Genomic DNA, 264,023 nt, shown 5'->3' with positions numbered 1-264,023 from the left:
CAATTTTGTGACGCAAAATTTGGCCTTGTTTCAGGTTCGGTGCTCCCCATCATTGGTGTTTATTCAAAGGCAGTTGAGTCTGAAAAGGCATCTCAGCCAAATAGGACCGAAATGAGGGAAACCGGGTTCTTTTGTCAGTGATGATGCACGATTACACAATCGTCATTGTCCAAACGTCTGAATGTACTCATTAAGATGCACATAATCAGGTGGCGGTGGTGAACATTGGATCAAAGAAAGACCTCCGTTCATGGTCCATATGTGTAGTAGGTCCATGGTTATAAGAAGTACAGAGTTTCAAAATTTATAGTCACTGGAATGAGGAATAAGAATGCTTTCAAAATTTATAAAAAAATGCATTAAACAAGGATGACATCATGACAGCCTCATCATAGGAATGCACAAGCTGGGTCTCAAGGAACAGAACCAAAGAAGAAGGCATGCATAGATTCTACACAGGTGAATTTGTTAAGCAACTAGTATTGTAATGGAATTACACTGCTACATTTCTGAAATAATCCTATATATTATGTGAGGCTCCTATGCCATCACATATGTATACTGTTCAGTGTAATTGGTGTAAGATTTTTCAAAGTACTGGTTTCTCTGCTCAAGGACCTCCATAAATTCCACAAATTTATACATGGAGCTGTTGATTTATGTACAACGTGATTTGAAATTGTTAAAATCGTCTGGAATGCCTCTTTATAATATTAAGCACGCTTAAATAATCTCTGTATGTAGAAAGGCACAGCTCCACTTTAGGAAGCTGCTTGCTGCTGGGGGCTGATCCAACAGTTTGTGCATAATATGATATGTTACCATTCGTAGTGTTTATAATCGCACCGAGTGCCATATGCAGGTCATTGGTTTTCTTTTTTAACCTTTTAAACATGAAGAATGGGAAAAAATATGATCAACATGTTTTTGCTCCTGGTTTTCATGTTGCCGAGGAAAAGAGGGTCTTCGATCTTTGCTTTAAATTAGTTTCAAACAGGATCAAGTCTCATATAATTTCAATAGCACTTGATTTTATAAAAATCTCCTCCAAATATCATTTCTCATAGATCATGGCTTGTTGTTCTTCCTAAGCATGCTAAAAGTATTTCACGGCTAGGTTTATGCAATGAAGTATAAAACAATTCTCTATTTTTTCCTTATTTTCCTTATTGTATTCCTTTTCTCTGCATTTTCATGAATCTACTATACCATTATGTTTACCTGGTTTTACTACATTCAAAATTTAGATTTAGCCAACAACACAGCGTGGAGCTTTTAAAAAAAAACACACGATATGATCAATGTTAAAGGTACTGTTTACCATAGGGAGCAGTGATTTAAAAATGTTCGCGTTATCACATTTTGATGCATATTATGTGCAGGTCAGTTGTATCACAGAACATCCTACCTTATAAAGCCTGAAATATAAGGGGATATCACTATTTCTCCCGATAAACCATAATGTATAAACGGCTTATCTAAAGACAATTTTGTTGTACCTATTGTTCACATTTTGTATATTTACTTAACATTGATTATACTGATTAACATTTTTGCATCAGTTCCTAATTCACATTTAAGAACTATTGTGAAGCACTAAAGCTGAGTTTTTGTTTCATCTACAATGCTAAATGATGCCTTTAATGGCTCTTCTAATTATACAAGATGCCCCCATTGATTGTGTACATTGTATATATTCCGAGAAAATGCATACTGCGATCAAACTGATATTCTTGCCCAATCAGAACTGAAGAGGACAAAACCAATGAGCATACGGACAATAGTGCCTGCTATTGATGACTTGTATGATAATGATCTGGGTAATGCTCATTTATAGTCTGACGGTTTGTTATTTTGAAAACGAAATATGGTTCGTTATTCCGTAGCACACAAATTTTGGAAACTATGTTCGTAAATAGAGTCCAAAAATGAAATAGGTTCATTGATTCAGACATCCAGGGCATTATTCCGAAGGTTCGTTATGCCAAAATTTCTTGATTTGTGATATGACATAAGGTTTGTTATTCTGAGGATTCGCCGAGTTGAAAATGGGGAAGGAAGAAAAGAAATAAAAACGGAGAAGTGACATACGGTACAATTACATTGGTAATTAAGAGGTTCGTTAATCCAGAAATTAAAGAAAAGGGACATATTACAGAAATTTTAGAATTACGAACTTTATTTCGTTATCCCGATTAACGAACCTTCAGAATGACCCGCATTTCATTTTAGGTTGAACAAATCTTCGGCATAAGGAACTATGTCATCTTTGGAATAACAAACTTATTTCATTTCAGATTAACGAACCTTCATAATAACGAATTTAAAAATTACCTATGTCTAATTTTCTGAATTAAGAACCTTCGGAATAATGATCCCTCAGAATAATGCCACAAAATGTTCAGAATAAAGAACATCACCCGAAACAGCATAGTCTTGGGATTGTCTTTGACATTTTGACTTGCAACACTACCCCAGCGTAAATCACATCCTGGTGTTATTATGAATATGTTTATATACATATTTTTCAAGACATGAGAATGAAGTATTTAGTGATATTAGATTAAGAATTATTAAGTCGCCATCTAAAATTATAGCGAAGATTTAAAACTGTTCAACCATAATGCAACTATCAGATTTCATTCATAATTATGCGGTGCTTTTAATATGTTTTTCAGCAGTGTGTGTTGCGGCACAAATTGTCGCTCCCGGCACAGGTCGACAATATGTGCAGGAGTTGACACAAATTGTTGCCTCTGCACAATTTGCCGCCTGACCTCAATGGTGACAATTTGTGCAGGTAAAATGAAACGTAGCTGCACAAGTTGCCGTCGGTCCTTGTCTTCAAGCTGCAGAAGATAATGCTAAGATGCACTACGAATTGTGTGGTTGGGATGGGCCTGTGTTACTCTTGGGTGCGGTCGGTATAACTGCCAGTAAAAATGTGAAGTGTATATATGTGGGTGTGTGTGTGTGTGTGTGTGTCTATATGTTTGTTTGTTTGTTTGTTTGTTGTTTTTTTTTTTTGGGGGGGGGGGGCTGCATGGTTTATGATATCGTGGTCTTTCTGCACGGGTGTATTTGTGGTGTGTTTTGTGTAGCGGGTATTATTGTGTGCGTGTTTGGTGGAGTCTGTGTGTTAGTGTTGGTGGTGGTTCTCTCTTTCTCTCTGTGTATGCGCGTGTATACGTATGTATACGTATGAATGTATGTTAATATGTATGTATGGATGCATGTATGCATGTATGTATGCATGCATGTAGTGTGTATGTATGTGTGTGCGTCTTTTTGTTTGTGTATATTTCGAGCATACCAGAGGTCAGGGGAGAGAGGGATCACCTGCGACGTCTGTCCGTCCGTCGTCTGTTTGTAACTCTGTACCCAGGACTTCAATTTCAATCAAACTTGGAGGGAAGCTCAGTTATACAAATTTCACATTTTATCAGAAATGGAGGTCACCTCACAGGTCAAAGGTCACAGGAAGGGGTCAGTGTTAAGTTTTTTTATGGCGCGTTTCTATTTTGACTCATAACACCATACACACACAGACCCACACACATACAGGTATGCCTGTACAGACATCCCTCACGCACACACATGCGCGAGAGCCCCCCATACACCCATTTCCCTTATACCCGCCCATCATCCACCCACTCTCCATAGACACACACACGCACACACACATTCACACCCGTCCCTCAAATCCACATCCAATTCATCCACTCCTCTCCCCTTCACGCGCATCCCACACATACATACATACACACACACAAACGGACATTCAATTATCATGCGCGAGCGCACATGCACACTTCCTCAAGTGACATGGGTTGTTTGCATGAATGTAGCAATGTAAGTTATGTGTTGGTATTCCAATGCCTATATCAAGAATGATATTACCCCCTTGATGTGCTTTGAGGGCAGGCGACATTTGTGCCGTCAACCCTCTGCACAAATTGTCGCCAGGTGACAAATTGTGCAGGGGTGACAATCTGTGCCGTCAGCTCCCTGCACAATTTGTCGCCTGTTTCTGGGGGCGACAATTTGTGCAGGGACGAAAATTTGTGCCGCAACAAGTGTGCTTTAACACATATAACACCAATTGTTAAGAAGAGTTAGTACAGCAGTGTATTATCATTATCAGCATATCATTACAGCAGCAGCAAATGATAATATGATTTGGACTGACCTTGAGGAGGATACGACAATTATTACATGAACTAGAATTGTATTGCCCGAGTCGAAGACGAGGGCAATACAATTCTAGAGAGGGCAATTAATGTCGTATCCCCAGAAAGTAGACAGTCCATATCATCATTATTACCCATTTCAGGCATCTTGAGCAGCAAAATAAATCATTACAACGTAAATTTCAACAATTTTCCACTCGGCGCCAGCTCGAGCTCTACACCACACTGCATGCTGTATCCATATACTAGTAGACAGCTCAGGTACGCGGCGCGCGTATGACAGCTAACTCACTCAGGCGCAGGGATCGTCCCCTATTCTTATGTGTTAACCTATGGGAATTTGCCCTCTGTCGTGAAACTCGGGTATGCGGCGCGCGTAGAAACAGCAATTTAAGGCTCACACAGGAAAGACTGTGTCACTGCCTTTCCGGGAAAGCTACGCGGGCTTGTTGCGAGGAGGGATTTTCCAGCACGCAGGAGAATTTTCCGCGGGCGGACAAGAATGTTTGCGAGTTTCGCACTTGTTTCTTACCTGCTTGAGGCGTGCTACTTATTTTCTACTTGCGTGTATTCCGTGTGACTTGCGTGAGAGCTTTGAAACCGATCCGTTTTCTGTTACGAGCGACTTATGGGTACTTAGAAGTACCTGCGCTGGAGTTGCCCGCGAAGTGCTGCCGGTAAGGGTTTCCTATTGGTGTTCTGCGTGTACCTCTGCGAGCGAACCCCACGACTCCCTCGGAACAAGTTTTGAGCATGCTGAAAGCCTTGTCATACTGTAATAATAATAATAATGACATTTTTTTATAGCGCATATAACAAATGAATGTTCCCTATGCGCTTTACAATCTTATCACAAAACATACTGTACTTAACAATTTACTTTCAATACACACATACATGTACAAAGAAAAAAGAAAATATCAATTCACAAATAGATAAGTCTTCAAAGAAGATTTGAATGAGACCAATGAAGCTGACTGACGGATATGTTGTGGTAGTGAATTCCACAATCTTGGCTCAACAACTGAAAAAGACCTGTCACCATAAAACTTTGTATTAACTTTAGGTATGCGGAGAAGGGATTGATGTTGTGATCTCCGACTACGTGTGGAAACAGGTGAGATGATCAATTCCTTAAGATATTGTGGACTAATTTCATTTTGAACTTTGTAAACTAACAGGAGAATCTTCAATATGAGACGCTTTTCAATGGGGAGCCATTGAAGTTGAGTAAAAGTATATGAGATTTCACTATACTTGGGGAGCTTTTCAATGATGCGGGCAGCAGTGTTCTGAATCATTTGAAGATGATAACAATCCGACTTGGGAAGATTAATCAACAGACGATTACAATTATCTAACCTACTAATAACAAAAGCGTGAACTAAAGTGAGAGTGATCTTCTTCGTGAGGCAGGGTGGTTGTTTGCCGAGACATCGAAGAGCAGCTGTAGCAGACTTGCAGACCTGCTTGATGTGTTCCTTCATGGTGAGATGGCTGTCAAGAAGGACGCCAAGACTTCGAACACAGGACGATGGCATAATGTTGACATCACCGATACTGACTGCCACAGGACTTGGGGATGTAAGAAACTTGGAGGAGAAATGGATAACTTCAGTCTTTGAGTCATTCAAAGTAAGGCAATTGTTGGTAGACCAGCGTTTTATGTCAGCTAGACACTTATTGAGCTTGAGAACAGACACCTCTCGATCGTCCGGATTGAAAGTGACTAGAATCTGTGTGTCATCTGCGTAGACCATTGGTTGAAGGCCGTGAGCATTGATGATGTCGATGATTGGAGAGCTGTAAAGCGTAAATATCAGTGGTCCCATAACTGAACCTTGTGGGACGCCACAGCTGTCATGGTGGCTATCAGATGTAGCGTCTTCAATCTGCACACTGTGTGTCCGGTCTTTCAGATAGGATTTTGGCCATTCAAGGACATTTCCATGGAACCCATACCTTTTGTCCAGCCTTCGAATGAGGATGGGATGGTCCACGGTGTCAAATGCAGCACTATAGTCAAGAAGGACGAGGATGGCTTCCTTGTGTGAATCTAAGGCCAGCAGGATCTCATAAACTTTCAAGAGGGCTGTTTCTACACTGTAGTTTTTCCTATAGGCAGACTGCGTTGAAGGAATTAAGTCTTGCTCACAGAGGTACTCTCTGATCTGTGCACAAGCGGCTTTTTCGATCAATTTTCCAATGAAGCTCAGATTAGAAATAGGCCGATAGCTGCTGAAATCGTCACTTGGCAGTCCCTCTTTTTTTCAGACGTGGACAGACTAAAGAGTGCTTCAGAGAAGGAGGGAGTCGACCTGTTTGCAGACTGGCATTGACAATTTTTGCGATGGGGGACAGCAGACTGGACATACAATTTTTCAGCAATGATGTAGGTATAGGATCGAATGCTGACCAGGAAGTGGAAGCTGTCTTGAGAGTGTTTGATATAACATCCTCTGAGACGTAGTCGAATTCAGACATTGTGACGGTACACATCCTAGGTAATTGAAGTGAGAGATCTTCATCCCTTGCTCCTCAGCATGACAGTTATCCCGTAGACGTTCTATCTTCCGATCAAAAAACTTCGAAAAGTCATTAGCTAATTGCTCCGGTGAGTGGTGATGTGGCAGCACAGGCGCCATCGATGAGGAAGGACAATACAGGCTTTTTACCATGCGGTAAAGACTGCGTTGATCAGTGGTGTTGATCTTACTTGAGATATACTCGGTCTTTGCGTGGTACAGGAGTTTGTTGTATTCTGTGCACAGTGCCAGGTAGATTTCTTTATGAACATGTAGACCAGATTTCGTCCACTTTCCCTCACTCTCTCTTCGCTTTTGCTTTGCTTCCCGAAGTGAATGTGAGAACCATGGAGCATGCGGTCGCATAACAACTGTATCTGGGGAAGTTTTGCGGCTTGACTTGTGGGGAAACAAATTTACTACCAGGGGGGCATTTCATGAAGGAACTTGTCGGATAAAACATCTGACAAGTCAATTATATCCGACAAGTTCAGAGAAATCAGCAAATCAGACTAAAGAATTTCTCAAAACTTGTCGGATATAATTGACTTGTCAGATATTTCATCCAACAAGTTCCTTCAGGAAATCCCCCAGGAGTTCTCCACAGTGGGTCCGCACCTGACAGTACCTAGCGCGTATCTCACCTGTAGTTGCCCGGAGGTGCGCACGCAAGTCCGATTTAACCGCAGCCAAGTTTTGAGCATAGCCAAAACTTTTTTCCGGGTGAGTCGTGGGGATGCCCGGAGAGGTCCACGCTGAACGCCAGTAGGAGGCCCTTAGCGGCAGCACCTCGCAGGCAACCCCACGCAGCCAAGTTAATGACATTCTGTGGGACTTCGGCCATTCCTTCAGAGGAATTCCTTCACTGAATTGCGGGGACCTCCGGGTAGTAAAAATTGTTCCTCGCAAGTCGCACGCAAGACTTTCGCGGAAAGAAGAGACACGTCCTTTACAGCGATCGTCGTTTAGTTTTACGTGTTAACCTATGGGAATTTGCCCTTCGTCGCGAAACTATTCCTCGAGAAACAGGTACGTACTGTTATCGACGGCAAATTTTCCTCATTTGGAGCTCAAGTGCCCGGAAGTGCTCATGTGAAAGCTTTCCAACAAAATTCGTGGTAAAACCATGCATAACTACTTATGGTGTTACCGCGAACCTATAATAAACATAACGTATCACTAAAAATGCACATTTTACTTGCTGGAGAGGTTGCATTTGCAGTGTAATCGTACGAGGATTGTAAAATGTACGATCAGATTTTGGATTTAGGCTTGTTATTGTTCCACTAAAAAGCAACGCTTCTAGGACCACTTAGAAAGCAAGTAACGATAATCTAAATAAATAAAGCGTGCTTATGCTAAGTTGAACTTTACGTACCAATGGATTATTTCATCATTGATATAATAGTGATGCTGATAAAACAAAACATGATATTCACAGAAAGTCCTTCTTGTTTTAAAATACACACGAAATACAAACTTAAAGAAACACAACACTATTCATTTCGCCGTGTGTACCAGGAAAATATGGTGACCAAAACAGAATACATACATGTGGTCTCGAAAAACCACATACGCATATATATATATATATATATATATATATATATATACACGCATTCAAACGCAAGGTACATGGAATTCAAGTACCCTGCTCATTTAAACATGTAGGGATTTAATTGCAAATCCAACTCGATTTTCTGTAGACTTCCCATCCCGAAGATCAGTGGGTGGCGTTCATAATCGAACAGGGGAAGATGATGGATATGCTGCCAGTTACTTATTTAGGTATTTATTTCTTCCTGTGACAAAGATGTCTTGTCAGTGCCATCTACTGACAAAATATGCATGTCTCAAGTACTTGAAAATATAATATTTATGTAATTATGTATGAGTAAGTGTAAACAATGATATACCTTTAAAGTGATTTATTGACTTCCTCTCACTCTTACTGAGTAAAATGAATCTTTTGTTTAGTTTGTGCTTTCTGACTTCATTTTCAGTAATGCATGTCACAGGGTCAGCACGTCCTTCTGTTTCCATCATTTGTTTCGCTTTTCCTCATTTACATATTTACGGGGGTGGATGGCGGGAGGAGCTATACATGCTGACCACTTTCAAGGCTCAGACGGATTGTCGGGCCTATGCGATCAGTGCGGCGTGTCATTCTCACTGTGAATCGGTGCGTCAGAAATCACAAATTAATGCAAATGGTCTTGATTCCGTTACGCTGTCGTTTTTCACTTCCCACGTTATTCTAATCCATCACTTCTACATATTTTCTGTCAAGGACTTTCTCTTTTATTCTGTAATAAAAAAAAAAACGTATAGGACATTGTGTTTCGGTCTCACAGTGAATATTACTAGAGCTTTTCGTAAAGCTTTTCTTGAATCTATTGATACCTTCTCCTCGAAAGTTTCCTGAGCTCAAGGACTATCTTTGCATGTTTGAATCTGTGTGTTTTTTTTTTTCTGTTTAAACGAAAAAAATGATTTGCGTCACGGAGATCACAGATAAATTGAAAAAAAAAAAATCTGGATTTTTTTCCTCATCCGCATAACACGGGTCGGTGACTCTCCTCGAATAGTGGCAAAAAACGTCATCGGAAATCCGTTGGAGGTCTTCTTTGTGCGGTATGGTAAGATTTCACCTGTGACACACCTGCCTGACCGTAGATTAATCAGCATTCCATTTATTATACTATGATGGGATACCTTTGATGTTAAGAGTAGATCATGGTCATTTTGCTGTAGACCACTTAAAACCCCTAGAGTTTGATGTATATCATGCAGACACATTTCTAGCCTGTCAACTAGTCTGTAGTAACATTTCTTTGCTGTCAGCTTCGGGTTTAACTTGTCTTGCACAGAGAAACGGGGACCAACTGGAAATAATCGCTCGTTTGTCAATTTTAAGAAAACGTGAAGAAACAGCGTCAAAGGTAGTTCTTGGAACCAACTCACGACGTCATTTTCAAGGTGTGTACATATATATATTCCTATGACATTTCCCTTCAATGAACGTGTCAAAATTGCAAATTAATGAATTGATGTAATAAATGCCTGTTAGGCTTTACACCGTCTTGTGTAAGATCTTTTCGGGGTATTTACCCTGGTTTTCTGAACAGGTGCTATGCTAATGGTCCTATATTCTATACAAGAAGCGCATGCTATGTATCTAAGTTATATTTGATTTCATTATGCAAGCCCTAAATTACAGAAATATGAAATATCTAGGAAACATCTTGATCCTACATATATATGAGCCTGAAGATTTAACATACCACTCGTTAATTTCTCATTTCCTTTTTACTTACACTTATTTGTAGCATTTACATTTTACTCCCTACGATTGCTACGTGTATATAATATACATATATTTATATACATATTGTCTGTTTGTATGCTTTTCAAGGGACTAAAATTTTGATACCTTGTAAGACGAGAATGGAGAACGGGCTGCGCACTACCAGGGTTCTTCTGACTCTTTTGGTGCTATTTGGTCCTTTGACATCGGTACCTGCGCAGCGGAGTATCTGTGACGTGTGTACATGCTTTTCCGGTTGGCAAAGTGTGTCGTGCGTGAATGTATTCAATATCCCCGTGTGTTCTTCATGCCTTGAGGGCGACACTTCGAATGCATTTGTGGAAATACACGAAACACTATCTCTCGACCTCTGTGAACACTTAACAACAACCAATTTGCTCGCGCTCAACAGAAATTCTATCAAAAATGTTCCGACAGACATGTTCAGTAACATGAGAGAGCTCCAAACCCTCTCATTCGCAGGAAACCTGTTGACAGGGATTCCTATCTTCAGCAACCATACCTCGCTAAGGTCACTCGTATTGACGAGAAACGCTATTTCGGATGTTGGGAAACACCTAAGAGAAGATGTCCCAAATCTTGAGCGACTTTCCCTTTCATTTAACCGGATCAAGCGCTTCACGGCAAATCAGTTTCCACTTAGTCTCCGTTCTATAGATGTAAATGACAATTTGATTGAAAGGGTTGACAAATCGTCCTTCAATGATCTCCTTCAACTGGAAACGATCGAACTTGGTAAGAACAGACTTGAAGGCATAGTTTCAGGAACGTTTTCACTGCCATCTCTGCGAATAGTACGTTTACAAGATAATCGCATCTCCTGGGTTTCCCCTGATGCCTTCTCCAGCAGCATGAATTATTTATCTCTCCAAGGAAATAGATTGACTGAACTCTCCTCCGTCGATGGATTTCCTAACTTGCAAACATTGTATCTACCAAGTATTCGCTTTATCTCGTCCCGCCTTGGAAGGCTCAGTTATCTTTCTGTTCACGGGACAAACAAATATTTCAAGATTGCGCCAACTGTGGAAAACGTCAACACTCTCGAAACATTTGTTGTCTTCGAAAGTGCCGAAAAATCAATTTCGTTTACTAACCACTCCTTTCTTAGGTCCTTCTCCCTGATCTTATCGCAGATCGAAACACTGCACAACATCACGAATTTATCGTCACTATCTCTTCTTCGGGTATGGGACAGCCAACTTAGCGTTGTACCTGTCGTCTCCGGACTAACAATGCTCAGAATCATCGATCTGGCAGGCAACGAAATCACATCAGTTAAAGCCTTGAGTTTCGACAATCTTCCCAGTCTGGAATATGTAAGCCTGGAGGAAAACAAAATATCATCAATCAGTGGGCAATTTCAGACTCCTAATTTGCAAATTATCAACTTACATCACAACATAATATCGCCCACCGACGTAGACATAGCTTTTCCTCTTACATTGGAGTTCCTTCATCTTTCCAGAAATCATTTATTGCGTTGGTTTCCTTTTACAGATACGCGACTTCTCCGTGCGCTGGACGTTTCTGAAAATGAACTGGGATTTGTGGATATCAACACATTTGGTGCAGTGTTTAGTCTTGAAGCATTATTTTTGTCATATAACCATATTGAAGCAGTATACGGATTCCCCATCTCACCTCGACTAGCACTTATAGATCTCAACAACAACCCACTTTTCATTATCGATCCGTCAGCGTTTTCGACTACCCCACAAATCACTGAACTATATCTAGAAAACACCCGTATTTCTGTTTTTGAATTTCGTCTTCCTTTATTGACGACCCTAGATCTGCGTGGTAGTAAGCTTCTTGAGATTCCGCGAAATTTTGCCCAACTTTGACCAGAACTTCGTTATCTTTATCTGTGTGGAAACCCCATTCGAAGTATTGATTTGGCTGCTGTAAATGCACTACCATTAAAATCCGTGTGTGTTGGAACCAGCGAGGGGAACCCAATCTTACCTCAAAGTTTTCATTTTCTTGAGCAGATAAGAGATGTACATCTGTTTCTAACATCATCTGTGGAACTCACCTGCAATGATTTCGCTGCCCTAGCAGCAAGGGTGTTCCTCGGAGTTACTGGAGGGAAGGTAGGGGAATTTAATGATACTCATTGTGTTATACCTCCGTTAAAATATCTTTCTTTGAGAGAAGTAACTGTCGCCGACAGCTTTTTGATCCAACTACTAACCAGCGGAGGTGTTCAATACGTCACCTTTGAAAAACTTGCGTTGAAGTCAAAACTTTCATTTCCAGAAATAAGCAAAGATTTACACGCACCGATCCTCGACAAACTGGAGTACACGTTTAGCAACTTAAAGAGTATCCCATTAATCCTGGCACCAAACGCTTCTTCTCTTAACCTTGGTGGAAATTTGGTGAAGGTCTTCGAGTGTGACCGAATCTTGTACTTATACCGTCGGCTTCGTTACCTTGACTTATCCTACAATCGCATTACTTTTCTCTCTAAGTGTTCTGGGGTAGACTTCAGACATCCACTTGAAATCCTAATACTGAAAGGGAATGAAATCGTTTTGTTAGGAGTTAAAGGAAATACGCATCTCATCATATTCTCACACCTTACCTTTATGGACTTAACAAATAACAATTTACGTTATCTGAGTGAGCATATCGTTCCTACAAGTGTTTCGAACATGCCATTGTTTTATCTCACACTGAATGTAGAAGATAACCCACTCATATGTGATTGTACCCAACGATGGCTTCTCGGCCTTGAGGATCATTTGACTTTTGAAAATGGCACCTGCACAGCTCCAGTAATAAACGAAGGGCATCTCGTTTCAGACCTTATTGAAGAATCGTTCCCTTGTCCACCATTTGTTACGGCTTCGCCGATGTGTGGCTTTAATAATGAGAGTGCAATTGTGTCTGTTACATGTCCGGTGATGTCACAACCAGAACCTAACAGCATCACGTGGTTCTCTTCGAACCCCCTGCTAAGTGACACACTCTCTACTCATTACGGTGAACGTAGACAGAAAGACCCCATAGAAATCGATCTATACACTTTCGTCGATCAAGAAAGTATCTTGTCGTGTAGAGTAAATAGTATCTATCAATCCATTGTAATTGACATTGCTGTATCTGTAAATTTTTCATCTGAAACCGTGGGAAGGCATGATTTTGGGAACGCATCGTTAACTTGTAAAGCATGGCAACGGCTAGATGATGTTAGAAAACTCAGTGATCCTACCGGTCTCCCCAGGAGCACCCAATTAATAAGTGGTACTGAAAGCTCTGGACTCTGCAGACCTTACTTCATTGTTGCTATGTCTTTCATGTCTTTCCTATTTGTCGTTTTGTAATAGCTGCCGACACTTGCTGCTTTGTATGATCTCTCTAAGTCATGAAGTCCTATATGAGCCTCTGTGCGGAGTTCTAAACATATTATATACTTGAGTTGATGGCATCATTTGTGGACAATATATAATAATAAGGAAAATACAAAGAAAATTCAGAATACTTTCACTGCCTAATTCAAGAGCACCTGACTTACCGCTTTAAGAAAGCAGATGGAATGATTACTACCCTTAAAATATGTCAGCACCAAGTTGATTGAATGTGTTATTTATCTTTTAATACCCTTTACACTTTTTTACATTGTTGTCCACACAGAACATTATAACCTCTAGTAGTCTCTTTATTCATAGGTTCTAACACCAAAATTTTCAAAATTCATAACTTCTGCACCTATTGCCCGATTTTCCTCAAACTTTCACTAATGTTTGGTTTGTACTCACGTTGCTGCTTACTTTCAATCCACATTTCTTTTTTGGGTTTTGATTTCCTTTTAATGGGAGGTGTCAAAGTGGTAAATAAAATGGTTGTAGAAAATATCCTTTCTGACAAGAAAACAAAACCTCTCTGATTATTTTCCCTATCTGAGAATAACTTTTAGACATGAGTGAAGGACCACGGATTTGATTCAGCTAAAATATGGCTCTTTTGAGCGGTTTTGGATGTAATCAATCACCTAAAGTAACGAGTAGAAAGTTTAATAGGCCTTCATTGAAATTTGCTGCACTTATGCAGTGATTTCTTTCAAGGAGAAATCCAGCCCGAAAATAAATAAACTTCAAAAGAGAGAAAAAACAATCCCCACAAAATGATACAAAAATGAGCGAAAGGATTATGACGAAGATTTGACATTTTGAACTTTCACATTTTCGGAAAATATCTCTAGACCAGTCCAACGAGGTGATGATGTTATACCTTTACAATTTTTTATGTATGTATATGAAATTCGAAAAATTTCTAGTTTTAGCCAATACAAATACAGCAAAGATATGTCATATTTAACCTTTGTTCTTTTTTATTTTGGATGGTTTTAAGACAAGCGTTATATTTATACAGCTGAAATATGAGATTTTTGTCATTTCTGTATTTGAAATGAATAAGAAATTGTGAGAGCATGACATCGCCAACTTCCTGATTTCGATATTCATAAGAACTGGTCAAGAAATATTTAAAGAAAAAAAAATGAAAATTTCAAAATGATATATCTTTCTGTTTTTCTTTTCCCATATTTTTCTCTTTCTTCAGAAGTTAATTCATTTTGAGGTGGATTTCCTGTTTAGAGGCTTCCTGATTTTTTTGAACTATAGTGAGCACCGTAATCGTGTAATATACAAATCCATTAATCTTCACAAATTATACGGAGCAAATTTCCTATCCATGCATGTACAGTTGTATCTATATTTGTTTCTTTCTCTCTGTTTGAGTCAGTCCAAAAGTTTAACAGAAAGACCTACTGCTAAATAGTGAATGTTGTGCACAAATCGGCACTAACTAGTCCTACATTTGAAATGATGATGACAGACAGAAACCGAAATTGAATAGTTGACCGAAATATGTGCTTGACAGTGCAAGTCAAATGAACGAAATCACCACCCAGTCATGTAATTGATAAAGCACATAGACAGTGAAATCATCTGATATCTCTTCTCTTCTGACTATTAAAGCTATATATGAAGCTATGAAATAAGTGCAAGAGAGTGGGTTGATGTTGACGGTGATGTGTCATTCTTTTCCTTGGTGACAACATGATTACGAAGTTTCTGTAATGGACCGAGCTAGGCAAAACTAAAAGTGCTGGAATCAAGGGATGTGATCTAAAACCTGAAGACGTACAAAAACTTTTGGCTCAGAATACAAGAACCTGAAATTGCTAATTGGCACTGCAAGTTACTATCAAAAACAAAATCTAGGCATAACTACTAAACAATCATTATTGTTTATGCTCACCCATACTTCTTATGTCATATCAACTTTATAATGCGTTTGTGCTGTTTGCCGATTATTAGCACTTCTCATTGATTTGTCTTAAAGCGACATATTTTTAAACATCAAATTTTGTAACGTATGCCTGATAACCAAGTATTTCCATGAGCAAAACCACTATAAAAAACTATGAGTAGTCAGATTATCAATATGTGACGCAAAGGGTAAAGAGTACGCAATTAGAGCTGTTCTTCGACACTGTTGACTCTTCTCTTTAAATGTATACCAGCACAACCACGATTGTATAAACAACTTTGATGAATGTGTTTGGATGTGCTTAATGTTTATATTCAGTTATTAATCTATGTATCGATAATCATATCTGTCTCTCCAACTACATCGTATCTATCTGTCCATATGACGCTGTGCACAAATAAAGACACTCATAGATCATTAATTATTTCTTTACGTGTATGTTTAACTACTGTATTTGAATGTAGGAATCGCATGACGATATGTATGAATTGTTTTTTTATGCCTCTCTGGCGCAACCTATTGATCAAAAGTTAGGCAGAAGTCCATCTAGAGGAGATTCCAGATGACGTTATCAACATATCTACCCAATGACAGTGAGACGAGATTAATATTGCAATGTTTTTTGAAAGCCGGGTTTGAGACTACACAAAATTGTAGTTTAAACATTTATGTTGGTTGCCAGCACACCATGACAAAACACCGTCAAAAATCATGCAACTCCTATATGTGGTTATAATTGGGTTCTTGCCATTGCAACAGTTCATTAAAACATGACACCAAGTTATTGATAGGCTGTAAAATTTCCTTGCAAAATGAATACGAAAACATTAATCTAGATATCTGGACTTGGGAATTTTTACACGTATATATTATATATGTATATACAGTATATATATATATATATATATATATATATATATATATACATAAATATATAGAATGTTGAATGCCCTGATATATATATTCTGCCGAAAATTCACAAAGTAGGCTACCCCGGACGTATAAATTGTATCGAGCTGCTCCTGTCCCACGGTACAGATATCAAGATTTGTGGATGCTATTCTCCGACCAGTAGTTGTTAACACGCCATCCTATGTTCGAGATACCACAGATTTCTTGTGTCACATTGAAAAATATCAACAGAAAAGGGCCAGTCCCCTCAAATGCTATACTAATGTCAGCAGATGTTAGCTCCCTGTACACCAATATACCACACAAGGAAGGCTTAGCCGCATGCAAGAGGGCTTGGGATAAACGGGATGACAAATCCCCTCCCACAGACCACTTAACCCGCCTAATTGAATTGATTCTCAAACTGAACAATTTCAAATTTGTTGACACCTACTACTTACAAGTAGAAGGAACGGCCATGGGCACACCAATGGCTCCCTCCATGCCAATATTTTCACGGCGGATTTAGAGGAATAAATCATTCATGCATCACCACACAAACCGTGCGAAGACTCATGGCGCCGATACATTGACGATATCAGTTTCATCTGGTGTCATGATCAATCTCCTCTTGATGACTTCATCTCCTTGATCAACTCATTTCAATCCACAATCGAACTCACATTTAAAACATCCACTTCTCGGGTTCCCTTTTTGGACGTTTTGATTTATATTAAGAATAGAACACTCCACACTACCCTCTATTCTAAGCCCACTGACAGTCATGCTTATTTAATTCCCTTGTCATCCCTCCCATACTTTGCAGACTATCCCCTTTAATCAAGCGTTACGTATTCGTAGAATCTGCTCATCTGCATATATAACACAGAAAAGCGTAAACAAATTCCGGTATCACAGCATTTCAGCACACATGAACACACAATCGACGATGTACAGGTCGCGAGCATTGAACTTGTCAAAAAAAAAAAAAAAATCAAATCAAGTCACTCTGAAGAGGGAATTATACTAGGTCTTGAAACTTAAAACACTCACACCGTATGGTATTAATGTAGATGAGTAATGCTTGTCGAATGTTATTTTGGAAATGTATATGAATTATTCTTATGTAAGATGAGATTGTATTTATCGGAACAGATAGAATACTTATAAGGGATTGATTTTTTGATGTTGTATTGGTTGATTAATAGGTATAGTTATATATTCAGTTATTATATAATGTGTATAGAAGGAATATATATATATATATATATATATATATATATATAATGGTCTATGTATATATATACTAAAGGATTGATTTTTTGATGTTGTATTGGTCGATTAATAGGTATTGTTATATATTCAGTTATCATATAATGTGTATAGAATCAATATACATGTATATATATATGTAAATATGTATGTATGTATGGTCATAACATTCGTGCATGAATATATATGATATGTATAGGAAGTGATGATTATAGATAGAGAGACAGATAGAGGTGTATGGAACGCCATTAAGGAAACAATACAAAATTCATTTCACTCCAGCCAATATTCATTTCACTTTTAACAAATACATTTCACTCACAAACATTGATTTTACTTTTTATAAAAATACATTTCACTTTTCACAATAATACATTTCACTTTTAAATTAAACTTCATCTCACTTTTCACAAAAATACATTTCCCTTTTGCATTAAACTTTATCTCACTTTTCACAAAAATACATTTCACTTTTGAATTAAAATTCATTTCACTTTTCACAAAAATACATTTCACTTTTACATAAAGATTCATTTCACTTTTCATAAAAATACATTTCACTTTTAGATACAAATTCATTTCACTCTTCACAAAAATACATTTCACTTTGGCGTACCATATCACTCAGACGAAACAATTTCACTGCGCTAAAACCATTTCACTCTGATAAAACCATTTCACTCTGATACAAAAAAATACGTTCCTCTTTTTTCCCGGCCAAAAGGTGGCGCCAGTCTGAGAGGAGTCACAGTGCCATGGCACTTTGTTAGCACTGAGCTGAGGTGAGTAGCCGGCCAGCTGGCCGGCTGGCTATGCATGCAGTACCTAGATTTACTGAGTAGCCAGTCAGTCGGCAAGCCCGAAAAAACCCCGTCTAGAATATCCAAGTCCTCGCACGCGAGTTGACCCCGCAAGTCATAGAGAGCGCGATTGGAGAATCGTTTTGAAATGCTCATATCTTGGTCACTGAATTACGTTTTCACATGATTTTTCTTTTATTTGATAGGTAAAGGTTAAAACTTGGATGCTATCTTGTTGATTTTTCCAAGAACGACATGAAAGATTATCAACTTCGTGGCTAACTAATTGCAGATGTTCCGGAAATAATGGATACAGATATTCTTCTAAAATTCTCCTAAAAGTCTTCTTTTTCATCGTGGGGCACCAACAAAAGTTATATCACGTAAAAGGAAATTTATTCAGCTTTAAGATGATACCTAACAGTGTAATGTGATGATTTGTAGATGGGTCAGCAGCCAGCTGATATCATAGGGATGTCATTCCTTTTTTTCTCGGCACGAAATCGCGAAGTACTGTACTGTCCCACATATAGAAATTGACGTGTGTCCTCGATGCCTTTGTACGTGTGTGTTACTGTATGAGCGACCCCAGCGTAAATACACGTGGTCAGTTTCGAGCGTCTAGCTGTGATATACAGTGCACTCCCGTTACAACGAACACGGTTATAACGAAATTTCGTTATAACGAAGTAAAACTTCTGGTCCTAAAATTATCGCCATTAAAGTCTATGGAACAAAATTCGCTTTAACGAACACGGTTATAGAGAAATTTTCGTTACAACGAAGTCTTTTCCGAGCACCACTGTCAAAGAAAAACAAAAGAAATGTGCTCCGTTATAACGAAATGCGGATCGCTTTCGAAAATACCTTAGCGGAACAAGGTACATGTATTTACAGCGTCTCTGCATCGGCGAACGCGTCACATCACTGTGTGTTCGCTTGGTGTGTCACGCAGTTTCCGAGGGGGACTTGCGTTATTGTAATACAATAATCTGAAATTGATTGACTATTTGTTTTATTGTTCACATAGCTTTCCAGTGTATGACGAGTATTCAACAAACATAATATCATATATGCGTGGCTTCCTTGTTTTCGTTATACATGAATATTGTATTTGTTCGTTTATAACGAAATTTCGTTATAACGAAAGAAAACTGACGGTCCCGAGCATTTCGTTATAACGGGAGTGCACTGTACTGTACTTGTGTCTGTCATTAGACATTACGTACTAATAGTCTACAGCCTCTTGCTGGGCCTCCCTCTCTCTCTCTCTCTCTCTCCCTCTCTTTTTTTGATTATATGTCTTGTTCTTTTTATTCATAATACAATGTATGTTTGTTTTGTTTGCTTTTGTCCACCCTTCTGATTTCGTCAACAGGAAGTGTCTGATTCTCAGTTTCATTCTGCCATCAATCATTCACATCACTCTCTCTCAATTCAAAGCATCCTAAGCATCCACTCAAATACATTATAACCACTACTTATACCGTTCACTCCGCTAAAGTGAACACAGTTACATTATATCGAAATTCCCCTCACATTATCCACTTTTTTTTTACATGCTTGGTTATAACAACATTTTGATATAACAAAAGAAAGCTGTTGATCCCAAGGACTTCACTACATTACTTCACTCTATTACTATAGGCCTACCTAACTAGGCAGAGAAATTTACATACATTATTGCATGTGCCATTCTCATCAATTAATAAAATACCTTTTTTTTTCATTAAGAACAACAGAGAAAGGAGCACAATCCACAAGTTTTTTTATTTATAAATGTATATACATCTCCATATATATATATATATATATATATATATATATATATCTATTACATGTAAGTGTTGAAAGAACTACATTGCAGTTAAGTTTCAAGGTATCCACCAATCTTCATGACAATGTATCACACACATAACAAAAAAAAAATAATACCTAAAGTAAGAGCTGCATAAGCAGTCTACAGTTTTATCTACTTTTTAGCAGTATAGTCAAATGCAGTTTTAGATCATTTTATTTTTTTTATTTATAACTCTCATTTATTTATTCATCCATTTATTAATTATTCTTAATTTATTTTTTGGTGGTGGTATTGGACTCAGTCTCCAGCCAAGTGGCATGTAAGAGACCTGCGAAAGGTACAACTGTCAGCGGTCTTGTGAGTACATGTAGGAACGAGAGTAGGATCAGTCTGTCTTGACTACAACAGTGATGTACAGTGAACATTTCAAAAAAAAATCTTCTGGTGAAGCTCAGTAATAAGACAAGAGCAAATGAATGTACCAGGTAGTTTGAACAATAGCAGAGCTACATCGTATGGAGCAGATCTGTGCAAATAAAATGCCGGCAAATCTTGACACTGGCAATAAACAAACTATACTGATACCGATGTTGCACAAACATGAAACAGTTGTGAATATGGCTTGAATGTTATGTAAGTGAATAAAATCAAGCAAGAATACCACAACTGTTTTGAGGCAATACTCTGTAAATTACATGCCATCTACACTTTTGGCAAGGTTTCACTCAAATGATACATGTACAGAGATAACTTCATTAATAGTTCAAACTGCATGAATGTTTGAGGGTGTACAAATGCCCTTGAGTACTCTGAAGGCAGGTACACATACGTGTATCTACTATAGTATTCACATCGCCAAGGTTTCACACACATGAATAGAGGGTGACAGTAAACTGGCAGCTGCAAGAGCACTTTGAAGGTGTACATGTATACATATGAATTGTACTTACTGGAAACAAAATGAAACATGTACAAAATATATAAACTTCATCGACAGTCCAAACAGCAGAGAGAATGTTTTGAAGGTGTACATATGCCCTTAAGTACTTTGAAGGCAAGTACAATGTATCTATTGGTCACACTGCCAATGTTTCAAACACATGAACTGGCAGCTGCATCAACAATTCAGGAGTAGTGTACATACTACATATGAAGCAGGGGCGGATCCAGGAATTCCGTAAAAAGGGGACGCGTTTACAAAATTAAAGGGGGGCGCATGCACCCCTCCCCCCCCCATTTTTTTCTTTTAATTTCTTTTGTTTAAACAAAAAATAAAAGGGGGCGTGCGCCAGTTGCGGTCCTAACTGGATCCGCCAATGTATGAAGTACACTTACTAGAAACTAAACAGATAAAAAATTTAAAGTAACTTTAAAACATCAATATTACTGGAAATCGAAGCAGACAGATTAGATTTGGCCTTATAGCATCTTGCAAAACATCTACAATTGTATGTGAAGAAATCTTTCATTCCCAACTTTAGCATTGACTGTATATAATCTTATCTGAAATGTCAAAAGGCAAACTAATCATCCCAACATCTCTGTCAACTGAATACACATGTATCAGTACATGTACACAAGCAGTATCATACACATTTAAAATATCTGTGTGTCACTCTCTTCATGGTTATGACTGAGTGAATGATACAAATGTGTATTCGAACCCCTTACCAGTAACAACACTCGACAACCCTGGGGTAGACTACAGGCCAACATGAAACCCCCCAGGTGTTATAAAAATCTGCTCATCTTACCTTTCACAAGGTCCACAATTTTTCTTTATAGGTATCTAATAAGAGCATGCCCGTTCAATGCGAACATGTTCAAAATTTTGGTTGATTTGGGGGAAGTACTAATGTAATGTATCATCTATCTAACTGTTGTGTCAAAATCTTCATCTTCCTTATCCCTTCTTGACCGTTCAATTCCTTTTGGTGACATACCTTGTGTATCTTCCTGATCGAACAGAATTCTTACATCTTTGAAACCTCTTCTGAAATGGGTCACAACCAAAATATTAGCAATAAAACATGCATACATGTACTAACTAAACCTCTTATAGTGCTTCAGTGATGATGTACAAATTAAATTCATACCTTCAGCAGCAAGACATGCCCCCTGTTGAGTAATGGCTGTACGTCCAGATACTACTTCATACTGTACAATGTACTTGCTTCCATAACATTTATCAAGAATATCATGAAGGGTAATATTTAATTTAATCAGGGCTCATAATTCTGCCATCTGTACAAACTCCAAAGTAATTTAAATGCACATAATTTAACATATATCTTGCATAGTTCCACACATTGATGTATCTGTAATGGTCGAACTTCACATTTACTACAACAACCGTGCTTTTCAAAGAATATACATGTACATCCTCTTGACTAAAAATGTTACCGTAAAGATGAATGAAGTTGAAATACAGTAACATACTGTAATATGTTACAATTGTATATCAACTTCATTCTTCCTATTGTATCATATCACATATTTAGCACCTTTCTGAGGTAGGTTATCATGATCACATACTGCTCTAGGTTTTTCAATGAAATGAAAAAGTTGACTGGTGTACTAATCAGTTGTTTCTATTCTTGTGAGGAAGTCACTCAGCGCTTGCAAAACAGCAGTGCTCTCCTTGATAAAAATCTGTCAGAGATTGAATGGTACGTGTGCATCCAAGAAAACAAAATACACTATAGAACTGACAGTGTAGATCTTCTCGTTTATGTCATGCAGATTTTCCTGGAGGCCACAGAGAAGAGAATCACCTTAAATATGCATGTTCCATCGGTGTGATGTCAGGTACTGGGGATACCTACATATACAATGTGACACAAATAGAGAAAATTAATCATAGATGATATTATAAACCATTATTCACAATAACATGTCCGAAAACATTATGTTGGAGTAAACCCCAATTCAAGCAGAGAGAAACTACAGACATGCACTGTACTATGGTAAACGTATGAAGAGTCTGTTCGCAAAAACCGATAAGTCCATTTTTGAAGATTTTCAAGTACGGTCTCTGTCATAAAGTACAAAATAACACCTTTTAAATGAGATATTGGTCACTACATATAAAAGGGCATTTTTGAAGTTATGGTCAAAAGAAGCAAAAATTTTCTTAGTATTCTCTTTATTTTTCCTGACCTTTAATCGCAAATATCTCCATTTGGCAAATATGGACTTATCAGTTTTTGCGAACAAACTCTTCATATTATTCTGAGAATAATTGCATTCATTCAGACATCCTCGTAAACTTTATTGTTACAAATTGTAGATGCGGAAGACTAATAATACATCTCTATATTTACTGACAACCTGTATACCAACTTGAAAAATTCAAATAGCCTGGTACTCTGTTAGTGTTAACATTGCAGCCGGGTCAACTCTTAAACATGTCATGAAAATTATGTTTACATCAAATACTAGAATCGCTCTTGTGCCTTCTCTCTCCATGCGAAAGAAAAAAACTAATAATAATAATAATATTGAATCTATACTGTTCTTGTTTGTATTAAGTGATGAGTAGGTGCCTAAATCATATAATAATTAACTACTAAGAGATGAAGACTAAGACCCTGTTTATTATAGACAGCATACACATTGTACACTGTACAATTTTTGTGAATAAGTTGTAAATTCAAATTTACAAATTGCCATCGCCACATACAATTGTAGGCCTACCGCCACCGGCCTACACTGACTCACTGTACACTGGACACAAAGCCATCAGAAATACATACACCCTGGGAGACACTCCCCTTGCATCTGTATCAGATCTCCGGTATCTAGGGTTAACTTTTTCATCCAACCTATCCTGGCAAAGTCACATCAACAACATCACATCCCGGGCCAATCGGATGCTAGGACTAGTCAGCAGAAACCTACAAAAGACCTCGCAAAGGATCCGCCAACAAGCATACTTCTCCCTAGTGAGACCACACCTAGAATACTGCAGCTCAGTCTGGAACCCACATACAAACAAACACATTTCCCAAATAGAAGCCATCCAAAGGCGAGCAGCAAGATTCACCCTCCAGAGGTATTACCGTCCAGACAGTGTCTCTGCCATGATTGAACAACTTAAATGGGAAAGTCTGGAGAGAAGAAATGCTGCTAGCCTCTTCCTCATGTACAAGATTCAGCACAACATGGCAGCCATCAATGCACAGCACTACACATCACCCATGATTGTTAGCAACACATGACAGTATCATCCAAACAAGTTGCTGGCAATTCCTACCCGAACCCAACTCTATCGGAACTCATTTTTTCCACGTACAGTAACTGCTTGGAATGGGCTTCCTAAAAACGCCCTTGAAGCCACTTCATTGGAGGCCTTTAAGGGAGCTCTTCCACTCAGCATCTAGACTGAGGAACTAGATTTTTACTCGCACCATATATTTTTAATGCACCAACAAGCATGCACTGCAAATGAGCACCTAAGTTCAACTCCTTAGCACTACATCCTGACTTATGGATCCTGCTGAGTATCTTCGTAGAAGTAGAAGTGTACACAACACACAATATCACGAAGTTCCAATTGAGGGAATGAACAACGCTAATTTCAATATATGGGACTGACCCTGCACCTCCGCAGAGATCGTTAACAACGGTGCATTTACGGTCCGAAAAAGTCCCCTTCCGCACTAGATGCGATCACGTGACCTTCCGGAGGACTAGAATACATTATTTGGCCTCTAAAAATGCAATCTTCAGGCCTAATTTTTAACAAGTTATGCTTCTAGGGCACCGTCGATCTTGGTATCTGCGTAAAGCACGAAGTATTGCCGACCTGATGAACAAAAAGTCACATCAATCCCCTTTTTAGATGGGTCAGCAGCCAGCTATAAACACGGGAATGTTTTGAAAGAGGAAAAATACTATGTCAACTTCGAGATACTATTCAAACGGCAAAAAAATACTCATTTTGAACCGGAAAAAATAGCATGTCGATCACAAGAGGTCAGACATCAAACTTTATACCCCACAACATCGCTGTTGAAAAGCGTTGTAAAACACACGTTAATCATTCAGCAAGTCAGGCGTAGATTCAATTCTCGATGTAGTATGCATGTAACGGCACGAGCGTGCATGTGAGTGAGGCCGAGCCGAGGACCGTCGACTGCTAGCTCGCCTCGCGTCGCTTCCGCGCCAGCGTAGCGCGCTAAATCTAGGTACAGGTGTACTGCATAGCCAGCCGGCCAGCTGGCCGGCCACTCACCTCAGCTCAGTGCTAAGTGCCATGGCACTGTGACTCCTCTCAGACTGGCGCCACCTTTTGGCCGAGAAAAAAGAGGAACGTATTTTTTTTTTATCGGAGTGAAATGGTTTTATCAGAGTGAAATGGTTTTAGCGCAGTGAAATGGTTTCGTCTGAGTGATATGGTACGCCAAAGTGAAATGTATTTTTGTGAAGAGTGAAATGAATTTGTATTTAAAAGTGAAATGTATTTTTGTGAAAAGTGAAATGAATCTTTATGTAAAAGTGAAATGTATTTTTGTGAAAAGTGAAATGAATCTTTATGTAAAAGTGAAATGTTTTTTTTTTGTGAAAAGTGAAATGAATTTTAATTCAAAAGTGAAATGTATTTTTGTGAAAAGTGAGATGAAGTTTAATTCAAAAGTGAAATGTATTTTTGTGAAAAGTGAAATGAATTTTAATTTAAAAGTGAAATGTATTATTGTGAAAAGTGAAATGTATTTTTATAAAAAGTAAAATCAATGTTTGTGAGTGAAATGTATTTGTTAAAAGTGAAATGAATATTGGCTGGAGTGAAATGAATTTTGTATTGTTTCCTTAATGGCGTTCCATAGAGGTGTGCACAAGAAAAACAACATATACTGCGTGACGCAGTCTTGTTATATCACGCAGTAAGAGCATGAAGATATTGTCAGTAATAATTTTGGTGTATATTATATGTGTATACTGTATATTTCAGTGTTGTGTGCCTAGGGACAAGTGGCAACACATCATTTACTCTTTATCTGTACCCGGGTTCCATGCCTGCTATTGTGATTGTTTGTAAACCAGCTGTAGGAGTTAAAGACCGGCAATGACCTCATTGTATCGTATTTTAAACAATCCTCTGCTGACACACTTGTATGAACACTGAACCTAATTCTTTATATCATCGGACCCTTCCCTGCCTGACATGCACCACCACACACACACCTTCCCTCCCAATATGTATATCCCATGATCACTCTCATCCCGCCACAAGAGTGCCACAAGACACCCAAGTAACTCACACGTCTGCTTAGCAGGCAATTATATTACTAAAATAGTTATGATATGTGTTTGATATTTTTTATTGCATGATATGTCTGCATAAAGGTCATGTACCCATTATATATCTACCTACAGTTATACATTGTTGAATGTTTTGCAATTGCCAAAATGTTACAAAGTATGCAATGAAGATGTTAACTCATGCTGAACGTGTATTTAATGTATTAAGTTCATTATTCCATGATATGATCTGTTATGCTCAAAACATCAATTTCATTTCATAAACAGATAATAAACCTGAAGAAAACCAAGGTCGAAAGCTTCCCACCAGCCGGCTTCTTGTCACATCTTTTGTCATCATTACATTTTCTCGACTATATTATATTCGATGTATTTGCCATTTGAACAAGGCAAGGAACGTACTCTGGGAGGAAATGGAATAGCAGGAAATATTACACGTATATATCATGCAAATGCTGCACAGGATAGAGTGCGTTAGTGGAGATGTAGCGCACTCGAGGGTATTTACAATTGTGAAACATGCACGAGGGGGACGCCACGAAATAATCCTGCGCATCATTTGTTTTATAAAATGGGTCGAAAACTAACAGCATTTTTCACGTACCTTTGTGGGTCAATACCAGTCAGCTACATGTAGCACTCGCTCAAGAGTCAAGATGTCCGAAGATGTTCGTCCCAAACATTTACTCACGTCGCACTCGGAAATCCCGCACATATAAGTACTGTACGTAAGTACGTACGCCACACATGTTACGCACACAAGAAAGGCCGGCCGGCAGCCCGAACTAGAAGTTGTTTACAGGATTGGCAGCGCGTATAGTAGCGCGCGACGCACTTGTAACAACTGATTGAGTGCGCACTGCTAGTGTAAACATTGTGACGTCAGGCCGTGTATGTTAGTGAGAAATTAATGCACGCACACGTGACTCTTTTCAGCGCTTCCAATTGGCTACATTCTCGAACCCATTTTATAAATATAATATATAAAAATGAATATGCATATGTGTGTGTGTGTGTGTGTGTGGATTTATGTTACACGTTTTTAGTATATTACAACATGGAGCATGTGATCTAAACACCAAGGGTGGTATTCTGAAAATCTTCCTAAGTTTCTTCCTAAGTTTCTTCCTAAGTCAGAAACTTAGGAAGTGCCTAGGAAAGACAAAATTGGTATTCTGAAATTTCTTCCTAGGCACTTCTTAATGCAAATTAGGCCATCCTTATTCCCGCCCACGTCCTTTCCTAAGCCAATACGAAATGCCGTATCATAAGGAACTAACCGATGTCTGCCAATGACAATCGCATATTACTATGACGTAGGGTCAAATACACGAGGGCGCGGCATGTCCCCTTTCTCACGCTCATTTCGCGCATCAAAGTACATGTGCGCGCAATGACTGACAAGCGCGCCTATCACGATGCTTGCAGTTTGCTATTCTTAACAACGTACTTAGGACAGGGGTGGAGCTTTCCTAAATATTTTCCTAAAATTCTTTCCTAAGTGCATTCTAGAATACCAACTTCTTCCTAAGTCAGAAATTTGCATATTCCCGCCCCCTTCCTAAGTTTCTTCCTAAGTCTACTTAGGAAGAAACTTAGGAAGATTTTCAGAATACCACCCCAAAGGAATTAGACAATGAATTGCAATCAAGTAAGAATGTAATGATCGTGATATAATGTATACGTGTTTATATATGTATGATATATATATATATATATATATATATATCATATATTTATATGTATTATATACTTTTTATTGCTTCATTTTCATACAATTATTGGAAATTACCAGATTTAACAACACTTGCTGTTGGCATGGTTGGTAATGATTTCATAGATCTATCAGCATCAATTAGGAATCTGGGGTGTCTTAAATTGAATTCAATCTAAGTTTAATAAATTCAATTTAAGTTTAATTCGCAAATTTTAACAAAGAATACACACTTTTATGCATATGACCATGTAAATACATATTAAGAAAATCTTAATTTCAGAAATACGTTAAGGCTCCACAAATTTATCTATCAAACCACTTGTCATCAATTGAGTCACTCATTCTTTCCAGACTTGACAATTGTAATGGACATCTTTTATCTGTTGCACCTCTATGAACTTTAGAACACAGTGAACAGGCATATCATGAGGTGTCCACATCGTCCATAAATATCTCTTCGTCATCCTGGTTAATTTTTTTTGAAAATTATGTAACTATTCCACTTAAAACTTGGGCCATAGTTGACCTTTGACAGTGCTTGATGCCCCCCATTCCACATTGATCAAAGGTCTGTTTTCCTGACCTACGTACGCCCTTGAAAATCTAGCTATGGCCCTGGCGTGTGGGTGTGTTTTGAGTGTTTGTATCGGTATCTCCATTGTTTCAAGTCATTCAATTCTAAGAAAGAAGCTAACCAATGTTGTGCTGCAGCAATGACTTTAAATAGTTGTCTTTTGAATACGAGGTACAAGCAACCCTTATATTCCAGAGCAAGTAACAGATAATAATAAACCTGCATTTAATGGCAGATCTAATATGAAATGATATAAATTGTTTAAGAAAATCTAATTCCATCTTGGGACAATGGACTTTAGTCGTTTTGAGGTGAGAAAACCCTTCTTATTATTTGGATAAATAATTAATATGTCATGTTTGGACATCCATTACCATCCTTTACCAACGCTTACTTCACTTTTTGGGATAAACTCTCCCAGCTTCATTTTTGTATACAATACACGTATTTTACTTTTACCGCGTATGTCACCTTCTTAAGAAGATGGAGGTATTCTTTTTAATTCCTTATTTCTCAGCTATATTTTCACAACTTTTAAAAGAAGTCTTGGACTTCTGTTGTGTCTCTTGTCTTTTTATCAGTTTATCATGCCTGTTTGTTTCGTTACGTATCTCTCTTTATTCCTCTTCTTTGTCTGTATCCTCCTTGACTTATAGCTCATTATTTTTTATACCATATTTCTTTACCAATACCTCACTCTTTATTTTGTCCTTTCTAAAGTCACATACTTTTGAAATCCCAATTTTCTCCTTCTTTCAACCCCTTCTTCTAACTTTGTATGTATTTTTACGGTACCTCCGAATTAAAGTCCTCCTCTGCTGCTCGGCAATATGTCCTTCTGTATTTATTACATATTTCTGAAATGTGCTATGACTGCTTTTTTCTTGGGTCTTACAGGCATTTTTTAACGAAAAAGATTACTAATTGCCACAGAAGAATAAATCACTTGGCACGTGCGGACGAAAGCAACATTCCGTTTCATGTAGAGGTCAAACGTTACTCAAATACTGAGCAAAATGTTTCAAGACGTGGCCATTTACATACCATGTCGCTTCATTTTCTTCCCTCTGTTGTATAGGCCTATCTATTACACAATGTCCAAATTATTTTGCAATCCATCCTATCAAAGATAAATAATGTTGTATAAACACGCACACACGCACACACAAACACAGACACACACGCATTCATACAATTGCACAAACACACGCATGCAAGTATAGATGAGAACATACCTGTACAATAATAAAATAGACTTTATACACATAATAATCACATGTTATATATACACAAGCATGAAGACAGTGAGAGAGCGAGACTGAGGGAGAGCGCAAGTGCTTTTTGTTTGTCAAACATGGAATGAAATGTCCTTTTTATGTCCTTTTATTATAACCATTATTAAAACTGACGAACTGAGTTGTGATCCGTAATACCTTGAGTTACATCTAAATCCATTGGCGGCAAACCTCAATACTGAATGATTCCGTGGCAGCTCATGTGTCTTGTTACCTTTAAATCCTCTTCTACATGTGTTATTCTCTTGTCAAATGAATGTTACCTTCTGAACACTTTTGAAAGAAAAGAAGAGAAGGTAAGACTGAAAGCTTTATAACTTATTTATCTGTGATAGTGCGTTATAATTATTTTTCTTATAGCAAAAAAAAAAGCTGCTGAAAACTGCTTATCCAATAGTAGCGAGCCGATGGAGTAAAATGGAGATTCTGCTAGGATCGAAAGCGCAGGCCCCCTTTTTACTTCATTGTACATATATTTTTCTTAAGATATTTCCCTTAACATATTGTATCTCCCCTTTCACTTTGCAGATATAGAAATTGAAATTTCACGTTGGAAATAAATGACTCTTCTTGTCTTTTTTTCCTCTAACAGGTCCGCTTTTCTTCTTTTTCTTTTAACCGGCATTTTCGGTTTATTTTATTTCTTCATTTTTTCTTTGGTCATCCAGAGTGAACAGAACCGAGGGTGTTGATTAAATCTGTATGTACATGTCATCAACCATCCATATTCATTTACATATTTACGGGGATGGATGAAGGGAGTAGCTACATGCTGACCACTTTCAAGGATCACACGGATTGTCAGGCCTATAAGATCAGTGCGACGTTTTGGATATAACTCCAAATTTGTGTCATTCTCCGTGTCATTCTCATTGTAAATCGGTGCGTCAGAACTCACAAATTGATTAAAATGTTCTTCATTCTGTTACGCTGTTGTTGTTTTTGTCACTTCCGATGTTATTCTAATCTATCGTTTCTACGTATTTTCTGTCCAGGTCTTTCTCTTTCATTTTGTAATCAAAAACACATATGACAGTGTTTCAGCATGCATACATGCATGTGGACTGTAACTAGACGAACTGCTAGCGAGTGGCGCTGTTCGCGCAAAGGACTATGGGACTGAAAAGGGGCACACGCTTATTCGACTTTCGAGAAGCCACGCTTGTGTAGTGACAGTGGAATTCTCAAGGATTATAAACATATTGATCATAACGTTTTTAAACTCTTTTTCATTTTTGAAAATAAGACAATAGAACAAATTTTGTAATGTACATGGCAATTGTGACCAACGGAACTCGTAGATTTCTACAGCTTTTTATAACATGACGAGAAGCACGACGAACGTGTAGCAAAAAATCCATAATAATAGGCCTATACATGTAATGGATACTTTTAACCTATTGTTATCTTATCACAAAGAATCATTGTTTTAAAAGATCTACATTTATGGAATTTTAAGCTAACACTTTTATTGCCAACAATCTGATATGTAAACGTATAATCTATAGACCTTTCTAACCTGTCAGTTGCTTGCACGATATACGCCAGTGTTCAGTGCTTTTATAAGTCAAGCATATTGTTGAATGGGACAAAAATGAATAGAAGAAAACAGGTAGAATATTTTTGAGGCATGTTATTTATGAAGTGACATAAAGGAATACCTGTAGGCCCTACTGGCGTGTAAAGCCTTGTAAACATGGTAAAGGGAGGGAATAACATTAAGACACATGTTCAGAGAACCCTACTATAGCCCTTCGAATGAGTGTTGATTGTAAGTGATTATTTGGAATTATCTTTTTCGATGAATTCTGATATACAATATCATGATTGTGATTTAAATTGTTGAGTGCGTTATGGGAGAAAATGGGATAGAGGAAGAGATGGGTACGTGTTAAGAACTAGGATTCATTTTTTTTAAAGTAAGAGATAGCACTGAAAGAATGAACGTTTCTGTATGCCTATCTAGAGAAGATTTCACTTTCTTTCAGTTCATTCATTCATTTCATGTTTTATTTTCATTTCCAAAAAAAAAAAAAAACAAACAAACATACACTGTACTTAGGTAATACAAACGTCAAATGATAACATATCTTGTAACATAATACATCTTGTTTCAGTTCATCGTCTCTCATTCATACTCTCATCCCCATTTGGCAATTTATGATTTTTCAATAGTATTATGTGTGTATATATTTTTATCAAGAATCCCTGCTCAGCTGTTCAGTTATGCTTTTAATAATGTATTCTTTCTGTCAAATTAACTTACTTCTCTTTTTTTTCCTTCACATTTTATACTACCCTTACTCGATCACACACCACTGGTGATTTTTTTTTCTTCTCCCACTATAATAATGTCCAGCCTCTCTATCTCTCTTACATTTTTTTCTCTACTTTTTTCTCTCTTCTTTTACATTTTCACAAAATTCTCTCGTGTTTCTATTCCATTCTTGTTCATTTTAGTAATTCCCAATAGAGACGCACTGGAATATGCAAAAAGATTAGAGTCATGTTTTCATTATTGTTTTGAAATAACTTGTCTCAGTTCAGAAGCCTGGTGGTATTTCTTGGGATCGGCGCTGGTATGAAACTTGAGACTGTTAACGTTGGCCCATATAATGTATCCGTGCATGGGAAGAGCAACTAAAAGAAAACACAAGTTACATATATAAAAAATCCTTATGTTCTGCGGCGCTATAGCATTAAACCTATGCCTATTCATATTCATTGTTTGTAACAAAATTGTCATTGCTCTTTATGTATAAACCTTTTGCAAAAAACAATTCAACAAGAACAATACAATAATCAGATTCTGTTTAAATAATTACAATTAGATTTGGCGGCTTCATTCATGCCAATATTATCGCTCGACCATGTCTGTTTCTGTCACGATTAATCCTGTTCCATTTGCAGTAGGACCTCGATTATCCGACCATCGATTATATCCGGATTCTCTGTTATCCGCACGTCGACTGGCTGACATTTTAAAAATGCTTTCATGTTTGATTTTTCAGTGCCAAATCTCACTTAAAACAAACACACATTCAAGCATTATCGTGCGAATACACGATGGAAAATATTCCAATCATCCTAGTGGACTGTAACTTTTAAGTCAGTTCGTGAGATGATTGTCAAAGACTGATGCCGCTCTTGTCACTGGCACTGAGTGCACAACAGTTCAGAGTGCAATGCAGTATTCAACGAGTCGCAAGTAATTTTGTCGACGAAATGATCACTTCGTTAACGAAATGGTCATTTCGGCGACGAAATGAGTGACGAAATAGGCCATGCGACACTTGGCGCTCCATACAAACTGTCCATGGTTTAAACCATGGTTTCAATTGTACCACCTTCGTGAATTCGGGCCAATATGCGTATACCCCCGGCAAACGCTAGAAAGTACCTGATTTGGGCATATTTTCTCTCTTGTCCAGCCAAATCGACTATCCAGAGACCCGCCAGTCCCGACGTGGTCGGATAATCGAGGTCCTACTGTGGCCTCTTCACGACCATGCATGGTACTCAACCAGCATCTCTTCGTCACAAGACTGCTTAAAAATACTTTAAAATGTTTCTTACCCGCCAGTATAATTATATTTGACCACTGTCGCAGACATAGACAGCATATCTATCCACGTCGTCCACATGCTAGAATCAAAGTGATCAGTGATTTTACATTGGCTTGGAACTACAAAGGACTACCTGATGGCTGGCTGGTTTCCCAGGAGTCGTGAGAGAATTAAAAAAGTTCGACTTTCCGAAGAATTTTACCAGTCTCTAGCTAATAGTCTCGGAGACATCTCCTCCTATGCGATTCAGTCGTTGAGACTGATTTTGTCAGCGACGCCTCCGAGATGTCTCCGCAACCTTGCGGAGACCTATTAGCAACCTACCGCAGATGTCTTCGCGACTGAGAATAGGCCTATGTCTCGGAGAGGTCAAGGCGACTTTCGGGCAAATAAGTTGTCAACTTGTGTGGAAACGGTGCCCTTGAGTCGCTTTCTTGATGAGAACGCACGTAGAGTCGTACGAGTCGCGGCGACTGATCAGTTTCTGCGAAGTCTTCTATACAGTGACAGCAGTTACATCAGTGAGATTAGTGACAGGTTCATTAATTCGAAAACAAAATAAGGTTTGCTCATCCGAAAAAAGGAGGTCGCTATTGATACTCCTAAAATAAAATCAACTACTTAAATAAGTTGAAAATAGACTGGTAATTCAAAATACCATTGGAAAAGACATTAAGATAAGAATCAAAACCTTTTTCTTATAGCTTCAATGAACTATGATTTCATATTCGGCATCATAAACGTTATCAAAATGTCAGATTAAAAGAAAATTCATTCACTCTCGGACTAACAAACTGCAGAATAAAGGACCGTTGGGGATAACAATCCTTCGGAATAAACGCTCGTAAAATTGCAACAGATAATCCGATAAACCCCTTTTTATTGTCGGAATAATAAACCGCGAAGTATACGAATTCTGTCGGTTAAAATGAAAAAAAAACAAACAACAACTGTCAGAATAACGAACATCGACTCACAGGTCAAGTCGCCTTTGGGCTAGCCTTTTGCAAAGGTAGCTCGCAATGGACTCTCACACAGCTAGATCGGAGCGCTCAGCAGCTCCGCTCGCAGGTCGCTCCACTCGCTGTGACTGTGCACGTCCACTATTATTGCAAGCTGCTTTTGCAAAAGGCTACCTATGGGCGCGCCTAAGGACGGATTTTAGGTCGCCGTTCCGCTTTCCCGTCCTAAGCATGGAACCTAGGAAATATGTCGTTTGAAAGTTTGAATGGTGATGTTAATCAGGAAGAGAGATATGCGATATTAACACAGTTCAAGTTTAAGTTGATTTATTTCATTTTCAACAAACAAATAATTTGGAATACAATGAAATGTTCGTATACACAGATGTCAGGAAATCAGTACAACAATGCGATAAACATTATATAGATGATGACTGGCGGGGGGGGGGGGGAGGGGGGGGGGGAGGGGGGGGACATACCGAATGTTCCGCCCGAAGAGTTTGAAAATGCTATTGAGGGAGGTTCAAGTCTCGAGACGAAGTTGAGGGACTTATAGCCTCCCGAAATAGCATTTCAAACCCTGAAGGTGGAACGTTTGGTACATATTCCTGACAGCAAAAGTCATCATCTGTTATACTATATGGGTTAGTCAAATACGTCAACGTCAACCACCAGCACAACGCACTCGATCGCTCTCTCGCGCAGATCCAAATTCACTGTGTGCGCGCGGTCCTAGGCCTTCTGTCATTTGTTACGTGAAAATGTTTTCCCATGGGAGAACATTACAAAGAATGTTCGCCCATGGGCGAGCATAACGAATGTGCCTCCATCACGTGACTGTGTTTAGCCTATCACTAACCGGTATTTGACTAACCCATTTAATATAATAACATGTAATAAAGACACACGTGAATTATCAACAAAAATACAAATAAATGTTCATTAAGGTAAAGGCAGAAAAAATGCTGGAAATAGTGTACGTTTGTCTGTAGTGCGTCTGTAGTCCTTGAAACGATTAAGATATTGTGTGACGACAGAAGATCCACATTAAAGGGAAAGTAAACCCAAAGAGCGATGTGGATTGAGTGAAAGCAGTAATATTAGTAGAACACATCAGTGAAAATTTGAGGTTATGACGTATGAGTGGACTACGATATAAAGAAAATAAAAAGGGAATTCAATAAAAATTCATTTTTCATGAAAATTACACATTCCATCAACTTGATACTGACATATGTTAGGGGTAGCACTTATTCCCCCTGCTTTCTGAAAGCTGTTAGTCAAGAACTCTTTCATTTTGCTAGAAAAGTGAATTTTTGTCGAATTCCTTTTATATTTTCTTTATATTGTGGTCCTCTCATACGTCATAACCTCTAGTAGTCTCCTCATCCAGCGGTTCCAACACCAAAACTTTAAAAATTCATAACTTTTGCATCGATTGTCCGATTTTCCTCAAACTTTCACTGATGTGTTCTACTAATGTTACTGCTTTTACTCAATCCACATTGCTCTTTGGGTTTGTGTTCCCTTTAAGGCCATGGAAACTTGCACTTGTGAAAACTAAATAGGATTCTTGGCAAGACCATACGTAACTACTTATGGTGTTATGCCGCGAACCTACAATGGTCTTCGTTGTTTCTAGTGGCCTGTGACACTCCTACGTATTTAAAACAAGGAAGTGCCTGATCGCAAGATCACAAGATGATCACAAGATTAGTGTTCAGCAACACCTTTGCAATGTAACTGTGACATCAGAGTTACCATACAGGAGTATAGATTTCAACAGGTAATGACCATCATGTCAGCGATGCGGGGATGCCGATGCAATTTTGGTCTTTGCAGACTGCTGGAATATCTTGCTGTTTTCATCACGTTGCGCCCTATTTATCTCCAAGGTTTGTAAAATACGTAAATGTTAAACTGTGCTGTTTTACGAGGGTAACGTGTAGAATTCACAGAAGTCCTTTACCCTGAAGATGTAATGATAAGGATGGTGTATAGTTAATGTTTTGATGAATAGATATATTTCAAACTAGAAGCAGCTCAAACAGAAATTAAAAAAGAACATAGGAAAACCAAAGGGATACAAAGGGATCGCAAATGGAGGGGGGGGGGAAGAAAGCAAATTGCTGGAATATACTTCTTGGCTGTCCAAATGCTAATCGACAGGATGGATCAGTGCGGTATATGAGTGTCCATCAGTGTACAACTGTGCTTTATGATTGATTTGATTACATTTCATCTGCTTTTATCACCTCCGCCGGTATAGGTGAAACCTTCGGCCGGAGGAGGATAATTTCGTTTTCGGGTTCGTATATCTGTCGGTTTGTGTAGGCCCTGAAAGATAACTCGAGAACTGATTAATGAATTTTCCCAAAATTTGTAATTAATAATGACGTAAGAAAGCATTTTTTGAAGTGCAGGATCTCCTATTGCCAGAACTGCAGTACTTCTTTTCAGATTGAGATACTGCAAGATAGAGATATCCACCCTAACCAAGGTCCAGATTAGCAAATGTCACCTACATCTTCTCTGCTCAGACTGTCATCTTCTGAACGAGGTAGCAAGTACACTCCAACAGAGCTTCGCCACTTCAAAGACTGTAAATCTTCATTACCTGGGCATGTATTTGAAATTATCAACGCTCTTCATATTAATGTCAGACAATGTTGAATATCTTGGCATTTTTGGCATTAAGCGCAAAAAGAAAACCAGGAGAGGAACGCGTGGAGGTAAGAGACATACATCTGACAGTGCTACACCCTCTGTCTCTACTCCTCATAGCTATCTCAGGTTGTGTACTGTGAATACTCGTTCAATACTTAGTAAGTCAGCATCTATATTTGATTTTATCTGTGAAGGAAAGGCTGATTTGTACGCCTTAACTGAGAATTGGTTGACAGATAATGACTCTGCCCTCATCCATGATATCGTCCCTACTGGTCACCGATTTGTTCTTTGTCCACGTACTGGTCGTCGTCGTGGAAGAACTGCCCTCCTCTTCAAGGACACTCTTGATGTCCATCAAGTTTTTGCTGGTGAAAAGAGATCATTTGAGTTTGCTTACCACATATCACTCAAATCTTTCAAACCTGATCTCATAAATATTTACAGGCCGCCATATTCTGATGCTCGTCCTATATCAATGTCTACTTTTATATCTGAATTTAATGAGTTTATACAAGAGTATTTGTTAGTTGTAGTCACTGGTGATTCTAATCTTCATGTGGATATGGATAATTATGAGTCTAAGTCATTTTCGGATCTGCTGAGTCATTTGCTTGTATTCAGCATGTTGATTTTAGTTCTCATTTACATGGTCACACTTTAGATTTGGTTGTATCTCGTAAGTCAGACAACATAATTGTGGGCCGACCGTGGCCTGGTCCTTTACTGTCTGATCATTTCTCTGTTATGTGTGAGCTTAATTCAGTCAAGCCACATGCACCATCTAAGAAAATTTCTTTTCGCAAAATTGGCTGTATAGATTCAGATTCATAGAAGCATAATGTGTCTAACAATTTATTATGTACAGACACTCCTGACGATCTTACAGAGTTGGTTACAATGTTTTTATACAATGATACACCTAGTTGAATCTTGGACAAACATGCACCTTTGGTTACCAAGACTGTGTCATCTCATCCACAGGTACCATGGTTCACAGATGATGTAAGAACACAAAAAAGAAAAGGAAGGAAAGCTGAGAAGAAATGGTTGAGAACGAAATCTCCTCTCGATTATTAGAATTTCAAAGCTGCCCGTAATAGAGCTCTATTTGTTATGAATAGTGCCTGTCGTACATAGTACATATTACTCTCAAATGCGACAAAGAAAATAGTTCAAAATTCTTCTGTGATAAGATAGTAAAAAATCATTCTCAGATTGAGTCCTCTGTAGATGATGGGATTTGTCTTTTTGATGATATAGATTTTCAGACTTCACACAATGCAAACTTAAATAATTTCAAAATGTTATCTGTAAGAGATGTTGAGAAAAAGTCCTGCTCTTTGGATTCCATGCCAACAAACCTTGTTTTGCATTGCACAGAGTCACTCCTCCCGGTCTTTACTAAAATCATCAATATGTCTTTCTCCAGTGGTCTCTTTCCATCTGAGTGGAAAATGGCACTAGTTAGGCCACTTCTCAAAAAACGTGGTGTGGAATTGAGTTATTACAACCTAAGACCAGTTAGCAATCTACAATATGTATCAAAACTGGTTGAAGGAGCTGCTACTCAGCAGATTTTAGAACACCTACAGGGTAATGAATTGCTTCCATGTATGCAGTCCGCATACAGGCAGTTTCATAGCACAGAAACGTCCTTGGTTAAGATCAAGAATGATATTTTATTGGCAATGGATAATAAAAAGGTAACATGTTTGGTATTGCTCGATCTAAGTGCTGCATTTGACACTATCGATCATGGGATATTTTTGAATATATTACATTCATCTTTTGGCATGAGTGAGTCTGTCCTTGAATGGATTGAGCCTTATCTTTCTAACAGACAGCAAAAGATTATTATGATAGAGGATGTAATGTCAGAGAATGTTGATGTTCCATACGGGGTGCCTCAGGGGTCACGCCTTGGGCCCCTTCTTTTTACACTTTATACAAGTAATCTGATCAAGGGTATTCAACGCTGTTTCCCAAATGTTTCCTGTCATTGTTATGCTGACGATACACAGTTGTACATTTTCTTCAGTCCTGATGGTGAACAACACATTGATAGTATTTCAAACTTAGAATCCTGTATACGTTATGTCCGTTCTTGGATGTCCAAACATATAGTTAATGCTTAATGATGGGAAGACTGAGTTTCTTGTTGTTGGGACACCAAGACAAGTAGCAAAGCTCGATATTAATAAGATATCAGTTGGAGATTTGGAAGCTAAACCATCGAGCTCTGTGAAAAACCTGGGTGTATGGCTTGATTCTCGTTTAAACATAGAGAAGCATATATCAACCACATGCAAGTCTGCTTTTTATATGTTGCATAACTTGCGTCACATTCGTAGATATTTGAGCCAGGAAGACGCTGAAACTCTCGTTCACGCATTCATTAGCAGTAAGCTTGATTATTGTAATGGGCTATTGTTTGGTTTACCAGATTCACAGATAACCAAGCTTCAGCGTGTGGAGAATGCATGTACGAGACTTGTGTCCAGTTTGTCAAATTTTTCACATATTACACCTGTTTTGATGAAGTTACATTGGTTGCCAGTAAGGCAGAGAATTATATTTAAAATTTTGTTACTTGCTTATAAAGTACTGCATGGTCAAGCACCTGGTTATTTATCAGAATTGATATTAATGAAATCACATTCATATTTTCATAATTTACGAAGTACACCAACAGGATAAGTTGCTTCTAAAGCAATCTCACTTAAAAACGAAAGTAGCTTTGGGGGATTGTGCTTTGAGGAAGGCGTCATCACTTGCTGTCTTCAAATCTTTACTGAAGACTTACCTTTTTTCAGAAGCCTTTGATTAATTTGTTATTTATTTTTTGTGTCTAATCAGTAACTTGTCAGGAGCTCTGTTACCTCACAGCGCAGTAGAGTATATTTACATAGTAGCTGCGCTATACAAATTTGTCTGATCAGTATAACTTAAGAAAAAAACTATTTCATTTTTGATCTTGAGATCAAGGCTCAAAATTCATGGGACATAGATCCGAAGCTTAATCTCACAATAAATAATGAAAGGGTGATAGGATTTTCACCAAACTGACAGACTGTGTTCATAATGAAGTAAGACATACTCAGTACACAATTGAATTTGGGCGTTATGAGTTCAAAGGTCAAAGGTCATAGAGTCATAAAGAACATAAAATAGGCTTAATCTCTCAATAATAAAAAAAATGGATGATCAGATTTTCAATAAATGTATTGTGCAGATGTCCCTCTACCTCTATGTTTGTGTTAAAACTACTGCATACGAAGTGGCGGTATTATATATAATCATAGCTGCTTGGTGGAGGTCTGTCAGCAAGTGGAACTAAGGGATATAAAGTGTTTCAATGTATACTTCTCATTTCTTACAATGTATAGAGGACACAAATCGGTGGAGGATGGTCAATTCATTGCATCACAAATAGGAAATACGTGATATTAAGCAAATAATCAACGTTGGTGAAGGTGATTTGACAAACTATCACTTCCGAGGCGATCTGGATGTAGCTATCTTTCCGAAGCGCAGCTGAGGAAAGATAGCGTACACATTCAGATCGCCGAGGAAGTGATAGTTTGTCTCATTGCCTAAAACTAAAAGTTGATTATTTGCTTTATATTTCACATCTAGGGTCCTAAAAATTCCCATTTTATTCCACATCTGAAACCATTTTAACTGTCTTTAGGTATCCTTAGGGCTTTGGCTACGTGTGCGCGTAGATGATAAAACCATGGATTTGCTGCGCGCACCGCGCGGGACCGAAGTGAAAGTGCGTTGCACTGTGTACTATCAAGTGACCTAGGTCACATGATAGTCCACAGTGCAAGGCACTTTTATTCGCGCGTACTCATCTTGCGTTTGGACTGTTTGGACTTTGTGGAGATCAGCGAAACAAAAGGGACTATCAACATAGAGTGTAACGAACTTTTCTTCTCAGGTGATGTGATGGGCAAAACCACGCTTCATCACGTGATCAGCTCTGGACCAATCCTATTGCAGCATTCTTAGTATGTGGAATATAATGCAAAGTATACAAATGAGTTCGACGAGGAAGAGCACAATACAGGAGACTATCATGTGCAGAGCTGAAGATTTGCATGGGGCTCATCTTATAGATTAATTACTCTTCCGTTACTGAAACATTTACACTGCTACATGACATAAAGAATAAAAAATAAAATATTCTAGGGATGAGGCTGGTAAGCAAATAATCAACGTTGGTGAAGGTGATGGGATAAACTATCACTTCCGAGGCGATCTTGATGTAGCTATCTTTCCGAAGCGCAGCTGAGGAAAGATAGCGTACACATTCAGATCGCCGAGGAAGTGATAGTTTGTCTCACTGCCTGAAACTATAAGTTGATAATTTGCTTTATATTCCACATCTAGGGTCCTAAAAATTCCCATTTTATTCCACATCTGAAACCGTTTTAGCTGTCTTTAGGTATCCTTAGGGCTTAGGCTACGTGTGCGCGTAGATGACAAAACAATGAATTTGCGGCACCGAAGTGAAAGTGTGTTGCACTGTGTACTATCAAGTGACCTAGGTCACATGATAGTCCACAGTGCAACGCACTTTTATTTCGCGTGTACTCATCTTGCGTTCGGACTGTGTGGACTGTGTGTAGATCAGCGAAACAAAAGGGACTATCAACATAGAATGTAACGAACTTTTCTTCTCAGGTGATGTGATGGGCAAAACTACCCTTCATCACGCGATCAGCTCTGGACCAATCCTATTGCAACATTCTTAGTATGTGGAATATAATATGTGATAACCTACTATTTTGTATGTGTGTGCAGATGCAATAGATGTCGGTTGTGTATACGCTTAAACCAAAGTCGCTTTATCATTGAAAATTTATGAGTGTGCAAGTCTGACAGTGCAAGGCAACTTCTGTAAATTCTGAATGCGCACGTATTTTGGTGTAAAGCTTCCGCGTGTATTTAAAGGTTATCTAAAAAAAAAAACCAACGAGATTATAAGAAATCTTTATATGAGGTTGTTTTAAATTTCCATTGCTATCACTATACAGTGCGCGTTGAGGACCAATGTGATCTGTTACACTTGTTTATTCGAAAGTTTATGTTAAATCGAAACAATACAAGGTTTGTTAATCCAAAAGTGAAATCAAATGTGTTCATTCATATAGAAAATGAAATGACATTGTAGATTCTTCAATCTGAATATGTAATAGAAGACCCCATCAAAAACAGATTACAAACAGGGAGCCTCGGAAATGTATCGTTTAAAAGTTTGCATGGAGATATGTTTGCGTCAACTTTGTATGTGTCTGTTGTCTCTGAAATGAATGACATTTATTTGGCGAAAGAAGACCCACAAGGAGCATGGAAACCGTTACTTGTGAAAACTTTCCAATTCAAAAACCACAAGCACTTAGACATTGTGTTGTTGTGAACCTAGCACATTTTTTTTTCCTGAAGTACAAGCTTCTATAGTCTTTGTTGATTATTGGCAAATGGCATTAACACGAAAACAAGGAAGTGTCTGATAACGAGATTTAGTGTTCAGCAACACCATTTGCAACTTAACTGACATCAGAGTCGAGTCAGTAAATTACCAAACATTGAGAGTAGATTTCAACAGGGCGTGATCATCATGTCGGTGATGAGGAGAGGCGGATGCGATTTTGTTCTTTGCAGACTGCTGGAATATCTTGCTGTTCTCATGACGTTATGTCCTGTATATCTCCAAGGTTTGTAAAATATGAAAAGTTTAAATTGTGCTATAAATGCAACAATGTGGAATACACTGTATTATTACAGTGATTTCTTATCTTGAAGACGTAATGATAAGGATGGTGTCTTTGATGTTTTGATCTCCATTAGATTAATCAATTTGATCATTAATCCGTCCTTCCGTCACGAGTTACAAGTCGTTAATTTGAAAGTTTGATGTTGATTTGATCTTTATTTATTTCAACGCCGTAAAAAGCCTGCTATGAGCTTTAAAGCTGCTTTCCAGCAAGACCGATGATAGGAATCAAGAAAAATTAATCTTGATTAAAGGATATAACGAGTACCAATATATGTATATATATAAAACCCAACTGATTAAAAGCATCATAGGTAATATACAGATGAGCAAAATTGAATATTCTTATAAAAAAAAGTAGTGTGTATGGCAAAGAAAGCATTTCGATGACGACAAAAGTTTAGATTATGAGGGTGAACAAAATACGGGCAGTCAAAACAAAAACATGATTCAATACGTTGTTACAAATGAGTGGCAAGAAAAGCTTACCATCAGCTCATGAAATTTACTTGCAGGAATTTTTTTAAAGAGTTCAAGTCATCAATAACTCGAACATTTGTATTCTGTTGCTCTCCGTAATTTGGTGTCATTGATGTGTATCTTAACAGAATCAAATTGGAGCAACTTTGCCTTTGTTCCAGCTATCGAATTATGTATTTTTTTACATTAAAATCTAAATAATCATGTGAAAACCTATCTCTCATATGTAAAGCAAATTCCGCATTCATCTTTTTTTGAAATGTTTGGATACTTAGCAGAAAAATATAAGCACGTGCGGTCTACATGCAAAAAGATGTATTGTTTAATAGCCTCTGGGAAATGGCCCATGAATACTCCCCTGCTGTACACCACTTTCTATACTGGTTCCATTTACTGTTGTGACTTGCTTCCGCATTTTGAAATAGGCCCTTTACTGTCTTAACCTCTAAGTTGCCACATAACCATCAAAACTCAGGTATTTCACCTTTGCAATAAGTTTGTCTCTCGGTGTTAAATGAAAAGCTTTTTCCAAGTGTAAGATCACCGCCGCAAAAACTTCCCCATTTGCAACTGGCATTGTCTACGGAGACCAGAAAATCTTCCCCAACATTTTGTCAATACAGTGGATGTAGAATGCTTACGACGAAAACGCTGTTGGTATTTTATCTAACAGTTACATTTTAAAAGGTCATTATCCCTTAGATATGTGTAGACTTGTTTAAATAATAGTTTCTAGAGCACTTTTGACAAAAATAGTAGCACACCATTATACCTGATATACAAGTTTGATGTGAGAGGTTGATTTTTTCTTACTTGGAGATTTATCATATTGAAGTGTTGTCCATGCATATTTGCGGCAGAATCACCGGGATTTTCAACAATACTTTCACTAACGTATAAATACCGTTTGAAGCCATTCCCAAAACTTGTTTTTGTTGTTTTTATAAACATTACATTGTTCCCACTGAGCTTCACATGTTATCTCTTTCACTCATTTTGTGTAATTTGGATGAATTCAACCACGGTGTCTCTTTGTTCGAAGAGAGCATATTTATGAAGTATAGGCCTACACTATTGATTTATTTCAATATTTGGATATGCATTATAAACATCGCTTTGAGAAACATCATCCCACGATACATTGCTGAGATTTTTCGTAATCCATTAATGTCGATCATTTTTTTAGGTTAAAGGTTTTATGACATACAAATGCTTGCTGATTTGTGTTGATCATGATACCCCCAACATCACTTATGCGGTGAAACGAATATCTAGAAACATTCCATATAATTATTTCAAATAATTTTTCTTCTATCTTTCTTCATATTACTTGGATATGCCCACAAAAAAAAACACCTTCCAAACCAAGATTCTGGTTGTGACCTCATCTGTCAATCATCGCTAAAGTACTTATATGTTTTAACAAAAAGACATTGGAATGCACTTTCCCCTCGACTCAGTATAACTTGCATGTTTCTGTGATATCAATGTGACTAACAAAAGACATGGTGAGGGAACATGCAAGTTATGCTCGGTTTGTAGGTCATAAAACTTTTAAGACTTGTAATTTTTTTTTATGATTTACCGGAGGTGGTGGGGATTTATCCCATGCAGTTATAATCACGTAGTGATCGCTAAGACCAAACGAACAACAACGTCAGCTGGTATCTTGTCTTGGTTGGAAGAAAATAGGACATCAATCAATGTCGATGCAGACGGCGTAACTAGGGTTGGTTTTGAAACAAATTTTAAATCAAAATCTTCAAATATGCGAATTAAGTCTGGCTGTAGATGGGGGTGTTTTGAGCAGATCACAATCATAATCACCAGTTAGTGCATAATCTATCGACATTTATTCTGCTTGTTCATTATATATTTTCAACTTTCAAATATGTCTAAGAGATTACATTGCGGATCTGGACGTCGAAAATGAAATGGTGTTCAATCATTCTAAAGTGACATAAAAGTTTTGATCCGAAAATGAAAAAGACGTTACTATTCCAAACATGAAACAAATTGGTGTAATATTAAAGTTAAAATAAACCATAGTAGGTGTATTCATTCAATATATGATTTAAAAAGAATAAAACAGCAAGTTCATCTAATAGCAATCTTAAAACTCTTCTATAATATCTCTTCGATTCGGTAAACCTTATGTTCAACACAACAAACTTATTGTTTCGATGATTGAATCCTCTTTTTCTTTCAATGAAATAACATTTATTTCATTCTCGGAATAACAAGCTGCCGAATAACGAACTGCTGGGATGAAGAGCGTTTGGTACAACAAGCGCTCGGATAATTGCAAGAAATGATACGACATGGACATACAAACTTTTTTTTTAACTTTTCATTTTCGGGTTAATGAGCCCTAAGTATAACTATACTAAATTTTTCTTTTTCGGAAAAATGAACCTTCGGAATAACGAGCATCAACCCATTGATCATGGCGCGTATATTGGCGATTACACAGATTTTATAGTCGCCCTTCCGCTTTCCCGTCCTAAGCATGGAACCTTGCATGGCCGGCGGAACCGTGGGGGCCATGGGGGCTCGGGCCCCCACACTATTTGTGCACCATACAAAGGAATATATAAGGTGTCATCACTTTTGGCCCCCACACATTTTTTTTTTTTTTAAAAACCCGGAAGTACATAAGTGGCATTAAATAGAAATAGATGGAGAACCGGTAAGGTCATGTTTTTCCACTGAAAACCTTTTTCTTTTTTGCTTGTCAGCTGAAGAAACCCGGAAATGGAAGGGGAGAGATGAGGTGAGGACCTTTTTTTTTTTTTTGTTGTTGTTGTTTGTTTTTTTTGCTTGTTAGCTCATGAAACCCGGAAGTGGCCCCCACACTTTTGAAAACGCTCCGCCGGCCCTGCTTTGGAAATGTGTCGTTTGAAAGTTTGCATGGAGATGTATGTGAGAAAGATATGTTTGCGTTGTCTTTGAAAGAATTGTTGTTTGGCGAAAGAACACCCACTAAGACTACAGAAACTGGCACTTGTGAAAACCTTCCACGACTACTTACTCATGTTGAATTGTTACCGAGACCTTGCAAAGTGTTTTCAAGTACAATTAAGTTTCTATGATTCAAGTCTTTGTTGCTTATTGGACTATGACACTTCTACGAAAGCAAGAAAGTGCCTGATTACAAGATTTAGTGTCAAGTTAACTGTGACATAAGACTCGAGATGGTAAATTTACTAAACATTGAGTGTCGATTCCCAAGGGAATGATCATCATATCATGTGGAAGGGTGGATAGTCTTTGCACACTGTTGAAATATCTTGCTGTTTTCATCATTAACCTATGGACACCTAAATGTTAAATTATGCTTAAAATGCTGATTCTGCCTTCGCAAATTAAGCATAAATACACCCTTTGACTTACAGCTGGGCATACAGATAATCGAGTGCACAGGAACTTCTGACATACAAACTGTATGCACTACTTTCCACGGCATTTCACTTCCAGAGTGCTATATATACAGAGATTAGAACCCTTCAGGAGCGCTCCTGAGCTTTGCCTCAAAAGGAGCATAACTTAAGAGCGCTCCAATTTCCGATTGTCTGTTCATGCAGAGCTCAGAGGGTTCGAAATGCCCCGTGTAGGCCTAAATGGGGTATGAGTTCGAAAAGAAACCTCGTAAGCCCCAATGGGAAATGAGTATGATCGTCTTATATCGTACGAGCGGCTGGCTATCACCAGACGTTGAAAATAGTACAGTATACGCGCAAAGTCCTCCTCCTCCTCGTTCTCCCGCCCCATCCTAATGCATAGGTGAATTAACATAATTAATCTTATATAAAGAATCAGCAGTTCAGCCGAGTCAAAAAAGTATCATAAAGCCACAGGGATGTAGTTCTTGAGAGGACTGCGTTTGGCAAAAGAAGACCCTACAAAGAGGAGAATGAAGGAGTGAAGCGGCATTGCATAGGGAGTGTGTCGGGAGGCATATAGTGACTGTCGAAAGGCACAGGTGAGCTGACGAAGGATAGTCAATCCGCCCGAAACGTCAAGTACTTAAGATATATTAGAGGCTTTCTCTGTTACGGTCGTCGAGAATATTAGAAGCTCAGATCTGCTGTGGAGGTCGGAGGAACTTCATAATTATGAAAATGGTTGCGAGGATTTATAGGAGAGAACGGTGAGACCATGGTTGTTTCTTGGACTTGCTTAAGTAGATATCTTTTAGTTGGGCCGCTAATTTAAGTGAAGGGAGTTGAGGCACGTGATGAGGATTAGGTCGTGGATTTAATTAGGAGTTAGTTTGGTTCTAGATTGTAGGTTCGGGTCAGAAGATGTGCTGTTTGATGATGTCGTATGCTTCCATAACAAAATGCTGGTGAAGAGGGGAAACTTTGTTGAAACTGACTATGTTGGAGGGTTGGATTTTGGTGTTGGAGATGGTGCCGATTGTGAGATAGTGATGTGGTGCTTGGAGAGTTCTACAAGAGGTTCGAAATGGTGGCCAGATTATGTTGTGCTTAAACTTGGGGAACCTATGTAGGTGTATCTTGCGTTGACCGATGAATCTTGATGCGGTAGACTTGTCTGTCCATGACCACGGTGGAGTTGCCCTTTAGAATTGTCGGCTTGGTTGTTACGAAGATCTTTTGATTTCTTCTTTGATGTTAGATTTGGGCGAAATAGCATCGGACAGAGCGTTGACAACTTTAAGTCGGATGTCAGCTGCGGTTTTGGTGAGAAAGTGAAGGTTTCGTTCTGTCCAGTGCATGATATTGGAAAATGAACTTTCTTGGCAGAAACATCAAAGTTGAGGCCTAGTGAGAGGACGTTGTGCTCTGAGTCAGTTAGTTGGTACTGGCTGAGGTTGATCACTGGTGGTAAGGGCGCGTCATGTTGCTTTGGTAAGTAACTTATTGGGCTGGAGACTCAGGACTCTGTAGTTGCGGAGACGTCTCTACGACGTTTCTGCGACGTTTCCGGGAATCTAGACGAGTCTCTCTGGAGTCAAGGGAAAATCGAACAAGTTCGATTTTTTTTTTTACAGAGACTTTTTCGAATCTACAACTAGTCTCGGATCCGTCTTGGAGGCGTCTCGGAGACTAAAGAAATCCCTGTGGTAAAGTTTGGCATGCATTAAACCGTGAAATGAGTATAAAGTGCATGGTTATTTGATGAGGGTCCCTTGACATGAAATAATGAATGTTAACTATTTTTTTCATATGAAAAAAAAGTATAGAAGATCTTGTATCCTGACTAATTTGATCAATCATCATCTTCTCTGCGATCAACAATCTGGTTTTCGCCCTAACAATTCGACTACCACTGCATTGTTAAAAGTAACAGAGGAATGGCTAGAAAAGCTCGATTGAGGTAATCTAATTGGGGTAGTAACGTTGGACCTGAAAAAGGCTTTCGACACTGTTGACCACGAGGTATTGTTATCCAAACTGAAAAGACTGGGTGTCACCGGTAATGCACTGAAATGGGTATAGAGCACTATTAATTTTGTTCAGTCGCGTTCAGTATACTGTTGTGAATGGTGTAAAATCCCCCAAGAGAGTTATTGAGTTTGGCGTTCCACAAGGGAGCACCTTAGGTCCTCTGTTGTTTCTTATATACGTCAACGACCTAGCGGAATGTCTTAATGAATGTAAGGTGTCTCTGTATGGTGACGACACCTGTACATACACTGCACATAAGAATGCTGAATCTGTGGTTGATACTCTCAACAAGGACTTGGAAGCAGTTAATCATTGGCTTAAACATTGTTACCATTTTTTTCTTTTTCCTCTATTGGTGAAATGTATTGTCAAGTTATGATGCACATTGGAGTGCATTGTGGGGTCGGCGTGGTCGGCTGCCAGACCCCCTTCCGCTCCTTTCATAATATAAAAATATGAAAATATAATAATAGAAAATATGATACCATTGTTGGGGGGGGGGGGGTCCGGTGGTTGGCTGTGTTGGCCCTGCAGTGTGCTCCAGTGTGTCACTAACCTTGAGTGTAGCCCTCTTCACAGGTCAATAGACAATCGGTGATCCATTTTACAAACTACCACATGTAGAATCAGAGATCGCGTCTAGTAATTATGTCACAATCCTACGGTTTAAAAAAAAATGCATGACGCTTTGTATGTAGGACTTTGACTAGGCACCTGCACTACGTCGAAGGCTGAGACCAAAATGTCGGTGGTTGGTATGCATGCAGTGTAGTTGCGAAAGCAATTTTTATTCAGGATGAATTGAAATAACCGCATTTTGGCGTTCCACACCCCTTCTCAAAGAGCTCCGAGAGAAGCTAATTTCTAGTTGTTGTCGCGGAATGCTAAATACCTCTTCATTTAATTATGTTACAGATAAACCAGATTTTATTATGTTCTATTCTTATGATATTCAATCCAGTGCATGAGTTTTTGGTAGAGCTTGTATAGTACATTGAGGACTCAATATCAAAGGTCAATAATGGTTAAATGTGCATTTATAGGCTGATTTATAGCTAAGTTCCCCTGTTTTTTAATGATTAGTAAGGTAATTATGTCGTATATATTTCGTTTCAATTACTCCTTTATAGTTTGTTACAGCACATCACGCACCGCACCTCATCGTGGAATTCACTTCCTCGTGAGCTGAAAGACTCGAGCTCTATAACATCTTTCAGGAGTAATTTAAAATCCTATCTGTTTAGCAGTGCATTTTGAAGACCAGTGTCTTTTGAAGACAGACTTTCATGTCTTTTTTTCTGCTTCTTCATCCTTCTTCTATTACTGTGATGTACTTGTATTTTCAATCTGTTTGCTTTGATGTACAATTGTAAAGCGCCTTGAGCATTTAATCAAAGTGGATAACGGCGCTATAGAAATTGTATGTATTATTATTATTATTATCGTGTGTACCCCATGTATACGATATGCACTGCACTTCCCGTTGCACCATGATACAGTAGCTGCTATCACGTAATGTCACTCAGTGTAAATGGATTCTGATTTTGGAATAGATGATCAACAGCTAGTCAACCACACAAGCCAGTACTTCACTATCAATGAATTTAACAGTCAATTTTCTTTCAATAAGGCAAATCAGATTTGTGCTGATTTCAGTTTAATCCATCTCAATTCAAGAAGTTTATATAAAAATTTTGAAATGTTTTAATTATTTTTAAGTTCCCTCAATGATTTTCCATTTTGCGTTATAGGAGTTACCGAAACATGGTTGCACACCAATTCCCCTGACCTATTTGGCATTGAAAATTACAATTTTATTCGTAATGACAGAAAGCATGGCATAGGAGGTGGGGTTACCATGTAAGTTAATAATCAAATTAGATTCAAAATTCGAACTGATTTGCGTATTCAGGGAGCAGAAAGTTTATTTATTGCAATCTTAAATGAAAATGAAAAAAATATTATAATTGGTACCATTTAACGTCCTCTACAAATGACATTCAATTTTATTTTGATAACTTTGATCATTGTGTTAACGAAATTCTTGGAGAGAGAAAATCCATTTGTTTTTGATGGGAGATTACAATATAGATTTATTACAACCCATCCATTTCCATGACATATTGCTTTCCAACTCACTGCATCCCCACATCAATAAACCCACCAGAATAAACACCACCACCCACAGCAAAACATTGATAGATAACATATTGTCTAACGTTATAACTGAAACCTGCACAAACGGCATTCTTTATTCAGATATATCCGATCACCTACCGAGTTTTATGATTAATGATAAATTTGTAACAACCCCAATACACCGCCAACCCAAACAATATTTGAAAATGCATAGAAATGAAACGCCACAAAATATTGATTCATTGAATCAAGAGCTATTTGAGGAACAATGGAATGACGTCTTTGAACTCCAGGATGTTAATTCTTCTTATGAAAATTTTTCACAAAAACTATTAGATTATTATGATAAACATATTCCTTTAGCTCCCAAACAAATGGAAGGAAAAAAAGCTCGGCAACCTTGGATTACTCAAGGTCTATACAAACCTACTGAAAACGTGAAAAGGTATAAAACATATGGACATAAACTAACTACCTTGATTCGAGTTTTACGTAAATCTTATATTTCAAATAGACTCGAATTTAATAAGGATGATAAAATTGCTCTTTGGCGGACTGTTAATGAAATACTAAAAAAGAAACCTATGGAATGTCCTGACAGCATTACTCATAATGATAATGTCATTACCAATTCTGATCATATTGCAAATATTTTTAACAATTTCTTTGTTAATGTTGGTCCTTCTTTAGCTGCATCTATTCCCATAAATGACATAAAAAATTATAAAGATTACTTATCTGAAAGTAATCAGAATTCTTTGTTTCTTACTCCAATTAATGAATCGGAAATTATTACTAATGTTCGATATCTGAAATGTAGTAAATCTTGTGGACGTGATAACTTAAGTGTGAATTTGTTGGAAAAAAAAAAGCAGCCCCTCTCGCCCATATATTCAATCTATCCCTACTTAACGGTAGGTATCCAGGCTCCTTCAAAATTGTCAAAGTTATCCCCATCTATAAAAGAGAAGATCCTTCAATGGTGAAAAATTACGGACCCATCTCATTGTTATCTGCAAATTCGAAAATTCGAGAAAAAGTAGCTTACAAGCGTCTCTACTCGTTCATGATTGAAAATGAAGTATTAAATGCGAATCATTTTGGTTTTATGAAATTATTTCCTACCGATTATGCTATAATTAAATCAGTTGATGATATCATTAATGCGTTTACTAAAAAGGAGCACATAATTGGAGTTTTTATGGATCTTAGTAAAGCATTTGACACTATTGATCAAGATATTTTACTTGAAAAATTACATAATTATGGCGTGAGAGGGATTACTCTGTCGTGGTTCAGAAGTTATTCAAGTCATCGAAAACAATATGTTGCATTTAAATCCAGTCACTCAACATATTCTAACGTGTCATGTGGTATCCCTCAGGGATCTATCATCGGGCCCCTACTTTTTTTGATTTACATCAATGATATTATAAATTCCTCTCCTCGTTTAAACTTCATCTTATTTGCAGACGACACCAATGATCTTTTTTTATTCCCACAAGGACATTGTAACAATGGTTGATATACTAAATACGGAATTAACCAACATTTCGAAATGGTTTAGAAGTAACAAGCTTTCAGTGAATATTGATAAGACATGTTTTATACACTTTCATACGCTTCAATCCTAACCAACCCTTCCTCAAAGTATTTTTATTGATGATACAAACATTGCTGAGAGACATTCAACCAAGTTCTTAGGAGTGACCTAGATAGCAATCTAACTTGGAATTCTCATGTCCAGAATATTACAACAGCGATATCTAAAGCAACTGGTGCTTTAAGAAGAATAGGATATTCAATTAATGATCAAACTTTGATAATGTTGTATAACACTTTATTTTTTACCATATGTAATGTACTGAAATATTGTATGGGGCAACTGTAGCAAAACTAAGTTGAACACAATTTTTCTTCTCCAGAAAAAGGCTTTTTGTATATACACACATTCACATTTCTTGGCTCACACTGATCCCATATTTTATTGCCTAAAAACTTTTAAGGCCCATGATATACATTTATACCTAACTGCCATATTTATGTGTAAACACACTCGAAATTTATTACCATTTTCATAATGCCCTCGTAACCAATGATCATTTTCATTCATACCCTACCCGTCGTTCCCATGATTTCCATTTAAGTAATCCAAAGCTTTTACCTGCTCAAAAGTCCACAGACATCACGGTCCGGATACATGGAACACTCTTCCTGAGGAGTTGAAACAGTGTGCCTCCTTGTTTTCATTCAAAGCAAACTTAAAGAAGCACATTTTATTACAGTATACTTCAAATACGAACTAAAAACAATTAATTTATATGACTACCAGTAATGTTGGTCTCCCGATAGCAACATCGCATATCGTCCCCTCTTCCAGCAAACCAATTCTATTATTCTAAATTCCAGCATATCTGCCCTTGTGCCCCTTCAAGCACCTGCACGCACATTCACCACCATCACACATCAGAGTTTATTTTCCCCTGCTATCTTCGCAGCAGAATTTGTATTATTACGAATCTAGTACGTCCCTATCTTTTCCTCGGGCCGGCCATCTTTTCAAGCAATGCTCATAATGGCGACCCTCTGCATAATCGCTTCTTAACTACAATTGTTATTGCAATCCCTCCTGCATAGACATGCATACTGTATATTATATCATTAATTTCCTTTCATATCGTTGTTTATGGAAGTCAAACGACTCTGTGTTAAATTTACTTTGTATAATTCCTACATGTTCATGATTATGTAACCTAAGTATATCATTGTTTATGCAAGTCGAACGACTCTGTGTTGAATTTACTTTGTATATTCCCTACATGTTCGTGATTATGTAACTTATGTATATTGATTTGCAGAAAATAACTACTTAGATAGATACTTTGATAAAGTATCTATCAAACAAACAAAAGAGAATAAACTTGTAGTGTTTATTGCTTGGTACCAAAAACGACTAAAAAGTGTAAAGTATTCTAATGTGTATATTGAATCATATGAATTAAACGAGTAACACATATTACATCTCTTGGCGTTATCATTGATGAATATCCAAATTGGGATCAGCATATTGGAAAATATTAAAGGAAATAATAAGTAGAATATATTTATTGAAACGGATACGACCTTATATAACACAACAGACACCATTGATATATTATGAGTATTATACAAGGAATATTTGATTACTGTGCGATATAGTGTGGTCAAATTGCAGTAAAATGTTAATCTATAAATTGCCGTTCTGAAAGTTAATTGGAGGTATCCAACACAATTAATGCGTGATCGATTAAGTATTTTTAGTATTGAAATAAGACAGAGACACAGAATGTAACATGCCATACATAAAATTGCTCATGGGGTTTATCCCCAAAGTCTCTGTGAGTTGTTTTCATTTAGATATACACATTATTTTTCAGATGCAATATATTAAAATTTGAGTTATGTAGATTTTCAACTAATTTTAAATGTAGAAGTTTACAATACGGGGGATGTAAAGTGTGGAATGATTTCCCAGATAATATCAAGATTATGAGTTTTAATATAGGTTTCCCATTATCAAATGGACTAACAAAAGTGCGAAATTGGCCGGGAAAACCTATAATTTCTTGTTTTATTTGAAACAGCAACAGTTGTAGTTTGATATTCACTCCAATATATATATCATAAAAGATAATATCAAAATATTATAAAGTTTCCTTTTATGTTAAGCGATGAGTATTATTGACATTTGTTTTATGTAAATCTCTTGTCAATGTCTGTATTTTTTCATCTGCTGTTATATGTAGATATCCTTTTTTTCTTTCTTTGTGAATTTTTCTTTTCTTTTTTTATGCCTCCGCCACGAAGTGGTGCCGGAGGCATTATGTTTTCGGGTTGTCCGTCCGTCCGTCCTTCCGTAATGAATTTTGTGGACAGCGTAACTAAGAAACCTTTTGAGGTATCCTAATGAAACTTGGCGTGTATGTGTATTAAGGGGTGAAGTTGTGCCTTTTAACTTTTGGGACACATGCTCAAGGTCGAAGGACAAAAGGTCAAGGTCAAATACATAAAATTTCACTATTTCCACCATATCTATGCAATGCCTGAAGATATTTTCTTGAAACTTAGTGTATACATGTACTACCCAATCAAAATTCTCTGGTGAAAGTTTGGGGTCATGAAATCAAAGGTCAAAGGTCAAAAGGTCAAGTAAAAATATCAAAACTTCACTTTTTTCTCCTTACCTTGGAAATTGTTCATGGTATCTTCATGGAACATAGTATATATACGTGTACTGACTGACAGTGATTATCTAGACAATTTAGGGTTCATGGGATCAAAGGTCAGGGGTCAAAGGTCAAGGGCAACGCTTCAAAATTTTACTATTTCCCTCATGTTTATGCAATGCCAGCAGGATTGTTGTTTTTTTTAACACTTAGTGTATGCATGTATAACCTAATAGAGATTTCCTGGAAAGTTTTTTCTTTCTTTTTTTTTTTGCCTCAAAGGTCAAAAAGGTCAAAGATCAAGTGAAAGTGCTGAACTAACTTTTTCCTCCATATCTCGGAAGTGGCTCAAGTTATCTTTAAACTTACTACATATTTGTGAATGTTCTGACTGACAGTGATTATCTTATGAATTTTAGGGTCACAGGCCAGATGAAAATGGTAGCAATTTACTATTCAATGCAGAAATTGCACTTTTTCTCCATACCTTGAAAATTACTCAATGCATAAACGTATGGGTCAAAGTCAAGTTGATGTCCTTAAATCCCCAAATACATGCTCTCCTATTCATCCAATTAAACCTAGGTCAAGGAAGGTGAACATTCAACACATTTGTGACAAACTTGTCATTTTAATATTTTGCCAATATTGTGAAAATGTAATCACATATCGTCCACATGTACTATCTAGACCTATTAGGAGAATCATGCATTATGGCGGAGGCATACCAGTCACCATAGCGACATTTCTAGTTTTGTTCTTAGTTTCAATCATTGTTATACGCTGTTACTGAATCTATGTCTTCGTTCTGTTATATTGTATACATGCACGGACTTGCAGAATGACAGCCGATAGCTGAGCAAGTTTTCTTTTTATTACCGTGTTGAAATAAAATGAAAATGAAATGAAAAATCTTGTATCCTCCACACAGATGCAATGGTGTAGTGATTTTGACTTTAAAGAAAGAAAGATTTTATTCTATTGCTGAATAACTGACCAAGAGCATTTTTTTCTTTATAATAATATTAACCTTATGCAACCTGCTAGACGTCAATTTGTTAGATGATGATGTCTACTCATCACAGCTGATACGCACATTGCCCTTTAGGTGACAAGACCTCGGGGATCCTTGCTCAATTAGCATATTCTGAGAAAAAAATCTTCCTAACTCATCTTTTGAGTTTTAAAACAGTGTTATCAATGTCATCCAAGACAAATATTATACACTACGTTTGACGTCAATATTGACGTTATTTTACGGAAATTCTGCAAAAAAAAGACCTTTGTTTGTGTTTCTGAAAATTCATGATCTTTGACATACGAGGTCTTGTCACCCCATTGTATTATGTAATTGCAACAGTAACTGTTTTAAGTGAAAACACGATTTTGACCTTGCTCCCAACATTCAGTTTGTCTTATTTTAGTCCTTTTTTTCTTCTAGGACAACTTAAATAATGTGTGAAATGAGAAAAGTTTGGCATGCAACAAGACATAGTGAGGAAATTTACACAAGTAGGCTTACCTGCATATCTAAGAGACAAGGCAGATACTTTCAGCCATGAGGCTTTTTGATGTCTATCAACTGAACAATTAAATTTTCACACAGTTTTCACAATATTCTGTTTCATTTTCCTTTTTAATGAAATCAGTCGCATTACCCAGGATAATCTGCTACATAAAATTGATTCACGTATTCGTCAAGCATGAATATTTACAGCATGTAAATCTTCTTAGTCTGCAACAACAGATGATATGCAAATTATCCCCAATTCTCTGAAAATGCGATGCTATTTCTCTTATGCTTCCATCTTATCATTAGGCTTGTAGGTGATGAAATTAAAGAATACTACTACTTGACATATCATTTAACAATGTGGAAATGTGAAGAGGGCATCATGATGTACAAGGGCCTACTACTTGAACTGTAATTATAATGTAGGGATAACAAAGCTGTAAGCTGTGATACTTTTCAACTTAAATCTAAACGACTGAAATCCTACTATGTATGATTTGACTATATCCAGGTGAACGGGTCTACATCACAGTTCTTTCAGCTGGATTCTCAAACATTGAGGCAACAAGTAATTCCCAGCTGCAGTGCTATCGAAGCTCTCCATATTCAGAAGCCTCCCGTGTCTATGGCAGGACAGCACCAATCCCCGATGACACTTCACCTACCCCTCCAGCAGCTGTCCCTCACTCAAGAGGTGTCACACGCGTACTATTTCCCACCACTACTGAGTGGGATGTGCAGGGATTCGGTGCATTTTACTGCCGTGGTTCACAAGAAGGATATGACGACCAAACAATAACATCATTTTTCAAAAGAAATGACGGTAAAATAAATAATTATGATTGCTATACATAGTGTATAGAGTATGTAGGCCTACAGCTGACAATATAAATATCATTAAACTTCTGAGACTATAGTGTACCCTAGATATAAAGGAAAAACTTCTTCATCAATTAAATAGAGTGTTATGGACAATGACTATACAGCTACCATTAAAAAAAAGCAAATTTGATATTGATTTAAGCTTGCGATCCGTATAAAGCAATATGATACCACTCCTTCCCCTAATGCAAGCGCAAAGCCCTGGCAGAAGGAACACACAAAAGGAAATGCTATGAACACAATCACATTGGACGTTGCCAAAGAATATGGGATGAATTCAAAGAGTTCAAAAAGCTCAGCCCTCACTGGCCCCGTCATAAGCCTTGTATGGTTCATACAAATGGTTTTTGCGTATGAATGACCTTATTGATTTCGTCTACGTGACAGGTTAAAAGAAAAAAATAACACTTTGGTAATTTTTTTGATGTGTAGCATGATGCCCACATATTTTTAGTTTGTTAGAAGTCTTTTAAGGATGCTAGTTTTTTTTTTTTTTTTTTGTTGTTGGGTTTTTTTTTCAATGATGATGATGTGCTTCGAAGACAAGTTATAGTCCTCTAATGTGAATAAGAGAAACAGTCTCATGCAAAACGATGTATATCTTATACTCGAAATAAACAAAGTTAAAAGCCGTATCCTACATGCTCAGAGTGACTGCTTTATATAATGATAAATAGATGTCAGTCTAGTATGAAATCATTTTGCAGCTCTCAAGCTGGACAGAAAAGTGATCAACCAAGCTTTTTTTTTAACCACTCTCAGAGAAGTGGTTAGTTTTGAAAATGAATTAAGCATCGCAACTGATTCGGGCTAACCCAGAAGCATCCTTGAATTGATGGAAGGCACAGCTGATTAAAGTTTATATTGGTCCTTTGTATGAGTGATGAACTTCTTTAGTGAGTTTTCAATGATGATGTGTTTTCTGTGAGCGTGATGCACGCAATAGCAATGTGGCTGTGAACACTTTTGTATACTGAGTAGCTCTATAGTCAACGATAGTAGGGCTGTTCTATAAGACAAGAATATTTCAATGATGAAAATCTAATCAGCTCGATCAGTCCACTTTTGATGTGCACTCCCAAGGAAGTGATTACTTTCAAAATGAATTAATCATAGCCGCTGCCCTGGATCTGCACGAGAAGAATCCTTGAATTAAAAGGAGACACGGCTGATTAAGGTTTAGAGTGTTCCACACTAGAGGAGAGGAGTCTCGTGAGAGCTGATGGGAAACTTGTGATATTTAACATGTTTAATTTGGGGTTTTCAGCCCAGCTTCATTAGAAATGCATTTGAATTCGTGAATACGCGTTCAAGTTTAACGATTTCCCTCACTACTCTACACTCTCTGGTCCTTCAAGCATTACATTTCGTTTCATATCATTGATCATTATGAATTGCATTTTATTCAATTCAGAGAGAAATTCATTTAACTATGTAAATCTTTTCACATATTTTTTTCTAAGGTCATATCCCCTCTTTTGCACTGTTTGGATGATATAATTTCATTTTTTTCGCAGTTTTATGTTCAAATTATATATGCGTTTACCTAAATCGTATTTTATAATTTTTTTTTTCATTCGACTTTTTTCATTATGCAGTTTCATTTTATCCCCCTTAATAGTATGGACGTAACAAGTACAGAATTGTCATAACTCATTTAAAAAAATCTAAATATCCACCTGCTTGCATTATTACGTTTTATACAGCACATGTATAAATCCTTGCCATCTGATTGGATGAATGCAGGTCACATGACACTGTCACTATCATTGCCACAATCGACCCAGCCAGAGACTTGTGTTTTCCAAGAGTGGCGCCAGTTCTAGGTACAGTCTTGCTAGTTATTAAATGCTTTAACGAAAGCCAAGCTTTGTCCTTATTCGAGATCTAAGTCTCGAATACATGATTGTCTTAATGTAGGGGAGACCGGGTCTAGTTGTTACGCGGGTAAGTTGTTGCGTGATTTTCTCAAAATCTAAACAATAGACGCCACTATAAGCGTTAAGATATCCAATGATCTCTGAATACGAAAGTTCATCATGTAACCATCCTATGAAGGAGTTTGTTAGAAAAATGTTTTTTCATATTTCTAAGTAAATGTTGAAATATTCGATATTGTTTTATTTCATCAAGACCATTCAATGTTTGAATGTCTTTTGCTGTCTTTATGCACCAAAGGTACTTTTTTTAACATATAAATCGTAGTTAAAGTTTTGACTTGTATGTTGATGGTTATATCCATATTTATCAGTTGTTTTATATCTATATTTCAGCGTTTTCAGTGTGTTTAAATAATTCAGTGAAATTTTAAATGATTGTGAAGTATAAACGGCAATTCAGCCTGTTGGCTGCTATGTTATAGGCCCTACTGTATAGGAGAATTATACATTATGGAGGAGGCATACCAGTCACCATAGTGACATTTCTAGTTGTTTCTGTTTTTGTTTTCCAATGAAGATGATGTATTTCGAGGACAAGTAGTCCTCTAATGTGAATATCTCATGCTAACGATTTATATCTTATACTCGAAATAAGCATAGTTAGAAGTCGTATCCCACATGCTTAGAGTGACTGCTTTATCAAATACTAGTACATGTATGTATATAAAAATAGCAGTCTAGTATGAAAATATTTTTTGCAACTCTCTAGTTGGGCTCTTCCAAGACAAGAATGTGAAAGAAATGTAATCAAAAAAACCTTTTTTTTTTTTAACCACCCTCAGACTGTCAGAGAAGCAGTTAGTTTTGAAAAGGAATTAAGCATTGCTACTGATTCGGGCAACGCAGAAGCATCCTTGAATCGATTGAAGGCACAGCTGATTAATGTTTAGAATGTTTCTCTGTTTGAAAGATGAACTCTGGTTTTCAATGACCACTTGTGTTCTTCTTCTGTTAGTTTCCAATGATGCTGTTGTGATTTCAGTGTGCATGATGCACGCAATACCTTGCAGTCCAGCTGTGAACACTTTTGTATAGTTCTATAGTAGGGCTCTTATAAAGACAAGAATGATCTTAATGATAAAAATCTACGCATCTCGATCAGTCCACTTTTAATTTGCACTCTCAGAGAAGCGATTACTTTCAGAATGAATTAATCATAGCAACTGTCCCGGACCTGCACAAGAAGAATCCTTGAATTAAAAGAAGACACGGCTGATTAAGGTTTAGAGTTCTCCACACAGAGGAGTTTCATGAGAGCTGATGGGAAACTTGTGATATTTAACATGTTTAGTTTGGGGTTTTCAGCCCAGCTTCATCAGATTTGCATTTGAACTCATGAATACGCGTTCAAGTTTAACGGTTTTCCTCAGGCCTCTACACTCTCTGGTCCTCCGAGCATTCAGTTTGATCAATTGATATCTGCCCATAAGCTTAAGCTACAAAATACCACATGACACTGTAAATCAGACTTCCCGTAAGTAACAAACACAACTTAACTGAAAATTCATAGAGGTAAGCTGTTTCATTGCATCTCTATAACGTTCAACAGATCGGGTAAGTTGTTATAGTGTAACATTTTGACTCGGTACATATTTCAGTAACTTTATGTGTGCTCAATCACTCAAATATCAGATTGTATACTCCCACCAAAGACATCTCAAAGATACTACATTCACCCACATACCGATCACTAACTGGAGATGAATTGAATTGGAGTGGTTTATTGATTTTTTTTAAAGTATACAGTAGAACATAGCAGCCAACAGGCTGAATTTCTGTTTATACTTCACAATGAGTTAAGATTTCACTGAATTACACACTGAAAACTCTGAAATATAGCTATAAAACGATAGAATTGATAAATATGTATATAACCATGTATATATACAGGCTAAAATTGACTGTGTAAAAAAAAAGGAAGATATTGAATCTAATTTCCATCTACCTTTTTGTGTATAACGACAGCAGAAAACAATAAAACAATATCGAATATCTAAGAACACCCAGAAAATGTTACTCAGAAATATGAAAAACATTTTTGTTTAAACTAACTTCTTCATAGGATGCTTACATGATGAACTTTCACACTCGGAGATCATTAAATGTGTTTTAATATAAAGCTAATAATGCCGTCTTTTGTTGAGATTTTGAGTAAATGATCATAACGTAACAACTTATCCGAGTAACAACTAGACCCGGTCTCTCCTACATGAACACATGACAGGGGATTGTATTCGAGATTTAGATCTCGAATACGGAGAAAGTTTGGCTTTCTTTAAAAGCAAGACTACGTAGAACTGGCGCCACTTTTGGAAAGCACAGGTCTCCGGCTGGGTCGATTGTGAAAATTATAGTGCCAGTGTCATGTGACCTGCATTCATCCAATCAGATGGCAAGGATCTGTACATTTTTGTTGTTGTATAAAACGTAATAATGCATGCAGGTGGATATGTAAAAAAAAAAAGGAGTTATGACAATCCTGTAATTCTTACATCCATACTATTAAGGGGGATGACATGAGACTGCATAATGGAAGAAAAAAAAGTCGAATGAAAGAAATGTATAAAGTACGATTTAGGCACATTTTTTAGAATATGAAAATAAAACTTGCGGAAAAGTATGAAAAATTATTATCCAAAACAGTGTAAAAGAGGGAATCTCACTTTTTGGGGGAAAAATGTGGAAGATTTACATAAAACGCCAAAATTGTGTGCCTATAAATGAAATTCATATTGTTATTTTTTCAGTTCAATTCAATAGTTTATTTATATCCGTCATTAAAAAAAGGAAAGAAAAAGGGAACATCATCAAAGTGCTACAATTTTTCAGTTTGTCTCGCATTCGTCTGATAAAAACATTTTTTTTTTTCAAATACAATGTAAAGTATATGTACGAATGGTGTCATAAAAAAAGAAACAATGCACTTTGCTATGGCAACAAAAATAGTAAATAATCATAACAATGGAAAACAGTGTTCCACTAAAAAACCAAGCTTGCAAGACGTGGAACGCTGGAACAAAAACAACAACAGCACCAATTTGTTATACCAATAAAACATTCATTTTAAATTCTTCTATATACTATTGTACATTTACTCATTGATATATGATGCTGATAATATGAACAATACTTACTATGATTTTAGAATGCAAACATATAAACTATATAACATATCACATTTATGGTACAGACACTAATAGGGCCAGGTATGCCAGGAAAATTAACCGGAAAGGAAATATATACAATCGGTCACAAAAAACATAACGACGAACAACAACAATAACAACACTAAACACAGAAATAACAGAAAATTAGGAAATGCACTCAGACAGCTACGAGACAACGAAGAACGAGGAAAGAGGAGCAGGGAAGAATAGAGAAGGAAAAGGAGAGGGAAAAGGAGAGGGATGGAAAAGGTCTGTGGACACACTACAAAATATCAAGGACAAGTGAAAAGTCAGGTTTGGGAAAGTCAAACAGCTATCCAGCTAGCACGAAACTGAGAGAAAACTTCGAGTCGTTTTTTCAAAGAATTTCTCTCTAAATTGAATGAAATACAATTCAAAATGATCAATGATATGAAACAAAATTGAGTGCTCGAAGGACCAGAGGGTGTAGAGCGCTGAGGAAAATCGTTAAACTTAAACGCGTATCCACGAGTTCATTAAATCTGATGAAGTTGGGCGAAAAACCCCAAATTAAACATGTTAAATATCACAAGTTTCCCATCAGCTCTCACGAGACTCCTCTGTGTGGAGAACTCTAAGCCTTAATCAGCCGTGTCTTCTTTTAATTCAAGGATTCTTCTTGTGCTGGTCCGGGGCAGCTTCTATAATTAATTCATTTTGTAAATAATCGCTTCTTTGAGGGTGCAATTTAAAAGTGGACTGATCGAGTTATTTAGATTTTTATCATTAAGATTATTCTTGTCTTAGAATAGCCCTACTGTAGAACTATACAAAAGTGTTCACAGCTGGACTGAAAACACAACATCATTGGAAACTCACAGAAGAACATATTAAAGTGCTCAGTGGTATAGCAGCCATAGCTCATCATTCATACAAACGAACAATACAAACCTTAATCAGCTGTACTTTCAGTCAATTCAAGGATGCTTCTGGGTAGGCCCAAATCAGTAGCAATTCATTTTCAAAACTAGCCACTTCTCTGAGAGTGGTAAAAAAAGCTTCGGTGATTTCGTTTCTTTCACAGTCTTGTCTTGGAAGAGCCCAACTAGAGAGCTGCAAAATGATTTTATAGTAGACTGCTATATACATATTTGATAAAGCAGTCACTCTTAGCACGTATTCGGATACGGCTTCTAACTATGCTTATTTCGAGTATAAGATATAAATCGTTTTGCATGAGACATTCACATTAGAGGACTTCTTGTCCTCGAAACACATCATCTTCATTGGAAAACAAAAACAGAAACAACTAGAAATGTCGCTGTGGTGACTGGTATGCCTCCGCCATAATGTATAATTCTCCTATACAGTAGGGCCTATAACATAGCAGCCAACAGGCTGAATTGCTGTTCATACTTCACAGTCAGTTAAAACTTCACTGAATTACACTTTGAAAACTCTGAAATATAGATATAAAACAACTGATAAATATGGATATAACCATCAACGTTCAAGTCAAAAATTTAACTACTATATATGTAAAAAAAAAAGAAAAGATATGAGATTGGATCTAATTTCTAACCAGCTTTTGGTGTATAACGACAGCAAAAGACGTGCAAACATTGGTGTTGATGAAATAAAACAATATCGAATATTTCAACATTTTACTAAGAAATGTGAAAAAGCATTTTTTTTTCTAACTAACTTCTTCATAGGATGGTTACATGATGAACTTTCACATTCAGAGATCATTGGATATGTTTTGATATCATAAAGCTTACAAGGCCGTCTATTGTTTGGATTTTGAGAAAATGATTATTCAACAACTTACCCATGTAACAACTATACCCGGTCTCCCCTACATGAATACAATCATGTAGTCGAGACTTAGATGTCGATTAAGGACAAAGCTTGGATTTCGTTCAAGCATTTAACAACCAGCAAGTCTATACCTAGAACTGGTGGCACTCTTGGAAAACACAAGTCTACGGCTGGGTCGATTGTGGCAATGATAGTCACAGTGTCATGTGACCTGCATTCATCCAATCAGATCGCAAGGATTTATACATTTGCTGTATAAAACGTAATAATGCATGCAGGTGGATAAGGAAAAAAAAAGAGTTATGACAATTCTGTAATAGCTACATCCATAGTATTAAGGGGATAAAATGAAACTGCATAATGTAGAGATGGCATCCCATTAGAATAGTAATGCACAATCGTGCACGCACACTCTCACAGACAGACACAAACATACACAGACACACACACATATATGCACATGCACACACACACACACACACACACACGCACACACATAGACAGGTATACAATTATTCATTAACATATATTCATTATCAGATCTGCGTTTACCCGATTTATATATACTTTCTACATTGCAACAAAGTACCCCAGTGTATACTGTCACAACATACCCCCAGCAGTGGTACAAATTTTTATTAATACAGTAATAGTTATATTCACGTTTCCTTGGCTGACAAAGTTTTTAGTATATTCAGACAAATGCGTCATTTACCATTTGCAGATAAAACAAAAAACATCATTAGTGCTTTAAAATAGTTCTAAAATGTGAGTTAGGGATAAAAAACAACCACTGTAAAAATTTGAATCCGTGTAATCGATGTTAAGTGTTGTTAAATACACAAAATGTGAACAATAGGCCTAGTTGTAATAAAAATGTGTCAAGACTAAACCGTCTACAGTTACGGTTTATTGAGAAAAACACTGATATCTCCTTTTAGTTTACACGGTGGTTTAGGCTTTATTGCGAACATTTTATATGGTAGGATGTTTTGTGATACAACAGACCTACACGTGTGCATCAAATGTGATATCTTACATTTTTTTAATCTGTGCGCCCAAAGGTAAACATGACCTTTAAAAGATCAAACATATAAGGTATTCTCACAAAGAAAATGAAGTAACTTTCTCTATTTGTTTGGTTAATAGACGAACGAACTTAAAAATCATAACAGCTAGGCCCGGTATCCCCTACTCTCCTATGGAGTCGCCGCAGTGGTCGCGCATACAGGTGTATGTAATGTATATATTTGCATGATTTTATTTATTTATTTATTTGTTTTGTTTCAGTAGGGTAGCTCTGTCAGTGGCTAAACACTGTTATTCTCAGAGGCCCTACACATATAATAACGTACATCACGAAATACATTGTAGACACATTTACCAAGAAAAATAACATAATGTACAATTACGGTACACTTACAACATGGCCAAATAATTGAGCATTGCGGAGGATGGTAGAAAATAAATAAATAACATCATTTTTATCATTACAGTTCACTGGAAAGTGATATGCCAAGACATATCTAAGAAAAATCAAAATGTCTAGGTTACAGCACATGTATATATTGCATAATCCATAATTCTTCATATCACTTCAGATTACATAGGCCTAATTGTAATCCTTTTCGGAAACAATCAACACACAAATTTATTCATTTTTATTATTATATGATAACAGGGCCTTTAAAAACAGGCTAGCTAAATAAACACAAATTTCCTGCTCACAGAACCTTTCTTTCATTCATTATTGTATGTAATTACTGAAATACTATAGCATATGAGAGAGAGAGAGAAAAAAAAATCCTGTTTCAATCAGTATCATATCTGATGGTGTAGAATTCGTAATATCCAACCATATGTAACATTGTTTGAGGAAATAAAAAAGTATATTGAAACGCTGTCAAACAAATGAAAAAAAAATCATTTCATACACATTATTCTGAACAAAAAAAAAAATCACATTACTGGATATCATTTTGTACACAATCTATGCATAATGAAACGTACATCATGATATGAAATACAACACTAGAGATCACAGAATTCATATGAAGAAAAGAATAAAAAAATACTCTCAATATTACATCTGCAGTCGGAATTACTATCATTCCATATATCACTCTCAATAACACCGTTTTAACACAAAAAATACTATACAAAACATACTATTTGTCTCTTACACTTGAATAACACAGTATTCCTGTTACTCTTGTCTTTTAGAAAAAAAAAAATGTTTCACTACAAAACATTTGGCACATATACTAATATCATATGAAAAAATGAAATGAAAAGGAGAAAGTCAAATAATAAAAGAAAAAAAATGATAACTTAGTAACCCAGCTATTTCGCTCATTCTCAAGTATGTCTCACCATCTCCTCCAGTACAGATTTGTAAAAGCTTGTTTTGAGGATGCCTGTTTAATATGATTTGGGAGTTGGTTCCAGATTATTGTTGCTTCATGGGAGAATCTACGTCTTCCCATCTGTGTACGAGCTTTTGGCAAGATTAGACCCAAATTTACAGCACTTCTGGTTCTGTGACTATGCAATGATTGAGACTGGACAAACATGTTTGACAGATAGCACGGTGATTCAGTACTTAGAGCATGGTATACCATTTTGCATTTGTGAAACTTCCACCTTTCTTCAATGTGTACCCATCTCAATTCATCTAATACTGCCTGAGTCGGCGTTCGAACATCAGCTCCTGTAATAACTCTAGCCATCTTTTTGTGCTGTTTGATTATTACATCCTTTGTATTGTGTGTACAATTTGACCAGGCATTGCAGCAGTATTCAAAGAGGGGCATAATGAGTGAATTTGCAAGAAGTTTCAAACTACTTCGTGGTAGGTATTTTTTGACGCGGCACAGTTGAGCAATTCTCGCGCCAATCTTTTTGCTGGTATTTTGGATGTGTTTCTTCCATGTGAGCGATGGGTCTAACCAGACTCCAAGATATTTGAATGATAGTGGCATTATAAGAGCTGTTGCGTTGATGACGGTTTTCAGAGGAATGAGAAGACGAAGGTCTCATTTCAATGTCTATTAGGTGTGCAAAATTTATATCAACACATAAAGAGTAACAGAAATATAAGCAGCATTGAAAATCACTCCCCAAATTCTGTAAATTCGTGAATTTATTTGAATTCCCCAACGTTCGTCACAGCATTACTCGTGCGGATTTGAATGCATTTCACGTGCCTTTTTAATTTGAATGCGAGATCATTTATAAGAGTATCTGAAATAAAGTATACCTATATAACTAATTCAATTGGACTAGTTGGCTTTTTGAGTGTTGATCTTGGTGATAATTCAAATTCGCTCGAAAATAAATGATCGGAATGTTAACTCGAGTGCAACTCTGACGAAATCTGGCGGAAACCCTAAACATAATCATGTAAAAAATGCATGCCTTTATAGTGACCCTAAGATTGTCCGGAGGACTAGCAGCATGGGGTAGAAGGAGCATATACCTAGATCTACACGTGTATTGTGTACAGTGGACTCCCGTTATAAAGAAGTCTTCGGGACCGGCAGTTTTCTTTCGTTATATCGAAATTTCGTTATAACTGAACAAATAAACAATGAAAAAACATAGAACGGATAATGTTGCGGCCTGAATTTTTATTTCGTTGTTAGCGGAATTTCGTTGTTAAAGCGTTCGTTATAACGGGAGTGCACAGTAGGCCTAATGGATATCATCATGATATTGATAAAGCATTCTTTACAATGTCTGTGCATTAGCCTACTTTGAGCCTGTGGATGGGAAATTCACCCGTACAGTGAATGTAGGTGACACAGGAGTGATGATTCAAATGAGAGCTACCAGTAATAGCTCTCTTGAAAACCCTGTGTGGAGAAAGGACGGAGGAGACCCCGTGACAGGACAGACAAACACCACGTTCATGTTTCCTGATCCAATCGTGGCTGAGGATGAAGGCATCTATGAGATTTACTACAGTGGCATGCGAAGTCAAGGAAGAGGAGCCTTGTACAGATTAATAGTTCGAGGTAAGTCATTGAAGCAAGGATAGGTTTTTGTGTATAAAAGAAATATCACACTAGAAAATGTTTCAATGTTTCTTGTTCTGTCTGCTTCTGTGTCAGAAGTTAACCTGGCGTCACCGTTTGATTAAGATCACAGATATTATTATTTATAGATATGGTATGGTCAAAATGCAGATTAACGTACATCGATTATTACACAGTACCATCATCTCCAGTTTCATATCTGAAGAACAGAAAAAACTCCATTATTTTGTACCATAATATTATACAAATTTCTTTACACATGCTGACAAATGCATTTGAATGGACACTGACTTCTAATGTAATCTGTGTAAAATGGGAAATAAAAAAAAGTCTCAAGTTTGAAATTGTTCTGTGCGATTGCAGTGATAAGTACTTTTTGAATGACGAAATATAAGCTTAACACTGCACTAAATTACAAATCATCCATACCCTTCTGTCAAAAATGTACAGGCACTTGTTTGTCATGTTGCCAATCAGTCTATACCCATACGTTTGTCGTCCATGTACAATTGTTTGTGTTTTGTTCCCCCATTATAGACCGAAACCGATATGTGGGTTCTTTTGCCTTGAAGACCACTTGAGGCTTGTAATTTAACTATGTTGAGTTACGTTACAACAATACTCATCTCCGATTTCAAGATCAGTTTCATCTCAGTGAACATTAGGGACCTTTAAATTTGCGGCGAGGACGTTTGAGACGACGCTTGAGGTGGACGTTCTCCTCTTCCCTGCATCGTGTTGAAAAATAGCTTTAGATTACGCTAGGATGCAACCTAAAAATAATCAGAGCGGTTTCAACCCGCTCTGTAAATGGCGCCCCCATAAGATCGGTGCCTGAAGTAGCTCCCAACGTCGTGAATTGAGCGGACGTAAAGGGCAATTCCGCGAAAAATGTTACCTTTCCTGAAAATCATAAATCTGCAATCATTTGAAAAATATATAATGAGCTATAAGGACAAAATTTAATTTAGTACCAAATGCTAGAACTTGTTTAGTTCTTTCATTTAAGTGGTATTTTGATACAATTAAAGTGTATTTAGGCATTCTTTTCTTAAAAAAAAACACTTTTTTGGGCAAAATTTTTGATAATTTTCGTAAAAACACATAATCTTTGACACTCATTATTCCATATTCAGAAACACTTCAGCATTTGTTTCAAAGTAATCTATGGTTAAGAATGAAACAAAAAACACTAATATTAGCCTTGTCTGAGATGTGGACTGTGTGGACTTCACATATTAGATTAATCGGGAGGCTGTTATAGACTTTTGACGCTGCATACAATGCGCTGTTTCTCTTGAAATTTGTGTTTGGCTTTGGGAGGGAAACTTTGGATACGTTATTTCTCAGTTGGTAATGTGACAATTTTGTTGTTAATTTAGCAGAAATCTCCCTAGAAACAAGTTTGCGTAGTAGTTTGAAAACCAATATAGCCAGATCTTTTTCTAACTTCACATTCAGACAGTCTATAGGTTTCATACAGTAGCTTTCGACTATACATACTATTTACTTGTAGGATTATTCTCAGTGCCCTATTCTGAACGACCTGGAATTTCCGTATGGCGGTAGAATTTGAATGCATCCAAATTATATTACAGTAGTCAAAATGGGGTTGTATGATGCTTTTGTACGATAAGATCGCGGTATCTAGGCCAATGAATGCGCGTGTGCGTCTTAACACGTGTAAACTATTTAATGCCTTTGACTTAACATGACTTATTTGTGGAGTCCAGGACAAATGACTATCGAGAATAACGCCAAGGTATTTACATTTCGAGACAAACTCCAGCTTGCTATTTTCAATAAAGAAGGACACGTTACGAAAACGGGATAATCTCCTTTGTGATCCCATCAGCATAGCTTTGCACTTTTTTACATTCAATAGTAACTCATGGCTCTGCCAGTTCACTACTGAGGCTAAGTCATCGTTCACCTTTCTTTCAAGCTCATAGGGGTCTTTAGTTGCTACGTATAGACAAGTATCGTCTGCGTACAGAGACACAGTACAATGATGGACAACACGAGGTAGATCGTTCATGTATAGAATAAATAACAATGGCCCTAGTATACTGCCTTGGGGCACCCCAGATGTGACAAATGATGTGGTCGACGTATGTCCATTTATAATAGTTACTTCCTTACGAAGAGAAAAATAACATTAGAAACATTTTAAAACATCAGCACTGAAACCGTACAATTTCAGTTTCCTGAGCAAAATATCATGGGAAATCATATCAAATGCTTTTTCTAAGTCCAAGGTTACCAAACCCACAACATAACCATTGCCTACGGCGGTGCTTATATTTTCAGTGAGTTCTAAGAGTGCAAGGCTTGTCGAGTGGTTTGGCCTAAAACCAAATTGATTCGGGCACAAGATTTTGTTCTCCGTGAGATATGTGTAAGTCTGCTTAAAAACAACTTGTTCAATTACCTTCGATAGGACAGGAACACAGAAATCGGCCTGTAGTAGCGAGGATCGCAAACATCTCCATTTTTAAACACGGGAGTTATCCGAGCTAATTTCCATTCATCAGGAACATGTCATTCCATTAATGAGAAATTTATTATATGTGTCAACGATTTACCAATGCATTCAATTGAGTCCTTAAAGGACAAGTTCACCTTCATAGACATGTGGTTTGAGTGAATGCAGCAATATTAGTAGAACACATCAGTGAAAGTTTGAGCAAAATCGGACAATCCGTTGAAAAGTTATGAATTTTTAAAGTTTCTGCTCAGTCATGGCTGGATGAAAAGACTACTATAGCTGGTGATGTCACATGAGTACAACGATATAAAGAAAGAATAAAGAAAATTCAACATATTTCCATTTTTCTCGCATAACAAAAGAACACTCGACTTCTCTCTTTCAGAAGGCAGGGGGAATAATATTACCCTTAACATACGTCAGTAGCAAGTCAAAGACATGTGCACTTTATTCAAAGAGTAAAGTTTTGTGAAATTCTCTTTTTATTTTCCTTATATAGTTGTACGCATGTGACATCATACACTGTAGTAGTCTTCTCTTCCAGCAGTGACTGCGCAGATACTTAAAATATTCGTAACTTTTGAACGGATTGGCCAATTTTCCTCAAACTTTCACTGGTGTGTTCTACTAATATTGCTGCATTCTCTCAATCCTTATGTATATGAAGGTGGACTTGTCCTTTAATTACACTGCAAGGAATATAATCAAGTCCTGCTGCTTTATTTCTGGGTATTTTCTTTACTATCCTCGACACATCCTTCTCAGTAACGGGAGTGAAGTAAAGTAAAATATCACGTGACATTGGTTTGAGAAATTGCTCAGGATTTACCTGGAAATCAATCGATGCCTCTCTACATCTTACAGCATCAGCATAATGATTATTAAACACATTTGCTATAATTTTACCATCTGTTATTTCTTCACCATTAAATCTTACCTTTTGAATATTAGATGACTTCTTGCGTGGTATCAAAAATCGTACTAATTTCCATATAACACTGGAGTTTCCCTTATTCTTACAAATACTGTCTACAACATACACACGTTTTGCTGAACGAATCAGAGAAGTTTACACGGTTTTTAAGTTTTTTATATCGCTGCCAATCAGCAGGTATAACTCCAGATTCTTTGGCTTTATTTTACATATTATCTCTTTCTCGCATGGTGTCCAGTATTTGTTTATTCATCCATGGAGACTTCTGTTTTCGCACTCTTTTCCTTTTAACAGGAGCCTGTGTGTCTAGGGCGGCTTTAAATCTTTCAACCCAATTCTCATAAGCCTTTTCAGTATCATTCATTTCAAGGACATCATTCACGGAATGCTCCTGCAGATATCTTATCAGTGTATTAACATCAATTTTCTTAACATTACGTGAACAAATATAATTGTGATCTCTTTGCATATGAGGTTTACATTTCACCCACGTCACTGCAATCATATAATGATCACTCAAACTTACTGGAATAACATTGCAATGTAAGATTTATCACATGACACGAGTGCGAGATCTATTTTTGTTGCAGTGTTTTCAGTCACACGTGTGGCCTCAGTAACATATTGCTTAAAACTATAATCTCTAATCAATTCAAGTGAACGTTTGCTACTGTGTGATAATTTTCCTGATAATAGATCACAATTGAGATCTCCAATCAAAAGATATTGAATTTGTTGCACTTCGACAGTCTGCAGAACTGTTTCAAACGAATCGAATATATGAGCATTAATATGAGTCGGGGGGTCTGTACCATGACATGATTAAAAATGGTTTCTGTTTTTCCAAACTAATTTCAATCCTTCGATTTGCAGATCTTCTCTAATGATGAAGTTTAACGTCTCGCAAATATACATAATTACACCACCGCCTTGTCTATTTCTGTCTCTCCTGGCTATCTTAAATCCCGATATTCCTATCTTTTCGTTACTAATTGAATCATCTAGCCTGGTTTCACATAGAGTTAATATATGAATATGTGATTTTTGCATTATGAGTCGAATTTCATCTATATTTTTAACAAGAGAACAGACATTGAGATGTGCAATATTCATACCAGAATAAGTTTTTAGAGCGTTCAATAAATCACATGACGTTTTAACTTGGTTGAGCTTATTATTTTGACACTGAAGTATTCTATCACAATCTTGACTGTCGTTTGCGCTGAATGGCAATTCATCATATAAACACATATCACAGAACCAGTCTGAGCTTGAGAGAAAAAAAAATCAGATCCAAAGTCGAACACTTCAGGTGAATCCACCTCTTACACATGAAACACATAACTGCATTTTGATTTGATGTAACTGTTGTATTACATGATATGCATGGGTATTTTAAGACCATGTTAAGTCCTTCAACTATTTAAATGTTCGACACAAGTTTGAGAGGAAAAAGACAGTCTGTCAAGTTTCTCGAGGTCTTTTTCACTGTGTATGGCTACTTTCTTCATGTTTTTCGTGAGGGCTGTGATCCTTCCGTCGTATGTCCAAGTTCTTAGAACGTTGGTGTGGCGCAGAGCTTTGTTCAAGAGTTCCTGTCTGTACGCTGTGAGAGATTCGTTGACGTAGAATGGCGTTCCCTTCAGTTTGGCCTTTGCTTTGTACACTCTCTCTCTCTCTGGCGTTGTACGTCGAGAAGCGGACGATGATCGCGTTCGGTTTTCGTTTTCCATGACTGTCTTCTCGAGCGTCGCGTCCATGTCGATTTTGTCGGGCAAGTCGGTGGCTGCGGTCGATATCAGTTGGTTTGATGTCGACGTCTAGCTGATCCTTGGCGAACTGTATGACCACGTCGTCGGTGTTCTCACTGGGTCTCTCAGCTATTCCATGGATTTTGAGGCAGTGTCGTCGATTATACTGCTCTTGGTCGTCGAGCTCGTCATCAACCTCGTCAAGGTTACATCCGGAGTACCGCAGGGCAGTGCCCTAGGCCCACTCCTTTTCTTGATTTACATCAATGATCTACCAGACAGCGTTGAGCACTCGACAACACGCCTTTTCGCTGATGACTGCCTGCTCTACAGGCGCATTAGGTCAGCCCATGATTGTACCAATCTTCAGGAAGACTTAGACCGGCTACAGGAATGGGAGAGCAAATGGAAGATGGAATTTCACCCTTCTAAATGCCAGATCCTTCGTGTGACCAACAAGAGGAAGCAAGTTACTGGCCAGTATAACATCCATGGGCATGATCTCGAAGTGGTGAGTTCCGCAAAATACCTCGGCCTCCACATCGACTGCAAGCTTAACTTCAACTCTCACGTTGATACCACAGTGAAGAAGGCTAACTCTGTTACTGGCTTCTTACGTCGTAACTTCAAACACTGTAGCCGTCACATCAAGCAGGCAACTTACTTCGCATATGTCCGACCAGTGGTGGAATATGCTGCAACAGCATGGGACCCACACACTCAGCGGAACATCAACAAGATCGAGATGGTCCAGCGAAGGTGCGCCCGTTATGTGACAGGTGACTTCAACCAAACATCCAGTGTGACAGCCATGCTTAACAACCTGCAGTGGCATTCCTTACGGGACAGACGCCTTCACAACCGCCTGGCTGTGTTGTATCGCATCCGCTTCAACCTTGTTGACATCGCTTGGCAGTCCTACCTCAGCGAACGGACATCAGCCACTAGATTACACGGCTCTCGACTGCAGACGATCCAATGTAGCAATCAGGCGTATGCTTCTTCCTTCTTCCCAAGGACCTGTAAGGACTGGAACAGCCTCCAAGAGGACCCAGCTTCTTCTTCTTCTCTCGACGCCTTCCGGCTTGTCTTGAGTGGGAAGAAGAAATAGTTTTGTCTCCAGAGGACACACATTTTTACTTACACATTGTATATACATGTACGCACTTGCACAAAAGCTATCCTGTCTTAGACGTGTGTGAGGGTCCACACACTCACACGCATTTCACAGTGCGATAATCTTCAAAACTTGAAGCTGCACTCTACCTGGAAGAAGAAGAAGAAGAAGCCTTTGTTGTAGTTTCCTCATTTGGGATGTGAGCGCACCGATTTCCCTTTCCTTGCTCTCTATATCGAGTCGTAGGGATTCGTACACTCTCTGGGTCACGTCTTCAATGACAGCCTCTTTGACAGCTTTCACAAGGGCAGCCATGACAGTCGGTGAAAGGAGAGCCCGGCGAATCTTTTCAACCAGTATACAATCCAGCTCATTGTTATTATCTGTCACTTGATTGTCCGGCGACGTGATGGTTGGTTGCCCAGCTGGATTTTGGCCATGGTCAGTGGGCTGCTCTTCCTCCGCTGGGTTGCCCGGGCAGGCGTTGTGCCTGTTCGTTTCGGTTTGGGCCTGGTGGCCATCGGCATTGCAGACCCTCAAAATGTCATGAATTCGGAAGAATTCCAGACGAAATGCACTCCACCAGTCGATTCAGTCGTTTAGGGTACAAACATATATCTGCTCTCTATGGTACATCGAAGTCAACAGATGAAATTCAGGGTCAGAAACCAATTGAAATAGCAGAAGGAGTTGCGAAGCTGCGTGCTGCAAGCTGGTTGTCTAACATATCATATGTGTCTTAGGTAATTCATAGAATAAAATGAAATGCTGATGCGACACGCATGATTCTCTCTCTCTCTCTCTCTTATCTATGTAGATTGTCCGGCTGGTAAATGGGGGCCCCCTGACTGCATCAGAGTCTGTGACAAATGCTACAATGGCGGAGTGTGTGATGATGAGACTGGCAGGTGTATTTGTCCAAACAATTTCAGGGGACCAAATTGCTTAGAGAGTAAGTGTACACTATATAGAAGGTTATATGGGTTTAGTTCGGACTTTAGACTTAAATGGACATGCTGATTATATCCTAAGAATAATTTTTCTGTCTAAATTCTATGGTGAAATGACTTTTTAATGATAGAATCAAATAAAGAAAGAAACCATAACTGGCATTCTAACTGGACAAAAATAGATTTACGAATGGAATTTTAAAGAATAAAGTTTAAACCTAACAGTTATATCATATAGTGATGAGCAATGATATTGGTCATTCATTTGCACAAAGCTGAATTTTGATTGAATCTTCTTCTGAAAAAAAAATTGAAAAGATTTCGTGCATCACATAAAACATATTTAGAGTTATGATATACCAATGACAACTTTTAGAAGGAAGTTAAGGGCTATATTTAGTGAAATCACATAAATAACGAGTTTTCTGTGTCTCATTTGAAAAATTTTGACTGACATAGTCTTTCAAAAAATTTTTAAACTTAAATAGCAAAGAGTTGTATAATTGTATGTTCTTCTCGTTGGACAATACCCTCCTTGTTAAGTCTGTTCAAATGCAGACTTCCCTTCAAATATGCTTCTCAACTAACAAACCTAAAGCGTTGGTCACACATTTTACTTGCTAAAGAGGTTTAGCTTCACAGTTTCTATGAGGTCTGGGTCCAAATTTGACAAACACGGTCTATAATCGAATGCATTTGCAATGTAATCGTACGAGGAATGGAAATAACATAAGATTTTGGACTTAGGCTTGCTTATAGTGTTCCACTAAAAAGCAACGCTTCTAGGATCACTTGGAAAGAAAACAAATAACAACAATATATTATATCAATAAAACGTGTTTATGCTAAGTTGAACTACATGCACCATTGGATCATTTTATCATTGATATTATATAATGATGCTGATAAAACAAAACAATATTAACAGAAGGTCCTACTTGTTTTAAAATACAAAGTAACATAGCACTATTCATTTTGCCGTGTCTACCAGGAAAATATGGTGACCAAAACAGAATACACACAGGTGGTCACGAAAAACCACACACACACACACACACACACACACACACACACACACAGACCTCCATATGAATGACAGAAATGCGCGCATGAACAAAATACGCAATACACATTTACTGCACAAAGAAGAACTACTGGTGTTAGCAGCATTTGATAGCAGGATAAAACTCGAGTAAAGACGAGTGTGACCTTTACGGTGCATTATATTGCACTGACAATTCCTAAATCGCTTGGTGGTAAGTGTTGACACTTAGGGTTGCCTATTTATGAATATTATTCCTATTATATATTCCTGTTATATATTCCAATTCAGATAGAGGGCTGTAACCAGCTGGAATAATTACTCTTGGGATCGAAAAAGTAATGTTGAATTTGTATGGATACAGAGATCATTTGCCATTCATTTGCAAACGGGGTGAAATAGGTGTTTTGCAACATAATTTGCAATCTGATGTGATGCGCCCTTGATGTACCAACAATAGCCAGCAAAGGCAATCTAAAACTTCAAAGAAAACTAGGCATAATGACAGCATACTAGTACATGAATGAACTTTCATTATATATCCTCTGAGACTCATACAGCCACAGCAGTTGAATAAAATCAGACTAATCAGATAATCGTATCGCTGCTTGACAAATAAAGAGTTTACTCTAATTTATTATGTCACAGGTTAGTATAACAATCAATGTCTCCGTACAACATGAGCCCATCCAAAATGAAACCTTGTGCGAGACAAGGGTGACGTTGTTTCATTCGTCCACTAACTGTAGGCCTATGTGCAACACGAAACTTCATGTGTGGTATTAAAACATGAGTGGTTGTTGGATATTTCAGACAAGTGTCACCGGGTTGACAAGTATCCTCGCGAAAATCAAAGATTCCTTGAAAAGTCAATTCCAGAGCTTCCGCTGTCCTTATTATAGTCATGACAAAACAGGTTCTGTCAAATATCTTCAAAATCCCTAGTTAAAATAAAAATGGAGGATATTGCACAAGCACAGAACCATGGTAATGGCATTCAACACATTTCAATCGGCATGTGCATAGAGTAAATTGTATTTTGCATTATCCATTGCTTTATTTCTTTCCTGTTCATCCATTGTATTCATTCATGTAATGTGTACAGATGCACTGAACATAAATGTACCCTCCAATATGGGGCAGGTCACATATGGCTGAAAGTATACAACCTACAAGGAACCTGTGATGTAAAGACTACTTGAAAATGTGTAACATTTAAGCGCACTATTACGTATTAGAATTGTCAGTCTATATGGATTGTACAGATTAATCAAATTATGCGTAAAGACTGATACTACAATGTAATTGGGCAGTACAAGTACGTCGTGCATATGGCTGATTCTGAAGTATACATCTTTGCAGACAGATTTGTTGACTTTACCACACTTAGGTGAATGCATACATCATAGGCCCTATAACAGAGTGGACACCAGCGGTTCTATATTGGTTTTGCGATAGTTGTTTCAACTCAATATTTACTGAATCATGAACTTTGGGAAAGTGTTGAAAATAGCTATAGACTGTATTGGTGTGTTACTGATTTCTTCTTAGTCTGCAGAACCGATGGCGGAAATCGATTTGGACCAAACTGTGAGTTCAGATGTACATACAAATCGGAGCGTGCCAGTGCCTGTAGTCATTATCAGTTTTGCCTTCCTGATCCATTCGGGTGTTCTTGTGATACAGGAACACAAGGAATCAATTGTGATACAGGTAGGAACCATTCTCCTGTGAGTCTATTAAGGCTGCAATCATATATCAAGCGTATTTATATTTATTAGTATTGGTTTCCCCACTGTACATTGCACTAAGTACCTGTTACAACTTATGCTACTTGTTTACTGTAAAATGTTTTGTGATGGAAGGTAACTTGATTGATGAATACCAAGGACTAAAAAATAGATATCATAGGGTATACCTGAAACCAACTGGTTGATGTGACATATCTTATGATGAAATGCACATGTTGAATAGAGCACTAACAGCTCATTATAACAGCTTCATATTCAATTCAAGGCAATTGTGCACTTCAAGGCAATGCACTTCATTTTAATCGTCCAATAAAAGATTGTTAGGAAATTCAGTGTGGGATTTTTACATACATGAATGATTGTTACAAACGTCGAGAATACGAAATAGCAAATAAAATACCTGTACATGCAAATAACAAACAAACAAACAAACACACAAACAAACAAATTGGAAGAAAAATATCGTATACAGCACGACAAAAATCGACTCAATTGGCATTATAATTAGAATATAAACTTCCAAGTCTCAGCCCCCTCCCCTCAACTCACGATAGGATAATTATGAAGCTACAAACCCTTGTAGCTTCATGGGATAACGAGGTTTGGGTGAAACAAAGTTACTGTATACTGACGTCTCTCGGAACTCGGACCTACCACGGCGTCTGTTTCTGCGCTGATGCGGTGGCTTCGTTCAGGAGTCATTTCTCGTTGGTACCAATGTAGACAAATCTATGGGGGTGACACGTGACGCCACGGCTCCAGCGAGTTCAAATTCAAATTCAAATTGAATTTAAATTCAAATGAATTTATTAGGAGTTTTCGGTATCGAGTATCATATTACAAATGAAATACAGTCATTTCTTTCTGCTTACAAGACAATAGAACATACGTGTCTACATTCGAATATAAAACTGAGATATACGTGTACAGATTGAAGAAAAGAATATGAGAATACGTCAACAAATTGGGAACCACTCGGGATAAAGTGAATCAAATTCATGTTCATGTATAGTACACATGTAGTACACGTTGGTCATAATATTATGTAATTGAACTGTAGGATTGAGCGGGAGATAAAACAACAAGAAGTAGTACCAAACAGACTGACACGACGTTTAAAATTTTGATAAACATATTCACCGCTGTACAGTAATCACACTGACACAGATGAGATGTTGAAATCAGTCTCCGAAGATGAAAAGTAACATAATAAAGGTTGACAAAAAGGGCGAGAAGTAAAAATCCGTAATCCCACAAGAGCATCACCCTCTAATTGATTAAGTGTTTTTTTCCTGATGAATCCTTCATTTCTCTAAATGATGTTTCACGATTTTTGTTTTAACATCTTTCCTGTCAATCATTAATAAAGATTGTGTCAGCGGAACCTATGGAGCTGGATGCAGTCAAACATGTCACTGTCAGTCAGGCCTTTGTAACAGACATTCTGGACTCTGTAGTCCTACAGAAACTTCTGACTGTGAGACAGGCTGGTCTGGTGACAATTGTCAGAGTGAGTACTGAAAGTTCCTCCGCCTTTTATTTGAAGTCTTATTAGAATCTAAAACCTAGTGTTAAAGAGGAAATCCACTGAAGAATAAATTAACTGTCAATAAGTGTGTATTTAGAGCCAAGATGTTTGTGATATTTGTCAGATGGATTTGATATGTGTTCCATTTTTTTTTCATTCTTTCTTCAGTCCCAGATATCTGTGATGATGGTTACTACGGAACTGACTGCACAGATAAATGTCACTGTTTAAATGATGCACCGTGTGACAAGATAACAGGAGAGTGTCCACATCAGCAGTGTGCCTTGTACTTCAACATCTATGGTGATGGAGTTAAATGCCAAGGTGATAACATAATTTGCTCTCATATATATTTATATATATTTTTAATTTCTCCTGGCTTTTCTTAATCTAATGACAACAAACAGGGGCGGTTCCAGGAATTCCGCAAAGAGGGGGCACCTTTAATTAAGGGTGACGCACAAAAACCCCCTTTTTCTTTTCATTTCTTTCGTTCTAACAAAAAAAAAAGGGTTGCGCACGCCCGATGCCCTCCCCCTGGATCCGCCACTGACAAACCCATTTCTTTTCTGGGGAATACACTCTAAGAAAAGTAGGTTCAACTTTGCACCTTCACTAGTGTCACACTGGAGCACCTGTACGGGTGCAACTGTGCACCTTGCAGACCAGAAAGTTGCAAAGTTGCACCTTTAGAGGTTCCAAAGTTGCACCGGTCAAGGCGCTTTCAGTATGACACTGATAAAAGTGCAAAGGAATCATGTAGATATTCTTAGAGTGTAATACAAAAGAGGCTGTATCATATCCTCTGGTTAAACTGAGAAAACTATGATATCAAATACATTTCAGTTTTCAGTTTGGCATGTGTTATTTCCTCCGTTTGTGCTTGTGGCTGTTGCAACTGAATTATGACAGGCGATTATCACATCTGCATTTGCTCCTCCATGGAAATAACTTTAAAGAAATTAATATACACGAAGATATTTTGAATATCATCGCTGCATAATGTGACACAAGTATCTGTTGAAAAAAGTAGTCTGAACTACATTGTACAGGGTAAGTTATCAATTCATCATCTTTGTTGTATTGGCTGTGCTGAAAGTTTCTTTCACTGTTCTACGTTGGTAATTAGTAACTGGCATTAGTGGATACACTGTCGTTACTTTGATGATGATTGCAACAGAGTGCCCTGGAGCATTATATGGCGTTGGGTGTGCAGATCAATGCCACTGTGATGAAAACACCTGTGACAAAGTGTCAGGAGTCTGTAGAGGACAATGTCTACCACACTGGGTGGAGAGGGACTGTCAAAGAGGTAGAGTGGAGAATGCAATTTCATTTACAGTGTTTTAATGGTATGTGATAGCAGTTTGGTGTTGTAAACACAATTCTTGACTATGAACATAAGTCCCATGGCTTAAATCTAACCTAATGCCTCAAAATCTTACAAGGACATTTTGTTCTTCACATTGTCGCTGTTGACCATGTTTAGTGGTGGTTTAAAGGGGTACCCGACAGTGCCGGGATACTCAATGATAATGGTTGGGTCTTCTGTTAGAGCTGAGGCAACATATTGAAAAGGATTCCCTCGACCGGTAAATACAAACATAATCATTATCTCTGTCATAATCATTGCTGTTATGAGAACTATTACTGTAGAATTATGTGTTTGATAAAATTATTATTATGTCATCATTATTAGCATTATCATCAGCATTACGTGGCAGAATTGCAATGGGAGTTTTTATTAGGATTGTTTTGCGCCAGTGCATCAGTAGCTATCACAAAATATAACATTGGACTTTTATTGATGTAAAAATGTTGTCAAAGAATGGAAACAAAATCAACTTGGTCTCGATACTATATTCTAATACGAATGTTGTGGAAAGGAAGAAACTCGTTCAATTAGGTCCATGGTGGTCCGTCCAGCTAAAATTTGTTCATATTTTTGCAATGGGAAGTAATTGAGAACGTTTGAAATATTGACTGTGTAAAAAAGTTTTTAAACAAATTTTGAAATATAATATAGTGACACCAGGGTATGAAGAAGACTATTTAAAACATTATTACAAGAACATGAAGAAGGGACTGCGAGTTGTAGTCATGTGAATGTAGCACCTGTTATTTTCTTTCCTTCCAGGAATCACTAATGTCTCCATGAATGTCAAAGTAAATCCAAACCAGCCTTCATCCTTCACCTGTGTTGTTGAAGGAGACCCACCACCTAATGCAGGAGATGTTGGCCTCTTCAGGCTCAGGGATGATGTGCGTGATGATTCCGGCATCAGTCAAACCCAGACTTCCTTGGATGCATCTGGAGTAAAGCGTTTGATGATCTTCAGAGTGGATCAGATGACGTCCGGACAATATGAATGCACCTTATATGGAAACCGAGCTTACCGCTCTGTTGATGCAGTGACTTATGGTAAGACAAATATTCTGAAATATATTATGAAGTACTAGTATGGTTGGATGTGCGTCATGTTAACTGTGAAAGAAGGTTCTCCGTAGCGTATCTTGGTGTGAGGTCTGTGCAGCAGTCGCCATAGCAGGAGCATGGGAACGCAAGAAGAAGTTCCAGCACTTTTATTTTCATAATTCACTTAACATCTATAGATAAACTAAGTAAAAAACAAACCAACAAAACGAAACAAACCAAAAAGTGAAAGTAAGTAAACAAACAAACAAGATTCAAGATATAATACAAAGTGGGTCATGACTAGAATGGGTGTCCTCATCTGTGCATAAAAGACAATTATCTGTAGCATGTGAAATATGAAGGAACCGCAAAAAGTTATCGTTGTTACCACGGGTCCTAGGAAAAAGAAAAATACCAATGTATACTTATTCGTTTTGCAGTGAAGATCGAACACAAAGTACTGATGACAAACCTACATGAAAGCTAGAATAGCAAGGTACAAAGGGTAGAAGAATTAAAAGGAAAGAGAAAGAAAAAGAAAAACACAAAAGAAAAATAATAAGAACTGAGAGAGAAAATAGCATATATATACACAAGTATACTTGCATACACAATCTACAGTCAAGCTCATAACGAGTTCAAGGTAGGAGTATATGTACTAGTTTAATGATTTTATGGGAGCATGAACGCTGAAACCAGAGGTATTTCAAAAGCAAGCGTACACTTCAAATCGCCCGCCACGAAATGAAAGAGGATAATGTAAAAAAAAATATAATAATAACAGATTAACAGATTCTACTCTGGAAAGTTATACTAGTTAAGTAGCGTTAATTTCAGTTTTTGTTTGCAAATAAACAGAGAAGAACATTTGACTACATGACAAGTGCGGAAAGATCACTTGAGACTTTGGATGAAAACAATCGCTTGTTGTTGTTGTTGGGTATTTTTTTTTTTTTTTAGTAAAGAATCTTGTGGTGATGACGATTGAAGGGGATTCCAGGTAACTTCATATCTGTGGGTTTGAGGGGGCTTGGTTGTGAATACCTTAACAGACAAGGAGGAGGATTTTGAAGTCGTTGCTTTTCTGTATTGGTAGCCAATGAAGCCAAAGGTCCTCTGTTTCCAGTTATGAAAAAACTTTCACTCTGTTGTGCTGGTTGCATTTCTTCCGCCAGACCTCCCCAACTTAGTCAAGCAGAAATATATGACATTGAGCTCCAGTCTTGTACAATTGCATCAAGCAAACCAGAGATTTCTAAGGCACTTACAAACCTTCTTAGGAGTCTGCCAAATGTTCTTTTCTTTACTTATACTTATAATCATGCGAAGTGCATATTGCAACTTTGCAGTGGCAACCGGTGGCTTTAATGACCGCAAATTATTCAATTTGAGGAAGTGTTAACTCTTCTTATACTTAATTCAAACCGATGAAATGTCCACACTGATCACATTGCATGGCATGTATACATACATATAGATATGCTCTAGACAACCAGAAGTGACATATCCACCAAGCTACCCCACAGTGCATTTGTGACAGGGCTCTACAATGGTGTTTTCTGCTTTGGTGATACCAAGAGATGTCTATTTAGGATTTAAAGCTCAGGTTTTGGGGTAGGATATCATAATAGTGGTTGTATCCTATTTATTTTATACATCAAGCATTGTATAAGACTTATTTTCATACAGATGGGAGGTCTTCAAAATCTAATAATGATTTATTCATCCTTCTATGAAAAAATTTGTCATACTCTCCCGCGTGTTGTTAGATTTGTTAGATTCCTGGCAAAAAGGACCTGTTTAGTATGACAGTTTCTCTTTGATTAAGTTATGCACGTATTTGTTTTGTTGCTAGATAGCATTTATAGCTGAGGTAGTTTGTGGATCAGCTGAGATCTGAATACGTCGAAGTTCTTTGTTTCTTACACAGCTGGTGACGTATTTACACCGTTCATTTAAGTGGTTACATAATAATAGCATCCAAGTTGGAAGTATGACATAGATTTATCATTCATACCATATACGGTTTTGGGTGAGTGCATCAATAATGTAAGAGCAATTTGCAAATTTGTATCAATTTGTATCATAGCTTGTGTTTTACAGGGGTCTAGTGCAGTTGCCCCTGGGCAATAACCCCTGACCCTTCTCACCTTAATTTAACTGAACCCTATCCTAACCCTAACCCAAACTCGATGTAACCCTAAACCTTATTACTAATCAGTATTTAGCCGTGGGGTAATTGTCCTCAGGGATAATTACCCTGATACGGTTTTACAGTCTTAAAGGACAAGTTCACCTTCATAGACATGTGGGCTGAAAGAATGCAGCAATATTAGTAGAACACATCAGTGAGAGTTTGAGGAAAATTGGACAATCCGTTCAAAAGTTATGAATATTTGAAATTTCTGCTCAGTCACAACTGGATGAAAAGACTACTATAGCTTGTGATGTCATATGTGTACAACTCTATAAAGAAAGAATAAAGAAAATTCAACATATTTCCATTTTTCTCGCATAACAAAAGAACACTAAACTTCTCTCTTTTGGGAGGCAAGGGGAATAATATTACCCCTAACATACGTCAGTAACAAGTTGAAGAAATGTGCACTTTATTCAAAAAGTAAAGTTTTGAGAAATTTTCTTTTTATTTTCCTTATATTGTTGTACGCATGTGACATCATACACCGTAGTAGTCTTCTCATCCAGCGTTAATTGCGCAGACATTTTAAAAATTCATAACTTTTGAACGGATTGTCCGATTTTCCTCAAACTTCCACCAATGTGTTTTGCTAATATTGCTGCATTCTCTCAATCCTTATGTATATGAAGGTGGACTTGTCCTTTAAGTAGAGGAATAAAAAAAGTAATAATGTAATTCCATAAACAGGGTAACTATTTGACCAGGAATAGCAACATTTATGGCACTAAATGATAATTGAAGGTTTTGTATCGACGCTGTTTTTCATGCGAATAAAATCTTCACAATATCGCATCAAAGGAAGTTTCTGCTGAATTTTCCTCAAAATAGAATGTTGAAATTATCGATGAAACTTTCCTAAAATTTTGCAAACCCCCTCATGAACTCAAAATCATAGGCTTAATGACGTCACATAAATTTTGCAAAAGAATACAAATTCAGTTTTGAGTAGGTTTCAATCTCACTTTCTTAATAGCAGTAAGCGTTGCACAATGTAACTAGTTAATGTTTCATGAATTCTTTCGGATGTCAGAGTTTCAGCAGGAATTGTTTATTTCATTTCGGTTAGAAACTTAAGTCGAAAGCACTTTATAAAATATTTATCTATTCTTTTATTAATGTCCCAGTAAAAGCCACAAAGTCCGGTTTGCAGCCTCGTGTCTGATTTGTGTCAACTTACAATTTCACAATCACGTACAAGATACATGCAGATCGATGCTCATCGTGGCATACAAAGTTTGTTACACTGGTATTTTGGTTGATTCCTTTTCTTGTGTTTATGATATGTCTTTCGTAGTTTTGCCTGTAGTAGAAGCTGTCCCTACAGTGACTGCATCAACATTCACCTCTCTTACCACTGAGTGGATGGCTTGGAATGAGCAGAGTGATATTGGAGACCCACCTGTAACAGAATACATCGTCTACTACAGAATTCCTGATGGAGACTGGATTGATGGACCAAAAGTTCCAGCCTCAATGACATCTGCTGTATTAAGTGGTCTAGATCAATGCACTAAGTACGAGGTCAGTGTAGCAGCGGTCAGAGAAGGCCCAGGAGGGACCGGACCCAAATCTGACTCAATTGCAACAGTGACCGAGTGTCCAAGTAAGATCTTGTTGTCAGAAATCGTATGCTTGATATAGTAGATACTACCAGGATTGTAGAATAACAGTATTTTACAATGCAGATTATTCTTGCTGCTATGTATTGCTAATGCGAAATGATAAGACAACAAGAATGATACTCACACCAGGGCGTATCGTTTGATATAGTAATCCGTAAATCAATGTACAGTACAACTAGCAATGTAATTTTCATTCCTTTGCTCATGCTCATTTCTACCCTCTGAAGATTGTTTGACCTCAGTAATCTCATCTTCCAAAGACACTTGAGACTACAGTTGTACTTTGTAAACCACCTAACTCTGATAAGAAAGACAATATTGCCATTTAGAAGAACTTGTCAACCAATTACAAATTAAATTCAGCATGAAATTATATAAACATGCCTGGTGGCAAAAATTCCTCATAGTGTAATACAGTAATTTTGCATGCTTTGTTGCTTTTTTAACGCTGTTAAAAACATTGAGAATTGGGATTCAACTTTAAATAAACTGCTTAAGTAGAATATTTATTAAAACGGCGATGCAGCAAGAGATCGTGAGTTAACGTCATGTTAATGAAGCACCTGATATTTTCTTTCCTTTCAGGAATTACTAATGTCTCCATGGATGTCACAGTAAATCCAAACCAGCCTTCATTCTTCACATGTGTTGTTGAAGGAGACCCACCACCTAATGCAGCAGCTGTCAGCCTCTACCGGCTCAGGGATGATGTGCGTGATGATTCTGGCATCAGTCAAAATAAGAGTTCCCTGGATACATCTGGAGGAAAGCGTTTGATAATATTTAGAGTGGATCGGATGGCGTCCGGGCGATATGTATGTGCCTTATATGGTAACCGAGCTAACCTCACTGTTGATGCAGTGACTTATGGTAAGACAAAATATATTCCGAAATGTATCATGAAGTACGGCTGGATGTGCATCATGTTTTTAAGTAAATGTTTGAGTTATGCTGGCATGTGCAGTTCACGTGAGCCAAAAGCCTTGAAAGCTATGAGTTGTTCTTCTAAACTTTGAAGGAATTGAACATGGGACAATGGGAATTCAAGTTGCACGAGTGGGTACTATCGTGGCCCAGGCCTGTATAGAACTAAAAATACGCCTGTGCTAGATCCTATACCCTCCTCGGCCCTTTCACTCAATCGGAAATAATGATAACAATGATTGTAGCGCACCCGAGACAATTTTCTCAAGGAGGATAGGAAAAAAAAAGGAGAGGGAAAGAAAATGATAGATACCAAAGGAATATGTCAAATCGCTGAAGTACATGTTACTGTATGATGAAGAACGTAACACACATCAGAATGTTTGGGTACACGGCAGAGGTATGATAAGGCCTATGCTAAATGCATTGGCTTGGGTAGGGATAAGGAATTATGGGAAAAGGTGGGTTTTCAGAATGCTAAGAAGTGACTTGGATGAGTCTGCTGATGAGGCTACAAATGGGGAGACCATTCCATAACTTGGGTACAATAACTGTGAAAGAGCGTTCTCTGTAGCGTTTTGTTAGTGTGAGGTCTGTGCAGAAGTCGCCGTAGCAGGGGAACGTAGACGTCAAGATGCAGAAGAATTCCCAACACGTTTATTTTCATATTTATATTTTACTTGACAGATATACATATACTAAGCATTAAAAATAATTAACACAGAAACAAAACATAACAAAGCCAAAAAACCCCAAACAAACAAACAAACAAGCGAGGTACAAAATATAACATAAAGTGGGTCATGACTTGAAAGTGTGTCAGCATATGTACAGAGAAGACAACTCTCTATAAAGTGAAATATGAAGGAACCACAGAAGCAAAGCTTGTTAACTCGACTTCCAGGGAAAAATACAAATGTATAAATTCGTTTTGCAGTGGAGATAGGACACAAAGTACTAATGACAAAACTATATGAAAGCTAAAACAACAAGGTACAAAAGAAAAAAGAAGTATAAGAACAGAAAAAGAAAGAACATAAAAAGGAAAAAGAATTAGAATTAGAATTAACGAACAAAATGCTTACACTGATCACATTGCATGTCGTGTATACATAAACATAGACATGCTCTAGACAACCAGAAGTGACATATCCACCAAGCTACCCCACAGTCCATCTGTGACAGGGCTCTACAATGGTGTTTTCTGCTTTGGTGATACCAAGAAATGTACATTTAGGATTTAAAGCTCAGGTTTTGGGGTAGGATATCATAATAGTGGTTGGATTTTATTTCCTTTATATATCAAGCATTATATGTTCATACAGAAAGGAGGTCTTCAAAATTTGATAATAATTTAGACACCCTTCTATAAAAATAAAAAAAATTGTCATTGTTATACTCCCGCCTGTTGTTAGATTTGCTAACACTGTTCAATTTCTGGCAAAAAGGACCTGTTTAGTGTGACAGTTTATTTTTGTTTAAGTTATACATGTATTTGTTTTGTTGCTATATGGCATTTATAGCTGAGGTAGTTTGTGGATCAGCTGAGGTCTGAATAAGTGAAAGTTCTTTGTTTCTTAGACAGCTGGTGACGTATTTGCACCGTTCATATAATATAAGTGGTTCCATAATAATGATAGCATCCAAGTTGGAAGTATGACATGGATTTATCATTCATACCAACATATGGTTTTGGGTGAGTGTAAGAGCGATTTGCAAATACATAGGAGTATGATAGCTAGTGTTCGAGTATATTTCAAGCTCATTTTTTTTTTCTTTTTATAGGGGCAAGCGATGTTGGTGATAGTGTAACTGGTTAATGTTTCATGAATTCTTTCGGATGTCAGAGTTGCAGCAGGAATTGTTTATTTCATTTCGCTTAGAAACTTTAGTCGAAAGCACTTTATAAATGATATTTATCTATTTTTTTTAAAGCAATGTTCCAGTAAAAGCCACAAAGTCCGGTTTGCATCCTCGTGTATAATTTGTGTCAACTTACAATTTCACAATCACGTACAAGATACATGCAGATCGATGCTCATCGTGGCATACAAAGTTTGTTAGACTGGTATTTTGGTTGATTCCTTTTCTTGTGTTTATGATATGTCTTTCGTAGTTTTGCCTGTAATGGAAGCTGTCCCTACAGTGACTGCATCAACATTCACCTCTCTTACCATTGAGTGGATGGCTTGGAATGAGCAGAGTGATATTGGAGACCCACCTGTAACAGAATACATCGTCTACTACAGAATTCCTGATGGAGACTGGTTTGATGGACCAAAAGTAGCAGCCTCAATGACATCTGTTGTATTAAGTGGTCTAGATCAATGCACTATGTACGAGGTCAGTGTAGCAGCGGTCAGGGAAGGCCCAGGAGGGACCGGACCCAAATCCAACTCATTTGCAACAGTGACCGAGTGTCCGAGTAAGATCTTGTTGTCAGAAACCGTATGCTTGGTATAGTAGATAATACCAGGATTGCAGAATAATAGTACCACAATGCAGATTATTCTTGCTGCAATATATGGCTATATAAGCTAACAAGAATGATACACTGGGACTTATTGTTTGACATAGTAATTCGTTAATTAATGTACATTACAACTAGCAATGTAATTTTCATTCGTTTACTCATGATTATTTCCCCCTCTGAAGGTTGTTTGACCTCAGTAATCTCTTCTTCCTAGGATACACGAGACTACAGCTGTATTTTGCAAACCACCTTTCTCTGATAAGACAGACAATATTGCCATTTACAGCTGATTTAGGAGAAACTAATTGTCAACCAATTAGAAATCAAATTCAGCAACACCCAATGTTATTATATAAACATGCCTGTGAGCTAAATGTCTCATTATGCAATACAGTAATTTTGCATGTTTTATTGCTTTTTAATGCTGTTAAAAACATTGAGAATTTGGATTCAACTCTATATAGACTGTTTGAATAGAATGTTTATTAAAACGGTGATGCAGCAAGATGTTAACGTCATGTTAATGAAGCATGTACCTGATATTTTCTTTTCTTTCAGGAATTACTAATGTCTCCATGGATGTCACAGTGAATCCAAACCAGCCTTCATCCTTCATCTGTGTTGTTGAAGGAGAACCACCACCTAATGCAACAGATGTCAGCCTCTACAGGCTCAGGGATGGCGTGCGTGATCATTCTGGCATCAGTCAAACCCAGACTTCCTTGGATGCATCTGGAATAAAGCGTTTGATAATATTCGGAGTGGATCGGATGACGTCCGGACAATATGTATGTGCCTTATGTGGTAACCGAGCTAACCTCACTGTTGATGCAGTGACTTATGGTAAGACAAACGTTCTGAGATATGTCAAGTATGGTTGGATGTGCATCATATTTTTAAGTTAATGTTTGTTCGGGGTTCTACAATGGCGTTTTGTGCATTGGAATTCCAAAAGATGTATATTTTGTGGATTTACTCAGGGTTTTTTTTTTTTTGTACATTATTGAGGTTGCAAAAATAATCTGACAGCTTGGATTTGGTGAGAAGTACCATTTATTTGGTTTACGTTATGGCATCAAGCATCATAGATGTGTTCATAGATAGGTCTCCACGATTTATACACCCCCATTATATGAATAAATATGTGTCATATCCCCGCAGGTTCGTAGTTTACCAAACATTGTTGTATTTCTGCTAAAAGACCTGTTAGTGTGACTTGTATTTCTTAAGTTATGCATGAACGTATTTGTTTTGTAGCTATAAGTAGTATTCATAGATGAGGTAGTTTGTGGATCACGTGAGATCTGAATAGTTTCGTTGAAAATGGTGGTATATTTTACACCTTCCGTATAAGTGGTCCCATAATTATGTAGGCTACGATCCAATCGGAAGTATGATACAGACTATAACACTACACATTTGGTTGTGAGTGGGTGTATTTTTTTAAATGTTAGAGCAATTTGCAAGTAATGCCTTCAATGTTAAAGTAAGGCAGGTTGTGTTTGCAGTGTTTAGTTTGCAGTGTTTAGCACCATCTTTGGTAAATACTGATTGAAGGTTGTTATGTACCACTGTTATGTTCGTGAATAAAAGCGTCACAAATGTGTATACAACTTTCACAAATTGATGCATAACTCTTCATGAACTCATCTAAAATAACGGCATATAACTTTGAATATAAATACAAATTTAGTTTTGAGTAAGTATCCATATCACTAGGAACAAGTGATACTGGTGATTGTGTAACTGGTTAACGTTTTATGAAGTTGCCAGGTTTCGTTTGGACCATAGAACTGCAGCAGGATATTTCTACTTCAAATTCCAATAAAACCACAAAATCTAGTTAGCAGCCCGTGTATCTTTATGCCAACTTACATTTTAACGCATGTTTAGAACTAATCATGCAAGATACATGCACGTATGCAGATAGTGACATACGAAGTTTATTACCAGTATTTTGGTTAATTCCTTTTCTTATTTTGATGTCTTTCATAGTTTTGCCTGTAATGGAAGCTGCCCCAACAGTGACTGCATCAACATTCACCTCTCTTACCATTGAGTGGATGGCTTGGAATGAGCAGTCTGATAATATTGGAGACCCACCCTTAACAGAATACATCATCTACTACAGGATTCCTTATGAAAACTGGATTGATGGACCAAAAGTATCAGCCTCAATGACATCTGCTGTATTAAGTAATCTAGATCAATGCACTAAGTACGAGGTCAGTGTAGCAGCGGTCAGAGAAGGCCCAGGAGGGACCGGACCCAAATCCAACTCATTTGCAACAGTGACCGAGTGTCCGAGTAAGATCTTGTTGTCAGAAATAGTATGCTTAGTACAGTAGATACTACCAGGATTGTAGAATAACAATATCACAATGCATATTATTATTGCAGATTATTCAATACGAAATGATAAAATAACAAGAATGATGCTGCAAAGATACTGACACTAGGGCGTATCGTTTGGTATAGTAATCCGTAAATCCATGTACAGTACAATATTAGCAATGTAATTTTCATTCCTTTGCTTATTCTCATTTCCATCTTTTGAACATTTCATTGAACTTTAATAGGACATGTTCGAATGGTGAAAGACCAAATCACTCGTAGGATATGTGGAAAATGTAATTGAACCAGACTTGAAGACATGACGTGGTTGTGTAAAACATTCTCTGAAAGCTTTTAAAATAGAAGATATGGCAGCAGGGTATAAATAGTTTATTAAAACGGTGATGCAGCAAGAGATCGTGAGTAATCGTCATGCACCTGATATTTTCTTCCCTTTCAGGAATCACTAATGTCTCCATGAATGTCACAGTGAATCCAAACCAGCCTTCATCCTTCATCTGTGTTGTTGAAGGAGACCCACCACCTAATGCAACAGATGTCAGCCTTTACCGGCTCAGGGATGGTGTGCGTGATGATACTGGCATCAGTCAAAATCAGAGTTCTTTGGATGCATCTGGAGCAAACCGTTCCATAGTCTTCAAAGTGGATCAGATGATTTCTGGAAAATATGAATGCGCTTTATACGGAAACCGATCTAGCCTCTCTGTTGATGCAGTGACTTATAGTAAGACAAACGTTCTGAGATATGTCAAGTATGGTTGGATGTGCATCATATTTTTAAGTTAATGTTTGTTCAGGGTTTTGCAATGGCATTTTGTGCATTGGTAATACCAAAAGATGTATGTTTTGTGGATTTTCCTCAGGTATTTTTTTTTGTACATATTGCGGTTGCAAAAAATAATCTGACAGTTTGGATTTGGTGTGAAGTACCATTTATTTGGTTTACGTTATGGCATCAAGCATCATAGATGTGTTCATAGATAGGTCTCCACGATTTATACACCCTTATATATTTAAATAAATATGTGTCATATCCCCGCAGGTACGTGGTTTACCAAACATTGTTGTATAACAGTTTCTGCAAAAAAGACCTGTTAGTGTGACTTGTTTTTCTTAAGTATTGCATGTACGTATTTGTTTTGTAGCTATAGGTAGTATTCATAGATGAGGTAGTTTGTGGATAACATGAGATCTGAATAGTTTCGTTGAAAATGGTATATTTTACACCTTCCGTGTATAAGTGGTCCCATAATTGTGTGGGCTACGATCCAATCGGAAGTATGATACAGACTATAACACTACACATTTGGTCGTGAGTGGGTGTATTTTTTTAATGTTAAAGCAATTTGCAAATACAATGTAAGTAAGGCAGTTTGTGTTTGCAGTGCTTAGTTAAGGAAGAAGGAAGCGATAATGCCATTTCATAAATAGCTCAATTATCAATAATGACAAGAAATATATAGCACCATCTCTGGTAAATAGTGAAGGTTGTTATGTACCACTGTTATGTTCGTGAATTAAAGCTTCACAACCTTGTATAACTACACCTATCACAAAATGATGCATAACTCTTCGTGAACTCATTAAAATGACGGCACTTAACTTTGAATATGAATACAAATTTAGTTTTGAGTAAGTATCCGTGTCACTAGGAACACGTAATACTGGTGGTTGTGTGACTGGTCAGTGGTTTATGAAGTTGACAGATTTCTTTGGGCAATAGAGCTTTAGCAGGATTTATCTACTTAAGATTTGGGTAAAAAAAAAACACGAAATCTATTTTGCAACCCGTGTATTGTTTATCCCAACTTACATTAGAACTACACATGCAAGATACGTACATGACTTTCGCAGCGTGACATACATATATGAAGCTTATTACCGGTATTTTGGTTAATTTCTTTTCTTATTTTGATACTATGTCTTTCATAGTTTTGCCTGTAATGGAAGCTGCCCCAACAGTGAATGCATCAACATTCACATCTCTTACCATTGAGTGGACAGCTTGGAATGAGCAGTCTGATAATATTGGAGACCCGCCCTTAACAGAATACATAACCTACTATAAGATTCTTAATGGAACCTGGATTGATGGACCAAAAGTAGCAGCTTCGATGACATCTGCTGTATTTGGTGGTCTAGATCCAGACACCAAGTACGAGATCAGTGTAGCAGCGATCAGGGAAGGCCCTGGAGGGACCGGACCCAAATCTGACTCGCTGACAATAGTGACGAAGTGTGCAAGTAAGATCTTGTTGTCAGCATCCGTAAGCTTCATCTAGTAAATACTACCAGGATTGTACATACACTATAGAGTAACACAGTTTTTACAATTTTTCAATGATTGCAGTTATAACTGCATAATTTATCTTTATTAATTTGTTGACTTGTTTATTTTTCGTGCTTTGTAATGTATAAATACTTATGAAAGAATTCCTTATTTACCTCGTGTTGTGTTTGGTTGGAAGGAAAAGCAGAATGAAATAATTGAATTGAATTGAATTGAATAACACTGAGGATTGTGAGTCAAAATGCAAAATACCCAGATATTATTGAACATTTCCTTTAACACTAGTGATGGATGAAGGCAAAATCACTCATAAGATTTGTGAAAACTATTTGAATCAGATTCATTGTCAAAGCTGAAGTCAACATCATGTGAAATTTCGATCAGTACCAAATGCAAAGATTTCTTTTTAGACATTTCCCTTACTTTTAAAATTGGCATTTGTTAATGAATGTGAGGGCTAATTGTTAATTCAGTTCAAAAAATTATCCTATGAAGGGCTGAATAAAAATGTTGGGAGTTGTGATACATGAGCAACATGATTATGAAGTGTTAACTGCAGTGAACGTGGACAAAGATTAAGAAAATTATGACCTTCGAATATCGTTATCAAATTCATGTGATGTAAGGTGATATGGACTACCAACCCACAATGTACAGTTACCAGGATCATGTGACCATATCCTCAAGGGATTAATGTTTTTAATTCTTGCACTGTTTAAAAGGATGAAGCATCTTCTTGTATTCTTTTGTGACGGAAATAAGGGAAACTTTTGTGTGTATGACATTTGCTTCTATTAGTACGCCAGAAAGATCAGCTGCAGTTTGAGGAATGACGATAGTTGTACGAACTAAAAGTGTCATGACTGGCATCCAAACCATGCCAACCTGAAGAGCGTCAGCCAATTGAAAGCAATCAATTGTCATAATCTATTAATCAATATCTGATGATACGTACTAGCAGCTTAATGGATTCATCTATTTTTAGCCCCTCAAATTGCAGATTATCTACATGAGTCATTTGTCCGAAGTTAATTCTTCTCTGTTCATTTATGTTCAGATCTTAGCGCCCCAGTCCTTGTCTCCGCAACACCAAATGTACCCAGACAAATCACTGTGACATGGCAGGTATGTGATTTATACTGTGCCTTGATATACTTAAAAAAGGCAAACAAAGCTATGATACATCTCTTTATGTTACGTAGATGTAGATATAGTTGAAGAATACATTCCACACTATCTATGCTAATTGTATATGGTTGTCATTACATCATGTAAATAGATTCTGCTGTATGGGGACTATACATGTATTCAAATCCCGTGTAGATTACCAGTGTTTTAGGAAACAAACAATTTTAAACTTTGAATAAAAAAACCCCACCAAAGTCTTACCCTACTTCTCAGTGTGTTCGATGTGTCTCCTCATGCTGACTCTCAAAATCAGTTATATCTCTGTTCGTGTATTTCGATTCTGAAGAGTTCCCATGCATTTCTTATTTGTATGTTAAATTATATAATAAGGATTTTGTGGATTGATAGCAATGTCCTGAATAAGATATGATTAATTCAAGTATATTGTTCTATCGACATAGTAAGAAAGTGGGACATTTAAAGATGATACAGTACTATTATAAAGAATATCATCAATCGAGAACAGAGTTCGCTGTGCTTGTTGATAATTATTATTGAATAATTATCAACTTTTTTTTTTCTTCCTGAATTGTCAGTTTTGCTTTTTCAACAAAGGATCTCCCTTATAAATAAAAGGAAAACTTTAGAAAGGATTTACATAATTCAATCTTTCAACATTTTTTTTTCTTTTCCAAGTATGGGGAAGAATTTATTAAGATATTAAAGTCATGAGTTGTATCTGGTTACACTAAGTTAAGAGTCTATGAACTGAGATATAGAAATAAAAATTTTATTTTCGTAGAAATTGTGCAAATGCAAACAATGGTAAATCAGGGTTTCTCTGAATAGGGGAGTCCAAAATGAGGCTAATCAAAATTTTGCCACTGCTCAGAAAGGTAACATCCAGAAAAGGATTGAAAAAAATACAAACATATGCTACCTTGTAATATGTGTCAAGAAGAAGTAAGTGGATGAAACAGTTATGCGTGAAGAACTATGCCCTTCCAGAGGAAAAAAAAAATGGGGAAAAGAGAACCCGTTTTACTACGCTGTTCTTCGGCCATTTTAAAAGGAGCAAATCCTATCTGCTCATTTAAATCCATAGCGCTTTGCCTCGACATTAATTTTATCTGAAAAACAATAAATCAACCTTGCAGGCATTAGTGCCAATCTTCTCCACTAAGTACGGTTAACATGATTATGATAATCTGCAAGTCCTTTGATGGCTGTTACAAACTATGTACCTATCAAGTAACTTTACATATTTTGTTGACTTGTTGCCGAATGAAGGAAGGTTCTGTCCAGTATCTACACATGTACGTTTTAGCATAAGGCATGGCCACAGCATGATTTGGCATGAATTAGCTGACCCAAGTCGTTCTGCTATATGTTGATTGAGTAGCAAGGTTCCATGACATTTGCTCCTGCGAAAAAGTACTCGAATGAAGTATCTGCACGCTAGCTAAACATAAATTCTACCCACAAACATAAGCCTAACCCTATGGATATCCTAAACTTCACGTCAAGCGAAACCTGAAACCCTATCACAACCCTAACCTTAACCCTATAAAAGTCCTTCGAGAAATTAAGACCAGAGCAATTGTTGCAGGAAGAGATGGCGCGTCACAGAGTTTTATACTTGGAGATCTCCAGACTGGCTAGCGTAAAGAAAAAAAAAAAGTCTGATATAGCTTGCTCAAGCTTTTGATAAAAAGATAATCGCGTAACTCAGAAGCCTTTTTTAACATGATAAAATGATTAAATTGCTATTGTGTCTCAAATGTTCTCAGACTATTTTTCTAAATGAAGTTGCCACCGTGTAGATGATACTTCATGTTCACATTTAGAATATCATCCCCCCCCCCAAAAAAAAAGAAAAAAAAATATCTGAAGATTACGTTTATGAGTTGTACCCTTGTGTATTATTTTTTTTCCATGTCAGATCATTGTCATACGTAATTCTTAATAATTTAATCCTTCCAATAATTTTCCAGGCACGCCCCAATGGAACAAAAAAGTGCAGCACTGGCTATACCAACTACACATTCCATTACACAACAGAAAACACACACTTCTCTGGATCAGAAATGCTGAATAATTCTGAGGTCACCCAGACAGAACTAGAACCATATCTACGGTACACCTTAACAGACCTAGAACCATATCTACAATACACCATCACAGTGACTGCTGTCAGAAACGATTCAGAAAGTGCAGCAAGCAGTGAGGTCACTGTGAGAACACTAGAAGAAGGTAAGAAATGTTTATGGTTTTGTTTGTGATAATATGCCTAATGTCTTGAACATCCATGTATTCCAGCAGAATAAATCAAACATCATAACTTTGAATGCTCTCGTACGTTTTCGCACTATTATAACATGTAAATTAAAACAAACAACACCGATGTATACAGCGCCCAGATAATGAAACAAATCTTACCCGTTACGTAACACGCTGTTCCTTTTTACATTCGCTTGAACGCAAATTGAAAGAATTATTGAATAGATTTACACAGTATTGTTTCATATGACATTGTCGTATATTCAATGCTTGTCAACACGCTGATGCGCTCCAAAAGCACTGTAGCGTTGTAGCTAGAGTTTAAAAGGTTGTATGGTTTTGGTTGAGACCTATCTTAAGGTTTCTAACACTTTTTGGTGAGAAAATTAGAAACATACATGTAGTAAAATATGAAATATATGCTATTTTGAAATGGCCGATATATCCAAAACAGAGCAATCCACATAAAGGTGGGACCCACTTTTTTCATTAGATCGCTTTATTTTACTTTATTTTAGGATGTCTCAATCATTCCAAAACCGATTTTCATTTCATAAACATTGAATTGGATGGTATACTCTACATATTTCATGGGTGGTTTGTCGGTATCTCGCAAAAATCCCACTCCTCATCTCCACTATTATACTAAAACGTCGGGCGCCAAATGGCTCCATAGTTGCCCATTCAACTGTGTGTGTGTGTGTGTGTGTGTGTGTGTGTGTGTGTGTGTGTACGCGCGCGAGCGTTTATGCTGAATACTTGTAAGTTCAGTAACAGTCCTTTGCAAGTCAAAGTAGACAGATATTACAAAAATCACATCCTATTTTGTACGCAAATGAAAATTTTCACAGTCGTTGTTCACCTTAAGTTTGAATTATTGGTATATTCCTCATTCTCTTTATTTGGTACTACTATTTGCTCTGATCTGAGCTTTCCTATATAATTATGCTCTGTTTTTATTCAAAACCACTGATAAGGGCAGGGCTTACAGCCAAACAAACTTGCGCCCCTAAAACTTCTTTAAATTGTAAATCTGAAATCTGAGTTTAGATATTGACCAATATTATCAAAACTATTTCAATTTGTGAATACACGCACCGCGTACACACACATGTGTACATTATTATCTATACACACACAGTCACACACATATATCAATGTATATGAAGGTTTTGTTCAGTAACTATTGACAAAATGCGACAATTAGCAGATTAGTTCTCACAATTTTCAATAATTAACCTGATATGAAGTATTAAGCAAATAGAAAATGAACTTGAATTGTGACATGCTATGCACTGTAAGGTTGAGACCACTATGCATAGTCTTCACCCTCACCTTGCTTTTAAATATCTACCCAGTATTTTCTACCTGGGTGTATTAAATTTCTTTTAAGACACTCCTGAATAGCTTTACGTGTTCTTTCTCTCAGCTCCACCTGTACCAGTTAATGTAGATATATTCAACAGTACCCAGGATTCTCTCATTGTGACGTGGTCTGCAGCCACTCCTATACACCGTAATGGAGAAATTCGGGCGTACAAGCTGCAGTATCGCCGTACGGCACCAGAAATGGATGATCACTACATTCTCGCCAATGTAACTGAAGTACAGATTGATATGAAGTACCAGATCCTTGAACTCTCAGCTGAGAGTATGTATTCAGTACAGGTATGTTTCATGCGGCCTAATCATTTGATTTTACTTGTCATAAACTCAAACAGAGAGAGCCTTCGTTCATTGTTTCACTCATAACAATCACAGATACAACCATGACTTTGTGAATTTGTCAAATGACCCTTTCTGAAAATGTTTTTAATATTGTACGAGCTAATACGGAATGGTGCCACACTAAATACGCACAGCCATTCATAAAGGCCTGAAATTATGTATTTGGACTATTCCTCGATATTTTGTGTTGGGTGATTTCATTTTATTTACAATGTTTTACTCTATTTCTAAATTCAGAATTTTAGTTAGAGATACGTTCACATGAATCAAGACAATGAAGTTCTCATTCAGTTTTTGTGGACTGTGCTTGTAGGTTTCATTCACCACGATATGGCATTATGATTATGGCACATTATGGTCTCGACATTAAATGACAAAAAAAAGGGGGGGTTGTTTCTCACCGTTGATTATAAGATATCAAACACAACTCAAGCTGCATTTCTACATACATGCATATTTTAAAGTCATTTTTCTTTTGTGTAGATTTTTTTTTCATTGTGAGATAGTGTGACAATAGCAAGTAAAACCCTCATAAAGTTTTAAGACAGTTGGCAACATCAATTTGATTTTGTGGGATAGGAACATCCGATTTTTATGTGGTAGATTGTTATTGGTGTTGCTATGAGGTGTTGAATTGAATAATTTGTTTTACTCCTTGTTCCCACATGCGTTAACTCTGCCACTGCAGTGCCACAAATTAAATCATCTATGTTTGCAGGAGTGAAACGTATAGAGCAATCAGATATCACGGACTCTGTATGAAGTCTATAAAACGGTAAGACAATATGTTGGCCTAGGAAACCAAGAAAATCGTAAGAAGTCCCAAGACTGTACTGTTCTACTGCAAGTAAGAATTCTGAAAACGATGAAGCAATGTAACAAGTTTTCATTCAGTAACAAACACAAGGAAATGTAAAGAATGGACCACTTAACGAGGCTTGTATGTCTCCTATAAACATGTACATTTCGTATTTATAAACTTTCTATTCCACAGGTTCGCACTATCAATCGTGCCGGTGAAAGCGACTGGTCACCTATCGCCACTGGTGAAACAAAAAGTACGTTGCTAACGAACTTGCAGTAGGATTGATTTACATTGTAATATATGGATGTTTTTGTGCTGATTCATAGTGGATGCAGATGATAACACTGACACTTCATGACAATACGAAGGGAATCTATAATTTCTTGGAATTACACCCTGGTTTGGGAACTATTAGCACACAAAGTGCAATGCGCCAACGTCCTTTACCACAATGGCAATGAATTGTGCGTGCCTGTAATGTTTCAAACCTCGCATCACTAAGGTAGATTGCCATGAATACAGAGATTTACAGTAGAAAGTAAAGGCCCATATCATTATATAGTAACACATCAAGGAGACTTGTAAGGGATGTCTATTACATGTCGTCTGTTGAGAATGAGAAGGGCGTTGAGTTGTCTGGAACACTATGAGTTTTGTGACAACTTAACGCCCTTATCATTCTCAACAGACGGTGTGTGCTCGTAACCGTGTGGTTGTTGCAACTGCCTACACAGAAGTACATTCCTGTATGCATAATGCATGCAAAGGGTTCATGGTGTAGTGTGAATGTGTACATTATTCCCCTTGCACAAACTTACCTGCCACTTTGCAGTTATGTGTACATGTATGTAATTGGTCCCATGTACATCACATCTCACACTATTCTGTGTGTTAAATACAGGAGCACCTGCTGCGATTGGTGTTTTAGCTGGTGGTGTCGCTGCTGGTGGTGGTTTCATCATTATTGTGGGTGTGGTTGTAGGCTTCTTTTTCTGCAGAAGGTATGCTTTATCAGGAGTATGTTTTATCAAAGCCATCAATGCATTTTGCTTACTGCCGTAAAGTTGTGTGTTCTTCGCATTATTTAACAGAGTGAAAGTATGCAACCATAATTTGATAACCATGCCACTTCAGAGTTAAGGTTTGCCAACCCAAAATTGCCTCTTAGCAACCAACACAAGAGCATTAGGCACATTGTCACCAGTTAACTGTTCAATAAGTCTACAAATTTTCCAGACTACTTGTTTGTTGTTTATTTTTGAATGGTATATACAATTTCATATTTGTTCTTTAAATTTCAAAACATGTAATTATTGGTGCATTAATAACAAATGATAATCACCAGGGTATCTCATAATACGAATAGGCAATGAGTAATTAATTAAAGATTTACAATTTTACAGTGAATTGTATTGTATTCTATTGAATTCTATTTCCCATCATCCAAAAGATATACATACAAAGAAAGATATATTAGATGAAAATGGATACTTCGTTTAACGGACGTATAGCCCAACTATTACCCTGCTATCACAGCGTTGTTTACAGAGTGGTCCCTCAAATGAGAAATATAAAGAAACAGAATATACACTTATATGATAAAAAGGTACATACAGCAAGATTTATATTTGAGATAAAAATTAAATACAATAATGATGATAAACTTCAATCATTAAAAGTAGCATATAAACCTACACAAACAAAAATACTCAGGAATATAGAAAGAAAATAAAAGCGGAATATACTATTGTTACACAAACAATTACAAAATATCAGAAATACTATATTAACCGATTAATCTAAATACGAATGCGTGTTAATGCTTCCTATACGCCTAGACTCAAGGGATGACTAATCTAACACAGAATGGACTTGTCAGTTACACACGATGTTCGTAGGGATTTATTTTCATGATAACCTCCCAGTGGAATTTTGAAGAATTTGAATTGATTTGTATAGTTCTTATCACTTGAATCAAGTATATCAGTATAATAGCAACAAAAATGGCGAGACAATGGACTGGTAGATTGCTTTCAGATTACTTTCATTGATTAACTGTTAAAATCTGCCTATATATTTCACTAACTACCCAGCTTTTTTTTTTTTTACTTTTGCATAGATTCTCGATATGTGCTTTAACCCATTTCAGTTTGTTATCGACAATAAAGCCGAGGTATTTAATAAAATCCACCTGTTTCATTCAAATTTCACAACTTTTTGAGTTATTTTGCAAACAGACAAATCAACACCGATGATCACTAAACTTCCTATTGGCGGAGGTAATATCACAGTCTAAAAACAGCAAATAAAATAGAATTTCAAGGATTACATATGAATATATACCTTTAAACCCAAAATGCATGCGTCAAATGTATTCTAAAATGTAGGAGGCGCGAGTGATCTGAGTATATATAGTTGTCTGTTTGCTTGGACAAATATATGCCAAGAACTTTCACTAATTGAAAAACAAGAGGTAAATGTCTATATCTACCGAACAGTCTAGATTTTGTTTTGTTTTGTTTCGGATCTTTCGATCTTCGACTGGTTCTGTTCATATCAACTCTTATATTCTTCAAGGCTTCTCTGAAAACAGATTGTCGACTGACAGAGCGCTTTTTAACTCCATGATTAAAACAAACAAACAAACAAACAAACAAACAAACAGCCACAAAAGACTATCCAGCATGTAGGGTCTACACTATATTAACTAGACTTTGAAATTTGTCAAGACTGAAAGTCTGGTGATCCGTTTAATTCGTAATGTTATTCATGATATAGAGGGCAATTCAGCATTTCCTTTTTGAGATGTTCATGTTAATCGAAAAACAGTTTACATAAAGTTTTGATAGAACAAACTGGCAAAAAAAAAAAGCTCCATTGGCAGGCATTTAAGGTTAGCTTAGATTAGGATGTTTGAGAACACACACACACACACACACACACACACATTCACATACAAATATGACCAGGAAAATGTTGCACAAAAAACGGCAATACTCTTTATCCATTTCTCCATTCCAGTTTTGCATATCGTCACACATCAATGTACTTTGCTGTGTATAATTTATGTTTATGTGTTCAGGAACCAGGACCAAAAGCAGCTCAGTGGCACAGATGGTGAGAAATATCTTCAACACAACTCTTCGTAGACGTATAATGCTTATTTCGTTGTACCTAAACGGAGTGTCTATAGAGATAGATTTACCCCTGTACCAGTGAATTACGCATACAAAAACAAAACAAAAACCCAAGTCATGTCAAGAAATCTGAAAAGGGGTATATAGCTGAAATGTAACAAAGTCGTAAAAGAGAAATAAATGAATAAAAACTATGCAACCTCACATTAGAAGAGGATGATTTTCCACAAATGTGTGTGGCATCAGTAACACAAATGACAGCTGATGAGTAAAACCCATATTCGCAAATTTGCAAATGGTATTGTTTATCATATACTAATGATAGTTTATTTTACACTGTATTCCTGTTATCACGTGGATGTCAATACCATATGAAAGTTTGATACCAATATTTATTGTTAATCTGTCTAATCATTTCAGGAGGCAATTAGGCATAATTCCTTTTAATGAGCTTGACCAGTAGAACTGTCTTTGTGGCACTTTATGGTAATGACAGAATTAAAAAATGAACGGGTATCTGTTTCATTATTATTTTGAAAATTAGAGAAACATTTAGACACATAATTCATCCTAAAAAAGATTCTTTAACACAGCAGGAAACTGAAATTGATTGTAGATACAAGATAGCTAATCATCGAAGAACAATGCCTGTCATTCCCGCCACTCCGTAAAGACACTGACTTCTTTTGTTATCTGACTTGAATTATATTGTAAGTAATATTCTGTGATGGAAATACTCAAGGATCTATATCTATTCATCTGTGGTTTTCTTTTTCTGTGTAACATGCTATACATCTCCAAAATTTGAGATCAAACAATGAAATAATTCCGCATCGGGCGATGTACATTTAAACGCTAACGTTCGAGACACAAGACTACAGATCAAATCAAACTTTGCTCCTTGGCCACTTTTCTCAAAATCGGAATTCTATCGTTTTTGACCTTTCCATTACTTATTTTGGTGAACTGGAAACACCCCATTCTGATCAGTTATTTCATTTCATTTCATTTCATTTCATTTCATTTCTTTATTGTCCAAATTATGTATAAAAACATGGCATGGAAATTTGATTTTGTCACACATTCATAAACACATATTGACAACAGATAAGTAGCAAATAATATTACATTAAAACATCAAATGAATACTCAAAAAATACAGGTAACCAAACATACTATGTTTGTACTATGTTTGTCACTATAGTATCACTATTTACAAGATTTTGTCGATCTCCTTATTCTACTTTTGATTTTTAACTAAAAATCTTTTTGGGGACTTTTTTTTATGTAAGGTCACAATTATGATACATATTCTGTATTTGTTAATCCTGGTATTTTCATCCATTTTTAATCCTATAATTATAGGTTCTACCTCAGATCAAGGCCAATATATTGTTTTGCATGAAAATGTTAATGCTGGTGTACCAGAAGAACACATGTATGAAGATTTTAAAGATGTTCCAGTCATTGAACTGACTGCAGCCTTCTCTAACCCAGAACGCAAAGAATATCTGAATCCCAGGTACTACCCCAGCTACCGGATGTTTCAGAAGGATGAGGATGGGAATAGAGAGATGGGTACCTTCAAGGGGTGTGGCTCCCCCAGTTGTAGCAAGAAATGCAGTGGTAGTCATGACAACCTTTATGAAGAGCCAATGATGAAGGAGAATAATGATAATATCTACCAGGATCTTGCAGTTCCTGGTCCTATACCTGTCCATGAGCTCCAGGCGTACATTGAGCACAAAAAGGCAAAGGAAGGTAATGGACTCGTCCTGGAATACCAGGTAAATATTGCCATTGTGTGCACTTTATTTCCTCAACCGATGAACAATGTGTTTTTACAAGCACTTCAGTACATAAATCAATAGGCACCCTACTAGTACACTATATTTGCATACAAATTCAAGAAACAAACCGACTGTGGATAATTGATTGTACAAAACAGACTATGCGCTCAGTTAAAAGAAGATTGCTGAATAAAATGCCTGTGTGAATGAAGTATCATGAAATATAAATCACTGACATCCATTATCAAATTTGAGTCCAAAATTCTCGTAAGTATCATACATATATCATATAAAGTCATGATCGCTGAATGATTTGTAAATATAAGATACATTGTATATCTGACTGTTTGTGGACTTTCAATTCTTTTTTTTTTCACCAATTCTTTCAAAAATTTTTCCTGTCCTAATTGTTTTTTCGTTTGCTTCCAAACTTTTTGTTGTTGCATTGATGCCAATTTTACCGATATTTTCATCGATTTTTTTCTTTTTTTTAGTGGGAGCACAAATGGATTATACATTGCCTCTTTAAAAAAACCCTGTTTTTATTGTTCAGATGCTGAAGAGCAGCCAGCTCCACCCATGGAATGTAGCATCAAAAGAACGGAACAAGGCCAAGAATCGCTTCAAGAACATCATAGCATGTGAGTCTCTCAAACAATTTCATGCTTATTAGCTAAAAATGTTCTATCTTTGATTGAAAGGATGATTATTTATAAAGGAATAGGCCTAGGCTGTTTATGCATTTTTCACTATTTAGATGCTAATTTGCTTGGACCTCAATTTGACTATAGCGTTTAGATCTTGCACTTGAGCATAGACTGATTTCCATGTGTTTCACATACATGTCTGATCTCGGTTACTGAAAGTATCAAGGTATTAGAATTAGTTACGAGTCTAGTTTGGTCAATGTAATGTCTATGTCTTAAGTGCCTCTAACTCCGGTACGGTTGAACATAACATATTCACTTCCAAATACACTTGTTGTTTTGCAGCTATTTTTGAGTTCAGAGATATTCACATTTGTTCAAAATGTGCCAAAACATTTTGAAATATGTGGCAGTTTATGTGAAATCACATGACATATAACACTAATTTTTGGTAAGTCTTGTTTGTTGTGCACATGCATAAGTAGGATTGATGTGTTTTATTTGTAATCAATGCCATAGCAAACTGCTTGTATTTGTCACCGTGCAAAACAACGTCTTCCAACAATTGTCCTGTTTCCTGTTCCGGATTACTGTGTTTATGAATGCACTTATTAGTGTTGTGAATACAAAATATGTGTATAGACCTCAGTGTACCTACTCACTGAATGAGACTCGGCAATTACAGTACAGATGGTATATTCTATATGTGACCGTGCACCTCAAAACAAACATAAAGTCGCACACACTGATTTTGCGTGAGGACTGAAAATAAGTGAAATGGGTCAACCTAGCCGAACTTGACTTTTTCATATTTTCTGAAAGAGCGGGTCTTCTTTTACATTATGCTAAAATTTGGTACCTTAAAAATGGCAGGAAAGTGTGTTTTTTAGCAGTTTATCTCGAACATTTTTGGTAGAATAGTGTGATTAGGTGTGTCTTTAGAATCCCTTTTTCATTTCTGAAAAACCTTGTCCACACTCTTCACTTTCAACTCTAATAACTTTTGAAAAGATAGTGCTACTGCTTTGAAAGTTGGCATTAATTATGGACAGAATGTGTTAATGAGGCATGCTTAATTTCACTTTAATCTGACAATCCCTTCATTGTTGTTACTCTGGTGGTTTACTTCCTGTTTTTTGTCCCATTCATCGCAGAGCCAGCATGGTTTGGTAAAGATTAAGCGCTTGAATAGACAATGTACTTCAGATACGTTAGGAGCGTCCATCTGATTTGAGTTATACATCATTTTAAAGCTTTAAGTCTGTTCTTTCAGAATATGGTCTTAACTAAAAATTCGTGTCTGGCGACTTTTTGTTTGTTTTGAGGTGCAGGGTCACATATTATGTTTCAGCAGTCACAACATGGCGTTAGCTGTAGACCACTATTGACGGTATAATTTCATAAAGACGTACTTATAGAAATGGGTTTGTGTTTCACACTTTTAATTTTAATTTGATTTCAATTTCAATTTCAAATTATTTTCTTATTTCTCTAAAAAATACATCGCGTACAACAAAATTAAATTATAATTGATATCCAGCTAAGAGACATAATATTACAGAATGAAATAATACATGATATCGAGCTAGAGACATAAGAGACTATTGCAAACATATAGAACATAGTGGTCAATCTATGAAAGTTGGAATCTGAGAATGAATGCTAAAGAAATATGATGGAACCTACTTAGAAGCAAGCTTAGAAGCAAATTTGTTCTGAATGATGAAAATTTTATTAGCGGTAACCTTATCATGTATCAAAGTCATGTATTTTAAAATGCAAAATAAATCCTGCATTTGTCAGAAGAGAGAGATTTTACATTATTTGTTGCAACAATGGAAGCTTACAATGGCTATGTTGTATGACATAAGTGATTATTTGCACATTGCCAGCAACGAACATCCTATAAAAACATGTTTATTTTGTGGTTGTTTGACAGACGATCATTCCAGAGTTGTTCTGAAGACTGTGGATGGTGATTCCCACTCAGATTATTACAATGCTAACTACATCCATGTGAGTATCATAATCATTCCATGACTACAAATTTCTTCAAAGGTGTAGTATAGAGTGTGGCATCAAGCAAACATTAGAAGATATTCTCCGTGAAAGAGGAGAATATTTGGATCACAACTATAATTTATTTCAGGAAATATCTACAAAAGCCAGTTATAGACCAGTAAGTGCATTCGTGTGGTGCTTCAAGTTGTCACTCTGTAGCTCACTGCCTTCTCTTCAATATGACTTATGAAATGAGCGATATGAGACAAATTAAGCAAGATGTCTTTCTGATAACATTTTCCCCGTTTTAAATGTTAAATGCAAACATTTACATCCTTTTGACAAAAATACACAGTCTCTTATGTTATGATCATGGACAGGCCACTACTTAAAGTTCATATTTCTTTGCAACAGAATTTCAGAGGCGAAAAGGTGATTATTGCATCTCAAGGTAAGAAACTACAAAATGTAAAGGATGCGATCATATGTGGTGTATGCAATTTTGTTTTTAGACTTGTTACTTTCCCTCTGTTTCATATTGAGTTGTGTGCGTATGACATTTGTGTGACATGCAATGTTAAAGAAAGGAAACTGAAAAATTAGGGTAAAGATTAAAGTAGTGAGAATAGAATATGAGTGCTACTAATGTGCATATTCACATTTCTTTCTGATTTGTAGTGTTCTTCGCCCTGAAAATGATGTTGACAATAATAGACGAATGGATTCAACATATTTCTTGACGTACTGTATCACCATTTCAAACAACTACAAATCTCTTTCCTATACCACTGCTGGGATATCAAAAGCAGACTGCTTTGCAATTCACTATTGTTCTTATGTCCCAATCTACCAAATTGAAAACATCAAAGGCCTACAGAAAATGACATACCAGTCGTCATGTGTGTGTTCCACATATTTAGTAGACAGAAGTGTTTAAATAATTGGTACAAACTGTTCTGAACAAAGCATTGTTTTGAAAGGAAAAGCAAGATGTAGGAGAAAATACACAATCTTTAATGAATATATATGAGTTATGATTTATCAGTTTTGTTTAACCGTTGATGCAAGACATGAGTAATGAAAGTACTGTCAAGGTCCCCTCCAGTACTTGTGTTGATATGAAACTGATTGCAGTTGATATGGAGATTTTTTGACACCAGTTAATTTTTATACCAACCCTGCAAAGTTGCGGGAATGTATTCTAAAAGTTGTAATTCCTACCAGTAATCATTGCTTCTGATTTTTTTTTTTGGTCATATGATGTGCATATGTTAACTCAATACCACAATTGATCACAATTGATCACAATTGACCACAATTGATCATAATCATCATAATGAACAAGATATGTATAGATTGTATGGGAAAGACTGGTAGGTTCTGATGCGTGATTTTTTTCTTATAAGCAGCAGTTTTGAGTATGTTCCATTTCCATGAGAGTTACACCCTTGCAATCAATGTCTTCCCCGTGCACATCCCCAATAAAATGTGGCTCTGACAACGCCACTTCATTCAGCTTTTGCACGGTATAATGTAACCGTGCGATATCTTTTTATTGCCTTCGATTTCTTTGTTGTGTAGCACCAAACGAGGCATCACTGACTGATTTCTGGAGGATGATATGGCAGGAAAATGTTGAGACCGTTGTCATGCTGACAACTTTGACTCAGAATGGAAAGGTATCACTTTCTTTTGAAGCAGTGTTCATCAATAATGAAATGAGTGTACGGTTTGATCGTTGATTGTCAACATGCATTACAAAAATGACCACAAAACTGCTTAAAAATCAACTGTTGCACCTTCTATGCCTCTGCCACAGAATAATGTTGTATGGTACCGCCAAGTGACTTTGCAAGAGCCCAGACGATGGAACATATTTTGAATGGTTCATTGGCATTGTTAATGATAACTGATCAATTATATGGACTAGCCTGCTTGATACCTACTATGATAAACCTGTCTCTGAAATGTAAAGCATCTCTTTTTAAGGACCAATGCACGCAATATTGGCCAGAGGAGTCACGATCCATCAACATTGGAAACTTCTCCATCTTCTTGTCTGAGGAACACACATTCTCTGATCATGCCATCAGGGAGTTGGACGTTAAGATGGTGAGATGTATTCTCTTGAACTAGTCTTGAAATCTGCATGTGAAAAATAGGTCTTCAATTAGAGATAACTTATAACAAGCAAGTTACCTCATCTTAAAGAACCCCGTCCCCCTCAAAAAAGTAACAGAGGACAGTCATTCGGTTAGAAGTTCATTTTGCTGCATAGTAGATATTTAGACTGTTTGGACAATCTGCAGTGCGCCCCTCCTCCCTCCCCACCCCCTCCACCCCCCCCCCCCAAAAAAAAAAATGTTGAAGTTTGCTTCGTATCGATTTGTTTGATTTTAATGAACTTATGGAATAAATAATACATAATAATAAATAATACAGCAACATTGCGATGACAATAACTTCATAATTGGAAATTGCCGTGACCCGCTTTGTTTTTAATTCTTAAAGGCTTGCTTCAATTTCAGATTTCAACACCAACACCTCCTGAGATGCAAACTACTAAAGTCCATTTTCACGAATTTATTGACTTTGCAGGGAAGAGGTGAAGAGAAACGAACAGTTACCCAGTTCCACTACATGTCCTGGTCTATGAAGGAAGTTCCTGAGGACTACACAACTCTCCTTGACTTTGTTGAAGTTGTGCTTCGTCACCACACAACAATGCCTCTATCTAAAAGGAACAGACCAATGATTGTACATTGCAGGTTAGTATGAATCAAACTTTGCTCTGTTCTCTTCCCAAATTACCTTTTATTTCTGACTTTAGTCTTTGATGGTGAATACCGGAAATGTGTTTAGCATGAAAAGAATATTTGGGCAGAAATATATTATTTCACTAAAAAGTGATTTTTTTTTTTTTTGCTTATCCCCTAAACAAAGGAATCACAGAGGCTTTTAATTTTTGATTTTGTAGTTCATTCAATAACTGTATTTTCACATTTGATATCACATACTGCTGTAGACATTTAAAGGTTTTTGATGGATTAATCTCCCAAACACTCAGTCGATTCAGTTTGAGAGCTTCAAAACTCTATCGTGTTGCCCTACAATTCACAAGTGGCTCATATTCTACGCTATTGACATAACTCTTGAATAGTTGTCATACATTTCCCTCTTCAAATTCTTGAAAATTCTGCTTTCCTTTGCTGGGTTTGTAAAACTGCTAGCTTGCTGTTGATGGCCTACAGATTTGTCATTTGTTGAATATAATAGTGGCTGAATATGACATCATTTGCTTTATGATGTTACTTGTCTTGTCTCTGCATGTGTTTTTCCTGCAGCGCTGGAGCAGGAAGAACAGGCACCTTCCTCGCCCTCTATAACATGCTATTTATGATGCGAGAGACTGGAAAGGTGGACGTCTTTGGATTTGTCAACCAGATGAGGGAAAACCGTATCAAGATGGTACACACACAGGCAAGAACATGCGATTTATTTGACCCTCCTATCCATCCCTCATTTTGTGTCACCCTGAAAGCTACTGGACCAGGTTACAAGCCTTTCTTAATATTCTCTGATCATGTTGTTTAAAAAACACTCTTTAGAAGACAGCTAATCAGAATCTAAACCCTCCTCCTCTTTCAGGATCAGTATCTGTTCATCTACAATGCTCTTCTTGAGGTCTACTTGCTTGGCCAGACCAACATTCCTGTGGCACAGTTCAAGAAGAAGCTATCTACTCTGAACAGAGTGGACCCAAAGACAAAGAAAATCAACATTCAGCTTGAATACGAGGTAAGAAATAGAGCAACACTAATGCCAGTGCACACAGCAAGAATTTTGTTCATGACTGGCTGAATAAGATTTTGAAAAAGTATATGTATTCTCTTTTACCTTGGAGAAAAAAACCCAACGAAACATGGAAATGAGAGAAACATTCCTGAAAGATCTACCTCAAGGCAAATCTGTTGTAGTGGAATGTGGCATAAACATGATATAGCCCTACAGAGATCAACTGGCTTGGCAAAGGGCATCTATTGTCACAGTGATCACTTCACATTGCACTCACTAATGCCAAGGTAGAAAAAGAATTACCCATTGCTTTTCTTCAGAGGACAATTTAGAGAGAGCTCTTTTAATCTGACGGAATGATTGATCTCTTACAGTTGCTCGACTCTCTGGCACCAGTTCCTCCTAGCAGCGCCTTTAAAGGAGGAAAGATGCCTCAGAACAAGAACAAGAACAAATTCCCAGACATCTTGCCCTGTGAGTCACTGCATCCAACTGATGGAACTTGCACTTCTAAATAAGAAAATAATCTAGATAATTTCTCCACTTATATTTCTGTCTTTCAGTATTGTTAGGAGAAAATAAATTCCTCTTCGAAGAGATGATGTCTAGGAGATGATGTCAATAAGACAGGGTTAAGAACAGGGCCGGGGCTGCATTTTTAAACGTGGGGGAGGGAAGTTGATATTTCTTGTGCCACTTACAGTTTGATCAGCTGACAAGCAACAACAACAAAAAAAAAGTCTTACCTGCACTTTTCTCCTGCTACTTCCGGATTTCATAAGTTGACAAACAAACAAACAAACAATAAAAAAACACAAACAAACAAAAGCCTTTCATGGCAATTTTATTGATGGTACAGCTTCCGGGGGTTAATGGGAAAAAAAGAAAAGAGAAAAAAAAAGAGCTCAACCACAATTTCTGGTGCCACTTCCAGGAGAAAAAAGAAAGAAAATGGGGGCCCAAGTGGTCAGACCCTATGTATTCTGAAAAAAAGTGTGTGTGTGTGAGGGGGGGGGGGGGGGGGGTCTGGGCCTTCCCCCCCCCCCCCCCCTGTGCCTGCCCTGCTTGAGTTGGGGAGGGTATCTTGTATTCTGCTCAATCATGCATGATAATAACACATAAAATTTCTTCTTTGCACCTCAAGTGGAGACAAAGAGACCCTGTCTTGTCTCAGAAGGACTTGAAGATTCCACTGATTACATCAATGCATCGCTAATGGATGTGAGTATTGATGAATACCTCATACTCGCTAGGAGTTCATTCAAAGTCATAGGTTCCCATGACGTGTTGAAAACAGACGAAATCAAATAGATGACAGAAATGAGTTTAAAGAAACTATACACGACTTATACATAATTTACTGCTTCGAAACCTCAAATTCAAATTATTAAAACAAATGGTAACCTCCATCAAAGCTATGCTTTTTTAAATAAAAAAATTCATTGCAGTTGATGCTGTGTCCATCATGTGATTACGCAGGGCCACTGAAGATTCCCAATTCTTGAATGCTTCAACGGAGCAGGCAGAAACAAAACGCAGATTACTTCTACTAATACTTACTGCTGTCACTGCTGTTACTACATGTACTGCTGTCAGGACTGCCTGTTGTAATAAGTTACACTGTTATTTATTTCTTCCATTTTTATTTTACCACTGCAGCTATTACTCTGCTTCAATGTTGATGTTTTTTTTCTTTGCAGACCTTCACAGAAGAGGATGCCTTTGTAGTTACCCAGGCTCCCTTGCCCAATACAGTAGTGGACATATGGCGGCTTGTCTTTGACTGGACGTGTCCTGTGATTGTCATGCTTAATGAGCTTGACCCAACCGATGGGGTAAGTGGATACTCCAAAGAACCAGCACACAACACGCCATGTGGTACATCTTACTTGTAAACGGTTGTTGACAAGATAGGGACCTGTATTTTTTTTTAACTTTCAACTCTACGTTCTGAGTGATTTCTTGATATATTTCATAAAATTTTGACTTACCTGGCGAAAGTGAGCAATTGCAATTATTAATTGTCTAGCGTGCGATGTGTGTTTCGGTGTGCTTCATGTGTTAACTCCTTAAATTTAGAGATGATAGATTTTCATTTCACTTGGCGGGTAGCATCCATAAATCATTGGATCTCGCCTGGCCTCCTCTCCCCAAATGCGAGCTGTCCTGACGACGATGGAGTGCTGGCGATGTCAGAATGTTCACTTCCGTGTAAGAATTTTGAAAATTTTAATGGGAAATTTAGCTTTCTTCCGAAGGTGCAAAAAACCCGGGAAGTATTTAGAAATGATAAAGACAGTGAACAGAATTTTTCAAGAACATGACATGTGGAGAAGTTGCCAGATTAACTAGATTTTCGTTCTGCATTTTGTCTACACCTTGATGGACGCAAGCTTTCTAGAGAATCTCAAATTGTCGTATAAGCATTGTAAAGGGATCATCATGTTCCCTGAGGCAATGTGTTAACATAGCCCATGAGTAATTTTTATCCCTTCATTGTTCTCTTCCACTATATTTCAGACATGTCCTCAGTACTGGCCCAATGAGGGCACTATTCAGATGGGATCTCTAAACATTGCACGAGTAGGATCTTCGAGTGGACCGCACTTTGCCCGCGACACTTTCACTGTCTCCAACAATGGAGAGGTTTGTGTAAACTTTGAAAGCAAAACTAGATTTCACTGATACCGTACTTTGTATTTTCTCATGCATAGCAGTTCTATGCTCTTTGGGGAAAACATGTCTATTTCTATCTGTGTGTATGTGTGTGTATCCATTGATAGTTAAAGGCATAATTTACCATTTTCAGAAGAAACAAAAACCCAGCATTAGTTCTTCAAAATAGTTCCAAAATGGGAGTTGGGGATAGAAACAGCCACTGTAATAATTTTAATCCATATAATTGATGTTAACTATTGTTAAATACACAAAATGTAAACAATAGTTATAATAAAAATGTTTCCAGACTAAACGGTCTACAGTAACGGTTGGAAAAAATACTGATATCTCCTTATATTTCAGGCTTTATTGCAAAAAAAAAAAAAGTTATATGGTAGGATGTTTTGTGGTACAACAGACCTACACATATGCATCAAATGTCATATCTTTATTCTTTTTTAAATCACTGCTGCCAAAGGTAAAAAGTACCTTTAATGCACTGTGGAAGAGCTTAGAATGGCATTGGATTTTCGTGTGTAATTAGAATTTTGTTAGTATCATATCAAAGAGACAAAGCCACAAGTCCATTAATGCTCTAACTTAATGTGTGAGTGGATGGAGAAACGTATGGATGAATCAAGAGACTGAATTAAAAACCACAATGGCTTTATAATGACATGGAAGTTTATGGTCTATTACTGCATTTTGCATAAAAGCATTACAAGGTAATTGACAAAATATTGAAATGATACAGCTATCATACCAACATGTAAAATCCGAACTACCGAAACTCACTCTGGGCATGAATTATTAAGTTATTTTTGCACAAGGCAAGTCTTAAGATCTTCAAAGATTACTATAATACAAAATGAAAAGAAAGTAAAGAGTCTTGATCAATAAGATATAAAAATCAGTTACAACAACATCAGTTTAGATTGGCGAGATGGGTGTGGTAGTAATTTAAGTTTAACCTTAAACAGATAGTAAGAATTTCTAAGCTGGCACTTTTTTTTTTTTGTCACAACCAGAGTGTGACTGTGACCCAATTGAGACTGTTTGGATGGAGTGCTGCAAACAACAAGCTACGATCTCCAATGTCACTCATCCACCTTGTGAAGGCAGCACAGGAAGCGGTCAAGATCTCACACACCTCAGGTCCAGTCATCGTCCACTGCATGTGAGTATTACCCCTACTCTAACTTCTGACTAAGTACAGCATTGATGATTCCAATAGAAAACTCTCTTTACTAAAATGGGATAGGTTTCGTGTTGAACTAGATGTACAAACTTTTGTTTTCTTTCTTCTTTTTTTGTCAGAAGGCCATATTTCTGCATAATATCTAAGTAACAAATGTATAATCAAAGAAAAAAAAGGTTTATTCATCAATGACATGACCTTTTTTAAATAATGTCCTTCTCAGAGCACAAATATACCATGAATTTCTTATTTTCCTGTCATATTACATGTATTACAAACCAAATACTCTACATAGGTAGGATGGATTGTTTGGTATGAACCTCTTTCGTACAATGCTGTATAGGTGTTTTGAATTCAAGTTTGAAAAATCTTTTAATGGTGCAGAGAATACAGGAGATCAGGCAGTTGGTATCTATGTATTAACTGATGCTATTTTCAAACAAATGCTGGAAGATTCTACATAGGAGAAAATAATGAGAACTTTCTATCATTATGTCATATAAAGTAGATAAGACCCCTTTTCATGCTCCCCGTTTTTATGCATACACAGGTCTTTTGGACAGTGTGGCTAAATTTTGTTTCACAAAAAGAAAGTTTTACAAACAGATGTGAAAAGTACAAGCAGGCACTTCTTACCCACACCCATTCCTCCGGATTCAATTTATGAAATTCACTGAACTTTCGATACAATGGTCTTTCTGTTATGAGCAAACATAACTAGTGAAAGATAATGTCCAGAATAGGAATATATAAACCAATATTATTGGTCATACATCATCACTCACATTTTGCATGAATTGCAAAACGGTATATGGTTTTTATTATGGCTATGACCTTTCATGTTTCATAGAAATGGAACGGGTTGGAGTGGAGTGTTCTGTGCTTTGTGGTCTGTAATTGACAAGTTCGAGAGAAAGAACACAGTAGACATCTTCCATACAGTGAAGAATCTGCGTGCCAACAGACCCAACATGGTGGAATCACTTGTAAGTGTCTCATCAAGCATCCATGTATATGTGATTCTGACATTCTCTAATTTAACAAGGTGTTGTAAGTGACGTGGCAAGTTTTATTACGCTGAAAACTGTAATGGTTTGAAAGGTCTTACTTTTGCTTACATCCTAAGCTCATAAGTACAGTAGGCCTTCATGGTTTCGAATGATATTTTCAATTTGGTTTTCATTTTGGCACCAGAGAGCATTGCCAATCCAATGTCTTAGAGAACATGGATCCCCAAAAATAACTCAAGACACTGCAAGAGTTGGAGAGCTGAAATTGTATGCAGTTGAGCTTCAAAATAATCCAAGCATATCCAGTACTATAAATAGTATCCCATATCCCTCATACACAAACAACTTGTATTTATCTTGATGTTACATATAGGTACCAGTGTTGGCGTTTTGTGCCTAACATTAATGTATGGAATGATTTAGTTTTTATGCCTCCGCCACGAAGTGGTGCCGGAGGCATTATGTTTTCGGGTTGTCCGTCCGTCCGTCCTTCCGTCCGTCTGTAATGAATTTTGTGGACAAGGTAACTATCAAAACCTGTTGAGGTATCCTAATGAAACGTGGCATGTATGTGTATTAGGGGGTGAAGTTGTGCCTATCAACTTTTGGGTGCACATGGTCAAGGTCAAAGGTCAAAAGGTCAAGGTCAAATACATAAAATTTCACTATTTCCACCATATCTATTGAATGCCTGAAGATATTTTCTTGAAACTTTGTGTATACATGTATTACCCAATTAAGATTCTCTGGTGAAAGTTTGGGTCATGAGGTCAAAGGTCAAAAGGTCAGGGTCAAATACATAAAATTTCACTATTTCCACCATATCTATTGAATGCCTGAAGATATTTTCTTGAAACTTAGTGTATACATGTATTACCCAATTAAAATTCTCTGGTAAAAGTTTGGGTCATGAGGTCAAACGTCAAAGGTCAAAAGGTCAGGGTCAAATACATAAAATTTCACTATTTCCACCATATCTATTGAATGCCTGAAGATATTTTCTTGAAACTTAGTGTATACATGTATTACCCAATTGAAATTCTCTGGTGAAAGTTTGGGTCATGAGGTCAAAGGTCAAAGGTCAAAAGGTCAAGTAAAAATATTAAAACTTCTTTTTTTCTCCGTGCCTTGGAAAATTGTTCAATGTATCTTCATGGAACATAGTATATACATGTACTGACTGGAAGTGATTATCTAGAGAATGTTAAGGGTCAAAGGTCAAGTGCAACACTTCAAAATTTTACTATTTCCCTCATATTTATGCAATGCCAGCAGGGTTATTTTTTTTTACACTTGGTGTATGCATGTGTAACCTAATAGAAATTCTCTGGAAAGTTTTTTTTTTAACTTCTTTTATTGCCTCAAAGGTCAAAAGGTCAAAGATCAAGTGAAAGTGCTGAACTAACTTTTTCCTTCATATCTCGGAAGTGGCTCAAGTTATCTTGAAACTTACTACATGTTATGCATGTTCTACCTGAAAGTGATTATCTTATGAATTTTAGGGTCAAGGGCCAGATGAAAATGGTAACAATTTACTATTCAATTCAGAAATTGCACTTTTTCTCCACACCTGTACCTTGAAAATTACTCAATGCCTAAATGTATGAATGGGCCAAAGTCAAGTTAAAGTCCTTAAATCCCTAGATACATGCTCTCCTATTCATCCAATTAAACCTAAGTCAAGGAAGGTGAACATTCAACACATTTGTGACAAACTTGTCATTTCAGTATTTTGCCAATTTTGTGAAAATGTAATCACACATTGTCCACATGTACTATCTAGACCTATTGGGAAAATCATGCATTATGGCGGAGGCATACCAGTCGCCAAAGCGACATTTCTAGTTAATGTAATGTTGTCGTGGTTCTTTCTCAATATTGTGTTATCTGCAGGACCAGTACAAACTGTGCTACGATGCCATGAGCAGATATCTAGAGAGTCAGCAGGAGAGTGCATACATGAACATGGATACTTTAACTCGTCATGCTGAATGCTAGATTGAGGAAATGTAGTCAAACATCGCAATTTACAAGTTGCAGTACTAGTTCTATTTTTATGTACATGTATACTGAGTTTGTGCTTGATTGCAAATTTTCTGTAACCAGAAATATCACTGCAATTCACTGAATTGATAGTAAAGATTTATGTTAGATCGACGAGAATGATGTATAAGGAATACTATTTTGTAATTTTGCATTTGTAGAAGGGGTCAGTAAGTTATGAATTTTGATTCTTAATTCATATGTGTACCTATATACCATGCATGCGTCTTGTGTATGCATTGTACATGTGTTTTTGATTAAATAACACCGATGAAGTGTTATGATAGGTACCCTTAGGGGATCATATTCAGCTTACAGCTTTGATAGTGAAGGGGAAGTGAGCATGATGTTTGGTTACAAACCATTATTCCACACTAGTACTGGTCAATAGTAAAATGATGGCCATCAACTTATAACTAGCAATCATTTGTTACTATTTAGCACTGTTGGTGTTCTCCACAGAACATACTTGAATGACTGTACCCATTGTCCATGTAAACCTCCTCGATTCTCAACTTCATGTGTAAGTCATCAGAAATTAGATTTTTAAAAAGCGATGAAAAGCTTCTATGAATTTTCATTATAAAATTATGGGATATGTTGTTGCGAGGTCAAATTTCCATTTGCCTACCTTGACTTGCTCTTTACTTTGACTAGACTGTGCATTTAGAACCCCAGAGCAGTCATTAAGAACAGATTTTAAGATTATGTGTTATTTGAAGGTTTGCATGGTGAAGTAAATGAGGGAGAAAGGTTTGTGGTGACACCATGTTACATCTAGTCCTTAACCGGATCGTTGCTTGGCAGAAGAAGAGCCTAGAAAGAGGAGAATTGAAGAAGGAAGCGATATATGGGGGTTGTAAGGAGGGCAAAAAGTGAAGAGTGGGGGACAGTAATGGGCTGAAAGTTGATTTTAAGGCTATTCTGAAACTGGCCACAGCAATATTAATCAATTGACACATTATAGCCATAATTTCGTGTATTAAAACTATTATTCTGTACTTCACCATTTTAGGGCCAAGCCATAAGATTCTGTTTGCAAAGGCAAAATGGTATTTTCATATCTAAGTAAGATTACAAAGTTGTTAAATACCTAGTACTATTACAGACCATTGGTGGAAATTTATTGGTTGGAAGTCATAATGCTTGTAAGTGGAGTACAAGCATACATTTCCGACTTATGGAATGCTGACAACCCATAGGATTAAACAACTGGGAGATATGGAGGGAATTATTACCAGTTGTTGGGGAATCTATGTGAAGGTATATACATGTACTGCAATGCTTATCGTATGTCACCTTAAGATCTGCACCAGTAGTTTAATGCATTCTATAAATTCTTCTCTAAAGTTCTGTGTTAATCATTATTGTGTAGTCATTCGTGGGCTTTAGCTCTTGTGTTGTTTAATAAAACATAGTGTGCACTTTATGCGCGAATGTACCGGGGAATGAACTCACAAATCAATTTTCCTGTGAGAATTTGACATCAATTGGATGTCATATACACATTATCTAAGTATGATGGATAGATGGACGACTTTAGAAATGATGCTGGTTGCGGATAGATTCATATATCGCCCTCTTTGTTTCCAGATATCTTTGCAAGTGTTGAAAGTTAACATAGAGTTGTTACATAGTAAACAATGTATTTACGTATGCTTCAATAATCTCTATGTAGATATAGGAGATAGGCACAGCTCCATTTCATGAAGCTGACAGCTCCATTTCATGAAGCTGTTAGCTGAAAACTGATCCGATAGTTTTATATCTTTATATGATTATGTCACCATGCATATTACTCATAATTTTGCATTGAGTGCCATTGGCTTTTCACATTTTATTTTGTGTGTGTGTGGTTTTTTTTTTTACATGAAGAATGAAATAAGTCAATGCATTAATGTACTCTTGCAACTGGTTTCGGTGTTGCCAAGAAAAAGAGCACTCTTTGCTGTAAAACAGTTTCAAGCAGAATAAAGGGAAGGACTAAAAGCACATGGTTTTATAAAAATCTGTCCAAAATATCATGACCCTCAGATCATGGCTTTTGTTCTCCCTTTAGGGTTGATCACGGGAAGGTTTAGATGCTACAGAGAATACAACACCCCTTTGCAACTGCATGTCAAGAAAGAACCATAAAGTTCATAGTGTTCCTCTGCCTTTTGACGAAACTGCTACTATTTGATTATGTTTGCCTGATTTTACTCCATGCATTGTTGATAAAGCCAACAATGCAGTGTGGAACTTTTATATGAAAAAACAACAACAAGGGAAATACTGACATACACTTTCATGTAGGAGAGTGGATCGTATCACCAGACACTTTCTTTTAGTGGCAGTCCTTCTTCCGCATAATTTCTCAAATAATTATTTGGAAAATTTTTAATACGATTTATAATTTGTTAATGAAAGTGATTTACACATCGATTTTCCTTCTTTGAATCATGTACTTGTAATCTGCTTACTGATATTCCATGTGATATTGCTGAAAATGATTTTGATTTATGTATGAAATTGTGTTGGAAGAAAAATAAATCAAACAAACAAACAAACAAATACTTTCTTTTTCCTCTTGGCTCAGAATTCCGTACTTAGAGGATGAAATTTCGGCAAAAAATAGTACCAATTGATATTCACAAAGTCCTGAAAATTACAAATTCGGCACAATCATGAAAATTATTCACTCCAATTTTTGGAAAATAGACTTCAAATATACCCCTCTCCAAAAAGTTGTCTTTTTGCGTGGTGTAAAATGGCATTATAATTCCGGACACGATTTTCGTAATGGAATAATCGAGGTCTTTCGCACCTTTTCCTTGCACCAGAATCACAATTCATACCAACGATTCACCGTACATATTCTTACCGAGCGGACGACAAAGAAAAAATTGGCAAATGAGGCTCAAATTTCGTAATGTACGGTAAAATGTTTAACTTTTATTTTATTTTTATTTATTTATTTCTAATCTTTTGTCAGGGTAGTCCATTCACCAATAAATAGTGGTCTTCCATGGAGCCCTGAATAATATTGAACATTTCGAACAGTTCACGCCATAAAACGTTGCGATTTTCTTCTAAATCTGAGGTGAAATGTGAATTTCTCAGTGTTGTTACATTTTCATGTCACGTTTTTTCTTTTTTTTTTCTTTTTTTGCAATTTCGGTCCATACAACGCTCTGTGAGGCTAATCTACGAAGTTCTGCGCGTATTAATATGTCATTAGTACGCAAAAATGTGCGCGTCCGGAATAACCATGCTGTCCGGTAATACCATACCTGTATATACTTCGAGAAATTGCAGACGGATTCAATTATACTCTTGTCCAATCAAAACTGAAGAGGACAAACCAACTGTTGATGAGTTGCATGATGTGATGTTGGTGATATTCATCATTCTGATCGCTTTTTAATCCTAAAATAAAATATGATTCTTTTATTTCTCGAAATACACAAAAAGTCTGGATACCTATATAGTCTAGATGTTAATCGTTAATTAGAAAATGAAATGAGGTTCGTTAATACCAACATTTATTATGCATGGCGCTATTCCGAAGGTTCGTTATTCCAGAGATTCTGTAATTCTTAAAATGACACAAGGTTCGTTACTCTGAAGGTTCGCTGATTTGAAAATGAAAAAGATGTTCATTAATCCAAACAAGAATGAATAAAGGTGCATACTACAGAACCTTTTAAGAACTTTATTTCATTTTCTCGATTAACGAACCTTTGCAATAATGAATCGTATATTCATTTTCGGATAAAGAGACCTTCGGAATAACAAACTTTATTTTATATTTTGATCAACGAACCTTTGGAAGACGAACCTTATTTTTCATCTTCGGATTAACAAACCTTCGCAATAACGAACTTTATTTCATTTTCGGATTAGTGCCACTAATGTTCGGATTAACGAATTTTCGGAATGACGAATATCACCCGACACAGCATGCATGGTTTGGGGATTGTCTCATACATTTTGACTTTAAATACTGCTCCGGCGTAAACCCACATCTTGAAGTTCAAATCTCCATATTAATCATTTCTGGTTTGGCAAAACATGAGGGTGAAGTATTTAGTGGTATGTAATGAAGGATTATTGAGTTGCCATTTAATGTTATCTCGAGGGTCTAAAACTGTTCAACCACAATGAACCTATCAGAATTCATTCATATGCAGTGTTATGAATGATATGTTTTCACCGGTGTACTTTAACACATATTACACTATTAAAGTGTAGTGTCAGCATATCATTACACTGACAGAAAATGATGATGATTATATACAAGTAAGTGTGAGTCACTATTGAAAGCATTGTGATACATGTAGTGTACAATGATACCACATTTCCTTCCCAAATAGCTCTTACATGATTCAACTGTATACTGTAGTTTGAGAGGTAAAATCATGAAATCACATTTTGGTTTGATGACGCAAGACAGTTTCATGGCATATGAATGTGTTGTGAATGAAGATGGATCAGGGAGTGCGACATCTCCGTATACAAGAGTTATATTGGTGTCGCAATAAGTTACCAACCTTTAAAACTATGAAATACTTGTATATCAGACACTCTTCTTTCTGTATGCATGGCAGCACATAGTGCATGACTTCCACTATCTTGTTCAGAAAAATGACCCCTGTATTTTCTAGTGATTGATAGATCAATTGATAGATCAATTTTAGTCATGGGCCAAGTTAGCCAATCTCTACCTTACCAAATACATTTCTAGTACCAAATCATCTTCGCGAGTCACTGCAAAAGTGCAATGGGCTTTAGGCATAACATTGTGTACCTGTTCCAACAGGTATAGGATCAGGCGTAATGGTAAATGCATGATACTTACTGTACAAACTCATTATCTTGCGGTATCGAATACAGTTGTACCTTGTAACCACACATCTTTTACTCACAATGAATATTTTTTGCAAGATTATTTAGGCCTTATAGGATTATCAAAAACGAAACTTCTTTTTAGCTACGTCCACATTCATTTCATGCAGAAAGTGAAGTGGAATCCAGACTTAAAACATACTATAGCTTCTTTCCTTTTACCCACTTAAGACCAGAAAATTGTTTGTATTAAAAAAATTGAAAGTATAAACAATCAAACGAAATTGGCAATCAACAGCTAGATGGCAATCATTCAAAGTTGCAAAATTTATTGATGGAAAACATTTTCAAGGGATGCATGTTACGGAGTATTCTAGTGCATTATAATCCCCATGTGACCCTTTAGGGAATATCTTGAGACAATTTAAACACCTTACTATTTAATGTTGTGCAGATGTTAAGATTTAAATGCAACACACACAATTTCAAAACCGAAGTGAGTACTTTATGGTGTAAAAAGAAAAACATTTTGCACATTGTTTACAACGTAAAAGAACTTGTATTATTATTTCTGATGTAATATTCATAAACGAAAAGTATGAAAAAAAATTACACACTAAATACATTATTTCTGGGCATCTGTGGATGTGCATAAAATCTATTATGCTCCCCCTTCCCGCTATTGTTTGATTATGCCTACAAGATACATCGGTTACAGTTCAGGGCTCTGAATGTTCATTGTTCATAGAGGGTTCATAATTCCAAAGTTTAATTCATCCAAAAACTGAAAAAGGTTTGTTATTTCGAAGGTTTTTTTCATCTGAAAATAAAAATGGGGTTCATTATTCTTAATTCGAAAATGAAATGTAAGGTTCGTAATATCTACATCTACATACAGAGATCAAGCATGCCTTAATATACTGTTTCAAATTGCACTCACCATGAGAGACTAACATCAGTCGTATGAATAAGGTCTGGAAACATAGACTGATTATATAGTACCATTGACCTACATAATGCATTATACTTGACCATCAGCAATAAATGATTCATGATGCACACATGAGTGGCGTGATGCTACTTGTACTTTTTTATTTGCCATTTCATAAGTAGTGCAGTATGAATCTACAAACATTACACAGAAATGCCTTCGACAGAGGTGTTCTCATATAGCCATTTATGCGGCAAACTACAAGCTGAAATTCACCAAATTAAGTTTAAGAACATGCTCTTACATTACCTTACTTGAAAATAATTGATCACTACTCTACATCCACAAACAATTAAGGAAGAACTGATTTGAATTGATATCCAGAACACAAAGTTATTTCTGACCACTTTCAACCATGTATGAAATCTACTGAAGACTAGATTGGTCAGTAAGAAATATCTAGAACAGGTTTAAAGCAACATTTCTAGTGACCTGTGCACAATTACTCAGCACTATTCAAAGATGTGCACGCCACCAAGAGCCCTATTGCTTGTTCATCCATGGGCACTCGCAACTCTATCCAACTCTATGCATCAGCATTAAATCTCCTCAACGAACTAAGATTGCAAAAACATTAAATCTTTTTGTTTACTTCACAAACCAAGAATGCAAAAACATTAAATCTTTTCGTGTATTTCGCAAACTGAAATTGAATAAACATTACATCTTTCCGTTTACTTCACAAAATGGGAATGCATCGATATCAAATCTTTTTGTCCACTTCACAAACTGAAATTGCATAAACATTACATCTTTTTGTCTACTTCACAAAGTGAGAACGCATTAACATTACAGCTTTTTTTCTTGTCTGCGTCACAAACTGAAAACGTGTAAACATGAAATACTTTTACCTTCATTTTAAAATGAGAAAGCATCAGTATCAAATCTTTTTATCTACTTCAAAAACTGAAAATAAACCTGCATTCAGTCATTTTGTCTACTTCACAAACTGAAATTGTATCTTTTGTATCTTTTTATACTTCAAAAACTGAAAATGAACCAGCATTAAATATTACTGTCTACCTCACAAATTGAAAATGCAGTAAAATTAAATTTTTTCGTCCACTTCACATACTGAGAACGCATCAACATTAAATCTCTCTGTATATTTCACAATTTGAGAATGCAACAACATTAGATCTTTTTGTCTATTACACAAACTGGGAATGCATCCACATTAAATCTTATGTCTACTTCACAAACTAAGAATGCAAAAACATTTAATCTTTTTTTGTAGTGTTTGTCTACTTCATAAACTGAAAATGATTCAGCATTAAATTGTTTTGACTATTTTACAAATTAAGGATGATTCAACATTCAATCTGTCTACTTCACAAACTGAGAATGCATTAACATGAAATATTTTTGTCCACTTCTCAAACTGAGAATATATCAACATTAAATATTTCGTATACTTCACAAACAAAAAGTGTATCGACATTAATTTTATTGTCTACTTCACAAACTAAGAATGCAAAACAAATATAATTCTTTTCTCACGTTTTCTGCTTCACAAACTGAAAATATATCGGCATTGAAACTTTTTGTCTACTTCACAAATAAGAATGCATCCGCATTAAGTCTCTTTTGTTCCGTACTTCAAAAACTGAAACTACATTAACAATGAATTGTTTTGTCTACTTTCCAAACCTAGAATACATAAACACTGAATTTTTTCGTCTACTTCACAAAGTGAGAATGCATCAATATCAAATCTTTTTGTCTATTACACAAACTGGGAATGCATCCACACTTAATCTTATATCTACTTCACGAACTAAATGGGCATCAACATTTTGTTTACTTCACAAACTAAGAATGCAAAAACATTTAATCTTTTTGTAGTGCTTGTCTCCTTCTTAAACTGAAAATGAATAAGCATTAAATCTTTTTGTTCTACTTCACAACTTGAGGAAAATTCAACATTAAATCCTATTGTCTTCTTTACATACTGAGACCACATTAACACTTTTTATTCTGTCTATTTACCAAATCTAGAATACATCAACACTGAAATTTTCTGTTCACTGGCTGTTCTTCAGCTGGTCCGTACCTGATAAAAACACATACACCATTATGCATTGAACAATAACAAAAATAGCAATACAAACAAAACCAATAATACGTTGTTGTTTTGTACTGTTATCATATTCTTTTCCTTGTACGATGTTGCGTATGTTTATATGTACTTTATTCTTTGGTTTTCTTTCTTTTTTTAACATGAGTGTGCTCACGAGTAAGTGTGTATGTATTTACTATTGTGTGTGTGTGTGTGTGTGTGTGTGTGTGTTCTATTCTTCTCCACCATTCATTTGTTGGGTACACAGGCTCAGCGAAGCGTGTCTGCATCAGGTTGTAACATTGTAATATTAGTCGGAACTTTTTTTTTCTTTTTGTGTACTTAATGACTGCTGTTTATGATGATGTTGTTTAGTAACATATCACTATACGTTTCGAGCGATCCACGTATTACAAGCCATGCTTTTTATTGGATCATTCTTTTTCTCATCTTTTCCGGTTAACCCTTCAAAATATGCAATGGTGTTCTCAGTTATTTTACTTTGTTCTACATTTCATATCTTATAGCTTAAGATTCATTTGCGTTATGAATTTCCCTTTTGAAACTGATCAATAATGTGATCGTTTAATGCATATTTGTATTTTGTTGTACTTTTAGTTGGAAATCGGATGGAAAATAAATAAAACTAAACTGAACTGAACTTAACATTAAATCTTTTTAGCTGCTTCACAAACTGAAAATGTGTCAGCATTAAATATTTTTGTGTACGTCACAAACTAAGACTTAAAAAAACATTAAATAGTTCGTGTTCTTCACAAACTAAAATGCATCAACATTAAGTATTTTTGCCAACTTTACAAACTAAGAATGCATCAACCTTGAATATTTCTGTGTACGTCACGAACTAAGAACGCATCAAAATCTAATCATTTTGTCTACATTATAAACTGAAAATGCATCAACGTAAATCTGTTCTACTTTACAAATTGCGAATGCGTCAACATTGTTGTTGTTTTTTTTTGCCAATTTTGTAGACTGAGAGTTTGTCAATATTGTCTACTTTACAAACAGAGAATGCATCAGCGTTAATTTTTTCGTCTCCTTCACAGAGAAAGCAAAAACATTAAATCTTTCGTCTACTTCACAATCTAAAAATGCACCAACATTAAGTATTTTGTCAACTTTACAAAGTAAGAATGCATCAGCATTCAATATTTTTGTGTACGTCACAAACTAAGAATGCATCAAAATGTAATCTTTTTGTCTACTTTATAAACTGCAAATACAGCAACATGATACATGTAATCTTTTGTCTACTGTTCAAACTGAGAATTAATCAATGTCAAATTTTTCGTCTACTTCACAAATTGAGAATGCATCATTATTAGATACTTCTCCTACTTAACAAATTGAGAATGCGTAATTGTTAAACTTTTTTGTCTACTTTACAAACTGAGCATGCATCATTATCAAATCTTTTTGTCTACTTAAAAAACTGAGAATGCATCACCATGCATTCTTTCGTCTAATTCACAAATTGAGAATGCATCAATCAACGTTAAATCTTTACTTGCTTGTGTAATTGTGCTAATTCTGACTTCAACACATTAATCAACGCTTTTGTCTGTGGACGTTAGAGTCAGTGAAATCTTATTGGTTCCATTTGCTGTCGACTATAAAGTCTTGGACTATCAAAATGGGTATGCGTTATGGTGGGGTGACCAAAGAAGAGTCCACATGATATTCCAACTGCAATTATTGCTTCATTCTGTGGACACTGAATGTCCTAGCTCTCTGTCCGCTTTCAGCCCTTGCAAAAAAAAAAAATAAGAAAAAATCTGGAAACAAATTAGAGAGGGATATATGTGCATGTATCTACCCATAATCTGTGATCTTACTTAGATATAAGACATCATTTTGCAATGTCATTTCTAGTACAACAGAATCCTGTGACTGACTGTGCAGCGCTAATTAGCAAGTAATGATTGCAAACTACGAGTTGAGGGACATCAGTCTAGCACTTATCAGTACTGGGGTGAAAGAATGGTTTGTAACTACACGGAATGCTCAAAGCTGTAAGCTGAATATGATCCCCTAATGGCACTCTAACATTTTCTATCAAACACACACATGCAATGCATACACATAACACATAAAAGGACACATAATCCTTATACACAAAAACACATCTGCATCTACGAATCTACATTTGATTATTCCTACATCATTATTAATGATTTAATTTTCACGCTAATTTCATACTATAAATTCGGACTTGAAATAGTACTTCTGCATACTTCTGCATAAGATAAGGTAGAATGCCAAGTGCAGAATGCATTATTACACAGTTTCTACTGTAACTTGGAACTTGCTATGTTTGACTAGGTTCCTCAATCTAGCATTCAGCATGACCAGTAATTGTATCCATGTTCATGTACGCACTCTCCTGTTGACTCTCTAGATATCTGCTCATGGCATCGTAGCACAGTTTGTACTGGTCCTGCATATAACACAATATTGAGAAGAGAAAAAAAATTAACAACTAAATAATTCCATGCATAAATGTTAGGCACAAACTGCGTATAATTGTACCTACATGTAACATCAGGATGGCTATTTCAAATTGATTGTCGAGGGATCAGGGAGATTCTTTAAAGTATTTGAAGTGGATTGGAATTGATAAAAGATTATTTTGAGCTGCACAACATACAATCTCAGGTCTACAACTCCTGCAATCTGTTCAATTATTGCTTGGTCGACAAGTTCTCCAAAACAGAAAGAATTGGACTAGCAATGCCATGATCTATCACATGAGTTGTGTGTACTTTTTGAGTTAATTATGTAAGAAGGACTTCTTGATAAGGTCACATACATGAATTATACTTCTAGGAAACAGATGCTTAAACAGACAAAGTCAATGGACTTTATTGAATAAAGGCATCTTTGTATGAAGAGTTAGAGGATTTTTTGTACATTGAAGACAACATATTATTCATATATACCATTGAATTTAGAGATCCTTTTCTCTACAGTTTTCTTTTGCTTTTGTTTTGTATATCTTTATGTCTGTAAATGGTTAAAAGGGCAGAATGGCTCTCATAAGTGTTAAATTATCATTATTATGGTTTTGCAGTGTGCTAATTACCAGCTCTTCGTCACACAGTAGGCCTATGTGGATCACAGCCAGTGTTTTGGCGTGCTGGCTGCCAGAATAAGAACAAAATTGTAAGGTTTATGTGAAACCATACATATATCGTACTGGAATTACTAGCATACAAACTATGCGATAGGGAGACGTTTCAAACCACAGTTTTTAGTGTAATAAGACCGTCTACGTCACACATGGCACCTTGTATAGAGGATGTCATATTTGCATAATACATGCATCCTTGATAAGACACTTACAAGTGATTCCACCATGTTGGGTCTGTTGGCACGCAGATTCTTCACTGCGTGGAAGATGTCTACTGTGTTCTTTCTCTGGCACTTGTCAATCACAGACCACAGGGCACAGAACACTCCACTCCAACCAATGCCATTTCTATAGAGATTGAAAGTTCATAACAATATGAAACCATGAACATTTTTCGATTTATTCAAAACGTGAGCGAGGATGTAAATCATATCGGTCGTATAATTACTAGTACTTTTTTAAATACATAGTTGTGATGGGCATTATCTTGCATTAGTTACATTTGCTCATATCACCATATACATTGCTTAAAAGACCTGTGAAAAGTGGAGGGGGATTGCATGAAAAGTCTGAAGTTTCATGAAATATCTACTTATATCACACAATACAGTATAAGAAAAATCTCATCTTTTTTTTCCATGCAAAATCTACCAGCGTTTCGTTTGTTATGACGCCAGCATCTTAAAATACATGGAAACCAATTGCCTGGTGTCCTGTATTGTTTGCACCATTAATAGAAGTTTCAAATTTGACTTTTTTATTAACACTTACAGCACTGTATGACAGTGGGTCATTCCGACTGATCCATCCTATCCATGTACGGTATCTGGGCCCCGTTGCTAGAAACTCGACTTACGATTGAAAACTCAACTTCACATCAAACGCAAGTATCTCCAGCAAATTAACGTTTGGTCCCTGCGTTCCGTTGATAAAAGAGATTTGTGTACGAAATCAAACGCAAGTCCTTTTCGAAACGCACTTTAAAAATTCATATCAACGGGGCCCTGGTTTGCAATGATATGACAGGAAAATGAGAAATTCATTTTGTATTTATGCTCTGAGAAGGGTCGTATTTAATAGAAGGTCGCTTCATTGAAGATTTGTTTTTCTTTGATTGTACACTTGTTACATAGATATTTAGCAGAATTATTGGTAATTGCTATTAAAAAAAAAACAATTTTGTGGTTGATCAACATATCAGCATATAGTGGTAATACTCACATGCAGTGGACGATGACTGGACCTGAGGTGTGTGAGATCTTAACCGCTTCCTGTACTGCCTTCACAAGGTGGATGAGTGACATTGGTGATCGTAGCTTCTTGTTTGCAGCACTCCATCCAAACAGTCTGAATTGGGTCACAGTCACACTCTGGTTGTGACAAAAAGAAATGGCAAAGGTAAGTTTTCAACACCATCCCCATCTTATAGAAATCTCAACTATCTAGACTATTTATTTTCCTCTCATTGTGTATTGTAGTAATGTTATAAAATGACAAGACGTGCCTTTTGCAAAAAAAAAAAAAAAAAAAAATCATTTTACAGCTCATGCCTGCAGTGAGTACTCCGGAGATTATGTGATGGTATGATGCTTGCATCATTCACATCTGTCAATTACCTCTTAATGATTTATGAAATTATGAATTAATAACCTTCATGTCAGTAGATCATAAAGCACAAGTTCATTATTTTTATTTAGTCTCTCGAATAATCAATATGTTTCTCTATTCACTCACACGCACGGTAAGCTAGTGCATCATTGGATTTGTCGCTCTTGTCTGTTCGTGACACTGAAAAAAAAAATCTACGTATACACAAAAAGTTAATGTCATTCTAAGTTCTTCAACAGTGCATTAACTATCGGTGGAAATACCCCCCCCCCCCCCACACACACACAATTTTTCCCTATGCAATAGAGTAACACTGAAATCAAGATTTGCTGTCAAATTTTACACAAACCTCTCCCTTGCTTGAGACAGTAAAGGTGTCACGCACAAAGTGCAGCCCACTTGAAGATCCTACTCGTGCAACGTTTAGAGATCCCAGCTGAAGGGTGCCCTCATTAGGCCAATACTGAGGACATGTCTGAAATAGTGGAGGAGAAAACAGAGGGATAAGAATTAAACATTGTTTATGTTAACACATTGCTTCAGGGAAGAGTATGAATCTTTAATAATAAACATAACAATTGAAGATTCTCTAAAACCTGGCGTTCACAAGGGCATGATTGAACCGCAGTACAAAAAAAAAATAATAATAATAAATCCGTATTCATTTAGCAACCTCTGCACATGTTCTTGAAAAATTCAGTTCACTGTCTTTATGACTCCTAAACACTTCCGAGTTTTTCTGCTCCTTCAGAACAGAGTTGAATGATCACATTAGAATTTTCACCGAGACCAAAAGTCTGACGTAGAAATGAACGTCATGACTCCTTCAGCAATCTGCATGGTCGTGAGGACATTGTCAGGACATCTCGCCTTTCTGTTACTCTTCCTCTTCTGCCCAAATGCTCCTGAAAGGCACAATGATGCAGGCAGCTCCGAGAAGTAATCATCGAGAATGTTTCCGGAAAACATATCTATATCTATAAACGAGTGTGTGCAAAGCCATCACGGACATTTGCTGTCAAGATACGAAAGAATCCACAGGTTGCAAAGTGTAGGCTGTTCACCTATTCAAAAATGACAAGTCCTCCTTCATATTCATAAGGTTCAAGTGAATACAGCAATATCAGTAGAACACATCAGTGGATGTTTGGGGGAAACTCGTACAATTCGTTCAAAAGTAATGATTTTTTTTAAAGTATCTACGCAGTCACTGCTGGATGAGAAGACTACTAGGGTGTGTGATGTCATAATCGTGGAATCCTGTCTTCTGAAAGAGGCGAGTCAATTTTTCTTTCACAATGTGAGAATTAAAGTGAAAATATGTCAAATTTTCTTTTTATTTTCTTTATAGCATTCTCAATATGTGACATCACAAGTGTAGTAATCTTTTCATCGAGCAGTGAGAGAGCAGAAACCTTAAAAATTCATAACTTTTAAACGGATTGTCCGATTTTCCTCAAACTTTCAGCGATATGTTCTAATAATATTTCTGCATTCACTCAATGCACCAGTTGTCTATGAAGGTGAACTTGTCCTTTAACATTAACTTCAGTTTTACACCTATGAAATACAAGAAGGCAGAGAAGGGAGGCAAGGATCCCATCCCACAGCCGACCATCTCTTGCTCAGAAGATTTTTTTTTTTCATTTCTGTTAATTCTGTGTTTTGTGTTGTTATTATTGGTGCAGTCGTTATTGTTTTGAGTGGACGCGTGTATATTTTCTTTTTTGGTCAATTTTCCTGGCATACACGGCCAAATAGTGTCTGCGCCATAACTGTGATATGTTATATAGTTTGTATGTTCGCATTCTACAATTATAGTAAGTATTGTTTATTGTATCAGCATCATATATCAATGAGTAGATGTACAATAGTGTTTAAACGAATTGAATATGAATATATTCTATTGGTATAACAAATTGGTGTTGTCGCTGTTATGTTTCAAGTGTTCCACGTCTTACAAGCTTGGCTTTTTAGTGGAATATTGTTTTCCATTGTTATGATTACTTACTTTCATCCGTTGCCACGACAAAGTGCATTGTTTTTTTTTATGACATCATTCGTGCAATTACTTTGTACTGTATTTGAAAAAAAAAAAACCCTGCCCTTATCAGACGAATGAAAGACAAATCGACAACTTGTACCGCTTTGATTCATGTTCTCTTTTTTATCATGGAAATAAATAAACTATTGAATTGAATTGAACCAGTGAAAGGCAACATTCCTCAGGGCCCAAGCAGGATGAAGGCAAAGTTTGTAATAAAGTGTTTAGGAAAGAATAAGGACATTGACTGGAATCTTAATGTAAAGCATTACAATTTATATTATATCATAGTTTACAATTATAACAATTCAGGTAACTAGCTGCAACAATAATTGAATACACCATGAATTGCATGGAATGGAATTGAATTGACAAACGCCGCACGCCGGACGATGAATAACTACAATTGCTCACTTCTGCCTTTGGCTCAGGTGAGCTTTAAGTTTTAGGGTATACCAGGAAATCACTCAGATCAAAGAGTTGAAAGTTTATAGAAAAGATACATGCCCCTATCCTGTCAATAAATGTTTACAAGTATTTCACAAGATGCATTGCATTGGATGTTGTGTGCTGGTTCTTTGGCGTGTCCACTTACCCCATCGGATGGGTCAAGCTCATTAAGCATGACAATCACAGGACACTTCCAGTCAAAGACAAGCCGCCATATGTCCACTACTGTATTGGGCAAGGGAGCCTGGGTAACTGCAAAGACACCCTCTTCTGTGAAGGTCTGAAAAAAAATACCCAGCAGCAAATATTGAAGCAAAGTAATGGTTGCAGTGCTAAAAGCACACTTAGAAGACAAAAATAATGATTACAGCTTAACTTCATGCACCAGGTACTGCTGACAGAGAAGTAATGGTTACAGAAGTGACAGCAGGTACAATGTAGTAGTAGTAGTAGTAGTAGTAGTAGTGGTAGTAGGAAGTAGTAGTAGTTAAAGCAGTCTGCTTTTTGTCTCTACATGCTCTCCTATTGCATTCAAGATAGGGAAATCCTTCAGTAAACCTGATTAATCATATGCACACAACATCAACTGCAGTGATTTTGTTTTTATCTGAAAAAGGAAGTTGTAATGGGGTTACATTTTTTAATCTGAATTTGAGGTTTTGGAAAAGGCCAATTATGTATGAATTGTCTAGTTAATGTAAACTTTTTAAAAACTCATTATCTTATCACAAAATATTACAAACCTGAAGTTAGGTCTCAACCAAAACTATACGATTCCTCAAAATTCCTCCAGAACCTTTAACAAAAGTCAGCAGTTAGCTTTGACACTAATATATGTGACACAATGATAAATGGATTGCTGATGAGTGTATCGAATGTTTGGTTGGGCTGATAATTCCATCATAGTAGTTGCAATGGAATTGTAAGTCCCCCAATCCAGCTATTGAAGAGATCACTGTGCAAATGAAAATTAACTACGTAATCCAACCTTTCAGGAGACACAAACAAATCTTCTTACATGCAGAGTGGGCAAAAACGTCAGCAACTCTTAACATACAGGTCAGTTTACAAACAGAAATTACATTATCTTCATAACCTCCATCTTGTTTTCCTAGTTCTGTAATGGGAATCTATAAGCCTCGAATAAACTCCTAGCAAAGGTGCACGAGGACATCACTCAATACTCACATTCATTAGCGATGCATTGATGTAATTAGTAGAATCTTCAAGTCCCTCTGAGAAAAGACAAGGTCTCTTGGTCTCCACTTGAAGCGCAAAGAAGACAGACGGCACATGATGATGTGTATTATAATATGAGCAGAATGCAGGGTACTCCCCCTTTTTCTCTATGTATCAATCCTATGTTTTCAGCGACAAAAATGCTTCAGACATATATGTCACCGATACAGGAGTGAGAAGGATGTCTATGCTGAATAGCGTCGGTGAATTCCTTTGCAGAAGAACTGTTGATTATTTAACATATTATGATATGTCAAACTATACTTCGGGAAAAAAAAAAGAGACGCGTACCAGTGGCAGTTGTGCCACGGACTACAGTGATCTGTTCACAATTTGTAATTTTGAGAACGTACATTATAGAATACAGTAGCTTGCTTTCTTTAACGTGATAAAACTAATTCTTACCCCATCGATTGTCATTTCACATTTCATATCTGTAAATGATCAAAGTACACCATTCAATATGTACGGTTACAAGAGAAGAAGGACGAGATATGCCTGAGAAAAAGAAATATACCGTATACTATGTCTTTTCTTTGAAGGGGAATTTCTCTTCTGTTACCAATACTGACCAAGAACAAGACAAAAATATAAGTGCCGAAATAATTCAAATTACTTTCCAACACTTAGCTGCATTGACTCACACGGCAAGGTGTCTGGGAATCTGTTCTTGTTCTTGTTCCGAGGCATCTCTCCTCCTCTGAAGGCATTGCTAGGAGGAACTGGTGCCAGAGAGTCAAGCAACTGCAAGAGATAAATCATTCTGTCATGTTAAAAGAGCTCTCTCTAAATTGTCCTTTGAAGAAATGCAACGGGTGTTTTTTTATCTAACATGGCATTTGTGAGTGCAATGTTAGATTATCACTGTGACAATAAATGCCTTTTGTCACGTCAGCCAATCACTGTCCATGTTTATGCAACATTCCTCAACAACAGAATTGTATTGAGGTAGATATCTTTTAGGAATATTTCTTTTATTTCCTGGTCTCTTTTTTTCCCCCAAGGTAAAACAGAATACTTATACAGCAAGTCATGAACAAAAGTCTACGTGTGTGCACTGGCATTGGTGTTACTATTTTTTCTTACCTCATATTCAAGTTGAATGTTGGTTTTCTTTGTCTTTGAGTCCACCCTGTTCAGAGTAAATACCTTCTTCTTGAACTGTGACACAGGAATGTTGGTCTGGCCCAACAAGTAGACCTCAAGAAGAGCATTGTAGATGAACAGATACTGATCCTGAAAAGGGAGGGTTGAAATTGTAACGAAGTAGCGAGAGGAGACCAGATGGTTTGAAAGAGGAGTCCGTGAAGCTGTATATGTGAATGCGGAAAATCCTTCACTCAACAGGGGAGGGGGACTCCGACACAACCTTTCACCAACATACAAGTCGGTGATCCGCAAAATTCCTCGACGTACAGACAATAAAGGCAGTAACATCGCCCATTCACCCTCGCCAGCCAGACAGAGCTGAAGAAGTGACTCGGACGAGTCACGAAACTGTTCTCTTCGTCATTTTCACAAGAAAGTCCAGTCGAACAGATTTAATTTTTCTCACCTTCTTGCCCCCCCCCCTCCCCTGCAGACTTTCCAAATCATACTCAAAACAAGATTTGAGAAACCTGTCATTGTCTACAATGATAATGATGCAGATGAGTTAAAATGATATATGTGTGTATATTTCTTACAACATTGTTTGACTCTTTATTTCGTCAGAGTATGTTTGAGAAAAATTTCACATCGAACAAAGCAATGTTTGAAATAGGTATCTTTTCTTGAAAATCAACAGCATATGTTGAAAACATTTAACATTCTTATTTGATGAATTCAAGTGACTGAAGATCACAAAACATAATTATATGTTGTTTTTTTCTTTTGGTACTTGTGTTATATCTCTTAAAACTAATATATACTGCAGGCGCTGTAGCAATTCATGCATAGGAAAATTCACACACTATTATATTCAGTTTTCTCTAGAAGTGCAACACTATACACCTGCATAATAATCATGTTTGTGAACAAAGAATCAATTAATGCAGTTCAAACTTTCTCTTGAGTAACTTTAATAATGTATTGATAATAGAGTACAAATATTATTTCTATTGTACATACTCTATGATCACACAATTGCACGTGAGTTTAATTTTGAAAGCTCTCGAAGTATGAAGAACATGCCATATTCAGGTTCATATTGAATGCTTCATTTGAATATGTATCTCAATAATCATATTAGTCATCTAAGAACAATTATACTGCCTGAAGAGAATATCAAGGAAGGCTTGAAAGCGGCGCAAGTATTTTTCAAGGTCAGGGTTACACAGGAGAAGTCAAAATGAATCGTATGTCCTTGCCTGTGTGTCAACCATCTTGACACGGTTTTCCCTCATCTGGTTGACAAAGCCAAAGATGTCCACCTTTCCAGTCTCTCGCATCATAAAGAGCATGTTATAGAGGGTGAGGAAGGTACCTGTTCTTCCTACTCCAGCGCTGCAGGAAAGACACAGATGAGTAACATAAAAAAAGGTAATGATGTCGTATTTAGCGACTGGTATATTCAACAAATGACAAATCTGTAGGCCATAAACAGCAAACTAGCAGTTTTCCAAACCAAGCAAAGGAAGACTGAATTTTCCTTTTACAGGAAAATACACAAAAAACCATAGTAGTTATGTCAGTACAAAAGAACATGAGCCACTTGTTAATTGTAGGCAACACAGTCGAGTTCTAAAGCTTTCAGCAAACATTGGCCAAGCATATCAGGTATTTGAGAAATTATTGCAAGTTTTCTTAAGTTCTTACAAACTTCTATCAGTCTACAGCAGTATTTGATGAATTAAGATGTGCAAACACAATTCTTGGATAAACTACAAAAAACTCCTTGTGATTCATTGCAAAAGAAATGCTGAAAAAGAGAAAATTATATGTTTGTTCACTGTATTCTTTTTCTTTGTGTATGCAAAAATAAAAAGCGACATTACTTTGTTTAGTGAAGTAATGCATTCATGCCCAATCATTCTTCGTGCACGCTAAACGCATCTCCTATTCAACATTATCTTATACCTTAAAAGAGACACCATCTAAAAGAGGGCCTGGGATGGTTGCCGATGAGTAAAAGTGAAGAAGACAGAGCACATGTGGATGCATACTTACCTGCAATGTACAAGCATCGGCCTGCTCCTTTTAGATAGAGGCATTGTTGTGTGGTGACGAAGCACAACTTCAACAAAGTCAAGTAGAGTGGTGTAGTCTTCGGGGACTTCCTTCTTAGACCAGGACACGTAGTGAAACTGGGTGACTGTTTTTTTCTCTTTACCTCTTCCCTGCAAATTAAATACATTGGTGAAAGTGTACCTTACAGTTGGCAAGTCATCTTTGCATGTAGTGGTATTGTTGGTGGTGATGGGGGGGGGGGGGGGGGTTGAAATCTGAAAGTGAAACAAGCCTTCAGCGTAGTAGACCTATAGGCGATATGCAATTTTAAGGTGGTTGAAGCCGCAATAGCTCTGTGATGTTATTATATTTGTTCATGCCAAGAGTTCATTACAATCAAAATATAGGAAACTTAGTAGTATTTCCACATATAAATTACATTGTGTTTCCGGGGTGGGGGAGGGAGGAGAAGATGGAACTGTGAAGGGTCTCCAGATTGTGAAATAGCCTTTAGCTATACTGTGCATCAAAATGAACTGCTAACTGAGCTACTGTCCTCTTTTACGCTCTCTCTCTGTTTTTTTTTTTTGTTCTTCAAATGATGTGAGTAAACTAGTCGAAGATCTATTCCTCACATGCAAATTATGAGTTCAAAAGCAAATATTTTACCGTCTTAATGACCAACTCCCTGATGGCATGATCAGGGTATGTGTGTTCCTTGGACAAGAAGATGGAGAAGTTGCCAGTGTTGATGGATTGTGATTCCTTAGGCCAATATTGCGTGCTCTGGTCCTGTGTAAGATAATAGAAGTTTTTAAAAAAAGAAAAAAGGGTACTTTATATTTCAGTTCCCAGGGACAGCTGTTCTGTTTGATATAAATGCTCCTGTCACACTTTGCCGGATATGGCAAACGCATTAAAAACGAATGTCGAATTTCGTTCAAATGCGTTTCATGTCCTTTTTATCCTTTGGATGGACATTTATTTTCCGGTGATTTCCGTCAGAGCGGCCAAAAAAACTTTGTGAATGCATTAAGTTTTTTTCTCGCCAAAAACAGATAGCGCAATCTGATCCTTGTCCGATGGTTGTACGTTTTCTCCTGTATCTATACTGTACTCTGTCGTTTTCCGCGCGTTTTCATCCGTTCAGCCTCCTGTAGAGTCCGTTACTGCAAGAAATGGAACGGATGGAACGGCTATGTACAGCACATAAAACGCGTACACACGGTTCTCTGACGTTCGATGTACGCCTCATGTGTCATCCACTTGTTCCTCGTGGGTTCTGTCCTGTGGGCATGCGGTTCTTATTCGTTTCTCATGCTTTTGAGCGCGTTCTACTGTCCTGTACACAGTCGCCAAAGGTGAGTTTTGTTCGGCCGCTAGACCGTGTATATACGCTCCTCTAAAACGGAAAATTTACACTTTAGGTCCACCAGATTGACGATTTGAACAACGGATGAGCAAAATCTCTCCCGTTTCTTTTACGGTGTGTCTATCCGGCAAAGTGTGACAGGGGCTTAAACTGCTATGATAAAGCTGTCCCTGGGAATTGAAATATGAGGTACCTTTTTTTCAAACTTTTTCCTACATATCTATACAGTCAAAAAAAAGACTGCAATATACCGTACTAAGTATAAAAAACAACAACAACAAAATAAGATTGTGGCTAAGGCATGGCGAGTTCAACGAGTAGATTCGATTTATTATTATTTTGATTTATGCGCAGTTTCTGGTCATATACATTCATTTTATTATCCTGAATATCTTTTCAAATGAAAGTGATCCTGACCTTTCCTTTCTGAGTCAAAGTTGTCACCATGACAACGGTCTCAACATTTTCCTGCCATATCATCCTCCAGAAATCAGTCAGTGATGCCTCGTTTGGTGCTACACAACAAATGAAAAAGCAATAAAAACAGCAATCACACAGTTGTCATAGCCACATTTAATTCGGGGGGGGGGGACATTACTTATGTAAGTGATGGAAGTGAAACTTTAATACTCAAAACTGGTGCTTGATTTAATATGCTTATGAGGACAAACCAAGTGTAAAGAAAAGATAAAAACAAATTTTCGCATTAATTAATTCTATATACAGCTTGCTTCATTGACATACTTTTATCTTTGTTGAACACACCTTATGACTGGTTCGCCCTATTCTGCATATAGGCTACTGATGTTTTCAATAAATCATGGTAGATTATGACACAAAATAAATGGGAAATTACGGAGCAGTTCACTGTTGAGATCTCAGCTGTGGTATAGGAAAAATATTCGTGGTTGTTTGTAATGGTGATACAGTACACTGTCTAGAAAAGTTGTATCCATATCATACTTATGAACACCGGTTCCATGGGTAGGAACAATATAAATCACAAAGAAATGTAAATGTGCATATTGGCTGGTAGCACACATATTTTACTTTACGTTAATCTTTACTCTAAATTTTCAGTTACCTTTTCTGTAACAGTACATGTCGTACAAATGTCAAGTTCTCACAACTCAATAAAAAAGGAGTATTAACACATTTAAAATCACAGTTGCATACAGTATAATGATTGTGAATTTTGTAGTTTCTTACCTTGTGATGCGATAATCACCTTTTCTCCTCTGTAATTCTGTTGCAAAAAGGAATGGGAATTTATGTAATGGCCTGTTCATGATAACCTAAAAGGCCGTATGTTTGTTGTTGTTGTTTTTTTTTTGTCTTAATAGGATGCAAATGTTTGTTTTAACATTTAAAATGTCTTTAACTTACCAGGGAAAATGTTATCAGAAAAACATCTGTTTTTACTTGTCTCATGTCATGTTACTCATTTCAAAAGCCAATTTAACAAGAAGGCAGCGAGCTACAGAAAGACAACTTGAAGCACGGGCTGTGATGGGTCTAGAACAAGCTTTTGTAGCTCTTTTCTGAAATAACATTATGATTCTCCTCTTTCACGGGGAATATCTCATAATATTTGCTTGATAACCCTATGCTACACCTCTGAAGAAAATTGTGGTCATGGAATGACTATGATACTCACATGGATGTAGTTAGCATTGTAATAATCTGAGTGGGGATCACCATCCACAGTCTTTAGAACAACTCGGGAATGATCGTCTGTCAAACAACCACACAATAAACAGGGTTTTAAAGTAGGGCGTGCGTTTGTGGCAATGTGTAAAAACTCTCCAATGTTGAACCATACCATCATTGAAGGTTACATGCCACTGTTGCACAGAATCATGTAAAATCTATCTCGTCTGACAGGTGCTGGGTTTCTTTTGTTTTAGATACATAACTCTAACATGGTAACAAATACAAAAATTGTTTATGGCATTCATAACAAAACAAGAAAAAGACAATCTTAGATATTCACCTCACAACAAACACGACTTACAAATGAATGTTTTCTGTCACTTGATTTCACATAAAACTGCCAAATAAATATTTTCAGAATGTTCTGCACAATCTTGATAAAGAATAAATATCTCTGAACATAAACACAGCTGCAAAACAATAACAAGTGTATGCACAAGTTAACATAATGTATATAGATGCAATTAAGTTTAACTTTACTGGAGCAAGCGACACGTTAGACGTAGACATAGTGTATAACAAATTGGACTCTAATTACTTCCGATATAGCCCTCGACACTTTCATCCACCTAGAAAAAGCATGTTTGTGAAGCACATGAAATGAGTCTATGCTCAACCACAAAATCTAAACACTTTAGCTAAAATAGGATCGGGGCAAATTAGTATCCAAATGTGAAAAAAGACACAAATAGCATAAGCCTTTCTTTAAAAAAAAATATAAGAAAAGAAGCATGCTTTCTATGATAGATCATATTTAACACATTGGTACCCTCTATGTACTCATTTGAGAGGCTCACATGCTATGATGTTCTTGAAGCGATTCTTGGCCTTGTTCTGTTCCTGTGATGCTACATTCCGTGAATGAAGTTGGCTGCTCTTCAGCATCTGAAAAAAAAACACATTTTTTTTTTCACATGCAATGTATAATCTGTGTCTCTATAGCCACTTATGCTCCAGCTGTATACATTATATACAGTATAACATGTAATAAAAGCAGGGAACTCTAACACGTGAATAGGGTAGGGATGGTGTCTTAACTATATTATGTACGTACAATCTCATCGTCACTACTTATTTGCATTCACCCATTTAATCATGTTAATGAGCTTTCAGCCCTCGACCCCTTCATCAGACGTACAATGTGTAACAATGACAATATTGTAGTACTTAAATGACAAATGTTTCATGACAATTTAAGTGTAATTTACACACATGACTATGATTCTGCACATATGATTCTATTCGAATGACTTTATTCAATCCATTTTTATTCACGTCATTCAATTCAGTATCCATCAATATCCATCTTTTGAAATCTCTTCTGTATGTTATACCGTTCAACAGTCATTAAACATACAGTTATTATAATGTTGTCGTCAAACATTGTAGATCTGTAGAGGGACATGGGCCCGAAGGCTAACTAACGGGTAAATGCTGGTGCAATGACATCCACTGGTGTCCATTTTTGTTGTTATATAAATACGTGAATCTTCTGAGGTTTTTTTTTTACATTTTCTGAAAGAAAAACATAATTCTTGAGTTTGAGATCATAAGACAAATTAGAAATTGAGTCGTTGCAGTTTTCCTAGAATACCTTTTTTTTAAGAAAAGTTCGATAAAGTACTAAGTATGTTTTAGAGGCCACATTTCATTTCAAATAAACCCTGCAAATACTCTTCACTTTTAAGTCTGGTAGCATTTGAAAGGAGAAGGTCACTGCTATGAACGCTAGTATTAGTCATGGAAAGAATGTTCTGACAAAGTGACATCCCAGCACAATCTCAAATTCTCTTCATTGTGTTTGCTAAAGAGTTTTACATCCTGTCTTTTGTCATATCATTCAGTGCTCAGAACACAGCTTGATGAGACTAAGCACGAATAAACCAGAACTTCAAAGCCTCCTTTCTCACGAAACTCTTTTCCCAAGTTTGCACTTTCTGTTAGATAGTTTATAAATTCAATATGCATTGAGTTACGCAGTCTGCTCAATTAGAATCTTTTCTTAACCAAAATTCCATGTTTTGTATTGCAGGGTCACATAATACACGAAAGTTTGGATTAAATGTCATAATGAAAGTTATTGAATCATTATACATGTCATGTACTGCCTCCCGACAACATTAATTATTCAGCTGTATTTGTGAAGTTATCAACGTTTGAGCTAACAATCTGTTTTGTCTATAATTATAATTATTCACAGTAAGCTTGTTTCTTGAATATGGACTTGTGCACTAAACGTGTAGGATATGGAAAAAGACATAGTTTGTCTGTTGTGGAAATACATGCACACAATATCAGTACAGTGTACTCACCTGATATTCTAGGATGAGTCCATTGCCTTTCTCTGCCTTCTTGTGCTCAATGTACGCCTGGAGCTCATGGACAGGTATGGGACCAGGAGCTGCAAGATCCTGGTAGATGTTATCCCCGTTACTCTTCTCCATCTCTGGTTCATCTAGGTTGCCATGACTACCACTCCATTTCTTGCTACAACTGGGGGAGCCACACCCCTTGGAGGTAGTCATCTCTATATTCCTGCTCTTATCCTTCTGAATCACCAGGTATTTGGGGTAGCACCTTGGATTCAGAAATTCTGATTTGCGTTCTGGGTTAGAGGAGGATGCAGTCTTTTTAATGACTGGAACATCTTTTACATCGTCATAAGGGTGCTCATCTGCCATATCAGCGGCAGCATTTTCACACACATTTTGGCTTTGCTCTGTGACAGAACCTGCAATTCCTGGATAAAAGGCAAAAGCAACAGGAGCACTAAATGTACAATAGCAGGATACACATCACAATTATGAACTTACATCAAACCCACCACATAATATCACCAAAAAGTTTTGGTTGAAAGTCAAAAGGTGAAATATGAATATCATAAGCTGTATCAAATGATTTTCTTAAACTGTGTTTTCTCCATTATTAAAATGAGCTGCATTGATTTCGTATTCATACAGGAATGTTATATTGTACTTTACACTTTTGTTGGAAATGAAATAAAATGAAATGATTATAACTGGTCAGTATGTTCCCAGCTAATCAACATAAGTAATGGAAAAGCAATCATGTAAGAATACCAATTTTGAGAAAAAAGGTCAAGGAACAAGTCTGAATTGATCCCTGGTCTTCAATATGTCTCCAATGTTTGTCTCTTAAATGTACATTGCTAGAACCAGAATTCTAGTCAAATTGTGTGGGTCTCACTTTGGAGACGTATAGTTTGTTAAGCAGAAGAAAACAATTAATAGATAGACCATGGAGGGATCATTCTTCAGTAGGCCCTATTTGCAGACACAGGAAAAATGAGGGCAATTTCTTCATCTGACATATATTAAGTGGCAAAAATAATAGACACTGTTCTTCAATTTAGCTGTGATGTATATAAGATCCATTTTAGTTTTCGCTGTGTTTAAAGGTTTTATGACATACAAAATGCATGTTGATTTGTGTTGATTCATGATACCCTAAACATCACTTTTGCGGTGAAACGAATATCTAGAAATGATCCATACATTTGTGAATATTTTCTTCTATTTTTCTTCAGATTACTTGGATACGCAAAAAACAACAACAACAACAAACCTCCAAACCAAGATTCTGGTTGTGACCTCATCTGGCAATCATTGCTAAAGTACTGTTTAACAAAAGACATTGGAATGCACCTTCCCCTCGACTCAGCATAGATTGCATGTGACGTTAATGGGACTAACAAAAGACGTGGCGAGGGAACGTGCAAGTGATGCTCGGTCTCGGGGAGGGTGCATTCCAATGTCTTTTGTTAATTATATCAGGAAAATGAACCATTTTATGGTAAATTTTTTTGTGAGCAAACATTTCTCCAACTGCAACAATAATAATCAGCGATACCCAGCAATTTCATATTCTCTCATTACCACAAAGTGCCTCAAAATACAGTTCTACGAGTCAGGCTTATTGAAATGATATTTTCCGAAGTGCCTCCTGAAATAATTAAAGATATTCACAACCAAATATTATTATACATTAACTTTAGCAAGATATTAGCTATCTATATGATCTCAGTAATGTAACATGAGTCATTATCTATATGACAAACAATAATTTTCTTTAAATATGGCATTCACCCATCAGTTGCCATTTGTATAACTGATGCCGCACTCATTGTGGTGAGAAATAATTACTTTCTCTCAGATTGAACTGTTTCATTTGATTTAATTTGATTTGATTTGATTTATTTATTCTCTGTATGACATCATTTACAATTCTTTTTTATCAATATAATCAAACAAAATATTCAATTCAATTCAATTCAAAGTTTATTTCGACAAAACATATAAGTTACACTTCTTTTGACAACAGAGAATAAGGTAAACAGAACATTATGTATCGAAAAGAATGTAAAACAATTGAGGAGGACCTTATATAGTAATTATAAATTGTACATGTAGTAAAAAACCAGAAGTGATCGAAATAAAGTACATGTATAACTTTGCTTAAAGTGCGAAAAATGGAGAGACCCACTAAAAAGACAGAGCTTGCAGAATGTGGGCCCCTCTGGAATAATAACATCAATGGAAAGATTAATTGAAGCATCATAAATACAAAAGGAGAGGGAAAAAAAAAGAGGAAGAAGTCTGGAAGCCCACTGAGAACTAGATTCACAGATAAATACACTTACTATTATAGACGTGAACAACATAGGACAAGACTAGACAACTAAACAACTGCTGAAGAAAAGGCTGTACGGGACAAAACGGGATGGACAAGACTAACAGACGCGAACAAACATGAAACAAGACTAGACAGCAAAACAACTACTGAAGAAAAGGCTGTACGGGACAAAACAGAATGGAAACGATGAACAAATAGAAGACAAAATAGCAAACGAAAATATATACTATTTCATAGTATATAATCATTTCATATTATTTCATAATAATTCAAAAGAGATATATCACAGAGTTTTCTTTTTTTTTGCAGAGAATTGTTATTATCAAAACTGGATTTTACCATAAAGGGTGTTTTGCCACACAAAGTCCTGAAGACAAATAGTATCTTAAAGACTGGGGGTCTTTAATTTTTAAGTGGTTCTTATCAGAATTATCACCGTCAAGATTGGGCTGCTTGCTTTAAAATAGGGGCAAAAGAGCTTATTTCTTGTCATAGGTCTTATCCATATTGGGTGTACAGGGTGAATTTTGTAAAAGGACTTATCCATATTAGGTGTACAGGGTTAATTTGTGAAAGGTCTTGTCCATATTGGATGTACATGGTAAATGTGTGAAATTTCATTTCATTTATCTCATTTCCACGTAAAATGTATGTAACAAAAGTAACATTTCAAAATCGTCCTATTCTCATCTGAGATTGCCTAGTATCTATGTAGTCAAGTTTTTGGCGTTTTTGCCTTTTTCATTTATTTTACTCCTTCAAAATTCTTGAAAAGACTTAGGCCGTGTTTATGCTTCCCCCTTTCGGGCCAGAATTATCGTTTTGAAACGTGATTAGTGCAAAACGCTGTTGCGTTCATGCTCACTTCGATAGAAACGCTTATTCAAAACGCCGACCCAAAACGCACAAAAAGGTGCGTTTACGATCGGCGCTTCTGACTAATCACGTTTGACGGGGAAGCATAAACGTAAAGCGTTTCTAAACGCGTTTAGAGTGACGTCATCTAAACGCCTTTCTGGTTCACGTGAAAAAGCGCGCGCCCGGCCAGCCAGCTACCCTTGCCTGTGCAGTTTTCCTATGTACTGTGCATACGCATGTCGTTCCCAGCTGCTCTCCCAGGCCAGGCCACCGATCGCAGCGCGCGCCCCCATTTGACCTGCCTCTGCTGAGGTCAGCGAAGCAATCGCAAATGCTCTTTCCACGTCTCGAAGAAAGTGAGCATAAACAGTGCTCCCATGAACGGCGTTTTGAATCAGCGTTTTGAATCAGCGTTTCAAAACGCTGATTCTGCCTTTGCAAATTGAGCATAAACACACCTGTCGTAGTTTCTTTGGGTGTGAGCAATCCAAGAGTATGAGAGTGAATGTAGGTTTGATTACGCCAAAAAACAGTCCTTTATGATTTACTTTCGTTTGCCCGGCGGTTTCATGAGATTATAATGTGGGTTATAGGGAATTAATGATATTAAAAATGAAATCTCAGTTACGGGACAAAAAACATCCCCTCTGTCGTCAGATTTCAGGTTACATTAATCTCTTGATACACACTGTCATTTTGGCACAATGAAAATAACATTCTGTGCCTTCATCGAGTTGGATTCAAGATGTTACTCACCATCTGTGCCAGCAAGCTCATTTTGACCCTGGTTCCTGTGCACGGAAACATAGATTTTACACAAATTACATCCATATGTGGTAATCTGCCAAAGTGAAATGAAAATATGTTTGTGGAGTTCTTTGTCATAATTATGTCTGATTTCATATGCGACCTTTTTCTCCTGGTAAGTTTTCATGAGGTAACATGCTTTCATTAACACATTACACATTTACATGGACCTTAAAAACCCGAGTTGTAAGATGACCCCACACCTATATTGACTGAATGATGAAAATATTGGTCATCCGCAAGATGTCAAGATTTGTGTACTTGTATATTGTAAAGATATTATCAATGCTAGTAACTAACCTGTAATCACATGCTGGGTTGTCCTTTTAAGGGATCAAATTTGTGTCATTTCAAGAAAGATATCAGTTAAGAGGAATTTTTATTGCGATGTAATCGACACTGTAGAACCATTTCTTCGTGTTTTTAGCTAGCTTTAAAAAAGATTCGAGGCAAAATACTCCATACTGTCAAACATTTTCATCTGCCTGAGTGGTCCACAATGTCAAATACAGTAGCTAAAAGACGAAATTGCTTTTTCTGTAATGTGCGCAACGAGTTTGTCGGACGGATTTGAATTGTAAATCATGAGAATGTGTGACAAATGACTTAATTGAAAAGGCTTTGTTTGAAAATGATCGATAAAAGACGAATTTGAAACCAGGATTGGCATATTCCAGATTTCTCGGGACGAAATAAAAACACAAATCTCTTAAATTGAGTGGAAAAAAGTTTGAAAACCAACGGGAAAACTTATATTGCTGTGAAATACAGCACGAGTTCTAGGCATTGACTTTTTAGCTGGAACATTGCATCAAAATTACAATGTCATTAAGCTGAGTATTTTAATGAGTTGGTTATACACTCTAATTGGCATGGCAAGTAATTCTTTGAATTTATTAACGAGACAATGTGTGAGATCTGAGATCTAGAGAGTGCTTAGCACTATACACTAGCGAGCTGTAATATGTCCCTCATTATGCCTGATCGCATATACACACAGCAAACGCACGTACAAATATACGTAGTGTGCCGGGTTCTCGGCGTGCGAGCAAATAAGCAAATCACATGGATCTAAGACAGCACAGTAAATGGAACCACACTTGCATGAATGATTACGTAACAGTAAAATGGAACAAATACTCAATATGATACAACGAATCAAATTACAAGGATAATAGGTGTCTTATGAATATCATTTCAAAACAAACAAGTAATTATACAGTATTGAGAGTTTGTTTACTTTTTCCATGGTATAAAGATTGTGACTATTTGACCTACAATAGTATTTTGTTGGTTTCTCAGCAAAAGAGCTATTCCCTACAGTTATATGCCCACTGTAGTTTAAATGTAAAAATAACTTTTTACGGCAGTATAATTAAAGTGAGTTGATGGCCTTGGTTCCTGAAAAACGTACCTTCGGCAGAAAGTAAAGCACACAATCAGACCCACAATAATGAAGATGATGAAACCACCACCACCAGCAATACCTCCAGCTAAAGCACCAATTGCAGCAGACTTGCCTGTAACACACAGAGTAAACTGAGCTGTGATATAGGACCAATTGCTCGTGCACAAAACACACGACTACAAAGCGGTAGAGGTGTCTGTATCAGGAGTACCATGCACACATTCGCATTACAGTATGAACCCTTCACATGCAAATGCACATAGGGATGTTCTTTTGCGCAAACAGATACAACAAACGGACGATACAAACACACATAATACACCGCACCAGGGAGGTAGACATCACTTGCAAGTTAGTCTTCTTGAAGTATATTGCAAATTACATTTTTAATAAAATAATAATAATAATAATAATAGTGGCTACTTGTATAGCGCACAGGTCCACTTTTCAGTGCTCATGGCGCTTCAAAATGAAAAGATATCATATATTTACACGCATATACATATTCAAACATTTCAACAAATAAGAAAATGGTAAACAAAAACAAATATATACCAAATAAAGAATACAACATATACCAATTAAAAATACAATATTGATCCAATATTAAAGACATACAGCAATTACAGTGCTCAGTATGAAAGGAACAGATAAGTTTTAAGTTTGGATTTGAATGACTCTGTAGATGACAGTTCCCTTAACTGAAGAGGTAACTGATTCCACAATTTCGGTCCCATAACGGAAAAAGCACGATCACCATACCCATGTTTTACTCTGGGTGTTTGGAGTAAGAATGCATCTGATGATGAACGTAGCCTTCGTGCCGGAATGTATTTTTGAACAGAATTACTTATGTATATTGGGGAAAAAGAATGAACTGAATGATGTACTAATAACAGAACAAATCATCCTCTAGTGATTGGATGAAAGAGCTTCACGTGATTATTGGTATTTTCAGCTATCAGAGTGTTGGCACATTTGACACTCCATAAGGTAGGCCTACTATTTGCAAAATGACGACATTTTTCAAATAGAATACTATTTGTAAAATGATGTCACAAAGCATTTCTGAGATTGTGCGCAGCTTTGCACCGTCACTCTGTGAACTCTAACATTTTTTTTCAAACAATTGTCGCGTCACAAAGCAACTCTAACATTGCGCACTGCATTCGTCGTACCGTCACTCCAATGTAACAATTTCTAACCCCCCCCCCCAAAAAAAAAAACAATAGTGACGTCACAAATCAATTTTGACATTGAGCGCTGCTTGTAACATCTGGGGACCGTTTCATGAAAGTTGTCAGCCCCGACAAGATGTCAGTCTCCGAGAGTTACCATAGTAACAGTCAGTGAGCAGAGCTTCACAGCCAATCAAAACCAAGGATTTTACTGAAACTGTCGGAGACTGACAACTTGTCAGGGCCGACAACTTTCAGGAAACAGTTCCCAGTCTGTTCAAAGTATCAATATCAATATCAATAAGCAATTGTGACGTCATAAAGCCATTCTGACAATGCGCATTGCTTCATACCGTCACTCTGTTAAAATGTGACAGTTTTGAACAAAACAATAACCATCACAAAGCCGCCCGACATCGTGCGCTGCTTACTAGAGTCCCTCCACGACCTTGCACCCACCACTACGACACGACTTCTCGCTTCGCATTTTCCCCGTTATCCCATTCTTTCGCTTAAATTTTTGATTCAAAATATAAAACAAATGTATTTTGCTAATTGCGAGTTTCTGGTCAAAACTAGAGGCCTCGGTGTCTCAAAAAGAACTGTTCGGGGTTGCGCCGCTCAGTAAATAGTTCCTTTGGATTCACATCTGCCTATAGTTTTAACCAGAAACTCTCAAGGCCAAGTACATTTCTTTACTATTTACATCTGTAGTCATAGCAATCTAACGTTGTGATGCAAGGTTTGAAAGATTTTAGGCATGTACAAGTCACTACCATTGTGCCGAAGGGTTACACAGGATTACACATTGCGTGCTAAAAGTTCCCAAACCAGTGTTTCAGTATTCCAAGAAGTAATAAATTGCCTTCATACAGTGCAAGTCGGTCTTATAATCTTTATTATAAAGTGGGAATCAGCACAGAAACATTCATTGTAACAAATGTAAGAGAATCCAACTGCAAGTTCTTTAACAACGTACTTGTTTCACCAGTGATTATAGTTGACCATTCGCTTTCACCGACACGATTGACAGTGCGAACCTGTGAAATAGAAAGTTTATTAAGATGAATGTACACGTTTATTAGAGACATACATGCCTTGATAAGTATGGTCTATTCTTTCTCTCTCCTTGTATGTATTACTGAATGACAATTTCTTAAGGAACATCATCATTATCACAATTCTTACTTACAGTGAACCAGTGCAGTTCCGTGGGACTTCTCACTGTGTTTTTTTTTCTTGGTGTCCTTATTGGCCAACACATACTGTTCTACGGCCTTATCGACTTCACACATTGAGTTCCTTAGAGCTGACTGCTCCATAGGTTTCACCTGTACTATTCCAGGGGTTTTGATTTGAAATGAGTAAACATTCATGCATGCTGGAACAAGAAGTTAACTACATCATTTACTTCACCGCCTATACCAAGATCAATAAGAATCGGATGATCCTATATCGCACATAATGAATGATGTCGCTAACTGTTTTTGATTGTTTTTAGTCAACATTTTCACATATCTCGTAATGAGAAAACCAACTTAAAACAGAAAAAAAACTCCCCAAAAAAGAGAGTCTACAAAATGTACTCTAAACTGTGCATGTAAAATAAGAATTTTGTTGTATTTGAAATCCTATACTAGTTCAACGGTGAAGAACAGTTCCCTTTTTGCATATATCGGAATACCATATTGGAGTGAATACAACACACAAGCACTGTACACACACACACAAAAATCATTGTATAGGTCCTACTTGTCTTGAATCCTGTGTACATAACATAGACTCAAAGTATGAATTTAGAAACAAAGTAAACACTGTCAGATGCCAATGTGTCTGAACGTACACCCCTGTGCATGTGTGTAGTGTGCTGTTATTCAGAACTAGCTCTTAAAGATATTCAAAGCTCTTTGAGGAAGGGTCATTTGACAAAAAGAAAAAGAAATGATTGTGTCTGTGATTATTATAATTGAAGTGAAGCAATGGATGAAAACACTTTATGTTTAAAGTACATATAAAAGTTAATAAGGAGTTTATGAAGAGTACAATCGAATAATTAGGTATACGAAACATACCTGTATTGAATACATACTTCCAGGTGATAGTTCAAGAATCTGGTATTTCATTTCATGCTGCACTTCACTGACTGTCCTCATAATGTAGCGATTATTTATCACTGATGATATACGGCTATACCGCAACTTGTATTCCAGTATTTTTCCATTTAAGTGTTTAGGAGTGGCTGCAGACCACGTCACAATGAGAGAATCTTGGGTACTGTCTGGTATTGCTACATTAACTGGTTTGGGTGGAGCTGTTAGGAAAAAAAAACCAGGCAGGGATATTAAATTAGGAGAGTTTTCAAAGAAATGTAAGTAATACATCCAAATACAAATACTTGAAAAGGAGTCAGGGTGAGGAGTATGTGTAGTGCGAGAAATTGGTCTCTTCAGCAAAAGGGATAAAAGTGTGGATAGTAGTTTATAAATTCAGTAGGGTTTGATTTTGGCGGTTTGTATATCATCTAGATTAATGCCTCTTCTATTTAGACCCTGATTTTGTTCGATGAAATACTTTCGATAACTTCTGAGGTCTTTTTGTTAGTTACATTCATCTCGGAGATCGTAGGGCAAATTCTGCGTATAACGTAAACTTAACTCTACTGCCTTTTTGGTGTTCCTGTTATTCATTAGGAGTGTGAAAAGGTCATTGGTTAATAGGGGAGAAGCCGATGTTTATTGGATTTAGATGAGTTGATGAAATTATATGTCTTCAAAGTGGTATTAAGTGGTCCAGAATTGCACTTGAGGGCTGACGGTAGAATGGTTGGACAACTGATAAAAGAATGTCTGCCCATAATGTGTTAGCCAAAACTATTCGTAAACCAAACTTTGAGTGCGGGTAAGATTTTTGTCTTGAAGTTAGAATATCAAAGAATGATTTGCAAATGGAAATATTCCTCTTCGAACATGCTAGAAAAAAAAACACCATTAGCAGGCAAAGGTATGGAATGACCGGTTTCTTTGTTTGTTTGTATTTTTTTTTTTTTTTGGTTTAGTTCTTGTGTTTTTTTACTCTGAAAAACGAGCAACACATTTGAGAGTCAGGGTATGTACAGATCTTGCCAGTAGAGAAGTCAGCTGAACTATTGTTATCAAAACATAAAGAGCTGAACTATTGTAATCAAAACATAAAGAGCACTTCAGATTATATACTGGTGTCAATAGCTTGTGTTTACATCTCCTCTGTTGAAATACATGCTACACTCAATGCATACGGAAGCACACTTAAGCAAGGTGATTGGTTTGGCTGGAATACATAAAAGTTGGTAGAAGGCATATTATTACAACAACACCATAAACATTTTACCTTCTTCTAGTGTCCTCACAGTTACCTCACTGCTCGTTGCACTTTCTGAATCGTTTCTGACAGCAGTCACTGTGACGGTGTACAGTAGATATGGTTGTAAGTCTGTCAGGGTGACCTCAGAACTACTAAATGTTTCTGGTGATTCGGATCCAGAGAAGCGTGGGAGTTCTGCTGTATAGTGGAGCACGTAGCCACCTCTGCACTTTGCTGTTGCATTTGGGTGTGCCTGGAATATTATTCAAGTAATCAAATCATTACAAATTATGCATGGCAATGAACTGACATGGAAAAAATATGAAACGTTTTGGTAACAACTCTTGATCGCATTTCTAAAAATTTAATATTCGGATGATGTACGAAATGTGAACATGAACTATCACCTACAGGATGTACTTTCATCTTAAAGACTAGTTTTAAATCATTTGAAACATAACATCAATTTAATCATCTCATTCTGTTTAGAAATGTTTGTGAGGTATTTTTTTTATTTTTTGATTAAAGTTTGGGGTAACAATATCAGAATTATTATTATTGTTATTACTATTATTATTATCATTATTATTATTATGATTATTATTATTATTTTACATCAGTCAGTGTCACAGAGATCTACTGTATAAGTTGACCAACATCCACCAGAACTCGGGCTAGCTTATCTTTGCCCGATCATGCTATGGCCATGCCTCATGGTAAAACCTCAACACTGGACAGAACTCTCCTCCATTCGGCAATTAGGATATGAAATGCCATCCGAGACACCGTAGTACGAAAATAATTTTAGTCTCCGATCTATCAAAGAGCATGTAAACAAGCATAAAATATCACTTGATAGATACATACAAGGACAAACGAAGAAAATGAGTAAAAATTGTATTTCTTTATAAACTGTAAAATGCTACTAAATCAAACACGCAGTACACGCATTAGCCATTTATTTAATTCGAAAGATTTAACATTCAAGCGCTAAACCTGGCGAACAATGTTAGGCACAAACGTGCGCAAGATGGTTATGTATTAACCCCTTTTTAATGAGATACTAATAACATTTCAATATTGTGGATTTTAGTATTGTCTAATTGGAGATACAAATAATTCTTTACAGTAGAACCAGAAGATGTCAGAGAATGAAAGAATGCATTTGTAGGTTTCCAATGGAATGAGCAATGCTAAATTTATAGATTTTATCACTTTAATTACATCTACGAATTGTACGTATTTTTTTTTCTTCTGGACTACATATGTTTTGTTTGACATGGGACAGAGAGGTAAACATTAAAATCATATATGCAAATACCCAAAGAAATGATTTACTCATTAATGAATCTTAAAAACATGAATTAATCTAAATTATACGTCCATGTCTTTCTTCATTTCCGTAGTAGCTTCACTGATTTTTGTTCATTTAATGACTATAGGTATTCTATTAAACGTTTTTATTTTACTTTCACAATTTTGAATAATCATTTAAACAAGTGTATTCCTTGTGACCACACATTAATTTTGCCTTATATTAGTTATGGTGTACCTACATGGGACAAATCTAATAAAACTCAGTTAGACAAGTTATTTGTGGTTGAAAACAGAGTTATGCGAATATGTTATGTTAATTTCGTGCTCATACCAATCTTATTTTTTTATGATAACCAAACCTTAAATTCTAAAGATGTTTATTATGTGCAATTGGGTTCATTAAAGTGTAATCTTAATTCAGGTGATCTACCTATGGCTTTAGCCAAATTACTTACGCAAAATAGTCAAATTCATAATCATGCCATGAGACAGGCTTTTGCATACCGTATACCTCATGCAAGGACAACATTTACTTCCAGAACTCTACATTGTAGGCCCTACTGGTCCCGGTTTCTGGAATTCTTCAGATTTTAGCATGGCATTTGCTTTCAGTATTGTTGCCTTTAAATATAATCTCAAGTCGTACTTATTAAGTAATTATTTGGTTGACTCGTAAACTTGTACTATAAATGTCTATACTGCTATTATTAATTATGGCACTCTAAATTGTTCCTTATATTGTTAATGCATAACCTATGTACAAAGAACTCCAAACTTTCTTTAGTCTCCACAATTGTAACCAACTTATCTATTTTCGACCTCATTGTTGACAGGTGAATTATATCATTTACTTGCTTTTGTTTCTTTCTTCGTTTTTCTTTCCATTTGTTATCTTACTGATTGTTTTGTTTTATGTCCCTTTTTAAATATTTCTTTCTATCCATACCCCTTGCTTGCTATAATTGTCAAATATGTTTTATAGTTTGTTTTAAAAATATCTAATCAGTTGTTGAATACTAGTTGTAGTTATCATGAGGACCCTTAATTTTAAAAGCTTTGTTTTTTCTAGGGTATCCTCGTCTTTCTTCTCCTTTTCTTTTGCTTTACCCTGGGTAAATAAGACCGTATTATTATTATCATTACTATCATTATTGTTATTATCATTATCATTAACCAGTGAATTGCAAGTTAGTTTATTTGCTTGTTGTTCTTATGTTAACTGACACTTGCCATTCAAATGTATTATCGTGTACAAAAGGAAGAAAGATAAACAAAATTAATAGTTGAGAGACAGTATAAGTTTGGTAGTCATTCAATGATATCAACAAGTGCGCTTGTCAATGTTCTCCATAACGGTAGGCCCTACTGTATTATCTCAAAATATAAAATTTACCCTTCATGTCAATGAAACTAATGTATTGGAATTACCTAGCTCTTATTCAGGACATTGCTAATGACAGCTAAATTCATATCAACGTACGGACAAAGATTTGCTCAAGAAATCTGTGACGAACATTGAGTTAGTTTATTGAACCAGTGCAAATACTTCCTTAATATATGTGACCGTGCATCACAAAACCAACAAACAGGCGCCAGATATGGGTTTTTAGTTAAAGGCAAATTCTGAAAAAGCAGACTCTAAGCTTTGAAATGATGTATAACTCAATTCAATGGACTCCCCTAACCTACCTAAATACTGGAAAGAAAGCACACACTCTGGAAAAGTGTGAACTTAGAAAAGAGGCTCTGAAGTACACACTGTAAAAACATCGGTGTTAGATTTAACACCATGGGTGTTAAATCTAACACCGATCAAACTTCAATAGAGGACCACACCCACAGGTGTAGAAAATGCACTGTGTTGGTGTTGAAAAGTGTTCACCTGACACTTCGTGGTGTTAATTTGACACTGTACCTGGTGTTATTTTGACACTGTACTGGTGTTAATTCAAAAATGACAACACATAGTGTTGATTTGATATTTGTTGGTGTTAATATCAATGGTTTAACACCCGTCCAGCTTCAATAAGAGACCACACCAGCTGGTGTTACTGTGGTGTAAATTTATTTTCACATTTTTTCAAAAATCTAGTATTATAATGTAAAATTCTTGATCGTCTTGTTTGAATTAAAAGTCAACAAGAAGTGCAGTTACTAAGAAACTCTTCAAAAAACAGTTTTATATTTGGAAATGACACCCGGAGGTGTTAATTTAACACCATAAATGAGCACCGAAAATTTAACACCAGCTCGGTGCTCACTATTTAACACCGGACTTTTTGCAGTGCAGGGTCTATTCAAGCGCTTTAATAATCTTTCACCAAGCCGCCCTAGCTGTACGATGAAAGGGACAAAACACAGGGTGTCAACAACAATGAAGAGATTATCAAATTAAACTGAAATTATACATGTTCTATGAACACATTCTGTCCATGATTAATGCCAACTTTCAAAGCAATAGCCTTATCCTTTCAAGAGTTATTGGACTTGAAAGTGAAGAGTGTGCAAACGATTTCAAGAAATGAAAAGGGGCCTCTAATACATACCTGATTATTCTACTATCCCAAAAAGGGGTAGTAGAAAAACACCGGAAAACACACTTTACCATTGGTTTTTGTACTTCTACTTTTCGACTTTGTACTTCATTTATGTACGAAAAATAAATTCAGAAATAAATTCAGAATCAGAATCACAAAATATGAAAAACTCAACATTGACTTAGTTGACCCATTTTACCTGTTTTGAGTCCAGTCTTCACATAAAATCAAGGGGTGCGGCTTTTTGTTTGTTTTGTGATCACGGTCACATATAGTTTCAAAAATAAATAAAAAACGTAGATGAACCCGTCAAATTCGAAATACATGTGTTTACAGAGATATTGGTATATTTGAGAGTTAGTATGTTAGTAGAAGCAACATTACATAAGTCAGAAGTAAAGTAAGTAAAACCCTTTTTAAGTTAAAGTTTACCAATCTTTATTTCTTGAAACACTGGTAATCATCTATGGGCTTTGAATAAACATAAAAGTCAGCAAACTGCAGAACCCATATTTACATGAAATACACTTCAACTATCAAAAATGTGACCGTGCATCACAAAACAAACAATTTTTCGTGAGGACTGAAACTGACTAAAACGGGTCAACATAGTCAATCTTAAGTTTTTTTATACTCTGAAAGAGCACTTCTTCTTTTACATTATTCTAAAGTTTTGGATTATAAAATGAATGGGAAATTGTGTTTTTGCAGTTTCTCTAGAATATATTTTAATAGAATATCGTGATAAGGTAAGTCTTATAGGCCACTTTTAATTTTTTGAAAACCTTTTAGACACTCTTCACTTTCGACTCTAGTAACTTATAGAATGATCTTGCTACTGCATAGAAAGTTGGTGTTTAATCAATAGAATGTGTTGGCATTTTGTGTATTTTTTCCCCAGCTTAATCTGATAATCTACTCATTGTGGTTATTAGGGAATTTTACTTCCTATTTTTTGTCCCATTTACTGCACAGAGCACAACATGGTGCAAGATAACGCACTTAAATAGTTCCTAAACTTCACGAGCCTCCTTTCTCAGGAAACTCTTCTCCAGAGTATGCACTTTCTTTTTTTTTTCAGATAGAAAGTTTTGGGAAGTCAATTTTACTGAGTTATACATCATTTTAAAGCTTAGAGTCTACTATTTTAAGAATCTACCCTTAACTTAAAATCCATGTCTGGCAACCTTTCGGTGGTTTTGTGCTGCAGTGTCACAAATTACCATTTACACAATGTAGAAAAATTAAAATTGCCTGCATCATGCTGAATGCGTTTGTTAGCCTTTCCTTCAAATGGCAAGGCACAGTATAAATCACATACCTGCCATATCACAGTGATTTGTCTGGGAATACTTGCTGTTGTAGAGACAATGATTGGAGCGCTAAGATCTGAACACAAACAAAGAGAGAATAATGAACTTGGGGGAAAATGACTTATGTACTTGAGGGATTGACGATGGATAAATCCATTAACCTGAAGTTGGGATAATCAGATTTTGACTAAATATGGCAATTAATTGCTTTTTATTGACAGACACTCTGCAAGAAGGCTTGGTTTGAGTCTCGGTCATGTCACTGGTAGTGACTAATACTTCTTGAAGCTGTCGCCAGTACCTCAAACTGCAGTTAATCTCTTAGGGTGGGATTTCACGGAGCACGCGAACGATTTGCGAAGGACGCGAATGACAAAATCCAACATTCGGAAATGTTTTTCTCCGAATGTGTTCCGACGATGAAGCCGAAAACTATTCTTGCGCATTTTGTGCGAAGTTTCCACGACGTTTGTGCGAATGTCGTGTGTATCATTGCGAAAGTACAGCATGTTACGTACACGAAGAACACGCGACGGAAATGCGAACAACGAAACATTTCCAATAATCATGGGAGAAAATGTACCCAAGGAGAGGTGGAAGCTGTCTTGAGTTGAATTTTTTTTCTTTCCTCTATTTCTCCTTTCTTTTTCTCTCATTTCTCTATCGTGTGCTTGCCTACATTCTTTTTCCTAATACCTATCTCCACTAGAAACGAGCATCTGATTTTTTTTTTTCAGTTCCTCCGACACATAATCTCTATAGTTCAAATGAAATTTTACATACTTAAGATTAATCTTAAGTGTATTCTGCGATTTTTTTTTTGTATATCAAACATTTCTTTCTCTTTGCTAGTCTTTAATTTCTTTTGTTACTATAGTTGTTAATAATTGTTTGATGTTTAGGTGTATGCTACGATTTTTATTTGTAGAAAACGTATAGGTCATACATCCCCCAAACGTGCGCTAAACGTTCGCGAGAATGTCTCAAAAGGTACGCGAACAGTTTGCGATTACGTCGTAAAATGATCGGAAAAACTTCGCAGATTTCGCGTAACATACGCGAGACATTCTCCAAAGTTTCGGAGTCTGTTTGGGGTTTCACGAACATTTTGCGAACATCGCGCGTGTCTTGCGAAAGTCTTGCGCATATGACGAAGCTTTAAAGACACTTTCGAGAACAATTCACGAACAAATCCCGACTAAGTGTGCGGAAAAGGTTCGCGAAAAATTTCAAACTTTTTTGAAATTCTCGCCGAAGTAAAAACGACATTCGCGAACAGTTGACGACGCTTCCGAACCCTCACGTTTGTTTGGCGATCTTTTGCAGACTAAAATGCGAATGCTGGATTTTGCCATTCGCGTCATTCGCAAATCGTTCGCGTGCTCCGTGAAATCCCACCCTTAGGGTGGGATTTCACGGAGCACGCGAACAATTTGCGAAGGACGCGAATGACAAAATCCAACATTCGGAAAAGTTTTTCTCCGAATGTTTTCCGACAATGAAGCCGAAAACTATTCTTGCGCAATTTGTGCGAAGTTCCCACGACGTATGTGCGATTGTCGTGTGTATCATTGCTAAAGTACAGCATGTTACGTACACGAAGAACACGCGACGGAAATGCGAACAACGAAACATTTTCAATAATCATGGGAGAAAATGTAGCAAGGAGAGGTGGAAGCAAGAAAAAAATCAACTCAAAAAGCTTTCTTGAGTTGATTTTTTTTTCTTTCCTGTATTTCTCCTTTCTTTTTCTCTCATTTCTCTATCGTGTGTTTGCCTACATTTTTTCCCCCTAGGACGTATCTCCACTAGTAAAGCATTTGTTCCTTTTTTTTTTTTTTGCAGTTCCTCCAACACATAATCTCTATAGTTCAAATGATCAATTGAAGGGAAGGTAAACCCAAAGAACAATGTGGATTGAGTGAAAGCAGCAACATTAGTAGAACACATCAGTGAAAGTTTGAGGAAAATCGGACAATCGATGCAAAAGTTATGAATTTTTAAAGTTTTGGTGTTGGAACCGCTGGATGAGGAGACTACTAGAGGATATGACGTATGAGTGGACAACAATACAAAGAAAATATAAAGGAAATTCAACAAAAATTCACTTTTCTAGAATTATGAAAGAGCAATGGACCAACCGCTTTCAGAAAGCAGGAAGAATAATTGCTACCCTTAACATATGTCAATATCAAGTTGATGGAATTTGTAATTTTCATGAAAAATGGATTTTTGCAGAATTTTCTTTATATTTTCTTGGTATTGTTGTCCACTCATACGTCATAACCTCTAGTAGTCTCCTCATCCAGCAGTTCCAACATCAAAACTTTAAAAATTCATAACTTTTGCATCGATTGTCCGATTTTCTTCAAACTTTCACTGATGTGTTCTACTAATGCTGCTGCTTTCACTCAATCCACATTGCTCTTGGGGTTTACCTTCCCTTTGAGATTGATTTTAAGTGTATTCTGCGATTTTTTTTTTGTATATCAAATATTCTTTCTCTTTGCTAGTCTTTAATTTCTTTCGTTACTATAGTTGTTAATATTTAATTGTTTGATGTTTAGATGTATACTACGATTTTTATTTGTAGAAAACGTACAGGGCATACATCCCTCAAACGTGCGCTAAACGTTCGCGAGAATGTCTCAAAAGGTACGCGAACAGTTCGCGATTACGTCGTAAAATGATCGGAAAAACTTCGCAGATTTCGCGTATCATTCTCCGAAGTTTCGGAGTCTGTTTGGGGTTTCACGAACATTTTGCGAACATCGCGCGTGTCTTGCGAAGGTCTTGCGCATATGACGAAGCTTTAAAGACACTTTCGAGAACAATTCACGAGCAAATCCCGACTAAGTGTGCGGAAAAGGTTCGCAAAAAATTTCAAACTTTAGGGTGGGATTTCACGGAGCACGCGAATGATTTGCGAAGGACGCGAATGGCAAAATCCAGCATTCGTATTTTAGTCTGCAAAAGATCGCCAAACGAACGTGAGGGTTCGGAAGCGTCGTCAATTGTTCGCGAATGTCGTTTTTACTTCGGCGAGAATTTCAGAAAAGTTTGAAATTTTTTGCGAACCTTTTCCGCACACTTTGCTCGTGAATTGTTCTCGAAAGTGTCTCTAAAGCCTCGTCATATGCGCAAGACCTTCGCAAGACACGCGTGATGTTCGCAAAATGTTCGTGAAACCACAAACAGACTCCGAAACTTTGGAGAATGTCTCGCGTATGTTACGCGAAATCTGCGAAGTTTTTCCGATCATTTCACGACGTAATCGCAAACTGTTCGCGTACCTTTTGAGACATTCTCGCGAACGTTTAGCGCACATTTGGGGGATGTATGACCTATACGTTTTCTACAAATAAAAATCGTAGTATACATCTAAACATCAAAGAATTATTAACAACTATAGTAACAAAAGAAATTAAAGACTAGCAAAAGAGAAAGAAATGTTTGATATACCAAAAAAAAAATCGCAGAATACGCTTAAAATTAATCTAAAGTATGTAAAATTTCATTTGAACTATAGAGATTATGTGTTGGAGGAACTGCAAAAAAGACAATCAAATGCTTTACTAGTGGAGATAGGTCCTAAGAAAAAAAAATAGGCAAGCACACGACAGAGAAATGAGAGACAAAGAAAGGAGAAATAGAGGAAAGAAAGAAAAAAAAATTCAACTCAAGACAGCTTCCACCTCTCCTTGGGTACATGTTCTCTCATGATTATTGAAAATTTTTCGTTGTTCGCATTTCCGTCGCGTGTTCTTCGTGAACGTAACATGCTGTACTTTAGCAATGATACACACGACATTCGCACATACGTCGTGGAAAATTCGCACAAATTGCGCAAGAATAGTTTTCGGGTTCATGGTCGGAACACATTCGGAGAAAAACTTTGCCGAATTTTGGATTTTGTCACTCACGTCCTTCGCAAATCGTTCGCGCGCTCCGTGAAATCCCACCCTAGGGTGGGATTTCACGGAGCACGCGAACGATTTGCGGGGGTGGGATTTCACGGAGCACGCGAACGATTTGCGAAGGACGCGAATGGCAAAATCCAGCATTCGCATTTTGGTCTGCAAAAGATCGCCAAACGAACGTGAGGGTTCGGAAGCGTCGTCAATTGTTCGGGAATGTCGTTTTTACTTCGGCGAGAATTTCAAAAAAGTTTGAAATTTTCTGCGAACCTTTTCCGCACACTTGGTCGTGATTTGCTCGTGAATTGTTCTTGAAAGTGTGTTTAAAGCCTCGTCATATGCGCAAGACCTTCGCAAGACAAGCGCGATGTTCGCAAAATGTTCGTGAAACCCCAAACAGACTCCGAAACTTTGGAGAATGTCTCGCGTATGTTACGCGAAATCTGCGAAGTTTTTCCGATCATTTTACGACGTAATCGCAAACTGTTCGCGTACCTTTTGAGACATTCTCGCGAACGTTTAGCGCACGTTTGGGGGATGTATGACCTTAATTGACCTATATGTACGTTTTCTACAAATAAAAATCGTAGCATATACCTAAACATCAAACAATTATTAACAACTATAGTAACAAAAGAAATTAAAGACTAGCAAAGAGAAAGAAGTGTTTGATATACAAAATAAATCACAGAATACAGTTAAAATTAATCTAAAGTATGTAAAATGTCATTTGAAGTAAAGAGATTATGTGTTGGAGGAACTGCAAAAAAAAAAATCATATGCTTTACTAGTGGAGGAGATACGTCCTAGGAAAAAAAAAATGTAGGCAAGCACACAATAGAAAAATGAGAGAAAAAGAAAGGAGAAATAGAGCAAAAGAAAAAAAATCAACTCAAGACAGCTTCCACCTCTCCTTGGGTACATTTTCTCCCATGATTATTGAAAATTTTTCGTTGTTCGCATTTCCGTCGCGTGTTCTTCGTGTACGTAACATGCTGTACTTTAGCAATGATACACACGACATTCGCACATACGTCGTGGAAACTTCGCACAAATTGCGCAAGAATAGTTTTCGGCTTCATTGTCGGAAAACATTCGGAGAAAAACTTTTCCGAATGTTGGATTTTGTCATTCGCGTCCTTCGCAAATCGTTCGCGTGCTCCATGAAATCCCACCCGGGGTGGGATTTCATGGAGCACGCGAACGATTTGCGAAGGACGCGAATGACAAAATCCAACATTCGGAAAAGTTTTTCTCCGAATGTTTTCCGACAATGAAGCCGAAAACTATTCTTGCGCAATTTGTGCGAAGTTTCCACGACGTATGTGCGAATGTCGTGTGTATCATTGCTAAAGTACAGCATGTTACGTACACGAAGAACACGCGACGGAAATGCGAACAACGAAAAATTTTCATTAATCATGGGAGAAAATGTACCCAAGGAGAGGTGGAAGCTGTCTTGAGTTGAATTTTTTTCTTTACTCTATTTCTCCTTTCTTTTCCTCTCATTTGTCTATGGTGTGCCTACATATATTTTTTCCCTAGGACCTATCTCCGCTAGTAAAGCATTTGATTTCTTTTTTGCAGTTCCTCCAACACATAATCTCTGTAGTTCAAACGAAATTTTACCTACTTGAGAATAATTTTAGGTGTATTCTGCGATTTGTTTTTGTATATTATATCAAACATTTCTTTCTCTTTGCTAGTTTTTAATTTCTTTTGTTACTATAGTTGTTAATAATTGTTTGATGTTTAGATGTATGGTAAGACTTTTATAAGTAGAAAACGTATAGGTCATACATCCCCCAAACGTGCGGTAAACGTTCGCGAGAATGTCTCAAAAGGTACGCGAACAGTTTGCGATTACGTCGTAAAATGATCGGAAAAACTTCGCAGATTTCGCGTAACATACGCGAGACATTCTCCGAAGTTTCGGAGTCTGTTTGAGGTTTCACGAACATTTTGCGAACATCGCGCGTGTCTTGCGAAGGTCTTGCGCATATGACGAAGCTTTAAAGACACTTTCGAGAACAATTCACGAGCAAATCCCGACTACGTGTGCGGAAAAGGTTCGCAAGAAATTTCAAACTTTTTTGAAATTCTCGCCGAAGTAAAAACGACATTCGCGAACAATTGACGACGCTTCCGAACCCTCACGTTTGTTTGGCGATCTTTTGCAGACTAAAATGCGAATGCTGGATTTTGCCATTCGCGTCATTCGCAAATCGTTCGCGTGCTCCGTGAAATCCCACCCTTAGGCATATCAATAAAAGCAAATCGCACCCACAAGTAAATCAAGCTTCCCTCATTTATCACGACAAAAGGCAAAAGAATATGCTCGATCCTTTTAAACAGTCCAATAATAATAATAATAATAATGATAATAATAAAATCTCCCTTAGATGAGAATATGGTCACATGATCAAGGAAAACTATAATAAGTCCCTATTACCTTACATCATAAATGAATTCAATACTGATTTATTCAAATGGTAATAATATGTAACTTTCTTAATATTTCACTGTAGTTGACACTTATACCAGTGCACTGTTGCTCATGTCTCACTACTTTCAATATTCTTTTATTCTGTCCTTCACAGATTACTGTCTTCGAATTGATTAATAATTACACTGACATTCAATATTGAACGTCAATATACCAAGTAAGATATGTCTAAAAAAGATCTTGGCATTTTGTACTCGTGGAATTTTTATATCTAACTTAAATTTTATTCCTGACTCTGATTCAGTTACATTTTCATAAATCCTATGAGCGATGTGGTCTTTTATCCTTCATACATGACCTAGGTTCAATGAAATGTTCAGTGACTTCTGAAGTTTTGCATTGTGTAAAATCTGAATCCCAATCTTCAATGTTATAACTTCAACCACTGTAAAAACAGACAAACGGAAAAAAACCCAGCATAATTCCTGACGGTCATTGTGAGGAATTGTTGCTCCCAAGTATGTATAATGACACCTTAAAAACTTTGATGAATCAAATCAGTTTTACAATTCTTTTTTCTTATTAGTGATATTTTCTGTCTTACCAGAGTTTGATAGTAGCCAAATAAAGCTCTAATCTCAGATGTCTTTGAGGAAGAGCTTTATGAGGTCACACAATCTTTCAGGCTTGAAAAAGGTTTGTGCAATGGAATGATGGTTGCATTACTAGATATACTGTGCATGGATTTATGAAATAGAATGTCAAATGATATCGATAGTATGAGTAAAACATTATCGTAGTTATGAGCTCATCACTTCATAATGTGAGCAATACCAGGGAGGTTTTGTCTCAGATGTTCCTTGGTAATACACAGCAGCAAGAAACTTCATTCTAGAAACTGTGTTACTCTATACAATTTTGGTAGTACAATGTATTTACTGAACGAAGCATAAGATTTCTGACCACAAGATCTTACTTGCACACTTCGTCACTATTATTAGCGAGTCAGATTTCGGTCCGGTCCCACCTGGGCCTTCCCTGACCGCTGCTACACTGACTTCGTACTTGGTGTCTGGATCTAGACCACTTAATACAGCAGATGTCACCGAAGCTGCTACTTTTGGTCCATCAATCCAGGTTCCATTAGGAATCCTGAAGTAGGTGACATATTCTGTTATGGGGTTTTCTCCAACACCAGTCTGCTCATTCCAAGCCATCCACTCAATGGTGAGAGAGGTTGATGTTGATGCCTTCACTTTGGGGACAGCTTCCATTACAGGCAAAACTACGAAAGACATAATTATCGTCAAAATGAGAAAGGAATTAACCAAAATACAAGTAATAAACTTCGTATGTCGCGATGTGCATACGTGTATGCATCTTGCATGTTTATAGTTCTAACTGTAAGTAGCCATAAATGATACACGGGCTACAAAATAGATTTGTGGTTTTAATGTAACCTACGATAGACAAATCCTGCTGCAGCTCTAATGTCCAAACGGAATCTGGCAACTTCATAAAACATTAACCAGTTACACAATCACCAGTATGACTTGTTAGGGGACGATATTCAAATACATATTCTAATTGACTGAATGCAGTAATGTAAGAAGATACCAGTAAAGGTTGAGGAAATTCCGACAATTTGTTAAGAAGTTATGGGTGTTTGAAGTTATGATGCTGTCATTGCTAAGACACTGATGTGTTTTACTAATGTTGCTGCTTTCACTCAATTCGCATTTCTCTTTGGGTTAAGGTTCCCTTTAAACGAACATACCCTTTTCATTTATCCATCCCCAGCAATAATCTGGTCAAATCTCAGAAACAATCTAACGCCCAAGCTACGTGGGACATTCCTTGACAAACTTTGATTCTGTGACACTTACTCATTCCTGTCACCAACTATTTTGATTGTCAAGAAGGAAGCATTTGTACTCAGCTTATGTTTGTATGCTTTAGCTAATTCCCGGAACCCATTAGGCTTAGGACCCATTACTGGGATTCTATTGTGGGGACAAAATTGAAAATATTGGACTTTCCTGAAAGGGCCGAGCAGGGTAACATCTGTGAGAGGTGTAGTTTTGGTTACAGGTCTGAGTCGCAATAGTACCAATTCGTGAAACCTCACATCTCATTATCCGATGGTTAAGTCTTTCAAAATTTTGATGAACAAACACTGGTATCTTACCAAGCTTTTGGCTCAAATGAACTGCAAATTCCAGCACAAAACATCACATTTGGCGACAAAGATGATGTACATCCAACCATACTTTACATAAATAATTATCTAAGAACGTTTGTCTTACCATAAGTCACTGCATCAACAGAGAGATTAGCTCTGTTTCCATATAAAGCACATTGATATTTTACGGAGGTCACGTGATCTACTTTGAAGACTATGGAACGCTTTGCTCCAGATGCAGTCAAAGAACTCTGATTTTGAGTGATGCCAGAATCATCACGCACACCATCCATGAGCCTGTAGAAGCTGACATCTGTTGCATTAGGTGGTGGGTCTCCTTCAACAACACAGGTGAAGGATGAAGGCTGGTTTGGATTTACTTTGACATTCATGGAGACATAAGTAATTCCTGAAAGGAAAGACATTGAAAGTGCTACATTCACATGACAATGCATTACTCACAGTCTCCTTTTGAATCGGGGTTTAGATTAACAATGTACTCATAACCGTGTCGTAACATAGCATGTTCTATTAAAAAGTCATTGGAACAGTCTTTTATACAACAACCGATATCAAAGCTTCTCAATTACTTCCCTCTACAAAAATATGAAAAAATAACATAATAAGCCGCAATGGACCTTGAACAGATGACAGGTTGTTCCTTTTCACAAAATTCAATTTAAAGAATTCATTATCAAGACCAAGTCGAAATGTTCATATTGTTGAGCAATGCATTTTTATCAATAAAAGTTATACATTACATTATTTTTTATAATGATTATCAGCTGGTTCAATTCTCTTACTATTTGTAATGCTGATAATAATGATAATGATAATGAAATAATGATAATATGATACTGATGTAAATAGAGTTGCAAGAATATTATGTTATCATTAACCCAGGGATACCTCTTTAGTATTGCTATGGCTCTACCAGAAGGCCCGACATTATCATTAATTATCCTGGCACTGCCAGGTACCCATGTAAAACAGAGTCAAGAGCAACATTGAGAAAAAACAAAACAAAACAAAAACATCTTGTTAAACGATAAATGCAGTAGGTAAGATTCAAACCAGGGATCTTACGTGAAAAATTTAGAAAAAATCTCTAGAGAGGCTCGTTAAAAACTTCCATGAAAACAATTTCATTAAAGCTGCATTCCATGCACTACTTGTTTGACAGTCCCTCTCCACCCAATTTGGTAGACACTGTCCTGTACAGATTCCTGACACTTTGTCACAGACACTTTCATCATAGTGGCACGACTCTGCACACCCAAGACTATAGAATGCTCCAGGGCACTCAGGCGGATCACGAAAAAAAAAATATATACACATAAACCAACAAAAAAAAAACAAAATAAAACAAAACAAAACAAACAAAATACGACAGTGGATCCACTAATATCCGAAACTAATTACAAACTTAGAACAGGGAAAGAAGCTTACCCTACAAACAATACAACATGGATGATGAATTGATAACTGCTCATGTAGGCCTAGCTAAATGGGGTTTTCGCAACACATCAAATAGATACTATGTCACATTATGCAGTGACGATGTTCAAAATATATCTGACTACATTGATTTTTATAAAGTCATTTCCAAGAGGGAGCAGGTGGGATATATGTCACACTAAAAAACTAAAAGGCAGTTAATGCTATAGATTGCTCATTTAACAAGAGTCTCTTGTTCACAGAAAAAAAACACGCTGTCTCTGTACATAATGAGGTATATAACATTAATGAATGGGTCTTTTGTAATACATTCAGAAAAGCCAGGGTAAAATAAAAATAGAAAAATCATGAAAGCACATTATGTTATCACCTTGACAGTTCACTTCATCACCATGGATGTTGAAGTACAGGGCACACCACTGATTTGGACACTCTCCTGTTATCTTGTCACATGGTGCATCATTTAAACAGTGGCATTTATCTTTGCAGTCAGTTCCGTAGTAACCATTATCACAAATATCTGGTACTGATGAAAGGATGAACAAAATGTAACACAGACATAGAAAATCTATCTGACAAATATCACAAACATCTTGCCTCTAAATACACACTTGTTGACAGAACACTAGTGATTATGGACTCATTGTAAGTTCAGATCTTGCCTGTTCTGAAGCACTATGCCACCGTATATTATTTACTCTATCTTCAAGGTGAACAAACTTTGTGATACAGTAGTTTCCACTTTCTAAGGAGCTTGTGTTGAAATTTGTTCATAAATTTCAGTATATTTTTCCTTTTTAATGAGATGGTTGTTTAGTTTATTTAATTGGTTCTCCCAGCACTAGTGCAAATCAGTTAAGCGTCTTTGTTGAATTCCCATGGTCATTCACCTGCTAAAGTATCGAAAATCCTTCCAAAAATCCATAAACTGTTACGGATCACTACCAAAAATGTAATCGTCTGTTCCTTGTGTCATTCTCAAACTTCCCTGCAAGTTTCATCCAAATCCGTGCACAACTTTTTGAGTTATTTTGCACACAGACAAACAAACTAGCAAACTAAGTAACAAACAAACCAACGGTAATGAAAACATAACCTTTCTTAACCATAAGAAAGTAAAATTTCAATATGTAAAAGGTTCGTTAGTTCTTAACCTAGTTTTGTCATTTTTGAAACGTTCTGTAGGGATATTTTTCTCTTTCTTTTGGAGTGTTTTTTTTTTTTGGGGGGGGGGGGTGAATTATCTCTTTAACACTGGCTGTGGATTCTAATAAGACTACAAATAAAAGGCAGAGGAACTTTCAATACTCACTCTGACAATTTTCACCAGACCAGCCTGTCTCACAGTCAGAAGATTCTGTACAGACTCCAGAATATCTGTCACAAAGGCCTGACTGACAGTGACATGTTTGACTGCATCCAGCTCCATAGGTTCCGCTGGCACAATCTTTGTTAATAAAGTCGTACGATGGAATATCATTTAGAGAAATGACGGATTAATTTTCAATTAACTGAATTAAATAGAGAGCGCTGCTCTTGTGGCTGCCAGGAATTTTTACCTCTCGCCCCCTTTTTTAACATTTATTATGTTATTTTTAATCTTCCGAGATTGATTTCGACTTCTCATCTGCGTCAGCGTAATTAATGTAAAGTGGTGATTATGTTTGTCAAATTTATAAACGTCGTGAGGGTCTGTTTCGTACTATTTCTGGATGTTTTATCCCCAGCTCAATCCTACAACATATGACTAACGTATACTACATAAGCTCGCAGAAGCCCTGGCGTCGCGTGGGGTGTCACCCCCATGGATTTGTCTACATGGATACTAACAAGAAATGACTCTTAAACGGAGCAACCGGATCAGCGTAGAAACGGACGCCGTGGTAGGTCCGAGTTCCGAGAGATGTCAGTATAATTCTTTCACCCAAACCTCGCTATCCTATCGTGAGTTGAGGGAAGGGGGCTGAGACTGGAATGGGAAGTTTACGCTCTGATTATAATGCCAGCTGAGTCGATTTTTGTCCTGCTTTTATTAGATATTTTTCTTTCAAGTCGCTTGTTTGTTTGTGTGTTTAGTTTTGTTTTGTTTTTGTACCTACAGGTATTTATATATGATGTACTATTTAGTATTCTCGATTTTTGTAACGATCATTCATGTATGTAGAAATCCCGCACTGAATTTCCAGTGATATTTTTGTTGGACGTTTTAAATGAATTGCATTGCATTGAAATTACTATGACGGTCTTGTAATGAGCTGTTAGTGCTCTGTTCAACATGTGCATTTCATAAAAAAATATGTATTCAATGTATTCAATGTTTTTTATTTTCATTTTTCGACAGAAATATAAACATCACTTTTTTTGGTAACAGAAAATAAGGTGCGTAAACTATGTAACATGAAAAGAATGTACAATAATTGTACCACCTTACAGTAATTATACACTATCATAGAACTCAAGTGATTAGAAGCAACTAAACAGTATGCAAAATTCGAAAAATGGAGGGACCCACTAAAAAGACAAAGCTTGTAGAATGTGCGCCCCCTCAGAGAAAAAAACAACCCATCAGTTGAGAACAAAGTAAAAGTATGGAAGCCCACTAGAACGAGAGATCAACAAAAACATAAACATGAAACTAGACTGGAGTAGGAGTAACAGTACAACGGAGAGTTGACTATGAGACGAGACAAAATGAAGCAAAGCTGACATAATAGAAAAGAACAGAACAGACAAAAACGTTCTACAGAGACAGCGATCTCGTAAGAAGTATGTCGAGAGAGTGGGAAAAGTGACGCGAGAAAGAAGAGGGTAATAGACATATAATCGGAGAAATACCGTAGCATTATATGCCGTAGCATTATATACCGTAGCATTATATGAGTATAATATACAGGAGCTAAAGTATACTTGGCAATCAATACGTGAAAACATAGGTTCTTAGAAAAGTAGTTATGACAGCTGGTTAATTCTATTTAGTAGAATTATAAGATTGCAATAAAAAGACTTTCAATTTCCTGTTGAATGAGTATACAGAGGAAGTTGAATGAGTATACAGAGGAAGTTAGGATGTCACATCAACCAGTTGATAACAGTACTCTGAATTTATCATCTAATTCTCAGTCTTTGATATTCATCAATCAAATTACCTTCCATTATAAAATATTTCACATTAAACAAGTAGCCTAAGTTGTAATGTACAGTTTTATGTACAGTGGGGAGACCAATACTAATAAATACAGGTTTGCTAACTGCAGCCTTAATAGACTCAAAGGAGAATGATTCCCTACCTGTATCACAGTTGATTCCTTGTCTTCCTGTATCACAAGAACACCCGAATGGATCAGGTAGGCAGAACTGACGAGAGCTACACGGGGCGGGTGGATCATTTGCCTTGTATGTACACCTAAACTCACAGTGTGGTCCAAATCGATTTCCACCGTCGGTTCTGCAGACTAAGAAAAATCAATTACACACCGATAAGGTTTATAGCTATTTTGAACACTTTACCAATGTTCATGACTCGTTAAATATTGAGTTGAAACAACTGTCGCAAAACCAATACCAAAAAAACCACTGGTGTCCACTCTGTGATATGTATGTATGCATTCAATTGAGTGTGGTAATATGTCTGCACAGATGTATACTTCAAAATCAGCCATATGTCCAACTAATACCATTAAATTCAATTCAATTTCAATTCTATTTTATTCAACCATTCAGTAAAGACATGTACGTAAAATGCAAATAATATCCGAAAAGGCAATGTACATAATAAATAAAAGACATTGAAACTATCAAACAATTAAAATATCACTTCCCATATTCACATCTTGTTGCATATTTCCCTTTTGCATGATACTTTAAAACTTCACAAAGATGAGCATGCTTTTATATTATCATTTAAATCACTACATATGTTTTTTCCTGCGAAACGTAATGAATCTAATGCTTGAATTGTATGTACTATTGGTTTATGTAACAATAGTTTCTGCCTTTTGTTATAAGTATAACAAAATGAGTTGCACTTAAACATATTCTCAAATATGCTAGGAACATTGCCAATATGAAAATAATAACTAGATATTGAGGTATTAAATATAATCAATTCCTGAAGAGGAAGAATTTTATTTTATTTGAATAATGGGAATGTAGGGGCATCACGAACAGAGTGCGTTATAATCCGAATGGCTCTTTTCTGAAGCATTACAAGTTCAGATAAATGAGACGAGTATGAGTTACTCCGTACAACATTACAGTAAGATAAACGCGGTAATATTATACAATCATAAATTAAACTGGAATTGAATAGGAAATTTTCTGGCCAATACCTGCCAAATTAGAACTAAACTCTGCAATAATTTGCTCACGTGTGAAATACTTGTGTTCACTCGAATACATCTCACTTTGAATATTATGTATTTCTTTAAACCTAATATATCACTTCTTTCACTCCATGTTCTTTTCATAGTTCCCTTATACTTCTGAAAAATGTTATAAAACACTGTTTCTTGGAACACCGTATAATACTTGTAAAGTTTTTATCGTATTATACGAAGTGTACTTACAAAAAGATAACATATTAGGGACATGGAGATATGCCTAGTAAAGACGAGTCTTCTTTCTTATAGAGTGAGTAAAGCTTTTGTAGTCCAGAGTTTTCGTCTTTCATCTTTTGGGTAACAAGAGGCAAACTATCCTCATACAAGGCTATACAAACCTCCATAAAATAACTATAACTTTCATTCACATCATCACTCTCATAAAGAGATGACAAATCATTTTTTCAACTGTCTTTCTTTTAATTCTTCAATCATTTTATCAGTAATAAACGAAGAGTTTGTTTGCAAAAACCGATAAGTCCATATTTGCGAAATGGAGATATTTGCGATTAAAGGTCAAGAAAAATAAAGAGAATAATAAAACAAAATTATTGCTTCTTTTAACCATAACTTCAAAAATGTACCTTTATATGTAGTGAACAATATATCATTCAAAAGGTATTATTTTGTACTTTATGACAGAGACCGTAACTCAAAATCTTCAAAAATGGACTTATCGGTTTTTGCAAACAAACTCTTTACATCTTCTTTGTGGTCTATTGTTGTTATTCCTGACATATTTTGTACCGTTTTGCTTGGCATCTGTAGATATAAAAAAACAAGCAAGCAAAAAAAAAAAAAAAAAAAAAAGATAGTTGTCTGATAAATCAGTATATAATAAACCAGATTTTAACATTTAATGAAAAGTATTAAGAAAAATATTATCTATCAATTTTCAAGATTTCGATGTAATCCGTGATGGTTTTGAAATAAGCGGATGAAAATTATACGTAAACATATTTTGCAAAAAATCAATAGTATATTTATGATAGTGATGATTAAAGATAACATAAAGTTTTGGTATCTCAAAAGTTTCCCTGAGTCTCCTTGTCTTAGTTTGTGTTTCAGGTTAAAGTACCTTTCATATAACTAACACTGTGAGACTTACTCGCCCCAAAGTGCTCTCATGTCTTAGTAATCATGCAATAATGGTTTCGTACAATACGTGTATATTGATTCTCGCGGTACCGCGTCGAGTCAAACTAACGGCTCGTTCGAATTTTTCAGAGCCCGCTCTGCTCTGGTACGAAACCATTATTGCATGATTACTAAGACATGAGAGCACTTTGGGGCGAGTAAGTCTCACAGTGTTAGTTATATGAAAGGTACTTTAACCTGAAACACAAACTAAGACAAGGAAACTCAGGGAAACTTTTGAGGTACCAAAACTTTATAATATAAATTTGCTTAGAGATAATATTATTATCTCTAAGCAAATTTATATCGAAATCACCCAACAAATATATTTTTTCTCCACTTCAAAAAGATCTAAACACAATTTGATATTCTCATTAAAATATAACACATTACTACTTGGCAGGCTGTGAACACAACCAATAACTTTATTTGATGATTCTGTACTTTCTATAAAGATAGATTCCATTCCTGTCGAACAAAAGAATATATCACTACGTGTTACATATTGAATGTTATTTCTAATATAAAAAACAACACGTACCTCCTCCCGTTCTATCACGTTAACACCATTGAACTAGGGAGTAACCTTCTATATTATACATGTTCATAGGGGAATTGGTATTCAACCAAGTTTCACTTATTCCAGTAATGTCAAAACTGAATCCAAAGATGACAAAAATATTTGTAAACTATCATTTTTTTTTTACATAAACTTCTCACATTTATAAGAATAACTGAAAAGAAACTGACCCTGTTTACCTTCATATTAAAATCTTCAGGAAAAAAAAAGTACTGTCACCAAGTAACATTAATTTTGTGTATTATCACCAGTATCAAATATATCATACTGAATATTACCAATGTCATTGATATCAGATGGTTTCATTCTCAAAATTTAAAATCCCTGCTCATTGATATTTTCATTCCGATAAAAGAAGCTACAAAATCAAAATCAAAATCATCATTGTAATGATTGAAAGGGAAAATGTGCGCTGAACATTGAACGCATAAACTGAGAATTTGTAGATTGGGAACTGAGATTACTGCAGTGCTTACGACTTTCACTCATTTGACACCCCCTGGGACACACACAAATAAATTACAATATGACACAATTGGATTAAATTAGTTTTAAAAAATGCACAAATTTGGGGACGGATTTACATAAAATATCGAAAACACCTGTTTATGATCGAGCAGTGATGAATACTTAACATCATCATCAGCTTTTAAAAAGTATTTCTAAAACATTGTAAAAATTTGGACAAACACATTTCAAATGAAGGTCAGGTTAGAGAACCCTGCAATGAGTCTACGCAGGATAACATGGCATTATCACTTTATTGTTTAATTATTTGTACATCTAGACTGGCAAATCTAATGCACAGTGCGCTCGTAAGACGTTTTAAATAGTCTTTATATCACAGCACCTGTTGGATTATATTTATCCATATGTGACCTGACATGTTAGAGGGTACGTTTTTTGTTTTGTTTTTTTCATTGCCAGTGTATATACGCATGACATGAATGAATGCAGTGGATAAACAGAAAAGAAATAGGGCAATAAATAATGCAAAATACAATTTACTCTACGCACATGTCAATTGAAATGTGTGATGTCAGTGTCATGTGTCTGTGTATTGTGCAATATCCTCCATTTTTTTTTAACCAAAGATTTTGAAGATATTTGTCAGAACCTGTTTTGCCATGACTATAACGAGGACAGCAAAAGCTCTGGATTTGAATTTTGAAGGAATCTTTGCTTAGGATTGCAAAGAATTTAAAAGACACTTTTCAACCAAGTGACACTGTCTAAAGGATCCAATAATTACTCATGTACCATACACAAAGTTTCATGTTGGACATACAGTTAGTACACGAATGAAACAATATCACCCTTGTCCCACACAAGGTTTCATTTTGGACGGGCTCACATCGTATGGAGACATTAATTGTTGTAGAAACCTGCATGTGACATACAAAATAATATACATTGTAGTTAGCTCTTCATTTGCCAAGCAGTGATACCATTATCTTATCATATTAGTCTGATCTTATTCTACTGCTGGGCTGTAAAAGTCTGACGAGTGGACACATATTGAAAGCTCATCGATCATCTTTATGTTGCCATTATGCCCAGCTTTCATTTAAGTTTTAGATTTTACCTTTACTGGCTATTGCAGAGGCCGAGGAACCGAGGGGGCTGTAACCCCCCCCCCCCCACCACACACATATACACACACACACACATCTTCTTGGTTCGTCAAAAAGAGAAATGGGGGAAAAAAACAAATCGGGGAAAAAATCCCAACACCCATGAATTTATATTTCAGATATTCCACTCGTACATTTTTCCCGTCTTAGCGGGGGATTCAAGGTTAAGACCCCCGGTCCCGCAGCCCCCCCCCCCCCCCCCCCCCACACACACACACATACACTGAAAAATGTTCCGCTGCCCCTTAGCAACTTCTATCATTAAGATACATCTAAGGCGCATCACATCTAATTGCAGGTCATGTTGGAAAACATCTATTTCACCCGTGAGCTGATGAACTTGCAAGTGAATGGCAAACTATCTGTGGATCTATACATCTTCAAAATTACTTTTGCAATCCCAAGAGTAATCATGCCAGCTGGGTTAAGCTCTCTCTCTAAATTGGAATATATAAAAGGAATTGATATCAGGGGCGGATCCAGGAATTCCGTAAAGAGGGGTGCCATCACAAAATAAAAGCGGGGCCCACGCCCCCTTTCTCTTTCATTTTTTCTCTGTTATTTCTTTTGCTTTCACAATAAATGAAGGGGGACGTTGCATTGTTGAAGGGAAGTCTGCATTTCTGAATAGACTTTACAAGGAGGGTATTGCCTATCGAAGAACATTAATTATACAACTATTTGCCATCTAATGTTAACACGTTTTTGTGAAAGACTATGTCAGTCAAAATTACAATTTCAAAACGAGACTTAGTTAACATGTCATCACCTTATTTTCTCTCATTATAATAAATAGGCCTACACATGATACAAAAAACTTTCATCGGCAGGGGATGACGATAAATTTACATGATTGAGCTTCAACCAACCTTTAATTGTAGAGGGCAAGCTTTCGTCCTACTCCTGAGGACTTTCTCAAGCATTATGCAGTGAAGTGTTGTCTTGCTGCCGTTGCCTGTCTCTGTTGATCTCTGGACCATAGATGGGTGAAAGGGTATAGCCCGAGTCTCTGTTGAGAGCTGGATTGATCCTTCTGATCCAAAGTGCCTCCTTTATTTTTCTTTTTAACCAGTTGCTTTCAAAGTCAATGATACGCGCCTCATCCCATTCAATGTTGTGTCCTGTATTGTAAGCGTGCTCAGCTATCGCCGAGTGTGATGGGTTGTTTAGTACGTCTCAGTGCCCTTTTGTGTTCCTTAAGTCTCTCGTTCAAGGTTCTGCTAGTTTCCCCGATGTAACAATCATGGCAATCAGCACAAGTGATCTTATATACAATGCCTGACCTTATGTGCCTTGGGACTTTGTCTTTAGCATGGACTAGTCTACTTCTCAGGGTATTAGAGCTCTTGAATGCAATATCAACGTCCTTGTTGTGGAATGCTCTTTTCAAACGGAAGATATTGTGTTTATGAAGGGGAGGACTACCCTATTGCTAGTCTCCTTCCTTTCCTTTGTGGGTGACTTAGTTCTTGTTTTGTCCTTGGCTTTATGTCTCATCCAAGCTGGGTATCCACATGCTGTAAGGGTCTTGTCAATATGGTGGAATGCACTCTGTAGTGCATCATTGTCAGAGGTTACATTTCGAGCTCTCAAATACAAAAATCTAGCAACTCCCTCCTTTGTGTTGAGTGGATGATCCGAATCGAAGTTCAAATAGGAGTCAGTGTGGGTTGGTTTCCTGTACACAGTGATAGAAACTGAAAGGTCGTGGTTGACAGAGACCTTTGTGTCTAGGAAATTCAGTGAACTTTGAACTTCTTGCTCTACAGTGAATTCAATGTGTTGGTCTATACTATTGATGCACTTAGGGTGAATTCGTCGATATGGTCTTGGTCAATGATAACAAAAGTGTCATCCACGTATCTCCACCAGATTCTAGGGGGGGGGGGGTGGGGAGCATTCGAAAAGATCTCTTCTTCCAGATGTTCTAGATACAAGTTACAAACGACCGGTGAGATAGGTGATCCCATAGGTGTTCCATGAGTTTGTTGGTATAACTTGCCATTGTAAGTGAAGTAGGTGTTTTCAAGACAAATACTCAACAACTGACCAATTTCATTAGGGCTTAAACCTGTTCTATCATCAAGTGTTTGGTCTTCTTGTAGATGCTCTATCACGATTTCCACAGCCCGTTTTACCGGAACACTTGTGAAAAGGGAACTGACATCATAGCTCACCAGTTTCTTATTGGCTGTAACTTTGCAAGATTTCACCTTCTCAATAAAATCTGTTGTGTTCACAATATGTCTATCCGTGCGGCCAACAATCGGTTGAATTATCTCAGTAAACCACCTACTTCACTTACAATGGCAAGTTATACCAACAAACTCATGGAACACCTATGGGATCACCCAGGCATTGTATATAAGATCACTTGTGCTGATTGCCATGATTGTTACATTGGGGAAACTAGCAGATCCTTGAACGAGAGACTTAAGGAACACAAAAGGGCACTGAGATTAAACAATCCATCACACTCGGCGATAGCTGAGCACGCTTACAATACAGGACACAACATTGAATGGGATGAGGCGCGTATCATTGACTTTGAAAGCAACTGGTTAAAAAGAAAAATAAAGGAAGCACTTTGGATCAGAAGGATCAATCCAGCTCTCAACAGAGACTCGGGCTATACCCTTTCACCCATCTATGGCCCAGTGATCAACAAAGACAGGCAACAGCAGCAAGACAACACTTCACTGCATAATGCTTGAGAAAGTCCTCAGGAGTAGGACGAAAGCTTGCAGCTCAATCATTTAGGCCTATACATGTACACTTCTTTTTTTTCTTTTTTTTTCAATTCAGATGAATCTATTGGGATTTTTCTGCATTGAATATGTATTACAAATGAAATACAGTCATTTCTCTTTGTTTTCAAGACAATAAAACATACAGTGTGTACATCCGAACATTATTATAAAATATGCGTTTACAGATTAAAAAGAATAAGGGAACATGACAATTGGGAACCACTCGAGACTAAGTGAATTAAATGATCTGACTGAATTGTGGCGCATGTATGGGGAGTGTAAATGCAGAAGACTGGCATCAAATAAGCATATCGCTTGAAGATACAATAGACTTGAAAGAGAAGAAAAAAAAAGTAAATAGGCAAAATATACATCAGGTATACTTATCGAAAAGAAAAGAAAAGAAAAACAGTCATTCAGTTCATACTAAACTCATTATTCATGTGAATTCATTAAACACAGCTCTTCTAATTGTCGTCATTAGTGTATCATAACTCTAAATATGTGTTATGTGATGCATAAAATCGTATCAATCAAATGTTGCAAATGAAGCAAATGTTGTACCAGTCTACAAGAAAGGTAATCGATCTACTCCTGTAAACTACCGCCCCATTTCGCTGACATGTATTTGCTGTAAACTAATGGAGCACGTTTTAGCCAGCAAAATTATGAAGCACGGGGACGAAAATAACATCATTTTCCCCCTGCAATATGGCTTCCGTAAGAACATGTCATGTGAACAACAATTACTTGGTTTCACAAGCGATTTACATAGGAACTTGGATGCAGGACGTCAAACGGATGTTATAGTCATGGATTTTTCAAAAGCTTTTGACAAGGTTGGGCATGAGCGGCTTTTACGTAAACTGGACTACTACGGTATCAGGGGGAAAAATCTGAAATGGATTCAAAGTTTTCTCAATGGAAGAAGTCAGAGGGTCGTTTTGGATGGTATTAAATCTTCTTCAGTAGCGGTAGGATCTGGAGTGCCTCAGGGGTCGGTTCTTGGGCCTTGCCTCTTTCTACTTTACATCAATGACTTGCCTGATGGTCTCGCGTCAAAGGTTCGCCTTTTTGCCGATGATGCAATTTCTTACATGACCATCGACAATCAACATCATACGCAAAATCTTCAAGAGGACCTAAACAAAATTGGTGACTGGGCGAAAAAATGGATGATGGATTTGAACACAGATAAGTGTAAGGTTTTGACAATATCCAGGAAAAGAAGTAAGGTGCAACACGTGTATCATCTAAATAACGCCCCTCTTGAATCTGTTGAATTCGTGAAGTACTTGGGTGTAACCATCACTTCTGATTTAAAGTGGACCCAACACATCAACAATACTGTCAATAAAGCCAATAACGTGCTTGCATTTCTAAAACGCAATCTTCGCATAAAATCTTCTGATGTTAAAGCCACAGCTTACAAAACGTTGGTTCGACCAATTGTTGAGTATGCTTCCACAGTTTGGGACCCATCTACCAAGAACCTAATCCACCAAGTGGAAATGGTCCAGAGAAGAGCTGCGCGATTCACTTTAAATCGCTACCATAACACCTCGAGTGTCACCAAAATGCTACAAGAACTTAATTGGACCACTCTAGAACAGCGCAGAGAAAATGACAGGCTAATTATGATGTACAAAATACACAATAATCTCACTCCTCTTTCAGCACAGGACTATATCATCAAACAGGCTACTCAGTTAACGAGAGCCTCGCAACAACACTCCTATCAGGTACCATATTCGAGAACTGAATCGCATCGCCATTCATTCTTCCCAAGAACTGTAAGGAACTGGAATTCCCTGTCGTCAGAAATTGTTTCAGCGCCATCTGTGGGATCATTTCGAAACCGTCTAGCGGTTGATCACAGTGGCTAGTATTTTCGTCAAATTTTCTATGTGCTTGTAAATATCTGTAAATAAATTGTATTATAATGTAAATAGCTCCAGTCTGCAAGAATCTTCAATCTATTGAAGGAGGCAGACTTAATCAGAAGAAGAAGAAGAAGAAGAATCATAATTATCACTTCAAAAAGAAAAATCAATAAAAAATTCAGCTTTGTGCAACCAAATTACCAATGTCATTACTCATCACTTGTTGTCAGTGCTAAGTGTAAGCTTGATTCCTTATGATTCCATTATTAAATCTCCTCTGTCCAATTAGAATGCTTGTAATTGCTTGTTTCTTTATCTAATTCTATCATTAAAAAGTCATTTGGTCATAGAATTTGCTTAGAATATCATTAATATTGTCCGTTTACGTCTAAGTCCAACCTAAAGTCATATCGACGGTGTATGTATTCTATCTCATCTTAATAAGGTGTATACCGTACACGTACTCTGTAAGCAATTTGGTCCTTTGAAGTTGTTTGGACATACACATCTGCCAGTATCGTCATCACAAAGTCCACCATTGTAGCATTTGTCGCAGATTCTGACGCAGTTAGGGGGGCCCCATTTACCTTCTGGACAATCTACACAGAAGAGAGAGAGAGAGAAAAAAAAATAATAATCATGCATGTCGCATCAACGTATAGCTTTGTCCTATACCGGTACTGAATTACCTAAGAATATCCTTGCTACAGTATACGATGTCATAAGTTCGAGAAATGTGACCAAATGCTATAAATTCATTATTATTTTTCGACTACTCATCATTAAAACTTTCTCAAATTAAACGGACGGATTTCCCTATCATGGTGTATCTTTGTTCGCTGGTGTTTTTCTGTTGTTGTTGTAGTCGATGTCGGAAAAGCAGTCAGATGAATTCGGTCCGTCCATTGTGTTACACCACAATGTGAAACTCGGCTTCCCTTGTGGCTAACGAGATGAACATATATTTCATTGTACTGGAATTTGATGCATGTAGGGATCGTCAATGTTAATTGAGATGAAACTGATCTTGGAATCGAAGATGATTATTGTTGTAACGTACCTCAACATGGTTAAATTATACTCAAGTGGCCTTCAACGCAAAGAAGCACATGCAATCATACCATATGTTTGAAATCTTATTGGTTTCGGTCTCTAATGGCGGAACAAAATGCAAGCAATACATGGACGACAAACAAGTACCTATATACATTTTTGATAGGAGGTATTGATGATTTGTGATTTAGTCCAAAGTTAAGATTATATCTTATTATTTAAGTACTTATCACGGCAATCGCACAGAACAAGGCTCAAACATGTAAAACTTCAGACTTTTTCGATTTCCCACTTTACACAGATTACATTTATAAGTCAGTGTTCATTCAAACGCGCTTGTCAGTATATCTAAAGAAATTGATATACAATGTACATAGTAGAAAGGGAGCTTTTCTGTTCTTCAGATATGCATGAAACTGGAGTCGCAGGTACTGTGTAATAATCGATGTACGTTAATCTGCATTTTGAACATATTCCATATATACGTTCTTAACCAAACAGTAACAGGGTAAGTTCAGATACCGAAGCAGACAGATCAAGAATCATTGAAAATCTATTAAACACTTCATATCTATTATTTTCTAGTGTGATATTTCTTTTATACACAAAAACTTATCCTTGCTTCAATGACTTACTTCGAACTATTAATCTGTACAAGGCTCCTCTTCCTTGACTTCGCATACCACTGTAGTAAATCTCATAGATGCCTTCATCCTCAGCCACGATTGGATCAGAAAACATGAACGTGTTGGTTGTCTGTCCTGTCACGGGGTCTCCTCCATCCTTTCTCCACACAGGGTTTACAAGAGTACTAGTAGTGGTAGCTCTCATTTCAATCATCACTCCTGTGTCACCTACATTCACTGTACGGGTAAATTTCCCATCCACAGGCTCAAAGTAGGCTATAGAATGCACAGATATTGTTAAGAAGGCATCACCATTATGTCATGATAATATCTATGACATTATACATTTGTAGTTCTAGGGTGATATCATAATTCTATTACATAACACTTCGTACAAGCTTTCAGAGGGTTAGCATATTCCTGCGTGCTTTGGCAGAGAGATCACACCAAGGAAATTCAAAGTCTTTTGTTATGATAATGAGTTTGGCAAACCAGTCCCTATAAATAGCGAGTATTCCCACTATTCGACATCTTTTCTTCGTATGTTCGGCAGAGAGTTATAAGCTTCGCTTACTAATCTTTTTCGACGTGGGACAAACCTGAGTGATACAGAAGACAACGGTTCACAGCCGCCGGTAACGGGGCTGTATATCAGGTAGAGCTGCGGTCTAATCTTTCGGCGCAGAAGAGTGAGATTCAACGTTTATCGGCCCAATTATCTCGCTTTATGGATGGACAGATGTCTGTCTCTAGTTACGTTCAGACGGCAGGCCCTAACCTCGAGGTTAGGAAACCTCGAGGTGTAGCTCTTGCCCCCTAACTACGACGTGTGTCCACACGACGAATCTTAACCTCGAGGTTACAAAACCTCGAGGTTAAGCTTCTGCCCCCCGTAACTACGAGTGGGTCCCACTCGATGTTAAAACCACAAAACCGGAAGTTTCAGCCCACACTGCTAACAAGGCGTCTATTTATTCTTTAGTCGAACCCTGTCGGACTCGCTTACAGGTACTCTTTTTCTCTGTCATGGTATGCAGAGATAGCACTGCACTTATGACTTTATGCCTTTATGAAGATATTCGCCGAAAACATTTTATTTATTTTTTTTTTTTAGCGTCGGAGAAGAATATAGAATACAGTAGCGAGTTCGACGTGTTCAGTTTCAGAGATCAAGCGCGTGGGAAGAAAAGATGATGTTGTTGTGTCGTGCGTCATACGTTTTTCACGTGTAGTGTTTGTTATATTTGTGGTGTACGTTTGGGAGGTTGACCCGGAAGCAGAGGGAAATTGTGGGGGCCGGAGTTTACGGCGAGGTCACTCTTAACTTCGAGTTCGTTGTGTTTTGTGTCCACACGGTGCTTAACTACGAGTGGGGACCCCCCGCGGCTCGTGGTTAGAGCGCTAACCATAAGATTTCTCGTGGCTCGAAACTTCGAGCAAACCTCGAGGTTTCCCGTCTGAACGTAACTAAAACCTCTGAGCCAGCCCACCATGCGCTGCATGCGGGAGCACTTCAGACTGGCTCCTTCGCGGTGTGACCGCGAAGTTGATTTACTGAGCACTTTGTGGAGTCAATCAGCCAGAATTCTGCAACCACTCACGTGCTCAGCTCCGACCCGAAGGCGGAGTTCGAGAGCTTAGTGCAGGCAGCACAGCCCGTGGTAGGCAGTGCAAACGCCGCTCCGGCGACCAGCTCATAGAGCTGGAAGCAGACAATTTGTATGAAGGCCCTGAGGAATTCGGCCTCGCAGTTTCTGATGGATTGACTGCTCAGCTGACAAGGCGGTCACATTGCCCCCGTGAAAGGATAGCGTGGAAAAAAGAATCCATACACTACAGTACATGACGTCCTCGACGCCCACTTTCGGTGTGTGCACCGAGAGTCGAGGAGCAAAGGTGCACCTCGATCCCCGGGAAAACCGTCCAGCTGACAGTAGTGCAAAAGACGGTGATTCAGTGAATGTTCCCTTTAGTAAATGCTAAAATTACCCGGGAGCTGCAGACAGCAGCTAGGGAGCAACGGTCAGTCCATTCAGCGCCCGTCGCTTGACTGGCGGTCGACGGAGTTACTCTGTGCGGTAACATCCTCGTATGGACCCGAGAGGAGCTCAAACTTGCTTTCAATCACAAGTACAGGGGCATAATAATTTATGCAGTAGATCGATCTCCATAGGGAAAACGCCATTTGAGAAAGACTTGCAAACAACATGAAAAATGCTTGCGAGTCGCCCCTCGTGGGCCAAAAAGTCACCTTCTCCGACCGACCGCGTCCTCGGTCATTCGGTAGCACGCGGATGGAACATACCGTCATATTTTCCAGCAACGCACCATCTAATGTAGAAAAACTAGTAAGTCCCCGTTTACATGCGGGACGACTCAGATTTTTCAAAAGAGACGTGGTCTCTCATTATTTCTGATCCCTTGATTTCAGACACTATTTGTTGTAAACAAGATCTTATTTGACGGTTATCCCAACAAAAATTATTCCTCCTCAATTACTACTGTCGGAGGAAGAAAATGAGGCAATTAATTTGGAATTTCTTCCGTTGTTAACCAGAAAGGGGCGACATCAGAAATTTCCCCAGGGGAAGTTTCATTTCTGTCCACTATATTCACAGTTCCAAAGAAAACCGAGGATCTCAGATCCTTCATTGATTTGAAAAATCTGAACTCGTTCGTTCAGTATGAGCATTTTAAGATGGAATTTTTTCGAAATGTTAAAGAAATCCTAATCAATGCAATCCGACTACTTAACGTCACTGGATCTCAAGGATGCATATTTTTCCATTCCTATTCATGAAGATTATCAAAGTATTTGTTCTTCGTGGAATGGTCGTTTTTATTGTTTTACTTGCTTACCCTCTGGGTTAAGTTCAGCGCCAAGGGTATTTACTAAAGGAATGAAACCCGTTATTGCTTCTCTTAGAAGCAGAGGCATGAGAATAATGATTTATTTTGACGATATTTTAATTGTTTGCCCGCTCTAAAGAGGAGAGTATTGCTAACACGAACTGTGTTTTGGATTTGCTGGCATCATTGTGATTGTCATCAATTTTGGGAAGTCACAACATCTCTGACCTATTCAGGCTTTAATTTGGTGGCGAGCCATCTAGACAAAAAAAAAAATTGACAAGATAAGGAATCTTGGGCATCCTATTTTGTCGTCTCCCTCGACAAAAAATTCGAGATTTAGCAAAGTTTGTTGGTTTCTTTCTTCTCCATTTCACCCCGTACCGGCGGGTTGTTGGCATTATCGTGTTCTAGAGTCGTGCAGAACCAAAGCAGTGCAAGAGTCAGGTGGTAATTTTGATGCATGTCTTTAATTCAATAAACAATAATGCCATTGAAGAAATTCGTTGGTGGCTTTCCTTGCCATGCAAGGAATTTGGGTCCTGCATCGACATTCCTGTCATCCATTGACAATATTCGTACAGATGCCAGCACCTCAAGATGGGGTGCACTCTGTGGGAATGATAATTCCTTTGCTCAAGGTGTCTGGTCTCGAGAGGAAGCTAATCTGCATATCAATGCACTAGAATTACTGGCTATTTATCGAGGCCTTGCCTCCCTTTGCGACACCTCCCATAAGCAACACATTCATATTAAGTCAGATAACAGTGCTGCTGTCAGTTACGTCAGGAAAATGGGTGTTAGCATTCCATTACTTAATAAGTTGTCATATGACATTTGGGCGTGGTCGCTGGGTCGCTACTCTTGGCTCTCTGTTTCCCACTTGGCTGGTGTTGCTCATAATAGAAGCAGAAAATTAATCTATCTCAGAGAGATAGGAAGAATCAAATTAGTGTTCGTCCTGATATATATTTTCGTTGCTCTTATCTATACCTTCCTTCAGACCCGAAATTGATCTTTTTGCATCCCGTGCCAATAGGAAATTGGTTACGTACTTGTCTTGGGAACAAGACCCCTAAGGCTATCGATGCCTTTTCAATATCATGGGAATTTTTACATGCCTACTATGTTTCTCCTCCACTTTGTTTTTGCCTACTTTCCAGGGTCCTTCCCAAGTCCGCAGGGACAATATTAACTGCCAGAGAGCAGTCTCGATCATTCGTTTTGTCGAGGACACAATAGTGGCTCCCGCTCACCCGCGATCCTGTCAGCCCCAACCCTCCTACCAGGGGACTGCCTGGTTCCCCTTCCCATTCCAATGCCCGAGCTGAGGTTACTCGCCTGACCCAGGGAGATATCTCTTCCCACCTCCCTGCCTGACCTATCTCAGTGAACGTTGGCGAGCATTAAGGAATTTCAGAGCACACTTCCGAGCTCATCGCAAATTCATGGCACAACAACACCAAAAAACATTATAACTCAGCTTGAAAGCAGTGGATTAGTTGATGCCGCAAACAATCGCTTGATCCATTTAGTTATCTATCACCAATATCGTAATGTTTGTCTGACCAGCATGTGTTAGGGAAAAATACAGTAAAGTAGATTCGTATCGATCAGCCTTGTCATCTCTGCTGCCCTCTTCTGACGGGTTTTCCGTGGGAAAGCACCCGTTTGCAGTACCTGTGTTGAAAGGTAGAACCTCCTAAACCACGGTACAACACCACATTTCTTAAGTTTCTCAAGCATGTTCATTAGGTAATAATGCAAGACTGTTACTTCTAAGCGAGAATTTGAATGCCCTGGCGACTCTTGTTTCAACACAGAGATTGCAGACTCACATTGCAGACATTACATAATGTCAATTCCTTATGACAGAACTAGTCTTTCAAGTGGTTGAGTTATTGAAAACAACTACAGAAGAAGGGTATTGCCAACCAATCTATCAAATTGTCTTCTTTCCTCACAAACGAGAAGTTGTGTGTTTTATCAGTGCTCATGGAGTACTTAAGTCGAAAAGAACCCTTGCGTCAGGTTCACGGTGTGACTAAACTTTTTATTTCTACTAGAAAACCTCACAAAGAAGTAATCACTTCTACCCTGTCTAGGTGGTAAAAGGGCACATTGAATAAGCAGGCATAGATACATCGGTTTTCTGCTCACATTTACCGCAGTGCCTCAAGTACTGCAGCTTTTAATCAAGGCGTTACCATTGAGGAGTTGCCATGCCAAAACCTTTCGAGATTTTTATTTTAAGCCTGTTCAAGAAGTAAAATTCGCTTCAACCATTCTCAGCTCATCTTCACAAGTTATAAGGAAGATGGGGGACACGATACGTGTGTAACTCACAGAAGTTGTCAAAACTATACTGTTCTTTCCTCCTTGTGATCATGTGTTCATGTGTTCATACGGAACATACACCTTGTCATGGTACTACTCAGATTGCTCATGAATAAAATTTGACCTATCATGAACGTCCATGTGCAGCAGTTGTTTCATTGCCTGAAACATATCTCAATTGACAGTTTCTGCGTATTACTTTGAAGATGCTAGCCCTCTGAAAGCTTGTACGAAGTGTTATGTAATAGAATTCCTAAATTATGCGAATAATATTATGAAGTATAATTAGAATTCTATTAATAACAATGAAGTACAAGATGAAGAGGGTCCCACCCAACGCGTTGCGGGTTCATAACATATTGTTTGATAACCCTCCCTCTCTCTTCTCGTCACAGAAACTGTCAACTCATTTGCCATACTACCTGCCGTCGCAACTTCGGTGACCAGGCTCATTAACTGTCTGGCTTCATGCCTGTAAGATATTAAGCTATGACTGATCCGGATGAATGATTGCTGATACGTATTCTCTTCAATGTTAGTGGAGACTGACGTTGAGTGATCGTGTGAATGTTTGGATACTGCCTCGTATACTTTAAAAAGATGTCGAATAGTGGGAATACCCGCTATTTATAGGGACTGGGGTGCCAAACTCATTATCATAACAAAAGACTTTGAATTTCCTTGGTGTGATCTCTCTGCCAAAGCACGCAGGAATATGCTAACCCTCTTCATCTTGTACTTCATTGTTATTGATAGAATTCTAATTATACTTCATAATATTTTTCGCATAATTTAGGAATTCTACCTAATACCATTGGTCTGCCATTTGATAGGATCACTATTGGCATTCATTAACGTCATCTGAAGGTATGTAAAACTGGTTACAGCTCGTTATTCCGAAGGTTCGTTATTCCGAAGGCTCTTTATTCCTAAGATTCGTTATTCCGAAGGTTCATTGTTAAGAATTTCATTTTCGGATTAACCGATCTTCGGAATAACGAACCTTCGGAATAACGCTACAAATTTTCGGATTAACGAACCCTTTTTCATTTTCGGATTAAAGAACCTCTAGGTATAGGGAATTTGCGTGTTTCGGATTAACGACCCTTCGGAACAACGAACCTTCGGAATAGCGAACCTTCGGAATAACGAACAGCACCCGTAAAACTGACATTATATTATTAAAAAAAGGAAAGAATATATGAAATGACATTTAAGTATGATTTCGAAATGAAACTTTGACCAAAAAAAAAAGAAAGAAAGAAAAGAAATGAATATATCATCCAAAACAGTGAAAAGAGTGTATTTGACAATAAGAAATAATGTGGGAAGATTTACATGGAAGTACATTTCTTTATGTTCATTGAATTCAAGCGTTCAAATTGAACAGGCGTGCCTTTAACTGAAAATGAAATTATTATCTGGGTCATAATTGAAAGTCTATCAAGTTGGCGCGAAACTGAATAACAACTTAATGTCGTTAAACTGAGCGAATTTCACTCTATTTGAATGGAAAAGAATCTAAAAGGAATTATATGAAAAGAAATTGAACGCTCTTGAATCATGGGGAAAGAGTTCTGATGAAAATCGTTCAAATCGAATCAAACGCAAATCTGATAAAATGAGTCGGAAAAAAAACTTATATTTAACATGACAAGTTTCATATAAAATCTCCACTTGTCTGGAACATTTCAAAACCTTGATAAGTTGTGTCTTCATTAAATTGAAGGATGCTTCAGGGCAGGCCCAAAGCAATGGCAATGATTGATTCATTTTGAAAGCAATCACCTCTCTGAGAGCCCAACTAGAGAGCTGCAAAAGAATTTCATAGCTTGACTGATATATTAAACAAAACAGCCACAGGGAGCATGTACGATACGGATTATTCTGTGCTTATTTCGTATACAAAATACAAACCGTCTTGCGTGAGCCGATTTCTCGATTTCATATTACACGGGTACCTGTCCTCCGAAGACATCATCATTGAATTATCTCACTTAATTATTATTAGAAGGGGAACTATGAGGAAACTCTAAATGACTTCTACCAAAACTATAATTGTATGCGAGCATTGGTAAATCATTGTATTGTTGCATTTTTGAACCAGTCGGATAGATAAAGCAAGTAGCATCATTGGTACACAGAATCTTTGATGACATTACAGGGTTTACTAGGCCAGTGAGAACTGAAGTTGTAATTACACAAGATGACAGTGATCACAGCACTGAAACAAATGTGAACTAATTCAGGCTTAGATATCTATAGTTCAACAATATTAAAGACTGAAATGGCAGAGTAAACACCTTTAAATGCACATTGAAAAGATGTTGCACATCCCCATGATAATTTTAAAGCACTTAATATGTGGCTTTAATAAAAGCCATCTTTTACATAAGAACAGGAAGTGCTTGCTAAAGAACAAAGGAAAACAAAAGTATTCATTTCACATCAATGAGAGAGCACACGAAATCATCATTAGATGTATAATGTCATAGGCAACTTTCGACCTACATAATTATACAAAGAACAAAGGTAATGTAAGAGCTGGCATAGGGGAAGGCACGGGTGTTTCATACGACACATGGGGATAAAAAGTCTAGCCTTTTGTAAAACGCCCGTTTTTATACTTTCAATATTTCCTTCTCCTCTTGAGAAGAAAATGAGATGAATAGAATAGAATAGAATTGAATTGAATTGAATTGAATTGAACTGAACTGAATTGAATTGAATCATACTGCTTTTGGCATCAACTTAAAGATCAGTCGCAACACGTGTGCATGTGTTTTTATGCGCATTTTTACGTCACAATATTCTTCATTGATATTGCCTTATTATGGTGTTTTAGTATGGGGTAACACTCATCAGAATCTACTGGATAGAGTGTTCCTTCTACAAAAGAAAGCTCTCCGTGTCATCTTGGTTCCTTCCATACCCTCCCACTCAAATTTGTTATTTTCCTCCAATAAGCTATTAAAAATTAAAGATCTGTTTTTATATAATTTGGGGCAATTTATGTACATGTACAGCAACGACTCACTCCCGTCCATTTTTGCTTCTATATGTTTCAAAGAAATCAATCATTCCATGAGTATCCCACTCGACGCTCCAATGAATTTCATTTACCTCTTTTACGAACAATGTTTGCTAAGAACACACTTATTTACACTGGCCCAACTTACTGGAATTCCCTGAATAATGATATAAAAAATGCCCCCTCTATATATTCATTTAAAAGAAGATTAAAGTTTTCTTTACTGCAATTTTATGATCCCACAGAATTGAATAAGCCTGTTGGCTTATTTCAATTCCTTTTCGAAGAACTTGGCTTACAAGTGATATACTGTCACGTATTTTCTCGTCTCTCTTGTCCTGAGACACCTACAGAGTAGGTTTGATTTCATTTATATTATTTCTGCATCTATTTCTCTATACTTTTCTATATAATCGTATCCTTTTCACGCATCCCATCATTTTTTTTCAATGAATTCTGTCGAGGATCACTGGATCTGTTTTGTCTTTCTGTCCGTTGTATTGTCTTCCTGTTATGTTAGTCTTGTCTCGTTCTATCTTGTCTATGAGTCCCCTTTATTAGTTTCGTCGTCCCAGTTTCGTTTTATGTTTACTCGCCTGAGTATGTATGTCTGTTTGATACTCTGTCTTCCTAGTGGGCTTCCGGACTTTTTTCTTTTTTACTTTATTCCCAGTCTTTCTTCCCCTTTTTGCATCAGTTCAATTTCTATTGACATTCTGTACTTGAGGGGCCCACATTCTACAAGCATTGTCTTTTTAGTGGGTCCCTCCATTTTTCGATGTCTTACGTATTATATCGTCTTTATCACTTCAGTCAATTTTCATTACAACGTATTTCTTATCCCAAGGTTCCTCGATTATATTTTTCTCAATTTACTTTGTTTTGACTATGCAACCTTATTCACTGTTACCAAAGAAAGTGAAATGTTTATGTTCTTTTCGAAAAATGAAATAAAGCATGAATTGAATTGAATTGAATTGAACAGTGAAGTTTCAATATGAAGAATAAAAAATGCAATCCTCTTTGAATTCATCCTAATTTAGGCATGAAATGCACTTTTTCTGAAATATATTGTATTCCTTTCTACGCCCAACATCTGTTTGATATGGCATTCTCCTTTGCATGTTCTTTGTGCTTGCTTTTATAGGGGACTGAATGGCACCATAATTATGGATCGAAAGTTGAAATCAGTATTTACTGTTTCCACGGTATCTGAAGTTATTGTTTATACAGACTCTGTCCAACGAAATAGATAACTATTTTTTATATCTACAGTAAATGAGTCTCAGAAGTTCGAAAATATTGACAATGTCATAAAGTACATCCTAGATTAATACCGTCACTTCTTTTGAAGAATGATGATATGGTCTGGTCGTCATATCCCTCTTGTGAACCACGGCAATAAAATGCTCCAAATCCCTGCACATCCCACTCATTAGTGGATGGAAATAGTACACGTATGACACCTCTTTCGTGAAAGACAGCTGCAGGTAGATCAGGTGAAGTGTCACTGGGGATTGGTGCTGTCCTGCCAAAGACAAGAGAGGCTTCTGAGAATGGAGAGCTTCGATAACACTGCACCTGATGGGTACTACTTGCTCTCTCAATGTTTGAAAATCCACCTGAAAGCGTTGTGATGTAGACACGTTCACCTGGATATCGTAAAATTATACAGAGTAGGATTTTGACATTTGAATTAGACAAGTATCATAGACTACAGCTTTGATGTTCCTACATTAACGCTACAGCGTTCAAACATGCAGTAGGCCCTTTAATAAGGATTAATTAGACAAATTTGTATAACGCAGCTACTATGTAAATATACTGTGCTGCTTTACTTAGTTTAGCATCTTTGAAGAATTGGACAATTTCCAGCAAATTTCCTGCTGTATGTACATGGATGATTCACATTCCGTAAAATATTGATACTTGTTGCATATTTAATAAACATGTATATGTAGAAGACTCTCTTTCTTAATATGATTGATTTGAAAAGAAAAATAAAATTGCAACAGAAGAAATGAATTAGGAAAACTGTAAAAAAAAATGAATTGTTCAGTTGACATGATATAAGAAGTCTTATGTCTGAAAGTGAATGCTTTCTCTCGCAAACATGCAGGTAGCCTACTTGTTTGTTTGATAGATACTTTATTTTCTGCAAATCAATATACATAAGTTACATAATCGTGAACATGCATAGAAAATATACAAAGTAAATTGTCAAAGGGTTTCTCGGAGGACGACCGCAATGATAAACTGAACACTGTGAATTATCGTTTCAAATCAGTGGTGTCATCCGACTCTTTTATTTAAACAAAGTCGGCGCAATGTGGGCAGTTGTCTCCCGAATGTCAATACAAAGTCACCGAAAGAAAAATGTTTTTCGGGAAGAAAAAGGCAAGACAAAAATACCTGTGTAAAAACAAATTGTTTCCTAATATCCTAATTTCTGATAAGCCCCTATCAGTCAGGCTCAGGCGCAGAAAACTGCGCCTGTCGAAAAGCGCCGATTTCTGCTATCATGAATATTATAATGACAATACCCATTATGCCACGCGATGCTCGTAGTGTAAAAGGCATGGAGAAAATTTAGGTGAAGAAGACACCTAATCGATATTAATTTCGTACGAAAATTTTAACCCTGACACTTTTCTGATATTTCATTTGTAGTAAGCCAAATACCTAATCTTGCATAATAATCAATTTCTAGGGGAATAAAACCATGACATCTGGCGTAATTCTGGTCGGAATACATAATTAGGTAAATGTTTTTTGAATGACCACCGGTTTGCCCTCTTTTTAGCCTTGTGCAACAGGCGTCGGCTAGTGTAACAGAAATGTACTCCTTCCTATCAGACCTTCCTCTCTCCTTTTCTCTACCTCTCTCCCTTCTCCTCTCTCATCTCCTCTCTTGGCCTCTTTTCCTTTCTCTCTCCCAGCACTGCCACCTTCCATTTCTCAACGCATCATCTCTTTCCACCTCTCTCTTCTCCGCGGTACTTTCCCTGGCAGGTTAAAGGTTCTTATCTCTGTTGAGTAAACATAGGGCAGCAGTTTAAAACGAAGAAAGTGTTGTGAAAGTGCGGCCAGCCCTCGTACCTCCCTGGTCTTGAACTGACCATGGGCAAAGCACAGAGGCAGGGGCTATGCGATGGGTATTGCAGTTTTAGATTAGATTCCAGAGAGACAGAGTTATACAAGAGAGCACATATAGTTAAACATGAGTTATCAGAATTAATTGCAGATGATTCTGCAAAGGAAGCAGAACAGCGTAACAGCAAGGTAATCCCAATGACTCCTACTTTTCATTCTTACTAGCCTATTTCTTGATTTACAAATGAGCTATGGTCAGTGTGGAGAGAGCTATATAGCGCATGGTGTTTGTTGGTGAGAGCGTGTGGCTCTATATGTGCCTGATTCCGACATTAGCGCTCGATGGAGGCGGACGTGCCGCCATAGCTCTCTTGGTTCTGCAGCCACCGCCCTTATCCCTCACCACCACTTCATGGATTATTTTCTGACTCTTCCTGCATAACTTTTCACCTTAAGCCCAAAAGTAACTTTGGTTTCAACCTGTTTCGACGAAGTTTTGAACATAAGCTTTGAAATTCATCAAAATTTGAATTTATTTGCAACTTCTGAACGCGCATTATCAGTGCAGATGGCGACCCGCCTTACCCGAGCTACCAGTAAAGACCGGACTGTTCCCACCCACGCCCCGCAACCCAGCCGTGCCGACGGCGGTCAGTCTCACTCAAGGAGCGATGACGGCGATGACGGCGATGACCTGACCTTGGCGGACATACAACAAAGTATAACTCGTTCTTCCTCTACAGTTTGTGCAAAACTTGATGTTCTTTCGCGTGAGGTTGCTTCAATCAACACCAAACTGTCAGAACTAGAAGACTCCGTAAGCATGAACTCTGACAAGATAATAGAGATTGAGAACAAGAAGCTTCCAGAAATGGAAAGCAAGATGGCTGCTGAAATTACCAAGCTCCATAACAAGCTCACGGCAATGGAGATTTACTGCCGTCGCGCAAACCTGCTCTTTTACGGAGTAAAGGCCCCCTCACACTTAAGCGAATTGCCTGAAATATGACTTGCGATGGCTGGCGAAAGGCATTTTTGGAAAAATCGTTTTCAACGGTAATTGATAGTAAGTCATATTTACCCTTCGCGTTTGGGTTCGTACACCTTCTGAACTAACAGTTGCGATTATTCAAATTCGCACGGGATTTTTGAACATGTTTAAAATTTCCCGACGAATTGAAAAATCGTCTGTCATTTGCATCTCTTATTTAGTCTGCGGTAATCCTTCGTTTATCGTTCTGTGCTATTGTCACGCATAGTCCCTCATCGCGCTTTTGCCAAGGTGGACCGATCTCGAAAGAACCCTAAACGAAGGAACACGATGACTAAATATGACTTGCGCATAGAAACGAAGATACTATGACAAACGTATTTTCGCTTGCCATCTTCTATGCGAAGGGAAACTAAGATTGACTTGTACTAAATTTGAAAGGCAATGCATACACGAAGGCAAGTCTAAGAGATACTATGACAAACTATGGATTGCGATGTGATACGAATACGAGCGAATGACCTGACGAAAAAAATTGGCAAATGCTGAGCTGCTCTCTGTGACCAGCCACTCACCGCGCTACTCATATATAAACATTCCACCAGAAAGTTTCAAAGTTTCTTCAGAAAAATGGAAGATGCAGCCCGCCTCAGAGTCCAGTATTTACTCGCAATGGCTCAGAATGAAGTTATACATCAGCAGCTGAACCTATACACCAGTTCATCAGAGGCCGCTTCAGATGGAGACGAGGCTTCAAACAACGTCGTATCTGGAGAAGGACATGGCCGAACCCTGTCAGAAGAAGGGCTTTTGGAATCTACGACCAGCTGTTGGTTGAGCTCCGAAGAGAAGACCCTTCGACTTTCAAGAAATTTCTCTGCATGCCCCCTGAACTCTACGATGAAATCCTGGAGAGGGTCAGAGGAAGAATCAGGAGGCTGTTATACACCTGGTACAGGGAGCCGCTAGAAGAAGGTCTCAAGTTGGCAACTACTCTCCGTCATCTTGTGTCTGGCAACAAGTACTCCGAAATGCAGTATGAGTGGAGGGTGCCTGAAAACACCCTATCTGTAGTGGTGAGGAAGTGTGTCAGGCCATATGTGACGAGTATACAGATGAAGTCATGACAGCCCCTTCAACCCCTGATGGATGGAGACAACTTGCTGGTGGATTCTACAAGCGGTGGAATTTTCCCCACTGTGTGGTAGCTATTGATGGCAAGCATGTGGCCATCAGAAAGCCTCCTCTGTCTGGCTCGTTATACTGCAACTACAAGGGCTTTTTTAGTATAATCCTGTTGGCTATAGTGGACAGTGACTACAAATTTGTCTGGTGCGATGTTGTTGGTAGGTATGATACAATAGGGGAAAGGGGGTAGGTCGAGTCAATTTAGGGGTACGTCAGATTTGTTATCATCTCACCTCCATTGTTACTATTTCAATACTTTTTATTTTGCTAAAATGATAGCAATTGGGGCAATTCATCTCAGTTTTTGCTTGATACATTTTTCTTCTTCAAAAACGTGCTTTAAGAATAATTAATAATGTTGGATATTTATTTCACACTAATGATCTTTTGTGTAGAAACAAAAATCTGAAATTGATTGACTTGTTTCATTATAATGCCTTTGCCTCTTCCTTTCATGTTGCGTGGATGATTTTTCCGGCCGCACTGAAATCTGGACGGACCTGGTCGCTTTTTAACTCCCCGAGGAGCGCACACTCACGTACGGGAACGCCTGATCTATTCTTTCGTCTTCGTTTCCAATCGCACGCCATATCAAACCATTGCTCATTGTTCGTTCGTCTTATCGGGTCATATCAACCCTTCGCTCGCCTTCGGCCGCAATTTACTCAAAGAAGTGAACCGAATAATCGTATCCTTCGCATGTCATATTTATCTTTCGCTTACCGTTCGTTAATCATATTTGACTTTAGTTTATAATCGGATGATTTGAAGGCAATTTTATTTGAAATCGTTGAATTCGCGCGCATTTCGTGCGTTTTTCCCCTTCGTCCCCCTTCGTCCCCCTTCGTCCCCCTACATTCGCTTAGGTGTGAGGGGGCTTTAAAGGAAACGCCAAACGAAAATGTTGAGCGCACACTTAGCGACACGTTTTGCTACCTCAGGATAAACGCAGATGATGCCGCCAATATTGCCCTCGTGAATGTTCATCGGCTCCCCCGACGCGACAACGCCAACGCTGCTTCCGGCCAGGCCAACGGAGCCCCATCTCGAGACCCTGTTCCACGAGCCATAATTGCAAAGTTCGTCTACATTCGCGACAAGGATCGTGTTCTTGAATCGTTTGACCAGCGCCAGCGCCAAAACAGCCAGCCGCCAGCCAATACCGGTCCCGGTCAGCGTGTTTTTTTTAGACGGCGCAGATTGGGGACCCTAAAAATCTATTGGGGACCCTATCCCTAAACCTAACCCTAATCCTAATCCTAACCCTAACCATCAAACCCTAACCCTAACCCTAACCCTAACCCCAACCCTAACCCTAACCCTAACCCTAACCATAACCAAAAACCCTAACCCAACATTTGTCCCATAGGTTTAACACGCGCCATGCCCCAATCTGTGCCGTCTTAAAAAAAAAAAAACGCTCCCGGTCAGGAATCTCGACGGATCACGGTCCGCACGGATCTGCCCCCTGCCCTCAAAGACAGGAGAAGCTTTCTCGCGAAAACGGCCTACGACCTCAGAAAGCAAAAAAAAAAAAACAAAAAAAAAAAAACAAAAAAAAAAAACCGCTTCTACCAAGATACACCTAGCTGGCACAGAAGTACTCCTTAATGGAAAGAAAAAGGCTCTGCGACTTGGAATCTGTACCGTGACTGAACCTGTAAGCCGCGAGTCTCGTGTGATCTTCAGCTCCTATGTGCGCCTTTAAGTTGAAATACCTCTTGCAACTTGACTGGTAAGCTTTAGTACCCATCAAAGATCTTATCAATTACATTAGTGTTTCTTTCTTCTAAAGTACCCGTTATTACCCATTATTATTGTTATCACCTCTGAGTTACAATTCCGAATCCTTTTGCCAACTACGTAAATTTATTCTCACTGATGTAGCACCACTCGCAAATTTCAAATAGATACCACGAGTTGTGTTCGTTCCTTTCCCTTCTTTTTTGTGTCATGTTATTCAAACATATGTATCATGTTCTTCAAACACAGCACTCAACAATTATACTAAGTGTATGAGGCTGATGCCGCGGCTCACACAGTCAATTATTCATTTTGGTTGAATTGAATTTAAATATAAACAGTGCGCTCATTATACGTTTATGGGATTGAATGGCAATGATTGAACTTAGAAATTTACTGTCCAACAGATTTGGTATAGACCCCTATATATTGATTGGAAGTAAGCGTCTTCCTCTACATTTTCTTTCTTTCTTCTACATCTGCTCTAATATTCGGCAAATGGAAAATTTTTTTCTCGTAATCTTAGACTACCATATCCAGCACGAGATAGCTTGTACTATGCTACGACTGAAACTTAACCTCTGACTTCATAACACGTTTAAACCATGTGATTGAAAAGTAATGATCCAATTTACTGTTCAACAGATTTGGTCTGTTTACTGGTAGGAAGAATGTGTCTTAATTCCTCTATTTTTTCCCATTATGTCCCAATACTCGGCTATTGGAGAAAAAAAAAGTAAAATGTGATATGCTTTTTATCGCAATCTTTGATTATAGTATATCCGATATGAAATAGTCTGTACTGTGTTATGACTGAAACTACCATAACCTTTTGTCTTTTTCCTTCACAATTCCATGAAAATGATAACAAAATTATAATTTATACGTAATGAGAAAAGAAGTTAATTGGAATGTTATTTGTACTTTGATTGCAAAGGGAATTTTCAAGGGTGAGGGAGGGAGGGGCGGCTGCGGGTAACATCTGGAGAAAACGGTCTAAAGAAGACATGTATGTAAGTAATTTGTTATTGATTATGTATCTTTCTGTGTGCTTTAAGTACGCACACGACACAGCGATTGATTTTCATTTCAACTTAGATTTTGTTTTGTGCTCAGCAGTGTTTGCATTTTGCCTTGACATACATTCCATGTACGCAACATCAAAATCTGTCTTACCTGGATGTATTAATTTGATTTTTCACAATTGTGCCAAGTGCATACTTATGAACGTACGTATAACCACTTGTATGCTTAGATTTGAACAGAGAACTGTATTACCATATCCACTATGTAAAGAACCAGTACTCGGTATACCTTTTTCCCTTGTTCTATGCACGCTCACTGTGCTTTCTCTCCTGGCGAAATTCACAAAAATTTACATAACAGTGTTAATGAACTTCCTATTGTGTATGCAAAAATGTGTTATGCCGGTGCTCTCGACCGCTATTAATTTGTCACCAGCTTTCAGCAATCTGTCATCCTTGTGTATCTGAAAATCATTATTCCGGTGTTTTTGACCTCGCAAATCAATTCACTACCTGTTCTCAGCTATTTGTTACTGTATATGCAAAGACGTGTTACCACGGTACTTCCGACTCCTCTCAGTGATTTGTTATCAATGTTTATGCAAAAATGTGTCATCCCGGTGCTTCTGACTCCTCTACGTAATTTGCCTCCTACCCTCTGCAAACTGTCATTGTGTATGCATAAATGTGTTTCTACGGTGTTTTCGTTCACCCCCAATTATTTGTTGTCTGTTTGCTCTGGCATTCGCTTCTTTGAACTGTTCAGCGCAATCCTGGCCTCCTATAGCCTAGCAACAACCTCATTCCCTACTTACTATACTGGTGCAGTATACCTTTGGATTTTTGGCATGCTTTGTTTTATGTATGGTCATTGGACATTCTTTACCCATATATCATCAGGGTGAATGTTCTCCCACTTGTCTCCCTATAAAACCAAGCAGCAGATGTGTTCTTAAGCAGTTATTTCCTGTTTACAGCCTGTCTTCATATTCACCTGCCTTGTATCATTCACAATGATGAATCCAAATACTACTGTAAACTCGAATGCCGCATCAGTTGCCACCCTTTATCCTCAATCATTTGCTGATATGACACCAGTAATTTCAGTAGACAGCGAAGAGGGTGAGGATTCCGACATCGTCACTTTCTTAAATATGCAAACTCCTGAATTAAGACTGGATTTTGACTGTAGCGATACAGCAGTCCAAAATGTATTCACTCACTACCACACAGAGGATGAGCTTACTTCACTCACTCATACCGACGCAAATCAACTCTTTATTTCACATTTTAATATCAGAAGCTTAAATAAAAACTTTGATCAATTTCTTTCTTTTGTGAGTATATTAATATCCAAATATAATATTATCGGGCTCAGTGAAACTTGGTTGAAGGAGACATCACCCTCTTCGCTGTTTACTATAGACGATTTTAAACTCATAACAAATAATAGAACATGGAAGAAAGGTGGGAGAGTCGGATTTTATGTGTCACAGAATTTAGATTGTGTCTTCTTAGAAAAATACAGCGTGATGTCAGATACATTTGAGAGTGTATTTATCGAGGTCAAAACTCCAAACAAAGGTAATATTATAATTGGGGAGATTTATCGACCCCCAAGCTCAAACCCTGCTGAATTCTTAGAGTTATTCTGCGGCCTTATCTCGAACACTTATTTTGACAGTAAGACATGTTTTGTCATGGGTGATTTTAATCGCAATCTCCTCAATTACAGTGATAATCCCTTATGCGCAGATTTTCTTAACCTTATGTTGTCGAAATCATTTATTCCCCTTATAAGAAAACCGACTCGAATAACTGATGATGTATCTACTCTTATTGACAACATTTTTGTAAATGTGACCGTGCACCTCAAAACGAACATAAAGTCGCACACACTAATTTTGCGTGAGGACTGAAAATAAGTGAAATGGGTCAACCTAGCCAAACTTGACTTTTTCATATTTTCTGAAAGAGCGGGTCTTCTTTTACAGTATGCGAGAATTTGGTATCATAAAACGGGCAGAAAAGTGTGTTTTTTAGCAGTTTATCTCGAACATTTTTTGGTAGAATAGTGTGATTAGTTGTGTCTTTAGAATCCCTTTTTCATTTCTGAAAAACCTTGTCCACACTCTTCACTTTCAACTCTAATAACTTTTGAAAGGATAGGGCTACTGATTTGAAAGTTGGCATTAATTATGGACAGAATGTGTTAATGAGGCATGCTTAATTTCAGTTTAATTTGATAATCCCTTCATTGTTGTTACTCTGGTGGTTTACTTCCTGTTTTTTGTCCCATTCATCGCACAGCCAGCACGGTTTGGTAAAGATTAAGCGCTTGAATAGACACTGTACTTCAGAGCCTCTTTTCTCAGTTCACAGTTTTCCTGAGTTTGTGCTTTCTTTCCAATATTTAGATAGGTTAGGAGAGTCCATTTGATTTGAGTTATGCATCATTTTAAAGCTTAAAGTCTGCTCTCTCAGAATATGGTCTTAACTAAAAATTCATGTCTGGCGACTTTTTGTTTGTTTTGAGGTGCAGGGTCACAAATGACTCATTTTCTGACATCACATCTGGCATAATAGTTTCTGACGTCACTGATCATTTCCCAATTTACGCCCTTGTGTCCAGTTTTATGACTGCTAATGTTTCTCACACCCACAACCCAGGTATTCGTGTAATGTCTGAATCCAACCTTAATAAACTTAGGGAGAAATTAAGTTCAGAGGATTGGTCCACCGTATACAGTCAAAGCGACATTGATTTAGCCTTTGAAAATTTTATGAATATTTTAATTGCTAATTATGATTCTTGTGTTCCTCTCCGAAGACCTCACCATTCTAATTATAAAAAAGTACCCCGACAACCATGGGTTACAAAATCTCTTCTCAGGTCCATTAACCGCAAGAATAAATTTTTTCATAAGTATCGTAAAGATCCTTCCACTTTAAACAAATTAAGATATGTTCGTTATCGGAATATATTGACATCCATAATACGTATAGCCGAGCGAAATTATTTTTCCCGACAGTTTGTTAAATATAAATCTGATGTTAAGAGTACGTGGAAGGTGATTAATGAGGCGCTCAAACATAAAAATGATACCGATCCTCCTAAATATATTTCAGTTGACGGCCGCCAAATTAACGACCCGGTCATTATGGCGGAATCTTTCAATGATTATTTTGCAACTCTTGGTCCACATCTTGCCAGTAAAATCCCGAAATCATCAACTGAATTCTATAGATACTTAGGTAATAGGAATTCTCAATCAATATTTTTTGAACCTATTGCTGAAGAAGAAATTATAGATATTATTAAGAATTTGAACGATAAAAAAAGTTCAGGATATGATGGAATTACAAATTTTCTTTAAAAAAAATGTTTTAAGCGAAATCATTACTCCTCTTACATACATTTTCAATCAATCCTTATTTAATGGCAAAGTCCCCAATAAGATGAAGGTCGCAAAAGTTGTCCCTATCTTTAAGAAGGGACAGAAAGATTTGGTGAATAATTACCGACCAATTTCTTTGTTGACTTCAATCTCTAAAATTCTTGAAAGGGTGGTTTACACACGATTATTAAAATTTCTCACAAATCATAACATTCTGTCGGATTCTCAGTTTGGTTTTAGAAAACATTACGACACAACCCATGCTTTACTTACTTTTATAGACAAGGTAGCTCATGCTATAGATAGTTTTGAACATACAATTGGAGTTTTTCTTGATTTTTCTAAAGCTTTCGACACGATAGATCACGAAATCTTGTTTCATAAATTGTGTCACTATGGAATCCGCGGGACCCCCTTAGAATGGTTTAAGAGTTATTTAACAGAAAGAAAGCAATTTGTTAATATTAATAGCCATGATTCGCAATTAAAGCCTACTTCATGTGGAGTCCCGCAGTGCTCCCTCTTGGGCCCACTTTTATTTATCTTATACATAAACGATCTCCCAAAATCATCGCAAATTTTGTCATTCATTTGTTTCGCCGATGACACAAGCTTGTTTTTTTCACATCGAGACCCTAATGCATTAATAAATATGATGAATACTGAGCTCAGGTCCGTGCAATCCTGGATTTATGCGAACAAATTATCCTTGAACATAGAAAAAACTCATTATAATATGGTATTCAGTAATTCTTTGAATGTTGTTCCATATGATATCCAAATAAATGATTTATGTTTAAAGCAGGTTAATAACACAAAGTTTTTAGGGCTTTGGACTGACCAAGATTTATCCTGGAAAACTCATGTTAATTTTTAAGTAAAATTTTGTCTAGAAATATTGGAATTTTGAATAAACTCAAACATTTCTTTCCTGTTCATATTTTGCAGAGTATATATTCTTGTTTAATATCTCCACACTTTAATTATGGAATTTTGGCGTGGGGAAATGCAAGTCACTCATTACTAGATTCCCTTCTCCGTATTCAAAAGCGTGCAATAAGAATCATAAACCACGCCGGATATTTTGCCCATACCAATTGTTTCTTCCATCAAAACAGAATTCTGAAAATTTCAGACCTATTTTATTACAATCTCGGAATTTTCATGTATAACCTAACAACTAATGAATTACCATCTGTTTTTATCCACATGTTCAAAAGGAATCGCTCTATCCACTGTTATCCCACTCGCCAGAGTGACGCCTATCACCTTCCCCGTACTCGCACTATTTTTGCAAAGAAAACAATTATATTTACTGGACCCAGATATTGGAATGATCTCCCTCTAGATATCACTTCTTCCTTATCTTTATTCACTTTCAACAGGGTGGGGGATGTAAAAAGCAGTAACGGGCGCCTGGCACACAGACGTTATCAATTTAACCGACTGTTCGCAGAAACTACGAGAATCGATTGTAGCGGGCACACTTGCTCGGCGCTCGGGCGGATAACCCCAAAGTAGCAGTTTTCTGCGCCTGGCGGGAGGCGCAGTTTTCTGCGCCTGTGCCTGACTGAACACGACGTGCTTTACCTGAAAATATACACGTGTATCATCCTCCCAAGAGACAATATATTTTTCATTGCGTAATATTCAAGCAGTTTTTTGATTACCACAACGTATTTGTCAATTCTGTGAGTTTATTTCATTTTCGGAATCACGAACCTCATTTCATTTTCGGATTAACGAGCCTTATTTCGTTTTCGGATTATCGAACCTTCGAAGTAACGGACCCTATTTCATTTTCGGATCTACGAACCTTCGGAATAACGAACCCTATCATATTTTCGGATGAACGAACCTTCGGAATAACGAACCTTCGGAATAACGAGCCTTATCATATATTCGGATTAACGAACCTTCGGAATAACGGACCCTATTTTATTTTCGGATCAGCAAACCTTCGGAATACCGAACCTTCGAAATAGCGAGCCTCATTTCATTTTCGGAATTAACGAACCTTCGGAATAACGGACCAAATCTCATTTTCGGATTAACGAACCTTCGGAATAACGAACCCTAGGTCATTTTCGGATTTACGGGCCTTCGGAACAGCGAACTCTATTTTATTTTCGGATCAACGAACCTTCGGAATAACGAACCTTCGGAATAACGCCACAAATGTTCGGATTAACGAACCCTTTTTCATTTTCGTATTGACGAACCTCTAGGTATAGGGAATTTGCGTGTTTCGGATCAACGAACCTTCGGAATAACGAACCTTGGGAATATCGAACAGCACCCATGCGTGCGCCCCTCAGCCACTTCGAGTGGGGTCTCAATCATCAGCAATTCTCTGTATGAACAGACACAGAGGGGCATACTAGTAAGTCGCAGCGCTTCAGGAGTGCTCCCATGAGACTCTTATAAAATTGTAATGGGTGTAAGCTAGTGCAACGCGCGCGCACGCGCGTGTGTGTGTGTGTGTGGGGGGGGGGGGGGGGGTTGCAACAGAAGCATCTGGCTGGAACTCTCCTGGGCCGCCACTTGAGTCGTCTTCCACAGGTCAATCTAATAACATGGCTTGTACCATCCTTGAGCGTATACAGGAACAGTATATTTCCCACGTCCACGTACCGAGTATATTTCTGTGCCATAGAAGTGTTCCCTCCAGATAAAGTAGAGCGATTTTTACACCGCTTTCCTCATAACCAGAATGCCAGTTGGTCCTATTATTTCACATACGACTGCAAGTAGATTATAACCACATGAGCTACAGCTCCCCTTTCCCCTCGCCCCTTTTCAGGGTCGTCAAAAAAGAAGAAAATAAAAGAATGAAAAAAAAATGTGAAAAGACCTCCTTAAAATGTCCAAAGGTTCCATCCTTTGATTCTTCCCTCCTAGTGGGGAGAAGGGAGTGGTACCATTGGCTTTGATATCCCCGGTTCCGGAGGCCTCCCACCCTGAATAACGTTCCGCAACCCCTGATCTGCATGTCACACTTTAAGCATAATTTAACCTCCACATGCATACACATAGGACATAATGGTGAAAACTGCAATATATTTCAAGAGTCTACAAAGACCATCCGCCTCTACACAGTCTACATTATAGATGATGATCATTCCCATAAAAATCCACACTCAATGTTCAGTAAATAACCGTCTCGAGTCTTATGTCACAGTTCACTTGCCATGGTACATATATCACTGAACACTAAATCTTGTGATCAGGCACTTCCTTGTTTTTTGTAGAAGTGTCATAAGCCTACAAAAACTACAAAGACTTGAATCATACTTGAGAACATTTTCTAATGTCTCAGTAACAATTCTACATGTGTAAGTAGTCGTGGAATGTTTTCACAAGTGCCAGTTTCTGTGGTCATTTTCTAAGGTCTCGGTAACAATTCTACATGAGTAAGTAGTCGTGGAATGTTTCCACAAGTGCCAGTTTCTATGGTCTTTGTGGGTATTCTTTCGCCAAACAATAATCCTTTCAAGGACAACGCAGACATGGTGTTAACGTAAACATCTCTTTCTCACTTATACATCACCATGCAAACTTTCAAACGACGCATTTCCAAGGTTCCATGCTTAGGACGGGAAAGCGGAAGGGCGACTTTAAAATTCATGTAGGCGCCCCTATTGGCGCCTTAATCAATGGGTTGATCCTCGTTATTCCGAACGTTCATATTTAGTATAGATATTATATACTTGGGGCTCATTAATCCGAAAATGAAAAAAAAAAGTTGGTATATCGTATTATTTGTTCCTATTATACAAGCGCTCGTTATACCAAAATCTCTTCATCCCAGCGGTTCGTTATGCGGCAGCTTAGATATTATTCCGAGGTTGAAATGAAACATGTCGGAAAAAGGAACAAGTGGGACTCGAAGCTGTCATCCACCTAGTAGATCGAGGGAGACAAATTGAAGAATTTCACATCTGATAAGGTATAGGTTGTTGAAGAGATAGAGGAGTTTTAGAATTGCTATTAGATGGATTTCGCTGTTTTATTTTCATGTCACATCTTGAATGAATACTATGGTAAATATTTAGCTTATTACAGCAGTATAGTTTTTTTTTTTTTTTTTTTTGGGGGGGGGTTTATATCTGCCTTTTTCCAAACCTCACATGAGAAATTGATACATTCATTTAATAGAAATTAACATTACACGCACATAAGCTAGCATACTGTCTTACAAATTGATTCAGAGTATAAGTATACATAATATGATGAACATGACAGTAATGTTACGTATAGCATAACATCACAACAAGAAGGAATTCATGAAAAATAACAGTTGTAAATCATCTTCATGATTGATTATTGCCATGTCGCAATGATAAATGAATTTCAGGAAAAAATGAAAGAGGGGATTTGAATGAATTGATGTTAGAATTGAGCATTTTTAGACATTATAATAACAGAAAAAAGCAGGTGACCGCGATCATACGCAGCAGCTTGACATGGACCGAGGCCTCGGGGTAAAATTCGAAACTTAGATTTGATTTACATAACTGTATAACCGACGTGTCTACAAAATAGAATCAATAATCAAATCCAAACTATAAACGTATTAATTTGTGAGGTCAAAAAGAACAAAGGGGAAAATTCAAAATAGCTATCGTTTATTTGTTTTCAAGAGGCATTCTTTACTACATGCTGTGCTGACGTGAGTGCTGTGCTGTGCTGTGCTGTGCTGTGCTGTGCTGTGCTGTGCTGTGCTGTGTATGGCATGAAATACAATTTTGTTAATTCAACGTTTGAGTATGTGATACATAACTGGGTTTGTTTTTAGTGTATTTGTATTTTCCCATTTGTTTCATGTTTGGATTAGTAATGTCTTTTTCATTTTCAAATCAAAACTTTTATGTAACTTTACAATGAATGAACACCATTTCATTTCAGACGTCCAGATTCCCCCTGTAATTCAAAAGTTGAAATGAACAAGTAGAATAAATGTCGACAGATTATGTATAATTAGTGATTTTTATTGTGTCTGCTCAACCCCCCCCCCCATCTATAACCAGACTTAATTCGAGTAGATGAAGATTTTGATTTAAAACTTGGTTTAAAAAATAACCCTAGTTACGCCGTCTACATCGACATTAATTGATATACTATTTTCTTCCAACCATGACAAGATTCCATTTTGCGTTGTGTTTTCCATTTGTCTCAGTGATCACTACATGATTATGGCTGTATGGAGCGAATCCCAACCATCTCCGGTAAATTATGAATAGATTATTAGTCTTAACCCATTGAGGACGATTTGATTTTGCTACAACACGCATTTCCCATAGACACTTGCCCGAGTATACTCGGGACTCGTCCTCAACGGGTAAAACTAAAAATAATCGACATTAAATGGATATCGAAAGATCTCGGCAATGTGTCACGGGGAGATTTTTTTTTTCCTCAATGCGATGTTCATAATGCTTATCAAAATTCTGAAATAAAACTCAAAAGTGTACTTGATAGACATGCCTCGCTTCGAAGAAAGAAACACCGTGGATGGGTCATCCAAAATGCACAAAATGCGTGAAAGAGATAACATGTGAAGCTCATGCAGTGTGAACAATATATTGTGTGTAAAAAAAAAAAGTTACGGGCATGGATTCAAACGGTAATTATACGTTCGTGAAAGTATGCGTGTACAACACTTTAATATGATAATTTCCAAGTAAGAAAAAGAAATCAAACTCTCACATCAAACTTGTATATCAGGTAATGACGTGTGGTCGTAACAAAAACATTGCCCCCAGTTTAAGTATTGATATATATATATATATATATATATGTATATATATATATATATATATATATATTATATATTTGCAAATGTATCTCCTCGCAGAAAAGAGATTGCACTATTTGACAATGACATGAAAAAATGTTTGATGGGCTCAACAGCTGTTTTTTTTTATTTAATAGTATCACTCTTGTGTTATGCAAAAATGGGCTAAATTCATGCATTCATATTCAAATTCCTGCAGGTATCATGAAAGATTCAAAAGATATCCTACATCAAAAGTGGAAAATTGTGCGAGCCGCACCCCTTCACACAGGAGGTAGTCAAACGGATCTATTAAACTACAGACCAATTGGTGTGCTTCTAGTTTTGTCAAGTTATTAATCGACAAGTCTATACATTCTAAGGGTCAATGACCTTTTACACTGTTAAGTTAACTGTTGAATGAAATACCAACATGGATTTCGTCTTAATCACTCTACATCCACTGTATTGACAAAAAAAAAAAAAAAATCAGGTTTCAGTTGACAATGGCAGTTGACAATGGGGAATGTGTTGCGGCGGTGACCCTAGACTAGGAAAAAAACTTTTCATTTAACGCTGCAAGATAACCACGATAACCTTATTGAAAAGTTGATAATTGAGATTTGATAATGTTGAGATTTGATAATGTGGCAACTGAGAAGTTAAAACAATAGGGCCTATTTCAAAATGCGGGTACAAGTCACAACAGTAGGCCCTACATGGAACCAGTATATAGAAAGGGGCGTACAGCAAGGAAGTATTCTTAGGCTATCTCCCAGAGGCTGTTAAACAATAGAACGTGTTTTTTTTTTGCAGACCACACGTGCTTACATTTTTCTGCCAAGTATCCAAACATTGAAAAAAAAAATGACGAACTTTCTATACATACAGATTAGTTTTCAAATAATCACTTATATTAATTTTGATTGTAAAAAAAAATAATAGCCAATTTAATGTTAATTGGAACAAGGCAAAGTTGCGCCAGCCCACATCAATACGGAGCGCAACAAAATACAAATATTCGAGTTATTGACGACTTGAACTCTTACAAAAAATAATTAGCAAGTAAATTTCAATAGCCCATTGTAAGTTTTTTTAACCATTTATTTCTTTGTAACAACGTATTGTATCATGTTTTTGTTTTGACTGCCCGTATTTTGTTCACCCTCATGATTAAAACATTTTGTCGTTATCGAAATGCTCTCTTTGCCATTGCACACTTATGTTTTTGTGTGTATAGATTATTTGTTCAAATATATAATTGTGCTCATCTGTATGATATGTTTAACCAGTTTTTTCCGTTTTTGCCTGTTCTATCTTTATTTTTTTTCTATATTCTTATCCTCGGCCTTGCTGGGAAGCAGCTTTAGAGCTGATAGCCTTTTTACGGTGTTGAAATGAATAAAAATCAAATCGACAACAAACTTTCGAATTAACGAGTTGTAACTCATGACGAAAGGACGGATTAATGATCAATTATTGATTAATGTAATGGAGATCAAAACATCAAAGACACCATCCTTATCATTCCGTCTTAAAGATAAGAAATCACTGTAATACTGTGTATTCTACATTGTTGCATTTATAGCACAATTTAAACTATGCGTATTTTTACAAACCTTGGAGATGCATAGGGCATAACGTCATGAAAACAGCAAGATATTCCAGCAGTCTGCAAAGACCAAAATCGCATCCGCCTCTCCACATTGCCGACATGATGATCACTCCCTATTGAAATCTACTCTCAATGTTTGGTAGTTTACTGACTCGACTCTGATGTCAGTTTCCTTGCAATGGTGTCGCTGAACACTAAATCTTGTCATGCTTGTCATCAACACTTCCTCGTTTTCGTAGTCCAGAGTGCGGTAGGCGATAAGCGATAAGCTAATAGGCAATAAACACTAAGTAAAATTGCAGCTTGTACTTCAAGGAAATGTGCCAGGCTCATGGTAACACAATGTGTATTTGAAGTACTTAAGGTTTTCACACTTGAAAGTTTTCACAAGTGATAGTTTCGATACTTTTTGTGGGTCTTCTTCCGTCAATTATTTCAAAGACAACAGACACATACGGAGTAGACACAAACATCACCATAAAAACTTTTAAGCGATATAATTAGCATTTCAGAGGTTCCCAGTTTGTAATCTATCTTAAATGGCATCCTCTATTTCATATTCAGATGGAAGAATCTAATTTCGGTTTCTACATGAATGAACACATCATGATTTCAATTGGATTAGAAAATCTGATATTGTTTGGATTTAACGTATTTTCGAATAAATGAACAGTAAGAGATCACATTCAGTTGGCCGTCGACGTGCACTATATGAGTATAGTGCTAGCAATGGAATGATATAAAGATTTCTCAAAATCTTTTCTAGGTAGCCTTTTAATACACACGGAAGCTTTACACCAAATACGTGCGCATTCTGAATTTACAGAAGTTGACTTGCACTGTCAGACTTGCACACTCATACATTTTCACTAAAATTCAATGATAAAGTGACTTCGGTTTAAGCGTAAGTATACACAAACGACATCCACCTGCACACACATTCCGAAGATCATCACGGATACCAGCCTTATCCCTAGCATATTTAATTTTTCCCCCTATACGTCATAGTAGTGTAAATATTTCAGTAACGGAGGAGTAACTCATCTATAAGATGAGCCCCATCCAAGTCTTCAGCTGTACACATGGCAGGGGCGGATCCTTTACGACCTCTACGAACTTTGACCTTTGACTTCATGATCAACAATGTAATTGTTACTTTCTTACGTCATTATGAACACACCCTACGGAATTTTGTGAAAATTCATTTATCAGTTCTCGAGTTATCTTGTAGGGCCTGCACAAACAGACAGACAGAAAGACAGACATACGGACCCGAAAACAAATTTATCCTCACCCGGCCGAAGGTTTCACCTATACCGGCGGAGGTGATAAAAGCAGATAAAATGTAACCAAATCAATCATAAAGCACAGTTGTACACTGATGGATCACTCATACACGCACTGATCCTTCTTGTCGATTTGGATTTGGACAGCCGAGTTTAGTATACTCCAGCAATTTTCTTTCATTCTCCTCCCCCACCCCACCCCCATTGCAAAATTCTAGACTTTAATAAGCATCCCTTTGCTTTTCCTACATTTTTTTTGTTATTACATGTACACTGTATGTCTGGTTGAGCTGCTTCTTCTTTGAAATGTTATCTATTCATCCAAACATTAATTACACTATCCTTATCAATGATTCATTACATCTTCAGGGTAAAGGACTTCTATGAATTCTACACGTTACCCTCGTAAAACAGCACAGTCCAACTTTTACGTATATTTTACAAACTTTGGAGATACATAGGGCACAACGTGATGAAAACAGCAAGATATTCCAGCAGTCTGCAAAGACCTAAATCGCATCGGCATCCCCACATCACCGACATGATGATCACTCTCTGTTGAAATCTATACTCCTGTATGGTAACTCTGATGTCACAGATGGTGACAATGGTGTCGCTGAACGCTAAATCTTGTGATCAGGCATTTCCTTGTTTACATAGGAGTGCCATAGGCCAATACGCAACTATTGTAGGTTCGCGGTAACGCCATGTATATTGTAGTCATACATGGCGTTACCATGAACCTGGGAAAGTTTTTACAAGTGCCAGTTTCCATGGCCTTGTGGGTCTTCTTTCGTCGCACAATATAGTCCTTCAAAAACTGCAAACACGATGTCATTGTGTATTATCGCAAACCTCTCGTCCTCATTCACCGCGAAAACTTTCAAACAACATATTTCCCCGGTACTTTGCTTTAAGATTAGGAAAGCGAAAGGACGACATTCAAGAATAGGAATTATATTTACAGCATCTGGCGGTGACATGGGAGCTCACTGATCTCGATCACTGATTAACGTGCCATGGTCGCCGAACGGCGACCTTAGTCCTGACGTGCCATGGTCGCCGATCGGCGACTAAGAAGAGCGAGAAAAACATTGGTCATTAGTGGTACCATAATACGTTACACCAAAATACTGGCACTGATATGTACTGGTAGCTGATTAGCATAGCCATCGTTTCCACTAAAAACATGAGTATACTTACATAGGAAAATTTTGAGTAAATACATGTTTTTTTCAGCTACATGTATTTTTTTCGCGTCGGGAAAATCCGCAGAGAGTGCACCCTCTGCGAGCTGTGTATAGATCATAATTCTCATTGATAAACCACGCGTGTGTGTGCTACTGAATCTGCGTGTGTTGTCTATGCATTTCCACTCGCATTGTTCTGCTTGGGTGCTCTCCTGCGGGAGCGGTTTTCATTTTGTCCCTCAAAGAGGGTCAGCTTTCGTTCGTTGGTTAAGTCTTTCATCCTTTTGTCTTGGTTAACTTCACTAATCGTCCCTACGCTAGAATAAACAAAGGAAGAACACGCTTTTGTTCTTGTCTATGCACATGTACAGTGGACGGAAAGTAGACCTGTAAACAAAGGCCTGCCGATTTCAATAGAGTGCGCCCGCCTGCAGTCTGCATAGAGAAAAGAAGGATTAGTAGGTGCTTCCTTCTCAAGTGGACAAAAGACACTATTCCAGGACCCGGGATTTACTTTAGTTTCAAATACAAGATCTGGGACTAAAGGACTCAGATTTGGGAATGAATTACCGAGGCAGAAAAAGAAATTGAAAAGGCAAATTGAACTGCCAATATCTTTGGAATTATACAACTCTAGAAGACAAATTTGTTATCATTTGAAAGAGGAAATGTAGCTCTAAAACTTTCTCACAGAGTCAAGGGAGCGTTCTATTGAAGAAAAATCACGACTGACTCTTTCTTTAAACACTACACAAAAAGTTATATCAATTTTTTAATGATATCGATTATTTCTGCAATATTTCAGGTTCAGATAGATATTACAGCAAACTGACTACATGACACGAAAGACCAATTATTTCTTGATATTTGTTGTGTAGAACTCAATTCAAAACAGTCAATAGTTTCAAAGATATGGCAGTTTTAAATTACATTGTCAATCCAGTTTGCAAACTTTCTGGCGTTGGGTAAAAACGTCTGGCACGTTAGGGGTTTTGGGTCTGGCACATTAAGAGTTAATGATCTCCTTGTGAGGAGACTTGGTGGCGACTGATCAGTCGTCGGAACTCGCGCGACTCTAAAAGCCCTTAACAGCTAGACCTTACCACTCACCTCCCTGACCTTACCCCGACAACGTCGGTTACGTAACGTCCGGAGGACAACAGTGTCCTCGCCTCGGGCAATATAACCGCAGGAGAGAGCCAGGGATAATGTTTTTTCCAAACACACACCGAAAACCTTCTGTGATGGGTAGGTTTCCATAACAACCTATCCTTTCATGGGCGCGAGAGGGTGTAGTTATAATCCATGGACGTGTGTCCACTGTGTCATTCTCTTTGGACTATTGCGCATGCGTCTCGCTTATCAAAGGAAGTTACCGCGAGCCATAGGAGCTTTTTAAGAGAAGGGCTATCCGGGTATAATGCCGGGGTAACTTTACGCTAGCTGATATGGCTATAGGGTAGAAATAAGCTAGGGTAGAATTTGGCTATAAGGTTACCGCGACATCGTCCGAGAAACATTTTGCGGGGACCGTTTTAACGGGGAGGGTAAAGAAAAAATTAAGATTGCGAAGACCTTGTCGCGGTAACTCTGCATGGTTGTAAAGCTCTGTTAAAACGGGACTTAGACCAAGAAATGGCTTGCGCTTTCACCTATAAGGCGACTCAACGCAAGGAAACGTTGCCGCGACGTCACCGCGGCCTTTCCTATAGGTCCTTCATCTTTTCATTAGCGTTGCGGAGACGTCTCCGGCCGCGCGACGGGTCTCCCCAAGGTCACGGAGACGTCTCGGAGAATTCACGGACAAATTTAGTGTCGGCGTCTAAGGAGGCGTTGCGGAAACGTGTCCGAGACCAGCTGGAGACTGGAAAAAGTCCCCGGAAAAGTCGAATATGTTGGATTCTCTCGCAACTCCCGGTGTTTATGATTTCCTCACTGCGAAACGTGTGAAAAGTGCCTTCTGGTGTGTAAGTTAAAAATGCACGTGATAAGATGACACGCATGCAGTCAGTTTATTGTTCCAAACTTTAGATCCTTGATAATGAAAGATTTCTTGTGATATTCAGTTCTAGGAAGATTGATATTGAGAGGACAGCTAATTGCATATCTATTTTTGTTGTTGTTGAAGGATTTCGTTTTGTTATGAAATATTGCAAATACGTTCAGTCATAATTAATTCATTGACAACTTTATATACATGAACATAATATTGATACTGGATTCTCTTGGTCATTGACTGCTGGTCTAATCTCTTAAGCTTTATCTTGTCTCTTTTCAAAACATTTAATCTCTGCATAAATTCAAACAAAATCAAGCAACACATAAAATCAAACAGTTTTATTAACAATCAACAATCAAAACAACATTTATTCAAGGACGCAAAGTTCATTGATCGGGGGTCATTGATGGAAAATCTTGTCTTTTTACCCTTTCTCTGCCAAGGAGTCAAATGCACACAAGTTTTGTACACAAACCTATACAGCAAATCAAAGTGGCATGCAGAGGAGTAAGGCATATGATTATTTCATAAGTCATGCATGGGTCACAGAGTATTTCAATGCATTACACGGGTACATTACTCCCTTATGTGACCCATTAAAGGATAGAGGCAGCTAAAAATAAGTGTCAATTCAAGACATCAAATGAAGTGATAACGGAAAGTCATAGTACCTGATCGGCCATCATGACTCTTGTCAATAATGACAATCTTGAGGCATCTCAAAAGTTTAGCAGTTTTCAACCATGCAGTGCCACCATTATCATGGTCAATTTTCTCAATGAATATGTTTGAGATAGCCTAACTCATAAATAATCATAATTTTCAACAGATTCAGTCACTTATTAGAAATCAGTGAAAGTTAGCAAAAAGTCTTTGTCATGTCAATCAAAGGTATAGAATCAACAGTAAAAAAAAAAATGTGACATTTATGGGTATCATCGAGTATGCACTCACATGGTATAATGATGATTAAGTTGCTAATATCATTGAAAATAATTTACCGGCAGGGCCCTACATATCAATTTGGGTGATCTGATCTCTTAAATCAATGCACCCAGTAGGCCTATAACTCCAAGGCTAGAGAATAAATACATAACAGTTAACTGTAACACACCTTACTGGATTTCGGCCTCAAATATCAAGATCCAGCGGGGTTTTGTTGCGATATAACACATACCACAATGTATATCTTTAGAAAAGCAGTATCTACATCTGTTCTTTCGAAACGCAACCAGCTAAATGAATTAGATGGAAATATCGACCAAAGTTTTATTCGACATTGACGCTCAGTTTTGCTGTTACTGCTTACAGTGCATTATAGGTCTCCACGTCATTGTAAAAATATAGGCCTAAAGGCCTATTACACCATACATACTCGTAATGAAACTGATTGACAATTCTTGTGGCCGGCGCAACGTGGTGGGGTCTTGCCCCTCCTCGCATTTTTGCAGAAAACATATATGAATACATAAGATGTATAAACCACTTTGGGGGCCCACTGTTGTTTTTTGTTTTTGTTTTTGTTTTGTTTTTTTGCTTGTTGGTTGTTGAAAACAAGTGCCGGGCGCCAGTGTTAATATAAACTGCCATCCTTCCCTCCCACCACCCCCCCCCCCCCGCCCCCTCCTTCAGCACATATACAGTTAAAACGTGGCGCCGACCGTCATTCTTATTTCCTAATCATTGTAATGTTTTGAAAGAACAAATAATGTCCTTTCTAATGATTTTCTACATAACATGTCATAGCAAATAGTGGATCTTACTATACTTTACTTAAAGGGAAGAATAGTGGGCCCTACTGGTCGATTTATAAGCAATCCGCTTTCAACTTTTGCGAGATACTTTAGAAACCACTCTGTGAAATGTTAAAAAGCATATAATTTTACAAGGAATTTAAGTTTATTTGATGAAAATCTGTTTTGAAATGGGTGATATAAAAAATAACATAGGTAAACAAAGCGACTCTAATAAACGGTAGGGTACAGGGGCGGATCCAGGAATTCTGTAAAGGAGGGGGGCGCAATTATAATTTCTGGTATCACTTCCGGATTTCATTTCATTTTTCTTTTTTTTCTTTTGTTTTTAAGGAAAAATAAAGGGGGCGTGCGCCGGTTGCGCCCCCTTCTGGATCAGCCACTGGGGTATCAAAAAACGGAACCTATAAAAGGTGGGTCCCATATCTTATCAGGATCGCTTTGTTTTGATATGTCAGCCATATCAAACCAATTTTCTTTACTAAGTAAACTTTGAATTCCTCACAGAATTATATGCTTTTTCATATTTCATAACAGGTTTGTCATTATCTCGAAAAATCATCATCAAAACACGTTGGAAACTTTGAACCCTATCTCAGCCGAAACTCTTCACCTCTGGTATAAACTTGTACATGTACTGCAATCGTCAGGTGAAGCGGCAGCTACACCCCGTGCGCATGTTATATATGCACGTAGAAAATGCTGAGCAGTCCGGTGTCGAGTCTATGTGTGCCATGTGGCTTATAGAATAAAAGTCAAGGAAATCGATCGGTGGGACGGTGTATTGAAGAAGATCATTCATATGAAACATGGATAACCGGGATACTATAACCGAAGGTGCCAATGTCATACTTCAGAAAGGGAAAAACATGAAAGTCTACAAAGTATTACGAAAAAAGTGAGTAACATTCGAGTACTCTCCCCCTAGCCTGGTGCTCATCTCAGTCCCATATACATAATATTGTGCTGTTCATGGTAAACTTATGGATAGTGACCACAACCAACTTGTGGTTGTGGGCCATAAATACTAAAGTGCCTAAATACGAAAGTGCATGATTGCCGATTGCCACTGCATAGACAAAATACTCAATATCTTACCACTGCAGTAGAATATTATGTTCACATACATGCAATAGTCTAATCATCTTCTTGCCATTAAATTTAGATCTACTAGACTACTAACGATTGGTATTAAAATTTAATTACAGTAATTTTAGTTTGGCCCTTTCAGTAACTTGTAGTTTAGTACTGCCGACCGACTGGGTACTGCATGTCATGAACTTCAATTGCAAATTGTTGAATAGGTCTTAGAGTAGACCTACACTAGTCTACTATCAATATATTTTCCAATCTAAAAGTTTAAATGACTTGTGTTTAATAGACTCTTGTCAGGACTAATGTGAATACCAGTACTTTCATATCCATGTGGCATGTTGATATCTCGGATTCCAGAAATCCAAATTGCACCAAAATCACAGAAGAATGTACTTGATAACTTATTTCTAATCACTCGTGTAAATTTGAACCAAATTGGTCATTAGGAAGCGTTGATATCGACGTTGACTTTCATGTCATTGCTCAAAACATCTTTGATCTTGCTCTTTGCAAGAGATCATAGCCTGCACAGTCGAAATCTGAAGTGCTCTGTCAGAATATTTCAAATTACCAGGAGCAAAAAAAAACAAACAAAATCAATGAACAAATGATTTATGGCAAGTTGCAAGAAGTCGGATGAGAAATGCAGTTCTCAGACACAGACATAGAGAAAGACAGACAGATAGACATGCGTATTTGTATTACTCAATAACACACTTCCTTTAACTTGCGTCAATCAGTCATTGCACATTGATTTTTAGTTCCCACATGGAGTGCCCGTTGGCATGATATTAGCTAACTTCAAGCCCCGGTCACACAGCGCTTTACAGCTTTAGAATAATCACGGCCAAAACCGTCTAAAAGTGGTTTCCCGTGAAGCAGACGATGTTGTTCGCATTGATTTCGAGTTTAAGACAAGCTACGGTCGATTTACAGCTGTATAGACGTGGCAGGACGCAGAGAAAAATCGGAACGGCGTCTGATGCGGTAAAAAGTTTACAACTGCTCAAAATTTTACTCCGCGGACAACCACAGGTGGCACACATGGTAAAGATGTGCTACACACGTGAAACACACGTGATAATCCGTGTTCCAGCAGTGATTAAAACTTGGGGAGACGCGGTAAGACGCGAAAATTTATCAAGCAGAGCATGGTCATCTGACGCGTCTTACGCGTTGGTATCACTGGAAATAGCATGTGCTTAGCGTCATGTCGCTGACTAAATGATTTTTCCGCATATATACACGTGGCTGGACGTGGTTAGCCGTACTTAGGCAGTGCTTCAGCAGTGGAACAGCCTCTTACGGCCATACCCCGTACAAAGCATGGCCAAACCAAAATTGACCAATAAATCACCACTTATAACCACGTCCACCAGATTTTCATTATTCATAACTTTTTGTACGTGATTTTGACGTGGAGTGCTGTGTGACTGGGGTATCAGTTTTAGATTGTGCAAGCAGTGTGTGCCGCGATCTCTCGCAAAGAGTGAGTTTGTTTTGACCAAGGATGTGAAAGTTGACATTGATATTGACGGTTTCCAACAACCAATTTGTTTCATATTCATGTTAGTAATTAGAAATAAGCTATCTTATTATTTTGGTGCAAGTTAGTAAAGTGAAATTTGAGATATCTACATGGATATGAAAGTACATTAGTGCTGATACGTCTTCATTACCAGTACTTTACTTTTTTTTATGATGCATAGAAGAATGCTAACTGTCAGACTAATCTTAACCTTTGAATTTTAATTGATGAGCAGTGGTAAAATGCTCGTGTAATTGTCTACAATATATGTTTGCAGCAAAGTCTTCCTTGACAAACGACACTTTGCCTTGGACCCCATCATTGGCCATCCCTATGGATCATCATGGGAACTCCAGGGTCGTGGGTTGGTGCCAGTATCGGGTGAAAAAGAGTCACATGACATTGCCGGAAAAATAGGTAAGCATAGATTGTTTCACATATAAATTGTTGATCTGTACCTTTCACACACGTATGCACCCAAAATTGTGCACTAACACATAAAGAATGACATGTGCATGTTAAACTATGGTTCTCAGTTAGAATAAATGAAAAGCAAAACAAAGCAATCATTTCCACTAACTGCTCAGTTTTTTGTTGACAAAAATGATATGGATTTATAATCTGTTCATTATGTGTACCAGTATCAATGTACTTGAATGTGATAATGTACACCATGGGTTGCTACAGTACTTTGAGTGACATCCGATGTTTGTTTATGTTGTTTCCTATGTCTTGTGTCGTGTGTCTTACTTTAAATGTTCATGATGTGTGTTTGTTTTCTGTTGACTTTTATGCCAGATGAAGGAGGTGCAGATAATAGGGCTATCGTTGATGACATGACTTCACAGAAGCTTGGCAAAGAAGACATCACAAACCTGAAGGAGCAAGGGAAAACTGGTCAGGTAAGTATATAGACGAATGAAAGAAAACTATGCACATTGTTGATAGGATAAAGCATTTTGATTATGAAACAGGAAATGTGCCTTGACACTTGAAGAGAGTATGAGGGAGAATATCGATAACAAACTTATTATGTTCATTGTAAACTTACAATAGGATTGCAATGAGGAAAGTAACATAATTTGAAATACCTTATAATGAATTGTTTTTACAGTAGAGTGTATTGCATAATGGTTGTTATTGATGTTTGTCTTTAACCTGTGGAAGACATGTCTGGAGTATACTCAGGCAGGTGTCTATGGGAAATGCATGTTGTAGCAAAATCAGCCCATCCTCAACAAGTTAGATACTCCTCTTTTGATTTGCTTGATGTACTGATTATTGCACGCACTGTTTCTTTGTTTTCAGGAAATTATCGATCATCTCGTTGAAAATAGTTCCAGTTTCAATGAGAGAACAGTCTTCTCAAAAGCAAAGTATCTGAAGAAGAAACAAGATAAGTGAGTACCCATATACAGTTTCTTCACCATTCTTGAGAGCCAGTTCATTTGAGTTCAACTTTTGTTGTGATTTAAAAGGCATGATGTATCATGTATTCTATAATTTTCCTTCTTGTGGTCACAGTGACTGAACTTTGAATTTTGGGAAAGCTCTTTGATAACTGCATTTTATGGAATTGGGAGTCTTTTGATCTGAATATATCCAAAAGTTTACCGTTTAAATAATTGTCATAACAATACTGTCTAAGTGTGGTCTTTATGACACCAGCTTTGTGGTTCTTCACCAATGTGCAAAATAAGTGACTTACTTCCTACTCGGATAAGCAACAAAGACTCTTGTGCATCCTTAAACTAAATGTTTACAAAGCACCTAGATGTGTTGTATGTCTTCTAGATACCAGTTCCAGTGCACTGACTCTTTTTGTTGTATAGTGAGAAAAATATTTCACAGAAATGAGACCCATATCATGTCATGTCCCTGAGTGTGGTATGATATCAGTTTGTGCATGTATATTGGATAAATATGTTTCTTTCTTCTTCTTTTTTTCTGCAGGCATATTATGAGGTTTGTTGTTCTGCGACCAAGCACGCGCCTTCTATGTCAACTATATTTCAACAAAGCTCCTTCCAAACATATGTGAGTTTTCATCAATAAAACTTCCTTATCTATGTAATTGTCTGCATTATTTTATTATTGAGTAGTAATGAAAAGATTTCTGTTGTTCAACACTACTCTTTGTGTCACATATGATGTACAATATAAGGCTCTGGATATGTTTGCAGGAGATATCCTGTATTTGTAACTAAATGAGACGAGCATTTATTTCCACAACCTCCACTAGCCCCTCCACCACATCCCCCCCCCCCCAAAAAAAAAAAAAAAAAATAAATAAATAAATAAATAAATAGATAAACAAACAGGCTTTCAAGTGGCCCTACTTTTCCTACTTTTTCCTACTTTTTTTTTACTGCTGTCCCTACTTTTCCAACTTTTTTGCTGAAAATCCTGCTTTTTCCTACTTTTTCCTACTTTTTTGGTGAAAAACCCCGCAAAAAAAAAAATGTGCAAGGCTACTTGAATAATTTATATTCAGAAATGATGAGTAGACTCTAGTTGCAGATTCTTACTGGTGGGGAGAGCCTCTTCAGCATGAAAGAGGGATATCACACACCAATCAACCACAAGACTGCTGCCAGCCTCAGCTTTTGCTCCTGTGCAGATGTGATTGATCCCACTGATATTGCAGCCTAGGACTTGGAGCAGTGCTCAACCAGCTCTCATCATCGCTCAAAATTACCAGGCTCTCCCAGGAGCAAAAGTGAGGCTGAGGCAGCAGGGTTGTGAGTTCAAATTAAGATTTACATATAACATCAATAGTTCTGGTGAGTATCGACGAAAACTACTCCAAAAAGCCTGCACATGTCCTGACTTACTCCTACTTTTTTTTTTCTATAATGCCCTACTTTTTCCCTTTTATGTCCTACTTTTTCCTACTTTTTTAGAGATTTTGTTCCTACTTTATTCCTACTTTTTTACGTTATCCCGCTTGAAAGCCTGAACAAAATAAAAAAATAGATAAAACATTCTGCCAGTTGTCCAAATTCAGAGCCACTTTGATTTAAACACAGTGTACTTCCCTCAAAAAGATTTCAAGAATTATCAGTCTCTCATGATGTACACATTGTCAATGTTTCTCATCTCATCTTTCCTGTGTGTATAAAACTAAGCAGAGCTGACAGACATGCATTGATTATGACCAGCCCACTGACATACACTCACCACTCCGCTGAACTTGATTTCATGCAGACAACTTCGCATAGACACGCTAGCCCAGATTCTGTCGGCCACAAACGTCCAATCAGGTAGCAAGGTGATGATGGCTGAGCATTGCCAGGGTCTCCTGGTTGGTGCAGTTGTAGAGAGATTAGATGGTGAGTAAATTAGATATCATTCAATTTGAATCACACATGGTAGAAATTCCTTCTTTCTCTAAACATAGCAGATTTTAGTATTTGGAAGTTTCTCAATATTTTGCATATGACTATTAAGCTATTATGAAAAAAAAAGAGACAGGCAAAAGTTTGGTGACATTTTAAATTTGGTACTAAAACACCATCATTCACAAAATTATAAACGGTGAAATTTGCCAAATGCAAAAAAAATTATCAGTCAAATGTTTCTATTTTTACATAATTTTGTTCCCCTTATTTTCTTTACAGCATGAGCCATCAAATAATAATCAGTTTGTGCTTCGTATGTTTAATCTAATTTTACGATTTTTATTTTCATGCTCTTTAAAGGACATGGAAGCATTGTGCAGTTTCACTCAGAGGACTTCCCAGCGCACACAGCCTTGAATGCATACAACTTTTCCAAGCAGTCCAGAGATGTCTTGCACACGTTTCCTCTCAAGGATGTGTATCAACATCTCCTTAAGGACACCACTGAAGAGGAGGAAAGGACTGGACAGTGTGTTGCGGGTGTGGGTGATGATGAGGAGGATGCGGCAGGCTCTGTTGTTATGGAAACAGATGTTGCAGAGAGGACTCGGGATGAGGCAGAAGTTGACTCTACTGAGGGTAGGATATCATCTTTTGCTGAGGATGCAGTCAGTTCTTCCGTTCCAGCATCGTCAAAAGATGCGGGAATGATGGACGCCAGCTGTGAAGGAGTGGATGATGAGAATTCCTCTTCACCAGAAGACAAAGATGATGGAATGAAGACAGAATCATCGGCCCAGAAGAGCCATCCACACAGGGTAGGTATTTGTTGAAGAGATTGTATCACTATGTTAGTCAGATGATGATTTATGCTTTAAAGTTTGATTGAGAAAAATAGAGGTTGACACTTGAAACAGAGTTTCATCTGCTTTGAGGTATTCTTTAGGGATGAAACACAAGAACATTTTGTAGAACTACTTTGTATTCTTAGTTTTCAACCCTTTTGATTCCTTGCTGGTCCTGTGCTTGACAAGTAAGGTGAGCATGTGAAGGGGAGATCAATTTAATCTGCATGCATGATTTCATGTGTAATAGTATCACAATAATTCTGCTATTGAGTTGTCCATAACCTTAATGACTTGATATGAGTCCGAACTTATTAATTATATTTATGTTGTTATTACTGTTTGTTTTCTTGTCTCAACACTACACTAAAAGCAAAGTTAAGATGTGCGTTGTGTCATAATTTTCAGGAGGCTTCATGCTTTATTTCCTTCAATGATAAAGTGATACTTTCATACGAAATGATGGTTACTGCAAGTTTGCTATGTAACATCCATATAAACATGGCCAACAAATATACTGAGTAGAAGTAGCCAAATTTCTTAGACTCTTGAGGTAGTGTTGTGAATATTGAATAAATCACTTGTTTATGTACTGTAAACGCCAATGCTTTGCTTTCCAGCACAAAATGAATCTTTTTACACTAAATCAATTGTTTCCTCAAGGGTTGCAAATGGAGCAAGGCAAGCAAACTAATTTCTTACTCTCTTGAAATCTGCTGCAAATTTAATTTCACTTTCCCTATGTTTTATATAGGTTGAGGACGAAATGAAGCTGGAAAGGAGGAGAAGAAGACTTGAAGCCATGACAAAAATGAAGGACTTGCTTTTGAAGAAAGATATGGACACGTAAGTATATTTTGATGAAATGGTATTATGTAGGGATGATTTGTCAGGTGAACAATCTACACAATTGGGCATTAACCCTCTGTATGCCACAGTTTCTTTCTGACCATAGATTATGTGTGTGAAATTAGTGCACATTTGACTCACTGGCAGAGAAAGAGTTAAGCACACTGCAGGGAAATCCCATATTAAAGAAAAAGATATTTCAGTCCCAGGTATCAGCAACTGAAAATCTTATCACATCAAGACAATAATGAGGTTATAATCAGGACATTCTAACAACCCATCTTCTAGGGTGTTCTATGGATTATTGGTAGTAGAACGTACATGTAGCCCTCTTTCTTGTTCAACTCGTGTAAAGTCTGTCATATATTATTTGTTCTTGATTGCTTTGTACATTAATGAAACACCCCCCCCCCCCCCCCACACACACACACACACACAAAATGTGTAAAGTGTGGAGCAAGCTTGTAAGTTCCTGGATTATAAAGGATATATTGCACTATTAGATTTTATTGAGCTTAGTTCAAAATACTATATGCCCCTAAAAATAGTCAGTCAATAGATATTGATTACATTTTGCTTTTAAACAAGAAGTGTTTTGCAAATAACAGTGAATGTCTGTTTTTTGTTAAGCTGATGTGCATGTATGCAATTTTTTTTTTTTTTTTTTTTTTTCCACCAGGCTTTTGCTTGTCTGCAAATTCCATCCTGCTGAACTGCTGATGGCACTCATTGACTTCCTGGCCCTGTCCAGACCATTTGCTGTGTACTCTCCCTTCAAAGAGGTGAGTTCTCAGTTTGTGCTATCATAACCACTTTGTATGTGGAGTTACTAGGTTCTGAGTGTGGGAACATGAGATATATAATGACTGTAAGGCCTGTGTGATCTATGCAATAGATGATTTGGATGCATATGAAAGCATTGCCGGACTTTTCATTAGCAGCTAAAAAAAGAATAGAAGTAACTTTGCACAAATTGATTATCATTGCCTCCGTTTTCATTGTTTGTTTGTTTGTTTGTTTTTTGTTACGCTAAAATGTTACAGTGTAGTACAGTCAGAATTTTGTCTTGGTTTGTATGTCTAAAAGGCAATAGAATAATGCAGACTATGAACCTGATATAGTATCATGTGATGTGTCTAGTTTTAATTTAACCTGTTGAGGACGAGCTGATTTTGCTGCGACACGCGTTTCCCATGAGCACCTGCCCGAGTAGACTCGGGACTAGTCTTCAGGGGGTTAATTACTGCACGACGTAATCTCTATCTTATCTTGAATTCTGTCAGAGTGCATCAAATACTTCTCTTTTTCAGATGACTCTCATAGTAAAGAATGAAAATACAACAAATCCTGCTAAAAGAAAGCAATTTTTCTTGCCCAAAGTTCAGTTTTGATCTTGCCGCAAAGCAATACTATCTACCAAGATATTTGTTACGATGGAAGTCCCTTGTATTTATGTTACACGTCTGCCTTGTCTCCTCTGGTTCAGCCCCTGGTGGATTGCTATGTCAAGCTGCGGGATCGAGGTGGCGTCATCAACATCAGGCTGACAGAAACTTGGCTGAGGGATTACCAGGTATCATCCTTACCCTATCACTCTGTGCTTAGTGCATCAATCAATCGATGAAGAGTACCCTTCTAGTATCCTAAGAAATTAGGAACCCCCTGGTAGCAGACTGTTGGGACTGATAATGCCTCAAACATGCATAAGTGTATGATTTACGTGCCGAATAATTGCCACTTAGAAGAAAGGTCTACACCAAAATGCGCATATTCATGAATCTTAAGTGCATATTTGCACTATGCTCACATGTCAGTGATGAAAACTTTTGAGGCAAAAAAAAAAAAATGTGGCAGTAGTATTATATGTGACCGTGCACCTCAAAACGAACATAAAGTCGCACACATTGATTTTGCGTGAGGACTGAAAATAAGTGAAATGGGTCAACCTAGCCAAACTAGACTTTTTCATATTTTCTGAAAGAGCGGGTCTTCTTTTACATTATGCTAAAATTTGGTATCATAAAACGGGCAGGAAAGTGTGTTTTTCTAGCAGTTTATCTCAAACATTTTTGGTAGAATAGTGTAATTAGGTGTGCCTTTAGAATCCCTTTTTCATTTCTGAAAAACCTTGTCCACACTCTTCACTTTCAACTCTAATAACTTTTGAAAGGATAGTGCTACTGCTTTGAAAGTTGGCATTAATTATGGACAGAATGTGTTAATGAGGCATGCTTAATTTCAGTTTAATCTGATAATCCCTTCATTGTCGTTACTCTGGTGGTTTACTTCCTGTTTTTTGTCCCATTCATCGCACAGCCAGCACGGTTTGGTAAAGATTAAGCGCTTGAATAGACACTGTACTTCAGAGCCTCTTTTCTCAGTTCACACTTTTCCTGAGTTTGTGCTTTCTTTCCAATATTTAGATAGGTTAGGAGAGTCCATTTGATTTGAATTATACATCATTTTAAAGCTTAAAGTCTGCTCTTTCAGAATATGGTCTTAACTACAAATTCATGTCTTGCGGCTTTTTGTTTGTTTTGAGGTGCAGGGTCACATATGTTCTTGAACTGAACTCTTTTCTATTTTGAAGTACTATAGGTAACATTGCTTTGTTTGATACTGCATAAGAGGTTTGATGCATTGCCATGTATTCAGCCAAATACCTATGGAAGTGCAAGTCTGCACAAATTTCAGGTCTATATTTTCAACATAAATGAGAATAGCTGTCCATTATCAAGACTAGAATGCTCTGTTTGTAGCCTTGAATTAATCATTGAGAGTGGATCATATCACTGACACTGAATGATTTCACCATAATTTGTTTTATTTGCTCTGATGTAGGTGCTACCAGACAGGACTCATCCCATGATCAACATGAGCGGCACCGGAGGATATCTTCTGACCGGAATTGTTGTTGGGAAATGAAAGTACTGAAAAATTAATGCAACTCGTGTCTGGATAACACCGGCACATAGCATGGTACCCTGCATTCTACATGGTCGTGACAAAAGGGGGACATTCTTGTGAAACTTTGCCTTGGATTCAGACAGTCTCTTAAAGTCTGGTTTTAAACTTTTCTTGAAGCATGAATCTGTTTCTCAACATGTATTGTCAGTAACATTGCACAAATTTTGCGCTATGCATTTGTACAAGAGCATGTGTCTTGATGGAAGGCTTGACCTGGGCCCTGTTTCATAAAACTTGTTATCAATAACAAGTTACGATAGTTGTTACAAGCTACTGAAATCCTTGCATCTGATTGGCAGAGAACAAATTAGTCATAGAAATATCACAGTTGTTACTGATAACAAGTTTTATGAAATAGGACCCTGGTATTAATATGAAACAACGGTTGAAAATGGGATGACTACCAGGTTTGTTCTTAAAAAGATAAGGTCACATTGATTGATGTCATACCTTGTGGTAACACCTACTAAAAAGACTTTGAGAGATCCTGTCTTTGAAGTGATCCCCTCAGAAAAAAAACAAACAAACAAATCAACAAACATCATATTTACTTTGACTGTGTGTTGAAGCAATGCTGATGAGCTCACATTACATAGGATGGCAGGAGTTCAATGGTGTAGTGGACAAGTATCTTGCTCTCACAGACAGTGTCCAGGTTTCCTATCCTACATGGTGCCTACATCTGTGGATGAGATGTGCCCATAATGTCCGTCTTCACCCAGGGTGTGAAGATGAGTTCCTGGCAATGCTGTTGGGTAGTATTAATATCGGGGCCCTCTGGGAGATCAGTGAAAATGCTGAAGAGCCAGCCCCGAGTATTAAAAGCGTATAATTCTCAGTATAATTCATTTTAGTGGAGGTTTCCAATTGACCAGCTTGTGTAATGAGATGCTCACAGAGTTACTAGTGTTATGCATTTGAATGGAGTGCTATGAAGATAAAAGATTTCGTACATGTAGAAGTGTTTGTGACACAAAAGTACGTTGATATAATGTCAGCTCACGTCTCAACATCCTAACTCGTCACTACCGGGAAATAGCTGGGGTTTAGTTTTCCGCTATCAATTTACATGCACATTCACATAATGGCTTTGTAAAATTTCACCAAATTGATGAAATTAAGGAGGTAATGTAATAAACGGTTTGGTGTCAGTGGTCATTGTGTTTTCTTCTTTTTTTTTTGGAGGGGGGAAGAATCAATATCGTTTTAGAGTGTATGGAGAAAAGAGTACATAGAAAAGAGTTCAGAAGTTACAGTGAAGTCAACTTGGATGAGACTTTCGAAGGAAAGCGAATTTCCAATCAAGACTCACACCTTGGTTAACACAAATATGACTTGGGACTCTTGACAGCACCACTGGCCGATTATTGCACTTTTGGTGAACGAGGTCCCCAGGATTGGAAAATTTGTTTCAATTTTTATACAGTTAAAACTGTCTATAGCGGCCACCCAAGGGAGACGAAAAAAGTGGCCATTTGTAGACAGGTTTTTTAAAGGGTGTGTACAGTTCTGGTCGAGGTGAGGATTTAGCTTTTGACGTTTTGCGAGATATTCAGAAACCACTCTATGAGATGTCACAGAGCATGCAATTCTAAAGGGTATCAAAAGTTTATTTGATGAAAATCGGTTTTGAAATGGCTGAGATATCCAAAAACAAGGTGAAACAAAGAGATCCTAATAAAGTTGGGGCATGTCGCCTTTTATTATTATCACTTTTTTGGATATCTCAGCCATTTCAAAACCGATTTTCATCAAATAAACGTTGAATCCTTCTTAAAATTACATGCTCTTTCATATTTCATAAGAGGTTTCTCATTATCTCACTTAGAAATGTTCAAAACATGAATCCCCCCTCAACCAGTACTGTACAGTCCCTTTAACATGCTTTTTTCTCTCAGAGGGAATTGTTTTTAGTACTGTAGTTGTATATGGCAGGTGGTCGCTATTAAAGACAAAATTGACCGTGTCTGATTCAGTTTTTGTTTTATTTTATTTCATTTTATTTATTTATTTATTTATTTATTTATTTTTTATTTTTTTATTTTTTTATTTTTTTTTATTTTTTTTATTTTTTTTTTTTTTTTTGGGGGGGGCTGTTTTTGTATTGGAAGCTGTGCCATAGATAACCACTGTAAACAATACTTTGCCAGTATAGGTAACTTTGTTACAAAAGCACTGGCTAGCAACTGAAATGTGAGCAATCTCAAGAGATAGCAATAGAGCATTTCAACCATGTGCAGTGTCTATTAAAGTTCAATATACTGTTGGCAACAATCAGAACATCTATATATTCTATATATATGTGTAGACTTAAGATGGATCCAATTTGAGTTATTGATCATATTTTGTAGCTTTTTAGATTGAATATAAGATTGGTATTAAAAGGCCAGCACACCATAGGTGAATGAATGGGAGAAATTACATACTGTAATACAGATATCTCATCCTGTCTCTGAAAAGCTACAGAAATGGTATTCTAGCAAAAATATTAATTCAGTCACAAAGTATGCCTAAAGACAGTGATTTTGCTCTGAGCAAGAAGAATTGTTATGGTTGCACATACTTTGTATTGCAGTCACATTAAACAGGGAAAAATGCTATTGATAAAGTGCAAATCAAGTCTTCAGTGAGTTTGATCCTCTACTGTAGAAGCTTACCATAAGCCTTTAGCTTTATGTGAATGAAAGATCTACCATGCACAAAGGTGAACAAGAGCAATCAAACTCAAAGCATTTACTTTGCTCCCCGTAGATTAAACTTACTTAGAGAGGAATTCCAGACAATTTTCCTAATTTCTCATCATGTAATACATATATCATTAGTGCCATGTATAGATTTGTGGAATTGTTGACTGTGAACACATAAACCTATGCTCTAAAAAACCCAAAACAAATACACTGTACACTGAACAAGGATGTGGATGACGGAGACCCCGTTTACAGTGCGAGGCTCGGCCGCGCTGCGGCCGAGCCCACCTTCATTTCAGTGTAAACGCGCAAAAGGTCAAATGCGAGGCCAAAATTGGCCTCGCATTTGGCCATGCTCTGGAGGTGGTCTCGGCCGAGCCCGGCCTTTTCTCAGTGTAAACGCAAACTGGGCCAAATGCATGGCCAATTTTAGTCTGGCTTCCAAACCCTCTGCCTGTACTATTTCGCTATTCAGGATATTAACTCCCTCAACGTCGAAAACTAGTAAAGGTGGTTTTGTCCTGCAAAGGATTTTTCCTTCGGCAACAGTGACTTCGTCGCCACGGAATCCAGTTGGCAAAGGGTCTGAAAACCAGACAATACCAAATTGCGTTTGTTTACAAGCAGAATGCCACAACGACAAAATATTGAAAAGTTTGAATCAAAAGTGCGGCCGAGCCCGGCAGTGTAAACGGACAAAATTGCGGGTCTCGGCCTCGCAATTGAGGTCTGGCTCGGCCGCGGCTCAGCCCAGCCCCGCACTGTAAACGGGGTCATAGAGGCTCTCATATTCCAGTAATGTAGCAATGTAATTCCATCACCATACCACTTGACAATTTCACCTGTGTAGAATTTATGCATGCTTTCTTTTGTTGTGCTTCCTCGAGCATCCAATCATGCATTCTTAAGTGAAGCTGCTGTCATCATCCTCATTTGTTGTGATTTGTTATGAATTTTAAAACATTGTCATTCCTCATCGCAATCACTATAAATTTTAAAACTCGGTACATACAGTGTACGCAGTATGACCAATTTATAGATGTTCAAAATAAAGTCTGAAAATCAAACTGAAGTGGAATTCTTTACCAAGGGGTAATTCCACCTACTAAACAAGAGCTGAGACTTTTTGAGCGAGACATGGCGCATGTGCAGAAGATGCCAGCCCCTCTGTACATTGTGAAATGGCTTTACCATTACAAGTACAACTATAAAAATAAAATGTTACTCTGTTATGAAGGTTGCATATACAACACTGTACAGAATAAAATATGTAAAACTCTGTGGTGGTGATTGAGTTATTCTGTGAAGATGTTATGAGAATTACAATTGCATTTGGTCAAGAAAATTGTAATTTTATAACTGTACAATGAGTGTGTGTATATACTTGTATGTATATATATATTATATATACTAATATATATGTATGTAATATACATGTATATACATGTATATATATGTATGTAATATATATACATGTATATATATGTATTATATATATATATATATATGTATTATATATATATATATATATATATATATATATGCATAATATATATATATATATATATATATATATATGGCTTTGAATGCATTAATCTGCAATGAAGACTTTCCATACAGTTAGTACACCATACAATTCAATTAGGCTTGCAAAGAAAGTCAGACCAGCCAATGAAATAATGTGTTCTGGTTTTAATATAAATCATCTAAACAGTTACAAATATGAATGCTAAATCTCACACATACAGTACACATATTTTTGCAAAATATGAATGACTTTGGATTGCTTACAGACGAAGTTACATAAATTGTGTACATTGTGTCAACTTCATGTGCAGTTTATTCTTTACAACCACTGTGTGCATTTTAACATGTATAGAAATTGCACTTCAAATACTAGTACAGTACTCTCCGTATAATCGGGTAGGCTCGAGCAGAGCGTTTCTTACCCGATTAAGCGGAGTAGCCGATTAACAGAAGAACACGTCTCACTCACAATTGACATACCCAATGTGTGTGTACATGCATTTTCCACTGCACCAAACACCTACACTGTATGCCTGCACGGCACATTATACATTGTACATACAGCTGTACCTTACACCTGCTCGGTCACGAACAATAATTTACACTCATTTTAAGGACAAATATGTCTTCAGAAAACTTTGTCGTTTGACTATAGGCTCTTTGCTAACATGCAGGTGTTTTCCGAAATGAACACATCTCTTTTCGTGCACTAGTCACGTAGAACGTCGGGTTACTTTTTGAGAAGTGACCGGGAAAAAGCAAAATTATGGAGCTGGTGCATGGCCTGATTCTTGTTGCAAACTTCTCGCATTGTGAATGTTGCTGCGGAGCACAGGATGAGCGCAAGTGTTGTCAACTCCTGTATGTCTATGCAATTGTGAGTGCCAGTTACATGTGCAGGCCTAATGTTCGTTTCCGTGTGGCAAGTTGGTACTTGTACAAGTGTACATGTGTTTTCATGTTTAATCACTCCCCGAATGATCAGTCTTCTTTGCAAAGTGAGCAGAGAATGCGATTAGCCATGGAAAATTTGACATTCATGATTTCTTAGTGTTACATCTGCGATAAAATGTGGGTAGAAATTAGATTAGAAGACAATTATTTACCTGTTTATGCGGAGAGGCAACCCGATTATCAGGTAATTTGAATGTGCATTGGAACTGACTTTGAATTTACTACCCAATTAACTGGAGTACCCGTTTAAGCGATACCCGATTACGCGGAGAGTACTGTAATTAAGCATAATCCTATTTTACAATATTGTACGTGGAGATACAAATAAATGGAGACTTAAAATTACTTTATAAGATTATACACAGGCCATATTACTCCTATACACATACTGTACTGCACATATCTATTTCTAACATACAGACACACATACACACATGCACATACACACACACACACACACACACAAAACATGCACAAAGTTAGAAGTGTCAAAAATCAAACTTCTGCCCAGTTTTGAAGTAAATTCTCAGACCACAATAACATTGTAGAAAAGTATTTACTAATAACAGTTAAATCTTGCCCATGTTAAAGCTTTTCTCCACACTGAATAACATCAACTCATGCACAATTGACAGTACCGGTATGTTATTTTCTCCCAATTGCTGCTACACTTGTGCAGTACTGCCATTCAGAAAACAGATGTTACTATGCAGTGGTCATTTTTACACTGGTTGAGATGCTCTGTGTAATCAAAGATGTGTGGAAAATGCATGATACATAACTACATTTCGAGTTTCATTATTTAATAATGTAACGTTATTACATTACTGTATCCACTACTGTCACATATGTTATTACAAACAAGTGATTAGTTATTACAACTTTTAACACATTTGACAAATGCAATCACAGATAACATCCTTTGTGAACAGTAAGGAGATAATCACAACATGTCATTTCCAAGATGGTGGCAAGTACTACAGCAATAAAAAAATGATTTAACAAAAAAAAAAGTCTTTGTTTGCCTGTATTTCAACAGGGGCAGATCCAGGAATTCCGTAAAGGGGAGGTGCCTTTTAATCCGTTGAGGACGGTTTGATGTTGCTACAACACGCATTTCCCATAGACACCTGCCCAAGTATACTCGGGACTTGTCCTCAACGGGTTAAAAAGTAAGGGGGGGGGGGGGTGCACGCTGGTAGCTGGGGAAAAATAGGTGGTCAGATTAAATTGCTCTTCATTCACAGGCCACTGCAGTACACTAAAAAACCATGAACAGTATCCATCAGTTTAATCATACAGTGTATGTGCATTGAAGCATACCCCCATCGGTAATGGTCGACTCCAGTCAAGATTCTTTGGCTATGTGTGTACTTACATAGAGCTCAGTAATAAGGCTGTGCACAGTTTTTTACTGAAATTCTTGAATATGTCCGAGCCGGGGCCAGTGTTTTTCACCCCATAAAGCTCCCTTGCCTTTCACTCTACACAGGTGTCAAATACTGTCTGGTATTAAACATGGAAGGGGATAATATGTGATGAGATAACAATGGTAAAAATATGTAAGATTATTCCCTGACATGCACAACTCAAGGCACTTTTTCTGCGTCACTGCATACTGATAAAAAGTCAATATGGTACACTGCAAGCCCAAGGAGCTACAAAAATTTGTAGTGTAGTACAGTGTCTGTGTCAAACTGTCAAACTGTTTCAAACTTGGAAGTACACCATGCTTTCTCAAATACAGGTTGTATTAACTGTAGGGGGTGCCGACCTTGTAAACAGCGGTGCAATATTCGGTGAGCTGAGAAGGATTGCAAAAAAAAAGTGTGAGTTGGCATCTCAGTACATGTATTAACTGTCAACCCACATAAATGCACAAGCTGTACAAGTGTATATGGGTTCTCTTGTCCTTGCAACAAGTAAGGTAAGAAGACGCCCACTTCTAGAAGTGTAATGAATGTTAATGATCATGAGGAAAAAAGTGCCCACAGATCTTTAACGCAAGAAATCTGATACTGTAACGGGTCAAAGGACTTTCACCATCATCAAAATCAAAGGATACCGGTAGTGTTGCAGAAATATGGCTTTAGTCAGCTGTATATCGATACACTTTCACACTGCAGTGGAAAGGTGAGAGGAACCACGATGAAGGATACAAGAAAGAAAAAAAACATTGAAGTGGGTTCCTCTTGATCCTCTGGACAATACTGCCTTAAGTTTCCATTGACACTGTACATGAACAGGGTGCCATTACTGATGAAAGAGTCAATGGAAAAGTCATTGCCCTTTCACAAAGGAACAACGGGAGGTTTTGTTTGTTCTAGAAAATTCCGAGTTCTTTCCTGGGATCCACAGGCTGAATACAGACCAAGTCATTTCCAATGCCACACAGCATGCAGTTCATGGAATATTCCTGAGGAAGTTGGAAGGAGGGGAAAGAAGAGAGGAGGACACACATATCACTTTGTGTTGGTTTGTCAAAGGGCTTGGATGGTTGGTACAGTACACACCTCAGTCCACTGCTACCCAAGGCTTGTTTGCAGTAGAGCTTTACCTCTATCCATAGATTTGACCAGGTCTATGGCCAATGAATTCTTGCAGAACCACACATGGCCTTCAGTGCATTTTGGTGTACCATTTTAGTGAGAGCAAGGCAAATTCTAATAATCCTAGTAATGTAGCCCACATTTCAATGCAAGACACTCATGTGTATCAGAAGTATGAATCTCTACAATAAATGTAAGATATTTGTACAGCAGAAGCTCATAATGATGAGCTGCTTGAATATTTTAACAAATTTAGAGAAACAGTGAGGTACTGCTTTTAATGATGTGAATTTGGCGGTCCATATTTTCCATAATTGTATTTACCTGGTCTTTTTTTTTCAGTATGTTTTCCAGGTACTGGTTAGAACAATGTAAAGTTGGTGGTCCCAGCAGCATCCCGCTATGAAAAATAAGGTTTTCCTGTACAGCATGTCAAATAGAAGACAAGCCCTACACACTGTTTTAACTATAATACTTGATCAACTTCCTGCAAATTTTCTCTAACTTATTGCTTTGAGTAAACTAGTTCCATTTATAAAAGTACTCTGACATGATTTCTTCAACTGTTATAAACATACAGAAAATAGTAAATACAGAGGAAACTAGACACAGAGTGATCTGACATAACAAAATGCTTGATTTAACAAGCACATCTTTGGTCCAATTGGAATATATTATATACATGTATATTTTTAAAAGTCTATTTGTTCTTGTCTTTTGTCTAGTGATATATCAGAGTACCTAACAAGATGAAAAAAAGTACCCCTCTATACTGAGTTTCCACTGTATACTATATACACGTATGAGGCATGCAACCCAATGTGACGGACTCACCTGATAATCACCGTCAATGATGAATATGTGTTCATGCTCTGCAATCACGTGACTGCAATATGTACAAACATCTGTAAGGTGAGGAAGAAGAAACACACAATAATAATAATAATAATGATGAAATAATAATAATAATAATGATAATAATAATAGTAACAATAATAATAATAATGATTATTATTATTATCATCATTATTATCATTGTTATCATTATCATAGACAAATGTACTATGGAAACATTTATGTAGCACTTAATACTGGCATTTCTAAGGGCATGAAAAAAGTGAACACACATAAACAAGTGAAATCACACTGAACAAGAATTAAAGAAGCTTATGCATGATGTCCTGTGGCCACATCCTCTTGAGTCACAAGATACATGTAATGTCATTCATCTCCATGGACACTATTATTATTATTATTATGAGCTTCCTCATGGAGACATATTCTTCAATAGTGTAGGTTTTTATTTGATATGTTTATAATAAAGTTTGATCTGACATCAGAACTGGCTGGGGCAAATTATATTAAGTTATTATTATTATTTTTTTTTATTCACATGAACAACAATATCCTTGTGTTCAATACAAGATAACTCCCTATTTGTTTTGCACACAAACACACACATACAAGAGTGTGACTGAATGAGTCAATACCTGCCTTGAAAGATGTCTTTGTTGTAAGTGTATTCAGTGTAATGGAGGAGGTAATTGTGCATGTTTTTTAACTTATTTTACATGGCTATTAAGCACTTTCATGCCAATCAACACTGTGCACGAGTCCTAGCAATGGTTTACAGTGATTTTGCTTAGAGGCACAAATACAGCGGCGGATCCAGAGGGGGGCGCAACCAGCGTACACCCCCCCCCCCTTTATTTTTCGTTTAAAAAAAAAATGAACAAAAATGAATGAAACCCGGAAGTGGCACTAGAAATAGTTGTGCCCCCCTTTACAGAATTCCTGGATCTGCCCCTGCAAATATGCTGACCTGCTGACAGACTTGAACCAGTGACTTTTATTGAGAGCCCTTGGTGTCAAAGCCACCACAGCGCCTCAGAGAGACGAGTAGTCAGTGATAATTTATGTATGCCTCAAAGAGAAGGGTTACTAAACAATGCTTTTTTAATCCTGTGATGACAGGTGTGGTTTTGAGACATTAATTGGACGTGTTGCTTGAAATGCTATTTAATCAATAATTCTGATAACTGAAATTTCCACACATTTATCTGGTGAGTGGTGCATTTGTTTAACTTTGTCCAATCAACATTGCATTCTCACTTGGGGTGAAGATTTCTACGATGGCAGCACAAGGTTTAGGCAAAGGACCAAAGGAAGTCTCGAAGAGAACTTGACTCATGTCAGATGGTGTCTTCTAGGCATGAGTATCTCAGATTCTGATTTTAGGTTTAACTGGAACATGTCTAATGTGAAAAAAAAAAGTTTTCATTTTCAAGTAGAGGCCTTTGGAAACTGCCTGAAGAATTAAACAAAACAAAAAAATACCCAGAGATATAATAAGTTAAAAGACAATAATTTCTGTATTTAATAGACGAAGGTGATAAGATCCAAGCTATGATGCATTGACGTTTTATACCAAATTCCATCTTTACATGGAAGGTTAATGTGGAATGCAGGAGACTCAGAAGCTAGCTACCACAGTGCACTCCTGTACAGTGAACACTGTTATAAAAAACCAGATACAACGGAGTAAAATTCACTAAACTTATCATCTAGACATCTCGATATACATTCTGACATAACAAAATTTTGATATAATGAAAGAAAACTGCTGGTCCCAAGGATTTTGTTTTAACGGGAGTCGCCTGTATTTCAATCCCCACTGTTACATACGGTCATATGAGATGACTTCTTCTCCATCATCCTTAACCTCTGTGTTCCTCTGGCTGATTTTGATTGGTTCTCGTTTCCGACACTCCGCACACCGCTCAAAGTTCATCCAGTATGTCCCGTTGTCCAGACATGTTCTTCCCTGTCAAACGAAAAACACAGACAACAATGCTGTGATAGAGAGATGTCACCTGTTGGCAGATGCCCAAAATCTTTTGAGAAGCACACAGAACCTACTTGCACTGAATGCTTGACTACTATGCAATATATCACTGAAAAACTGCAATCACTCCACATGGAATGTGCTCAATAAAAGGTATGATATGCCATGGCTCGACACTAACTTTTATGTTTGGTGGCCCGATGGGGCCACCAAAATCCTAAATTTCAAATTTTTGGTGGTCCGAGAGAAAAATTTGGTGTCCCGAAAAAACAAAACAATAAAAAAATTAAAAGTCCTTTTTTTCAATGAGTCAAATATTTAAGTTTTATGATAGTAAGAATTAGAAGTTGGACATATCTACTCATAAATAGGTCCAATAGTTGGCTGGCTGTTATTTTCGCATGCAGATATTTTTGCAAAGGGGGAGGTCAGAGACATTTTCGCAAGGTTAGAACTTTTGTGGATCATTTTTGTGTGTTTCATACCCGTCAGGCTTTGGCTTCGGACTTCAACTCTTTATGTGCCATGGTGGAACACCATTTTGAAAAGACCCTTTTCCAGCCTGAATGAAAGATAGCTCAAGCTCTACAAGTCTATCATCAGACTCATACTAGAATATTGCAACTCGGTATGTTGTCCAATGTCAAAAAAAAAAAAAAAAAAAAAAAAAAAAGATGAGGATTTGTAGGATTTGAGGATGAGTAACCAGACAGACTGAAAGCCCTGGGTTTGGAGACTCTTGCATACAGGAGACAAAGAGCAGAGGTTCTAGTACACCGCATAAGGTTAAATGAATGGGATTGACCACCTACACTAGTCTAGTGTATAGTCCTACTCCTAGATCATGTAGATGGTAGATGTACACAAATTTTTCCAATTGGTAGCTCCAGAACCAGACTCCAGAGGCCACAGCATGAGAGTCAGAAAACCCAGATCCAGATACAGTATATATTGCGTCACAAGTCATGTGAAGTCCCTCTCTGTTCGTAATTGTCGCATGCAAGTTGTAACAACTGGAACTGGCCTTGCCAAACGCAGCTGTCAGAGCAACAACAAGTGTAAAGTTGTAAACCAATTCAAAACTATCCTCGAGAAAAATATAGCCCATATCAGAGGGATAGTGAAAGCTGGAGGGACAAATAAGTTGATCCAAGTAAACTCCAAGTAAGTAAGTAGAGATATTAACGTTGTTAGAGCCTAGAAGTCTAGCGCCGCACTCTGCCTCATCCACTGACGTTGTGACGCCTGCTACCGTGTCACTCGACTCTCTACGCCAGAGTTACGGCGGAGCTGGGCTTCTTATTTCCGTTACCACCCGCACGGGCCTCTACTGCAACTACTAGTAGTTAGTAGTCATGTGAAAACTATAGTTGCCTGTAAATTTCAGTGCTAAAAACAAAAACTGAACTTAGTAAGGTTGAACAGAATAATAAGAGGTCACTTCTTACCCGGTCAACATGTCTATTCTTCACGCAGTCAACACACATGATTGTCAGAAGTGCAATGATAATGACGTTGAAAAAAACGCAGCTCGCGTGGTGGATAGCATGCAAGATGATGTATGGTGGCGCAAAATACACAATAATAGTGTGTCAGCAGTGATTTGACGAAAAAGTGAAAGGAAGCTCAGTCCTTATTGGAGCTCAGTAAATGTTTGTATGTAGAAGATTATCCCATTCTATGGTGACAAAGTGATAATTAAGACCTGGCAGTTATGATCCCATGTATGCCTATAAGTCTTGTGTCAGAAACATCAGTTATTCAAACCACACGCACTTTATTCGGCCTCTGATGTGATTGAATGGTTTCCCTTTTGCTTTTTTTATAAAATAATCTATTGTTTTCGATTGACCAAGTGTTTGAGATTGACAGCAATCATTTCAATGAACACTTCTGATTTAGCCGTACACCTTCAATTCTTTTATCTTAAGGCACTATTCGCTTTTGATGTATTAGTCATTGTATTTTGCGATGCTCCCGGGCGACACTGGACAAAAAATGAAAAACAAATAAAAACAAAAACAAGCCTTGAAGATTTGTTACTTCCTATTATATTCAACAAATCTATTTCGAATGTCTCTCCCCTCCCCCTATATATGTATATATATGAGAAAGGATGGAGAAAACGGTGTGTATGTACCTTTGGCATGGCATCAATATTCCTCTCACTGTTCCTCCATAATTTTCGGATCATATACCTAGTATATATATATATATATATATATATATATATATATATATATATGTGTGTGTGTGTGTGTGTGTGTGTGTATCCAATTTTATTATATGTGTATACATATTGATATACTGATATATGCTTGGATGTTGTAAATTATATATTTGATGGTTTTGGTGTACCATACGTACAATATGTGATATCACCTGCGTTATTAAAGGGCAACTTGCATGCATTCCGATATTTCACCGCATTATAGAGTTGTATGTTGTCTCATTATAATCATTGATCGTTCTGTTTCTAATTATTATGTCTGTGAAATCAGTATTTGGTTAATGTTTGTGATGTGGATACATAAAACGGCATAAATATGAAAATACATTGCTTAGAGTGATGATAATATTGTAGTTTTGAATACGGTACGTTTGATAATGTGATTGTTGACATACTTTAAATATATGTATGGTTTGCAATATTTCATGATACTTTTATTATGCATTTTCTAGAAAAATTAATGACAGATTATTGTATAATGTATATCTCTTATTTTGATACTTTTTGTGAACGAATGGAAATAAATCTCATTTGAACTGAATTGAACTGAACTGACATGATGACATATTCAACCATTATTATTCATGTATCAATATTCATAACTGTGCACATAACAATTACTACGTAGCTTCTTTTTTGTATTTTGTTGACTGGGATACATTAATTTGAATTGATATTCTTTTGAAATCATTAGGCCTATTCGAAAAAAAAAATCGTAGATTTTTTTTTCCTATAACCAAGATTGCAGAACAAGGAATAGGCCACGCATGCAACAGTTCAGAACTATATATTGTGGTAACTATCGTGGTAACTTCTGACCATGTAAAATTTCATATTCATTCAAAGATGAAGCAGGTAGGCATATGCTTTACACGTAAGTCACATCTCTGAACCACTATTTTTCAAAATATGATACGTCAAATATATGCTGGTGGGTAATAAATTTCGGAGCCTGTGAATAATGTCAGACTAGGCTCTGTATAACAACACATACGAAGTCTTAGGACCTACATACTGTTGGAGCTTTTTGATACACGTTTCTAGTACATAGCAATCCCAATGTCCGTCTTTTTACATGAGTAAAACGCTTTACCCCCTTCCGCAACATTCTTATCGTAATTTTATCACTGTACGTGCTGGTGTGAAAAACTACCCCTCTTTTAACAACATCAGTGTTTTTGTTTTTGTTTTTATAAAAGAAATAAAAAGAAAAAAGTTAAAGGGGATTCGCGTCAGAAAGAAAGATGCTTAAAAGCGGATGAAACCCGGAAGTGGCACGAGAAAATTTGTATTGAAGCTCTTTTGTTTGTGTTTTTGTCTTTTGTTTTTCAACTAACTAAACCCGGATGTGGCACCAGAAATATAAACTGCTTTGCGTTGCCCCCCCCCCCCCCTTTACAGAATTCCTGGATCTGCCCCATGTCAGATTCCTTTCTTATTTATGTGCTATAAGTCGATACAATTCAGATTCATCTTCCCACCAATCACGACAACATTCCAGTATCACAGAGAAAAGTTTACTGTTGGTAAATTACTGCACAAAATCTTTATTAGAAAACATTAGTTTATTGTACAAGTCGATATGAAAAGTGTGAAGTGATGACATCGTCACTCATGCAACATATTGCGACACCTTGTGATCATTTCCGATGTCAGTATGGGGTCCTACTTGTATCTGCCCATAAATATGTGCACATAAAGATCATTGTAGACCTATTCAAAGTTACTTGTGACTAAGACGGTTGAAAAACTGGGTAAGTCAGCATGAAAATCAATGCAAAAAAAAGATTTGGATGAGGAATCATGTGCATATCGAAAAGTGCAGGTGATCGTGTAGTCTTTTGAACCAAAGTAACAAAAGTCTGTCATATGACTGCATGGCATATAAATTACCTCTTTTTGCTCAGCTGTTTTCAACCACTCTTGTAATAAAAACATCAATAGGCATATTGAAAGGACAGTAGTTCAGAGGTAATTGCAGGCCACTGCTAAATGTGCACTGGCCATAATATCAAAACATGAGAAACTTAAACTCCCAAATCTCCCTCACGATTTTTTACACCCCTTTTTTAAACGGAATTTACTGTTGCATGTTATGCGTCTAACATAATTATCTATACTCTTTTTATCAAAGTCCAGATGAACTTCTTGTCTTTTGATTATTGAAGGCACGTCTTCTAACACCGAGTCCGATCGAATAACTTTAGTATTCAACTGGGCATTGGTATACCTTATACGGGGAGTTATGGTTCGTCCGTTTGTTTGTTTGTTTTTGTTTTTTCGTGTTTTATGTAGTACGATAATGTATGGCAAGCAGACGCGTTCACTAATGACGATACGCTGGCTTAGGAAAGGTGTAACTGAGCATGCAACAAAGTTTTATGTAATTGCTATACCTTGTAAACACACACGCACACACACACACACACACACACACACACACACACACACAAACACAAACACAAACACACTCACGCTCATATTCTACACAAATGTATCAGTTTGGATCTCAGTAGTGTGTGATACATTGAAAAAAAGAATCCGTGGGATCGCACCTCTATAAAGTTCTTTATAAGACAATTTACTGGAAGTAAATTGACATGACATGTACTTTCATGAGTATAAAAGTGTTTGTGCATAATATTCAAACTGTTTACATGTATAATAACTATCAGCATTTACATACGAGTTTATAACGTCACACAACAGCTACGTCGGCAGTGCTCGACAATACATCTGAAATGGGGCCACCACACAATGTTAAACAGAATCTTTAAAGTGACCTGCATGAGGACATGCTGATTATTAAAAGGATAAAAAACAAAGAGTGAAGGAAGCGCTTCGTTTGATACTGCTGTTTGCTCTAATTTATACTTAGAAAATGGTGAGTAATACGGAAGATATGATGGCGAAACCAAATCCGTGTTTGAAGAACTCTGCTATGTGTTACGAGCCTATCCGACATCACAAGACATCCGCCAATAGAGTATGCCTACACTGTGACGTCACAGCAATTGCTATACAAACCAATGTCAACGGAGATGGAAGGCTGCATTCCTCTTAGTTGGTAATAAAACCATACATGTTTGCATGCGTGAAATGAACGTATAATATCATTTTGTCTTTCTCATCGAGATTATACATCAGAGTAAGGTACGGTAATTCATTACTCCACAGGGCATAGCGGTAGGCAGTATAGTGCTTCAGATAAGACAACTTTTGAAATGATTATGTCAATGTATCGATTCGATGTCAAAAGTTTTGTTTTACATGGATACGTCTTGACATTGTGTAACAAAATACTCAGTATAGGAAAGGGTAGCGTGTACAATGAACTTAGACGTCCTGGTGTGAGTCATTAGGAGAGTAAATGAGGTATAGACTCAGCACAACATAGATAAGGTTTTGTTTACATTCCTTATTGTCCACGAGTGTCTCATATAGCACGCGCGTATGGACAGACCGTTTATATACTAGTAGTGTTGACAAAATGAACGACCTCCACCACCATTAATTACATTGGGGAAAAAAGAGAGGCCTTACACGTGGAAAGACAGTTGTGACAAATTATTGCACAAAATCTTAACACTGGCTCAGAGTAACCCTACTTATTTTTGTGTAAAATAAGTCTACACGCAATTCACACAATTTGAATACTAGATATTTAGAATGAAACCTAAACTGGACAATCAAGACAAATACCATATGGAATCAATGAACTTATGCTTCCAATTTCAAAGCAAGTCAAAATCCAAGAGGCGCAATGAGAATTCTTCCCAGTACAGCACATTGTGTCACATTAAAGACGAGAGTTTGCGTTATATAGGAAACAAGTTTACCAAACCTTTGCACACATATGATTATATCATTATCCTTATCGCAGTCATGCACCAGTAAGATCACTCCTTTCATCAGGTGCAGCGATATTAAGTACGGAATTAAAGCCCAAAATCGCAGTGAGACCGCCAAAACCGTCTTTGGATACTGAGTAAGCGGTCGGATTAATCTACCTGGATCTCAACTTCCTTGCATACACTGGTATCCCTCACACAAAGTCACACGCACACACACGTGCACATAAACGTGCAAATGAATGTATAATACTCTATTGAATGTAGAGAAGTCATAACTATTCGGGAGTTGAATATTCAAATAGTAGAAACACACTGCCAAATTTAAAACTTCTCAGTGACAAGCATAGTGGTCAGTGGATTTAAGAATGTGTGTGTTTTGTCGAATACTAAAGAATGATGCCATTGCAATTCAGTTGCTTGATTATCCTAAGAATTAGTGTGGATTTAAATCCATAGGCCTATACCAGTTCTATTTTCGCGCCTCATCAGCCACGGACACAACGAGATTGGGGAAAACGACAACAAACTAAATTTGTATATAACACGCTTAAGTATTCAAGAATAAAATAGAAAATAAAACATCATTATGTGTTCTACCCTTTGGTTAAATCACAAATATGAGTACTATGTATTTCCACCGAGTATCTTGAACATATTTAGTATTACGTTGTTTGAGAAGGCACAGTTGGCCGTTAGATCGAGGATAGCCCTAATCCATCTCTAGTAGACGGGGAGAAGAGATTGAGATCTGTCTCTTATTATAAACCCAAGTATGAGTATATCCACCACACTAAGAAATAGAAAGAAAAAAAATAAAACGATGCGATACAAGCATAATCAGGTCAGGCTGTCGATATTTTCAGAGATGCATACGGGCAAACGAGTTATGTATCAATTTATCAATATTTTTATCTTGAGCACTCTTGCCGGAATATTGGTAGCGATGTAGCAGCGATTGGTGAGACGGACATTTTAACCGTCGAAATTCCACTCTTAGGTTCGATTATTATAAAGTACATTTTCTGTTATCTGCCATTTTCCGTCACGATTTTTAGTGTTCAGTTGGCCTCCCGCTATGTGCATCCCGTTTCCATGGTGACTGTCGTTAATAGATGGTGTTGTGAAATCAGTCTGGGTGGAAGCGTCGCACTGGGAGAAGAACGCCGTTTGCATCATCCCATCGACCAGTGACACCGTTTCGTATTTCACTCCGACTCCTCCCAGATTGGCCATTTCGAGCCCCTCCCCCTGGCCGCTGCCGTCTACCGTTATGACCACGATCTCCTCCTCGTCGTCCATCGGTACTTTCTCCGATGAGATGCCATCGGGGGTGTCCCCTTTTGCCGACAGACGCTTCTTCAGAGTTCTCCGAATGATCCTCTGTTTGGTCAAACGCCTGACACTTCGAGCATTGCGGTCTTGCATGTGATGTATTGCCATGGTAACGAAACCCATGCCAATCACCAGGTAGCAGATTAACAGCAGTTTGTAGGCGATGCGGGCCGGAGTGGAAAGGTTCGGGCCGTCTCCAGCCACGTAATCGCCGAACCCGATGGTGGTGAAGGAGATGAAAGCGTAATACTGACTCGTTAGCCAATCCCAGCCTTCGATGAAGTAGAACATGCAAGCCGGGATGATGATAAGTACCACGTAGAACAAGGTGAGAGCGATGAAGAGGGCCGTAATCGACGCGATACGACGTCCAGCAGACGACCTCGCCGATGTTAGACACGTGACCCTTGCAAGAAGGCTCTTCCAGACATACTCGCGACGGTTCTTTAGTTGCTGACCAATAGTCGCCACCAGTAGTCCACTTAGGGGTATACCAATCAGTGCGTAGATTATGCACACGGACTGGCCGAGCTGTGTGCTTGGGGCGAGACGACCGTAGCCTGGGGAAGAGAATATAAAGTGAATAATGTGTTAATACTTGTTGATCCATTCATCTGGTTCTTTGATGAAAGTAACAATGATGACATAATGATGTGCAGTAACAGTAAAGGACATGGTATTCGCAACTTATTTGTTGAGCGATACATTTAAAATCGCAACATTGGGTGGGGATGGGGCACTGCGGCTTAGCGGAAAAACCTCGGAGGTCCGGAATTCGAATCCCGTCGTGTCTATATAAATCAACGTCCTTGGCCAAGATGTTCTTATTCACCATGTCCCTCTCAATCGAGGGGCCTGTTTCATGAAGAGTAGCGATTGATCTAACGCTCGATTTATTGAGCGTAACTCGGTGAATCGAGCGTAAGTTCAATATTGAGCGTATACGTCCCGATTTATAAATCCATGGACTTACGCTTGATTTGAAAAAAAAAATCGAGCGTAACTTTCAGTAGATTGAGCGGTACTTACGATCAATCGTAAAGTTGTTTATGAAAGGGAATTTGCGATTGATTGCAGCTTACGCTCAATCTTTATGAAACAGGAGCCAGGTGTATTAATGGGTACCTCGTAAAGCTATATAGGGTAGTAATAAAGGTAGGTCCTCTGCATGATGGTACAGGTGGAACACCGAGGAGGCTACCCAGGATGGATAAAGAAGAACATAATATTTCTAAGTTGCTCAATTCAATACTCAGCGGTTTTTTTTTCATAATTGTCTTCATGGGCTGAACGAAAAACAAAAACAAAAACAAAAACACAAAACGAAAGATCGACTGATTCCGAGAACAATGAATGGGAGGGAGTATACATGCTCCTGGGTTGCAGATATCGTCCTTGGTACAGCACAATGCGAGTCACTTTTTTCAATTTCATTATTATCCGCTGATGGAGAAATAGCCAACATTTAATTTGGCGTAGTGCATCATATTCTGTGTTTTGCCCTCCATCTATCTACTCTTTATAATTAGAATCATGTTACATGGTGACTGCTTTTCTGTTTAATAATCACTCATTATGGACAATCTCCGTAACAAGCCGATAAATCTTCATCGGAAAAACCATGCCCCATCTATTATTTTCTGTTTCTGAATACAAACATATCATTCATTTTGAGAAAACGTATTCGACTGCGCCAACCTTGAATTGTTTTTACTCAATGTATCGTCAAGGCAGTTTCATGGATTTCATATTAATTATTATAGTTCTCTGCTTATGCGCAGCAGCTGTTGTTGCAACGAGTATCACGCTCACTAAAACGGAGAGTTGGCCGAAAAAGTTAACAAAGCAAGAATTTGCCTACCCTCTGGCTCACTTTGGGAAGGAGACAACATTCATGATTGGCATCATCATTTCCGACTATCCCAAGAACGGTTAATCATTAAATCCCACTATGTGTTATAAGAAAACAGCAGCAGCAGCAGCAGCAGCAGCAACAACAACAACAACAACAACAACAAAATACACGTTGCAATGGTGTCGTGATGTGATATTTATCACATCTGCAGATGGGTTAAGCAGATGGGGGGGGGGGGGTGGAGAGAAGATATCTCACTATCTGATATTATCATCTCTTTTTTTTTTTTTTTTTGCTAAACATTAAGAAAAAACACTTACAATCAGGAGGGGAGATGATAGACAAGATAATTACGATTGTTGATACGTGCAGTATTAATAGTTTCTCCAATGAATGATAAACCATTTATTTACGACTCAAAGGGATCAATGTGCGCTATACCCGTACGGTCAGTGGGTGAATACAGCACCGACTACAATCACTGACAATTTATGCACGGGGTGATTACTGTCAATCTCATAAAAATGACAAAGTGGGTGATTGTCGGTAATATGTTCCACTTCCCTTATCGCTTCTAATGACGGCATTTGAGCATCATTGACCTCGATTTCCCTGTCAGTCCGTAGCTTGATATCGGGCCACCAAATCTAAAAATGGCAATCTTTCGGTGGTCCGATCGGGCAGGTAAGATTCAAAATGAATTTTGCATTTTTCCTTTATTTCGGGTCTCTACATTTCTTTTCTGGGCCACCAAAAATTTCACATTCAAAGATTTTAGTGGCCCTAATGTCAAACCCTGGTAAGTGTAGCAACATACGTCATAAAAAACTTTCATTACGTCACTGAAGTTCATTAACCGTCCTCTCTCTCACTCTCCTTAATCCTGCTATTCAATACTCTGCCCGTCACACAGGCAACAAGGAAGGCATAGAATTACAGGTAGTATTCAAATTACGAATAAAAACTCATACGCCGCGTGTATAGAGCATGTTTTACTCGCACAGTTGCGATATAATGATGAAAATGATGATGATGATAGATAGATTTGAGACGAATTATGAAATGTTTGGAAATATTATGCGAAAAATAAGAATCCGTACACTTTGTAAATATATTGTGAAATAATTGTAAAATTCTAGTGAACTTTGTGTTAGACAACGGACTATCAATGCCACTGTTATGATAGGATCTATTTTGGGATGGTCACATCTAGCTCAAAACTACCTCAACCAAACCCTTGCAGTCTACAACTTTACAACTACTCAGCTAAGGACCCGGTCATACCACAGAAAGAGTTCTGTGGGTCATACTGCCCAAAAGTTGCGTAAACGCATGAATCACGTAAGAAATTCGAGCCTTACGCAATAAATGCGCGATTTGCACATTTCACGAGTTTGTCTGACGTGGAACCTTCGTAGTTGTCCGCCGATGTGCGCCGGATCGGCGCTTTAATTAGCGATTCCATGAGGGCTCGGTCACACTTCCCAAAAGTCGCGGTAAACGCATGAATCACGTCAGAAATTTGATTTTGCGTGCTTGTCCGTCCAGAATTTGACCATTTTCGCTGATTTACGCGATGAAAATCACCGATGAATTGCGCAAGAACTATACGGAAAGATCACGCAAAACACGGGTTTGATGTGCACCCCTCGACAGCGGGAATTGCCTGACGGGATATGATAAAATGGCCGTTTTTATATAGTGCCAATCATACGTGAGTTGTTAGTGATACATCAGTGATTCATCAGTATTTCATAAGTATTACATGCGCTTATTTATTTTTTTTTCAGTGATTTTCAGTGATACGTAGGTGTTGATAAGCGCGAAACATACGTCACATACGTACATGTCTGCTAATCGTCAGTGGAAAGTCGTCGGTGAACGCGAAAGCGGCAACATTTTCGCGAACGATCACTGATATTCCAAGCATATTTCGCGCATTGTTCGCTGAAGAACTACACAAACTGCGCAAAAAATAACGTAAAACAGCGCAATACTGCGTAAATTTAAACTTTTACGTGAAGCCGAGTTTTTGAGCTGCTCAAAACTTAGAATCGCGTAAAGCGCCGATCTGGCGCACATCGGCGGACAACTACGAAGGTTCCACGTCAGACAAACTCATGAAAAATGCGCAAACCGCGCATGCATCGCGTATTAAGGCTCAAATTTTTTAACGTGGTTCATGCGTCTACGCGACTTTCGGGTCTTGGCCAGTGGCTCAAAACTCGGCTTCGCGTAAAAAGTTTACGCAGTGTTGCGCTGTTTTACGTAATTTTTGCCTAGTTTGCGTCGATCTTACGCGGACAATGCATGAAATATGCGTGAAATATCAGTGATCGTTCGCGAAAATGTTGCCGCTATCGCGTTCATGCGCAAATAATGCGCGATTCATATGCAGTTCATTAGTGATAATGCGCAGATTATGCGTGGTTTACCGTGGACCTCAGTCGTCGCGCACAACCACGTATTCGCCCTATTTGGGGCCTTTGCGTGCCTATGCACTGAAAGTGCGTGGTTTGTTAGTGATTTTTGCGTGATCTTTCCGTAGGTCGTGGGCAATTCATCGGTGATTTTCATCGCGTAAATCAGCGAAAATTCTCGACGGACAAGCACGCACAACCAAATTTCTTGCGTGATTCATGCGTTTACGCGACTTTTGGGCAGTGTGACCGAGCCCTGAGAGCACAGCACTAATTACAGCATGTACGTGGCTTTCAGGGGGGCGTTTCATCAACGAGTTCGTCGGAGTTTTCACCGACGAATTTGCTATCAGCCAATCAGACGCAAGGATTTATACTGACAACTGTCAAAAGCTAATGAAATCCTTGGTCTGATTGGCTGATAGCAAATTTGTCGGTGAAAACTCCGACGAACTCGTTGATGAAACGCCCCCCAGGGTGACACGACATTCGCGACAATTGATCCGGTCATATTTTCTCCAAGAACTTAGGGTTATCGAGAGGTTAGGGTTGTGATAGGGTTTTATAGGTTTAGTTTGATGCAATAAGTATTAGGATTAGGGTTATGGTTATGTTAATGGGTAGAATTTATATTTGGCTTTAAGCGTGCAGATATTTCATGGGAGCAATCACATGTCGCAGGAGCAAATGTCGCGGGACCGGCTACCTGCCCAGAGCGCACGAGACACAGTATGAGGTGTAGGTAGGATAACAGGACCAGTGATAAACTGAAGCTCCTTGTCTCAAGGGTTTACTGTCACGTGGTCTACTTTCAGATGGTCTACTTCCCACTTCGTCTAACACCGCATATGGCTGAACTCACTTGGTCTACTGTCAATTTCGTCTAATGCCCGTTTGGTCTAATGTCCAGTTTGGCTATGTCGTTTCGTCTAATGACCAGATGGTCTAATTGCAGTTTTGTCTATTTGGACTTTTTCCCATTTCGTCTAATAAACTGTGGGTACTCGACGAAGTGGGCATAGCCAATCTGGACGTAGACCAACTGGTAATGAGGCTAAGTGGCAATTGGACTAAATGGTCATTAGACGAACTGGTTGTAGACGAAACAGGATTAGACGATGTGGGTTATGACTAAATGGCTATTATAGACGAAGTGAGAGTAGACAAAAGACCCTAGTGATAGATCACCGTCTCATTTGTGTTAGACCGACTACCGGTGATAGGCCTTATATACCCATAATTCTTCCACGTCAGTACGTATAGTTCTTCCCAAGGCAAAGCAAGTACCGTGCGTCACATGTTCAATACACGCGTCATACACTTCCACACAATCAGACCAGGGAGATATTATAGGCCTAGATTGAGTGGCAACTCATCCATGCAAACACATGTTTGGCTTCAAAAACATTACAATAGAATGTCTAGCATTCCTCTTTGCTCTGAAGTCATGCTCGGTACCGCTCTATAGCTTCAAGACGAAAATTGGAAACAAAGAAAAAAGTTTCACATTTCTTTTAATGACAAGCTGTATTTCAACGCATTGTGTTGAATGAAATACTGGACTTTATGAAATACTGGATTTCATAAATGCGTAGGAAAGAATTAAAGTTATCAACATGTATTTCTGTAGTCTCTAAAAAAAAATCGAGAGAAAGTACATGCGCTCCGTCGGAATGAGTCAAAAGTCGCAAAAAAATTAAATCGTAGTTATGCCCATGTGTGAATTCTACAGACTCTAAGCTTTACACTGATATCATTGTAATACAACTCATTTCGACATCCCTATAGATCATAAAAACAAATATTAACTACGTTTATGATGTCAGTCCGTTTTCTAAATAACGGAGAAAATCGCTCTCAAAGCTCAGGCTATGTTCAAGCTCACAACCTGTTTCTTTCACGGGACGAAACAATACAACAGTCCTGCTTAGCGACGGCGTTTACACTCCATCGCACGCACTACCGTATAAGGCGATAGCTTGGGTGTGTAAGATAATTAACCAATCGCAGGACAGGTCTATCATTAACGATTCTGACCAATACGGCAGCCCGAATGTAAACTTCGGGCGTTTGTGTCCGTGCTGCTGCCGCCGCATGAATGAGTCCGTACGCGTTGTGTGTCGGTTGCGTTGTGGTTTGCCGCAAGTTTTTAACTCACAAACAATAGGAAACAGTAGAAAGAAAAAAAAAAGGCACGCAATGCGTCTTACGAGAAACGTCTTTTAGCGAGGGCGTTGATCGCTTCCATTCTCCTCCCATGTTGTTGTCAATGGAAACTAAAGAGGATGCGTTTTAATAGCAAGTACCAATACCTAAATAGAACCTGAGAACTTATTGTAGGCGGGGGTTCAAAAGACAGCATCGGTAGAAAAAGTCAATGAAGTTAATAAACGATAGTCGTCTTTTGAGATCGTGTTCTTTGCCTGTACTAAAAACCCTCAAATTACGCAAATGGTCGTAATGTTGCAGAGCATCAAAGACTGCTTTCGCGTCTGTTCTGCTGCAGCTGTATACAGTTGTAACATTCTGAATTCCCGCCATATTAGGCACATTTCCTTTATAGGCGTTGCGTGCACAGTAATTATCGCTTATCACGCTTGCCAATGCTGCACATAATAAATACGTATCAGAAGCAAAGGTTGATGTAGGCTTGACAGCTTCACGTTGGGTTTACAATGATTGTATCATAAATAAACTTCTTATTCTCAGTCACTTTTGTAATACCATATAGCATATAAAATACCATTAACTTGTAGCTTAAGCTGAATTTTTTTTTACATCACATTTGCAGTTACAATCTTTCTGCATTTGAGAAGTGGAGTATATTATAGATAATAATACTGACAAATATTTGGAATTAATAGTTAGGCCTTCCTCACTTCGTTTTGTATTCACAAACCTTATTAGAAAAAATGATTGCTTGATTACTTTCGGGTAAAGGAACCGTATTTAATTTTCTTGTTAACGAACCTAGGCTAATAGCGAACCATATTTCATTGTGTGATTAACGAACCTTCAGAATAATCAATTGTATTACCCCCCCCCTCCCCCATGAAAAAAAGAAAGCATTTCAATGTCATGCGTTGTCAATAGTGATAAAAGGCCCGTTTTTATTTTGTAGTGTGTCTCAGTACTCCTGTGCTTATTTTTAAGGATGTGCCTCTCTTTATGATTGCGATTGATGTTCAACTATTTCTTTCACGCAAGCTTGAACAGGAAGAAGCTAAAATTCAGGCGAGGAGACGAGTTTTCTTCCATGAGATACAATCATTAAGACATACATCTATCCCCGAAAGTTGTGTGATTGCTTATGTGCTAAAGAATTGTGTCCATTACACGAATCAGGCACTATACAAAACGGTTGAAATCTACTGAAAGTCGAACTTCGGTTTTTTTTTTTATTTCATTTCCATTTTAAGCGGGGACAGACTAAAAATTAGTTTGTCTATACTGGCAGGAGACATTAGTTTTCCAGTACATGCTCCGCATTTAAACAGTCGCCATATTTTCGTGGTCAGAATAAGATAATGGACACATGGTATATTATAAAAATGACAATACAAAACAACGAACACGCCATATGTACAAACATTATGTACTTCACTGAATTAAACTTACCTGTGATATTCTGCATAAAAAACAAGCACGCCGATTAAAAAAATTAATAGCATTAATAGAACACACAGCAATACCCTGCATGGCAGATCAAATCAAGTTCAATTGGTGAGAAAGCTAAATGAAGTTAAAAAGTTGACTTCTTTTCGTTTCTCTTTCAATTCATGAAAACAAAATTACATTGTATATCTATTGAAGAGGATTATCTCTGTTGCGAACGATCGCCATACAATTATAGCACTGTTAGTCTTCTGCGCAAATCCGAATCCCTAAATACTTTAATTTTTGCTTGATTATGTAATAACCCTGCTTATAACTCGCAAATTCAAAGTTTCATACCGCATACTGAAACATTAGATTGTACACGGTGTATTTCAAAAAACATTTTGAATGCGTTGTGTGTTAGCATGTTAATAGCATCAATCTGCTTTTTATTTTCCGTACGTAAAGCGCACAGAAACGTAACCAAACGTTACCAAATACAGTGAAATGCATTGTACGGCGTGGTACTATCATTAGCAGTATACCCCATTCCTTTTTACCTTTATTTGGTTGAAGCAGTCGTCAAACCATGTGTCATTTTCGTAGCGACATCACTTAGGAATTAGAATGTATGAAGATAATCGTTACTCATTTATTTTGCGCTACTATTATAGCATTTACATTTTCCAACTCTTATTGACAGTATTATGTTACTGTATGGTTACGATTACGAATGTTGCTTATGAATTCAAAGACTGGTTCATTAATCGAACTATAAAGGTAATAGCTGTTTTGAAAGTAGATTAGACATGATGGGTAAAGTAAATTCAAAACGCAATCGAAGTCATCGTCATAGGGGGAACTGATAGCTCTAGAAAACTTGTTTAGGCCAGTAAAGATTGCTGTATGCAGTCTTTCGAAGTTTTGACTTTAGGCCATCTTTTGAGTATTTTGAGAAATTATATAAAAGAATTATTTGTTTTGATTAAGTTAAGAATTAGTTTGAACTATGAGAATAAAAAGGCGCGGTTACCCAAACAATGTCGTAGTTCGATTAGACATGATGGGTAAAGTAAATTCACGACTTGACTAATCCTTACTGAATTGATGATCACTTCTGTAAACCATCAGATATGTCTTGTAGATGATACCTCTGTAATCGTAGTCAAAATTCTTTTGAGCGATGAGACGAAAACCAACAAACAAAATGCCGTGTATCATCGCTCGAGATTCAAACATTTGGCGTCACCCAACAAACAATAAGTGACGAATCAAATGGAATATCATGTTGTGGGATAGCAGACTGTGTTACGATTCAAATCAAATGTTTCGAGCAATTGTTAAAAAAAAAAGAGAGAAAATGAGGCAAATTTCAAGAAATTAGAAAAAAAAACACGTAAATGCAGGCGATCATGTTTGATAATCAAAGTAAGAGATTACAATCGCCCATGCGGATGTATGTGATTGCCTTATTTACATGTCTGATTTCTGTAAACTATGTTATTTAAATTTTCCCTTCCCTCCTTGATAAAAGTTGTATTGGGTTTTCGCTATAGGCATTTATTAGGAAACACTGTAAAAACGGCAACAAATGCCTACTATAAATCAAGAGATGACCTATACATATCTACACAAAAATTCTGTACGTTCTGATATAATGCAACTGCTTGTTTGTTTGTTTGTTTGTTTGTTTGTTTGCTTGTTTGTTTGTTTGTTTGTTTGTTTGTTTGTTTTGAATTACCATGGTCTTTGTCGGGGGAAAGATGAAGAAAAGTAGTAGAGTGTATCACTCTCAAATCCGGATGATTGCGATAAGTGTGTATCCCCGCCCTTTCTATACAGGCAAACGATTTAAGCTTGGTATGCTATTATAAAAGCCTTGTGTCACGCAGAAGAACTGATTCCGCGATCACTTTTAACCTTTCATAAAATTCACGTTTTAAGATTGTAACGATAGTTTGTAGGAGATGGGGTAAGTTAGCGTCCCTGACTGTGGTTCTGAACACAAAAGGGGACTGGAAAATTCTTTTACAAATTAGCAGACATAATGCCGATCCTCTAACACTGTTGCTCCATTACATCACTGATTCTGCTATCAATGGCGAAGAAAGAATACTGGTTGCGTGATTATCCACCCCTTGATAGCAGGAAGTTTACCTTTCATTGTTTAAGGCTTCGTTGATGCGGGGTTTTATACTCGGATACAAGGCGTGAACAGTGTCGTCCGAGTTCTTTCATTCGAAATTCCTCAGAATACGCAATTCAATGGGCAATTAGCGCTGCTACTTCGCAAAGCTGTTAGCCAAATTCTTTGCGGACTTGACCTCTCACATGTCAGCTACACGCAATACACGACAAACAGCTATCATTACAAACATTCTGATTAAAAAACAAAACAAAATGAAGAAGCACACTTTTGAGTAGCGACACAGCTTTCTGTCACTTTCTCAAATAGGTCCTACTTCTAAAAAATACACAGATGACAAGAGTCAGAATATCCTCCAAAGGGAACACAAGTTATTTGGGCATTAATAATGTTTGTCTTCCGATTTCTCTCCATGCCGTCACGGCCCAAACCATCATAAGAAATAGGGTAATAAGTTTTATTAACCAGGGAAATAATAGTACGCATTACATACATTAATTTTGGTGAATTATCACACGAATTGTCGACTGTATAAAAACGAGAATAATTGACAACTTAGGCCCTACTTTATCTCCAGAGATGAACTTTAAACAGCAAGTCACATACCAGCTAGAGGGAACGAAAGTTATGATTACTTGAATGAATTCATTAATGAGGCCAATTAATAACCGTTGTAAAAGTACACACACGCATAAAGAGGTTTCAAGTTCGATATGTGATCATTGTATTAGCTCATAGATAAAGTATCATTCATTTTGCGTGATCGTTCGTTGGAATTAATTTTTTTCAGCGCGATTTGTGTGTCACATCAATCACCACTTCATGAAATGCAGTGCATGTATCAAACGAAACTCGCTGGTCATGCGATCGATAGCCTCGGTCAGCTCACTATTATTGCGTAATTCTAAAACCCTCGCCGCTTGACCGCCGACGCCGACGCGCGCACCATGCTTTGTTTTGTCTTCAATGGGGTCAAGAGCAATGTCTCATTAGCATACATCCTAGCAACGGAGGCGGAGTCTCGATCGGGCAAGAACAATAGGTGCGAAACGCAACGCAAAGGCGAGCGTTCAAAAAAAAATTGTCTCAGAAAAACTGTGATTTGGGATACTTGTACTCATTTTTACACACTGAAATTTTCTGTACAAACAGATAAAACATTAAGGAATCAAAGTCCATCATAAAAAAATTTTGACCCGAGCAGTGCTTCACCTTCATTTTCGGCTCATTACGGGAAAACTCCCCGTGCGACTTATGACTCATTTTGTCGGAGCGCCACACAGAATTTACTCTTAAAGGAGTGAATACAAAAAAGAGTGAATTTAGAGTGAAATTGGAGTGAATTTTGAGTAAAAATGTTCATTTTCACTCACTTTGGAGTGACCTAAAGGATCACTCGAAGATTTTGGAGTGATCCCTGAGGTCACTCTAAAACGAGTGAAAATTAACATATTCACTCAAAATTTACTCCAATTTCACTCTAAATTCACTCTTTTTTGTATTCACTCCTTTAAAAGTGAATATTTTCACTCGATTTTTTTTTTTTTTAGAGAGTACTCCTCGTAACGCGCAAATCAAAATGAAAGGAAAATTAGGTCCTCTTAAAATCTGACATTGGTCCATGATACGCATATATTTTGCGCATAATTCAATGCAGTTTGCTTCTCTCTCTCTCTCTCTCTCTCTCTCTCTCTCTCTCTTTCAATCTAACATACTTGATATTTCGAGTTAAGTACTCCTCGAAGCATGTTCCATCGTGTTTTTATAATTTCTGCTGTTGAGGTGTATTTTTACACTGCATTTTGATGCAATTCAAAGCACACACATTGATTCCTCCTAGCACATTGCCAGCGATAGAGCAAACTGCGGCATTGGGAGTCTTTTCTTCGTAAAAGAGCGCTATACTATAGTCCTGATTAGTGAATGCTCTCATTTGTCTAAGCATCTGGGTAGCACTTGTACTATAGTAGTTAAACGCGTAACTTCTCGGCGGTGCCTAGCATTATCTCTATAATGGAGAGCAGTATCATGTACTGTGTAGTTCGTTTTCCATCTCTATCTTCTCGCTGATCAGGCTTCTTTAAGCTAGTTCTAAGCTATAGTTCGCGTACAGCAGAAAAAGGACGAGCTTGCTTTTATGTACGTATATTTATAGATGTAGGCCCCATCACTGTTTCTCCAACTTGTAAAATTATAGTCCAATACTATACTTTATCAGGTCGTTACGTTTTTGTATGAACGCGAATTCTATTTACTGTTATGTCAGGCAAGCTTTTAAAAGCATTACGTCCCTTTAAAAACGAGTGAAACACCTATCCAAATGAGGAACGTTAAAGGGCTTAAGCATTACGTCCCTTTAAAAACGAGTGAAATACCTATCCAAATGAGGAAAATTAAAGGTCATTTTCAGAAATGTGCACAGAAGCTTATTACAAACTGCATGGCTGACAGTCATGCCCGACAGCAAATTGGCAACATGGCTCAGATCCTTGCTTATGAATAAATTACGAAGTTCAAGACACGGAAAATATCTAAGCATGATACTACTATATAACGCAAATTCTCATTGCATAATTACATGGCTACAAGGTTTATCATCTGTCATTATGTAATCACACGACTATATCTTTTCACCTCACAAAAATAGCGTTACGCACACGTGCCCCTTCACTGGTGTCAAATAAACGAAAGGACCTTGCATATCTAATGTGGCATAACAAGACCCTGGCAATACGATACATTAATTCTCTCGGTTACAGGGTAGCAAATCATCTAAAGGTTACGTATATAAAATACTGGTGGTGTTTGGCAGAAAGAATATTTATTAGCATCACGAAGCGTTACTTTGCTACGGGCTAGATACCGCTTGCAGGAAACAAACAAGTTTGAGCTCTCGGAAGATATATGCTGGGCAGTTAATTACAGGTTGAGATATTTCTACATTAATTAAAAATAAATAATGAAAATGAAAGAGAAAGTAAATGAAAACTCATGACTAAGTTCTGCGGTCGCCTCAAATAGCTATCTTGGTCATGTGACTGTGACATAATAAAAGCACAGGTTTTAAAGAGATGACTAAAATCCGCATTTATTTATTTATCTATTTATTTGTTTATTTATTCATTTAGTCATTCATTCAGCTATTTACTTATTTATTCAATTATCTATTTACCTATAAAATCTATTTGTTTATCTACTCATTATCAGCGGAGACAGATATTTTTGATTCAACAGAATTTGCAAGACAAGCCGAGGGCCATGCATGGACTCAGAGTTTTAAACTGTATGTGATTATACATGTAGCTGTTAATACACATATGTCTGTAGTGTGTGTATAGTTGGTTGTCTGTGATTTTGATGTCTTAAAAAGATTAATTCACCTCAAATTATTTGACGAAATTCGGGTTTTTTTTTTTAAGTACGAACGTTTCGAAAGAAAATGGACGTTATATTGAATATTTTTGATAACGTTTATACAGAGAATTATTACACGCTGTACAGCCTTAATCATACATTATCACACTTTTGACAACGACTCATGTATTTGATGCGTTTGGACTGTGCTATATCATATCATAAAAATGCTGAACTTTGGACGAGAACTAGAAAATTGCCTTGAATTTTTCATTAATCCGACGACAACCACCATCTGTTGCGATGTAAGTTTGTCTTGGGGTCTACACGAGTGTAAAAATCTTTTCTTCTGTCATATCATTTACAATATACAGTAGCATCGTTTATTCGTGGCATACATCGACATCCATTTTATGCGCATGTTTCACATCAGAAGCTGATGACTCATTCATGATTAGCACATGGACAGGCTTTAAAGGGGTGGTACAGTATTGGTGGAGATAAGAATTGGACTTTTAACTTTTTCCGAGATACCAAGAACACACTTATGAAATAGTACAGAGCATACTATTTTAAGAGGAATTCAAAGTTTATTTGATGAAAATCGGGTTTGGAATGATTGAAACATCCAAAAAAAAAAAAAACAAAGTAAAACAAAGCGATCTTAATAAAGTGTGGGTCCCATACTCATTAGAATCGCTCTGTTTTTGGATATCTCAGCCATTTCAAAACTAATTTTCATAAATTAACGTTGAAATCCTCATGGAATTACGTGCTGTTTCATATTTCATAAGAGATTTCTCATTATCTCACCAAAAAATGTTAGAAACCTGAAATTAGGTCTCAACCCAAACTATACAATCCCTTTAATGTGGTCCGAGGTGTTCTTATTCTTTCGTTTTTCTTCTAATCGCAAGGCGCTGAGATCGATCAGTCGATTACTCTGGCATGGTATATTGAATATCAACCGCAGAAGACAGGGTAGGAGCACTCAGCTTCGGAAATGAATGCACAATGTACCATCTTAACATGATTCTGGGGCACACCAGCCATATGTGCCGTATATACAGCCGTCACCACACGTCTATCCTCCTCATATTATCACGATTATGTGCTTTTGTGCTTTTTTGTGACGGCTGCACCGCGATTGTGGAACGATCTACCTCGGTTCGTCCGCAATTCCCCATCCCTTGATGTCTTCGAGAAGAATCTTAGACTTTCCTTTTTGATGCAAATCTGTGACTGAATTTTGTTGTGAAGTGCTGTGAAACCAGTCATTGACTGTGTAAGGGCGCTATATAAATGATCCGATTGTATTGTATTATAGGGAGATGAAAACCGTGTGTGTTGTTGATATCATTTTACTTGATTGTATAAGGTAACTCATAATTATGGTTTATCATTTAGTGAACACCGAGCTGCTGTTACGCTTGAATGCCTAAATCAACTCAATTACTAATGTAGATTCAGTGCACAAATGCAAACATATTGATGTACACACACCATTGAAGTTTGAGGAAAATGAGGCGATCCATTTAAAAGTTGTGAAGGTTTAAAGTTTATAATTGAATTGGTGTACAATCGTCATTATGTATACAAGACTCCAGCCATTCGTGATATCACAGTAGGCCAATGATAACATAAAGAACACATAAACAGAATTCCACAAAACCTTTACTTTTATGAAAAACAAATTCGTTCGACTTGTTGCTGACGTGTATGTATGTTAAAAGTTATCCTAATTCATTATGATGGAAATATGAAAACGTGTTGAATTCTCTGTCTTCTTTCTTGATCATTTCGTTGCCCTACATCACGAATTGCTATGGCGTCTCGCCAACTGGAGGGAAATAAAAGTATTCGTGAGAAACATTGTTCTTGTACTTTTCAATTCATCTGGAAAGCAGAGAGCGGTTTGTTTTATATAAAAAAGAAGAGCAAGATTACACAGTTACACCTGCTATATACGTACAGGCATGCATGGCCGGGTCGCAAGCGAACACTTACCATTTCAAGTGAATGTCTACATGCACTGTTGCTCAATGGTTCTTCGTATTTAACGCCTTTTGGAAGCTTTTGTGCATGGATTAGCGAGGGAATGTGAATCCTTGGATAAACAAGTCGTTGCATTGCTCTTTTTATGCCTTCTCTTCTCAATTTCATTGATCGCAGTCTTCTTGCGTGTCTCTTTCAATAAATACATGGGGTTACTTATATAATGTTACGTTAATTTTGTTGCATACTCTCATTCAAAATACTTTCTCACATGTAAATCAGACCTTGTTAATCAGTTGAGTTAACAACTGATTAACAAGGTCTGATTTATATGTGTATAGTTACACCTTGAATGAGAAGTGCAAAGTTAAAGGTAACTCGATGTGAAAGGGACCAATCTCTACCATTAAATTCAGTTGTAACAAAGTTAAAAACCATAAAGATGGAGTTGAATAAGATAATGATATTGATCCCCATCACAACCAGTGCACGTCTAGTTGGATTTACGACAATAAATTTTCGAAGAATTAGTTTATCAACTACTTCAGTAATGTAAAAACAGCAAAATGTCATTAACTTGAGATTTTGAGCATGCACGATGTGTAGCAGAATGTAAAGATCAATAATATGTTCTGGTTAATTTTATGGTTATACATGATTATGAACTTTACCCACCGATTGTGGACACCACTGTTGCGCAAAAGAAGAGAGAATCGATAAAGTCCCAGTGTTGGTATCCGTATTTGGAGGAGTGGTTGAATCCCTCTTTCACGTTCCATCGTAGCCCGCCGGAGTAGGCATCGACCAGGGCGTTTGAGTAGGAGAGGAGATCGCCATGGTGGACGCAAGAGTGGTTGCCCTCAAAGTTTGTGAGAGCGACCATGAATTCCTCGTGAAGATTGTCGGCATTGCCGCGCTCGATGGCCGAGAACATGAAAGCCCCGACCACCAGGTAGATCCAGAAGATGGCGAACACAGCAAGCAGCTGCCAGCGGGTTTGCCATATCAAGGATGAGCCCGTCGTCGACGGCTTCTGCGAGGCATCGACATCGTTCTCTATGATGGTCATACTTGTACCACCTGACATAGTTTATCTAAGTTTTCTGACCACTCTCGGAGTTCGATACTCTCTCCCTATAGTCATTATTCATCCGGCGCCCCTCCAACTTTTATCAACCGAGTCACGTGTTGAGCAGAACGAGAGAGGAGTTGTTTCACTTATCTGTGAAGCTATCTTACGGACAGTTGTATTCGTCGTTTCCGTTGCAGCCGAAAGTAATCACATGCGATAAGAGACGAGTATAATAGGCAAACTATCATGAAACCTACCTGTCCACGGCTGAGCAATTCTATATAGGCACTACACAAAGGAATTCCCCATGATAATGCTCGCTAGAAGAGTTCGTCTGGGTTGTTAATGCATTTTAATTTGGTACCCATCTTAAGTCCCTCTCCTTAAATGCTGAGGTATATGTTAAAATGGACCGATCACGATCTCCAGTGGTACCGCACAAAGGCAACGGGCGTCACATTTTGTATTTGTCCAGACATGATTTCCTTGATAGCTTCACCATATCTTTCCACACGAGCACAGTTAGTATGACCGCGTTCAATAAACAGGCGACAATAGCGACAGTCTGTTCGGTTGGGATACTTATAAATTCACCGAGAAGAAGTATAAGCAGCCTCACGCTTACTATACATGCGGGTTATTGAGCTCTTGAAAATAGCGACACATTCTGCTTGTATAGGCCACTTGTCTAGTCTAGCTAGTGAATCACTGGGTACGGGGCGGGTTCATCACTGCTGGAATGAACGTATTACAAAGAAATGAAATGGATATAAACAGATCCACTCTTGACGTTGTTTGCTCTTGGGCCAGACATTAACGTCTGTTTAGGATCGCGAACTATACAACACATATTGGCACGTGCATCACACTGAGTAACCTTTGATCTCCAACACCGCTTTAGTTTTGTTTGACTTTCTGCGTTAGTTATCTCACTTCTGTTGGCTAGGAAATCAAAAGCCAAAATCGTCTGAAAAGGCGCAATTTGTGTGAGAAAAAAAAAAGAGACAGCTCTCGAAAGGGGGACAGGAAGAATCTGAGGGTTGGTAAAATTAGAAGCACTCTCCGGGGTGTCGTTAAGGGGGGACTCGTCTATAGAAGAGTGCTTGGTGAAAAATGACAATCTTCGATCTGTACTGCGGTATGTAAACGGGAATTTTGCACGGGGTCAAAGGTTACCTTAGAGAGAGAGTGTGTGTGTGTGTACCTCGTCCTCTCATTCGTTCATCGCAAATCACGGATATCCGAGAGATGTGGTTGGAATGTAAATGATAATAGGGAAAACTTATCAATCACAGAAATGATATACCGGACCTTCGGATACTTTTACGGTTTCAGAGAAAACATTCATGTGCACTGGTCGGATATTCTCTTACTTAAAGTGTGCAGTGCTTCAAAAATACAGCGCGAAATATATACCGATGTAACGTTGCCTTCTTCCAGAAACATTTTCCGTATCTGTAGACTTATCTCCATTATCCAAGGAATGTAAAGGTACACGGTATCAACTGGGATATCTGATTCGTTCTCTTCGCGAGGAAATACTGCATGGTTTTATATGGTCTGGTTTGGTTTATTTCTGCATTTTCAACACTTCAATACAAATTAACGCCATCAATTACTTTTAATAGTTATCAACAACTATTGTTAACATTACTGACAACAGAATATACAATGTAAACAGAATTTGCAAATCTATCAGGCCCTAACAGAGATGACTAATCAATGTCAAATAAAAGGAATATTCATAAAGGGAAAATGCATCAGACCCCACGTCGTAAGATGTGACATGTCTATCATGGGACAGACATGATCTCTTATTGTTTGGTATAGCGTTATATTCTCTGTCAGTTCATAGCGCATCATCACTCATAGCGACATGATATGTGACCGTGCACCTCAAAACGAACAAAAAGTCGCACACACTGATTTTGCGTGAAATGGGTCAACCTAGCTGATCTTGACTTTTTCATATATTCTGAAAGAGCAAGTCTTCTTTTACATTATGCTGAAATTTGGGATCATAAAACGGGCGGGAAAGTGTGTTTTTTAGCAGTTTATCTCCAACATTTTTGGTAGAATAGTGTCATTAGTTGTGTCTTTAGAGTCCCTTTTTCATTTCTGAAAAACCTTGTACAGACTCTTCACTTTCAACTCTAATAACGTTTGAAAGGATAGGGCTACTGCCTTGAAAGTTGGCATTAATTATGGACAGAATGTGTTAATGAGACATGCTTAATTTCAGTTTAATTTGACAATCTCTTCATTGTTGTTACTCAGGTAGTTTACTTCCTGTTTTTTGTCCCATTCATTGCACAGCTAGCACAGCTTGGTAAAGATTAAGCGCTTGAATGTACACTGTACTTCAGAGCCTCTTTTCTCAGTTCACACTTTTCCAGAGTGTGCGCTTTCTTTCCAGTATTTAGATAGGTTAGGAGAGTCCATTTAAATTGAGTTATACATCAACATTAAAGCTTAGAGTCTGCTCTTTCAGAATCTGCCCTTAACTAAAAATCAATGTCTGGCGACTTTTTGTTTGTTTTGAGGTGCAGGGTCACATATATAACTATGATGAAATAAAAACAATAACGTTAATTTACTACACGGTCCCATTCAGTGTTGAAGAATCTTCATTACTTGCTATCTGATTTCTTAAATGATTTATTATCGACCATAATATATCGTCTGTTGAGAATGAGAAGGGCTTTAAGTCTTCTCGAACACTATGGGCTTTGTGGTCACTTAACGCCCTTATCATTCTCAACCGACGATATCTCCTCTTCGAATATTACATCTCTTTGACGATATTATCATAAGAAATTTCTTCTATCCAATAGCATTGGTTAGTTTGAAATGCTTAACAGCAAAAACTTCACAGGAGACAGGGTCGTGCACGTGCAGGACTTTTTCATCTCCTGACTCTTTCAAGATCTACTCATAAAAAGAACTTGTTAAATCTTATTGATCGAAAGCAAGAGATTATTAGAGCAGTGGGTAAAGATGTGCTGGGACAGATTTTCCTTAGTTGTCTCCAGTAATGTATATTTAAAATCGCAACTGCTGATCTATATATTTTTTTTAATTTGTTTGAAATTTAGATCAGCAGTTA

General features: G+C 37.4%; 5 protein-coding genes across 5 annotated transcripts; 2 read left to right on the top strand and 3 right to left on the bottom strand.

The window, feature by feature from the left end:
- Positions 1–36,267: 36,267 nt before the first annotated feature.
- LOC139723383 (uncharacterized) lies at positions 36,268–119,215 on the top strand. Its single transcript, XM_071634630.1, has 36 exons — positions 36,268–36,363; positions 57,183–57,494; positions 68,192–68,458; positions 75,587–75,721; positions 78,313–78,474; positions 79,882–80,022; positions 80,209–80,364; positions 81,221–81,352; positions 82,178–82,462; positions 85,951–86,259; positions 86,864–87,148; positions 89,319–89,627; positions 90,234–90,518; positions 91,671–91,982; positions 92,470–92,592; positions 93,963–94,274; positions 99,158–99,396; positions 100,451–100,514; positions 101,163–101,262; positions 103,344–103,378; positions 104,764–105,185; positions 105,742–105,829; positions 107,775–107,851; positions 108,251–108,287; positions 109,418–109,515; positions 109,826–109,948; positions 110,435–110,604; positions 111,181–111,316; positions 111,485–111,634; positions 112,006–112,105; positions 112,776–112,852; positions 113,332–113,466; positions 114,152–114,277; positions 115,318–115,466; positions 116,338–116,473; positions 118,391–119,215. The coding sequence occupies exons 1-36, from the start codon at positions 36,276–36,278 to the stop codon at positions 118,493–118,495; spliced, it is 6,180 nt and encodes a 2,059-aa protein (XP_071490731.1). The 5' UTR covers positions 36,268–36,275; the 3' UTR covers positions 118,496–119,215.
- Positions 119,216–128,709: 9,494 nt separating this feature from the next.
- LOC139723381 (receptor-type tyrosine-protein phosphatase kappa-like) lies at positions 128,710–184,684 on the bottom strand. Its single transcript, XM_071634629.1, has 31 exons — positions 184,589–184,684; positions 184,201–184,373; positions 182,609–182,760; positions 181,385–181,519; positions 171,845–172,009; positions 169,870–170,004; positions 168,966–169,083; positions 167,224–167,255; positions 165,894–166,202; positions 158,563–158,630; positions 153,415–153,640; positions 152,121–152,359; positions 151,028–151,088; positions 148,877–148,982; positions 147,412–147,446; positions 143,457–143,884; positions 141,942–142,029; positions 141,089–141,165; positions 140,641–140,677; positions 139,849–139,946; positions 138,729–138,851; positions 138,060–138,229; positions 137,261–137,396; positions 135,999–136,148; positions 135,557–135,656; positions 134,862–134,938; positions 133,819–133,953; positions 131,529–131,654; positions 130,793–130,941; positions 129,784–129,919; positions 128,710–128,878 (listed from the first exon to the last, which is right to left on the bottom strand). Exons 1-31 carry the CDS (start codon positions 184,682–184,684, stop codon positions 128,774–128,776), a joined length of 4,185 nt encoding a protein of 1,394 aa, XP_071490730.1. The 3' UTR covers positions 128,710–128,773.
- A 31,924-nt stretch (positions 184,685–216,608) lies between these two features.
- Positions 216,609–226,901, top strand: LOC139723396 (tRNA (adenine(58)-N(1))-methyltransferase non-catalytic subunit TRM6-like). Its single transcript, XM_071634642.1, has 11 exons — positions 216,609–216,773; positions 218,776–218,915; positions 219,297–219,400; positions 219,807–219,898; positions 220,452–220,535; positions 221,706–221,830; positions 222,200–222,657; positions 223,439–223,530; positions 224,213–224,315; positions 225,020–225,106; positions 226,375–226,901. The coding sequence occupies exons 1-11, from the start codon at positions 216,685–216,687 to the stop codon at positions 226,456–226,458; spliced, it is 1,458 nt and encodes a 485-aa protein (XP_071490743.1). The 5' UTR covers positions 216,609–216,684; the 3' UTR covers positions 226,459–226,901.
- Positions 226,902–233,484: 6,583 nt separating this feature from the next.
- LOC139723395 (protein Churchill-like) lies at positions 233,485–238,549 on the bottom strand. Its single transcript, XM_071634641.1, has 4 exons — positions 238,511–238,549; positions 236,903–237,041; positions 235,052–235,122; positions 233,485–234,084 (listed from the first exon to the last, which is right to left on the bottom strand). The coding sequence occupies exons 1-4, from the start codon at positions 238,547–238,549 to the stop codon at positions 233,992–233,994; spliced, it is 342 nt and encodes a 113-aa protein (XP_071490742.1). The 3' UTR covers positions 233,485–233,991.
- A 5,590-nt stretch (positions 238,550–244,139) lies between these two features.
- Positions 244,140–260,932, bottom strand: LOC139723380 (potassium channel, subfamily K, member 16-like). Its single transcript, XM_071634627.1, has 2 exons — positions 260,521–260,932; positions 244,140–245,038 (listed from the first exon to the last, which is right to left on the bottom strand). The coding sequence occupies exons 1-2, from the start codon at positions 260,930–260,932 to the stop codon at positions 244,140–244,142; spliced, it is 1,311 nt and encodes a 436-aa protein (XP_071490728.1).
- Positions 260,933–264,023: the final 3,091 nt, after the last annotated feature.

Source organism: Diadema antillarum, unplaced genomic scaffold, assembly GCF_040938485.1.
Source record: "Diadema antillarum isolate AM-2024a unplaced genomic scaffold, OU_Dant_1.0 scf00000188, whole genome shotgun sequence".
Taxonomy (NCBI): domain Eukaryota; kingdom Metazoa; phylum Echinodermata; class Echinoidea; order Diadematoida; family Diadematidae; genus Diadema; species Diadema antillarum.
This window is presented reverse-complemented; position numbering and strand designations above follow the sequence as displayed.

Excerpts from the sequence above, each read along its gene's own strand:
- LOC139723383 (XM_071634630.1), top strand. The coding sequence starts at position 36,276 with ATGCGGGGATGCCGATGCAATTTTGGTCTTTGCAGACTGCTGGAATAT. Across the intron at positions 107,852-108,250 it reads ACAATGCTAACTACATCCAT|AATTTCAGAGGCGAAAAGGT; the intron begins GTGAGTATCATA and ends TCTTTGCAACAG. Across the intron at positions 112,106-112,775 it reads ATTCCCAGACATCTTGCCCT|TGGAGACAAAGAGACCCTGT; the intron begins GTGAGTCACTGC and ends TTGCACCTCAAG.
- LOC139723381 (XM_071634629.1), bottom strand. The coding sequence starts at position 184,684 with ATGTTACCGCACAGAGTAACTCCGTCGACCGCCAGTCAAGCGACGGGC. Across the intron at positions 147,447-148,876 it reads TGCTTTACTTTCTGCCGAAG|GAACCAGGGTCAAAATGAGC; the intron begins GTACGTTTTTCA and ends TTCCGTGCACAG. Across the intron at positions 131,655-133,818 it reads AGCTTGACCCATCCGATGGG|ACATGTCCTCAGTATTGGCC; the intron begins GTAAGTGGACAC and ends CCACTATTTCAG.
- LOC139723396 (XM_071634642.1), top strand. The coding sequence starts at position 216,685 with ATGGATAACCGGGATACTATAACCGAAGGTGCCAATGTCATACTTCAG. Across the intron at positions 221,831-222,199 it reads AGTTGTAGAGAGATTAGATG|GACATGGAAGCATTGTGCAG; the intron begins GTGAGTAAATTA and ends TGCTCTTTAAAG. Across the intron at positions 223,531-224,212 it reads TTGAAGAAAGATATGGACAC|GCTTTTGCTTGTCTGCAAAT; the intron begins GTAAGTATATTT and ends TTTTTCCACCAG.
- LOC139723395 (XM_071634641.1), bottom strand. The coding sequence starts at position 238,549 with ATGTGTGTTGACTGCGTGAAGAATAGACATGTTGACCGG. Across the intron at positions 237,042-238,510 it reads AGAATAGACATGTTGACCGG|GGAAGAACATGTCTGGACAA; the intron begins GTAAGAAGTGAC and ends TTCGTTTGACAG. Across the intron at positions 235,123-236,902 it reads AGAAGTCATCTCATATGACC|ATGTTTGTACATATTGCAGT; the intron begins GTATGTAACAGT and ends CTCACCTTACAG.
- LOC139723380 (XM_071634627.1), bottom strand. The coding sequence starts at position 260,932 with ATGTCAGGTGGTACAAGTATGACCATCATAGAGAACGATGTCGATGCC. Across the intron at positions 245,039-260,520 it reads AACAGTGGTGTCCACAATCG|GCTACGGTCGTCTCGCCCCA; the intron begins GTGGGTAAAGTT and ends TCTCTTCCCCAG.